The sequence below is a fragment of the Microcaecilia unicolor genome, chromosome 5 (assembly GCF_901765095.1).
Source record: "Microcaecilia unicolor chromosome 5, aMicUni1.1, whole genome shotgun sequence".
NCBI classification, from domain to species: domain Eukaryota; kingdom Metazoa; phylum Chordata; class Amphibia; order Gymnophiona; family Siphonopidae; genus Microcaecilia; species Microcaecilia unicolor.
In genome coordinates this window covers 11,770,552-12,010,608 of record NC_044035.1, presented here as the reverse complement: position 1 = coordinate 12,010,608, position 240,057 = coordinate 11,770,552, and the positions used below count along the sequence as shown (strand labels likewise).

Sequence of the window (240,057 nt, the reverse complement as noted above, 5' to 3'; positions counted from 1 at the left end):
TTCAATCTATTCTCTCTCCTCCACCTGTTTCACAGAATACTGCACACACAAATAAGATTCTTTCTTACTCATATAGATCTCATGTGGGAACATAAATGGCCAAAGATTCACTTAGATCCAGATAGACAGAAAGCTGTGGTCATGGGAATTAGATTTGAACTGCGCCTTCTGTCACCCCCCCCCCCCCCCCTACGCCTCCATGACCGGAGGCGTTCCATAGAACCCTGAGACATAATACCATGGAATGGGGTGTCACTGGAATTCAGGGAGGGGGTGATTAACAAGATCTTGGAAGAACAAACCCTCTGTACACCCCCGTGGGGAAGGGTCCTGCGGGGGGGTCTAGAGAGGGGTAAATAAAAACAGTGGTGACCCCGACGTGATTTGAACACGCAGCTTTGAATAAATGCGGGCTATAAATAAGATAAATAAATAAATTTCTTCCAATTGGATCAAAACAGAAGCCAACTTCTACAGTAAAAATGTAAAACATGAAACACTTAACTTACGCACCCAGTGGTGTCCCATCTGTTCCACTGTCCCACTGAAATTTGGCCATCCATGTTGTGCAGAAAAATGAGCACAAAGTTTATAACTGCTGTTTCTCGCAGCTACAATCATTTTTAAAACTGTTATAGTGATCAATTTTTATTTCATGATATTTATATCTACATATAGGAAGTTTTCACATAAATTAAAAAGCTGTCAAATAAGTAAAAAACAAAAGACTTTTGTCCTCCACCATTTAAGGCACTGTCTATCCAACTGGCACCGCTTTGACGTTATTATGGACCACGCGCTCACACACCGACAGTCCCTAATAATCTTTTGCTATTGGTTGGTTTGGGTGAGCGAAAATGCTGGCAAGCTCCGCCCACTGGCTTCTGCCCCTATAACGGGCTAGATAGGCTCGTGCCGTCTCCTGTTGTCGATCTTTTGCAACCTCCGCAGAAACTGGAGGGAGAAGGGATGGAGGCGGGGCCAAAAAAACCGTTGGGAGGAACCGCGAGACCGCCGGAACTGCGCGATGATTGTCGTCGGAAGTGAGAGTTTCCTCGTGCCACCGCTGCCTGTGGAGAAGTTTCCTGTCAGTACAGTCGCTCCGGTTGACGACGATCATGAGCCTGAACACGTTACTGCAGCACATCGTGGTGTCGGAGCAGCAGGCCCAGGAGTTCCGCCGTGATCGGCTCCGCAGTAAGCCCTCGCCGCCGGGGGGGTCTTTCTCGTTGAAACGGTCAATACTTTGTACCTGGAGCTGTAGTGCCGTCATTCACTTTTTCCTGCTAACCTACTTTGAATCTCTTTATCCCTGTACAGAATGGCATCAAATATGAAAAGCCTACCCATAGCTATATTCTTTGGGGGAAATAAGTTTGTTTTATATATGAGATGTGCACATGACATTACTCTGGTATTTGAAGGTTAGCAATCCCTTCTGTGTGTCAGATCATCTGTTTATTTATTACATTTGTATCTCGCGCTTTCCCACATACAGCAGGTTCAATGCGGCTCAGATACTAAAAAAAAAAATTACAAAAATCCTGAAAGAAGACTATTACAACTGAAATAAGCATAATAATAGTATTATTATTATATTTGTACCCCGCGCTTTCCCATACAATGCAGGCTCAGCGCTTTCCCACTCATGGCATCACAATGCGGCTTAGGTATTTATTTGTACCTGGGGCAATGGAGGGTTTAGTGACTTACCCAGAGTCACAAGGAGCTGCCTTGCCTGAAGTGGGAATCAAACCCAGTTCCCCAGGACTAAAGTCCGCCACTCTAACCACTAAGCCACTCCACAATAAAACAGTAGTAAAACAACGTAAAGTCAGGCTTAGTAGTGTATGATAAGTTGAGCTAGATAATATATGACTAGGATAAAAGAGGGTGGATAGGATAGTGTAATTTGGGAGAAAAGGGGTAAGGAAGGATAAAATTAAGGAGAGATGGAAAGAGAAGGATGGGAGGTTGGTATTTAAGTCAACAGAATTGGGAGTGGAGGTTGGCGAGATTAGGTTGGGGCATTAGGGTAGGCTTGCTATGGGATGAGCAAGGTTTAAGAGTATATGAATTGTGTTGGATATGGGGAGGTAAATAAGGATGTGATACGTAGGAGAAAAGGAGATTGGGGGGGTATGGTATAGAAAGATGGATAAGAAAAGATAGGAGCATGAGTATAAAGAGATTAGGAGATAAGGTCAAAGGTTTAATTGGTGTCCGTGTCAAAGCAGGAGAAGTGTAAATGGGCTGGTAGGATTAAGTTGGGTCATTAGTGTAAGCTTGCTTGAAAAGCTTTGTATTGCAAAATGTTTGTATTGCATAGCCTTTTATGAAGGGGCGGTTTCTAAATCCACCAAGGTGGATCAAGGAAACCATTGGGGCGACATACTTCTTGAACAGAAAAGAGTTGCCAGAAGGGCTCTGAACACACTTTTACAATACCGCAAGCAATATCTTGGTCAGTGTCCAGGGTAGTTTTCTCTGGAGGTAGCTGTAGGCATTTATCTAACATTATTGTTTGTCTGTTCTCAGGGAGTCTTGTCTTCTCCCACCTAGGACTTTGAAGCTTAATACATTCATCTGGTCTAGCCTAGGAAGATAAATAAAGATGAAATTTCTTCTTACGTGCTAATTTCCTTTCTTCAAATTCTGTTAGACCTGTCTGGGACCCATCCTGGAAGATCAAGTCTGATTATTCTGGTGACTTTTTTTTTCTCTCAATTTCTGGAGATATCAGTGACTTTAGCATAAAGATGTGGCGATCCTCTGTTTATACATAGGAGCCAGCTTTTCAAAATTATTGGGGGTACTAAGTCTGATGGAAGTTACATCTCCTCCCTTAACACAGTGAAGGAGTTTGTTCAATATTGGGGGTGCTCGAGCACCCACAGATATGTTTCGGTTCTGAATGTTTGCTTAAAAAGACTGGTGTTCAGGAGTTTTTCAGCCTTTGCTTGGGTAAAGGTATACTGGCAAGTCCAAAGCTGCACCAGTCCTTATAATGGTGATAGAAAATTGAAAAACAGTGATACTCTTCCTCCATCTGCTGGTTGGTTGGCATAACCCACTTTTCAGGACTAGTCTAACAGGATTCAAGGAAAGGAATACACTTCGATATGAATGTTTTAATCTGTATTAGGGTGCTGATGTTGCAATGTGCTATTTGTTATCCACCTTGAACTGTATGGTTAAGCGTAATATAAATGTTTGGATTAAATTAAGAATACAGTTCATCATATATAGTAAAAGAGATGGTATCTTGTGTCCGCAGGGGCAGTTGTACATTTTCCCTTTTATCCAGGACTGATGTGGAGAAATAGCATATCTGGAATTTTTTAAATAGGTCAGAATTCCCATTTGTTCTTATAAAGCCTGCACTTCGTTTGGGTTTCTCCGGACAGCAGATAGAAGAAAACCATTGACTTCAATGAATGCAGCCCTTAAATAACAAGTATCATGTATCAACTTTTGTTGTAGTTAAATCAGAAACAAATAGCTGTCTTGAAAAAATCAAGCAAACAAGAGAAGATATGAATGAAGCAAAACAAAAATTGGAAAGTAAGGTACAGTTTATCTCATCTAGAGTTTAAGTATTCTATTACCTTTTGAATCTGGTTGGTGAGTTTGGGCCCAAATTAGTGGTGCATCAATCTCTTTAATCACTAGGAAGACAGCATTCAGAATACAAAGTAAGATAAAACAGTTACAAAACTGAGAGTGTTACTCTGTTCTGTAACTACTTGAAAATATTTGAGTGTGTGTGTATCTGTTTGCATGCTGAGCTCCTGCAAAGGCACCTCGTTACCTTCTTTCTCAAATGGATGTGTTGTCTAAACTTGTACAGCGCTGCGTAACCCTGGCAGCGCGATAGAAATGCTAAGTAGTAAGTAGTATGTGTTTCTGATAATTTTCACACTGTGGGTTAATGGCTAACTTTTTTATTTTCACTTTCGTGCCTTAGTTTTGCTTCATGCACAAGCAGGACTAAATGTTACCACAATTGGGTGACATTCTATGAAGCCCTGGCACAGACGCTGCCCAACATTCAGAAAAATTCCAGAAGCCTTTGGCAGTGCTGACTGTGCATGTATGCTCACCTTCCCACCCGCCTCATTTGGGCGGTATCATCAGTCTTTTTTTTTTTTCCCTTCCATAGAGCTAAGATGATGTGTTTGTAGTGTACTCTCTTTAGTGTAAGTTTTCCTTGGCGATCTCTGTCTTCTCTGTATATTTGTCCCAGTAAGTGGCATGGGATCTGTTCCCTTTCTTTAGTTTCCCCTGCTAGTTCTTGGGTTTTTTTTTTCCCCTTTTCTAAGTTTCCTGTATCTTTTTAGCAGCTCGGTGGCCTGCTTAGACCTGAGCGCCCCGGTTGGAATTTGTTTTCCCTTTGGCTTTTGCTGTGGACAATTTTCCTCCAGTGTCCCAAAAACCTCCCAGTGGTTTTAAGTGTTCACATTTTGGCAAGGTTATATCTGTGATTGACCCTTACAACTGATGCTTGCTATGCCTAGGACCTGACCATAAAGTCTCTAATTGTAAATGCAGAAAAGGATTCTAAAAAGTTGAGTGTGCGAGAGATTTTGTGGTGCATCGAAATATGGTCTATCAGCATTAGAGGAGGCTTCAGTCCCCATGGCTCCTATAGCGGCATCAGATATTGGAGATACACCAGCACCAAGGAGGTCTCCACCTGCCTTGATATCAGGTGTCGATAGTGCCCATTCGAGCTGAGCATCCTTGGACATGACACCAAGGAGACGACAAGATTCAATATCATCGTCTGCACCGAGGTATCCCACCTGGAGGCAAAGAAATATTGACATTGGACCTCCTTGAAGAATGTTATCACCATGGGGTCGGTACAGCCCAGTTATCTTCTCAGGCTTTCCCCATACTAGTACTTGACTGATGCCTGCCTGAGCGTTTCTGGGCCATGCTAATGGAGGAGCTAATGTGCATCTTGCATACTGAGGCATCAAGGGTGTTGGTGTTGGCCGTGGTACCGCCGCAGCTGATCCTGGAGGCCCATGCTCTGCTTGTTGGGCTGTTCATTGACACTGGGCTGCAGTGGGCATCGGAGCTGGCACTGGCTGAGGCGATGCTTCTCTTTAGCCTATTAGGAGAAGAAGTCCAGGAGAAGACCCATCCCTCAGCACTCCCGCCCAGAGTCTGGTTATGAGTACAGTGGTCCGAGGCAAGCACAGACTCTGATGTTTCAGGATGAATACCATGTTGATTCTGATTTGGACTGCTCCTGGACATTTGAGTTGGACACTGATGACCTTTCAGGGAGTGATCTCTTGATCTCCCCTCTTCAAGGGAGGAGACTCTCTCCCCAGAGGAGCTCTACTTTGTCACCTTTTTACGGGAGATGGCTCAGTCTAACCCATTTAAGTCAGAGGATGAGCCCAGGGCCGAGATATTGGACATCCTTGACTATGATGCCCTTTCTACGGAAGCTGCATCTTTCAGGCTGTGCAGATGAGAAACTAGGGAAATTCCCCTAAGGCTCATCCACAACAAGCCAGAGTCTCGAGTACAGAAAGCTCCCAGATTCAAGAAACATCAGCTACCTCACCATTCCATCGTTCTTTTTTTTCTTTTTTCCAGTGATTTTTTTTTTATTGAATTTTATGTGCAGATATTACTAAAGAGAAATGTTATGTATAAACAAGTAACAATAACCATAACAAATAAAGAACTTAACGAACTATTGCAAAGGCTGCAATATAAATTGAATGCTAACATTGCTGGCGTAAAATATTTAATTGAAATAAGGTTAGTACGGGTCAGATGAAATTAAGGTTAATTGGACCCTTTCTGAGAAGTTCCGAGAGAAGAGGACATTTCTCTGGTAAGTGAGCACTATTTTGCTTTGTGCTTTGGGAATTTAAAGATTGGGGTTTAAAAGAGGAATTGTAGGTTAGTGATAGACAAAATAATATAAAAAGCTAATTTTATCAACTAATCTCCATAGTCTTTTCCACTTAGTTTTAAAAACTTTGTACCACAGCATTAACAGATAAAATCTAGCAGGCACTGCAGGATCTAGTTTAGTCTTCCCACCCCTAGGACAACTCTTCATTTATAATCAGTTATTGTAATTAGGGTAACAAGCAAGGAGTGTTCTTACAGAGTTTTACCTCCAAATTCTGAACTCTTTCAGCCATATTGTTTTGCTTTTCCTTTAAATCAGTTATTTCACCCCCCAAAAGAGTTAGAAATCGATTGTAAAGAAGTGTGGATACCTTGAATTGCGTCCCAGAGCGCTTCAAGCGTTATTACAGCCGATTTAACTTTTCCTTGGTGTCCTTCAGGAGTCATCTCGCCAGCTAGAGACGAAGAGAACACTTTTTCCGTAGTAAAACTAGTTGGCGTCGAAAATACAACGGGAGCTCCCAGCACAGTTACCAGGGCGGCGTTCCACCAATCACTCCGGTCCCTTGTGCCTCCGTCGTATTCATAGTTACTCCTGGCCGAGGAGGGGCTGTATTCGGGGGAGGACTCAACGATACCCCCTCAATGCTATGGTCCGCTTGAACATACGCGGACCCTGCAGAACCAGGTTGTCGCTCACTGAGGACCGTCACTCCGTAAGACTCCAAGACGGTCTGGCGCTCAGCGGGGTTCACAGCTAAGCTCAGGGAGGGTAAGAGCTTTAGCTTTCCCCTTTCGCTTCCCCATAATGTTAATTAGGGAAACTGGCGTTCGATCGACCAGGAACTCGGGAGCTCTGATCCTCGCGTCCTTTCAAGACACCATCTTGGATTTTCCCGTCTGGCCCAAAATGGTAGAGACTATTATAAAGATCAAAATTACAGAGCATATTCAAAAGCATGGATTAATGAGGCAAAGCCATGGATTTAGTGAAGGGAAATCTTGCCTTACCAATCTATTACATTTCTTTGACGGGTTCAGCAAATGTGGATAAAGGTGAGCTGGTTGATATTGTGTATCTGGATTTTCTGAAGGCGTTTGACAAAGTACCTCATGAAAGACTCCAGAGGAAATTGGAGTGTTGTGGAATAGGAGGTAGTGTTCTATTGTGGATGAAAACCTGGTATAAAGATAGAAAACAGAGAGTAGGGTTATATGGTCAGTATTCTCAATGGAGAAGGGTAGTTGGGTTCCCCAGGGTCTGTGCTGGGACTGCTGTTTTTTAACATATTTATAAATGACCTAGAGATGGAAGTAACTAGTGAGGTAATTAAATTTGCTGACGACACAAAGTTATTCAAAGTCGTTAAATCGCGGGAGGATTGTGAAAAATTACAAGAGGACCTTACGAGACTGGGAGACTGGATGTCTAAATGGCAGATGACGTTTAATGTGAGCAAGTGCAAAGTGATACATGTGGGAAAGAGGAACCCGAATTATAGGTACGTCTTGCAAGGTTCCACGTTAGGAGTCACGGACCAGGAAAGGGATCTAGGTGTCGTCATTGATACGTTGAAACCTTCTGCTCAGTGTGCTGCTGTGGCTAAGAAAGCAAATAGAATATTAGTTATTAGGAAAGGAATGGAAAACAAATTTGAGGATGTTATAATGCCTTTGTATCTCTCCATGGTGTGACTGCACCTTGAGTATTGTGTTCAATTCTGGTCGCTGTATCTCAAAAAAGACATAGTGGAATTAGAAAAGGTGCAGAGAAGGGCGACAAAAATGATAAAGGGGATGGGATGACTTCTGTATGAGGAAAGGCTAAAGCGGCTAGGGCTCTTCAGCATGGAGAAAAGGCAACTGAGGAGAGATATGATAGAGGTCTATAAAATAATGAGTTGAACGGGTAGACGTGAAGTGTCTGTTCACACTTTCCAAAAATACTAGGACTAGGGGGCTGTCACGGTTTCAAAAGCAGGAACTAGGTTAGTGAGCCCTTGGGCCACTGCTGAGGAGCGGCAGTGGCAGGCAAAACCACCCTACCCCAGGAACAAGACAGAACTCAGATAGGAACAGCAAGACTTCACCTGCACTAGCTGCCCTTCCCCAGGAGTTAAGCCCCTGGCTGCAGGTGGCCGACAGGACTTACAGGACAGGGTAGGAACTGGAAGCTGCAAGCAGCCACTAAAACAGGGAACAAACACTGACAAACACGAGACAGAACTGAAAGCTGCCAAGCAGCCACTGAACAAAAAACACAGACAAACAGAAACTAAACACAAAAGACAGACAAGGAACAAGTCTAGGAAACAAGCAATAACCCTAAGCTAAACTACACACAGACTGACTAGCATCAGACAAGGAAGTAGAATAAAAACCAAGCTAGGCAGAAGTGCAACAAGCACCAACAAACCAGGACCTTAGGCGATGCAAAGGCAACCAGAGAGTTTCCAAATGTCTGCTAAGCCCAGCAGCAGCTGAGATTCAGTGCAGCAATCACCAGGCAGCTACGGGTGCTGTGCAGGCTCAAACAAGAAAAGCAAGTCTGGCAGGCCGGAAGATCCGGACTGGGCTGAAGTCTGGAACGGGAAACAGCACACAGACAATCCAATGCAGCCACCAGGGGGCGAGATGACTGAGAGCCTCAAACCAGGGCACGACCGTGACAGGGGCATGTGATGAAGCTACAAAGTAGTAAATTTAAAACGAATCAGAGAAAATTTTTCTTCACTCAACGTGTAATTAGACCTGGAATTCGTTGCCAGAGAATGTGGTAAAGACGGTTAGCTTAGCTGAGTTTTAAAAAGGTTTGGACGGCTTCCTAAAGGAAAAGTCCGTAGACCATTATTAAATTGGACTTGGGGAAAATCCACTATTTCTGGGATAAGCAGTATAACGTGTTTTGTACCTTTTGGGATCTTGCCAGATATTTGTGACCTGTATTGGCCAGTGTTGGAAACAAGATGCTGGGTTTGATGGACCTTTGGTTTGTCCCAGAATGGCAAGACTTATGTACTTATGTCTACCTATGTTCACCTTGATGGGGGAGGTGGGAGGGAGAGTACGTTTCTTTTGGGTGGTAAGGTGCTATTGCATTATTGGGCATCGCCCTTTACTTAAAAATTTCTTCAGTGTTTTTTTATATGGATTCTCTGCTCAACCGCATTAGCAGTTTTATTTCAGTGCTCACTTCCTGACAACTCTGGCAGAGGGTGTGATACTACGCATGTTGCATAGAGTTGGGCCACTGTGCTTCCTGCTGCTTTTCAGTTCAACCATATCATAGAGAGAACCCTGCAATGGCATTTTGGGCTGTTTAACCCTGTGGAGGAATATCCCATTTGGAATTCCTGTTGCATCTCAAGGTTCTTCCTCAGAATACACACCATAGATGTCTGTCCTATTTTTCCATATTTGGGACACAGACTAGAAAACTGAGAATACTTCTGTTTTGTTTTGATTCCATCCTCTTTCCATGTAGGGATCCTTTGTGTTTGTCCCATGCATTTTTGAATTCTGTCACAGTTTCTCTCCATCACCTCCTCCAGGAGGTCATTCCAGCCAGCCAACAATCTCTCCATGAAAAAGTATTTTCTGATGATATGGGGCAAAACAGATTACAATGCCTCCTTAAGGATGGTGCAGATAAGAATGTGAATTCTATTATTATTAGTACTCTGGAAATTACTGTTTATTTAGGAAAATTACACTCACATTTTTTTGATTTATAGATCCAAGTCCACAGCCCCTTTTATATTGATGAGCACAGATCGCAAGGTCCAAGTGTTATAAAAATAGAATTAACTTTATTGCAAGCCAAAGCAATTAAATAATGACATAGACAAATTTTATATACAAAGACAGAATCAGTACAGAGACTAGAGAACTTAAGGGAAATAAAAATAATGCATGGTAATGCACACTTAATCTAGGCCCTAATTAAATCCTTCTGATTATCTCCCCATTATGATAAGTCACCTCACCTGGTCCAATGGTTAAGTTGGCCCTGCCACCCAGCTTTTTGTTTCTTTTGACCCAAACAAGATGGGGACAGCCATTGGTAAAAACACTGTCCAGTTGGCTAGCAGACTGCAGCTCCTTCACTTATGCCCAGGCTGGGCTGAACCTTGAAGGTCAAGTCATGGCTCATAATTCCAGAGCCAAGGCTGTGTCAGTATCCCATTTCAGATCAGACACTGAAGATATTTGCAGAGCTGTGACATGGTCCACGCATTCGCATCTCACAACTGTCTTGAGCAGACAACGTACTAGGTTTGGCCAGATGGTTCTGCAGACTTTTGTTTGGGTCTAGATTCCAAATCCACCCTTCTAGGCCCATTCTTTTGTTCCAGTCTGCACCTTCACAACAAGAATGTTTTGTTACTAGTGCTACTGTTTTTGGTTGACCTTGCCATTGCAAGGCCCTATTGTCTGCCATTTGTTTTCAGTGAGCCTGGTAGCTAGGGATTCCCAGGAGCGAGATGCCTATGTCCAGCTTGTCCTCAGAAAAAGTGGTTACTTTCCAGTAACAGGTGTTCTTCAAGGATAATAGGACAATTATTACCGCATTCTTTCCCAGTTCCCTTAGGAATTGCATTCTTTATGTGTTTTATTTTTTTTTTAAGTCCAACTTGACAGCAATGATCATAACATAATCAAATTTGATTTAATAACTGGGATAAGTACACTATGTTTGCATTTAATTTTCAGAAGGGAGACTATGGAAAAAAATGAAGAAAATGGTCAAAAAACAAACTTAGAGGAGCAACTGCAAAGGCCACACTGGAAGCCCAAACCAAATATATTCCACATATATATTAAAAGATGGAAGAAAGACCGGCTGGCATGGTTAAAAGGTCAGAGGAAGAAGGCTATTAGAGGTAAAAGAACATCCTTCAGAAAATGGAAGGAAGATCTGACTGAAGATAATAGGAAACAGTATAAAGAATGGCAAGCCAAATGCAAAACATGTTAGAGAAGGCAAAGAGACTTTGAAAAGATGTTGCCTTGGAGGTGAAAAACACTTTATTTTTAGGTATATTAGAAGCAAGAAGCTGGTAAAAGAATCAGTTGGACTTCTACATGATTTAGGGGTAAAAGGGGCAATTAAGGAGAGACTATAGCTGGAAAGTAAATTAATTCTTTGCTTTCTTGTTCACTGAGAAGGATATGGCAGCGATACCCCCAAATCTCTGCTGTGTTGCACGCTTGCTTTTGTTCTTTATGATCCATTCAATGCCTTTGTGCCTTCCTGGACAATGATACTTGTATCTATTTTCTCTTATTAATTAGAGTTTTTATTTTCCTTTGTAATGATTTTAATTGTTAACCGTTCTGATTTTATGAAGGGCGGTATATCAAATCTGCAGTAAACTAAACTATTTAATTGTGGTAAGTTAGAGGAACTGAAACAAATCTCTGTAAACCTGGAAAATGTAATGGGACAATATGACAAACTAAAGAGTAGCAAATCACCTGGACCGGATGGTATAATCAAATCTCCAATATCCTAGAGTACTGTTAGAACTAAAATAATGAGCTGGGAAAACTATTATTATTAATATATAATTTATCTTTATAATCAAGTATGGTACCGGAAGCTTGGAGGGTGTCCAATGTCCTTACCAATTTTTTAAAAGGATTCCAGAGGTGACCTAAGAAATTATAGACTGGTGAGCCTGACATCTGTGCTGGGGAAAAATGGTAGACTATTATAAAGTACAAAATTACTGTGCATGTGCATAGGCACAGATTAATGAGACAAACCCAACATGAATTTATCCAGGGAAATCTTGCCTTGCCAATCTGCTAATCTCCAAATAAGTCCAGAGCTCCAGGAGGTTGATGTGAAGCTGAGCCTTCTGAGCAGATTAATAATCCTGAGTGTGGAGTCCAACATGCCCCCCCTGACCCAGGTTGAACACATCTGTTGTCAGTGTTTTTTGAGGAAGAGATATTTGGAATGGGAGTCCCCTGATCAAACTGGGCTGAATGGCCCACCACAGGAGTGGCTCTGCGAGCTGCAGAATGACATGACATGATGTACACTAGATTACCCATGGCTTGAGACCACTGAGAAGCTAGGGTCCACTGGGCCTGCTTCGAATAGAGGCATTTCATGCATGGTAGAGGCCATGTGTCCTAGCAACCTCAACATTTGCCAAGCCTTTCAATCGCAGTTCTGCAGAATTTGTTTGGGGGTCTTGAATCTAACTCCACCCTCATAGGCCCATTCTGTTGTGTTTCAGGCTGCACCTGTGCAACAGAGTTTTATTTACTGTTCAGTCAACTGGTTTCTTTTTGTCTGGTGCCTGTCCCTATTGACTGTTGTTGTTTTCGGTGAGCCTAGTAGCTAGGAATTCCCACATGTGGTAATACAGATGTCTTGCATGTCCTTGAAGAAAGTAAAGTTAATCACCTCTAGCAGGTGTTCTCCAAGGACAGTAGACAACACATTATCACATACTCTCCCACCTCCATTAGGAGTTGTATTTTCTATGCTTTTAACCACACGGCTGAGATAGGAAGGAAGGTTAAGGGCTCGTGCTGTCAGGGCTGCTAAAAGCTTCTAGAAAATTAGACAGCTGGGCAGCGTCTGCACTGGGGCTCCGTCGATGTGGTATTGTGACCTGTTGTCCTTGGAGAACAACTGGTGTAGGTGAGTAACTTCACTGTATCTGGCCAGAGCTACATATCTGGTGGTGAAGGACATCACCCTTGCAGACAAACTTGTCATGTACCAAGTTACTTACTTGTAGTAGGTGTCTTTCTGTGGACAGCACGATACCTCACACACCCACTCTTTTCCCCAAGGAGTTGTTCTGCTCTGGAAAGCGACATTCGTGAGGCTTCTCAGAAGCTTCTAATCTGTATGTGATGTCACCTACCTGTGAGGGCTTGTTTCCTGCTGTCCACAGAGAACAACTACAAGTAGGGCCTGAGCTTGTGGCAAAAATGGCCACCTCTGCTAGCGCAGGGCTCCTTTTACCGCAACTTAGTAAAAGGGCCCCTTGGTTTTTCATAGTTTCCTTTCTTATTCTGGAAAAAATATTCAGGCCAGCTTGAGGAATATTTGTTGCTGTCTCTTAACTAGTTACTCTTGTGCTTAATTTTTGGACACCTGAATTTTCCAGTACACACAAATGTAATGATTAAATTAGAAATAGTCTGCTTCATAACTATTTATTGTAAATTGTTTTAATATCTTGTCTATCTTGAAGGTTCAGCAGTTTTCGGAAAGACTTTTCACTCTGATGCTTTTGAGAAAGCGTGAAGATCATTTGGAAAAACAGACAAGCAAGCTTATGAAGGAAAGGAATGAATTTCTTGAAATCTTTGTATGTTTCCTAATTTTCTTAAATATATGTGACTGCTCGGCTGAACTTTAGCACAGATTGTGAATGCAGAACTAAGAGTCTCCATTGAGACTCTCCTTTTTTCTTGCTTAGAAACTGCTATTAAATGAGACTTTCTTCAACTACTAGAAACATAAGAAATTATACCCACTGTATCCTTGACCTTACATAACTTATAGAGTCTCAATGGAGAAGGGTTGTTAGTGGGGTTCCCCAGGGGTCTGTGCTGGAAACGCTGCTTTTTAACATATTTATAAATTACCTAGAGATGGGAGTAACTAGTGAGGTAATTAAATTTGCTAATGACACAAAGTTATTCAAAGTCGTTAAATTGCGGGAGGATTGTGAAAAATTACAAGAGGACCTTACGAGACAGGGAGATTGGGCGTCTAAATGGCAGATGATGTTTAATGTGAGCAAGTGCAAAGTGATGCATATGGGAAAGAGGAACCCGAATTATAGCTACATCATGCAAAGTTCCACGGAGTCACAGACCAAGAAAGGGATCTAGGTGTCGTCGTTGATATGTTGAAACCTTCTGCTCAGTGTGCTGCTGCAGCTAAGAAAGCAAGTAGAATGTTAGGTATTATTAGGGAAGGAATGGAAAACAAAAATGTGGATGTTATAATGCCTTTGTATCGATCCATGGTGCGACCGCACCTCGAATATTGTGTTCAATTCTGGTCGCCGCATCTCAAAAAAGATATAGAGGGGCATAATCGAAAGGGACGTCCAAGTTTTGTTGCGGACGTCCTCGCAAAACGTCCCGATGGAGGGGCGGGGAAACACGTATTATCAAAACAAGATGGACGTCCATCTTTCATGTCGATAATACGGTCAGGGACGTCCAAATCTTTATATTTAGGTCATCCCTAGAGATGGTCTTCCCTAGACTTGGTCGTTTCTGATTTTCAGAGATAATGGAAACCAAGGACGTCCATCTCAGAAACGACCAAACGCAAGCCCTTTGGTCATGGGAGGAACCAGCATTTGTAGTGCACTGGTCCCTCTGACATGCCAGGACACCAACCGTTCACCCTTGGGGGCACTGCAGTGGACTTCATAAATTGCTCCCAGGTACATAGCTCCCTTACCTTGTGTGCTGAGCCCCCCAAAACCCACTCCCCACAACTGTACACCACTACCATAGCCCTTACGGGTGAAGGGGCACACCTAGATGTGGGTACAGTGGGTTTGTGGTGGGTTTTAGAGGGCTCGCTGTTTTCTCCACAAACGTAACAGGTAGGGGGGGGGGGGTGGGCCTGGGTACGCCTGTCTGAAGTGCACTGCAGTACCCACTAAAACTGCTCCAGGGACCTGCATACTGTTGTCACAGATCTGAGTATGACATCTGAGGGTGGCATAGAGGCTGGCAAAAATATTTTGAAAGATATTTTTTGAGGGTGGGAGGGGGTTAAAGGGCCCCTTTGCTTGGAAGACTTAGAAGTTGGGAAAACAAGCTGATGGCTGGGCAAGAGAGGGGTGGATAAAGGGGGATATGGAGAAAATGTACTTGTTAAATTATATAGCTGGTCCATAGAAAGAACAACTATATATCAAACTATTAAATTTTGAAGTTATTAAAAAAAAAAAAAACCCACACACATGGGAATCCCAGACAGTATTTCTCTCATGGGTTTATTGTTAAAAGGATTCTTTGCATATACTGTTTTAAGAACTGGTAAAAGGTTTATTGTTAAGCATATATCTAGACTTTGCAGCTACCGGCATAGGAAGGTGCATCCATTCTCACTCTTTTACTGATTGTGCTTGAGTTCAGAGAGAGCTACTCCATGCCGACATGTTTTAGAAAATATTTATCCACTTTTATGTATAGTTTATACTGATGTCTACCTCTCAAGTACCTGTTGTTGTTAAGCAGTTTTGCTTTATATTTGTTTCAGGAACATACAAAGAAAACAGCTAATGAAGAACAGAAGAAATTTATGAGAGAAGTTTCAGAATTTAATGATGAGTATGGACTGACAAATACTAGATCTCTGTTAATAGAGAAAAAATTGAGGACAGAAATATTTACCTTGGAAAAAGAAGCAAATATTTTGAAAGAAGGTATGCATAATATTTTTTAGTGCAGCTAAGCTTGTTTTGATTATTTAGTTAGTCCTGAAAGCAGTTTCATGTAAAATTAGTTTTATTGAACTACTGACAAAGTTAATTCTTCAAGGACAGGCAGGATGATATCTCCATGCTGATCGGTGATGTTGGCAGATAGTCTTGTGTGGGGACCAGCAGCTTCTTAAAGCCTTTGTGGGCAGGGCATCCTGCATGTGTGCATCTTCTTGCTGGTCGTAGTTGCCCAGAATCAAGCCAGTCTCTTCTTTTCTATGAGCTGTGTGTGGTGGTTTGTTGGCATATCCTTTCAGTTCACATGTCTCTTCACCTCCTGCAATTTTTGCCTGAATTTCATTTTCTACCTTTTGTAAGTGATTGTGTGGGACGAGTGCCTTCTCCCCTCCTTTTTGTTATGTGTCCCAGTCAGATTTTCAGCAGGTTTGTAAAGTTTCCTTTTATTTTTCTCAGCTTACTTTGCCCTCTTAGGCCTTAAGCGTCCTAGTCAGGATATCTTTGTTTCAAAATAATCATTTGATTTTGCCTTGGCTATTTTTTCCAAAATGTTCCTTAAGGCTCCCAGTGGTTTTAATAAGTGTACCCAGCGCAGTAGTCGTTTTTAACCAGTATGTTGCTAAGTTGGGAATCCCAGTGAGTTGCAGGATTCCATGATATCAATCCTGTGATAAGTAGTGGCTTAATCCATGTCTAGCTTAATAGCGGAATATGGAGTTTTTGTTCAGGAACCTGTCTAGATACGCTAAATGTTACCACATTATCTGGCAATGAGTTCCAGAGCTTAACTATTCGTTGAGGGAAAATTTTCTCCTCTTAGTTTTAAAAGTATTGCCATGTAACTTCATTGAGTGTCCCCTAATCTTTTTTTTTTTTTTTTAATTTGCAGAAAGTTTTATTAGCAACACAAGATAACAAATTCAGAGAGACTTGGTCTCTTGTACTATGCAAAAGTTAAAACATCAACATATAAGCTCTAACCTGATCTGATTTTTTATTTTATTTCCCCTCCCCCTTCCCCCATCCCTTCACTTTTATCCCCCCCTCGTTCCAAACTTCCCCTCCCCTCGTTCCAAATTTCCCCCCTAATCTTTTTTTTACTTTTTGAAAAAAGTAAACAGTTTATTCACGTTTACCTGTTCTACTCCACTCAGAATTTTGTAGATGTTTTCCAAGCTGAAGAGCCCAAACTTCTTAAGTCTTTGCTCATATGATGAGTCCATCCCCTTAATCGTTTTGGTTGCCTTTCTTTGAATTTTTTCTAATTCTTCCAAATATTTTTTGAGATACAGCAACTAGAATTGCACTCAATACTCAAGGTGAGGTTGAACCATGGAGAGATTACAGAGGCATTATAATATTCTTTGTCTTGTTTTCTATTTATTTTATTTATTTATTTATTGCATTTGTATCCCACATTTTCCCACGTCTTTGCAGGCGCAATGTGGCTTACAATACATCATGAATAGTGGAAATATATAAGAAAATAGACATTTAGTATTGCAAAAAATCTTGGGTAAACATGATAATGATAAAGCATGATAATAGTATAACAAGCAAATATCGTAAGGCAGTACTGGATATATGTGTAGGAGTTCACATTTGTTGATCTTTGTGGTATGCCTTGTTAAAGAGATGGGTCTTCAATAGTTTGCGGAAGTTAGTTAGTTCATAGATCATTTTTAGGTTGCGCAGCAGTATGTTCAAAAATTGTGTGCTCAAGTAGGAAAAGGTTGATGCATGCGTTAGTTTATATTTTAGACCTTTGCAGTTGGGGAAGTGAAGATTAAGGAATGTGCGGGATGTTTTTTTAGCGTTCCTGGGTGTTAAGTCTATCAGGTCTGACATGTAGGCTGGGGCATCTCCATGAATGATTTTGTGAACTAGGGTACATATTTTGAACGTGATGCGTTCTTTGAGTGGGAACCAATGTAGCTTTTTTCGTAGGGGTTTAGCACTTTCATATTTTGTTTTGCCGAATATGAGTCTAGCTGCAGTGTTCTGGGCTGTCTGAAGTTTCTTGATTATTTGCTCTTTGCAGCCAGCATAGAGTGCATTGCAATAGTCTAGATGGCTGAGTACCATTGATTGTACCAGGTTGCGGAAGACGTTCCTTGGGAAGAAAGGTCTTACTCTTTTTAATTTCCACATTAAGTGGAACATCTTCTTGGTTGTATTTTTCGCGAGATTTTCAAGTGTTAGGTGACGATCAATGGTAACTCCAAGAATTTTTAGGGTGACCGAAATTGGAAGATTCAGTTTTGGTGTGTTAATGGTGGTGAATTTGTTTGTGTTATGTTGAGAAGTGAGTATTAGGTATTGGGTTTTTTCTGCATTGAGTTTCAGCTGAAATGCATCCGCCCATGAATGCATGATATATAGGCTCTGGTTGATATCATTGGAAATTTCCTTTAAATCTTGTTTAAATGGGATGTAGATTGTTACGTCATTTGCGTATATGTATAGATTGAGGTTTTGGTTTGATAGTAGTTTGGCCAAGAGTATCATCATTAAGTTGAATAAGGTCGGTGAGAGGGGGGATCCCTGTGGAACTCCACATTCGGGTATCCATGTGGCTGATGTAGTCGAATTAGATGTCACTTGGTATGATCTTGTGGTTAGGAACCCTTTGAACCAATCGAGAACGTTGCCTCCAATTCCGAAGTACTCTAGGATATGTATTCCGTGATCAACCATGTCGAAGGCGCTGGACATGTCAAATTGTAGGAGTAGTACGTTCTTGCCAGTTGCAATCAGTTGTTTGAATTTAGTCATGAGAGTAACTAGTACTGTTTCAGTACTATGGTTAGACCGAAATCCTGACTGGGAGTCATGTAGTATTGAGAATTTGTTTAAGCAGTTTGTGAGTTGTTTGGTCACCATTCCTTCCTATTGGTTCCTAGCGTTCTGTTGCTTTTTTGGTGGCAGTAGCCACCGCCATACACTGAGTAGAAAAATTAAGCATACTGGCCATGCTGACACGTAGATCTTTTTCTTGGGTGGTGACTCATAAATTGGAACCTAGCATCAAGTAATGTTTGTTAGTAATTGTAGCAGTACTATGCAGATTTGGAGTGCACGTGTTTTTCTACCTGGATGATTGCATGGTTAAGAGCACATCCAAGGAGGGGATTGCAAGAATCCATTCGCAGTTCATCATTAACTACTCCAAGTCCCATCTAGAGCCAACAACTGGAATTCATGGGAGCCCTGCTAGACACTGTTCAGGTCAGGTCTTTTCTTCCAGCACACAGAATCCTGATTTTCTCTAGCACTATAGCGCTGTGTATGTCTAGTAGCGCTATAGAAATGATAAGTAGTAGTAGTAGTTTGGCAGAGCCAGCAGCTATCAGCTTGACAAATGTTGATATTGCTAAGTCACATAGCTTCAACAGTACATGTTATGCCCATGGCACTTCTCCATTTGTGAGGCTGTCCCAATGGACTCTAGCTTCCCAGTGGTCTCGAGGCACCAGGAATATCGTAGATGTTATCATTGTCACTCCTTTCCTCCCTCAGGAGGTCTCTTTCTTGGTGGAAAATGCATAACAATTTGGCCAAGTGACAGCCGTTCCAAATTCTCCCCCCCACAAGACATTGACAGATGCACCCAATCTGGGCTGGGCAGCTCTTGTAGATGGGCTCCAAACCAATGGTCAGTGATAGTTTTAGGAAGACAACATGATTAACCCGCTTAAGCTAAGATCCATATGAAGTGTTCTAAAGGCTTTTAGAGATTGTCCTATGCACAAAATTAGTTTCATTAAAACAGACAATCAGGTTGCAATGTATTTTAACAATAAGCAGGGAGGCATGGGTTAGGAAGTGGTCAGAATGTGGCACTGGCCTACCTCTCATGCAGTGGTTCTCGGAGTCACTTATGTGGCAGGGAAGAACAATTGTCTGGCAGAGAGACTGAGTTGGGTCTTGCAACTGCACGAGTTGGTGAACATGAGTGTAATTGGAGATCTTCTGAGAGTGGGGGCCCCCCCACCCCAGTCAGTAGACCACTTTGCCACTCACCTGAACTACAGAGCTCCCCCCCCCCCCCCCCCCCCCCAAATACTACTCCAGACTGGGATCACAAGGCATCCTCGGATGCCTTTCTTCTCCACTCGGAGATGGGCCTTCTGAATGTTGAGAGGCTAGATGTCAATTCCTTACAACTTCCACAGGGTGTTTACTAAGTTTTACTTGATTAACAGGAGAGATTCCACTAGGAAGTGGAGGAAGTATGCCATCTGGTGTAAGGGCAAGGCTATAGATCCTTTTTGCTTGAATACCTTTTCCACGTTAACACCTTTCTGAGTCTGGTCTCAAGACCAACCCTGTAAGACTCCTCAGTGCATTTGGAGCTTATTGTATAGAAGGTAAGCCCATTTCTACTCAGCCTTCAGTTGTTTGCTATATGAGGCACTTTCTGTACTCGGACCTCCTATCAAGCCCTCCACATTGTCATTGGTAACAGTCACTTCCTTAGCATCCCTCCGGACCGGACCAGGATTGGACTGTTGGGTTGTGCCCGCCTACCAGCAGGTGGAGACTGAGAAAAAACTCTGACTCTAGAGAGCCAATAGGAGCCCTGGCCATGTGACCTTAGCCTCAGTATTTTCTCAGTCTCCCAGCAGGTAGGAAGTGAGCCCATTAGTCTCTCTCTCTCTTTTTCTCTATAAGATATTACAGATATATTTATAATACTTTTTCTGTGCCTGGAATCGTAATTAGAGGCTTGACAGGGTTTCTTTTCTTTCTTTGACAGCCTCTGGGGTGTTAAACTCGGGTGTCTCGAGTCCACCCCCCTTCCTCCCCATCTCCCGGGCTTAGCAGGGAAGGGCCGTCCCTTTCTCTGGAAAGGTGTACCGTCTTTGGGAGAGGCAGCCACTTTTAATAGGCAGCTGTTTTTAAAGAATTAAATCAAGTAAAAGAAAATTTAAAAAATTAATTCAAATGAAAGGAATTTAAAGGAAGTAGTTTTTGCTTTCCCCAGTCTTATAACGAGCAGGTAGCTCTTCTGTCTTATTCTGTTTGAAGAGTCTTTATTTTCTTTTCTGGCGGAGCTATTTAAAAAAAAAAAAAAAAAAAAAAGTGAAAAGTCAGCGTCTGTGACTTTAATCGGTGGTTTTTTGTTATCTTCATTATTTTTCCTCTGCTATCCGGCGTTGTTAGCGGCGGTAGTTGTAAAAAAAAAAAAAAAAAAAAGAGGCGCGAACTGTTAAGCTCGTGCTCGCTCTTGGACAGGTCTGTATAGCTTGGGAGCTGTATTGACGGTTCCTGTCGGGCCAGAGGCTAAACCATGTTTTGTGCGGCATCGGAGGTTATCTGTTTTTCAGCGGCACGGATTTCCTGCTTCTTCGTCGGTCTGGTCAGTGGTTTTCTCCCCCAAACTTTATTCTTCTCATTTTGGCGCGCTTGGCCGCCATTGTTTTGCCTGCAGCTGCAATTTCCCTTGATGCGGCAGCGTTTTTCTGCTTTTACTGTGTTTGGCTGTTTGTGCAATGGAAAGGAGATATTGTTTCTACGGTAGTTGGGGCAATTGGTAGTATATTTTCCCCGCAATTAATTTTTACATGTATTTTTGAAGCTATTAAAACACAAAAAAAAAAAAAAACGAAATGTTACGATGCGAATGGCGCTCATTTTGTTTTTCCCTCTGTTTTTTCTCCGTCGGGGACTTTTTGGTTGCTAGCAATGTTGTGAATTAAAGTGCAGCTCAGTTGGCGATTTCTTTGTTCTTGGCAAGACTCCGATTTCAAAGTGCAGCTCAGTCGGGAATTCTCTGTTTTAGACAATGGGGCGAATTAAATTATATCTCAGCTCCAAAATAACCAATTTCCTATTCCTTTCCCTTGTGTGTGATGTTTGGAGGAAAGGTCTTTGCTATTGTCTAGCGCAGGAGGTCCAGTGTGTGTCACTCTGTGTCTTTCTCATTTCCTGGTGAATAGGACTACATTGTCTAATAGTCAATTGATTAGTACTTTACAAATCTGGCCATAATATCTTAGCTCCTTTCAAGCATTTCCCTTCATGGCTATGATGTTATACAGTGTTTTAAGAACTTAACAAACATTTTCTATGGCATAGGCTATCTGGTTCAGGTGCCATTGTTTGGTACTTTACAATGCTGGACATAAGATCTTAATTCCTTTCAGGAAATTTTCCTCCGTGGCTATGTTCTTATACAGTGTTTTAAGATCTTAACAAACGTTCTCTAGAGCGTAGGCTATATGGTTCAGATGCCATGTGCAATGAAATACATTGTCTGATACTCAATTGTTGCGTACTTTGCAATTCTGGACATAAGGTCTTCCTTTCAGCAATTTTCTTTCATGGCTATGTGTTCTCTTTGGCATAGCAGATGACAGTTGCATAGGCTACATGGTTCAGATGGTTCTCATATTCTAGGAGACTCAGTCCTGTCTACCGAGCACCCAGTTTTCTCAGATGCTTTAGAAGGCATGTTTTATTCACATCTTCTCTACTTTCCAACTGTCTTGGAGTTTCTCATGTGTTATCTTAGTTTTCTTCTAGGACTTACAAGATATATGTCCACTTAGGGAGTAAAGTTATCAGGTCAATTTGCATTTTCTCCCACTTAAGGATAGTGGGAGGTCCTCATGCCATCTACTTGTATTTTTGTTTCCTCTATCTATTCAGCCTGGGCACATGGTAAACATTCTGGTTTTGTCCAGTATGACCATCCATAACATCTGCTATCCCTTTCTCTTCCTTACAGATTTTAGGGTCTTGTTTCAAGCTTTCTTGACGTCAGGTACAGTCTTGTCTCCTGTGGCACAAATTCACCACCTTTTCCGTAATAGGTATTTTCCAGGTCTATTCCTTTTCATTTTCATTTTATTCTTCCTCTCTCCAGAGTTTTTTTTCTCTTGGAAGGAGATTCACTCATTTTCTGTGCATTTTTTGCCATAAGGGCATAAGTGTTGCCATAATTGGAAAGGCCAAGAGTCCCCATCCTGTTTTCAGATGGGGTCAATCCAGATTGCAAATACCACATTCATATCTTGTGAGTGTGCATCTGTTCATCTCTGTACATCTCAGTGAGGAAGGAGGCATGATATGATACGAGGTTTGGGGAGATCCGGTAAAATTAAAGGCCAGTGTGTCTCAGTCCACGCTCAACATATGGTGATCCTTTCATTTTCATTCTATATGTCCTCATTCCAGACCTTCCTTTCAATTGGAAGGTGATTCTTTCACTTCCTGTGCATTTTTGCTATTAGTATATGAGTATGGTCATACGGGGAAAGTCTAAGAGTCCATTAACCCCAGCATCCTGTTCTCAGTTGTGGTCAATCCAGGTTGCAAGTACCACATTCATTTCTTATGGATGTGGGTCGGTACATCTTAGTACATCTCAGTATAGGAGGAGTAATGTCCGTGATACGAGGATGATAAGGTCCTCATTACCAGTTTTCTTGCCCTGCTCTTCGGTCTCGCGTCGGCTCCGCGCACTTTTTTCTTAAGTTATGGTCATAGTAGCAGCGGCGCTCATGAAACTACGTCTCGTCGTTTCATCCTTTCCATAGATGTCTGGTTCATTACAGACAGTCTTATTGGCAGAGTTGTCAGGTCAAGCAACAGGTGGTGCATTTTGGGCACACCCTAGGTTATGGGGTGCATGTAGCCAGGTCTCTCATTTGAGCTCTCTTTTGAGCTCTCGTGTGATCTCATTAGATTTCATAGCATGTTTCTATTTTTTCTCTCTTTGTTTAGTCAAGTTGGCGCAGACTGTTTTTGTCTTCTCTACAAGCGTCCCACTTTCTGTTTTCTCTGGATGTTCTTGGGCCTTCGGCCATTACCTTGCTCTATTTTGCAGAGTAAAATTTTACTTTCTAGCTCCCAAGAAGGAATTTTTTCTTCATTCGCTTTGGAGTCTCGGTAGTCTTTTTTGGGCAGCTTTTCACTCTGTCAATTTCGTGACCATTGAAGGAAAAAAAAAGAGTTCTCAGTGGATAGTACCTTAAGGGGAGGTCCCAGTTCTACAACTATTTCTTTTCGCCCTGACCTTCCATGTGCCTCGCTTACTCTCTTGCTAAAAAGACTTGTCAGCGGCAGAGATAGATGCTCTCTCCTATCCAGATATTTATCTCTGATGGAATCCCTCCGCTCAGTTGGCCTCTGTATTCTCACTAGTGGTCTGGTGGTTGAGATTGAGCATTCTTCCTGCAGGTATGCCGGGAGCATATACACAGTGACCAGTTTTTTGATGGCTGCATCTGTGAAAATATATATGTATATTTATAGTTCTACTACATAAGTACATATGTAATTCCACACTGGGAAAAGCTCAAAGGTCCTATTGAGCCCACGTTTCTGTCCACGGCCAATCCAGACCATTAGCACCTGGCTAGATTCCTAAACGTACAAACATTCTATACATGTTGTTCCTGGAACTGTGTAGTGTTTTATGGACTTCTATATGTTTCTAACAGATGAAAGGTACTAACAATTGTCTACTGTTGATTTATTCCCGTTTTCACTAATTGGGGTCTACGACAAGAGTCTCAGGTGACTGGCTTGCAGAGGCAACAGCTACAGATGATTCTTTCTCTCTCAGTTGAATTGCGCTCTGAGATATGTTTTTTTTTTTTTCATGTTGGGTAACTGCAGCGGCTGTCAGTTTATTTGGACCTTCAGTCTAGTTTGCAGCAAGGATTTAGGTACCTTCTTCTGCATAGTATTTAACTGCATTCTTGTTTTTACCTATTTAGCTTCTAGTGATCAGGTACTTTCTCACTGACAGGCTTTACATACTTCCAATCTGTTGCTAGGTCAGCAATAGTCTACAATATCTGGAGTATTGTACTTCAGGATTTCGGTTTCCACTTTCTCAGCTGAGGTAGATTCATTGCAGTTTTTTGTTTCCAGGCGGCTCTGCTTCTACCTTTGTCATCCTTCTTTCAGTCGTTTTTTCTCGAGTCTTTCTGTCCTTTCTGCTGCACTGATGCGGTAGGGGACAATATATAGCGGTCACTTGGTAGGGGACAATTTTCAGCGTCGCTTGGACTTTTCAGCCTCAGCTTTTTTGCTTTGTAGTCATTCTATTTAGTTTATTGCGGTTCTTGGATCGTCAAGCTTTGGCTTCGTATTCATCCTAGTTTGGGTGTCTTCAGGGACTCTACCACATTCTCAATGTCTGTCCCTCCCGTAAGATTACTGCTTTGGTACTTCCCAACAGTCCAATCCTGGTCCGGAGGGATGCTAAGGAAGGAGAAATTAGATCTTACCTGCTAATTTGCTTTCCTTTAGTCCCTCCGGACCGGACCAGGCCCCTCCCATGTTCTATCAACTCTTTAGATTCTTTTATTAAGTTTGGAAGTGTATTCGTTCCTTTACCACACGTGGAATGTTTAAAAAAAAAAAAAAAGACTTTGCGTGGTCCATACCACTTCTCTGGTGGTTGCTGGTGAGCTCGGTTGCTGGAATATATATAAAACCTTAATGGGTCATACCACTTCTCTGGTGAGAGTTGCTGGTGAGTTCAGTTGCTGGAATATATATAAAGCCTTAAATATGTCATACCACTTCTCTGCCGAGAGTTGCTGGTGAGCTCAGTTGCTGGAATATATATATATATAAAGCCTTAAATATGTCATAACACTTCTCTGGTGAGAGTTGCTGGTGAGCTCAGTTGATGGAATATATATATAAAACCTTAATGGGTCATACCACTTCTCTGGTGAGAGTTGCTGGTGAGCTCAGTTGATGGAATATATATGAAACCTTAAGTGAGTCATACCACTTCTCTGGTGAGAGTTGCTGGTGAGCTCTAATATGAATGGGCCATGCCACTTCTCTGGTGAGAGTTGCTGGTGAGCTCAGTTGATGGAATATATATAAAACCTTGAGTCATACTACTCTGGTGAGAGTTGCTGGTGAGCTCTAATATGAATGGGCCATGCCACTTCTCTGGTGAGAGTTGCTGGTGAGCTCTAATATGAATGGGCCATGCCACTTCTCTGGTGAGAGTTGCTGGTGAGCTCTAATATGAATGGGCCATGCCACTTCTCTGGTGAGAGTTGCTGGTGAGCTCTAATACAAATGGGCCATACCACTTCTCTGGTGAGAGTTGCTGGTGAGATCTAGTACTTGGTTTTGCCGAGGAATTTGTGGCTGCTAGGATTCCATACGGCACAGAAGTTCTTTCTTTCTTTCCTGCTTTGTTATTCAAATACTGAGGCTAAGGTCACATGGCCAGGGCTCCTATTGGCTCTCTAGAGTCAGAGTTTTTTCTCAGTCTCCACCTGCTGGTAGGCGGGCACAACCCAACAGTCCAATCCTGGTCCGGTCCGGAGGGACTAAAGGAAAGCAAATTAGCAGGTAAGATCTAATTTCTCCTTCAGCATGCAGGGTTAGTGAACTTCTAGGCTCTAGTAGCTGATCCATCTTACACATAAGAGTATGTTTGTTTATTTTTGACTTGATTATACCACCTTTCAGCAAAAATCAAAGTGGTTTACAAATTAAAATTTAAAAAACTAAAAATATTTATTTAATAGGAAAGGAACTACAATTTAAACAGGAAAGAATAAAAGAACTATATTAAAACAAAAAAACACGTAACAAAATAGAATAAAAACCAAAAGCAAAGGTAACCTCATACACAATATACTGTCTATCTGGTTAGGAGCCTATATCTGCGGTAAAAGCTTTGGAAAACACGCATCTTTACCAGAATCCTACATTTTCTGTAAGATTGTTCAGAGCAAACTTTTGGGGGCAGACTATTCTAAAGAATTAGAACAATAGAAAAGAAAGCCAAATGGTGAGTATCTTGTACAATAAACGGCTAGAATTGCAATACGGTGAGTACCTCAAGAATGTAATGAACGGGCAGAACATAAGGGGAAATAAGGGAACAGAGAGATCTTGGGGCATTTGTGTGTAGAATTTTGAGCCAGAGTAAGTAGTTTGAATATGGAAGGGGATAGATAACCAATGATTCATAAATAGATGAATGAGATGATGAAACTTGGGTGCATGTGAAAGTATCTGAATGGCAGTGTTTTGAACTGTCTGGAGTTTCTTCAGAGAAGGTGGTAACCCTGTGTAAACAATGTTACAGTAATCCAATTTGGTGGCAACAAAGAAGGGAAATGGGACTTGATATACTGCCTTTCTTTTGCAACTACATTCAAAGCGGTTTACATATTCAGGTACTTATTTTGTACCAGGGGCAATGGAGGGTTAAGTGACTTGCCCAGAGTCACAAGGAGCTGCAGTGGGAATCGAACTCAGTTCCCCAGGATCAAATTTATCTGCCTCAGAAAATTGTGACCACGGGTACATCCACCCTAGGGTAGGGGGAGCAGGACCATCTTTAAATCTAGATTGAAAGCCCACCTCTTTAACATTGCTTTTGCCTCGTAACCACTTGTATCCACTCGCCTCCACCTACCCTCCTCTCCTCTTTCCTCTACACATTAATTGATTTGTTTGCTTTATTTTTTGTCTACTAGATTGTAAGCTCTTTGAGCAGGGACTGTCTTTCTTCTATGTTTGTGCAGCGCTGCGTACGCTTTGTAGCGCTATAGAAATTCTAAATAGTAGTAGTAGTAGGGAGGGGGACCATGATAGATGGGCTTCATACCCAGTAAGTTTGGAATGCTTTAAAGGCTATTGGAGAGTGACTGCTGAACAAAATTATCCTAATTCAAATAGACAACCAGGTTGCCATGTATTCTGTGAAGGTGGAAGGTACAGGATCCTATCCCTTGTATCAGGAAGCTGTCAGAATGGGCTACCAATTTATGGCAATATTTGGCGGGGAAGCAGAACAGACTGGCAGGTTGAGCAGGGTCAAGCTGCACGAGTGGTCTCTGAATATGGGCATGCCTGCAAGATTGTCTGAGAGTGGGGCACCCCTACAGTGGATCTTTTTGCTACTCATCCCAATAACAAAGTCCCTCCGTACTGCTCCATACTTAGGCATCTACTGCTAGCCTGCTGTGGGATGTTTCTCCGTTGGGGAACAGGTCCTCTGTAAGCATATCCTCCCATTCCTCTGATAGGGAAGATTTTGCTGAAACTCAGATGACAAGGGAACCATGATACTTATTGCTCCATTTTGGCCAAGGTGGTTCCCTCTACTTCTTCATTTGTCCTCCAAAGAACTGTGAAGATAGGAGTGTTTACCTATACCTCACCACCTAGAACAAGGGATTTTCTCTTTATCCCAACCTCCAGTACATGGCTCTCTCGGCCTGGATGTTGAGAGCTTCGTTTGCCTCCCTACACCTCTCGTAGGGTGTCTTTCAGAGTCTTGCTGGCTTCCAGGAAAGATTCCACCAAGAGGAATTACTCCTAGGCTAGCTATATCAGCGGGACCTGGACAGAGTGACCAGAGCCGCAAGTCCACAGGCCTTTGCTTAACCTTCATGCCTCATCATGTCATCACTCTGAGCAGCCAGCATACAGCAGCCCTAGGACTGCCTTTGTGGGCTCAGTTTTGGCCACTTGGCAGTCTTCAAGGCCAAGTCACGCCCCAACAAGAATGGTAAAAGTGCAAAATGTGCCTCGGCCCCAAAGCCACATTCACAGACCTGTGTTTCTCTTATTATCCCTTTGGGGTCCTCTCCTCCAAAAAGCTAGCTGCCTTGACTCCTATGCCAGCCCTACTGGCTGCTTCCTTTCAACTATTGCACACCACTTGCCCCCCCCCCCCCCCCCCCCCCCCCGGTACGACCTGAGACCACATGGTTTGTGGAACCCTTTCCGCCTTCCACTTCACAAGACCACTGCGTTCTGCCACCTACTGTACTACCTGTGCAAGACTGGGGGACCATGCCCTTCCCTGTACTACTCTCCGGACCACCATTCTGTCTCCCCAGATGCCTGGTCAGAACCAGAGCTGGATCACTTGCTGTCAACTGATCTGCTCCCTCCCTTGCCTCCTCAACCCACTGTGGACCTCACTGAGGAGTACTGCTACCCCAAATTCGTGCAGAACGTCTAGTTCTTCAGCCTTAGTAAGGTCAACATACCTGTGGACCGGCAGGATTTCCATGTTATCCTGAACTCCTGCAAGGCTCCTCTGAGGGAGGTTATAGCTCTTCCTGTCCCCCAAGTTCTACTAGACCTCCAACTTTCCAATTGGCAGAGGCCTCAGTCATTCTGTGGCCTCAAAGCATTAGAGCTCAAATTCATAGTTTTAAAAGCCCCCTGGTCATGACCTACAACAGCTCCCACACCATTATATGGTCTCAGAATCAGCAATCAAGAAAACCAAATCCCAGTTCAGTGTTTCTTCCATGAAGGAACTGCACATCTTGGACTTGGTTAGCAGAAAGGTCTATGAAGGTGCCATGCTCGCCTCCAAGATCATAGCTCACCAGTTCCAAATTCTTCACTTCCAGCACTCGAACCACCAGCAGGTCGAGGAGGCAGGGCTGGACAGCGCTTCCCAGCTTTATTATTATTATTATTTATTATTTATTGCATTTGTATCCCACATTATCCCACCTATTTGCAGGCTCAATGTGGCTTACATAGTTTTGTTGTGACATTGTTATTCCATAATAGATACAGTTAGTAGTGTGCAGAGATAGAGTAAGGGAGGAAAGAGGAAGTGATTAGGCGGGTGATAGTGGAAGTGGATTTTCCTAGCTGGTAGGGTTGTAAAGTGGGTCAGTGAAGCTGTTGGTTCTCTTTGTAGGCCTTGTTGAAGAAGTGTGTCTTCAGAGATTTGCGAAAGTTAAACATAAAGGAATCCTGTGCAGAAGGAAGGGATCCTCAGGAGCTTAGCCTAGAATGGGTGGCAGAGCTGGTGGTTGGGAGGCAGGGCTAGTGCTGGGCAGACTTATACGGTCTGTGCCAGGGCTGGTGGTTGGGAGGCGGGACTAGTGCTGGGCAGACTTATATGGTCTGTGCCGGGGCTGGTGGTTGGGCGGCGGGGATAGTGCTGGGCAGACATACGGTCTGTGCCAGAGCGGGTGGTGGGAGGCAGGGATAGTGCTGGGCAGACTTATACGGTCTGTGCCAGAGCTGGTGGTGGGAGGCGGGGTTGGTGGTTGGGAGGCGGGGATAGGGCTGGCCAGACTTATACGGTCTGTGCCCTGAAGAGGACAGTACAAATAAAAAAGTAGCACATGAATTTATCTTCTTAGGCAGACTGGATGGACCGTCCAGGTCTTTTTCTGCCGTCATCTACTATGTTACTATGTAATTGATTTCAGATCTGTGGGTAGAGCATTCTATATCTGCGTGCTCGTGTAAGAGAAGGTGGTGGCATGCATCATCTTGTATTTTAGTCCTTTACAGCTGGGGAAGTGCAAATTGAGAAATTTGCGGGATGTTCTTTTGGCGTTTTCTGGGTGGTAGGTCCACTAGGTTCAGCATGTAGATAGGGGCGTGTGCGTGAATGATTTTGTGTACAATCGTACAAATCTTGAATGCAGTGCGTTCCTTAAGTGAGAGCCAGTGCAGTTTCTCTCTAAGGGGTTTTGCACTTTCATATTTGGTTTTTCCAAATATGAGTCTGGCGGCAGTATTCTGGGCTGTTTGGAGTTTTTTGATAGTCTGTTCTTTGCAGCCTGCATATAGTGCATTGCAGTAGTCCAAATGGCTTATTACCATTGACTGTACCAGGGTGCGGAAGATGTGTCTCAGGAAGAATGGTTTTACTCTTTTGAGTTTCCACATGGTGTGGAACATCTTTTTTGTCGTGTTCTTCACGTGGGTATCGAGAGTGATGTTTTGATCTATAGTAACTCCGAGAACTTTCAGATTTTGTGAGACAGGAAGAGAACAGTATGGTGTGATTATGGTGGAGAAGGTTTTTGTGTTATTTTGGGAGGTATGTACAAGACATTGTGTTTTTTCTGCGTTAAGTTTTAGTTGGAATGCATCCGCCCAGGTGTGCATGATTTGGAGGTTTTGGTTGATCTCGTTGGTGATTTCATTTAAGTCATGTTAAATAAGGTTGGTGAGAGGTGGGATCCTTGCCATCCAAGAATTCACCTTTCATCAAATCCAACTATGATGCCTATGATATTGTCTCCTGGACAGCAGCTGTCGGCATTGCCACCTGACTCATAGCGTGGCTGAAAGCCTCTGATGTTAGAGATGACCTCCACGATTGCTTAGTTGATGCTCCCTGCCTTGGAGACTGCTCCTTTCGTGAAAAAGTGAAGGACACTATCCCCCAACTCAAGACTCCTCCACCATTTGCGAGCTCTCTGCACAGCCTCTGGACGATGCATCCCACTACCGAAAGACTTCGCCTTCCAATTAACACAGATCCTATCATCAGCTTTTCCAACAGTACTATCCATGCTGACGTTTTCTCCCCTTTGCCAGATCCCAACCATCAGATGCAGCTGTACACTGTGAAACAGTGGAATAGGGAACGTGAACAACCTTCTGCTGCCCAAAACCCAACTTTTGACACTCTGCCGGTGAGTGTGGGGGGGGGGGGGGGGGAGGCTCAGCCACTTTGCCTCAGTCTGGTGGGCCATCACCTTGGAACAGTGGGACCTCCAGGTCATCTGAACAGGGTACTGTCTCAACTTAACCTCCGGTCTCCCTCACCTCAACTGTCCAAACCTCCATACCACATCCCCACCCTGGTGGTGGAGCTGGACTTCTTGCTCAGGCTAGTGCCGCAGCATGGCAAAGGATTGTACTCAAACTTCTTCTTCATTCCCAAGAAGACCGGGGGGGGTCTTGATCCCATTCTTGACGTATGTCTCCTCAATGCCTGCCTCGGACACGAAAGGTTCAGGATGATTTCGCTCACCACTGTTCTTTCTCAACCACAGCAACTGGCTAACCACCACTATCAGCATAAAGTGCTGCTCTTCAGACTCTTGTCTGCAATATGGGTCTTCATCAAGTGTTTTGCTGTAGCAGCAGCCCATCTCCAAAAACAAGGGCATTTTGTCTTGCCATAACTCTACAATTGGCTTATCTCGGTGCACTCCAGGGAACACTTAGAAAACACCATTTGAACCATCCTGGGTTTCATTGTCAATTACAGCAAGGCATCCCTGCAACCTACATACTCTGTTATCTTTGAGATCTTCTGGATTCCTCAGCAAGGGTTCTACCTTCCCGATCAGACGAGTAGCATTCTGTTGTAGATAATACGCTGAAATCTGCTCAGTGTGCAACCTCGGCCAAAAAAGCAAACGGAATGCTAGGAATTATTAGGAAAGGGAAGGTAAATAAGAGCGAAAATACTTCAACGCCTTTCTGTTGTGCCATGGTACGTCCACACCTTGAATATTGTGTTCTGGTTGCCATATCTCAAAAAGATACAGCAGAATTAGGAAAGATTCAAAGAAGAGTGACTAAAATGATAAAGGGGATGGAATTCCTCTCGCATGAGGAAAGGCTATAGAGGGTAGGGCTCTTCAGCTTGGAAAAGAGACAGATGAGGGGAGATATGACTGAGGTCTACAAAATCCTGTGTGGTATAGAACGAGTAGAAGTAAATCAGTTTTTTTACTCGTTCCAAAAGTACAGAGACTTGGGGACACTCGAGGAAGTTACATGGAAATACTTTAAAAACATATAGGAGGAAATATTTTTTCACTCAATGAATAGTTAAGCTCTGGAACTCTTTGCCGGAGGAGGTGGTAACAGCGCTTAGTGTATCTGGGTTTAAAAAGGTTTGGACAAATTCCTAGAGGAAAAGTCCATAGTCTGCTATTGAGACAGACATGGGAAGCAACTGCTTGCCCTGGGATTTGTAGTATGAAGTGTTGCCACGATTGGGTTTCTGCCAGGTACTTGTGACCTGGTTTGGCCACTGTTTGGAAAAGAGAATACTGGGCTAGATGGACCATTGGTCTGACTCAGTGTGGCTACTCTTATGTTCTTAGTCACACTGTGCAACCAGTTCCGCTCAGCACCCCACATGTCTGCCCACAGTGTTGTCAGGCTACTCGGCCACATGGCAGCCACAGGTTTCCTTGGTCCCGCATCCGCGGTTGTACATGGATCCTTTGCAGTGGGACCTCAAACTATATTGTAACCAGTGCACCTAACTACTTACCACATGGACTCCACTTCCTGTCTCCATAAAACAGTCTCTGCTATGGTGATGCAGTTCTCTGTTCTCTGAGAAGGCTGCTCATTCACACCGCCAACACCCCCAATAAGGGCTGGGGGGCCCACTTTGACACCCTACAGACACAATCTCTGGGCCTCTCATGAAGTTCAGCTCCATATCAACCATCTAGAGCTCTGAGCTGTGCCCTGCAGACCTTTCAAACCTGGATTTGCTACAAGCAGAGTCTCATTCAGACGGATAACCAAGACACTATATTCTGCATAAAACATCAAGATGGATCAGGATCTGTCCGCCTCTGCAAGGAAGTCTTCCGCCACCTTGACCATGCATGCCAGCCTCTAGGCCATGTATATACCAGGTCAGTCCAACCTGATCGTGGACTCGCTCAGCTGCAAACTCAACCCACACGAGTAGTCCCTCTACCTCACAGTAGCCAGTAGAGTGTTTTGCATCTGGGGGACCCCACACATTGACCTCTTTGCATCTTTAGACAGTCCCAAATGACCCCAGTTCTGCACCCTTCAGCCAGGAGCCCCCGGCTTTGCCAAGGACACCTTCTTCATTCCGTGGACAAACCATCTCATCTACACCTTTCTGCCATTCTCATTCATTTCCAGAGTCTTTTTCAGAAGATTGTTCGACTTTACGCACTTCATATTCACTGCACCATGATAGTGATGGCAAATCTGGTTTCCTGTCCTTCTGAACTTGGATGACTTTGAGGCATATTTTCAAAGCACTCAGCCTTCCAAAGTTCCATAGGTTTCTATGGAACTTTGGAAGGCTAAGCGCTTTTTTATTATTTTGTATTTTTTATTAATTCTTTTATTTATCCTTTTATACATTTTACAAGCTTTAATACTTGTGCAAGAAAAACAGATTAATTTGGTTTACAAAGAAAATTTCTAACAAGAAGTTAAAAGAAAATAGGCATCTTGTCTTAGACCACCATAACTGGGGGAGTATGCCGATAACTCAGGAGAAGAGCTTATCAAAAATAGTAAATAATAAGTAAAGCTTAATGGATATTACCACTGTAAATCTTCATTACTTTCCCTGAAGTTAATACAAGTTGGCTTCAAACAGCTTTCATAATATTCTTTTGTGCAATAAATTGTTTTAGGTGATCCGGTACAAAAAAAACATATTTTACATCCATATATTTTACAATGCATTTACACGGATAGTTTAGATTGAAAGAGGCCCCCAATGTCAAAACTGCTGGTCGTAAGAGCAAAAATTCCTTTCTTTTTATTTGTGTAGCTTTAGTAACGTCTGGGGAAAATTTCTTAGAGCCAGTTTTCTCACCAGCTCCAAGTCCTGTTGAAACACAAATGATACCAAAAGGGTTTGCCTATTAGTTTTAGAGGTCAAGGAGATTTCCAAAAGTTCTGATACATTTAAGTCACCTTGCGGAATCTGTAATTCATCATTTGATCTTTTTGATGGTAAGTAATAAATTTTACTCAAAGGTGGAATATTATCAGAGGTAAACTTTAAGTTTTCCACCAAAAATCTTTTAAAGATATCCATGGGTGAATACACTGATATCCTAGGAAAATTTAACAATCGAAGATTCAATCTTCGGTTGAAGTTTTCAAAGTATTCAAATCTGTTGTGAATTAGTGTATTGTCCTGTATCAGCTTAACAGTTGTTTCTTTCATTTTGGTGGAATCAGTATTCAAAAGATTTATTTGCTCATTGACCTCACTTTTCATTGTAGTAAATGTAGTATTTAAAGTCTGTACCTTTTCAGTCAGTAAATCAATCTTGCTAGTTGAAGTCCTCATCGTATTATCCAAACGCTGGAGCACCTCCCATATCGTCTCCAGCGTTACCTTTGCATTCGAGGCCTTAGATGTTATTGGACTCTCCTGAGAAGCAATTATGCCCTCTGGCTCCGATGGCAGGGAAGCCCCGGCAAACAAACCGACTTTCTGGCCCAACGGTGTAGCGCTTACTCCGACTTCCGGTATCGGCGTTCCACCCTCGAAGTCGAGCGTCGCCGGTTGCAAAGGTGGGCAAATATTTGGAGGGGACAACGACGTGTCTATACCCAATATTTCGGCGTCTCCTAACGCCGTAATATCAGCAGGACCTCCAATCTGAACAGTGGAATGTCGCGTCAGGAACTGATCAAGCTTCTGCTGGACGGGCGTTGATGTTAGCGCCGACTGGGCCGCCGGTCTAACGGTCCCCTTTCTCTTGGTGTGCGGCATCGTAGAGGTAAGAGAAAAAAGAAAGAATCTTTAAAGAAAAAGACCCAAGAGTAATTTCAATCTCCAGCAGCGTTGAGCTAGTCACCGATGCAGACAGATGGTACCGCCACCATCTTGCTCCGCCCCCCACCAAAATTCCAGGCTAAGCGCTTTGAAAATATACCTCTTTGCCCCCAATCTTGCTTGGTCAGCATCCATCCCTCCTCACCCAACAGCAAGGCCAGATTCTCCACCCCAATCTGCCCACCTGTGTGGAGATTGAATGGTGCATTCTGTATTGCATTCCAATCTCATGCCAAGTTTCTTACTTCCCGAAAGCTATCCAGAAGGAAGCCATATTGATACAAATGGACCTATTTTTTACCTGAGTACCTGTGTCCTGTCCTCTTCACTGTTTTCTGACCTATCTGCAGATACTTTTCTGACTCTGGCCTCAAGATCATCTCTGTTCATCTTCATCTCTCTGCCATCTCTGCTTACCATGACACCCATCTCCATTCACACCCTTATTTCTCGTTTCATTCAGAGTCTTACCAACATTTGTCCTCTGTGGGACCCCTCTTCATCATGGGACCTCAACGTCATCTTGGATTAACTAATGATAGAGCCCTTCAGGCCCCTTGGCATAGCCTCCCTCAAGCACTTAACAACCTGGATAACCATCTTCTTCACAGCCATCACTTCCGCCCAGAGTCAATGAACTACAGGCCCTCGCCACCTACTTTCCTTACATGCAGTTTTTTCTAACAGAGCTCTCTTACACACCCATCCCAAATTCCTTCCAAAGTCATCTCAGATTTTCACATCATCAGTTCCCCGCCACATGCATCCCCGGCAGAGTGGGCTCTCCACTCTTTAGACTGCAGAAGGGCGCTCCTGTTCTCGTAGAATTCCTGTTCCCATGGAACTCTTGTTCTCGTGGAACCCGTTGATGCTTATCTCAACTATGTGTTACTTTCAACTGTAACAACCCTGTCCTCCCAACCTTGAAACACTTTATCTCGTTGCTCTTGGACGGCATCCATTTCTGCTACAGCATGGCCAATCACCTGTCACCTGGCCACATTGGAGCACACAGACTGAGACCCAGCCTCCTCAGTGGTCTCATCTTCAAGCTACTCCTCTCCAGGATATCTGCAGAGCAACAGCCTGGCTCTCTCTCTCAACACCTTCACTAAACATTACTGCTTAGACCAATCTTCTGCTCAAGACATGCGCTTTGGACAGTCTGTCCTTTGGAAACGCTTTGCTTGCTAATTACTTCAAATGCCCTTCTCACATCAGCTGGGGACTTGCCAGCAAATGTGCCTGCATTTTCCCTGCTTGTCTCCAGAGAAAACAGTTGCTTATCTGTAATGGAGGTTCTCCGTAGACAGCAGGGCGATACAGCCACAATTACCCACCCTCTTTCCCTTCTAGGTAACAAGTTCAACTAGAGACAAAGTGAGGATAGGGGGAAGAGTGCACTGAATGTGGGAGCACCTGCACATTCCCAGTAAGCAAAAGCTTACTATAGCTAGGGGACAGGATCAGTCTGAAACCACCACCAAGTGTGTCTGCATTCTCTTCTGTCTCAAGAGAGCTCTTGTTACAGGTAAACAGCATACTTACCTTGTAGATGCTTCCACGGCTAGGGGAGCCTTGTAGCTGTTGGGTACCGCATGTGTATGGACCAGCCGTGTATGTTTTTTTCCTATTTTGGACCCAATTTCAATGTTTCTCCATCCTTTATGATCCATCAGGATTTGCATGCATACCGCTGTGTTATTTTGCTAATATCCATATAAAGGTTTGAGATTTGATATACCACTTTTCTGTGATAAAATCAAAGTGATTTGCATTTATTATATGCAGGTACTTTCTGTGTACCTAGTGGATTCACATCTCTAAGTTATTTGTACCTGGAGTAATGGAGTAATGGTGACTTACCGAGAGTCACAAGGAACAGTAGTGGGAATCGAACCCAGTTCTCCAGGTTTTCAGTCCCTTGCACTAACCATTAAGATACTACTATGTTTTTGGTTTTGTTTTGTTTTTCAACTTTTTCAATATTTTTTCCAAGGGAATAGAGAGAAATCTGTTTCTTGGCACATACACGTGCAGCCTTAGTCTTGTATACATTTTCATTTCTGCATCTGCACATTTTCATTTCCATAACCAGATTCACACATCCACAAACCATCTAAATTTGCACTGTGTAAGTTTTCAGCTGAATATTCATCTTAATTTAGTTATGCTTGTAAATTTCAGCCTGTCATTCTTTTACATAGGTATGAGTAATTTATAAGCCTAAGGCTGAAATCAGTGCTAGGTTCCTAACTTCCCCCTTCCCCCCCCCTTTTTTTTTTTTTTACAAAGCCACACTAGCGGCTGTTGGCGTGGTAATTCCAGTGCCCTGGTTCGCCTCTTCCCTGCCCACAGTCTATATGCTGTGGTTTCCCTCTCTATCTCCCCTCCTCCCTGATCCCAACATCACCCCTTGTCTTTAACCTCACTCACCGTAAACAGATCTCTCCAAATCCCATAGGAAAAGTACCTGGGAAAGTTTGCTCAGTACCAGTGATTAACTTTGGTGAGGAGGAACCTTGGTGCCAGGTGCGCGAAGGCCCTGCTTGTCCCACCACCTCTGACATGTTCTTTATACACTATGAGTGGAGGACTGGCCTAGTGGTTAGAGCACCGGTCTTCCAATCCAGAGGTGGCCGGTTCAAATCCCACTGCTGCTCCTTGTGATCTTGGGCAAGTCACTTAACCCTCCATTGCCTCAGGTACAAACTTAGATTGTGAGCCCTCCTGGGATAGAGAAATATCCAGAGTACCTGAATGTAGCTCACCTTGAGCTACTACTGAAAAAGGTGTGAGCAAAATCTAAATAAATAAATTTGTATCTGCCAGTGGGGGCAGGACCTTCATGCATGTGGTGTCAAGTCTCTCCTCTGCACCAAAAATAAACTGCTGGGCTGGTACTTTTCTTTGATCTCGTGGGACTGTAAGGGAGTGGGAAGATCTGTTTGTGGGCCGTATAAAACTTGTTTTCAGGTCATAGATTGCCCACCCCTGCAGTAAGCTGTGCGGTGATTTCCAACCTCATTCATGCCAGTGGGGGGCAATGCTTCAATACTGTTTTTAATCACTAGGGACAGGCAGGTCGTCTGCAGCACTACAGAACTTGCTTGTTCCTCACTGTTGAAAATGTGGTAATGAAACAGCACCACCACTAGCAGGAATTTGAGGACTCCTGCACTGCTTAGAGTAGTACTCAACCCAGTCCCCGGGACACACTTAGCTAGTCAGAGTTTCAGGATACCCATAATGAATATGAATGAGATTGATTTGTATTCATTGCCTCCTTTGTATGCAGATCTATTTCATGCATATTCATTGAAGATATCCTGAAATCCTGACTATCTGGGTGTGTCCTGAGGACTGGGTTGAGCACTTGTGGCTTAGAGGGTCTCCAGGTGCATTCAGTGAGGTTTTGGGCAACCTCACATCCAGGTGGTAGCTGTAGCAGGGATTTATAAAGCATTAATATGGTCCTAATTGCACTCTTGTTAAGCATTAAAGAATTGATGTCAAGGCGAAGGAAGATGGTGCCTTTGACAAGGTGGTGCTGGAGAGAGACTTGTCTTTATCTTGCCCTGAGGGGTAGAGCTTTGGTACATCCCACCAGTCTGGACTGGTCTAACAGGATGAAAAGGAAGGTGAAATTTATTCTTATTTCTAATTTCCTTTCCTTGATCACAGCTAGACCAGTCCATTTCCCACTCAGGAAGACTGCAGCATTTGGAGGATCTCTCATGGCATTTCCCTTGTGCTTAGTTATGCCTGTAAGATTTTCACTTCTGTTACATAGGGTTTCCTTTACAGGGTCTTGTATGTTTCTCTATATCAGCAATGGTGCTAGCATATGAACATGTACCACTTCTTATCAGAGCTGCTAAGTTACCCATTCCAAGAGGGAGACTTTATTGCTGGTTCTGGGTTTTAAATTTACACCCCCAAAGCAGTGTAGTATTTGTAGTGCATGATTCTACCCATTGAAATCATTTATGCAGGTTCCATAATGCACCATGATGAGGTTGGCAGAAATCCAGGGTTGGCCAAAAAGTCTCCCTCATGGAATGGGTAACTTTGCAGCTCTGCTTTATAATGATGTCACTGGAAAGTTCAGCCTTTCTGCCTCCATCTGCTGGTAGAGTGACATTAACCTGTCAGTTTGGACTAGTTTATCAGAAATCAAGGAAAGGAAATTAGCAGGCAAGAACAAATTTCATCATTTATCCAGTTTAGATTAATTGTTTTGAATATTATCCCCAGAAACATTGACACTAATATTAAAGTTTTAACTTTAAAATATTTATTCTTAGAAATGGAGTTGATGGAAAATGAAAATGTCCACCTAAATGCATTGAATTTACAGAAGAATGCCCTCATGCAAGAATTATTGGAACTCAAGAAAAATCTTAACGGTATTATATGTACTTTGTAATTTTGTATGATGATTGTGAATATATCTTTTGATAAGCTTTGACATAGGTGCCCCGTATAAGAGGCTTGGGGAGGCTAAGCCTCCCCAGCCCAACCCTGACCATCTTGTGTTTCTTCTGCTGCTCGCCGTCTCCATCATCATTTTTTACTGCACTGAAGAGTTCTGCCTCGGCACCGGCAATTCGGAGTCAGCCTTCTGCCAGCATCGGGGCTTTCTCTTCAGGCATGTCTCACTCCCTCCCAGCTCTGCAGAAAAGAGGAAGTAACGTTAGAGTCCTGGACGCCCCTGAGGAGAAGCCCCAACGTTGGCAGAAGGCTGACTCTGAGTCTCTGAATTGCCGGTGCCGAGGCAGAACTCTTCAGTGCAGTAAAAATGAGGACCGACCGGGGAGACAGCAGGCAGCAGAAGAAACAGGGAGAAAGATGCAAGACTCCCAAAACGAGTGGAAGTGAGCCTTTGTAGCCCAGTAAGTAAACAAGGAAGCCAATTTGGTTAATGTGTTTCCCCAGCATGACATCCTCACTGCCTTCAGCCCAAACAAAACAAACAAACTTTTGAGCTGCTGCATCTAGGTTGTTCTTGATTGTTGATCGTAACAAGGCTAAAGCTGGGGCACATGGAATCACATTTTAATGTCATCTCATTTGTAGGAATTAGCATTTTAGATACACAACTGGATTATTCTGTTTTTAGGCATGTTTCAGGGACAAGTGGTTTTATAGGTCAAAATAAAAATAAATATATTTTTAATGCAGATCTCTTTTGCAGATCTCTTTTGTTTAAACATAACTAAATGGGCTATAAGCCCCTAATGGTGTATTAGGTTCTGCCCAGTGTAATATTTTTGGTACAGTAAAGTTCTGAGTGTGTTTTTCCACAAAGATGTGCATAGTGTTTTGCAGTTGAGCGATTATGGTTAGTATATGCTTTGAGCAATCACTTTATTCTTTGACATATGATACATATTTAATATCTAAATTTAATAAAAGTATTGTGACTTTTATTTTTATTTATATTTTTTCTGTGTGTTATCAGACAATTATGGATTTAAGCTCCACCCCTGGCCCCATCCCTAACTCCACCCCCGTTAGCCTCCCCAAACAGTTGGGCCACCGACCGCCTATGAGCTTTGATGAAACAAAGCAAATTCTAAAGTTCAAATATTTTTGTTTCAAAGTATATAGGCTATCTTTGAGGAACAAAAGTATCAAGAAGTATCCTTCAAGACTAAAGGGAAAAAATAAAATATGTTTAGTGTATGTTCTCATATCTGTGAGGAATATCAGGTATTATGTTGTCATACCTCGCTGCAAAACCATTTAAACATGATAGAATAATTCTCTGCTGCATCGCCTTGCTTTTTTGTTCTTAATAGTGATTTTTATGACCCAGCTGCTGTCACAAAGCACTCACTAATAAACCGGTGAGCAACAGCTTTTTTGTGCTACAGAACCCTTCATGTATTTTTCAGGTATTGAGAGGCAGCATAAATTTGGTATTTCTGCAGTACAAACTTTAAGGGCTATTGTGCTCTTGAATGAACGTGTTTGTTCAAACTTTTGGCTTTGTGTAATTGCTGTAGGACTATGGTCATTTAAAATAATTTAAAAACGGACAACATAACCCAGTAGAATAGTTAAATACTCATTTTGTGTGTGTGTGGGAGGGTAGGGAGTCACACAGTGGTTGACAGTGGTGGCCATTAGGCACCCCATTTCCTCTGCCTCTTCTTTCATACCTTAGCTGGCAGGGTTCCTTAGGGCTTATTAGCTGAAGAAATCTAGAGCCTGTCCTGATTCATTAAAAGTACAGGAGTTGGAGGCAACACTTTGAGCCATTGATGCTAACAATGCAAGCATGCTTAGTTATGACAGCTGTGCACGCTCCCGGTGCTGACATCAGTGACTCAAAATGCTGATACAGACTGCTAATCTTTAGATCACTTGGGTTGGGCTCCAGATTAGAGAGCTGCACGGGAACGGGGTTTGCGGGAATCCCGCGGGATTCCCGCAGGGACGGAAGCAGTTCCTGTGGGGTTCCTGCGGGGACGGAAGCAGTTCCTGTGGGGTTCCCGCGGGGATGGAAGCAGTTCTGCGGGGTTCCCGTGGAAATGTAAGCTACACCTGCACCAGCCTCTCATCTACTGAGTACCAAGTTCTTTGACTGCTGTCTCCTCCTCCTCCTCTTCCTACTTGCTTTAACAGCACAGATGTGGAAATTTTCCATTAAGGAGGTGGTAGAGACACAAATGATGATGGAATTCAAAAAGGTGTGGGATGAACACAGAGGATCTCTAATTAGAAAATGGAAGTTATAAAAAACCTAACGTTAAATGGCTGCATGGGTGTGGATGTGTGAAGTAATGCTTAGATGGCGACTCTGGCTGTGATTAACTAGGGCCAATACCGGGCAGCTTTGTATGGTCTGTGTCTAATATATGGAAGTCTGGTTTAGGATGGGCTGGAAAGGGCTTAGACAGCAACTTCAGTGGCTGGAACATAAGGACAGTTCTGGACAGATTTTTACGATCTGTGTCCCACAAATGACGCATAGACTGGAGTGGACTTCACCGACAACCCCAGCAGTTGGAACATAAGGATAGGGCCAGATAGACTTCTATGGCCTATGTTCCAGAAACACAAATGAAAGACCATAATCAAGTATATAATATCACACTCGTTGATTTAATCATAAATTGATAATGAGTGTGACTATTGGGCAGACTGGATGGACCATTCAGGTCTTTATTTGCTGTCACTTACTATACTACAATTAATCCTCTTTGCTCCCGGGCTGATGAGCAGACCTCAGCTCTGACACAGGCATGAGCATCAGATGTCATCTGACCTACTGGCGCGTGCATGTGGTGACCTCTCAGCATACAGCACCAGTAAATCAGAGACAAATCTTGCATGTGCACACCAGAGTGTTCCAAGTTTCAGCTTCCATTCCTTCCTTGCCTACAGTGCTGTGGCTCAAATCCAGAGAGAGACTGAGGGAGCTGACTGGAATTTTCTTTTAGGTACCATTAAATTCTTACAGTGATGTGTGGGGATGGGTTAAGTTTCTTGCAGGGACAGGTGGGGATGGGTTAAATTCTTGCGGGGGCGGGTGGGGACGGGTTGGGATGGGTTACATTTTTGCGGGGATGGATGGGGATGGGTAAGATTCCAGCAGGGACGGACGGGGATGGGTAAGATTTCTGTCCCCATGCAACTCTCTCTACTCCAGATTTCTCCATCTGGAGCCGGTGTGCCTGGCTGCTTGGATGGGCCTGAGCCAAAAGTGGTGGGGCTCACTACAACCCAACACTCTTGGAAGGGCCCACTTATTTGTAAGCAGCATTCTCTTGTGCTAATATGGCTTATTCTGTGTTTGCTTTCATGACCCAGCAAATGTACAGTCCTGTTCAATACACTTCTATAAAGTGAGGAGTTACAATTTTAACTGTTCCCCAAAATGATATTTTAAGTCTCTGTTGATGATATAAATTTGGATTGTCATGAAGATTTTCTTACAGTAGTTGGTATTTCATTGATTAGCATTAGGCAGTTCTAGTTCTCAAAAGCCACAAATAGGTCACATGTTCATAATAAATATAGGGCCTGATATTCAAAAAGATTTAACCAGGCAGGAGAGCCTCCTGCCCAGTTAAATCCCACTGAGCAAGCCAGAACCAATTATTGTCACTGAACATGTCTGCTAATTGGCTGTCCACTGAATTTGTGTGCTGTTAACCAGGTCCTGGTCTGAATATTGGCTAGTGTCTGGTTAACATCCATGTCAGTGGTAAGTTAACTTTGAGCCCTTTTACAAATGTGTTAAAGAGTTAATGTAGGTATTAGCATTAGATTTAGGCAGACAGCCATTGTAACATTTAACACAGTGCCTTAACATTTAGCACATTTTTTCCCTTGTTAACTGACAAATTTGGAGTGGGGTGAGGAATGTGCAGGGAGTGTACCTTACACTTTAACATACTGTAAGGTACCAGGCTTGCCAACTTTTTGACAGAGAAAAAAACCCACCTGCACTGCTTCTTGCCCATCCTGTCACCCTACTATTGTACCCTTTCTCTCCTCACCCTGCCCCTCTGTAACCAACTGTCTGCACTAGTGCTACCATCTCAGAAGAAAATACTGCCACAGATTTGCAGATGACACAATGCGTGCTGATTGTGAAATTGCAGGAAGACCTTAGGGAGTTGAACTACTGGGTATCCAAATGGCAGATAACACTTAATGTGGACAAATACAAAGTGATGCACATTAGGAAGAATAATCAAAATCACAGTTACCTGGTACTAAGATCCACCTTAGGAGCCAGCACCCAAGAAAAAGATCTAGGTGTCATCATAGACAGTATGCGGAAATCTTCTGCCCAATGTGTGGCGGCATCCAAAAAAGCAAACAGAATGCTTGGAACTATTAGGAAAGGGATAGAAAATAAGACATAGAATATTATAATGCCTCTGTATCGCTCCGTGGTGAGACCACACCTTAAATATTGTGTGCCATTCTAGTCACTGTATCTTAAAGATATAGCAGAGTTAGAAAGAGGTTCAAAGAAAAGTGACCAAAATGATAAAGGGAATGGCTCTTCTCTCATATGAGGAAAGGCTTAAGAGGTTGGGATTCTTCTGCTTGGAAAAGAAATGGCTGAGCTGGGATATGATGTATGATTATATCAAATGTTTACCTTTGTTATGCTATAATTTAAATACAATACATGCCTTAACACCATTCATTCACCATCATTCATACTCCCTACTATATCACAACACACTTCACTTTATTCTACTTATCACAATTAATGCTTCATGGGACCGTTGTTGCTAAATTTCAATAATTTCAATTCTCATATCAGCAGTTAACATAGTGGTTTTGACCATTTTTCTCTTAATCATGATGTTATTTAGGTTCATCGGTTCTTCAACTCTATAGACTCAGTCTTTCAGAAAAGCACGTAAATGTGCTATCCTTAATGTGTTATTCAAACACAGTGATGATCTCTTTACTGTCATATATTTATCTCACCAGTGACCTCACGTCACTATGTGTTCAATGATGAAAGCAATCCACTTTCAACTGATGATCACGCAATCCACGTCCTCATAAAAGCCACAGGAATAAATATCCGTTCCTAAAAGCAGTGATCTTTTTTGTCATCCCGACATCCTCTTCCACATAAGTACATAAGCATAGCCATACTGGGAAAGACCAAAGGTCCATCAAGCCCAGCATCCTGTTTCCAGCAGTGGCCAATACAGGTCACAAATACCTGGCAAGATCCCCAAAAAAGTACAAAACATATTGTATGCTGCTTATCCCAGAAATAAGCAGTGGATTTTCCCCAAGTCCATTTAATAATGGTCTATGGATTTTTCCCTTAGGAAGCCGTCGAAACCTTTTTTAAACTCCGAAGCTAACTGCCTTTACCACATTCTCTGGCAATGAATTCCAGAGTTTAATTACACGTTGAGTGAAGAAAAATTTTCTCTGATTCGTTTTAAATTTACTACATTGTAGCTTCATCGCATGCCCCCAAGTTCTAGTATTTTTGGAAAGCGTAAACAGACACTTCACATCTACCCGTTCCACTCCACTCTTTATTTTATAGACCTCTATCATATCTCCTCTCAGCCGCCTTTTCTCCAAGCTGAATAGCCCTAGCTGCTTTAGCCTTTCCTTATAGGGAAGTCGTCCCATCCCCTTTATCATTTTCGTCGCCCTTCTCTGCACCTTTTCTAATTCCACTATATCTTTCTTGAGATGTAGCAACCAGAATTGAATACAATATTTGAGGTGCGGTCACACCATGGAGCGATACAAAGGCATTATAACATCCTCATTTTTGTTTTCCATTCCTTTCCTAATAATACCTAACATTCTAAATTTGCTTTCTTAGTCGCAGCAGCATTATAACATCCACATTTTTGTTTTCTGAGGAAATCAGGACATTATTCACAGCACTCCCTCCTCCCCCTAGGAGTTGTATTCCTTTAGCTTGATATTGTTCTGTTTGTTCTGCATGCTCAAGTCAGGCAGTAAGGTGGGATGATGTGAAAAGATTCTTAAACTATGGAATGCTGGGTAGCATCCGGACTGAGCTCCATCGGGTGATGTTGCCCATATCTGACAATGCGTGTCGTCCTGTCCTCAGAACACCTGCCACAGGTGAATAACTTCCTTTCCTGATGTTACTTCAAAGTCTACCACTTTGCAACCTCAATTCTTGTCCTGGAAAAGATTTATTTGTATATTACTATATATACTCAAATATAAATTGAGAAATTCCCCCCTCCCCCCCCCCCCCCAAAAAAAAAGGAAAATCATGTCTTGGTTCATATTCAAGCTGTTTGTCTCCCATGTGGTGTCCCACATTTCTCCCCTTACCTCTTTTTCCCAGGTTGGCTGAGTCTGACATAAAATGCATTGTGTTCAGCTGGTGTCTGCTCTCCTTTATAGAATAGGCTCCTATTAGGTGTCTCTTTAGAGCAGGGCTGTGGAGTCGGAGTCATGGAGTCGGCAGCAATTTTGGGTACATTGAGTCGGAGTTGGAGTCGGCAAAAATGTACCGACTCAGACTCCTCATACATTTGAATAAAGTACTTCTCTGCTGTGAATAAAGCTTAGTACCTAGTTGTTTCACTAGTGTGAAGTCCAGCTGAACTATTTTGCTGGAGAGCTTCCCTCTGCTCAGTCTCCCTTTGCATTTACTGACCTGCTGTAGAGCACCTCCTCTCTGACCCCACAGTGAACTTAAGCTCCAAGAGAAGATCATTCAGCACACATAGATAAGACAGCAGAGAGACTCCACCTAACTTCCTCTCTCTCTGCAAGAAGAGCTTTATATTTTAGTGGAAGTGGCACACCATTCACAATGACAAAAAGAATGTCAGGAAACAAGACAAAGTCTGCTGTTTATGAACACTTTACAATATCAACAGATGGGAAACATTATGTGTGTCAATGTATTATAGAAGATGATGATGGTGAAAAAGCATGTGATGCAAAAATTAGCAGTTTCAGTGGTTATGAAAAAAAATGCACCTACAAGAGCATCACATTTAAAAAGACACTTGCAGCGTTTCCATCCTAAAGTGTTAGAAGCTGTGAATGAGAAAGATAGCAATGAAAACATTCCATCTACTTCAGGGTCAATAAAAGATCAGAAATCTACTGGAGGCCAGACACAACTATCAAGATTTTTTACAGCTGACAAAGTTACTATAACAATGACACCAGAAAAATTCAAAAACCACATCATTGAAATGGCAGTAAAGAATAGTATACCACTATCTTTTTTTTCACAACCAGCCTTTTTAGGCTTAAATAGAGAAATGGCTAAAAAGCTGGGAGTTTCTCTGGAACGAGAAAGTATAAGGAAACTTATTCTTGAAGAGGCCAAATTTAAGAAGGAAGAACTAAGAAAAAGTCTGAAGGGACGTTTTGTCTTTATTAAAATGGATGCCTGCACACGTCACAGAGTCAATTATTTTGCAATTAATGTTAGATTTGCTGATGAAAACAAAAAAAAAAAAAACAATAACCCGGACATTAGGAGTAAAGGACACTCAGGCACATCATACCAGTGAGTATCTGCAGAAGTTAGTGGAAGGTGTTTTAGAAGATTTTGAAATTAAAAAGGAACACATTCTATGTATTGTAACTGATAATGCTTCAAATATGTTAAGCACAATTGAAAAAATGAAGGAAGTTGATGAAGAAAGCAACATACAAATATCAGAAGATGACAGTTCTGCAATTCAAGAAAGCTGTGAAAGTTTGGATGATATTGCTGAAGAAGCATCTAAGTTTATTACCATTCAACATATGCGTTGTGCTGTTCATACTCTGCAACTAGCAATAAGAGATGGATTGAAGGATCGTCATGCGGCTACACTAATTAGCAAGTTGAGGCAAGTAGCTGTTGCAGCCAGGATCCCTAAAACAGATGCTGTTCTGAAGAGACGTGCTGGAAAAGGAGCCATTTTGGATCAAGCAATGCGCTGGGGAAGCACTTACTTGATGATAAAGCGTTTGCTTGAACTAAAGACTTTCTTGAAGAACTGGACAATGTAAATGTTTCATTAAAAGAAAACCAGTGGGCTCAAGTTACAGAATTAGGCTATTTTCTTACCCTTTTGCTGTTACCAAGAAGCTGCAATATGAAGATTTAACACCAGGTAAATTCTTCTTGGAATGGAAGGGCTTGATATATAACCTTAACAAAAGTGGAGGATTAATTGCTGATGGCATTGTATCTTCAATGAGGAAAAGAGAGGAGCTCTTGCTGGATAATCAAATTCTCTTAGCTGCTATTTATGTTGATCCAATGAGCTGAATTTTGTTGAGCAGTGACCAAATTGCTACAGGAAAACAGGCACTCTATGACATAGCAGTTCGCATGAAAGGGTTGCTACCTGAAACTCATAAACCACTGGATGAAGCTAAAGCTATAAATACTGGTGGTAATGGTAACTCAGGTTCATCCTCTTCAAATGAAGAAGAGAATTTTCAAGCCTATTTGGACAAAATGGAAGCTTCAAAAGCAAAGCGATGTCGGTTAAGCATGGAAAAGCACCCTGTAAATGTCCATATAAAGAAATTCATGCAAGAGTTTTTTAAAGGATTAAAAGAAGTGGAAAAGTTTGACCGCTCATCAAAACTGACTATAGAAGAAGCCATCATTGTTTATCCAGAGATTGTCAGTGATGCAGCTAGAACTGTAACAGCAATGCCACCCACCCAAGTCAGTGTTGAAAGACTGTTTTCAGCACTGAAAATAATCAAATCAGATTTAAAGGCTTCTATGAAGGAGGATCTGGCAGAAGCAATTCTGTTTCTAAGAACAATATATTAGTTAATTTTGGATTATGTTTAACAGCTATTCTACAGCTATATATGCCAAGTTTAAATAATATATAAGTTGTTTTAGGTTTTCCAAATGTTTTTGGTTTATGTAGGTTAACTTTGATTTTGTTCTAATTTCCAAAGGATGATGTTCAAGAATTTCCAAAGGATGTGGTGGTTCTAGATTTTTATACTTGCTAATGCTATGATGACTTTATACTTGATAAAAAAAACAATAAACATAACCTTGTTTTTTTATGTGTGTGTTTTTTGTTTAAACTTTAGGATTAATGAATATTTATAGTTTCTTTAATAAATAAAATAAAAAGTCACAATGACATAGATTTTAAACCCAAACATTAACATGCAGCCTTGCATGCTGCACTCTTTCAGTCAACATGCAAAAAAAATACATATTAAAAACTGAGGAGTCGGAGTCGAAGGATTTTTGTACCGACTCCACAGCCCTGCTTTAGAGAAGTGCGCTCAAATTGCCTGGATTTATTCAAAGACTGTATGTTGTCTGAAATATATAAATTATATTTTGTAAATAATTGTTCTATGTTCAGATGTTGAAGATAAATTAAATAAAGCTATAAGTATCACAAAATCTTTGGAAGCAGAAAGAGACACGCTTATTCAAAAACCACAACTGGATCCAGAGTGTTTAAGGTAAGAATACGATTCTACAGAATATTTTCTAGTTCTTGAAATTTTTCTCTTGTTTTTAACCAGTGTTAGAAATAATACTGAGATTTAGGGATCACTAGTGGCTCATTGGAAATTTGCAAAGAAAATTCCTGAGGTAACATAGTAACATAGTAGATGACGGCAGAAAAAGACCTGCACGGTCCACCCAGTCTGCCCAACAAGATAAACTCACATGTGCCATTTTTTTGTGTATACCTTACCTTGATTTGTACCTGTCTTTTTCAGGTCACAGACCGTATAAGTCTGCCCAGCACTATCCCCACCTCCCAACCACCAGCCCGCCTTCCACCACGGGCTAAGCTTCTGGGGATCCCTTCCTTCTGAGCAGGATTCCTTTATGTTTATCCCACGCATGTTTGAATTCCGTTACCATTTTCCTCTCCACCACCTCCCGCGGGAGGGCATTCCAAGCATCCACCACTCTCTCCGTGAAAAAATACTTCCTGACATTTTTCTTGAGTCTGCCCCCCTTCAATCTCATTTCATGTCCTCTAGTTCTACCGGTAGAATGTGACTATTGACAATACATCAGGAAAATAAGAAGTTACTGCTTTTTAAAGAATTGTGATGGTCCTTTGACTTTTATTGCAATTGGTTAGTTTGAAATTTTCTAAATCAGAGGATGTCTTGTGAGCCATTCAGACTTGAAGTAGAGGAAAATGAAATTAAGGCACATCATTTTATCCTATAGCTGAAATGCTGTAAGTTCTTCCTAGACTTCTAGTCCAGTGATCTTCACTATTTTAGAAATAGAAGATCCGCTTCAATCCGGCTTTCGCCCACTACACTCGACAGAAACAGCACTCTTTAAAGTCTGCAATGACCTGTTCCTTGCCAAATCCAAAGGTCACTATTCCATCCTCATCCTCCTCGACCTATTGGCCGCCTTTGACACCGTCAACCATAATTTACTTCTTGACACACTGTCCTCATTTGGGTTCCAGGGCTCCATCCTCTCCTGGTTCTCTTCGTACCTTTCCCAACGCACCTTCAGAGTATTTTCTAATGGCTCTTCTTCCACCCCCATCTAGCTCTCTGTTGGGGTTCCTCAAGGATATGTCCTTGGACTACTTCTTGTCTTGATCTACACCTCTTCCCTGGGCTCGCTGATCTCATCACATGGTTTCCAGTACCATCTCTATGCTGATGACACCCAGCTTTATCTCTCCACTCCCGACATCACAGTCGAAACCCAGGCCAAAGTTTTGGCCTGCCTCTCAGACATCGCTGTCTGGATGTCCAACCGGCATCTGAAACTGAACATGGCAAAGACTGAACTCCTTGTCTTTCCACCCAAACCCTCTTCTCCTCTTCCCCCACTTTCCGTCTCTGTTGACAATGCCCTCATCCTCCCCATCTCTTCAGCCCGCAATCTCAGAGTCATCTTCAACTCCTCCCTCTCCTTCTCTGCCCATATCCAGCAGACAGCTAAGACCTGTCGCTTCTTCCTCTATAATATTAGCAAAATTCGCCCATTCCTCTCTGAACAGACCACCCGAACCCTCGTCCACTCGCTCGTTACCTCTCGTCTTGACTATTGCAACCTTCTCGCTGGCCTCCCGCTTAGCCATCTATCCCCCCTTCAATCTGTCCAAAATTCTGCCGCACGTCTTATCTACCGCGTGAACCGATACTCTCATATCACCCCTCTCCTCGCTTCTCTGGCTCCCTATCCGCTACCGTATACAGTTCAAGCTTCTCCTATTGATCTTCAAGTGCACTCAATCTGCAGCCCCCCATTACCTCTCTACCCTTCTCTCCCAGAATGTTCCCACCCGTAACCTCCGCTCTCAGGACAAATCACTCCTATCTGTACCCTTCTCTACCACCGCTAACTCCAGACTCCGCCCCTTCTGCCTCGCATCACCTTATGCCTGGAACAGACTTCCCGAACCCATACGCCATGCGCCCTCCCTGCCTATCTTCAAGTCCTTACTCAAAGCCCATCTCTTCTCCCTTGCTTTTGGCGCCTAACCACCTTCCCCATTCATGTTACCTACACTGACTACAGAGTTTGTAACCTCTAGATTGTAAGCTACCTACACTGACTACATAGTTTGTAACCTTTAGATTGTAAGCTCTCTTGAGCAGGGACTATCCTTCCCCATGTTAAACTTGTACAGCGCTGCGTAACCCTGGCAGCACTATAGAAATTCTAAGTAGTAGTAGAGGTCATGCTACATAAAAACTTCAGTGTGAAAGCCAGGACCATTACTGGATAATGATAATTGATAATTACCATCAATGTGATTGATGTTGTATTATATTGTAAACCACATTGAGCCTGCAAATAGGTGGGAAAATGTGGGATATAAATGCAACAAATAAATAAATAATGTGACCTGTGCCCTGGATAAGTTGAGTGCCCCCCTCCAATGTAGCAGCTATCCCAGTTGCTCAATCACTGTGTCCTAATGCTTTTCCCCTATATTCTGTTTCTCAACAAACTCTTCAAAATACACATTTATAACCCCATTGCAACCCATCTGAACCCTAATTTGCCTCATTAATATCTGCTATTTTCGTTTTACTCCCATTCCCTCCAGGCTGGCTCTCTTCCATATTTAACCCCCTCCTACCTTCTCCAGAGGCTTGCTTTCACTGTTGCCTTTAAAATAGCTGTTCTTTTAGGATACTCAGGATATGAAGTTTTCACTCATGGATGTTGTCATTCAACAGAGGCAGGTATGATGGAAATGAGCGGCTAGCTCTTAAGGAATCTGGTAATGCACAGGGTCACTTTTTTGTTCTCTTTTTGTGTCATAGCCCAATAGGGTGCTAGGTTGCATAGAGAGAAGTATAACCATTAGAAGAAATGAAGCCCCACTTGGAGTATTATGTCTGGTTTTAGAGGCTGTATTTTTAAGGACACAAAAACTTGAAATGGTTTGGGTTTTGCGATGACAGACCTGCAAGAAGAGACTTGAGGACCTGGAAAGGAGGTGCTATGATACAGATGTTTAAATATTTGAAAGGTAGTAATATGCAAACAAAATTTTTACAGAGAAGGGTATGCAGTATGCAGTAAAACTAAACGTGAATTGAGGTTATTTGGGGGGGGGGGTGTCGACTTTAGAGTAAGTTTAGGAATGTTATTGTATTTGATCTTTAATACAGATGTGTATGTTTTGTAAACAGCTTAGGTTTTAGTAGTATAAAAGTTTGAAAAATAAATAAATACTTATTTTAGTGGGTTAGTGGGTGCCTGGAATGCCCTCCTACGGGATGTGGAAAAGGTGAAAATGGTAATGGAATTCAAGAATACGAGGGATAAGCACAAAGCATTTCCATATGGAAAGAGAACCTAATCAAAACAACTTAGCCATGCTTAAGCAACAAATCTATTAGTTGGGAAGTAAGGCTGGTGTTGGGCAAACTTCTACAGTCTTGTCCTGGTTTTGGATAGATAGATTGGTTGGGCTGGAGCCAGCTTCAATGGAAACTCCAGTAGTTGAAAATTAAGCCAGTTCTTGGGCATACTTCTACAGTCTATGCCCTGAAAATGGCAAGGACATTTCAAGTTTATGTACATATATTTTGGGCAGATTAGATGGACCATCTGCTGTCATCTACTATGTTAGATATTTTTTTAAATCCACAGTATGTTTTTCTCACTTGTAAATTTTCTGCATAAAATCACCTTAGAATTCTTTCCTTCCTTCCTTCCTTTTGTCTCCTATACAGATTTTCCATTTGTTTATAAAGTTGTTTATATGTGTGGTCTGCACCAGTCCTAGTGTATCAAGTAGCTCCCCTTTAAATTTTTGGACAATAACCTATTTGATTTTACTTTGGCTATTTTCCCCAATAGCACCCTATAATTTCAAAAAGTATAGGTAGTGCACCAGGACCATATCGGCCACTGATGCACATAATTAGTGTCTGGTATGCCTTGTACCCAATACAATTCTTACATAAGTACATACGCGCCGCCATACTGGGAAAAGACCAAGGGTCCATCAAGCCCAGCATCCTGTCTCCGACAGCAGCCAATCCAGGCTTCAAGAACCTGGCAACACCCTCCCCCCTCCCCAATTTTTTTTAATAATGTTCAATGGACTTTTCCCTCAGGAATCTGTGCAAACCCCCTTTAAATTCCGTAAGGCCAGCTGCTGTCACTACATTCTCCGGCAACGAGTTCCAGAGTCTAACTACACGCTGTGTAAAGAAAACCTTTCTCCTATTTGTTTTAAATCTACCATATTCTAGCTTCATCTTGTGTCCCCTGGTTTTGTTGTTGTTTGAAAGTGTAAACAAATGCTTCACATCTGTCCGCTCTACTCCGCTCATTATCTTGTAGACTTCTATCATATCACCCCTCAGCCACCTTTTCTCCAAGCTGAAGAGCCCTAACCTTCTCAGCCTTTCCTCATAGGGAAGTCATTCCATTCCCTTTATCATTTTCGTCGCCCTTCTCTGCACCTTTTCTAATTCCTTTATATCTTTTTTGAGATGCGGCGACCAGAATTGGACACAATACTCGAGGTGCAGTTGCACCATGGAGCGATAAAACGGCATTATAACATCCTCGTGTTTGTTTTCCATCCCTTTCCTAATAATACTCAACATTCTGTGCGCTTTCTTAGCCGCTGCAGCACACTGAGCAGAAGTTTTTAATGTCTTATCAACGATGACTCCCAGATCCCTTTCTAGGTCCGTAACTCCTAACGCAGAACGTTGCATGACATAGCTGTAATTCGAGTTCCTCTTACCCACATGCATCACTTTGCACTTGTCAACATTGAACTTCATCTGCTATTTGGACGCCCAATCCCCCAGTCTCGCAAGGTCCTCTTGTAATCTTTCACACTCCTCCTGTGACTTGACGACCCTGAATAATTTTGTGTCATCTGCGAATTTAATTACCTCACTAGTTACTCCCATATCAAGGTCATTTGTAAATATGTTAAAAAGCAGCGGTCCCAGCACAGACCCCTGCGGGACCCCACTAACTACCCTTCTCCACTGGGAATACTGACCATTCAACCCTACTGTTTGCTTCCTATCTTTCAACCAGCTCTTAATCCATAGTACTACCCTACTTACGATCCCATGACTCTCCAGTTTTCTCAGGAGTCTTTCATGAGGCACTTTGTCAAACGCCTTTTGAAAATCCAGATACACAATATCCACTGGCTCCCCATTGTCCACATGTTTGTTCACACCCTCAAAAAAATTCAGTAGATTGGTGAGGCAAGACTTCCCGGTATGGGCACAATTTGTTTCAGGAGGTGGACCTTAAATGTTTCTAGCGCAGTTTCGTTCACTTTTGAAGGAGTACTTTGACAATAACTTGGATTCAGGTCCCTCCTTGGGGATCGTTTGGGATGCCTTTAAGGCAGTCTCGAGGGGGTTTTTCTTAAAACATGCTAGTACTCAAGCTCGAATTAGACGAAAAGAGGTGGCGGATTGTCTTGCCGAATTGACTAGATTAGAAGATCTTCATAAGGTTTCACATTCGAGCTCTCTCTTGCGACAGATACATGCTCTCAGACTAAGGTTAGGTAATATTTATTCCCAGCAGCATCAATTTGTTCAGAAACAGCAACAGCAACTGCATTATGTGTATGATTATAAACCTAGCCGGTTGTTAGCTCTTAAATTGCGGCAAAAAAGATTTGATCGTACTATTCTGCAGATTAGAGAGGGCAACTTGGATCAATTTGAACTGAGTCAACACAGCCGTCAAAGTTTCCAATCATTTTATCAGTCTTTGTTATGCGGTGGATGATTCGATTCAGCCGGATGCCATTGGGGCTTTCTTAGACTCCTTGTAGTTGGTAGCTTTGTCTGAGGAGCAGCGGGCGATGCTAGATGGGAGTATTCTCGTTGACAAAGTTGTTCAAGTTATTAAAGATCTCCTGCCAGGGAAATCACCGGGGTTAGATGGTCTTCCAAACGATTTTTATAGGGCATTTAGGGGTGAGCTTGCCCCCTTTTTGGTTGAGATCCTGAATGGGGTACGGGGGAGGGTCAAGCATTGCCGCCTTCCATGATGGAAGCATGGATCGCTGTGATCCCAAAGCCGGGTAAAGATAAGTTGGATTGTACCTCCTACTGCCCGATCTCGATTTTAAACTCGGATGTTAAAATTCTTGCTAAAGTCCTGGCAAATCGCATGACAAGGGTTTTGCCTGATTTAATTCACCCGGACCAAGTTGGTTTCATCCCTCAAAGACAAGCAAAAGATAATGTTCGTAGAATGATTAATTTGACGCATGTGGCAGGGAAGGCAAAGGCTTCGGTCTGCCTCCTGGGGTTAGACGCTGAAAAGGCGTTTGACCGAGTACACTGGCCATTTATGTTGTGTTATGGACCGGATGGGCTTTGTTACGGGTTTCAGGGATTGGACTCAAGCCCTTTATCATTCTCCACGGGCCTGTGTGTGTATTAATGGTGGTAATTCCTCGTTGTTTTCTTTACATAGGGGGACGCGTCAAGGGTGTCCTTTATCTCCCTTGTTATTTGCTTTGGTCATGGAACCGTTGGCAGTGGCGATTCGTTCTGATCCCAATATTTCGGGTATTGTGCTGGGAGATCAAGACTATAAGTTGGCTTTGTTTGCTGACGATATTTTGCTCTCTTTATCCAAGCCCTTAATATCGTTGCCTAACTTATTAAAACTTTTAGGTGTATACTCTTCTGTTTCTGGTTTCAAGCTTAATATGTCCAAATCGGAGGCTATGGCAATTGGTATCCCTCCCAACATGTTAAACTCTTTAAAAGAAACCTTTGCTTTTCGTTGGGTATCCCGGGGTCTTAAGTACTTAGGGGTTTCTCTCACTGAAAAGTTTTCTGATTTATTTCAGGCTAATTATCCTCCTCTCCTGAAGGAAATTACTAAGGATTTAGAGAGGTGGGGGTCCATAGACCTTTCGTGGTTTGGTCGGATTGCCACCTTAAAGATGAATGTTATGCCCCGATTACTGTATCTTTTTCAGGTTTTGCCTCTACATCTATCGCGTAAATTTCTTTCTGGTCTTCAGGATTGCTTTCTTCGTTTTGTCTGATGTAATAAAAGGGTGAGACTGGCGAGGTCTGTATTGAATAGGGATCAGAAACAAGGGGGTTTAGGGGTTCCCAATGTGTTCTGGTATTACAAGGCGGCGCAAGCTTGCTTTGCCATTGAATAGTTTCACGCGAGTCCGCAGAAGAGGTGGATTGGATTGGAACAGTTTTTGGTGGGTCTGTGCCTCTTGCGTTCTCTAATGTGGCTCCCTAGGCGTTTTCGTGTGTTGGGGCGGGAGTTATGTCCTTCGATTCAGAACACTCTTTACTACTGGGATGCTATGTTTGCCAAGCCGGACTGGATTCTCTCTAAATTGACCCCAGTGATTTATAATCCTCTTTTCCCACCTGGTCTTCATGCGGGGACATTTAGGGCCTGGTTTAGAGCTGGTCTTGAGACTTGGAGCCAATTTTTTGATGATGAGGGCTTCATACCCTTTAATAGCCTAATTGAGTCTTACACGATTTCCCCTAAGGATATATTTGCCAATGTTCAGCTGAGGCACTTTTTGTCTTCAGCGGATATAAAGCCCAAAGTGTGTCGAGAGGATTCATTCCTGGAGGACTTATGTGAGGATTCTAAGGCCACGAAGGGTCTTATTGTCTATACTTGTACCAGCGTGAGCAGGCCAGAAGTGAATATAGAGCCAGTTGGAATAGAGAACTGGGCCTTAGTTTGGATGATGAGGAGTGGACTTTGATGAAAAAAGCGTTATCAAAAATTTCAATTTTTGTTCCATTTAAGGAAAATACGGTTAAAATCTTTTACAGGTGGTATTTGACACCTGTTCGCTTGAATCATATGTTTCTCTGTTTCCCCCTTGTATTGTGGAACTGTGGCCAGAGGGGCACTATGAGCCATGTTTGGTGGTCCTGTGTTAAGGTCAGGGCATTTTGGAAGGCCGTTCAGTATCGCCTCCAAAGATGAATTGGTCGGCCTCTTAAATGGGCTCCGGAATTTTTTCTCTTCCCCAAGAAACCTCCGGGCTTGACCACTTCCCAATCTTTGCTGGTGCGATATGCAATGTTGGCTGCCAGGGTAATCTTGGCTGCTCAGTGGAGATCTCCTCGGGTTCTCTCCTTGATCCAGTGGGTCAATAAATTGTGGTATGTTTGTGAGATGGAGAAGCAATGGGCATTGTGTCACAAAACTCTGGCCAAATGGGAAGCTATTTGGGAGCCTTTTGTTACCAACTGTGCGGCATGAAGAAGATGGTTGTAGTGTAGGGGACCCTTGGGGTGTCTTAGAAGGGTTTTTTTTTAGTTATTTGGTTAGGTGGATGGGAGATAGGGGGGCTAGGATTGGGGCTATTACCGTTTAAAATGTTTCTAAATAATTGGAAGTGTGAAATAGCTCTATACGACTTGGGGATGAGGGTGTATTGAATTGTGATGTATCAGGTTGTTTGTGTCCTGGTCCAGTTTGCTGTTTATCACATGCTGTTTCATACATGTGTATTGAGTTGTTTATGCCATTTTCTGTGAATTGTGTATTCCCATTGAATAAAGACTTCTAAAGTAAAGGAGTAGATATACAGTTCAATTCAGGCATTAAAGATCAAGGGTAAATGTAGATAATTCAACAGTAATAATATTAATAAAGTAAACAAAAGAGTTCAATATTAACTTGTTTAGATAAGGTTTTGATGTCTGGTCATTTATGAAGGATCCTTTGTTGTGAGCAGTAGTTTGTGTTGTCCCTTCTCTTGTGGGTTATGACACCATTTGTCTGAGAAGAGCACTTTGAAGGGCATCCACAATCTCTCTACTTCTTTCTGATTCTGCAGTTGGTACATTCCAGTCTGCATCTGGCAGGTTGAAATCTCCAGCAACAGCACCTCCCCTTTCAGTCCCAATTTATGGATATCTGCAACCAGATCTTTGTCGAGCTTCTCCATTTGTGTTGGAGGCCTGTAGATGACACCAGTGTGTATAGAGGTTCCTTCTCTTTTTAAGCTGATTCATAATGCTTCCTCCATTCCCTTGGTCCCCTGCATTTCAGCTGCTTTAATATTTTTTCACATAACCACTCCTCCACCCCTATAAGAGATGTTTCTTACCAACTGAAATGAAAAATGTAATCAGTGTGTTATAGTAGCTTCTTTGATTATTATATATTAAACAACTTGTCTAAAATATTTGCAGCAATTGGCAAGATACATTAGAAAGTAATCCCTTTATCAATTTATTTTAGAGGGGAGAGGTGGTGGTTGCACTTTATAACATTTTGTAAATCTGTCCTGAGCTCTGCTCTTCTGTAGTGAATGACTTAATGGTAAAAATTTGATGCACTTGAAAGTTGATCATCTGTACTATTGAGAAAACAGAAACAGATTTCTAAAGCATGAAGAAGTTATTGAGAACATATTTGTTGTTCACCCAGATTTAAAGAAGTAGCTTTGTATTCTACGTTGCCTATTGTAGAAAAAAGAGACCATAATATTGAATCCATAAAGAAGCAAATTAAGCTTTCCTTTGTATAAATCATACCAAGAAATATGTCCACTAGAGCCGAACAAATGCTTTACATTAGCAGTGGATTGCCTCAGGACCTCAATTCTGGTGGTTTTCAGAAATATTTGCAATTTAATTTTATGTAAAATTTTATAAGCAGGAAATGTCAGTCTCTAGAGTAATTTATTTCATGCTAAAATGAATTTCTGTAATGACAATCTGCTCATTGATGTCTTTAGATTTAATGTTTCATTTGATTTAGAAGCAAACATAAACTATCTGAATTTAGTCCTATGTGCCCTGATTCTCCTCTTCCAAAATTCATTATCAGCTGCTGGGCTGAAATCAATTTTAAGTTAGAGGCATTCATTCAGAAGCTCAAGTGTTGTCATTTTGACTTTTGTATGTTTTAGAAAATGATAGGCTATCATCATGCTAGAACTTATAGTTTTAAAGTTAAATTGAAGCAGATTAATATAATGACCTATATTTCATCTTTTCTAAGGGAGAGAAGTACTTAGTTGCTAATGATTCTGTAGTACTTTTGTAAGTAAATATATTGAGGGGCATTTTCAATATGACATCCAAATCCGATTTTGGACGTTTTACAAAAAACGTCCAAAAATCCAGTGCCAAACATGGTCATTTTTGAACTAGAAAACTCTTATCTTTTTGGTTCAAAAATCGCCCTTAGATGTTTCTGTGCTCTTTGCATCTTTCTTTTATAGTCATTTTCAAACAATGAACATCCAAGAGTAAAAAGCACAAAAAAAAAACAAGCTACTGGGATGTCTAGGGGCCAGTAGAGCAGCCTAGGGGGCACTGTGATGTGTGGATTCGATGTTGTCTTCTTGACACCGAGGAGTCTTGGTGACATGCTTTGAACAAAGGCCAAGAAGCATCATGATCGGTTACCCTCTACGCATGGTACCGGGAGCTCTGGGGCGTCAAAGGATTTGGCATCTGAGAAGCATAGACGCCGAGAGGACTGCTCTCTCTCCATATAGGACTATTATTCTGGTATACTTAATTTTTACCCTTTCTAACAATATTCTGTATTCCTATTACTATGTAAGCCACATTGAGCCTGCTTTGAGTGGGAAAGCGTGGGATACAAATGTAATAAATAAATAAATAGGAGGTGCCAATGCATTGGTCTCCCATCAGCCAAGACCCAGCTCCTGCATCAATCCTGGCAGTTCTGCAACCTGCTTCTTAATCAGCACCCCTTCTTTTCCCGGTGTCGGCCCTCGATGAGTGCATCCGTGCCTTGCTTCCTGAGCTGCTGGATAGCCTAATGCAGTTGTGTGCATCGGCATCGGGGGCGCTTGCGCCTACCCTGCTTACCATTGTGATCCAGCTTGGCCTTCAACCTGCGGTGCGGCCACGGACACCAATGCCACATGCAGCTCCGGTGTCAAATGCCACCCAAGCCGGCACTCCCTCGACGTTGGTGGAGGAAGCTTCACCGGAGGTGGGAACCGACTTCTCAACGCCGTTCTCGAGGGCATGGTTCCTCCATGTAGAGGCATGTTCGGTCTCAACACTCCCATCAGGAGGTATTGTCTGACACCGAAGAGGAGTGCTCATGGGATTTAGAGGAGGATCCAAGGTACGTTTCCTTTGATGATTCCTCAGGGACTGTCTCTTTGTATCAGGTGTTCAGCGCTGCATGCGTCTGGTAGCGCTATACAAATGCTAATAATAATAATAATAACTCCCTCTGAACCCTCCCCTCTACCTGAAAGGAGAAATTCTCTGGAGAGCCTTTCATTTCCTTCTTTTACTAAGAAAATGACTGATTCTATTCCCTTTCCTTTGGAAGTGAAGGACGAGCCCAGGGCCAAGATGCTTGAGGTCCAGGACTACACATCTCCTCCTAGGGAGGCTGTGACTGTCCCTCTCCATGAGGTACTCCAGGAAGTCCTCGTTAGGAACTGTGAGTCCCCTCTGTCGGTCCCAGTCATGCCCAAGATGATCGACACCCAGTATCAGATCCACAGTGCACCTGGTTTTGATAAGCCTCAGTTGCCTCACAATTCCATGGTGGTGGAATCTGCTCTCAAAAGAGCCAGGAGTTCCAGAGACTATGCCTCGGCGCCCCCAGGTGGAGAAGCTAGAACCCTGGATTGTTTTGGGAGGAAGATGTAATGAGCCAAATTGACAAATTAAAGAGTAATAAATCACGTGGACCAGATGGCATACTTCCAAGGGTACTCAAAGAACTAGAGTATGAAATTGCTGATCTGCTGTTAGTAATAAATAACCTGTCGATAACATCATCTGTAATACCTGAAGATTGGAGGGTGGCCAGTGTGACTCCATTTTTAAAACGTGTTCTAGGGGTGATCCGGGAAATTACCGGTAAGCCTGACGTCGGTGCTGAGCAAAATAGTGGAAACTATTATAAAGAATAAAATTACAGAACACATAGACAAACATGGTTTAATGGGACAGAGTCAGCATGGGTTCAGCCGAGGGAAGTCTTGTCTCACTAATTTGCTTCATTTTTTTTAAAGGTGTGAATAAACTTGGATAAAGGTGAGCTGGTTGATGTAGTGTAACTAACTACCTGTTCCTCTGATCCTATTCCCACCCATCTACTCAACACTATCTCTTCTACTGTCATCCCTTTTATCTGTCATATCCTCAATCTTTCACTTTCCACTGTGACTGTTCCTGATGCCTTCAAACATGCCATAGTCACACCATTTAAAAAACCATCATTGGACCCTACCTATCCTTCCAACTATCGCCCCATCTCCCTCCTCCCTTTCCTGTCCAAGATACTTGAACGTGCTGTTCACCGCCGTTGCCTTAACTTTCTTTCATCTCAAGCTAATCTTGATCCACTTCAATCTGGCTTTCACCCCCTTCATTTCAGGGCTCTGTTCTTTCCTGGTTTTCTTCATATCTCTCCCAGCATACCTTTAGTGTATACTCTGGTGTATCCTCCTCTACTTCTATCCCACTGTTAGTTGGTGTACCTCAGGGATCTGCCCTGGGACCTCTTCTTTTCTCCATCTATACTACTTCCCTTGGTACTCTGATCTCATCCCATGGTTTTCAGTATCATCTTTACGCTGATGACTCCCAGATCTACCTCTCCACACCAGAAATCTCAGCCGAAATCCAGGCCAAAGTATCAGCCTGCCTGTCTGACATTGCTGCCTGGATGTCTCAGCGCCATTTGAAACTAAACATGACCAAGACTGAGCTTCTTATCTTTTCCCCCTAAACCAACCTCTCCTCTTCCCCCATTCTCTATTTCTTTAGGTAACACTCTCTTCCTTCCTGTCTCATCAGCTCGTAACCTTGGGGTCATCTTCGACTCCTCCCTCTCCTTCTCTTCACATATTCAGCAGACTGCTAAAACCTGTCGTTTTTCTCTATAATATTACCAAAATTTGCCCTTTCCTTTCTGAGCACACTACCAGAACCTTCATCCACACTCTTACCTCTCGCTTAGACTATTGCAACTTGCTTCTCACAGGTCTCCCACTTAGCCATCTCTCTCCTCTTCAATCTGTTCAAAATTGTGCTGCACGACTAATATTCCGCCAGTGTCGTTATGCTCATATTAGCCCTCTCCTCAAGTCACTTCACTGGCTTCCTATCCATTTCCGCATACAGTTCAAACTCCTCTTATCTGCACCCTTCTCCTCCACCGCTAACTCCAGACTTTGTTCCTTTTATCTTGCTGCACATATGCCTGGAATAGACTTCCTGAGCCGGTACGTCAAGCTCCATCTCTGGCCGTCTTCAAATCTAAGCTAAAAGTCCACCTTTTTGATGCTGCTTTTAACTCCTAACCCTTATTCACTTGTTCAGAATCCTTATTTTTTCATCCTCACTTTATATTTAAACGATTTTTATTGATGATCAAACAGTTGAAGCAGAATTATAAAAGGCAAACATTCTATAATCATAATAATACATCTCATGCATTTATGTGCATCTTAACTGTATCATCAATTTTATTCCATTAACTCCCCCTCAACCCCCCCCCTCCCATAACCTCTACACTGAACGTCTTATTTCATAGTATCGTTCCTTCAAAATCTAACTCCAGACTTTACCTATTTAACACAAGGAGCATATGTCTACTGGGTTCTCCGCAAGTTAGGGTTTACCCAAATTATTAAGTACTTCACTTCTTGCATTGAGAGAGATTTTGCAAGTATGGATTCCATATAGTAATAAAAAATTCTTTCTTCTCTTTGGGCTGCTAAAAGCCGATCTAGCCTCCCAGAGCATTAGTTCATGGAGTCTATTCCTCCAGAACCACACTGACTGTGGTTCCGCCTGTATCCAGTACCTAAGTATGCATTTCTTCCCCACTGCGTATGCCTTACAGAAGAGTAACTCCAAATTTTTATCTGAAATCCCATATGCATTACTTTTATTCAAAAGTACTCCTCTCCAGGATAATTTTTCAAGGTATTTCTGTACTGCTTTCCAAAATGTTTATTCTGTCGCATCAACAGAATGCATGCATAAAGGTATTCCTCTCTCTGCCACATTTAGGGCATTGGGCATCAGATATCCAACCAGCCCTTGCTGCCTGTGATTGTGTTATGTATCCCTGATGTATGATCCTATATTGACTCTCCTGCAGCTCCGCCCCACCCACTTGTTTGGGTATATCTTTGATCAATTTAGCAAAATGTATTCCCTTCAACTCATATCCCAAATCTTTACTCCATGTATCCTTAAGCATCTCATATGCTCGAGGTGGACTGAGCAACATTAATACTCTGTGTAGGCTCGATATTGACACCTGTCCATATGCATCCCCCCTCAGGAAATCGTGCAACCTTTGGCCTAACCTCGTGTCCAGAGCTGCTTGGTCCAAACTAAACCAATAATGATGTAATTGTCTATATGTATAATAATCCTTATTGGTAAGTGAAAACCTCTGCTGCAGATCTTGGAATCCATACAGTCCCCCCTCTTCGTTCCGCAAATGTTCAGTGATTCCCAATTCCGACCATCTATCAAATATCCCTTTCTCTAATCCCGGGGGGAAGTCCCTATTCCCTCTCAGTGGGAGTTGATCACTTATATTGGGATCTTGTCTCCAGGATCGCATAAGAAATTGCCAAATGCGTCGCAGTGGTTGCAACAATATGCTTTTCCTGCAAACAAGTGGCAAACTCTTTGTTTTAGCCTGCAGAAGGAAATTCAGGTGCCAAGGTCTAAATAATGTACGTTCCCAGCTAAGCGGCGTATGTTGATTCGTATTAAGCAGCCAATCCCTAAGGTGTCTCAGAAGACACGCCTGATTGTATCGTTTAATACAAGGGAATCCTAACCCTCCCTGTGCCCATCCATCATACAGATATTCAAATCGTAATTTAGACTTCCTCCCCCCCACCCCCATAAAAATTTTCGACACATCTTGTTCAGCTTGTAAAGATCTTTACCAAGTATATGTATTGGCAACACCTGTAAAATATAAAGCCATCTCGGGAATATGATCATTTTAAATAGGTTGAATCTGCCCATTAGCGATATAGGTAGATGGCTCCATCTCTCAAGAGAGCATCTGGTGTCCTGTAACAGCTTTTCTATATTAATTTTATAAAGTGTGGTAGTGTCCATAGCCAGCCGTATTCCTAAATATCTGAAGGATTCCTCCGCCCATTTCAGCGGGAGCTGTTCCTGCCAAGCTTCAATTTGGTCTCCCTCCCTCTGTAAAACTTCAGACTTCTCCAAATATAGCTTAAAGCCAGAGAAATCACCATACTCTGTCATACATTCTAAGAGAGCCGTCATTGATGTTTCAGGGTGGATTACGTGTACCAGCAAATCATCAGCGAAGGCTGCTATTTTAAACGTTTCTGTTCCGATCCGTACCCCTTGTATGTTAGGCGTCTGTTGGATATTTCTAATCAGTGGGTCTAATGTTAATACAAACAGTAAAGGTGACGGGGTATCCCTGCCTAGTCCCCCTGTGTATAGGAAAGGGAGGTGACAAGATTCCATTACCCACACCTGGGCTTGTGGAAGATAGTATAATGCACGGACCGCCTCCTGAAAAAACCCTCATATACCATAAGCATCTAAAGTACTGAATAAAAAATCCAAAACCACCCTATCAAACGCCTTTTCGGCGTCAAAGCTGACTAACATCGATGGTGTGGCTTGCGTATACACCGCCTCCAAGGTGACCAATATCTTCCTCACATTTTTAGTGATAGTCCTGCCCTGTACAAATCCCACCTGTGAATCCTCAATGACATCTGGCAGTATTCGAGAAAGACGGTTTGCTAAAACTTTAGCAAATAGTTTAGCTTCACAATTTAATAATGATATTGATCTATAAGATTCAGGTTTCTGTGCATCCCGTCCTGGTTTGGGGAGTACTATAATCTGCGCTGTTCGTAAAGAAATGGGCATTTGCTTCTCCTGCACTATAACATTAAACATTGAAGTCAGGGGTGCTACAACTTCGTCCTTCAGTATTTTGTAAAGTTCCCCTCTATAGCCATCTGGGCCCGGGGCCTTCCCCAATGGTCCTTGCTGTATAGCCCATGACACCTCATCTGCCGTTATGGGAGCATTTAGCATATCTAGGCTTTTTGTATCTATTTGTGGAAGCTCTTGCCCCGCCAAATATATCTCACTGTCCATCGGGGGTGGATCTGGGATAGCATACAGCTTCTGATAATATTCTTGCATGATTCTATTAATAAGGACATCTTTATTTTCTAAAGTTCCATTTGAGGAATACAGGGTGTTTATTTTATAATTGCCCTGTCTAGGATTTGCCAGCCTAGCCAACATCCTTCCTCTTTTATTTGCATACTTGTATAGATGATATCTATAGTAAGCATGATTCCGTTGGGCCTTATTGTGGAGTCTCTCATTTAAGGTTTGCTGCAATTCTAGAAGCTTAGCTTTTAATGTGACGTCATGTTGGCGCCCGTACTTACGCCGTGTTCGCGTTATTTCCTTTTCTAACCTAAACAGGTCCTTCTCCCGTGTCTTCTTCTGATAACTTGTATAAGCAATGATCTCACCCCGAAGTACGGCCTTAGCTGCATCCCAGTAGAGTATTGGGGTTGCCATGTGTTCCTGATTAGTGTCTTGAAACTGCTTGTATTTATTTAGTATGAATTCCCGGAAACCCTGATCTTTATAGAGCCGGATAGGGAATTTCCATTGGAACTGACCAGGGCTTCCCTCTGATATTTCCCATATGACCTTCACCATTGCATGATCTGAGATTTTAATGGGGTCTATTTCTGCCGCCCTGATTTTTGTGAATAGTAAACGAGAATTAAAAACATAATCAATCCGCGACATGGTGGCATGCGCACGAGATAAATGAGTGTAATCACGCTCTAAGGGATGCAGAGTGCGCCACACATCCACCAGGTCCAGGACTTCACTCAACATACCTATTCCTCTGGATTCCGCACTCGATCTTTTTTTGCCCCCTTGAGATCTGTCCAATGTAGGGTCTCCAACTTCATTGAAATCCCCTCCTATCAGCATGGGAATTCCCTCAAAGCTTGTTAAATGATGTAAAAGTTTTTTGTAAAATGTCTTATTGTACGTATTGGGAGCATGCACATTACATATAACTACTGGTTGCCGCTCTATTGTTAAGTGTGCCAATACATATCTGCCCTCCTTGTCTGCGATAGTCTTATGTGTAATGACTTGGACCCCTTTCTTAATTAAAATTATAACCCCTGCTTTTTTCGCCTGCGCTGGAGATTCAAAATATGAACCCACCCACCATCAACATAGTTTCTCATGCTGTTTGGCTGTTAGATGTGTTTCCTGAAGTAATGCAATTGATGTCTGTTGCTTATGAAGTGCTTGAAGTATTTTCTGCCGTTTAATCGGCGAGGATATACCCCCCACATTCCATGTTACCATTTTAAAAGCCATTACGTGTTGTCAAGTGCCACAAAGACTGTGATCTTGATGCCTGCTCTAAGTGGGCATGGGGGCATCCTAGCCTAAACACCCACCACCTATTATTAAACAAAATTCCACTGACATACACTCCTCGTATGACTCCTAATATGTTGCTTGTGTTCCCCTTCTCCACTATAACCATGAGGTTCCTGCTTTCCCATGTTCCCCTCACCCCCCTTCCCATCCTCCCCATCTCTTAACGGCACCTAAAGTGCCCTACTTCCGTGTCTCCAATCCGAGATCCCACCCTCACTGACATTAAATATTTCGCTTTTCTCCCACCCCTTCAACCATGGAATCACCATAAACAGCAAACACAATTTCAAGACTGTTAAACTCAACCACTTATATTCACAAGTCTTCTGGTTTCTTCCGCTCCTCTTCCAGCATCTTCCTCAATCTCTATGTTGTCTTTCTAGGGCATTGTTCATGTTTTTCTTGATGCTCTTGGCCTGTCCTCCTCTAGTCGCTCCACCCATGCTTGAGCGGCTTCTACAGTGTCACAAAATCTTACTGTTCCATTGTGCTGGATTCTGAGTTTTGCCGGGTACAATAAACTGAATCTTATCTGCATTTTGTGAAGTCACCCACATATTTGCGACAATTGCTTACGCTGGAGGGATACTTCAGTAGAGTAGTCTTGAAAACACAGTATCTTGTGTCCATCCACCTCCAACGTTTCTCCTTTCCGGAGAGCTGCTAATACATTCATCTTATGTTGGTAGTTGAGCAATCGCAAAATGACCACTCTAGGGCAGGTATTGGTCTCCTTTCTCGGTCCCAGGCGATGCGCTCTTTCTTCAGCGGTCCTGTCGTGCTCTGATTAGGTAGGATGTTATCAAGCCAGGGCTCCAAAAAGCCTCTCAATTCCGCTTCCTGTATTGATTCTGGTATTCCTACCAATCGAAGATTGTTTCTGCGAGAGCGATTCTCCAAATCGTCCACTTTATCTTCTAACGTTGAAACTGTTTTTTGGAGGCGCTGTATAGACTTTGAGGCTTCTTGTGAAGAGTTTTCCACGTCCCCTAGTCGCTGCTGGACTTCCTGGAGCTGAGTAGTAAAAGTGGTAAATCTTTGATCCATGCCATCAAGCTTATCAATAATTTGCTGTAACTTGTGGTTCATGGTATCCTCCACTGCCATTTTCACCTCTGCAACAATTTCTGAAGCCCAGGCAGAGCTCACTGATGGTGACGGTGGCGAACTTTTCCCCGCCATTTTTGTTCCCCCGCTCTTATTTTTATCTAGCTCTTTCTTGGAGCTTCTAGTCGCCATACAAAAGTTCTGGGGGCAGTTATACTCTTGTCTGCCTATTAGAATTTATGGTCTACGCCCCCACTGCTGATCAATCTGCTCCGATGTATCAGACAAAGTTTATCTTTAGACCGTGTTGCGTGCTATTTGAATGCTGTTCAAATCTGCTTCTGGGTGACTGCCAAGGCTCAGACCGCCTTATACATGTTACCGAAGGCTTTGCATTTTGATAGACCCCTGCGCAGCTTCATGTTACTCCGCTCTACATTAAAGGGTTCTTCCTCCTTTGTTAAACGTTCTGATGTGCTTACCAGAAGCAGCAACTGGAGATTTCTTGTTCGTTTCCCCCTGTACAGTTGCCTCGTGGCCAACACCAGTCCCTCAGGCTAAGCTTAATCACTTCATTGCCCCCTGCTCCACGTTTCCCGTTCTCTCTCTCCCACTTGCCACCACACCCTCCGTCCGCTCGGATTGATGGTCTAATTACCCGCTCTATGTCCCGCCGCTTCAACTGCCAGCCTGTGTTCTTGTTCCCCGCTGAATTCTGGACTGTGGCTGATCTCCGTCTTAGGGCTTTCCCCGTCTCTCGCTGATCGCAGCTCTTCACAGAAGCGGGTACGCTGGATTACTCCGTGCCGTCTGCTCGTTTCAAGATTCGCGGTGCTTTTTTTGAAATTAAGAGTCTTTCCTCAACAGGGGGCAACTGAAATGCTGTGTTTTAGGGGTGAAAACTCATGTTCTGGTGGGATCTTCGACTGCAGGAGCTTACTGTGCGGCGGCCATCTTGGCCGGCAGATCCACCGGAAGTTTTTTCATCCTCACTTTAATATTCCCTTATCTTTTGTTTGTCCTGTTTGTCCTAATTAGATTGTAAGCTCTGATGAGCAGGGACTGTATCTTCATGTTCAAGTGTACAGCGCTGCGTACGTCTAGTAGTGCTATAGAAATGATAAGTAGTAGTAGTAGTAGGAGATGTCATCCGGGTGTCCCCAGAGCTGGTACGCTCTCTTCAGTGGTGGACAATTCAATCCAGTTTGACTCTGGGACTTCCATTCCATATTCCTCAGCCACAAAAAGTGCTGATGACGGATGCATCTCTCCTGGGATGGGGAGCTCATGTAGATAGGATTCACACTCAAGGTGCTTGGTCTTTCCCAGGAAACAAATCTTCAAATCAGTCTCCTGGAATTTTGGACGATCTGGAATGCTTTAAAGGCTTTCAGAAATTGGCTGTCTCACCAAATTGTTCTCATCCAAACAGCCAGGTTGCAGTGTATTACACCAACAAGCAGAGGGGCACTGGATCATGCCCTCTGTGTCAAGAGGCCGTCCGGATGTGGCATTAGGCTCGCCAACATGGCATGTTCCTTCAGGCCGCTTGTCTGGTAGGCAAAAACAATACCCTGGCCAATAGGCTGAGCAGGATAATGCAACCGCATGAGTGGTCTCTCAATATGGGCATAACCTGCAAGATCTTCTGAGCGTGGGCACCCCCTCGGTAGATGTTTTTGCTACTTAGATCAACCACAAGGTCCCTCAGTTCTGTTCGTGGCTTCATGCCCTCGACAGACTAGCGTCAGATGAGCGTTCCTCCTCAATTGGTAGACAAGTCTTCTATATTCATATCCTCCAATAACCTTTAGTAAGAAAAACTTTGTTGACACTCAAGCTGATTTTGATCGCGCTGTACTGGCCGCGGCAGATGTGGTTCCCTCTTCTTCTGGAGTTATCTTCAACAACCGTGGAGATCAGAGTGTTTTCCGATTCTCATTACTCATGATGAGGGGTAAGTTCTACGTCCCAGTCTCCAGTCTCTGGCTTTCATTGCTTGGATGTTGAGAGCCTACTAGTGGATGCACCATTTAACCTTACTCTGTTTTCTATCTTTTAACCTGTTTTTAGAGGAGGTCACGTGATGTGCTGAAGGGAGCGGAGGTAGGAAAGCTCCTCTCTTAGGCCGAACCCTCCTTCCCGCCAGCTAAAGACCGCAGAATAAACCTCCAAACCGAAGATCCTGCAGAGAGGGACCCGCGGGTGCATGGACCCTTTTGTAACTCGGTTAGATACTAAGATGCCACCGAAAACAACGAAAAAAAAGGCTGAAAAGCCCCGCGGCAAGGAACTCAAGATGGCGACAAGCCCAGCACCCGAAGAGCCGGAAACGCTGTTTACCCCATCGCAACTCCACCAAATAACGGAGGCTGTGAAGATAGCTTTAGACCCGCAATTGCAGCAGCTTTCCAGCCAGCTGAAGGCGGTGGAGAATCTGTTAGCGGACACGACCAGGCGAACGGGAGAGTTAGAGCAAGAGTTTCCACCATAGAAGATGAGCAGGCCGGCACAACAACGGAGCTTGAGGAGTTGCGACGCACAGTAGCAAAACAATCTCACTTACTTGACGACCTTGAAAATCGTTCCAGAAGGGGCAATCTCCGCATCATTGGAATTCCAGAAACGGTATCTGACAGCTCTCTACCCTCTATGATGGAAAAGTGGCTTCAAACAGAGTTTGCCCTCTCTGACAGTATCGGAGCACTTTGTCTGGAGCGCGCGCACCGCTTGGGACGGAAAACAAACAGTGATCAGAGGCCTAGAGCAGTTATGATTAAAGTACACAACTTCATCCACAAAGTGAAAATCTTACGAGGCGCACGACTAAAGCGAGGCACTCTGAACTATGATGGCTCCCCAATCAAAATCTTTCAAGATTACTCTTTTGCCCTACAAGAAAGGCAGCGGGCCTATGGGGCGGTGTGCCAATCTCTCGTGGACACTAACCATAAATTCATGCTGACTTACCCGGCAACGCTGCGGATACATTACCAGGGCAAATGGAACGCTTTCCAAACCCCTAAAGAAGCACAAACATGGATGGCTGAAAACCTAAATATCGCAAATCCAAAGGACAGTCTTACATTGAAACAAGAGCCATGATGGCTGCGCGAAGCTCCAGAGTGAGAACAACTCAAAGGATATTATACTGGAGGTACTGGACACACTATATCATCAAAAATTGGCGGGGGAGGGGGGAGCCCCACATCATTGATCCCTCTACCCCACACATAGAAGCGGGGTAGATTGGAGGCTGTAGGGAAAGAGATGGGTCGCGGAGGGGGGGGGGGGGGGGGGTAGGGGAGGGCATAGGGATTAGATTCAGCTATCAGGAAGCTATAAGGAATAAAAAGGAGGGAAGACCACAAATCATGTCCAATACACACAGAAACATATGGATGTCCCCATTAAGGATAGCAGGGGGTTGGAACAGTACAGGCACCATTATTTTCCGGGGCGGGGCTGGACGCCCGGGAAGGCTTAATTGCAGGCACAGCCAGCAGGCAGACGCCCGTAGAACATCACGTCATTAGGACTGTACGGTTTACCTCATGGAACGTGGGTGGTATTTCCACGCCGATAAAACGGGCAAAGATATTAGCGAGCCTTAAAAGGCACAAAACAGACATAGGCTGCCTTCAGGAGACTAGACTCACCATCGAAGAACATAACAAGCTAAAGAGACAGTGGGTGGGAGAGGTACACGCTGCATCTTCAGGAGACCGCAGAGCTGGGGTGGCTGTGTTGACTCGTAAGGGGATGGCCACAAAATCAGAACTAGTAAAAGCAGATCCACAGGGAAGATATGTATTGGTGCGATTATGGATCCAGCAAAGGGATTTTCTAGTACTGGGGGTGTATGGACCTAACATATATGATGCAAAATTTTATTCGAGCCTACTACAGATGTGCCTTCATTATAAGTCCGCACATCTTTTAGTGATGGGAGATTTCAATTTAGTCGTGGACCCCAGAGAAGATTGTTCCAACCCGAGGGTGGCCACGAGAGGGGGGCCCCGAGCACATGCGCTTTCATCCTTCCAACGATCTCTTAACTTAGTAGATACATGGCGTTGCTTGCACCCCGGGGAGCATAACTTTACACATCTGTCTAGGTCCCACGGCAAGTATTCTAGACTAGATTATATTTTTATAGCCCAACAAGCATTTCCCTGGGGGCTGTCCTCCAAGATAGGCCCGGAGGAGATATCGGACCATTCCCTGGTGTGGTTAGATATTGAGATACCGAATTTTTATCAGCAGGCACGAACTTGGCGATACCCATGCTACCTTTCCCAAAATAGAGAATTTCAAGAATTCATAAGACAGAGATGGAAAGACTATCTTCATAATAGAGCGCATTTGGACCAGCCAGATTTGCTTTGGAGCGCAGCCAAAGCAGTCTTGCGAGGTGAGGTCATTGCCTTTGTTCATGCAAGGAATAAAAAACAAACAATAGCAATAGTAAGGCTAGAGAAAAGTCTCAGGCAAGCTAAACAACAGTATATTAAACGTCCGTCAGCTGAGGCAAGAGAACAACTGAGAGCCATACAAGTGACTCTCAATGCTTTATTGCATGAACGCGGGCAGAGATATCTAGCTTCTAAGCAGCATAAATTCCGCAGATTTGGAAACAGGTCTGGCAAGATGCTAGCGCACTTAGTCAAAGCGTGGGGGCCTCGCTCCCCGATAGTAGCGCTCCGAGACCAAAAGGGAAATATACAAAATAAGAGTGAAGAAATAGCCAAGATTTTAACACAATTTTTCTCCACCTTATATAAATCACCTAGTGAACCAGATGAAGCGCAAAATACTTAGAAAAAGCAGGACTCCCAAAATTGACCAACGAGGAGCTAGAGAGTTTGGAGGTGCCCCTTAACGCAAAGGAAATACAGGAGGTAATAAAGTCCTTGCCCACAGGATCAGCCCCGGGTCCGGACGGATTTACAGGGGAATTCTATAGATCTTTGCCCCCCTCATTTTATCCCATGATCATTGCCTATTATGAACAGGTGGTTGGTATGGGCCACTTTCCACGATATGCAAACACAGCATTAATCTCACTGATAAAAAAACCTGGAAAGCCAGATCTTCAGGCAGACGCTTACAGACCCATTTCACTCATTAACGTAGACATAAAGATCATAGCCAAGGTCCTTGCTAATCGTCTGGCCCAAATATTGCCAAGGGTAGTGAGAGAGGAACAAGTAGGATTTGTTAGGACCAGACAAGCGGCCAGAAATGTTCGTAGATTGTTGCTGGCCATGTCAATGGGACAGCTGACAGAAACCCCGACCTCCCTTTTTTCATTAGACGCCGAAAAAGCATTTGATCAAGTAGGGTGGAAGTACTTGTTCACGGTCTTAAGGCTCTTGGGCATAGGGGGATGGGTATACAGAGCCATAGCCACACTATATACAAATCCAACAGCCTCAGTGCTAGTGAATGGGATAAGAGCACAACCCTTTGCGATCACTAGAGGCACCAGGCAAGGCTGCCCCCTATCCCCGGCCCTGTTCATCCTGTCTTTGGAGCCCTTGCTTCGGGTATTGAGAAATGTAAAAGAAATTCCTGGGGTGAAGGTTGGGGGAGAAGTTATCAAAGCCTAGCATTTGCAGTTGATTTGATGATCGTGACTACCCATCCTTCAGATTCCCTAGACTGGACATTACAACTAGTTAAGGAGTTTGGCCGACTTTCGGGGTTCACCCTAAACAACAAGAAGTCATTGGCTATGGAGGTGTACCCTAGCCAGGGCCAGTCAGGGGGGGTCTGCCCCCTGACAAGAGTGGAGGGCAAGATAAGATATTTGGGTACAAACATACCACAGAATCTGGCTCAACTATACCAGGAGAATGTTGAACCCTTACTTGAGATAACACGAACAAAGCTTCAATTGTGGGAGAATTACCCTTTGTCGTTAATGGGAAGGATTGTTGTCTACAACATGATGATAGCTCACAAATGGATGTACGTGTTCCAGACTTTACCACTTTTCTTAAAACCAGAGGATGAAAAGCGTCTTAACAAATTTGTACAAAGGTTCCTGTGGAGAGGCCGGAAAGCAAGACTCCCAATCTCGACATTGCAAATACCATGGGAGTTTGGAGGCTTGGGCTTACTGAGTATGAGATATCTCACAATAGCCAGCGGCATGCGTCACGTCTCTGACTGGTATAGATCTACTTCAGAATTCTCTGACACACCTCTGGAGACCTCCCTAACACAAGGAGTTCATTTTAGTTGCTTATTGCATATGGGACAAATACCTCCTGTCTTGAGTCAGTCCCATATATTTACTACAGTACGAGCAGTGTGGCGGTGGGTCTGCAGGTTTCATCATTTCTCCGGAAGTGTCACCCCTTTCTTAGCAATATGTGATAACCCAAACTTTCCCCCTGGAACTCTGTATGGAAGGTTTCGCAACTGGAGGCGAAGTGGGTTGGTATACCTCCATCAGGTTTTGACTGAGGAGGGGACAATGAGAACATTTTGAAGAACTCCAGCTCAAGTTCTCCCTAAAACCCACAGACCACTTCCACTACTGGCAATTAAAATACTATGTGAAAAGCTTGCCCTGGGAGTGTCTTACAGAAGATGTGCAGGAGGAACTCTCGTCAGCTTATTCCCTGCAATCTCAGGGTAGAGTACCATTGACAATGCATCACCGCCACTTAAGAGATATGACAGCAGAGCTAGACTATGAATCTTTGTCTCAGAAATGGAACAGGGACTTGGGAACAAATTTGACACCACAATCATTACAGGAGTATATTTATTCGATCCACAACTCTTCCAAGATGATTTCATATAGTGAAATGGAGTACAAGTTTGTCACGCTGACCCATAGCCCTCCGAGGAGGGCGTTTCACATGGGAGTTTCTCCAGAAGGAGATTGCCCCAAGTGTGGGGCACAAGGAGCGACACTTGGGCATATGTTTTGGACATGCCCTACCATACAAATATTCTGGACTTCAATCACACAGTCAACCTCAAGGATGTGGGGTGTAACCTGGAAGAAGGGTCCTCAAATGTTGTTTGGGAGACCCATTTTGGTGCGCCCGGTCCCAGCAGGGTTCAAAGGTTTCACCCACAGAGCAATAATGACAGCCAAAAAGATAATACTTACCGAGTGGATTACAAATAAACCACCTATGCTACAACAGTGGCGGGGCTTGAAGATAGATTATATGAGGTTTGAAAAGAGAATGGCGGAATATACCGGAGATCGGAGATTTACAGAAAAAGACTTTTACAAGATTTGGACCCCATTCTTGCAGACCATCCCCTCGGGAGGCAGAGGGCGCAACCTGAATATGTAAATTAGCTGTACGGACATGAAACAATTATCAGTCAGAATGGTTAATCCCTTAAGGAAGGTGGAAGGGGCGGGAGGTGGGGGGAATAGGGGGGAGGGTTAGATAGGAGCTGGAAACTAGTTCACTCATATTTAAGTTGATGTAATTAGCTTAGGCCATAGTGAGTTTTCATGATAGTTGGAAATGTTAAGACTCAATAACGGCAAGGAGTTTGACTAATGTTATAGTTTAGTGTGTAGTTGTTCAGTAGATTTCTTTGCTCACTGAATATTGGTGATTAAGGGGAATTGTATGTTATGTCATATTATGTGAAAACTAATAAACAAATTTGAAAATAAAAAAATAACCTGTTTTTAATCCACAGTAGAACACTACCTCCTATCCCATGACTTTCCAATTTCCTTTGGAGTCTTTCATGAGGTACTTTGTGAAATGCCTTTTGAAAATCCAGATACACAATATCAACCGGCTCACCTTTATCCACATGCTTGTTCACCTCTTCAAAGAAATGCAATAGATTGGTGAGGCAAGATTTCCCTTCACTAAATCTGTGTTGGCTTTGTCTCATTAAACCATGCTTTTGAATATGCTCTGTAATTTTGTTCTTTGTAATAGTTTCTACCATTTTTGCCCAGCACCGATATCAGACTCACTGGTCTATAATTTGCCTGATCACCTCTAGAAACTCTTAAAAAATCAGCATTACATTGGTCACCCTCCAATCCAAGTACCATGCTTGATTTTAAAGATGAATTACATATTAGTAAAAATAGTTCTGCAAGTTCATCTTTCAATTTAATCAGTACTCTGGGATGAATACCATCCGTTCCAAGCGATTTGCTACTCTTTATCTTGTCAAATTGTGCCATTATGTCTTCCAGGTTTATAGAGATTTCATTCAGTTTCTCTGATTCGTCAGTTTTGAATATCTTTTCTGGCACTAGTATCTCTCCCAAATCCTCCTCAGTGAAGATCGAAGCAAAGAATTCATTTAATCTCTCTGCTATGGCGTTGTCTTCCCTGACTGCCCCTTTTACCCCTCGGTCATCTAAACGTGATACGCTTAAATTTTAAGTCACATCGTTGAAAAGGGGGTGTGACCATGGGCGTTTCTAAAATCTATTCGCATTGTTATACTATATATCCGATTCGTGCATAATTTAGAAGTCAGTGTTTACACCAAGTTCTACTTGGTGTAACTGGCCGTGACTAAATTTAGTTGTGCTGATGGACGCTGGTCATATTCTATAAACCATGTGGAACTTTAGGTGTATTCTATAAAATTTATCCGGAATCTTGTAACTCCTTAGCAGTGCTTTTTTTGTGCCGGTACGCAACGGTACGGCGTACCGGCACCTTTTTTTTTTGCTCCCCCCGCCCCGTGAGCCCATGTCCCGCACGCAGTGCCAGCCCCCATTTCCGGCCGCTGCTGCTTCTCCTGTTGAGCAGCAGCGGCCGCTACACAAAGAAAAAGATTTTTTTAAAAATTCAAACCTGTCAGAAACGCGGCACCCCGGCACTGTAGACAGCCATTAGGCATTGGCTGTTGCCCCGCAGCCGCTCCTCCTCTTGCCTCTACGTCACTGCGCTCCTCCGGGGTCTTCCTCCAGGGGCAGTGACATAGAGGCAAGAGGAGGATGTGGGGCAACAGCCAATGCCTAATGGCTGTCTACAGTGCCGGGGTGCCGCGTTTCAGCCAGGTTTCAAAATTTTTTTAATCTTCTTTTTCTTTGTGTAGTGGCCGCTGCTGCTCAACAACAGGAGAAGCAGCTGCCGGAAATAGGGGCTGGTGCCGCGTGCGTCGCGCCTTCGCGCCATTCGCGCCAAACTTGGCAGGGAGAGGGAATCCAACAGAGGGAAGGATTGGGGAGAGAGAGAAAGAGAGGGAAGGATTGGGGAAAGAGAGAAACAGGGAAACCAACAGAGGGAAGGATTGGGGAAAGAGGGAAAACAACAGAGGGAAGGATTGGGGAGAGAGAGGGAAAACAACAGAGGGAAGAATTGGGGAGAGAGAGAAAGAGGGAAAACAACAGAGGGAAGGATTGGGGAAAGAGAGAAAGAGGGAAACCAACAGAGGGAAGGATTGGGGGGAGAGAGAGAAAGAGGGAAACCAACAGAGGGAAGGATTGGGGAGAGAGAGAAAGAGGGAAAACAGAGGGAAGGATTGGGGAGAGAGAGGGAAAACAGAGGGAAGGATTGGGGAGAGAGAGGGAAAACAACAGAGGGAAGGATTGGGGAGAGAGAGGGAAAACAATAGAGGGAAGGATTGGGGAGAGAGAGAAAGAGGGAAAACAACAGAGGGAAGGATTGGGGAGAGAGAGAAAGAGGGAAACCAACAGAGGGAAGGATTGGGGAAAGAGAGAAAGAGGGAAAACAACAGAGGGAAGGATTTGGGAGAGAGAGGGAAAACAACAGAGGGAAGGATTGGGGAGAGAGAGAAAGAGGGAAACCAACAGAGGGAAGGATTGGGGGGAAAGAGGGAAACCAACAGAGGGAAGGATTGGGGAGAGAGGGAAACCAACAGAGGGAAGGATTGGGGAAAGAGAGAAAGAGGGAAAACAACAGAGGAAAGGATTGGGGCGAGAGAGGGAAAACAGAGGGAAGGATTGGGGAGAGAGAGAAAGAAAGAGGGAAAACAACAGAGGGAAGGATTGGGGGGAGAGAGAGAGAGGGAAAACAACAGAGGGAAGTATTGGGGAGAGAGGGAAAACAACAGAGGGAAGGATTGGGGAGAGAGAGAAAGAGGGAAAACAACAGGGAAGGATTGGGGAGAGAGGGAAAAACAGATGGAAGGATGGGGAGAGAGGGAAACACAGATGGAAGGATTGGGGAGAGAGGGGAAAACAGATGGAAGGATGGGGATAGAGAGAGAGGGAAAACAGGGAAGGATTGGGGAGAGAGAGCAAGGGAAAACAACAGAGGGAAGGATTGGGGAGAGAGGGGAAAACAGATGGAAGGATGGGGAGAGAGAGGGAAAAACAGATGGAAGGATTGGGGAGAGAGGGGAAAACAGATGGAAGGCTGGGGAGAGAGAGGGGGAAAACAGATGGAAGGATGGGGAGAGAGAGAGGGAAGATGCTGGATGGAAGAATGCAGAAAGAAATAGGGGAGACACTGGAAGGATGGGGAGAGAAAGCAGAGCTGCTGGATGGAAAAGGGGAATAGAGAAAGACTGGAGAATAAGAGGAAGGGGCATGGGGAGAACAAGGGTGAGGAAAAGATGAAAAGCCACAGGTAGATGAAGGAAATTAAAGAATGGATAGTAAGAATGAATTAAATCTGGACAGAGAGAGAGCCTGAAAAATATTGAAGAAAGCAAAGAAAAAGGAGACAAAAATGACAAATGGCACAGAAGAGTTAAGCGAAAAGAAAAGAAAGCAGAATCACAGACTGGGACCAATATGGAAAGAAAAACAGTCACCAGATAACAAAGGTAGAAAAAAATCATTTTATTTTCATTTTAGTGTTTGTAATTATGTCCAATTTGAGAATTTACATTGGCTGTCTTATTTTGCACTGGGTATACTGGAGCTGTAAGAGCTTACAGAGATTATTTATAATGAAAAAAATCACGTTATTTTTTTCTCCTATACTATAATATTTTCAATGATGTCTGTTTATATGCGCCATGGCTGGTATAGGGGGTGTGGTTAATGTGGGTGTGGCTATCATAGGGGTGGAGCCATATGTGGTGACCCCGCCCATAATGAGTACCGGCACCTTTTTTTCTACAAAAAAAGCACTGCTCCTTAGGATTCCAGAATCTTCAGAACTTTTAGTACAAGAACAGTGCTGGGCAGACTTCTACGGTCTGTACCCTGAGAATGGCAAGGACAAATCAAACTCGGATATACATATAAAGTATTGCATACCATGTAAAATGAGTTTATCTTGTTGGGCAGACTGGATGGACCGACCATACAGGTCTTTATCTGCCGTCATTTACTATGTTACTATGAATAAAATGGGCTTCTTGGCATGTAGCACACACTAAATCCATTAGCACACCTTAGTGTAAAAGGAGCCCTAAGGTCTTTCAGTAAAGATTCAAACCACAGCTGGTGTGGTCTACATCTTTGCTTGAAAGAGTGAGACACTATTGAAGTGTAAAGTATTTCCTTTTCAGCCTGCTGGAGTATTCTCCATTCCTGGCCTATGCCCCTAAATAAATACATTTTGAGAAGGAGAAAGCTCTGTTGCCAGGCTTCACCTAGACAGCTGACTAGTGTGTTTTTTTTAACCATTACCAAGAACCCCAGTGTTACATCTCTTTTAAACTTTAGTGCCAGAATTGGTTCCACATTGATAAGGTGGAGCCAATCTTTTTGAAATAGGCCCTCCCTTCCACAGATTGTTACCGACTGGTGGTGAACGTTTTTTTTTTGTTTTTGTTTTTTTTAAACACTGTCGCTTGCCATATGTAGGCACTGGCACTGAATATATGGGGCTAATTTTGTTATCCTAGTTGCTGGAGCTTATGCAGGTCCCAGCAAATATTCAACTAGGACACACATAAGACAGTTATGCAGGCTATTGGCCGGGACCGGCATGACTTTAAAAAAATTATTTTCTGTTACAGCAGAAATGGAGCGCACTGGGGGGCGGCACTACCGTTGGCTCCTGTGGTAGACTGGCGGTGGTGCTGGATTGGTGTGCACCAACGCCATGGTAGCTCTACTGCGACAGTACAAAATTCCCCCGGGGAGTAAACAAGACTGCTTGCCTGAATGAGTGGCATTAAAATGCTTCATTTTCTTATACTTGGTAACAAGAGTGTTTTGAAAATAGAGCCTAATGGTATTTTGTATATATGTGTGTGTGTGTTTTTTTTTTAAACAGGCTTAAGAAAGAATTGGAACTTTATAAAGAGGATGATATGGAAAATGTTAGGGAAGCTCTTCGCATTGAAATAGACTTTTTGCAGATGGTATGACATTTAGTAAAACATTGAATTTATAGTTCTATATTGTGCCATTGTTTCACAGCATTTTAAGCACTCAGCACAGATCAAGTGTTAGATTGAGAATAGCACTATATACAGAGGGGTTATTAGGTTAAGCTAGTTTGAAGGGAAGGGCTTTGAGAGATTTTCTGGGAGAACAACAAGGAGGTGGCTTTTTGAGCTTACTTAATAAAATGAGAGGATCATGATCACTAGGACATCTTGTTCCAGAGCTGGTCTTTTTTTTTTCCTTCCCATTGCCATGTATTCTGATACTTGCAGTTCATAAGTACATAAGTATTGCCACACTGGGACAGACCAAAGGTCCATCAAGCCCAGCATCCTGTTTCCAACAGCGGCCAATCCAGGTCACAAATACCTGGCAAGATCGGGAAAAAGTTCCATACATTTTATGCTGCTTATCCCAGAAATAAGCAGAGGATTTTCCCCCAAGTCATTTTAATAATGGTCTATGGACTTTTCCTGTAGGAAGCCGTCCAAATCTTTTTAAAACCCTGCTAAGGTAATTGCTTTTACCACATTCTTTGGCAGCGAATTCCAGAGTTTAATTACACATTGCATGAAGAAATATTTTTTCTCTGATTCGTTTTACATTTACTACTTTGTAGCTTCATCGCATGCCCCCTAGTCCTAGTATTTTTGGAAAGAATAAACAAACGATTCAGGTCTACCCATTCCACTCCACTCATTATTTTATAGACCTCTATCATATCTCCCCTCAGCCGTCTTTTCTCAAAGCTGAGGAGCCCTAGCCACTTCAGCCTTTCCTTATAGGGAAGTCATCCATTCCCCTTTATCATTTTCGTTGCCCTTCTCTATACCTTTTCTAATTCCACTATATCTGTTTTGAGATGCGGTGACCAGAATTGAACACAATATTCGAGATTCGGTCGCACCATGGATCGATACAAAGGCATTATAACGTCCTCATTTTTGTTTTCCAATCCTTTCCTAATAATACCTAACATTCTGTTTGCTTTCTTAGTCGCCGCTACACACTGATCAGGTTTCAACGTATCATCATCGACGATACCTAGATCCCTTTCCTGGTCATGACTCCTGATGTGGAACCTTTCATTATGTAGCTATAGCTTGGATTCCTCTTTCCCACATGCACCACTTTGCACTTGCTCACATTAAACGTTATCTGCCATTTAGACACCCAGTCTCCCAGTCTTGTAAGGTCCTCTTGTAATTTTTCACAATCCTCCTGCGATTTAACGACTTTGAATAACTTTGTGTCCTCCCAGCTTTGCAGAAAAGAACAGACTGCGGTGGCAGGAAGGCACCTGGGCATGCACAGTGAGAGGCTGCCAGAACTTTCTTAAAACTATGCACGCTAGACATTGGGGTTAGCTTTTTTTTGGCAATTTTCAAAGGGAAACAGCATGAGTAGTTTCCATATAAATATTAGTTGCAGTGTACATAGGATAAATGTGTACAATACAAACAAGACAAATTATTGAAAACTGCTCTTTAAAAAAAGACCAGCCCTGGAACAAGATGTCCTAGTGATCATGATAAAATTTCAAATGAAGGACCCTGTTTACTAATGTGCGCTAGCATTTTCAGTGCGCGTTAACCATGTAGATGCCCATAGGAATATTACAGGCAGCTACACGGTAAGCGTGCACTAACAACACTAATGCGCCTCTTGCATTAAACAGGGCCCTAATATATTCACTGTTGTCAGGTGACTAGAAAATCAAAGCACAGACTATATACTAGTTAGGTTTTTTTAAATGTAATGCTGGGGATTTGTAATTGTCTTTTAATTTGTTAAAAAGTATACACAGGAAATCCAATACGTTAGCGTTCAAAAAGGAGACTAATCTTTAGTAAAAGACCCCCTAAATTTTATCACAGCAGAATAGTTCTTCACACAAACCAGTCAATTGTTCTGTCAACATTTTCCCCAATACCTCATGCCCATCCTGGCGAAGGTGCACTGCATACCTTGATTTGCAAGTGAGTCTTAGCTTTCACTTTGGAGCGGACTAAAGTCCATAGTCCACCCAACCTTTTGTTTTTTTTGACCCAAGCAGGATGGAAGTAGACATCGGCATATGCATTCTTTCCAATTGGATAGCAGATTGCATCTCCTTCACTTATGCCTAGGCTGGCCTGACACTTGAGAGTCATGTCAGAGCTCATAATGTCAGATCCTTGGCTATGTCGGTAGCCCACTTGAGATCAGCCTCCATTGAGGAGATTTGCAAAGCTACGACATGGTCTTCAGTCCATGCATTCGTGTCTCACTACTGCCTAGAGTAGGATACCCGATGTGACAGCCGGTTTGGTCAGACAGTCCTGCAGAATTTGTTTGGTGTTCAGAATCCAACTCCACCCTCCTAGACCCGGTTTTGTTTTGCTCCAGGCTGCACCTTTACAACCCGTTTGTATATAGTTTCAGGTTTATTGACTTGAAGACCTGACGTTTCATGTCCCTATTGTCCTAGCATTGTTTTCGATGAGCCTGGTAGCTTGGGATTCTCACATGTGAGAATATATTGGGCCTGCTTGTCCTCGGAGTAAACAGTTACTCTCTAAGGACAGTAGGCCCAGTATTCACATACCCTGTCTCGTTCCCTTGGAGCTGTCTTCTTTAACTATACCATCAGACTGAGGTACTCGCAGTCATGTGCATGTGTGGTGGGACGCTACCAGAACTTTCTTAAGAGGACACACTTCAGCCAAGTCATTGTATCAGGGTAACAGCCATTTGATGGGCTAAATAGCTTTCAAAATTATCCTTCTGGGGGGGAAATTTTCAAATAGTCCATGTGATGTAAAGTATGTGGGGGGGGGGGGGGGGAGGGAGTGTGCTTTGAGGGTTGTCTACTTTTTCTTTGTTTCTTTTTACAAATTAGCATAAAATATGCACAACATGCTTTCCACTTGCCCTTTTTTGCTGACACCAAGATTAGTGCATGCAGTTTTTTAAATAAGGAATACATATAGAGGGTCTTCTGCAAAATGTGTCTGCACAAGTGGCTAGTGCAGTGGCCTGAGAACCAGGGGACCTGGGTTTGATTCTCACTACAGCTCCTTAACCCTCCATTGCCCCAGGTACAAAATAAGTACCTGTATATAACATGTAGACCACCTTGATTGTAATCACACAAAGGCAGCATATCAAATTCCATCCATACTTTCAGCAAGTCAGAGGAGGGCAGTTTTCAGGCAAGTAAGTCTAGGTTTGTCAGTCTATTTTAACATGACTAGTTTTGAAATGTATTCTCTGAATGTATTGCATTATAGTTGACAACTGTGGATGGATAATTACACAATAAGATTTTAGTTTGAACATGTAATCAGAATATAGTACCTCAGTAACAATTTTTGTTTTAAACTCTCTGTATTTTTTCTAGAAATTACTTCAAAAGATGAACAAGTGAGTTGCGAATAATCAGCGCACAAGCAATATACTTCAACTAATTTAGGTGTTCATTGTGGAGAGGGAGGGTTGTATTTCAGAAACAAATTACTTGGTTTTCATTGTTGCTGCTTACTGAATAATGTGGGTATACAGTATACACATGTTTTGGATTCCTCTAGCTATTCTTTCTTATTATAATTGAGCCTTATCCAGAAGACCCTAGTTCCACTTTACTAGCTTCTGTCTCTGCACCTTCTTTTGGACTGCAGCTCTGGTTGTATTTAATTTCTATTTGTCAGTTTGTGTAGTTGCATGTGCTCTCTTCTGAGACCAGTGACAGACTTCCCATGAATTGATAAGCCAGGGGTCATTTAAAGAATGTCTAGTTTTGCTCATCCCATCTGGCACATACAAACAGTACTCCTGTATTATAGCTGGATTCCACTAGCTCAGGGAGCAATTAGCTTAAGTTACCTTCAGAACATAGTTCCCTTGGCACATGGCACTTCCTCTAAGCTGACTGATTTTAGTGTGTGTGCTTAATAAAATATTCATTTTTCTCTCCATAATGTGCCTTGTTTATCATATTATTTTTAAGGGTATTGATTAACTAAAAATATTGAAAAATTATCTGTAATTGTGTAAGGGAGATGTGTGTGCTTTCTGAAATGTATTTGGGCCTGGTTATAGAAACAGATGGCTTCAATATGTGTAATCATTTTTTCCATAGATGGACATTTTGTACACTGTACCTTACAAAAATAACTGTTGGCCTTCTGTGCATTAGGATATACTGCAGACTTTCATCATCCTGTATGGTACATGTGATACATAAATATAATTTTAGTTTTTATTCACTAACACGTTAAAAATGTTTTAAAGATTATAATGTGGACATGATGGCAGAAAACAGACCATATGGCCTTTCTGGGTCTGCTTGTCTACATCAGCTACTCAGCTCTTCAAATTTCCTGTCAGAGATCCCCTTATGCTTGCCTCTTGCCTGCTTCAATTCAGATACTATCCTTTATCCACCACCTTCACTGGGAGGCTGTTCATATATCCATCACGCTTTCACCCTCATACAGTATATGACCCCTTCTTCCAGAGCTTCTTTCCATGAAAAGAGGCCTGCTTCCTGTGCGTTTATGCCTTGGAGGTATTTAAATGCCTTTATCATATCTTCCTTTTATTGTTTTTCCTCCAGGGTATACATGAACATAAGAATAGCCATAGTGGGTCAGACCAGTGGTTTATATAGCCCAGTATCCTCCTTCCAACAGTGGCCAATCCAGGTCACAAATACCTGGAAGAAACCCATTAGCAGCAACATTCCAAGCTACCAATTCCAGGGCAAGCAAAGGCTTCTCACATATCCATCTCAAGAACAGCCTATGGACTTTTCCTCCAGGAACTTGTCCAAACTTTTTTTAAACCCAGATATGCTAACTGCCATTACCATATCCACCAGCTGTAAGTTTCAGTGCTTAACTATTCTTTGAGTAAAAAATATTTCCTCCTATTTTAAAAGCATTTCCATGTAATTTCATTGAGTGTTCCCTGGTCTTTGTACTAGGACTAGGGGGCATGCGATGAAGCTACAAAGTAGTATATTTAATACGAATCAGAGAAACGTTTTCTTCACTCAACATGTAATTAAACTCTGGAATTTGCTGCCAGAGAATGTGGTAAAGACAGCTTAGCGGGGTTTAAAAAAGGTCTGGACGGCTTCCTAAAAAAAAAGTCCATAGACCATTATTAAATTGACTCGGGGAAAATCTACTGCTTATTTCTGGGATAAGCAGCGTAAAATGTATTGAACTTTTTCGGGATCTTACCAGGTATCTGTGACCTGGATTGGCCACTGTTGGAAACAGGATGCTGGGCTTGATTGACCTTTAGTCTGTCCCAGTGTGGCAATACTTATGTTCTACACCATTCAGAGTTTTGTAGCTTTCTGCTTCTGATGTACCTGAAAAAGGCGTTATGAGTTTTTGACTCCATGGGAAGTTTTTCTTCATATTCTCTTTTAGCCTTCTTTATCAGTGTTTTGGATCTAGCTTGACACTGCTTATGTTTCTTCTTATTTTCTTCATTTGGATCCTTTTTCCATTCTTTGAAGGATGCTGTTTTGGTTCTAATAGCTGTCTACATGGCTAATGATTGAATCACCAACTACAACAGCTAGCCTAACCCTTCCCTCCTGGGCAGAAGCTCTTGGAGATACTTCTTCAGTGCGAGAGGATATTGCATCCCCTAGTGGGCCGGTCCTAGCTACAGGAGTACTACTACTATAAATAATTTATATAGCGCTACTTCTTCACCAGAGTGATGTTCTCCTTCTAGGAGACCTCCATTTCCCAAAACAGCACAGCAGCTGCCAGACTGAAAGTAGGACCACAGCGGGTAAAAAGCCCCCAGACAAAAATGGCGATGCCATGCAGTAGGGAGCCCTTACTGCCACCCACTGAGGTGGCAATAAGTGCTCCCGCAGTAATCGAGCAGTGCGCTGCGATGCCCGATTACCAATGGGTTACCGCCATGCAAGCCATTGCCAGGGGGATTTTCCCCCAGAAATGGCACTCGGGGCGGAACTACTGCCGGTGGCCGTGTTGGACCAGTGATAGTCCCGATTTAGCGTTCGGTAAGTCTGCGTTGGGCTTACTAACGCTTTGTAAAAGACCTCTGTTATAACCAGTAGGCTGCTCAAATGATTGATGTCCAACAACTTTGTTACGTATTTTCTAATCCATACCTTAAGATGTTGAAGGATGTCAGTATTTCTAATGCATTAACATATTAAGTTTTTATAATACGGCAATATTTTTTAAGGGATACTTGTTTGCCATCTAGTGGACAGAAGATTATGGTGCATTGATTATTACATGATCCTAACATTTGCTGGAGACAATTTCATTCATATGGTCAGATTCACTAAGCATTTTTCCATTGGTACCATAATGGGGCAAAACCTGTTTTGTGTATACCTGACCTGTATGAGTCTTTCTTATGTTGTGCAACTTCACTTTTTCCTGTCTGCTTTTAATTACTGATTTAAAAAAAAGGTTCTCATCAAGAATGTCTAAATTTCAAAACAGGCATTTAAATATGACCTTTTGATCTCATGGTTTCAGGCTGGTCAAAGGGTCCATATGCTGCCCCCCCCCCCCCCCCTTCCAAGGCAGCTCAAAAGAATCTGCCAGAAACAAGGGATGCGGTGGAATTCCCTCTCCCCAACCCCCCAAGGCACCAGAGCCTTGGTTAAGGAGCAGGAAAGGAGGAAAGGTCCCCTCACTCAGAACACTGGCCAGGGGTTTTCTACAGAAAAAAAATGCAACTTATATTCCCAGGCTATATAATAAAGATATGAAAATTTTGTAATTGCTGGTTATACTCAGGAGAAAGTTTAAACAGCCACATTTAGGGGCCCTTTTACTAAGCCCCTGAGGCACCTACGCACGTCCAATGCATGCCAAATTGGAACTATCTCCCAGCTACTTCATGCCCCTGGTGGTAATTCCATTTTTGACATGCGCCAAAAACACGAGGTAGAAAATATTTTCTACCACATGGTGCTTACCCAGCAGTAATCAGTAGTTCACACACGCTGGCCGCTTACTGCCCAGTTAGTGCGTGAGACCTTACCATTAAGTCAGTGGGTGGCGGTAAGGTTTCAGGTCGGAAATGAACGTACGCTGGTTTTAATTTTGCTGCACATCCATTTTCGGCCACAAAAGGCCTTTTTTCCAGGCACGCTGAAAAATTTACCTGCGCGCATCCAAAACACACGCCTACACCAGTGCAGGCCACTTTTTGGCATGCCTTAGTAAAAGAGCCCCTAAATTGCCTGGGTCTAACCGGCATATTCAGTGGCACTTAACGGGATAGTGTTGCTGAAAATGTCCAGTTCCCAACCCAAAACTGATTATTTTGGGGGCATTCTGGGGGCACAGCCAGCAGTTGACCGATTAAGTGCCGATATGTAGCACTTAACTGACCAAGGCAAGGTGGGCAGCCATGGTCTTCGAGTGCCACAACCCAATTGGGTTTTCAAGATACCCACAATGTATGTGCGTGAAATTGATTTACGTATTTGCTTCCATTGTATGCAAATAGATCTCATGCATACTCATTGTGGAAATCTTGAAACCCGACCGAGTTGTGGTCCTCGAAGACTCTGGTCGTTCACCCCTGGGCAAAGGTAATTGCATAAATAGGACTGCATAAAAGTCAGATCATTATGTGGTTCACCATAGCCGGTTAAGTTCTGTTTATCACACTTAACCAGCTATTTTCTCACCACTCTTGTATATACGGAAATTCAATGCCAGAGTGCAGACATGGCCCGGCATTCAATGTACAGGGATAACGCCACCTGCGGTTAGCACAATGCTGATTGTCCCCAGTTGAATATTGGGCCTGTAGATTGTAATGTAAAACATATTGACCCATCTGCACACTGGACCATCATGGTGTTATGTATTTCTTCAAGGTCAAGCAGGGAAGAGCATTCTTGCATGTGGGTAACGTCATGGAGCTCCGGTTTAGATGCTGGCCAGCAATCTACAACTTCTAGAAGCCTTTGGCAGGCTTTGCTGCACATGAGTGAGTGCCTTCCTGCCTGAGTCGCATGGGAGCCATAGTTTATTTATTTATTTATTGCATTTGTATCCCACATTATCCCACCTCTTTGCAGGCTCAATGTGGCTTACAATTCTTCATGGATGCTGGAGGTAGAAGAGAACATACAATTGGTTTTACAGAGGGTTTTGGGTTACATGGTGGTGAAATACATGATGGTTTTAAAGCAAAAGACGTTAAAGAACATTTCTGGATATATTAGAGATACATGAAATACATGATAGTTTTAAAGCAAAAGATGTTAAAGAACATTTCTGGGTATATTAGAGAGAGTGCAGTTACACGTGTTGATCTTTATGATATATTTTGTCAAAGAGATAAGTTTTCAGTAGTTTGCGGAAGTTGGTCAATTCATAGACCGTTTTCAGGGTTACCATTTTTTGTCCTTAAAAAAAGGGGACACATACCCTGCCCCATTTCACACCCTCGCCATGCCCCTTTCACGCCCTAGCCCCGCCCCTTTCCACACCTCCCCCCCGGCCCTGTCACCACCTCTCCCCTCACGATATTCCCTGGTGGTCTAGTGACTTCGGGGCAGGAAAGAGGGGGCTCTTTCCTGTGCCAAAGTCACTAGACCACCAGGGAAGATAGTAAGGGGAGGGGAGGTCCGCCGCACGTCAGCCCGCCCATTTGTCCAGAAATCCGGACAAATGGGCAGCCTGGCCAAAACCCGGTCCGGACGCCCGGAGATGTCCTCAAAAAGAGGACATGGCCGGGTAAATCCGGACGTATGGTAACCTTAGCCGTAGTTTCACTATCACTTTCTCTTTAGAGCTGTGAAGTGTGTATTCAGTTAGGGCAGCGAGTGTCTATCTCAGTGTCTCTCCTGTCTCTTGATTTTTGTGTGAGTAGTAGGGATTTCCCCTTTTTATTTTAGTTTTGTTTTCCCTTCCAGTTTTTCTTTTTTTCAGCCCCTTTTGATATGATAGAGACATTTATCTACATATGCAGCATAAATGCACAGTAGGCAAGTCTCAATTGAAAGGAAGCTCTGGAATGAGGGGGCATAGGATAAAGGTGAAAGGGGATGGACTCAGAAGTAATCTGAGGAAATACTTCTTTATGGAAAAGGTGGTGAATTTGTGGAATGGCCTCCTGGTGGAAGGGGTGGAGACAAAAAAAAAAGCATCTGAATTCAAGAGAACTTGGCATAAGCACATAGGATTTCTAAGGGAGTGATAGGGAGAATAAATGGAATGCATGGGCAGACTGGATAGGACATAAGGAGGGGCATTTTTGAAAGAAACGTTGCGATTTAGACATCCTTGCAAAACATCCAAATCCAGGGGTGGGGAAAACTGTATTTTCGAAAAAAGATGGACGTCCAGCTTTCGTTTTGAAAATACCGTCAGAGACGTCCAAATCCTTAAAGTTGGACGTCCCTAGACATGGACGTTTCTGACTTTTGGCGATTTTCGAAACCAAAAACATCTATGTCAAAAATGTCCAAATGCAAGCCATTCGGAAGTGGGAGGAGCCAGCATTTGTAGTGCACTGGTCCCCCTGACATGCCAGGACACCAACCGAGCACCCTAGGGGGCATTGCAATGGACTTCATAAAATGCACGCAGGAAGATAGCTCCCTTACCTTGTGTGCTGAGCCCCCCCACAACTCTGCACCCCTACCATAGCCCTTATGGGTGAAGGGGGGCACCTATATATGGGTACAGTGGGTTTGTGGTGGGTTTTGGAGAGTTTGCCGTTTCCTCCAGAAATGTAACCGGGGAGGGGGGGGAGGTATGGGCCTGGGTCCGCCTGTCTGAAGTGTACTGCAAATACTCAAAAAGACTCCAAACAGCCCAGAACACGGCAGCCAGACTCATATTTGGAAAATCAAAATACGAAAGTGCAAAACCCCTACGAGAGAAGCTACGCTGGCTCCCACTCAAAGAACGCATCACGTTCAAAATATGTACCCTAGTACATAAAATCATCCATGGCGATGCCCCAGCCTACATATCTGACCTGATAGCCCTACCATCCAGGAATGCTAAAAAATCATCTCGCACATTCCTTAATCTTCATGTCCCCAACTGCAAAGGCCTAAAATACAAATTAATGCACGCATCAACCTTTTCCTATATGAGCACGCAATTCTGGAACGCATTGCCACTCAACCTACTACTACTACTAAACATTTCTAGAGCGCTACTAGGGCTACGCAGCGCTGTACAAAATAAACAAAGAAGGACAGTCCCTGCTCAAAGGAGCTTACAATCTAAAGAATGAAATGTCAAGTTGGGGCAGTGTAGATTTCCTGGGTAGAGGTTAGGTGCCAAAGGTGACATTGAAGAGGTGGGCTTTAAGCAGAGATTTGAAGATGGGCAGGGAGGGGGCCTGGCGTATGGGCTCGGGGAGTTTGTTCCACGCGTGGGGTGAGGCGAGGCAGAAAGGGCGGAGCCTGGAGTTGGCGGTGGTGGAGAAGGGTACTGAGAGGAGGGATTTGTCTTGAGAGCGGATGTTACGGGTAGGAACGTAAGGGGGAGATGAGGGTTGAGAGGTAAGGAGGGGCTGCAGATCGAGTACATTTGTAGGTTAGTAGCAGAAGCTTGAATTGAATGCGGTAACTGATCGGAAGCCAACCTAAAAGCGACCTATGAACTGACCAACTTCCGTAAACTACTAAAGACACATCTCTTCGACAAGATATACCACAAAGACCAAAACAGGTGAAACTCCCACATATATCCAGAAATGTTAATAATGCTTTCTGTTATATTACTATCATGTATTCTATGTAACCCAAAATCCTTCTGTAACACCAAATATCTACTCTGTTCTCTTTCCCACTATCCATGATGTATTGTAAGCCACATTGAGCCTGCAAAGAGGTGGGATAATGTGGGATACAAATGCAACAAATAAATAAAATAAATAAATACCCACTAAAACTGCTCCTGGAACCTGCATTCGCTGTCACGGACCTGAGTATGACATCTGAGGCTGGCACGACATATTTTGAAAGATGTTTTTTTGAGGGTGCGAGGGGGTTAGTGACCACTGGGGGAGTAACGGGAGGTCATCTGGTCATTTTGGGCACCTTTTTGTGTCTTATTCGTAATAAAAACACGTCCGGGTGAAAACATCTAAGTGTTTGTCAGGGATGTCCTTGTTTTTTCGATTATAGGTCAAAGACGTTCAAGTGTTAGGCACGCCCACCACCTTCGCTATGCCTCTGCCACACCCCCTTGAACTTTGGACGTCCTTGCGACAGACTGCAGTTGGAGACGTTCAAAATCGGGTTTTGATTATACCGATCTGGATGTCTGTAGGAGAAGGACTTCCATCTTCCGATTTATGTCGAAAGATGGACGTCCTCTTTTGAAAATGAGCCCGATGGTCTCTATCTGCCTACATTTTTCTATATCTGTTTATTTTTTCATATTTTAGACCTGAGTTCTCTGGTTGGGTCTTCTAAACAAAAATCTATTTTTCCTCATTGAGCCATTTGATTTCGCTGTGGCTATTTTTCCTGTGATGTCCCAGAAACTTGCCAGTGGGTTTAAGTGGTATACAGACTGCACTAGAACCATGTCTATGACTGAGCTTCTTCCCTCTGCCTCCCCCTAGTGGTTGACGAAATTATAGGCTTAGCCTGGCTATCCTCCTGGCTCCCTCCCTTGTCTCCAGACTACTCTCTGCCTCCCTCCTTGCAATGGCTTCTGGTACTTGTATTTCAGGGTCTAACTGTTTCATCCTAGCCACCCTGGCGGTAGCCTTGTCACAATAGGAAATCAAATACGTGAGCGTTTAACTTTAAAAAAGGAGACTATGATAAAATGAGGAGAACAGTGAAAAAAACCTTAGAGGAGCGGCTATGAGGGTCAAAAATTTACATCAAGCGTGGATGCTGTTCAAAAGCACCATCCCGGAAGCCCAGGCCAAATATATTCCGCATATTAAAAAAGGAGGACGGAAGACCAAACAACAGGCAGCATGGTTAAAAAGTGAGGTGAAGGAAGCTATTGGAGCTAAAAGAAACTCCTTCAGAAAATGGAAGAAGTAACCGACTGAAAATAATAAGAAACAGCATAAGGAATGTCAAGTCAAATGCAAAGCACTGATAAGGAAGGTTAAGAGGGACTTCAAAAAAATGCGTTGGAGGCAAAAACACACAGTAACATTTTTTTAGGTATATTAAAAGCAGGAAGCCGGCAAAAGAATCAGTTGGACCGCTAGATGACCGAGGGGTAAAAGGGGCGATCAGGGAAGACAAAGCCATAGTGGAGAGATAAAAATGAATTCTTTGCTTCAGTCTTCACCGAGGAAGATTTGGGAGAGATACCGGTGCCAGAAATGGTATTCGAATCTGAGGAGTCGGAGAAACTGAATGAATTCTCTATAAACCTGGAGGATGTAATGGGGCAGTTCTACAAATTGAAGAGTAGCAAATCTCCTGGACCGGATGGTATTCATCCCAGAGTACTGATAGCACTGAAAAATGAACTTGTGGAGCTATTGTTAATAATATGTAATTTATCCTTAAAATCGAGCATGGTACCGGAAGATGATGCAATGACAATTTTTTGAAAAGGTTCCAGAGGAGATGAGGGAAATTTTAGACCGTTGAGTCTGACGTTGGTGCTGGGCAAAATGTTAGAGACTATTATAAAGAACAAAATATACAGAGCATATTCAAAAACATGGATTAATGAGACAAAGTCAACATGGATTTAGTGAAGGGAAATCTTGCCTCACTAATCTATTACATTTCTTTAAAGGGGTGAACAAACATGTGGATAAAGTTGAGAAGGTTGATATTGTGTATCTGGATTTTCAGAAGGCGTTTGACAAAGTACCTCATGAAAGACTCCAGAGGCATTTGGAGAGTCATGGGATAGGAAGTAGTGTCCTATTGTGGATTAAAACCTGGTTAAAAGATAGAAAACAGAGAGTAGGGTTAATCAATATTCTCAATGGAGAAGGGTAGTTAGTGGGGTTCCCCAGGGGTCTGTGCTGGGACCGCTGCTTTTTAACATATTTATAAATGACCTAGAGATGGGAGTAACTAGTGAGGTAATTAACTTTCCTGATGACACAAAGTTATTCAAAGTCGCTAAATCGCGGGAGGATTGTGAAAAATTACAAGAGGATCTTATGAGCCTGGGAGATTGGGCATCTAAATGGCAGATGATGTTTAATGTGTGCAAGTGCAAAATGATGCATGGGGGAAAGAGGAACCTGAATTATAGCTACGTCATGCAAGGTTCCACGTTAGGAGTCACAGACCAAGAAAGTGATCTAGGTGTCGTCGTTGATGATACTTTGAAACCTGCTTAGTGTGCTACAGCGGCTAAGAAATCAAATAGACAGGTATTATTAGAAAAGGAATGGAAAGCAAAAATGAGGATGTAATAATGCCTTTGTATCGCTTCATGGTGTGACCGCACCTCAAATATTGTGTTCAATTCTGGTCGCCGCATCTCAAAAAAGATATAGTGGAATTAGAAAAGGTGCAGAGAAGGGCAATAAAAATGGTACAGGGGATGGGACGACTTCCCTATGAGGAAAGGATAAAGCGGCTAGGGCTCTTCAGCTTGGAGAAAAGATGGCTAAGGGGAGATACGATAGAGGTCTATTAAATAATGAGTGGAATTGCATGGGTAGACGTGAATCGTTTGTTTACTCTTTCCAAAAATAATAGGACTAGGGGGCATGCGATGAAGCTACAAAGTAGTAAATTTAAAATGAATCGGAGAAAATTTTTCTTCACTCAATGTGTAATTAAATTTTGGAATTTGTTGCCAGAGAATGTGGTAAAAGTGGTTAGCATGGCGGGTTTTAAAAAAGGTTTGGATAGCTTCCTAAAAGAAAAGTCCATAAGTCATTATTAAAATGGACTTGGGGATAATCCACTGCTTATTTCTGGGATAAGCAGCATAAATTGTATTGAACTTTTTTGGGATCTTGCCAGGTATTTGTGACCTGGATTGGCCACTGTAGGAAGCAGGATGCTGGGCTTGATGGACCTTTGGTCTGTCCCAGTATGGCAATACTTAGGTACTAAGGTTATGTTTAGTAATCCCTGTATAAATAACATTACAATGATCATATCTGGAATGGAGGAAAGCATAAAACAAGGAGCAGAGTTCATCAAAATCTAATAAATTATGAATTGCCCTCAATTTACTTAGAAAAAGAAACCTGTTTTAACAACCTGAGATATTTGAGGACCAAAAGACAAAGCAGAATCTAGAATTACCCCAAGATAACAGAAAGAGGAAACAGGAGCAATGTGCCTGTCAAACAAGAAAGGGATAATTGGTAGAGAAAATGACACAGTAACCCAACAGGCTACTGTTTTGTCAGGATTCAAAACTAAATGATTAGCTAAGCTGCCACTAATTCTAAACAAATTTAGAATGGCTTCACTAGTGGCAGGTCGTGTCAGACGAATCTGACTGTCTTCTTCTACTGGGTGACCAAACAGTTGGATGTGGGAGGGGCGCTTGATGGTCAGTGGCTATTTCTGGCCAGTTAAATAGCTTTGAATATCTGGGGACTGTACCAAAAGAAAAGGATGTCATCAGTGGAGTACCGCAGGGTTCGGTCCTAGGGCCGGCTGTTTTTAACATCTTTGTGAGCAATATTGCGGAAGGGCTGTCTGGTAAGGTTTGTCTCTTTACGGATGATACAAAATTCTGCAACAGGGTGGACACCCTGGAGGGTGTGAATGACATGAGGAAGGACCTAGTGAAGCTAGAGGAATTGGCAACTAAGGTTTAATCCCAAAAAATGCAGGGTCATGCACTTGGGTCGCAAAAATCTGAGGGAACGGTACAGTATAGGGGGTGTAGTGCTTCAGTGTGCGAAGGAAGAGCGGGACTTGGGGGTGATTGTATCTGACTACCTTAAAGCTTTCAAACAGGTAGAAAAAGCGATGGCCAAAGCCAGAAGGATGCTTGGGTGCATAAAGAGAGGCATGACCAGCAGGAAAAAGGAGGTGATAGTGCCGTTGTATAAGTCTCTGGTGAGACCTCATTTAGAGTACTGCATGCAGTTCTGGAGACCGCACCTACGGAAAGATATAAACAGGATGGAGTTGGTCCAGAGGGCGGCTATAAAATTAGTAAGCAGTCTTGAATGCAAAAATTATCGGGACAGGCTTTTGAACCTCAACATGTATACGCTGGAAGAGAGGAGGGAGAGAGGAGACATGATAGAAACGTTTAAATATCTCAAGGGCATTTATGTACAGGAAGAGAGCCTTTTCCAAATGAAGGAGAGCTCTGGAATGAGGGGGCATATGACAAAGTTAAGAGGGAATAGGCTTAGGAGTAACCTAAGGAAGTATTATTTCACAGAAAGGGTGGTGGAGGCGTGGAATGGCCTCCCGGTGGAGGTGGTGGAGTCGAGGACTGTTCCAGAATTTAAAAAGGCATGGGATAAGAATGTGGGATCGCTTAGGAACAGGTTACAGAGGATGGACAGACTGGATGGGGTCATATGGCCTTTATCTGCTGTCATGTTTCTATGTTTCTAAATTCGAAGTGGCTATAAATCAACTGAATTCAAATCTGTTATTTATTTATTTATTGCATTTGTATCCCACATTTTCCCACCTATTTGCAGGCTCAATGTGGCTTACACATTCTTGTTAACATTGTCATTCCAGGATATCAGATACAGTTAGTATTGTGCAGAGATTAAGTAAGGGAAGAGAGAAGAAGGAAGGGAGTGATTAGGGTAGTTACAGATGGTGGGCTTTCATAACTGAGTGGATTGGTGAGGTGGATTAGTGAGGTTATCGGTTCTCATTGTAGGCTTTGTTGAAGAAATATGTCTTCAGAGATTTGCGAAAGATAGTTGTTTCGTCGATTGTTTTCAGGTCTGTAGGTAATGCATTCCATAGCTGCGTGCTCATGTAAGAGAAGGTAGTGGCGTGCATCAGCTTGTATTTTAGTCCTTTACAGCTGGGGAAGTGCAGGTTGAGAAATTTGCGGGATGTTCTTGTGGCAGAAAATAATCTGCATTAAAAAGTGTTGGAGAAAGCACTGACCCCTGGGGAACATGCTTATAGTCAAGGAGCTGGGTTAATTTGCATGTTTTGGTCACTGTAGCAGTCCTCAAAAGCCAGAATTGAAAACCATTTTCAATGCTACTGGCTGAGTCTTTTTAACAGTACTTTGACTCACTTGACATACATATTCCTATTTCTGCACTGAAGTGTTAACATGGCATAGTCCAGTAGGTGGCACCATTATTTCACATTTTTTTTATCTCAGCCTTACCAATCTGACATTTTAACGGCTTTGTGTTATTATAGAAGCACAGTAGAAGTTATAGGGGTGCAACATGAACATTGTGATTCATACAGTGGGTTTAGGGAAAACAAAGGTTTTTAGCTTCTTCCTGAAACTAAGGTAATTGTTATCAGTTTTAATATCAATGGATAGGGAGTTTCATAGTGAGGGTCCAGCCACAGGGAAGAGTGAGTTGAAAGAGTTCTGGAATCTGGTCCCTTTGGACTTGACAATCAGTGTTCAAGCATGGGTGACTGGGGTCCACACAGAGTGACAAGCACAGCTCTGGCCACCTTGTTAGGCAGACTGGATGGGCCGTGTGGGTCTCTATCTGCCGTCATTTACTGTCACTGTATTAAGTAATTCTATAAATTGGCTAGATGAACATGCCACATATCTGCATGGAACTGTTTATTAGAAACTCACTATACCACCTTTACTAATCAAGTAGGTGAAAGTGATATACAGATTAAATGAAAGGAAGGAACGCTATATGCTTTAAGGGCTTCCCTACACCCCTTCCCGTGCACTCCGCTCCATGGATAAATCCTTCTTATCTGTTCCCTTCTCCACTACTGCCAACTCCAGACTTCGCGCCTTCTGTCTCGCTGCACCCTACGCCTGGAATAAACTTCCTGAGCCCCTACGTCTTGCCCCATCCTTGGCCACCTTTAAATCTAGACTGAAAGCCCACCTCTTTAACATTGCTTTTGACTCGTAACCACTTGCCTCCACCTACCCTCCTCTCTTCCTTCCCGTTCACATTAATTGATTTGATTTGCTTACTTTATTTTTTGTCTATTAGATTGTAAGCTCTTTGAGCAGGGACTGTCTTTCTTCTATGTTTGTGCAGCGCTGCGTATGCCTTGTAGCGCTATAGAAATGCTAAATAGTAGTAGTAGTAGTTTAAAATGTGTTAAATGACACTGCCCCACAAATCAAAGATGGAAGATTATTCCATAATCTGGGAGCCAAAAATGAAAAGGCAGCGTGCAGAACAGCTGATGCTGCAGAGGCGACATGGGCAGGAGTGACTGGGGATTGAGTCTGTCCTGAAAAGGCCACTAAACTACCAGAATTTCTAAGATAGGTCTGGGCGGTGCTTGTGATTGGGGGTTGGGCACTACTCTGCCAGGGGTCTGGGGGGACTCACTTTCTGATGAGGGTGGGGTTTATGATTTTTTGGTTTTCTGCTGGGGAAGGCCGATGGTGAACTTTGACCGCAGATTTGGTTTTGTCTGAAATTGAAACCCCCGATTTTAGTTGCCCTCTAACCTGATGATTTGCATAATTACAGCCTTTTTAGACACATGTACACATGTAGGTTTTTCTTTGTTCTCCATTTCTCCTTTCTAGGAGGACACTCATTCTAAATCTTAGCAGCTTGAACTTTAGAGTGAGCTTTCATTAGCATATTTTAATTGTATGTGTTTAGGAGTAGGAACCCCATTTGTAGAGTGCACAAGAAACAATTACTATGCCCAGAGGTTGGAAAAGCCAAGAGATCAACTATATCTTCAGAATTCAAGCCATAGAGGGACTTCAAACCAAACAGGCTACTTTAAATCTGGCCCGCTGTCTAGTAGATAACCAGTGAAGGTTCCTTACAGAAGTGGTCACAGAGTCAAAATGACCTTTACCAAATATCAGTCTGACCGCTGTATTTTGCAGCATCTGTAGCCAATTTAGCTGAAGTACCACCATACAGAGAATTGCAGTAGTCCAGCTGAGGTAGCAAGATTGCCTGCACCAAGATCCTAAAGTTATGCAGGTGAAGTGATGATCTAATTCCTCTAAGTTGCTTGAGCTTAAAAACGTTTCTTACTAAGTACATTAATCTAATTGGTATAAGTCAAATTTGAATCCAAAATAATCCCTAGTATAAGCATAAAGGAATCCTGGGCAGAAGGAATGGATCCTCAGGAGCTTAGTCGAGATTGGGTGGCAGAGCCGGTGGCGGGAGGCGGGGATAGTGCTGGGCAGACTTATGTGGTCTGTGCCAGAGCCGGTGGTGGGAGGAGGGGCTGGTGGTTGGGAGGCGGGGATAGTGCTGGGCAGACTTATACGGTCTGTGCCAGAGCCGGTGGTGGGAGATGGGACTGGTGGTTTGGAGGTGGGGATAGTGCTGGGCAGACTTATATGGTCTGTGCCAGAGCCAGTGGTGAGAGGCAGGGATAGTGCTGGGCAGACTTATACAGTCTGTGCCAAAGCCGGAGGCGGGGCTGGTGGTTGGGAGGCGGGGATAGTGCTGGGCAGACTTACGGTCTGTGCTAGAGCCGGTGGTTGGGAGGCGGGGATAGTGCTGGGCAGACTTATACGGTCTGTGCCCTGTAGAGCACAGGTACAAATCAAAGTAGGGTATACACAAAAAGTAGCACATATGAGTTGTCTTGTTGGGCAGACTGGATGGACCGTGCAGGTCTTTTTCTGCCGTCATCTACTATGCTATTTCGGACTGATTATCAATCGTTAACTGTTCGCCTGTAGACAACACGAGATCTTTACATAAAGTTCTATCAACATCTTCAAACCGTAAGATTTGTGTTTTATTTTTGTTTCATTTTAAACAATGGTTGAACACCCATTTATCTATCACTGAAATGCAATGCTTTAAAGAAATCAGAGTATCTTCTAGATTATCCAAGACAGGACACAGTAAAAAAATGTCGTCGGCACAAGGTAAGGCTGTAATCTATGAGTGATAAAATAAAGAATTAAGCAATCTTAGGTGTATATTAAATAGAAGTGGAGAAAGCGGGGAGCCCTGTGGCACCTCTGCAGCCACGAATGCCACAGGGGTGCCAAATGACTTGCAAATGGCAGAAGAGAGGGTCAAAGCACACTCGTACAAATTTTAAAAAATATAGTACCAAGGGCCATCAAGTATGGGACAGTCAAGAGTCTTTTATTGGATAATCAAAAGTCTTTTACTGATAGTCCTAACGTGGGCTGTGTTTTGGGATCACTACATCTGCATCAGGGGTCAAATTGCAAACACCACAAAAAAACACCAGTGGGATTTGAATCCTAGTTGCTTTGGTTTTTGGGCCACTAACCATTAGGCTACTTCTCCATCTGAGGAGCACCATTATCCAGACTTTCTCTCCCCAGTGTCACCCTCCCTTCACACTTTTTATTGAATGAGATAAAGGTGCACTTGGAGTGTTAGTGAATTTGGGATTATTCTATTAAATGTGCCAGCGTGTCCCTTTTAAGTCCTCTCTTATCTAACTACAACCTTTACTCCACAGAGAGGTCCAAAGGGTAAGGAAAGTGCTGTACACATTATATAAAGACATAAGGTATTAACCGCTCAACCACCAAGGGAAGCCAAAGCCACAGTAAGTTTTATTTCCCTCCTTACAGGGTTTTTCAGAATACTGCTTGAATTTTTCTGGCATTATTATCGTTTTCCTTTGGACACGTCTCCCAGCTCATAAGCTGTTTTACTTCTGTATTTTTAGCCATAGGCCATCTTGAAAAACAAATTGGATTCCTCTGAAGTCTCCTTTTACACCGTGTCCACATTTTGTGTATATTGAAGGGCTAGTATCTCCTCCCACACAATCTCTTTTCAGCTGTTTGTGCTGTATTCATTTCTTTGGGCTATCTTGTCACTTCTGTATTTTCTTCTGATATTTCTCTTCAGCTGTTTCTGCTGCATCTATCTTTGGATATATCAAAGTAGTGCTGCTCCTTTGAAGTAATTTGTCAGGTTTTCTTGCTCTGTTCTTAGTTGGAATGGATCAGGTAGTGCTATCTTCTCTCTTGCTGTCCACCTTTAGCCGTGCATAGTTCATTCAGAACTTAGTTTTATTAGGGTTCTGCTGTTCCCTCTTTGAGGTTACTCTCCAGCTGTTTATGCTATATTAACACCTTGGGCGTATCAGGATGCTGTAAGCAAAGATTTCTGATGATGAACAGCACATGCACATAAAACTATTTGCTCCAGTAAACACTTATAATATTGCATGGGAGTATATTCACATAAAAGTAAATACTCAGAAAACACAGCATTTATTTTTACATGCTAAATGAGCAGGTGGAGGAGTAGCCTAATGGTTAGTGGAGCAGGCTTTGAGCCTGGCAACCTGGGTTCAATTTCCACGGCAGCTCCTTGTGACCTTGGGCAAGTTACTTAACCTTGAGCAAGTCACTTAGGGGCCCTTTTACCAAGGCGCGTAGGCACCTAGGCGAGTCCAACGCACGTCAATTTGGAACTACCGCCCGGCTCCCACGAGCCCCGGGCGGTAATTCCATTTTTTACGCACGTCCAAAAATATTTTTTTATCTTCTACCGCGTTACGTTGACCGGGAGGTAATCAGCAGTGTACACGCTGATGATTAGCGCACAGTTAACGTATGAGACCTTACCGCTGTTAATGGGTGGCGGTAAGGTCTCAGGCCCAAAATGGACACTCGCCAATTTTTATTTTGCTGCACGTCCATTTTCGGCCAAAAAAGGGCCTTTTTTGCAGGTGTGCTGAAAAATGGACCTGCGCTCATCCAATGCATACGCCTACAACAGCGCAGGCCATTTTTCAGTGCACCTTAGTAAAAGGACCCCTTAACTCTCCATTGCCCCAGGTACAAAAACTTATGTGCTACCAGGAATTAAACATACTTGTTGAGTGTTTGACTTCCATGAAATTAATGGGTTTTTTAAAAACCATTTTAGATGCTGGGTGTTTGGATCTTCACTCTTTTCCTTATCGGCACAGTAAGAGGTGAGATATAAAACTGACATGATCTTAACTGCTGAAGTCTGTCTTCATCTATTGTATCTAAGGTTAGACTCGATATTCTCCCTCACATCAGGGGCGTAGCCAGACTTCGGCGGGAGGGGGGTCCAGAGCCCGAGGTGAGGGGGCACATTTTAGCCCCCCGGCGCTGCCTCCCCTCCCCCCCGCCATTTTTGAACGTGCAGGACATCAGGACTCACATCAGAAACAGAATCCAGATCAGCAATGCGCCGGACTCAGAGACTGGCGCTAAAGAGGACTTCGGTGGGAGTGGGTTGGGGACCCCCGCCAGCAAAGGTACTTGGCAGAGGAGGGTTGGCGGCCGGGGGGGGGGGCTATGGACCTCCTTCCTGCTGAAGTCTGGCTACGACCCTGATAACTGGTCAGTGGCTATTTCTGGCCAGTTAAATAGCTTTGAATATCTGGGGACTGTACAAAAAGTCTATCGCTACAATAGTCCTCAGGCTTGCAGGTCAGCTGTGCATGAATTGATGAGACTTTCACTTATTTTTCATAAAATCATTTATATGGGTCTGATATTAATCTGACGGCTTCAGCCTTAACTGCTTCTGATATAACATCTGATTTGTCTGGAATTCTTTGCAGTCTAAAGTATTTAAAAATGTTTTGCAGGAGGTGAAGTCTGCTATGAGAGGCTGGGATGCTTTACGGATGATATTCCATGGGCTGGGACAATAGAAAGACCAATCGCAAATTTACCCTGGAGTCCTGAAAAGATCAACACACGCTTTCTTCTCTTCACAAAACATAATACTGATAACTTTCAAGTAAGACTTGTAGTGTTTTCTTTTAAATATTTTCAGATTGAAATACTTGCTTCTTTTTCCATTTTTCTGTTTGCTTATTCCCATGTTACCTGTGTACATTTTATAGTCTCTTCACTGCAAGAACTTGTAAGGCCTGCTTTTTTCTGAGGGAATTCTGTGGTCATGGGTAGGGGCGTAGCCAGACTTCGGCGGGAGGGGGGTCCAAAGCCCGAGGTGAGGGGGCACATTTTAGCCCCCCCCGGGCCACTGACCCCCCCTGCTGACCCCCCCGCCAATGCCGACCCCCCCCCGCCGCCGCCGCCGCTACTGCCACCACCAACTTTGACGACCCCTGCCAACGACCCTCTCGACCCCCCCTCCCGCCGATGACCCTCTTGACCCCCCCCTCCTACTGCCGTGGGCTACCTTTGCTGGCAGGGGACCCCAATCCCCACCAGCCGAGGTCCTCTTCTTCCCGTGAAGGCTTCGTTTTGTTTCCGACGTCCTGGAGAAACAGCTGTGAGTCTGATGTGCAGGACGTCAGAAACAGAACGAAGCCTTCGTGGGAAGAAGAGGACCTCGGCTGGTGGGGATAGGGGTCGCCCGCCAGCAAAGGTAGCCCGCGGAGGTGGCGGGGGAGGGTTGGCGGCGGGAGAGGGTTGGTCGAAAGAGTCTTCGGCAGGGGGTCCAGGGCCAAATCTACAGGGGCCTAGGCCCCCATGGCCCCACGTAGCTACGCCACTGGTCATGGGATAAAAGGTCGTCAAATTTTTAGAAGCCGGGATGATGTGCGCTAAGCACGGATTCTATAATGGCAGTTGTGCAAGCAACTTCCATGACAGAATACTAACGTGTCTGCATTTCCCTCCGGATTCTATATATTGCATCTAGTGTTCTGCCCCGAAATCCAAACATATTCTATAACAACATGTGTAACTTAATTGGCGTAACGAGCTAATCAGTGTTGATAACTGGCCAATGTAACGCCCATTTTTAAAAAAGGCTCCAGGGGAGATCTGGGAAATTATAGACCGGTGAGTCTGACGTCGGTGCCGGGGAAAATGGTAGAGGCTATTATTAAAACAAAATTACAGAGCACATCCGAGGACATGGATTACTGAGACCGAGTCAGCACGGCTTTTGTGTGGGGAAATCTTGCCTGACCAATTTACTTCAATTCTTTGAAGGAGTAAACAAACGTGGACAAAGGGGAGCCGGTTGATATTGTGTATCTGGATTTTCAAAAGGCGTTTGATAAGGTACCTCATGAAAGGCTACAGAGGAAATTGGAGGGTCATGGGATAGGAGGAAATGTCCTATTGTGGATTAAAAACTGGTTGAAGGATAGGAAACAGAGAGTGGGGTTAAATGGGCAGTATTCACAATGGAGAAGGGTAGTTAGTGGGGTTCCTCAGGGGTCTGTGCTAGGGCCCCTGCTTTTAATATATTTATGAATGATTTAGAGATGGGGATAACTAGCAAGGTAATTAAATTTGCTGATGACACAAAGTTATTCAAAGTCGTTAACTCGCGACGGGATTGTGAAAAATTACAAGAGGACCTCACGAGACTGGGCGGCTAAATGGCAGATGACGTTTAATGTGAGCAAGTGCAAGGTGATGCATGTGGGAAAAAAGAACCCGAATTATAGTTACGTCATGCAAGGTTCCACTTTAGGAGTTACGGACCAAGAAAGGGATCTGGGTGTCGTCGTCGATAACACACTGAAACCTTCTGCACAGTGTGCTGCTGCGGCTAGGAAAGCGAATAGAATGTTGGGTATTATTAGGAAAGGTATGGAAAACAGGTGTGAGGATGTTATTATGCCATTGTATCGCTCCATGGTGCGACCGCACCTTGAGTATTGTGTTCAATTCTGGTCGCCGCATCTCAAGAAAGATATAGTAGAATTGGAAAAGGTGCAGCGAAGGGCGACAAAAATGATAGCGGGGATGGGACGACTTCCCTATGAAGAAAGACTAAGGAGGCTAGGGCTATTCAGCTTGGAGAAGAGACGGCTGAGGGGAGACATGATAGAGGTATATAAAATAATGAGTGGAGTGGAACAGGTGGATGTAAAGTGTCTGTTCACACTTTCCAAAAATACTAGGACTAGGGGGCATGCGATGAAACTACAGTGTAGTCAATTTAAAACAAATCGGAGAAAATTTTTCTTCACCCAACGTGTAATTAAACTGGAATTCATTGCCGGAAAATGTGGTGAAGACGGTTAGCTTAGCAGAGTTTTAAAAGGGGTTGGACGGTTTCCTAAAGGACAAGTCCATAAACTGCTACTAAACGGACTTGGAAAAATCCAAAATCCCAGGAATAACATGTATAGAATGTTTGTACGTTTGGGAAGCTTGCCAGGTGCCCTTGGCCTGGATTGGCCGCTGTTGTGGACAAGATGCTGGGCTCGATGGACCCTTGGTCTTTTCCCAGTATGGCATTACTTATGTACTTATGTAATGAGCAGAGGCGGGGCTAGTGGTTGGGAGGTGGGGCTAGTGCTGGGCAGACTTCTATACGGTCTGTGCCCTGAAAATGGCAGATACAAATCAAAGTCAGGTATACACATAAAGCAGCACATATGAGTTTATCTTGTTAGGCAGACTGGATGGACCGTAAAGGTCTTTCTCTGCCGTCATCTACTATAATTGGCAATAATTAGAATTTACATGCGCAACTCGCTAAGTACATTCTGTAATGCAGACAGCCTAAATTCAAATGTGTGCAGCCAAAAAGGGGCATGGCTATATGCGGGGAAATAGGCGTTTTGTGGGCGTTCCAAAATTTACATGCACTTATAGAATATGGCCCTCTGTGCCTAATTCTACATGCCAGCAGGGCCATAGCTAGGTGGGGCCACGGGGGCATGGGTCCCCGCAGATGTAGCCCTGGCCCCCTGCTTTCACCCCCTGCCCCTCCCCGCCACGTTTGACACCCCCCCTCCCCCACAGTCGCTGTCAGGAACCTTTGCTGGCGGGGGTCCCCAACCCCTGCCAACTGAAGTCCTCTTCGTAGGAACATGCAGGACGTCAGGACTCACAGAAACAGAATCCAGATCAGCGAATGCGCTGGACTCTGAGACCAGCGCTGAAGGGGACTTTGGCTGGCAGGGTTTGGGGACCCCCGCCAGCAAAGGTACCTGGCGGTGGCGGGGGAGGATTGTCGGCGGCGGGAAAGGGGGGTCGAAAGGGATGGGGGAAGGGTGGCTGCACCGGGGGGGGGTCAAAAGTGGCGGGGGGGGGGGGGGGGTCAGTGGTGCCGGGGAGAGGAGCTAAAATGTGCCTCCCTCGCCTCGTGCTCTGGACCCCCCTCCCGCCGAAGTCTGGCTATGCCCCTGAACGCCAGTAAATAGATGCTAGTAGTTCTAGGCACTGGGATATCAACTAGGCGCCGCCTATACAATACACTTATGTGGAATCTGGTCCTTTACGTCTAATTTTAGGCAAGAGCACTTATGCTACCTCAATGGCTGCCGTAAATGCTTGCACCTAATTGTAGGTAGTTAGGCACATAAATTTTAGCATTCTATAACCTGGGCATGTAAGTTCCAGCATTGCCCCTGATGCACTCATGTCCCTCTCAGGTCCATGCCCCCCCTTAAAGTTGTGCACTCTGGAATTTGCACGCACAACCTCTAGCATACCAACCAGGGGAAGTTACGAGCATAACTGTTAATTGGTGCCAATAAAATGCAATTAAGCCAATAATTGAATTAAGTTACACACTGAACCGATCTTCTTCTATAACTTGTGTATACAAATTTGTGCACTAGTCGCAAATTGGAGCATGCCAGTTTATAGAATTAAGGATTGGTGTTTGGGAGTTGGACTTGAAGTCGCAGCGGCAGTAGTCAATGCAGCAGGAAAGGCTTGGCTCACCTCTAGCCTTCCCTTCCCTCTCAGTGTCTCGCCCTCGCGGAAAGAGGAAATTACGTCAGAGGAGGGCAGGACACTGAGAGGGAAGGGAAGGCTAGAGGCGAGCCAAGCCTGCCGCTTTCATTGCCACCGCTGCGACTTCAGGTAAAATAAAAGTTTTCAAGGCAGGGCGGCGGCAGGAAGGACAGGCTGGCTGTTGTGGGAAGCTGAAGGGTGGGCAGGTGAGGATTGTGAGCACCTCTCCCGGCAGCGGGCCAACGGTAAGCATGACTTGTGACGCCCTGCAGAGCTTGGCGCCCCATAGCTCCTTTGCATACGGTTACGAACCCAACCAGCCAGCCATCCAGGGACATAGATTGAGAAATTATTATATAAGACTAGTAAAAAAGGCCCGTTTCTGACACAAATGAAACGGGCGCTAGCAAGGTTTTCCTCAGAGTGTGTATGTTTGGGAGAGTGTATGTGAGAGTGACTGTGTGAGAGACAGAGTGAAAGAGTGTGTGTGTGTGTGTGAGAGAGAGAGTGAGTCTGGGTGTGAGTGTGTTTGTGAGAGAGTGTGTGTGTGAGAATGAGAGTGTGTGCAAGTGTGTATGTGAGACACAGTGTGAGAGAGAGTGTGTGTGTGTGTGTGCGAGAGAGAGAGTGTGTGTGAGTGACTGTGTGGCACATAGAGAGTGAATGTGATACAGTGTGAGACAGAGTGTGTGAGAGTGAGAGTCAGAAAGACATTGTATATGAGAGAGAGAGTGTGAGCCCTGCCCTCCCAATCCATGCCCATCTGTCCCCTGCCCCCTCCATTCATCCTTTTCCAGCAATTCCCCTCTCTCCCTGAGCCCTGCCCTCCCAATCCATGCCCATCCATGCTCCTCTGTCACCTGCCCCCTCCATTCATCCCTATCCAGCAATTCCCCTCTCTCCCTGAGCCCTGCCCTGCAATCCATATCCATCCATGCCCATCTGTCCCCTCCATTCATCCCTATCCAGCAATTCCCCTCTCTCCCTGAGCCCTGCCCTCCCAATCCATGCCCATCCATGCTCCTCTGTCACCTGCCCCCTCCATTCATCCCTATCCAGCAATTCCCCTCTCTCCCTGAGCCCTGCCCTGCAATCCATATCCATCCATGCCCATCTGTCCCCTCCATTCATCCCTATCCAGCAATTCCCCTCTCTCCCTGAGGCCTGCCCTCCCAATCCATGCCCATCCATGCTCCTCTGTCCCCTGCCCCCTCCATTCATCCCTTTCCAGCAATTCCCCTCTCTCCCTGAGCCCTTCCCTGCAATCCATATCCATCCATGCTCCTCTTTCCCCTGCCCCCTCCATTCACCCTTTTCCAGCAATTCCCCTCTCTCCCTTCCATGACCCCCCCCTCGCATCCATGCTCCTCTCTCTCCCATGTCCCAGCCTGGCCCGCCCTCTTTCCCCCCCCCCCCCTTCGCATCCATGCCTCCCCCCTTCGCATCCATGCTGTCATTTTTCCCTTGCCCTCCCGCTCCCATTTTTCAACTTTACTGCCCACCCTCTTCTCTCCCCCCAACATCCCTTTTCTTTTTTTTTTCTTTTTAAATTTACCTCCGTGGCGGTTCCGGCAGCGCAGCGTCAGGGAAGGAGGCGGCGCTCCCGACGTCTAGCCTTCCCTTCGCTGTGTTCCGCCTTCTTCTGACGTCATCCTTGACGTCAGAAGAAGGCGGAACACAGCGAAGGTAAGGCTAGAGACGTCGGGAGCGCCGCCTCCTTCCCTGACGCTGCGCTGCCGGAACTGCCACCACGTAGGTAAATCTGTTTGTTTGTTTTTTTTTCCGCCCTCGACGTCATGACGTTTGACGCGAGGGCGGGGCAGAGACGGCTGGGTGGCTTCACACCATGAATCCATAAACCCTTCAGGGAGTGTTTGAGTGACTTCAGAACGTTGTCTTCATCAGAACGTTCACGGTGCGTTTTATTATATTAGATGGGAATGCCTAGTGTTAGGCTCAAGCATGACTGTTGGGCATATTCTATAAACCATGCCTAAATCTAGGTGCCGTGTACAGAATTCCCCTAGGTGGAAATAGTTTTGCTGCCAATTTTTCAGCCACCATATATTAAATCTAGTCCATAATGTGGAAGTATAAACTTACCCACAAAAGTGCCAGCAGAGGGGCCTAAATGCTATTCTTTAACGATAATGGCATAGCATGAAAACCAGTGCATTCTTTCTAGTGGAAAAGGTGCCGGTACTCAAATGCCAGGCCACCCTTCAGGGGTGGGGTGATCACTGAGGGACCCACCCCACAATAGCCGGGCTCCCTGCAATCAGTCACAGAATCTATGACAAGGCAGAATTGGTGTGTAGAGCCTGAGCTCTTTCATTAAAACTTGGAGTCCATAGGTCAATTTTAGCAGACAATGAAAAAGGTGCCGGTACTCAGTACCCCCAAGTACCCCCTCAAAAAAAGCCCTGATGTAAACGTAAGGCAGGGAGCACGGGTGGAACATGATACTTACAGAATACTGTACTTTATGTGCAGTCCTGACGCATTTTCCCCACCTGCACTTACCCCGGGTCTGTGGCTGGTTTAACTGTGGCCGTCTGAATGTTAGGCTTACTGATACTGAATAGGATCCTACTGCACATCCTCAGGTTACCTAAATCAAGGGTGTAGCCAGATCTTGCGGTGGGAGGGGGCCAGAGCCCAAGGTGGGGGGGGGCACATTTTAGTCTGCCGTCCCGCCGCCTCGCTGCTCCCCCTGCCACCCTTCAGTACCCCACAGCAGAAAATACCTTTGCTTGCAGGGGTTCCTAACCCCCGCCAGCCAAAGCCTTCTTCAGCACAGGTCTCCGGCACCACCACATTCCTTGCGCTGCTGTTTCTTCTTCCTTGTCCTGCACGCTCCTTAGGAAGACGAGGAAGAAAGGGCAGGGAACACGGCGGCACTGGAGATCGACACTGAAGAAGGCTTCGGCTGGCGGGGTTGGGGATCCTGCCAGCAAAACCAGGGGCCCCGGATGAAATTTGGGGGGGCCCAGGTCCCTGTGGCCCCACCTAGCTATGCCACTGATCTAAATGAAGGTGACCAGTTGTAAAACTGCCCCCTACCTTTTTAAAGGTGTGTTATCGATCCATATATGCCCCAATAAATGCATATATCTCTATAAAGAACCTTTCCAACTCACAATAATATTTATATCTCAGTTTATATACTCCAGTATCTTAAATTCTAGGTGCGTCACAGCATATCACATTCACAATATAAACACAGAACATCTGATAGGCATATGTATGTTATTGTTTATATGATAAGAAGAAATAAACATCCCAAAACCTAAAATCATCCCTGTCCCTAGAATCACCTCCCCCTCAAAAACCAGAAATCACAAGCCTCTTTGTCACTGGACCAAATCTCTACATTCTTTCATAATTCAGTTCGAAGGTGCTACTAAAAAAAAGTCTTTAAATATTTCCGTAATTGTAAATCAATTCCCCAGTAACTTTTAAATGCTGTTTCAAATTATGAATTTTCTCCAGAAGCTGATTCCAAAATCTAGCACCCTCTGCCTGAAACTTACGTAGCTGATTATCATTTAAGCAAATTTGCTCCATCAACAGGATCTGCAACAACAATTGATCACTAGATCGGAGAGGCTGCTGTGTGCAATGAATCTTCAGCAAAGCCGATAACGTCGAAACAGCCCACAGCTCTAAGCTTCCTGGGCATTTACCATCAATTAACCAGTGGCGTAGCTAGGTGGGGTGCCAGGGGAGCGGCCGCTCCCCCCAAACGGAGTTCTGCCTGGTCCGGCGCCTATTTTTTTCATCCTGTTGCAGTGAAAATGTGCGCCGGCGGCTGGCAGAGAACTCCGCTCTCACTCCCTCCACGCCGTCAACTTACCTCATCCTGGCTCCGCTTTTGCAACTAACCATTTCCTGACAGTGGTGTAGCTACGGGTGAATCTGGGTGGGTACAGGCCCACCCAGCAGAGGCACAGCTGGTTTGTGGCTGGCAGGGATCCCTAAGCCCCGCCAGCTGAAGACTCCCGGTGATCTGGCATCTCTTAACTTTCTCCTCCAATTCCCCCAGTACCTTTTAAATCCTTCAGTGCTAGGCTGGCAGTGAGTAGCAGCTCGTGCTGGCTGCTTGAGCTGACCCTGAGCCTTCCCAGGCAGTTGTGTCAGAGGCAGTCCTGGAGGATTTAAAAGGTACCAGGAGATTGGGGGAGTGAAGTTAAGAGATTCCAGACCATCTTGGTGGGGGGCGAGGTTCCCGTGCCTACCCACTTGGGGCTCAAGCCCACCCAAAATTGGATGTATGGCTACGCCCCTGCTTCCTGGTCGGAGCTTATATACAGTCTTTAATATTTACCTTCAAAAATCAATACAGAGATCATCTACTTACTAGGACAGACATCTTTGCCCATCCTCTTAGGGTGTTAGAAGCAGAGAATCCCACAAGCTACTTCTTTTTGTAGAGAAACATTTTGGAGCTCTGCTATAGTGATATCTGGCATCCTGAAATCAAAATTCTGATTTCAGGATAACATTTATTCATAGTAACATAACAGAGTAACATGGTTAACAGACAGCAGATAAAGACCTGCATGGTCAGTAAGATGGCTACAGTTGTACCTGCAGTTCCATGCAGAACATACGGGTTGCCTCCTCTATGTTTCCATTTAGGGCTGTACCCCAAAATAACTATTCACCATGACCTCCTTTCCAGCCCTGAGCCTGCCTTTCTGCAAACGTGATGGTAAAGCTACCCATGTGGATTCTTGAAACAGCACCAAACTGAATTGGACTCTGGATCCAGAGTTGAATTGGGCTTGTTGGGGTCCCTGCGATCTAAATCCATCAGTGTCTGTCATTTGTTTTATACTTTTGTTGTGACAAATTTGTGCAACTGTATGTATGCTAAAATATGTCTAAAGTTGTTCTGAGCATATACAGAGGAAGACAGGTAAGAAAATTCATAAATGAAGATGTGATAAATGAATAGCTATTTTGTGATTTAAGATTTTTGAGAGCTGCACCTCCGTTTCTTAGTTTGTGATAGTCAAGTCTTAATCATAGTCTAATTATTGCCCCTCCTCCCACATTGCTCCAGTATATTGATTTTCTCTTGGGATTGCAATGTAAATAATTCCAGGTGGAATGACTCTCAGCACCTGGGAGTCAGTCTAATGACCTAAAACGTCACTGAGGTAACTGCAAACTTGGAAAGAGTGAGCAAATAGAGAGAGAGAGAGAGAGTGAGTTAATTCTCCGAGTGGCACATGCTGTGATCTGGGAAATTTATTATTTTTTTCAATCTTCACATGTTGAATTTGAAGCTCGGGGTCCTGGAGAAAACTGGAGTTTTGCTAGGTTAAGTACATAAGTATTGCCATACTGGGACAGACCACAGGTCCATCAAGCCCGGCATCCTGTTTCCAACAGTGGCCAATTCAGGTCACTAATACCTGGCAAGATCCCAGAAAAGTACAAAACATTTTATACTACTTATCCCAGAAATACTGGATTTTCCTCAAGTCCAATTTAATAATGGTCTATGGACTTTTCCTTTAGGAGGCCATCCAACCCTTTTTTAAACTCTGCAAAGCTAATTGCCTTTACCACATTCTCTGGCAATGAATTCCAGAGTTTAATTACACGTTGAGTGAAGAAAAAATTTTCTCTGATTCATTTTAAATTTACTACTTTGTAGCTTCATCGCATGCCCCCCTAGTCCTAGTATTTTTGGAAAGCGTAAACAGATGCTTCACGTCTACCCGTTCAACTCCACTCGTTATTTTATAGACCTTTTCTCCAAGCTGAAGTTATGGTACTGTTCAAAGGATCAGTGATTAAAATGAGCTCGTGAGATCATAAAGGCCTCTTATTCAGATGATGAAGATTCCCGTGTGGTTTTGAAAGCTGATATACTATACCCTCTTTTTTTGTTGTTGGTTCTTTGTATGCTAACATAGCTTTTAAAGACTCCAGATTCCCTCTAAGATGCCTATTTGTACAGCCAATAAAATCAAAAGGCATCGTCATTGATTTTGGTGACTGGAAACAAACCCCCAGCTTGCACCAATGTGTTTTTCCTTCACAGGAGATCACTGCAATCAACCCATCAACTATTTTATCGTCAAATTTCCAAGCCAGCAAAAAGACTCGCTTTATCATACATGGGTTCATAGACAAGGGAGAAGAAAATTGGCTGTTGGACATGTGCAAGGTGGGATACAGAGATAACAGCTGTCGTAAAATACCACAGGCTCGACATTCAGCTGGCGGAAATAAGCATTTTGCTGACTGCCGTTGGCGTTAAACCTGGAAATTCAATGCCGGGCCATGTTTGGGCTCCGGGATTGAATTTCTAGGTACAGAGAGCTGACTAACTCATTGCCGATTAAGTGCGATATTAGGTACTTAACCGTCTATGAAGAACCGCATAAAGATAGGACTGCCTTAAAAAAAATAAATCTATCATAATAGAAAATCAAAGAATAAACTTTGTCCATAAAATAAGTGTATATCCCAAAACAGTAATGATTAAATAGAAAATCTGAAGAGGAAATAATAATCCTATATAGGTACATACACTATCAAGCCCCCAAATTACAAGAGATCCTAGAAAAGTGGGAGAAGATATCAAATTTACACCACACCAAATAAGTAATGAAAATACGAACAGAAGGAAATGAAGACGAGTATCTCAATTCATAACCGCACGATAAACAGATAGGAAACTACCCTGGTCTGCCAGTATTTCCTGTAGGCCAAACAATTTTAGTATCCAGATGTAATCTTAAACGTTTTGGGTCCTAAAAGGAAAAAGATTGTCCACCAAATTTCACAGTGCATTTAACAGGAAATCCAAGAAATTACTGTCTCCCTTTGGACTAAAATTCTTGACGTAACAGTAAAAAAAAAAAAAAAAACCTTCCTTTTCTCCTGCATCTGCTTAGAGACATCAGTAAAGAGCCATATTTTCTGTCCTTGTACCTGGCGTAAATGAAAGTAAAGTCTCCCCCCAACCCCTCCTCGTTTACAAAGCCACATGGCTGTGTCGGCAGTAGCGTGGCTTTGTAAACAGAGGGATCAGTGTTTAAAGCAATTTGAATACTGGGCCTAATATGTTCACTGGTTCAGGGGTAGACATGGCAAGAATCAAGACTCATTTGCTATCAGAGAAACGAGCACTGCGGAGCTCATGCTTTTGAAATCCTTCACACCACTTCCCTGCACCTCTGGGAGCAGCCATTTTAGGGAGACACACACCTGCTCTTTCTACAAACAGGTCAGAGCAGGTTGCAGACTAACAATCGGGAATAAGAAAGAAACACATCATTTGTTGGTTAGGATGGATATCCAAACTTTTACCAAGCTGCGGTACAGCGGCGAGGCCTTGTTCGGCACGCGCTGAGAGGCCTTTTTTACTGCAGCGGGTAAAAAGGCTGAAAAAGAAATGACCATGTGGTAAGATTTCACTTACCGTGTTGCCATGTGGGGGAGGGGGGGCACTTACAGTCACCCATTGAGGTGGCAGTAAAAGCTCCCATGCTAACCTGGCGGCAAGCGGGTAGTGTGTTGGAGCTGCCTGATAACCGCTGGGTTAGTGGTTGCAGAAATATTTTAGAAAATATTTCTGCTAGTGCGGGATATGCCGCACGCTGTGGGTGGAGCGGCTGCCGGCATCCGCATCTGCCAGCGGTAGCTCCAGATTGGCGCAATGAGCCTGTGGTGGGTTACCGCTGCTTTGTAAGTGGACCTTTCAATGCTTAATAAAAGATTTTTTTTTTAAACCCCAAAACAATTAATAGTAATAAAGAATAGCTTGGTTCATTCTGTTGTTGGCAACATTGATGCAGCCTTTCTTAGAAAATCATTTTAAAGTGCTCTTTGGGTTTTTTTTTGGTTGTTTCACACATGTTGGCTACAGCGGATGCTTCAAGTGGAAGACGTGAACTGCATTTGTGTGGATTGGAAAGGTGGCTCACGGTGCCCGTATACCCAGGCTGCTCACAATATCCGTGTGGTGGGAGCAGAAGTGGCTTATTTTATAGACACGCTAAAGGTAAGGATGGATCTCTTTCACATGTAGGTCCCAGAGATTGATCTGCTTCTAAATAGTGCTTAAGAACATATAAACTTAAGCATTGCCATACTGAGACAGACCGAAAGTCCATCAAGCCCAGTATCCTGTTTCCAGTGGTGGATATTCCAGGAGACAAGTACCTGGCAGGATGCCAAAACAGTAAAACAGATTTTATGCTGCTTATCCTATAAATAGTCACTGTCAAAATTGTGGTGGCGGTAATCTACCGAAGATATGCACCATATACAACCAACAAATGGTAGAATAAAGGTCAAACAGTGCCAAATGGTCACAAGGCTGATGTGTTTTGGGGAAGTCTCATACAGTCACAAAGGCAAATAATTTATCACCAATCTGGTGTGCCTGATCAATGTGTCAATTATGCCATTTGGCACTCTTTGACCTTTATTCTACTATTTATTGGTTGTATATGGTGGAGGAGTGGCCTAGTGGTTAGGGTGGTGGACTTTGGTCCTGAGGAACTGAATTCGATTCCCACTTCAGGCACAGGCAGCTCCTTGTGACTCTGGGCAAGTCACTTAACCCTCCATTGCCCCATGTAAGCCGCATTGAGCCTGCCATGAGTGGGAAAGCGCAGGGTACAAATGTAACAAAAATAAAATAGATACTATTGGAGATTCTACATGGAATGTTGCTACTGTTGGAGATTCTACATGGAATGTTGCTACTATTGGAGATTCTACATGGAATGTTGAGATTCTGTTGCTACTATTGGAGGTTCTACATGGAATGTTGCTACTATTGGAGATTCTATATGGAATGTTGCTATTCCACTAGCAACATTCCATGTAGAAGGCTGCGCAGGCTTCTCTTTCTGTGAGTCTGACGTCCTGCACGTATGTGCAGGACGTCAGACTCACAGAGCGGCCACATTGGTGATCTGCAAGGGCTGACTTCTACATGGAATAGCAACATTCCATGTAGAATCTCAAATAGTAGCAACAGAGGAGGAGTGGCCTAGTGGTTAGAGTGGTGGACTCTGGTCCTGAGGAACTGAGTTCGATTCCCACTTCAGGCACAGGCAGCTCCTTGTGACTCTGGGCAAGTCACTTAACCCTCCATTGCCCCATGTAAGCCGCATTGAGCCTGCCATGAGTGGGAAAGCGCAGGGTACAAATGTAACAAAAATAAAATAGATACTATTGGAGATTCTACATGGAATGTTGCTACTATTGGAGATTCTACATGGAATGTTGAGATTCTGTTGCTACTATTGGAGGTTCTACATGGAATGTTGCTACTATTGGAGATTCTACATGGAATGTTGCTATTCCACTAGCAACATTCCATGTAGAAGGCTGCGCAGGCTTCTCTTTCTGTGAGTCTGACGTCCTGCACGTATGTGCAGGACGTCAGACTCACAGAGCGGCCACATTGGTGATCTGCAAGGGCTGACTTCTACATGGAATAGCAACATTCCTTGTAGAATCTCAAATAGTAGCAACAGAGGAGGAGTGGCCTAGTGGTTAGAGTGGTGGACTCTGGTCCTGAGGAACTGAGTTCGATTCCCACTTCAGGCACAGGCAGCTCCTTGTGACTCTGGGCAAGTCACTTAACCCTCCATTGCCCCATGTAAGCTGCATTGAGCCTGCCATGAGTGGGAAAGCGCAGGGTACAAATGTAACAAAAATAAAATAGATACTATTGGAGATTCTACATGGAATGTTGCTACTATTGGAGATTCTACATGGAATGTTGCCACTATTGGAGATTCTACATGGAATGTTGCTATTCCACTAGCAACATTCCATGTAGAAGGCTGCGCAGGCTTCTCTTTCTGTGAGTCTGACGTCCTGCACGTATGTGCAGGACGTCAGACTCACAGAGCGGCCACATTGGTGATCTGCAAGGGCTGACTTCTACATGGAATGTTGCTAGTGGAATAGCAACATTCCATGTAGAATCTCAAATAGTAGCAACAGTGGAGGAGTGGCCTAGTGGTTAGGGTGGTGGACTTTGGTCCTGGGGAACTGAGTTTGATTCCCACTTCAGGCACAGGCAGCTCCTTGTGACTCTGGGCAAGTCACTTAACCCTCCATTGCCCCATGTAAGCTGCATTGAGCCTGCCATGAGTGGGAAAGCGCAGGGTACAAATGTAACAAAAATAAAATAGTTACTATTGGAGATTCTACATGGAATGTTGCTACTGTTGGAGATTCTACATGGAATGTTGCTATTCCACTAGCAACATTCCATGTACAAGGCTGCGCAGGCTTCTGTTTCTGTGAGTCTGACGTCCTGCACGTACGGTCAGGACGTCAGACTCACAGAGCGGCCACATTGGTGATCTGCAAGGGCTGACTTCTACATGGAATAGCAACATTCCTTGTAGAATCTCAAATAGTAGCAACAGAGGAGGAGTGGCCTAGTGGTTAGAGTGGTGGACTCTGGTCCTGAGGAACTGAGTTCGATTCCCACTTCAGGCACAGGCAGCTCCTTGTGACTCTGGGCAAGTCACTTAACCCTCCATTGCCCCATGTAAGCCGCATTGAGCCTGCCATGAGTGGGAAAGCGCAGGGTGTACAAATGTAACAAAATAAATAAATAAATAAATAAATATATCCTATAAATATGCATCTTTAATAATGGGGGTGGTGGTGGAGGGGGTCAGTGACCACTGTGGGATTAAGGGGGTGTTATGACTTAATTCCCTCCAGTGGCCAGCTGGTCAGTTAGGGCACCTTTTTGTGACTTAGTCGTGATTGACACAGGTCCAGATCAAAACATCCTAATTTGGGTCCTAGACAGTTTCAGGGCCGTTGAGGAGTTGGGGGGGGGGGGGGGGGGGGAAATTCCCCAGGCCTGGTCTCCAAGGGGAGGGGCCTAGGCTCAGCGCCATCAAACTTCATCCTGCCTGCCTGCTTCCAGGCCTGTCCTCTCCTGCTCCTGTGTGCCTCCCAGGATCCGGATGATTGCATTAGCGCAATATCGTGTTAATGCAATCGTCCAGGTCTCGACTACCGGCACAGATAGAAGCAGGAGAGGACAAACCATGGAAGCAGGCAGGCAAGATGAAGCTTGACAGCGCTAAGCTCCACCCCCCCCCCGCCCCTACTTGGAGGCGTGTGGGTGTGCAGGTAGGTGGAGGGAGCAGTGTAGGGCTTTTTTTGAGGGGGTACTGAGTACCAGCACCTTTTCCATTGTCTGCTAAAATTGACCCATGGACCCCAAGTTTTAATGAAAGAGCTCAGGCTCTACACACCAATTCTGCCTTGTCATAGATTCTGTGACTGGTTGCAGGGGGCCTGGCTATTGTGTGGTGGGTCCCTCAGTAATCACCCCACCCCTGAAGGGTCGCCTGGCATTTGACTACTGGCACCTCTTTTGCTAGTAAAAAAACGCACTGGAGCATTGGCACAAGAGGGGAGGGGGGCAGGGGGCGCACAACAGTTCAGCTCTACCCCGGGCCCGGCTGTGTCTCTCGGTGGCCCAGGACGGCTTCATGTAGTTCCACATTCTGGGCCTGCCCAAAACACACCTCCAACATCTCAAATCTGAGTTTCGAAAATTGCAATTTGGATGTTTTTCTCTTTTGAAAATGAGCTCCTTGGGCACCTAAGTGCACATATAGAGGCATATTTTCAAAGCACTTTGGGAGGCTAAGTTCCATAGGTTTCTATAGAACTTTGGGAGGCTAAGTGTTTTGAAAATATGCCTAATAGGCATCTAACTGCTGTTTCCCCCCATGTTGGTGCTTAATTACCATTAACTTCCGTTTGAGTACTAAATGGTAGGGGCTGAATTGGTGTCTAACTTTTGGCATACAATATAGAATCACCCCCTTTATGACAAAGGCCACTGACCATTTTAGTAGCTGCCCTCTGGGCCGACTCCATCCTGTTTATTTTTTGAAGGCCTGATCTCCAGAATCGCACACAGTACTCACCAGAGACTTATGCAGAGGCACTTTCACCGCTGTTCCCTCTAAGCTGAGTGAGAGTTTGCCACTTACAGTCCTGCCAGTTGGGGGTGCTATTTCACCATTATATTTTCAATAGTAAAGGACAGGCAAATTCTGCAGGATTCCAGGAAATCTGCCTGTCCCTAGCAATTGAAACCAAAATATTGAAGCACCGCCCCCTACTGGCAGCAATGCAGTTGGAGGACTCCTGCTCAGTAGAGGGAACAGTGAACTGTCACCTCCTTTTTTTTCTGCTGGCTACACCCAAGCATCCTTCTGACTTTCACTGTCGCTTTTTCTATCTGATTGGCCACCTTAGGTCTTGAGTCAGTATGACTCTTTCACCAGTTCTGGCTGATAAGGGATATCACATTGCTTCTATAAATCTTCTAGCATTGCTGACAGAACTGCCACGTTTTACATCGCAGATAAACCTCACGCTCAAAGTTGCTTACGGCAAACAAGTTCAAAGATGGTCCGGAATAAAGATTTTTTAAATCATGACAGCAAGCTGGGTCTAATATTGGGAATTTAGTTGATTTTCCTTTGGGCTGTGTTTACAACGCCTCTTAATTAGGCAGGTGCGCGGGTGCCACGATTGAGAGAGACATACAATAAATGCAGGATTCCCCCAGTGGGAGTTCAGAGTATTAAATAAACACACACACAGAGCATTTTACACACATATGCATGCATACGTTTCAGTGGCGTATCTACAGGTGGGTCTGGGTGGGCACAGGCCTACCCATTTGTGGCTCAGGCCCTCCCAGCGGCAGCACCACACTGCTCTCTCCCCTCTTTCCTCCACAGCACCCCAGCATCTGTGCTTCTGTCTCTGAACCCCATCCTTCCCTGGTCTACCTTACAGGCGTCTTCGGCACCTGCAGCAATTCATTCTCGCTCCTTGCGCCAGCCCCGCAGGCTTCCATCTGCCGCGTCCCGTCAGACAGGAAACAGGCAACGACGTCAGTGAGGGCGGGATAAGGGCACGCTGCAGATGCAAGCCCGCAGGGCTGGCACAAGCAGCGAGAATGAATCCCTGCAGGCGCCGAGGATGCCTGTAGGGTACACTGGGGAAGGACGGGGTTCAGAGACAGAAACACAGATGCCGGGACGCTGTGGAGAAGAGGAGGGGAGATGCTGGGTAGGTGAAAAAAAAATCTGTATTTTGAAAAATATCTCTGAGAAGATATATGGGGGTGGGGTGGAAGGGACCATCCAAGTTACCTCTGTGTGCTTGTATGTGACTTTGGTGTAAGCATGTTCAGACAGTGTTAGAACAAAGCACGGGCACAGTTATAATTTACACATTCTTTCTTATTGGACATAACGGAATACATTTCTTGATTAGCTTTCGAAGGTTGCCCTTCTGCGTCAGATCGGAAATAAGCAAATTATTTCCGATCTGATGAAGAAGGGAAACCTTCGAAAGCTAATCAAGAAATATATTAAGTTATGTCCAATAATAAAGGTATCATCTTATTTTCTTTTCCATGTTTTATTTTGTTTGATTTCTATTGATAACCTTTAAGAGTGGACTAACACGGCTACCACACTCCTCCACATTCTTTCTAAAATGCACCCAGCCAAGCATATTGACCCCTATCTTACCTGACCCTTTTTCTAATTGTATTTGTTTAATACCTACCGTACTTGGCGTTCACCATTACGGTATTTTGTAAGCCACATTGAGCCTGCTAATATGTGGGAAAATGCGGGATACAAATGTTACAAATAAAATAAATATTGTATGTGTGCATATTTACACAAGCTGCAGCCCTGGTGTCCATGTACATGAGTTAGTTTTACCTGCAGTGTTACCCTAGTGCCTAATTTTATGAGCATAGATCCCAGGGCAGTTCTATAAGCACGTAAAACGCTGTTCTATCTACTGAAATTGCTTATAAAATTAGCCCCAATATGAAATGCATTTGCTTGGGAAAGTTCTGTGGATGTATTTGTTGCATAAATGTGTTTTGGAAGGGGTGTACGTGTGTATTTCCATGGGTTGGTGTATAATGCTTTGAAAGTTCTCTGAATTTACTCAGTGTGCCTTTACTGGTCCTGCCAACTTCCAGCAGATTCAGATGAGAAAAGCTCAGATGTTTAAGAATATAAGCGCTGTTTCATAAATCATTTGTAGTGGAAAGTATTGTTAGAATGTATTTTATCTTCAGAAGAATTATGGCTATTCTCCCTCGGATGTTCACCTCATCGGCCACAGTCTGGGAGCACATGCTGTTGCAGAGACCGGGAGAAGGATCCAGGGCGTCGCAAGGATCACTGGTAAGTTGCAAAAAAGTGTTGAATCGAATAGGGCAATGCAACGCACTAGCACATTGTTCTGCTTTGAAAAATTGTAACCCTCGTTCTAGAGAATTTTTAACTTTGCGTTATCCAAATTCAAGGAAAACTTTTGATAAAATGGTTCATTCGGCCATGTTTCCCTTACTTATCGGTGGAACATGTTGCCTTCAGTGATTAGATATCAAACCAATACTGAAAGTTGCATAGAATGTTAAAAACCTTTCTATTTCAAAAGTTTGTGGTACCCAAATGAGATCTGAGAGTGAAACATTTTGTTCTTTTTACGACTGTGAGCCATATTGAACTTGTGAGGCTAGTGTGAGATTTGAATGTCCAATTAATGTAATGTAACCAGGGATGCTGAGAGACATAGCCAAGCCTGGGGCAGGGCTAGACCGCTGCATGTGAGCCCCCTTGCACTGCGTCCCCACTCCTCTGCACTCAGGCCGCAGCCCCCGCACCTATCTGCTCCCTCACTCTGTCCTCTCCTGTGCTGCTCCTGTCCATGCCGGGAGTTGGGACCTGGATGATTGCATTAATGCTATCATCCGGGTCCTGGGCAGCACGCAAGAGTAGGAGAGGACAGACCTGGAAGCAGGTAGGAAGAAACTTGCAGATTTAGGCCACTTTTTAGATGTTTTTCTGTTTTGAAAATGAGCCCCAAAACGCCCACTGAACATGGAGCCTTTTGTAAAATACATATAGATTTGTGGGAAATACTGTGTATTGCCCTAAATGCCCAGCTGGAGCAACCATTTTATAGAACTACACATTTACAAAAAGAGTGGTGCTGATTTTCACCACTGACATGCAATGTTCCCTCTAAGCTGTGCAACTGCACAGCTGCACAGCCGTGCACTAGTTGTCCACTGTTGCACAGCAGGGGCACCAGGACCTTCCACACTTCCCTCCTGCCCCCACCGTCACTGCTGCCTGCTTCTCTAGAAGGTGCAGTAACCATGGGGCCAGACTCTCCATTTGCACAGCTGATAGTCCCACCCCCCCTCTGACATCACTTCCTGTTCTGGGGTAGAGCAGGCAGTCATGTGGTGAGTGTACCTTCTTTTGCTGCCAGTGCTGCTGGTCTACAGAAGCAGTGGCAGGTAGGGTTACCATATGGCTCCAGAAAAAGGAGGACGGATTGAGCCAGCCGGGTTTTACTTCCATTGCTTTCAAAGCAATGGAAGTAAAACCCGGCTGCCTCAATCCGTCCTCCTTTTTCTGGAGCCATATGGTAACCCTAGTGGCAGGGGTATGGGTGAGTTGGGTGGTGATAGGATGGAAGGGTTTTAACCAGTGTATAATTGTATCTTAATAATGCTATTCACCACATAGGGTGTTTTGAAAATGTAGTTTATAAATAAGTGCTATGTATTTTAGGTTTGGATCCAGCTGAACCCTATTTCCAAAACACCCCCACAGAAGTCCGCTTGGATGCATCTGATGCAAAATTTGTTGATGTTATTCACACAGATACAGCACCAATGATTCCCAACTTGGGTAAGTTTGCCAGGACAGCTGCATGCTGTGTGGTGGTAAGGAATCAGATGGAACTCTCCTAACATTTCTCTACCATTGCTCTCCATGCTTTAGGTTTTGGAATGAGCCAGGCTGTCGGCCATCTTGATTTCTACCCAAATGGAGGAGAAGAGATGCCGGGATGCCAGAAGAATGTGATCTCACAGGTTGTAGATACTGATGGTATTTGGGAAGGTAAAAACACAATTTCTCATTCTCAATATGTCACAAAAATAAGTCATTGACCGTTTCAAGCATATGGTAATAATAATAATCTATATTTTATGTAGTGCCATTGAATTGGATCCCAATTTGCTTTATGACTATAGTTCTTCAGGAGCAAAGTAATATACTGAGACACGCGGGCTGTAAAGAGCAAATGATAAAGAAACTCCAGACCGCTCAAAACACAGCAGCCAGGCTTATATTGGAAAATCGCATTTTGAAAGCGCCAAACCCCTCCGAGAAAAACTGCACTGGCTCCCAATCAAAGAACGTATTGCTTTCAAAATCTGCTCCATGGTCCATGAAATCATCTACGTTGAAGCCCCAGGATACGTGAAAGACCTCATAGATCTGCCAACCAGAAACACAACAAGATCAGCTACCCAAACAACAAAAGACTCAAATACAAAACAACATATGCATCCAGCTTCTCCTATTTAAGCACACAACTATGGAACGCACTACCAAAAACAGTAAAAACAACATACGACTACCAAAAGTTCCGGAAAAAACTAAAAACAAACTTGTTCCAAAAGGCATACCCCACCAACCCAACATAAGAACCAGAGAACCTGCTACACAACAACACCAAGAACTTAATGGACTCACCCCTATCTCCCTCTTCCTACCTAATGTTCCCCAATGTATCTACCGTATATGAACCACATTCTACCACAATCACACCTTGTACTTGTGCACACTATGTATTTGTTCAGACCGGAACCGGCGAATGCCGCTACGGTACTATGTAAGCCACATTCAGTCTGCAAATAGGTGGGAAAATGTGGGATACAAATGTAACAAATAAATAAAGTGAGGCAGTGCATAAGTATTGCCATACTGGGAAAGACCAAAGGTCCATCGATCCCAGCATCCTGTTTCCAACAGTGGCAATCCAGGTCACAAATACCTGGCAAGATCCCAAAAAGTACAAAACAATTTATACTGCTTATCCCAAAAATAGTGGATTTTCCCCAAGTCCATTTAATAATAGTCTATGGACTTTTCCTTTAGGAAGCCATCCAAACCTTTTTTAAACTCCGCTAAGCTAACCGCCTTTACCGCATTCTCTGGCAACGAATTCCAGAGTTTAATTACACGTTGAGTGTAGAAACATTTTATCCGATTCGTTTTAAATTTACTACATTGTAGCTTCATTGCATGCCCCCTAGTCCTAGCATGTTTGGAAAGCGTGAACAGACGCTTCACGTCTACCCGTTCAACTCCACTCATTATTTTATAGACCTCTATCATATCTCCACATTAGGTACATGTTATCTAGTTAGTGTGCACTAATGCAAATGTGCTAGTTGGATAATACTTCCATACTCATTCCCTGCCCATGACACGGCCCTCCCCATATTAAAAAAAAATAACATAATATGCTATTGCCGTGTGCTGACAGGCAAATCACCGCAAAATGCTTTAACATGTTTTGCAGTAAGCCTTTTATCCCAATTTAAGTGTGCATTAGCTTTCGATGCAGTTTAGTAAAGGGGTTCCTTAGCATTTAAAATGCAACAAAATACCTGAAAAAGTGGAAAAGGGTATATCCTGAAAAACTCCACAAAGGACATGATAAAAATGTAAGAGGGTTAAATGAAAAGTAATGCCTCCACCGCCATAATTTATCAACAGATGGCAGCACTGATGTACTACGCATGATCACTTGTCCTTTGAAATCTCTTCCTTCACCTCAGCGAGAAGTGTGTGTGTGAAGAGGCTGTTTTGCTCTTGCTTGTGAAATGGAAGCATGCAGTGAACATTAATCAGTGTGATTTAAGCGACGTGTCATGATGGAATTTCTGACTGTCGAAGGAGCCCCTCCAGTTGATGACTGTGCTGATGTGAGTGCAGTGCATCACTGGGCCAAAAAATATAAAGACTGTGGACTGTGAAGTGCTAATATGTGTGATCAAAAACAAAATGGATGACCTGTGACAGCAATGGACGAGTCTTACATGGGAAAGGTTGACGAACTTGTAAAGAACAATTAGAGGATCACTCAAAATGTAACACTGCAAGTCCAGGTGCACAAGAAGGAAATTTGGTTTCAACATGACACTAGCAAGCTTATTTTCGAAATAGAAGGACGCCCATCTTTTGACACAAATCGGAACACGAACGTCCTTCTCCCAGGGTCGCCCAAATCGGCATAATAGAAAGCTGATCTTGGGCGTCCCCAACTGCTTTCCATTGTGGGGATGACCAAAGTTCCCGGGGGCATGTCGGAGGCGTAGCGAAGGCGTGACTTGGGCGTGCCTAACACATGGGTGTCCTTGACCCATAATCGAAAAAAGGGCGTTACTGATGAGCATTTGGACAACTTTACATGGTCCTTTTTTTGTTACAACCAAGCCACGAAAAGATGTCCGAACTGACCAGATGACCACTGGAGGGAATCGGGGATGACCTTCCGTTACTCCCCCAGTGGTCACTAACCCCCTCCCACCTTCAAAAAATAGTTTACAAATATTTTGTGCCAGCCTCAAATGTCATACTCGGCTCCATCGCATCAGTGTGCAGACCCAGGCCCATCCCTCCCCACTAGTTACACTTGTGGTGGTAAATATGAGCTCTCCAAAACCCACCACAAACCCACTGTACCCACATGTAGGTGCCCCCCTTCACCCGTAAGGGCTATAGTAGTGGTGTACAGTTGTGGGTAATGGGTTTTGGGGTGCTCAGCACACAAAGTAAGGGAGCTATGTACCTGGGAGCAATTACTGAAGTCCACTGCAGTGCCACCTAGGGTGCCCGGTTGGTGTCCTGGCATGTCGGGGGGACCAGTGCACTACGAATGCTGGCTTTTCCCATGACCAAAGGGCTTGCATTTGGTCGTTTCTGAGATGGGCATCCTTGGTTTCCATTATCGCCGAAAATCAGAAACGACCAAGTCTAAGGACGACCATCTCTAGGGACGACCTAAATGTCAAGATTTGGGTGTCCCTGACCGTATTATCGAAACGAAAGATGGACGCCCATCTTGTTTCGATAATACGGGTTTCCCCGCCCCTTCGCAGGTTGTGTTTCGCCCAACAGGGCTGCATCAGGGGCTACAAAGTAAATAAAATAAATACGTAAAATTAAACAGTAATAATAAAATTAATATGAAATACAAACCAAATAATAATCATCAAAGACTTGGCTGATGACACAATAACACCATGATAATAAACATCATAATAAAGATAATAAAATGACACATAGAAATTGGAATACAATGTTCCACACATATATAGTAACATAGTAGATGACGGCAGAAAAAGACCTGCATGATCCATCCAGTCTGCCCACAAGATAAACTCATATGTGCTACTTCTTGTGTATACCTTACCTTGATTTGTATCTGCCATTTTCAGGACACAGACCGTAGAAGTCTTCCCCAGAATTAGCCCCACCACCCAAACACCAGCCCCGCCTCCCAATCTCGGCTAAGCTTCTGAGGATCCGTTCCTTCTGCACAGGATTCCTTTATGCTTATCCCACGCATGCTTGAATTCCGCTACCGTTTTCAGTACTTGAAGCTCTCTCAGACATTGGATTTCAGGAGCGTTTTCTTTTTCTTTTACATAGTAACATAGTAAATGACGGCAGAAAAAGACCTGCATGATCCATCCAGTCTGCCCACAAGATAAACTCATATGTGCTACTTCTTGTGTATACCTTACCTTGATTTGTATCTGCCATTTTCAGGACACAGACCGTAGAAGTCTTCCCCAGAATTAGCCCCACCACCCAAACACCAGCCCCGCCTCCCAATCTCGGCTAAGCTTCTGAGGATCCGTTCCTTCTGCACAGGATTCCTTTATGCTTATCCCACGCATGCTTGAATTCCGCTACCATTTTCAGTACTTGAAGCTCTCTCAGACATTGGATTTCAGGAGCGTTTTCTTTTTCTTTTACATAGTAACATAGTAAATGACGGCAGAAAAAGACCTGCATGATCCATCCAGTCTGCCCACAAGATAAACTCATATGTGCTACTTCTTGTGTATACCTTACCTTGATTTGTATCTGCCATTTTCAGGACACAGACCGTAGAAGTCTTCCCCAGAATTAGCCCCACCACCCAAACACCAGCCCCGCCTCCCAATCTCGGCTAAGCTTCTGAGGATCCGTTCCTTCTGCACAGGATTCCTTTATGCTTATCCCACGCATGCTTGAATTCCGCTACCGTTTTCAGTACTTGAAGCTCTCTCAGACATTGGATTTCAGGAGCGTTTTCTTTTTCTTTTACATAGTAACATAGTAAATGACGGCAGAAAAAGACCTGCATGATCCATCCAGTCTGCCCACAAGATAAACTCATATGTGCTACTTCTTGTGTATACCTTACCTTGATTTGTATCTGCCATTTTCAGGACACAGACCGTAGAAGTCTTCCCCAGAATTAGCCCCACCACCCAAACACCAGCCCCGCCTCCCAATCTCGGCTAAGCTTCTGAGGATCCGTTCCTTCTGCACAGGATTCCTTTATGCTTATCCCACGCATGCTTGAATTCCGCTACCGTTTTCAGTACTTGAAGCTCTCTCAGACATTGGATTTCAGGAGCGTTTTCTTTTTCTTTTACATAGTAACATAGTAAATGACGGCAGAAAAAGACCTGCATGATCCATCCAGTCTGCCCACAAGATAAACTCATATGTGCTACTTCTTGTGTATACCTTACCTTGATTTGTATCTGCCATTTTCAGGACACAGACCGTAGAAGTCTTCCCCAGAATTAGCCCCACCACCCAAACACCAGCCCCGCCTCCCAATCTCGGCTAAGCTTCTGAGGATCCGTTCCTTCTGCACAGGATTCATAGTAACATAGTAACATAGTAGATGACGGCAGATAAAGACCTGCATGGTCCATCCAGTCTGCCCATGACAAACTCATATGTGTATACCTTACCTTGAATTTGTACCTGTCCTTTTCAGGGCACAGACCATATAAGTCTGCCCAGCAGTATTTCCCGCCTCCCAGCCACCAGTCCCGCCTCCCATCACCGGCTCTGGTACAGACCGTATAAGTCTGCCCACCCCTATCCTCGCCTCCCAACCACCACCCCCTCTTCCCCTCAACTGCTCCGCCACCCAATTTCAGCTAAGCTTCTGAGGATATATTCCCTCTGCACAGGATTCCTCTATGCATATCCCACGCATGTTTGAACTCCGTTACCGTTTTCATCTCCACCACCTCCCGCGGGAGGGCATTCCAAGCGTCCACCACCCTCTCCGTGAAAAAATACTTCCTGACATCTTTCCTGAGTCTGCCCCCCTTCAATCTCATTTCATGTCCTCTCGTTCTACCGCCTTCCCATCTCCGGAAAAGGTGCGTTTGCGGATTAATACCTTTCAAATATTTGAACGTCTGTATCATATCACCCCTGTTCCTCCTTTCCTCCAGGGTGTACATGTTCAGGTCAGCAAGCCTTTCTTTATACGTCTTGGAACGTAAATCCCATACCATCCTCGTAGCTTTTCTTTGCACCGCTTCCATTTTTTTAACATCCTTCGCAAGATACGGCCTCCAAAACTGAACACAATACTCCAGGTGGGGCCTCACCAACGTCTTATACAGGGGCATTAAAACCTCCTTTCTTCTGCTGGTCACTCCTCTCTCTATACAGCCTAGCAATCTTCTAGCTACTGCCACCGCCTTGTCGCACTGTTTCGTCGCCTTCAGGTCCTCAGATACTATCACCCCAAGATCCCTCTCCCCTTCCGTGCCTATCAGACTCTCCCCGCCTAACACATACGTCTCCCTTGGATTTCTCCTCCCCAAGTGCATCACTTTACATTTCTTCGCATTGAATTTTAATTGCCAAACCTTAGACCATTCTTCTAGCTTCTTCAGATCTTTTTTCATGTTTTCCACACCCTCCGGGGTGTCCACTCTGTTGGAAATCTTGGTGTCATCCGCAAAAAGGCAAACCTTACCTTGTAACCCCTCGGCAATGTCACTCACAAATATATTGAACAGAATGGGCCCCAGCACCGATCCCTGAGGCACTCCACTACTCACCTTTCCTTCCTCCGAGCGAACTCCATTTACTACCACCCTCTGGCGTCTGTCCGTCAACCAGTTCCTAATCCAGTTCACCACTTCGGGTCCTATCTTCAGGCCGTCTAGTTTATTTAAGAGCCTCCTGTGGGGAACCGTGTCAAAAGCCTTGCTGAAATCTAAGTAGATGACGTCCATAGCACGTCCTTGATTTAATTCTCCCGTCACCCAGTCAAAGAATTCAATGAGATTCGTTTGGCACGATTTCCCTTTGGTGAAACCATGTTGTCTCGGATCCTGCAACTTATTGGTTTCCAGGAAATTCACTATCCTTTCCTTCAGCATGGCTTCCATTACTTTTCCAATAACCGAAGTGAGGCTTACCGGCCTGTAGTTTCCAGCTTCTTCCCTATCCCCACTTTTGTGAAGAGGGACCACCTCCGCCGTTCTCCAATCCCTCGGAACCTCTCCCGTCTCCAAGGATCTATTAAACAAGTCTTTAAGAGGACCCGCCAGAACCTCTCTGAGCTCCCTCAGTACTCTGGGGTGGATCCCGTCCGGCCCCATGGCTTTGTCCACCTTCAGCTTTCCAAGTTGTTGATACACACTCTCTTCCGTGAATGGTGCTCTATCCACCTCCTTCTCAGGTGTACTTTTGCCAGTCCCTCTCGGTCCTTCCCCAGGGTTTTCATCAGTGAAAACAGAACAAAAGTATCTATTTAGCAAATTGGCTTTTTCTTCATCATTTTCTACATAGCGTTTTGATGTTTCTTTTAGTCTCACAATTCCCTTTATAGTCTTTCTCCTTTCACTAATATACCTGAAGAAGTTTTTGTCTCCCCTCCTTACATTTCTAGCCATTTGTTCTTCCGCTTGCGCCTTCGCCAGACGTACCTCTCTCTTGGCTTCTTTCAGTTTCATCCGGTATTCCTCCCCGTGTTCCTCCTCTTGAGATTTTCTATATTTCTGGAACGCTAACTCTTTAATCTTTATTTTCTCAGCCACTTGCTTTGAGAACCATATCGGTTTCCTTTTTCTCTTGCTTTTATTTACTCTCCTTACATAAAGGTCTGTGGCCCTGTTTATGACTTCTTTTAGCGTGGACCACTGTCCTTCCACTTCTCGTATGTCCTCCCAGCCCATTAGCTCCTTCCTCAGGTATTCTCCCATTTTGTTAAAGTCAGCTCGCTTGAAATCGAGGACTTTGAGTTTAGAGTGGCCGCCATCCACATGAGCCGTTACATCAAAACAAACTGTTTGATGGTCACTGTTTCCCAGGTGTGCAGCCACTCGGACATTTGACACACTATCCCCATTCGTGAGCACCAGATCCAACGTGGCTCCCTCCCTCGTGGGTTCGTTCACCATTTGTCTGAGCAGAGCACTTTGGAAAGCATCCACAATCTCTCTACTTCTTTCTGATTTTGCAGACGGAACCTTCCAATCTACATCCGGCAGATTAAAATCTCCCAACAACAGCACCTCTCTTTTCTTCCCCAACTTTTGAATATCAGCAATCAGATCTTTATCTAGTTCTTCCAATTGTGTCGGGGGTCTATAGACAACACCCACGTGGACCAAGGTTCTATCCTCTCTTTTTAAGGTGATCCATATCGCTTCTTCCTTTCCCCAGTTCCCTGTCATTTCAGTCGCTGCGATATCATTTCTGACATACAGAGCTACTCCTCCACCTATACGTCCCTCTCTATCCTTCCTAAAAAGATTATAGCCTGGTATGTTTACATCCCATTCATGGGAACCATTGAGCCATGTCTCTGTGACTGCAACTATGTCCAAGTTAGACTCCAAAATCAGGGCTTGAAGGTCAGGAATTTTCTTGCTTAGACTGTGAGCATTTGTGGTCATCGCTTTCCATGTACATTTCCTAGTATGTGTTTTGGTTTTAGTGATTTGTGAGGGTGTTTTCTCTTTGGGTACCTTCTCATATTTTTGTTCCCTCTTCCTTGCTTTTTCTTCTTTTTCCACTTTAGTTTTATTTTCAGGAACATCAGAGTGCTGTAGTGGAGCAAAAGAATTTTGTAGTGGCAACACTTGTGCGGGCGGATGCTTCTGTGTCACATGATGAAGTCTGCCCGAGCCTACTGTGAACCATCTGTTATGTGGTTTTATTCTTTGAGGCAGTGGTGAGAAGTTATGATTCTGCACAGTCCTATAAGTTGCTTTAATTGCATCTAATTCTTGCATTACTTTACAGAGCTCTTGTTTTAAAGTAGATAGCTGAAGACAGATAGGACAAGCTTTAAGTCTCCAGATGATTGGCCTTGAAACTAAAGCATCACAATTATTGCAGAGAATAAAAGTCATCCTGATTGGTTGAAATGGGTATGAACAGGTGTACTATGTTGGAGTAGTAGCCTGCAAGACTGGCTGTGTATGATTGGGGAAAGTTAATGAGGACTGGTTTGTCTATAAATGAGTGGCAAACCCTGGGGTGGGTGGATTGTGGGGTGGGAGGGTGGGATTATAAGTCCCAAAGTGTCAGCTGAATGCTGTTATCAAGGGAATGCTCTAGTTGAATGGACCCAAATGGTCCAGTTTGAGCAAGAATTTTCACTTGATTTAACTTTTAAAAACTGATATTGCTAACTTTCCTTATCACTAAGTCTAAATATTCCCAATAATTATAGCAGTTCCTCTCTATCAGAGTTTGGCAGGAACAGGAACAGGAAGAAACACCCAAACACCAGCCCCGCCTCCCAATCTCGGCTAAGCTTCTGAGGATCCGTTCCTTCTGCACAGGATTCCTTTATGCTTATCCCACGCATGCTTGAATTCCGCTACCGTTTTCAGTACTTGAAGCTCTCTCAGACATTGGATTTCAGGAGCGTTTTCTTTTTCTTTTACATAGTAACATAGTAAATGACGGCAGAAAAAGACCTGCATGATCCATCCAGTCTGCCCACAAGATAAACTCATATGTGCTACTTCTTGTGTATACCTTACCTTGATTTGTATCTGCCATTTTCAGGACACAGACCGTAGAAGTCTTCCCCAGAATTAGCCCCACCACCCAAACACCAGCCCCGCCTCCCAATCTCGGCTAAGCTTCTGAGGATCCGTTCCTTCTGCACAGGATTCCTTTATGCTTATCCCACGCATGCTTGAATTCCGCTACCGTTTTCAGTACTTGAAGCTCTCTCAGACATTGGATTTCAGGAGCGTTTTCTTTTTCTTTTACATAGTAACATAGTAAATGACGGCAGAAAAAGACCTGCATGATCCATCCAGTCTGCCCACAAGATAAACTCATATGTGCTACTTCTTGTGTATACCTTACCTTGATTTGTATCTGCCATTTTCAGGACACAGACCGTAGAAGTCTTCCCCAGAATTAGCCCCACCACCCAAACACCAGCCCCGCCTCCCAATCTCGGCTAAGCTTCTGAGGATCCGTTCCTTCTGCACAGGATTCCTTTATGCTTATCCCACGCATGCTTGAATTCCGCTACCGTTTTCAGTACTTGAAGCTCTCTCAGACATTGGATTTCAGGAGCGTTTTCTTTTTCTTTTACATAGTAACATAGTAAATGACGGCAGAAAAAGACCTGCATGATCCATCCAGTCTGCCCACAAGATAAACTCATATGTGCTACTTCTTGTGTATACCTTACCTTGATTTGTATCTGCCATTTTCAGGACACAGACCGTAGAAGTCTTACCCAGAACTAGCCCCACCACCCAAACACCAGCCATATATAAATAAAAAATACAATTAAAAATTAAACAACCAAACTGAATCATAATACGTATAGATTGTATAAATTATTATCCATAAATGTATTTATGAAATGTTAAGGTTTATCTAGTATTTTTCAATCAATCCAGTTTTTTTAATAATACAAAGAACTGGATTGTTTAATTTTTAATTGTATTTTGAATGTTTGTTTTCTACTTACACACTTATATTTAGGTCTGTTTTTAAAAAATCTTTTTATAATAGAATGTTGGGTATACTTGAACATGGTTTTATATATGGTATGAATGATACACCATAATGCAATCTATATGATATATGTCTATTATTATTTTATTTTCATTATTATTATTATTTGATTAATTCCTTGTTTTTGATAAATTGTATTTTATCATGTTTATATATATATATATGTGTGTGTATGTGTGTGTAACATTGTATTCCCATTTCATAGTGTTGTTTTATTATCTTTATTATGATGTTTATTATCATGGTGTTATTGTGTCATCAGCCGAGTCTTTGATGATTATTATTTGGTTTGTATTTCATATTGCTTTTATTATTACTGTTTAATTTTATTTATTTTATTTACTTTGTAGCCCCTGATGCAGCCCTGTTGGACATTTTTAGATCATATTCTATAAATAAAGTTTGTTCTTTCCACTGATCCGCTTTGTTGGTTTCCATCTTGGAGTTTGTGGATCGGCTGCCTTGCTGTTTTCTTTTACTGAAACATGGCCATGGTGGGTTTTATATTTTGATGTGGAAGGTTTTATTATTGTAATGCATGTTTTTTTGTTGTGGTTCTGCTTCTGTTTTGACTGAACCTTTGTGAAGCTCTGCTTCTCCTCTGAAATAACATACATGTGTATGATGCCATGTTGACCCCGTAGACATTTTAGAAACTATTTGCAACATAAGGGGTTCTTTTACAAAGGCGCGCTGAAAAATGGCCTGCTGCGGTAGTATAGACGCTGGTTTTGAGCGCGCGCAGAATCATTTTTCAGGGCACCTAAAAAAATGCCTTTAAAAAATTTTGCTGAAAATGGACGTTTGGCAAAATGAAAATTGCTGCTCATCCATTTTGGGTCTGAGACCTTACCGCCAGCCATTGACCTAGCGGTAAAATGTGACAAGGTAACCAGGCGGTAATGACCTACGCGCGCCAAATGGCACTTAGCGCGTGGCCGATATGCGCGGCTGAAAAGAAAAATTATTTTTGAGACGTGCTTATTGGACGCGCACCAAAAATGAAATTACCACAAGATCCACGTGGTGGCTGGGTGCTAACTCCATTTTGTGTGCGTAGATCCTTACGGTACTTAGTAAAAGGGTCCCTGAGTGCTGCCACTGTACCTAGCCAACACATTCACGGCAGTTCCTGCATGTACTTTTGTAAAGGCTGTATATAGTCCACAAAATCATGTACGGCGTAGTCCCAGAATACATGACAGACCTCATAGACTTACCAATAAGAAACAAAGTCAGATCATCAAGGTCCTACCTAAACCTACACTACCCAAATTGCAAAGGACTGAAACACAAAACAACCTATGCATCCGGCTTCTCCTACATAAGCGCACAACTATGGAAGGGACTCCCAAAAGCCCTGAAAACAATCCACAACCACCTGAACTTCAGGAAATCACTAAAACCCAACCTCTTCAAAAAGGCCTACCCCAACGACCCCACGTAACCCTCTTCACCTACCAACACAGCATGACTATGATCGAACAGGACATCACGCAATCTTCATCCATTCCGACCCTCCACTTATACCTCATACGATCACTATACAACTTTGTATTTGTTATTCACCGACTGGGCAAACGCCTTTGACGGAACTATGTAAGCCACATTGAGCCTGCAAATAGGTGGGAAAATGTGGGGTACAAATGCAACAAATAAAATAAATAAGTAAAATATAGGCAGATCCTTTTCCACAATAGTAGCAGAAATTGAGATGTTCTGACCCTGGCTATCTCAATCCTGATTAAGTCTGATTGTGGATAATGTATTCCTCTGAAAGATTCATCAGTGATGTTTTCTTAATAAACACGGGAAAGAACATTACACGTTTATTGGAACTGCTGTCAGCTTTTTTCGTTTCAGATGTTGTGGGATGCTGGAACACTGCCTTTCCTAGTTTCTCCTTGAGACAGCTTGGTAGGACAAAGCCTCGCTCATGTCGAAAATTTGGCAGTCATCTAAAAATACCTGATGGAAAAGGTGTGATCAGCTATCTTTGCAATTGAAAAATGAAGGTTTGAAATGATATCATTATCAGTGGAATGTGCGCTATAACTTATAATATCTGTCTGGGCCCAATCTTCCATAAGACTGATGTGGTTACATAAGTATTGCCATACTGGGAAAGACCAAAGGTCCATCAAGCCCAGCATCCTGTTTCCAACAGTGGCCAATCCAGGTCACAAATACCTGGCAAGATCCCAAAAAGTACAAAACAATTTATACTGCTTATCCCAGAAATAGTGGATTTTCCCCCATGTCCATTTAATAACAGTCTATGGACTTTTCCTTTAGGAAGCTGCCCAAACCTTTTTTAAACTCTGCTAAGCTAACCGCATTTACCATTCTCTAGCAACGAATTCCAGAGTTTAATTACACGTTGAGTGAAGAAAATTTTTCTCCAAATCGTTGTCACTTCTGTTGACCGCATAGGTGTTATTTTAAAATTCAGGTCAGTTATTGGCATAAGTTTATGCATAGACCTAATTCTATAAAAGTTGCCAAAAGTTGTGCATATGCAATTTAATTGAATAATGAGCTAATTAGCACCAATAATTGGTTTTAACATGCAATTATTGGCACTAATTAGATTTAGGGGCCCTTTTACTAAGGTGGGATGAAAAATGGCCTGTGGTAGTGTAGATGTGTATTTTGGGCGCGCAGAATCATTTTTCAGCACACTTGTGAAAAAATGCCTGTTTTAAATTTTTGCTGAAAATAGATGTACGACAAAATGAAAATTGCTGCATTTCCCATTTTGGGTCTGAGACCTTACCGCCAGCCATTGACCTAGTGGTAAGGTCTCATGCGGTAACCGGGCAGTAATGGTCTATGCGCGTAAAATGCTGATTACCACCCATGCGCCAGAAAATAAAAATACTTTCCGTCGCGCGTAAAAAATGAAATTACTGCACGGGCCACGTGGTAGCCAGGCGGTAACTTGGAATTGCCGCACATTGGGTGCATGTAGGCGCTTATACGACTTAGTAAAACGGCCCCTTAATTGGCATTTATGCATGTAAATTTAAGTGCAGGATCTGCGTCTAAAATTTATGTGTGATCTGAAAAAGGGGGCACGGAAATGGGAGGGTCATGGCCGTAATGGGGGCTTTCCTAAAATTAACACACATTGTTATAGAATAATAGGAATATGCGCCTATAGTTAGGTGTGACTCCTGGGCAGAAGTGCTATTCTATAAGCTGTGCCTAACTTTAAGCGCGGCTTATGGAGTAGCGCTTTCTTCGCTGATTTTTTTGATGCCATATAGAGCATCTAGCCCAGAATGCATTATTATGGGCTATACACACCAGGGGCGTAGCCAGACCTCGGTGGGAGGGGGGGCAGAGCCTGAGGTGGGGGGCACTATTTAGCCGCCTCCCCCCACCACCGACCCCCCCCTGCCACTTTGAACCCCCCCCTGCCGCTGCAACTACAACTCCCCCTCCTGCCGCCACCACCGCCGCAGCCTCCCCCTGCCCCACCGCCGTATCAGGTACCGTGCATGTAGCCCCGTGCAGGACGTAATGCGTCAGAAACAGATGATCACACAACGAAGGCGCCAGAGTCGACCGGCGCTGAAGAAGACTCTTCGGCTGGCGGGGATTGGGGACCCCCACCAGCAAACAAGGTACCTGGTGATGCGGTGACAGGGCGGGCAGGCGGTGGCAGCGGGGGGGAGGGGGGGGGTCATGTAGAGGGGGCCAGGGCGTAATCTGTGGGGGCCCATGCCCCCGTGGCCCCACGTAGTTATGCCCCTGATACACACAAAACTTATGTTTATAAAAGGAGGCAGCGATAAAAACAAGATAAGGAGTGGCACAAAATGTATCCTTAGAGCAGCAACATTTGGCTGCCTTAAATATAACTTACAAACTTTAGACCTGATTTTATAAAGTTGCATGCCCTGATTTCCAACTAATGTGCAAACTTGGGCAAACAGGTTATAGAATAATTGCCATTTGCACCCTTAGGCTGCACGCGTGTGCAGTGCATGCCAAAACGAGACTACCGCCAGGCTAGCATATCCCCCCCCTGGTGGTAATTTAGGATTTGACGTGTACCCATAATGCTGGGAGAAACTATTTTTTCATTTCCTACCGCACACGGTGTTTCCGGCGTTAATTGGCAGTTGGAGCATGCCGACCGGTCACTGCACATGAGCCCTTACCGCTAGATCAATGGGTGGCATTAACAGCTCAGGCCATAAATAGGAACGCGCTGGTTTCAGTTTTATCGCAGGCCCTTTTCCCGGTCCATTGAAAAAAGCCCTTTTTCCCAGAAGCGGTAAAAACTGGCCTGGCACACACCAAAATCACGCACACAGACTACCGTAGGCCACATTTTGCTGCACCTTAGTAAAAGGACTCCTTAATTGTTAAATTTTGCACTAAACTCCAGATTCTATAAATGGTGACTAAAGTTGGACGTGTAGCTGATTTCTGCGCGCAACTTAATTGCATAACAAGCCAATCAGTGCCAATAATTGACTGCTAACAACTAATTATTGGTATTAATTGGCCTTACTTAGGATTTATATGCAGATCGTATTCCATAAAGATCCACATGTGAATTATTGGGGGCATGGCTAGGAGCGTTTCGGGGACATTCCACACTTTTACGCATGTAAACACAGAATTCATTGCGTTCCAGGTTTGCACTCTGGTTCATAACATTATACACGGTGAAGCTCCGGGATATATGTCAGGCCTTACAGACCTACCAACCAGGAATTCTACTAAATTATCACATACGTTCCTGAATCTCCACTATCCCAACTGCAAAGGGTTAAAATATAAATCAACATATGCATCCAGTTTCTCTTATATAAGCACGCAAATATGGAATGAATTACCAAAATCAATAAAAACAACACACGACATAATTTCCAAAAATTACTGAAAACTAACTTATTCAATAAGGCATACCACAAAGATCCATCCTAAATACCAATAGCAAAATTTACACCAGAGCTACACAAAACGTAACTCTTTATTCCTGATTGTTCAAGTCTAATTTGTTACGATTGGAGTTTTATCCAATTATCTTTTATTTCTTATTACGATAATGAACTTTATTTATTTGACTACCTAATTCCACTCTGTCACCTCCATATTTTAACTATGTATTTCTCTTTTCCGGAATTGGTGATCACCATTACGGAACAATTGTAAGCCACATTGAGCCTGCAAATAGGTGGGGAAATGTGGGATACAAATGCTACAAATCTATATATATAAAACTCACCCTCAACGTTCTATTGGCTGCTGACGTCACTGAAGCCAAGGTTCGTATGTTCGAAGCTCTGAAGCCTCGAAAATCACAGTCTCTGGGCCCCGCCCTCACGTCAAACGTTATGACGTTGAGGGCGGAGGCGGACCAATTCACCGCCCTCGCGTCAAACGTTATGACGTTGACGGCGGAGGCGGAGCAATTCACCAACACCGACGACGGGTGGGGGGGCACAGGAAAGCCTTGCTAGCGCCCGTTTCATTGGCTCCAGAAACGGGCCTTTTTTTACTAGTAAATAAATAAAATTCAGCCGAAACACGCTTAATTTAGGTGCTGGCATTTATATCTGCTTTTTAACAGGTGTAATTGCCAGCACCTAAAGTTAGGTGTGGTTTATGCCCTAAACGCTAGTCTATAAAGGACACGTACCCTTGATAGAATAGCTCTCGGTGTGTAACATTTTCAGGTGTATATAAATAATCCAAAAAATACCTTTAGACCAGTCGGTATTTTATAAAAAAGCGACATATGAGTGAAAAAGACTTTATAAAATTGTTTCCTAAATGTGCATACAGCTGCAAGAAGGGAATTTATGTTCCACAATCATCTAAACTAACCAATCCCTTTCTACAGAGCTGATATACTGCCAGGCAGGATGTTTGAAATGGGCCCACAATTTTATAAGAAGATGAGTATGTCTAGATAATAAGAGGTGCCTATTTAAGCCTATTTTATAACAACTAAGATCAATGCCAACAGCCAAAAAAGAAGTGAACTCAAAAGAAAACAAGAAAAACAAAAACAGTTGATTTATCTATATGTACAATGCTGACGTTTAATAAATGAAATGGGGAAGGGAATTGATATACCGCCTTTCTGAGGTTTTTGCAACTACATTCAAAGCAGTTTACATATATTCAGGTACTTATTTTGTACCAGGGGGAATGGAGGGTTAAGTGACTTGCCCAGAGTCACAAGGAGCTGCAGTGGGAATCGAACCCAGTTCCCCAGGATCAAAGTCCACTGCACTAACCACTAGGCTACTCCTCCACTAGCAACATTCCATGTAGAAGCCTGCCCTTGTGGCCGTGCAGGCTTCTGTTTCTGTGAGTCTGACGTCCTGCACGTACGTGCAGGATGTCAGACTCACAGAAACAGAAGCCTGCGCGGCGGCGTTGCTGATCTGCAAGGGCCGACTTCTACATGGAATGTTGCTAGTGGAATAGCAATATTCCATGTAGAATCTCAAATAGGGAAAGGGAAATGGGACTTGCAAAAACCTCAGAAAGGCGGTATATCAACTACATTCAAGCGGTTTACATATATTCAGGTACTTATTTTGTACCAGGGGCAATGGAGGGTTAAGTGACTTGCCCAGAGTCACAAGGAGCTGCAGTGGGAATTGAACTCAGTTCCCCAGGATCAAAGTCCACTGCACTAACCACTAGGCTACTCCTCCATTCATTCCACCAATAAGAGCCAACCTCATCAGTGATGTCACAATGGCTTGATTGCCCGATACTTGGCTCACTTCTGATATTGTGATGTCATAAGGGAAAGGGAAATGGGACTTGACATACCACCTTTCTGAGGTTTTTGCAACTACATTGAAAGCAGTTTACATATAGTCAGGTACTTATTTTGTACCAGGGGGAATGGAGGGTTAAGTGACTTGCCCAGAGTCACAAGGAGCTGCAGTGGGAATCGAACTCGGTTCCCCAGGATCAAAGTCCACTGCACTAACCACTAGGCTACTCCTCCACTAGCAACATTCCATGTAGAAGCCTGCCCTTGTGGCCGCGCAGGCTTCCGTTTCTGTGAGTCTGACGTCCTGCACGTACGTGCAGGATGTCAGACTCACAGAAACAGAAGCCTGCACGGCCGCATTGCTGATCTGCAAGGGCAGGTTTCTACATGGAATGTTGCTAGTGGAATAGCAACATTCCATGTAGAATCTCAAATAGGGAAAGGGAAATGGGACTTGCAAAAACCTCAGAAAGGCAGTATATCAACTACATTCAAGCGGTTTACATATATTCAGGTACTTATTTTGTACCAGGGGCAATGGAGGGTTAAGTGACTTGCCCAGAGTCACAAGGAGCTGCAGTGTGAATTGAACTCAGTTCCTTAGAACCAAAGTCCTCTGCACTAACCACTAGGCTACTCCTCCTTTACTCTAATAATGGGGACCATCATTATCAGAGGCTATGAAACAGTTTAGCGTTAATCCTCAACTTTCATATAATACCTTCTGTAAGTATAATCATGAATATGAAACACATTACAAAAATTAATTTCACACTTATACCTAACATCACACTTATCCTCAATGATCTGTAATGTATCTTCAGGTTTTTTTTCTTGTTTTCTTTTGGAAAGAGCTGTAACATAAACCACCACCATGATCAGATTTTGAGCTGTGGCTCTGCATTCGGGCACACAGCCTTCCCAAATTTTCAAATACTACAAAACAAAACAACAATTATCACCATTAAAATAACCTTCTCATCCGAAAATTAGTGCCCCCCCCCCCCCCCCACAAACTCAAGCTTTTCTTCTTCCACACAATAATTCAAAAACATATATAAAAAAGACAAAATAGTATCCACCCTTTAACACAAACCACAATATGAACTACCCAATCAGAATGTAAGCGCATGAATCCGACCACCCAATCATAACCAATTTTCCATTCAATGGCTTCATTCAGTCAATAGGAGTGTATAGTATGTATTTTAAGGAGCCACTATGCGCCCTATAAATATAACTCTGTAAATGATTACCAACAAGAGGGTGTAAGGGAATAAAATCAATCACCCACCAGCTTATATTTTCAAACCGTTCCAAAAGTACAGACTAGAGGACACTCGAGGAAGTCACATGGAAATACTTTTAAAACAAACAGGAGGAAATATTTTTTTCACTCAAAGAATAGTTAAGCTCTGGAGCTCTTTGCCAGAGGATGTGGTAACAGTGGTTAGAATATCTGGGTTTAAAAAAGGTTTGGACAAATTCCTGGAGGAAAAGTCCATAGTCTGATATTTATTTATTTAGATATTGCTCACAACTTTTTCAGTGGTAGCTCAAGGTGAGTTACATTCAGGTACTCTGGATATGTCGCTGTTCCAGGAGGGCTCACAATCTAAGTCTGTACCTGATGCAATGGAGGGTTAAGTGACTTGCCCAAGATCACAAAGAGCAGCAGTGGGATTTGAACCGGCCACTTCTGGATTGCAAGACTGGTGCTCTAACCACTAGGCCAATCCTCCATTATTGAGACAGACATGGGAAGCAACTGCTTGCCCTGGGATTCGTAGTATGAAATGTTGCTACTCTTTAAGATTTTGCATGGAATCTTGTCACTCTTTAGGATTCCAGAATTTGCTATTCTTTGGGGTTCTATATGGAATGTTGCCATGATTTGGTTTTCTGCGAGGTACTTGTGACCTGGCGTGGCCACTGTTTGAAAAGCAGGATGCTGTGCTAGATGGACCATTGGTCTGACCCAGTATGGCTGCTCTTATGTTCTAATGAGTGAACACATTGGATACCTGCAGTTCTATTACTGGAGGATATAAGCTGGTGGGTGATTGCCACCATGGGGCAGTGTTACCATCATGAGGCAGACAAGTGGCAGCCAAGTCACGCCCTATAACATCAATGTCAAGAAGAGCTACAGCTGTACACGTTGTCCCCATGGCAGCCTGTCTTCCTTGTCCCAGCATGCATTCTTTATGCTTGTATACTGTGGGGAAAGGAGGGAGGTACAGTGTGTGAAGCTTTGCCATTAATATCTCTGCTATCTTTGGGAAAGGTGGAAAGTGTTTATAGAGGACAGAGGAAGGAGGGTAAATACAGTGATGGAGAGACTGAGGCCTGAAGAGAGAGAGATTGGATTCATGAGTCAGTATTGGGGCATTTAACACCTACTCACAGTTATTTGTGTCTTGATACTTCATGAATTACAATAACATTTTTATTGTTCCTTTCAAATATATCACAACCTACAGAAATAAAATGAAGAGTAAATAAAATTCCAACCAACACACATTCATATGAATCTCTTTTCACAGGTACCCGTGACTTTGTGGCCTGTAACCACTTACGAAGCTATGAATACTATTCTGATAGTATCATCAATCCAGATGGATTTATTGGGTATCCCTCGCCCACATATGAATCATTTAAGTCAGTAAGTCTTTCTCATACCTCATGAGAAGGGGTTGTGTCTTTATTGAGCTGATGTTAATGTGAACAAGTGTATAGTGATACATGTGGGAAAGAGGAACCCAAACTACAGCTACGTGATGCAAGGTTCCACATTAGGAGTCACCACCTAGGAAAAAGGATCTAGGTATCATCGTTAATCATACATTGAAACTCTCTGCCTAGTGTGCAGTGGTGTCTAATAAAGCAAATAGAATGTTAGGCATTATTAGGAAGGGAATGGAAAACAAAAATGAGAATGTTATAATGCCTTAGTATCACTCCATGCTGCGACTGCAACTCAAATATTGTGCATAATTCTGGTCACTGCATCTCAAAAAAGATTTAGAGGAATTAGAAAAGGTACAGAGAAGTGTGACAAAAATGATAAAGGGGATGGGACGACTTCCCTAAGAGGAAAGGCTAAAGCAGTTAGGGCTCTTCAGCTTGGCGAAAAGATGACTGAGGGGAGATATGATAGAGGTCTATAAAATAATGAGTGGAGTGGGATGGGTAGACGTGAATCTCTTGTCTACTCTTTCCAAGAATACTAGGAATTGGGGGTACGCAATGAAGCTACAAAGTAGTAAATTTAAAACAAACCAGAGAAAATATTTCTTCACTCAATGTGTAATTAAACTTGGGAATTCATTGCCAGAGAATGTGGTAAATGAAAGAAAGGGGAAAAAAACAATCCAAAAATTCTTGCTCCTCAAACATTACTATATACCCAAAGGGAACAAACAACATTGTAACATAGTACTCAAAAAGGGGGAGAAGTGAAAAAAGAGGAAAAAGGACCTGGGGGCATCAGATATCCATCAGAGAATCTGGTAAAAGCAGTTAGCTTAGCAGGGTTTAAAAAAGGTTTGGATCCTAAAAGAAAAGCCCATTAGCCATTATTAAGATGGGAAAATTCACTGCATATTCTAGGATAAGCAGCATAAAGTCTCTTTTACTCTTTTGGGATATTGTCAGGTACTTGTGACCTGGATTGGCCACTGTTGGAAACAGGATGCCGGGCTTGATGGAACTTCGGTCTGTCCCAGTATGATAGTGCTTATGTTCTTATGGGGAGCTAAAATTCCCCCTGCCCTAGAGATCTGTTTTTAAAGTATTTCCATGTAATTTCCTCAAGTGTCCCCTAGTCTTTGTACTTTTGGAGTGAATAACAAATCGATTTACTTCTACTTGTTCTACGCCAGTCAGGATTTTGTAGACCTCAACCATATCTCCCCTCATCTGTCTCTTTTCCAAGCTGAAGACCCCTAATCTCTTTAGCCTTTCTTCATACGAGAGGAGTTCCATCCCCTTTATCACTTTGGTTGCTCTTCTTTGAACCTTTTCTAATTCCTTTATATCTTTTTTGAGATACGGCGAGCGATACAAAGGCATTATGTTTTTTTTGGTCTTATTCAGCATCCCTTTCCTAATAATTCTTAGCATCCTGTTTGCTTTTTTGGCCGCCACCACACACTGAGCAGAAGATTTCAGCTTATTATCTACAATGACACCCAGATCTTTTTCCTGAGTGCTGACCCCCAAGGTGGACCCTAGCATCAGGTAACTATGATTCAGATTATTCTTTCCAATGTGCATCACCTTGCATTTGTCCACATTAAATTTCATCTGCCATTAGGATGCCCAGTCTTCCAGTTTCCTAAGGTCTTCCTGCAATATTTCACAGTCCGTACATATTTTAACAAGTTTTAACAACAAATTTTGAAAACTTATTCAATAAATATTTCTGAATATATAGATCTATTATTGGTATTTGAATCTTAGTGTAACCCGCTTTGATTTCAGTTGGATTTAAACGGGATATAAGAGCTGGAGAAAAACAAAAAGAATTCAGTCCCTATTTGTTGTTGGCAATGCAATTAAGACACATACTGAAAGGCATGTAGGAGGTGATTTGCAGAACATCTTACAGAGGTGCAAAGTCCATGGGTAGCTAACACCTGCGGACTTTCTACCCATTTTCAAAAGGAGAGTTCCTATGCTGTTTCCCTTTCAAAACTGTCTACGGGTGCACCTGGCCAGGGACTTTGCCCTTGATGTTTATGCAGGCTAAATCTGACTGGGAAATAACTTGCAAATTACGACTGCTATTTCCCAGGTCCACTCAAAATGCATCCTTGGGAATGCCTCCCATTCACCTGGCTAAAAATATGCAGGCATATACTTTCACACTGCACTTATACGTGGTCAAAAATATTTTAAATGAATAGGAGCTAAATCTCAAAAGGTACAAACAGTACTCGCTGTGAAGACGTTTAAGCCTTACACTGATGTATATCAATAAGATAAGTGGACATTTCTCAGAATTAAGATTTAAATATGATTGTCCGACGCAGGGACATGTGAGAACAAGCATCCTGCTTGTCCTCACATGTGGGTCGACATCTGCGTCGGCCCAGGAATCGGCATTTTGCAAGCAAAATATTTTAAAAGTTTTGCCAGAGTCTTCTGGCGTGCGTGCGCAGACCCGTCGCATGAGCGCATTCCCTCAGTTTTCTTTTTTCCGCATTGAGGTGCGGTAGGTTTTTATCTCCGCTCCTCTCAAGTCCAGGAAAAGAGTCTTCGCGAATTTTTCACTAGTTTGTTCTAATTTTTCTTTATTTTATTAGTCAGTTAAAAAAATAAAACAAATCCCGTAGTATCTTTCAGATTTCTTCACTTTTTAAAGTTTCCTTTGTTTTTTGACGCGGCCGGCTTCTTCCCTTATTTTTTGTACCCTTTTTTCTTTTAACAGGCACAATCGTGTCTTTTGATTTTGCTGAAGCCGTTTTTCCTTCCATGTCATCGAAGACACCCAGCGGCTTCAAACTCTGTACTCTGTGCAACTGGACCATCTCAGGTACCGATACCACACCTGGTGTATCCAGTGCCTTGGGCCCGACCATAGCCCAGCCGCTTAAAGTCAGTGTCTTCGTATGAAGAAACGGACCCAAGCATCTTGAGAAGCCCAACGAGAGAAGCTTTTTGGGGCTTGGTCCGATCCTTCGACATCGGTGCCGAGGTCGGCGGCGTCGACATCAAGGGAAGCATTCACGTCGGGAGCGGAGGTAATGGCTGCTGAAAGACCAATTCGCGCTGGGAGCAGTGAGGCATTGAGTGGGTCTCCACCTGCCTCGAGGCCTTCTGTTATGCAGGCCCCCCGGGGACCGACCTTCGTCGAACCCGGCCCCGAGGAGGCGTGAGGATTCCACATCTTCCTCATCGGTACCAAGGAGTCTCGATGACGGGCGTCGAGTGAAGGCGAAGAAGCACCGCCATCGTTCTCCTTCGACACACGGTGCTGGGAGCTCCGGGGTGTCGAGGGAATTGACACCCGAGAAGTGTCGGCGCCGAGAGGATCTCTCCTCCTCTATTCAGGAGGTGCCGATGCATCGGTCTTCTGGCAGCCCAGTACCTGCTCCCGAGCCTCGACACTTTCTGCCACCGGCTCCTTTACCAACCCCGCAGCCTTGTCCGACAGCGGCTCTCGACGAGCGCATCAGGGCCCTGCTTCCAGAGCTTCTGGAAGGATTGCTGCACCAGTCTGCTTCGGTGTCGGGGGTGCTTGTGCCTTCCGTACCGTCTGCTGCAGCGGCTTCTGTGGTCCATGACCTCAGTGCCGCCTGCCACCCAGGTCGACTCCCCTTCGACGTTGTTGGAGGAAGCTTCACCACAGTCCAGGCAGGCATCGACTTCTCGGCACCGCCATCGAGGACGTCGCTCCTCGGCGTCGTGTCAGGTTCAGTTTCAGACTGCTCTGAGGGATGTCTTGTCCGATACTGAAGATGAGCGTTCGTGGGAGGAAGAGGAAGATCCCAGGTACTTTTTTTCTGATGAGTCCTATGGGATTCCCACTGAACCTTCCCCTCCACCATAAAGGAGGCTTTCTCCACCAGAGAGTCTATCCTTGCCTCCTTTGTCTGGGAAATGGCTGCAGCTATTCCCTTCCCTATGGAGGTTGAGGATGAGCCCAGGGCTGAGATGCTCGAGGTTCTGGATTATCCTTCTCCGCCTAGAGAGGCTGCAACGGCGCCTTTGCATAATGTACTGAAGGAAGTCCTTATGCGAAACTGATCGTTCCCTCTGTCTAATCCCGTGATCCCGAAAAAAGCTGAATCCCAATATCGGATCCACGGTAAACCTGGATTTATGAGGTCTCAGCTACCTCACAATTCTATGGTGGTGGACTCTGCCCTCAAAAGAGCCAAGAGCACTAGGGACTATGCCTCGGCACCCCCAGGCAGAGAATCTAGAACCTTGGACTCTTTTGGGAGGAATACATCAGGCCTCTATGCTCACTGCCAAGATCCAGACATACCAGCTCTTTTGAGCGTCCACTTGCGGAACCCGGTGAGGCAACTGTCCAGCTGCGTGTCTCTGACCTGGATCATTCGGTCCAGCAGCAGATGGCGGATGTTCCTTGCCGGGGGGATAACCTTTTTGGTGAGAAAGTAGAGGATCTTGTTGACCAGATCAAGAAGCACAATGATGCTATGGATTCTCTCTCCCGCCGGGCGTCTTCTGCTACTACCTCCTCATCTAGGAGGTTTTTTGGAGGGAAGAGGAGTGCTCCCTATTCCTATGCTAGGCATAGGTACACTCCTGCTTCTCAGCAGCCTGCCCAAGCTCAGTCCCAGCACGCTCATTCTCGTCAACAGCGTGCGCCTAAGGCCACTGCGACTCTCCAGCAAAAACAGTCTTTCCTTTATTTGGTTTCACTTAGGTGGTTAAGGGGTCCTTTTACTAAAGTGCAGGAGGGCTAACATGCGGGTAGCATGCATCAAATCAGCACTACTGCTGGGCTAACGCATGCACCTGGCGGTAATTCTGAGTTTGGCGCACGCCGAATCCCGCGGTAGAAAATAATTCCTAGCAGTAATCAGCACTGTATGGTTACTGTGCGGGTAACGTGTGAGCCCTTACTGCTAGGTCAATGGGTGGCAGTAAGAGCTCAGGCCGTAAATAGGCATGCGTTAATTTTAATTTCAGCACACGCCCATTGCCCGGCCCATTAAAAAAGCCCTTTTTCTCAGCCACAGTAAAAAATGGCCCAGCACACGCCTAAAATATGCGCCCACACTACCACAGGACACTTTTTACCATGGCTTAGTAAAAGGACCCCTAAGTGCTGAATATCATATTTAGAGATCAACCACCAAAGTGGAGAAACAAGATCTGCTATGAGTAGGATAAGGTAAAAAAAGGAAGTAGTACGACCAACAGGATTCTTGCAATAAAGCCTAGGAGACGAAGAAAGTTTAAATGGCTGTATTTCATGAATAGATGAATGGACTCATAAGTACATAAGTATTGCCACACTGGGACAGACCAAAGGTCCATCAAGCCCAGCATCCTGTTTCCAACAGTGGCCAATCCAGGTCATAAGTACCTGGCAGAAACCCAAATAGTAGCAACATTCCACTAGAACGCCAAAGAGTAGCAAGATTCTAGAATTCTAAAGAATAACAAGATTCCATGCAGAATTTCAAAGTGTAGCAACATTCCATGTAGAACCCCAAAGAGTAGCAAGATTCCATTCAGAATTCCAAACACATTACATAAGTGTTGCCACACTGGGACAGAACACAGGTCCATCAAGCCCAGCATCCTGTTTCCAACAGTGGTCAATCCAGGTCACAAATACCTAGCAAGATCCCGACTCGACACGACACCGTGTTTCAGCAATAATGCCTGCCTCATTAGTCTGTATTTTGGTTATTGCACCCAAATGTAAGAGTGACTGATTCAAAAAAGGTACTAAACATAAATCAGTCTTTATAAAGACTATCAATAAAATGGACCAAGGCAATGTCCTACAGTGATATTGATGGTATCTTGGTGTTGACTGGTTCAAAGATATCGCAGTTTTGACAGCATTTGATGCTTCTATATCTTTGAATGTTTAGTACCCTTTTTGAATCAGCCACTCTTACATTTGGGTACAGTAACCAAAACACAGACTTCTGAGGCAGGCATTGTTGCTGAAACACGGTGCCGTGTCGAATATCAAATTTAACCAGATAAAGGACAGCCAACTGTACAAACCTGGATATTCAATATCCAGACATGACCTGGAATTGAATATCCTGGAATAACACTGCCAATTGAATACTTTCCTAGTTTTCCATATATCTCAGTCCCTCCCCTAGATAGCAAAGGGCCTTTATGTAAGGTAACAGATTGCTAGGAGGCCTCTCAGTAGACAAATTTGATTCTCTATCTGTGCTGGCCAAATGTTCAGATGACTTTCAATAAAAAAAAGTTTGACCCAGCCTGAATTTTGATTGAAGTGTACACCGGAGGATTATTAAAGAGAGTTCTACAAGCTTTCTATAATATCTTGAATTTTTAATAATTGCACCAGCCTACTATGGGCTGAAGCAATGAACAAAATATGTTAGAATCCTTTTTGATAGCCCCCGATTCAGTCTTGGATTGAAATGCAGTGTGTTTTGGGTTTGTTCACCATAGTCTCTGGTGCACTTTATTAAATTTAATCCTTAAAAAATATTCTTAATATTTTTCTATTAAAAGTAAGAACCATGAGAGTGCAAGAATTGACAGCATTCTTTAGCCAGAATAAGATGCGTCCCTCAAAACTCAAATGCCAATTTTACATAACATAAATTGATGTGAATTCTATATTCAAGAGAAAACAGCACGTTACTGGAAGATACTTGGGTTCAGTTGACCTTTCTACATAGAACTTTAAATTTTCTCCAGGGAACTGGCTTCCCATGTCCATCTGGTGGATGTCCAAGGATGGGTCATTATGCAGATTCTTTTCGTGGGGTCACAAGAGTGAGCCAAAAGTTTTACTTGAATACTGGAGACACCAAAGACTTTTCTCGTGAGTTGATATTTTAATCTATTGGGAAATTATGGGGGCAAAGTGGAGTTATAATTATTTTTGGTAAATAGATAACAATTAACAGAAATGTTAATTCACTGGGGGTGGGGGGGGGGGGGAGGGAATGGTTGTTAATATCACAAACTCCATTACATTGCTTCAGAGGCGTAGCCAGACAACAGATTTTGGTTGGGCCTAGGCAAGAAGTGGGTGGGCACCAAGTGTTCCCTTCACCCCCCCCCCCCCCCCCCCCCCACCAAAATAAATTATCTCAGCTGGTGAAAAAACGCTCCTTTCCACCTTGGCAGTCTATAGCAGGCATGCGCTGAAAGCTGAGCAAGCGCAGGTGCATGTATTGTGGACAGTAGCATTTTCGTTACCATCAGGGGGAAGTCTTCAGCTGGCAGAGCTTGGGATCCCCACCGGCTACTGCTAAACGTGTGCTAATGTTGGGTGGGCCTGAGCCCTAAGTGGGTGGGCCCCGGCCCAACCAGGCCCACCTGTGGCTACGCCACTGCATTGCTTTGTGTTGAAGAGCGAGCAACCAAGTCATAGGATCTATGACTTTACCTATATGACTTTTGCAACATATCATTTAGATTGGTTTTAGCAAGTCTAAATGAAGCGTTATTGTATGGGTGCTGCACAGAGGCTTTTGGCTCTTTACCATTCATGGAAGCAGTGACTGAAAGTCTTAGGTAATGAGCTAGTTTGTATTAAAATGCACAGAAAATCCCTGCCTTAATGACTACAACCTACTGACATCTCCTGAGCTATCAGTAGGTTTTTAGTCCTTAGGGCAAGGTGACTTTTACAGCTGCCCTTGCTTCTTTCCCCCGTACCCTCCTGACCCCCCCCCCCCCCCAACCTTTTAAAAATGCCCTGGTGGTCCAGTGGACTGCCTTGCGAGTATCCCCCCCCCCCCCCCAAGTAAACCATTCAGGCCTCTTTAAGCTTTGCTTCTTACAAGTCCAATATTTAAAGCCATCACCCAGACCCCATTACCAAGTTTTATTTATTTATTAGGATTTATTTACCGCCTTTTTGAAGGAATTCACTCAAGGATTTGTAAACTTCCCACTGCTGCAGGGGTAGAAAGACCATGTCAAAAAAAAATTGGGTCTTCCCTGAAATTAGTTCTTTAATCATGGCCCCTCTGGCCTTCTTGGAAACACAGAGCTATTTATTTAGATTTAGCTCTTAACTTTTTCAGTAGTAGCTCATAATGAGTTAAGCACTTTCCTGTCCCTAGAGGGCTTATAATCTAATTTTTTTACTTGAGGCAATGAAGAGTTAAGTGACTTGTCCAAAGTCACACGGAGCGGCGCAGGATTTGAACCCCGGTTTCCCTGGTTCTCAGCCTTCCGCTCAAACTACCAGGCAGCTACTCCACTTTTTCCTTTTCCCTGTTTGGAAGCTGCCATTCAGATCTTGTACTAGAAAATGTTACACCGTTTGCTCCTTTATTAAGGAACGGAGCGACTTTATGACTTCAGTGCATCGAGCAACTACCTTACAGAACAGACGGAATACCTTAATATTTCATAAGGAAGAAATTTGATTGCTGCATATAGCATATCTGACCCCTGATGCAGGCGCTGTGCGCCGAAACACAGCCCGTGTCGGGTCCATATTGGAATATAGATTTTTACAATAAATAGAACTGTGTCCCGTTTCTGAAGGCTCCTGGTGCTTTTTGCTGTATTTTGGACTTTGTTCTGTACTTTGGACCCTCTCTGTATTGCAGGGGCGTAGCTAGGTGGGGGCATGGGCCCCCACAGATTAAGCCCTGGCCCCCTCTACTCTGGACCCCCCTCCCACCACCGACCCCCCCCCCCCCCCCCCCCGCCACTGCTGCCGCCAGGTACATTTGCTGGCAGAGGTCCTCAACCCCCGCCAGCCGAAGTCTTCTTCAGTGCTGGTCGACTCCGGCGCCTTCGCTGATGATCTGTTTTTGACTCCTGACTCTTGCGTGCACGTCCTGCACGGCGCTACATACAGGATGAGTCAGGACATTGGAAACAGATCATCAGCGAAGGCACCGGAGTTGACCGGCGCTGAAGAAGACTTCGGCTAGCAGGGACTGGGGACCCCCGCCAGCAGAGGTACCTGGCGACGGCGACAGGGGAGTCGGGGATGGGGGAGGGTCCAAAGTAGCGGGCGGGCAGTCTGTCTAAACTGTGCCCCCTCCCGCCGAGGTCTGGCTATTTTCCTGCTGTATTGTTACACTTATGATACAGACGTTCAAATACTTGAAAGGTATTAATCCGCAAAAAAATCTTTTCCGGAGATGGGAAGGCAGTAGAACGAGAGGACATGAAATGAGATTGAAGGGGAGCAGACTCAGGAAAGATGTCAGGAAGTATTTTTTCACGGAGAGGGTGGTGGATGCTTGGAATGCCCTCCCGCGGGAGGTGGTGGACATGAAAACGGTAACGGAATTCAAACATGCGTGGGATATGCATAAAGGAATCCTGTGCAGTAGGAATGGATCCTCAGAAGCTTAGCCGAAATTGGGTGGCGGAGCAGGTGGGGGAAGAGAGGTTGGTGGTTGGGAGGCGAGGATAGTGGTGGGCAGACTTATACGGTCTGTGCCAGAGCCGGTGATGGGAGGCGGGACTGGTGGTTGGGAGGCGGGAAATACTGCTGGGCAGACTTGTACGGTCTGTGCCATGAAAAAGGCAGGTACAAATCAAGGTAAGATATACACATATGAGTTTATCTTGTTGGGCAGACTGGATGGACCATGCAGGTCTTTTTCTGCCGTCATCTACTATGTTACTATGTAAAATTCTTCATACCTAAATAAAAACAACGATGATATTCTTTTTCTACAGGATATTGTTTTTGCATGATGAGCCTCTAATGAATGTGTCTTCTCTATAGGCTGGAGATATAAGGTGACGGTCACAATCTCTGGAAGTCATAATGTGCAGGGATACTTCAGTATAGCACTGTACAACAATAACAGATCTACAAAACCATATCAGATTTTCAAGTGAGTTCATAGACAAGTGAAAATTTAATACTGTGTATACACTGCTCTAAGTATTTCTCTGAAGACAAGCAGGCCAGTCGAATTGTCACAGCTGGGTGACGTCATCCGATGGAGCCCAGTGCGGATGCTAATTAGCGAGATTAATGTAGTGTTTTCCATCAGATGATGTCACCCAGCTGTTAAAATACTTGACCTGTTGTCACACCTGCTACAGGTGAGTAACTTCGCTTTTTGGTCACGCCATTCTTCCATATTCAGCTCAAAAATACAGGAGTTGAGGAACTGAAAACACAGCTGGGTAAGACAGAAGCTGTTATAACGGTAGGACTTTTAATCCTAAGTTAGATCACTGGAATTTCAGCAAGGTGTTATTGCATTGTATTATTATTATTTGTTGCATTTGTATCCCACATTTTCCCACTTATTTGCAGACTCAATGTGGCTTACAATAATACATCCTAACAATTGTCAATCAAGAGTAGATAAAACCATTGGTTACATAAAGAACGAGTGTAACATAATGGGTAAAATCAATTCAATAAATCAGAAAACAAACTGATTAAACAATTCGATAAATCAAAAAAACTGTATTCTGTGTGTAAAAGAAAAAGGAAGTGAGACTGACTTGAAAATCCCGTAACAGACGAAGGGGTACAGCAAATGATCCAACTAATTGGAAGGTATGCTAGGAAGAGAAGCTGACAAATAGGGAAATATTTCTTGTATGCAGAATGAAAATAAAAGGTCTAGGTAAAAACTGATGGGAGACAATTATAAAAGCCTCAGAGAAAAATATCTAAAATGTTCAGGGGGAAAAAATTAGATAATGAACAATGGAAGTGATTATTTTTCTATTATTTTCCTTTAAGAATGAGACCTCTCAGTAGCGATATTTTATGACATAACATATCTGTTAAACCACACGTGAATGAACTTTCTGTGACTTTCAGCTGTTGGAAGAAGGCGATGTTATTGAAATTGATGGTAATGCATAACATAGGGCAGACATATTTAAGTAGAAGATGCCACTGGAGTCATTCAAAGTGAAAGTTATATTTAAGAGAGATCAAGGAGACATTTCTGGAAGTGACTTCCTTCAAATCAGGGCATGATCCTCTTAATGAGGGGACTTCAGGGATATGTTTTGAATGGCGGTAGGCATCACATTTCTTTGTTTCTCTGCTTAAAGGGGATCCATCTCACCAGGCAAGAAGTACACTGCTTTCATTGATGCTGAAGTTGATGTTGGAACACCTAAGAAAGTGAAATTTCTTTGGAACAACAGCATACATAATCCACTTCTGCCGAAATTGGGAGCACAGGCTGTCACTGTACAGTTTGGAGGAGATGGAAGTGTGTATGTACATTCACCATTTGCATTTCTAATTCTAATGATATGAAGTTCCTTCAGAAGTAAAGGAGCCTCCATTTTTGACTGGAAGAAGCAGGATGTTACATATAGAGGGGACTTTTTAAAGAGATTTGCCTAGGTAAAAAGAGATTTACCCATGGAAAAACAATTTACCCCCCCCCCCCCCCCCCTCCAGCATGGAGTTTTTTCACCATAAGAAAAATGGACGGTGCTGGGGGTAGGAACGGGGCAAACCACCAACACTCCCCCTCCTCCATATGCTTAAGGGCCATTTTTTGGACTTGCGCACGTCCATTTTTCAGTGTGCCTGTAAAAAAGGCTTTTTTTTTGTGGCCAAAAATGGACGTGTGGCCAAATTAAAACCAGCGTGCGTCCATTTCCAGCATGAGACCTTACCGCCACCCATTGACTTAGCAGTAATGTCTCACACATTAACAGGGTGGTAATTGTCAGCCCGTGTACACTGCTGATTAACGCCGGGTAAGCACCCAAGGTAGAAAATTTCTACTGCGTGTTTTGGACACGTGTCAAAAATGGAATTACCGCATGCAGCACACGGTAGCCAGACGGTAGTTCCAATTTGACATGAGTTTTACGCTCTTAGGCGCCTAGGCGTCTTAGTAAGAGGGCCCCGTAGCATCTATAAATCACTTGGAGAATAGTCAGACAATTTTTGAAAGGGAAACTCCATGGGGAAATCCTTTCCTAAATCCATTCCATTTGCACACATTATTTCTCAATAGAACACCTCAGATTCTATAAAGGACACGCAAATCTGAGCACCCAAAATTGTGTGTGGATCCCAGATTGGCACCCAAAATAATGGACACCAATGATTTAATTATCGTAGTTAAGCTCTTAATTGGCACTAATTATGATTTGGGTGCCAATCTAGCTGTATGTAACAATGGACACTTAAATTAGATCGTTACCGACTCAAAAGGGGGCATGGGGGGTGGTCAGGGGTGTTCACAAAAGATACCTGCAGTGTTACAGAATAGTGTGGATCTGGGCCCAACTTGTGGATCAGGATTTATACCAAGTTTCAGCTGATATAAGTCCTCGTTCCCAAAGTTAAGCGCGGAATTGTGCGCTTAACACTATTCTTTCTTTTTTATATATTTTATTTTTGTTTTGTTTTTTTAAATAAATTTCCAAAGTCTTGAAATTGATCATATTATTTTTTACTTTTGGATCTGGGTCCTAGAATTTCAGGTTTTTCAATATGGTTAAACATTCTACCCGACTGATTTCCGCTTTCTTCCACTTTATCTAAAATGTGCCTTGAATGTGCTTAATGTGGAAAATGTGATTTCTCGAGTTCTTTCCCTTGTCTCTGTGTCTTTTTCTCTTAAGTGATGACTGGATCTGTTTCCCACTCCTGTTCCCTCCTTAGCCCAGTCTCTCTCCGTCATTGTGTCTTATTAGTGAGATAGAAGATCACGATGGCCGTATTCATAACCTCTTGATGGGTTTGCAGACAGTGCAGTCGGTATCCTCCTAATACAGAGGGCATATCTTCCACACCCACCCTGCCCTCATTATTGTGATTTGTATCTTTTCTCAGGTCTAATTTCTGTGGCAGTGAGACGGAGAGAGAGGATGTTCTGCAAATGCTCAACCTCTGCTAAGTGCTGTGTCGAAGACCGTTCTTAGCCCTTGTAAATAAAGAATCTTTACTGAATCTTTTCTCTGCCTCTTTTTATGCTGATTTAAATCAATGATATTTGTTTTCTGACATGCAACCACTCTTCTGGGTATGTATCACTCAAAGGGCTGACCATGTTCCAGATCTCTGTTCTCAAGAACATGCTTGGGAAATCTTGCGGTGGATTTTGTCAGTATCCACACAATCGCTATAAATCCTCCCTCCTCCCCCCCCCCCAAACTAGAAATATATTATGCTTCATAAATTTTAGGAAAGTTTAACAAATCAACATGTAAAATCTATATGAATAACTCACAGATCAAGGCGATAAGCATTCAGAAGAAGAAAAAGAACCACAATTGTTGATTGGAAAGGATAATCAAGCTCTCAAGGCCATACAGAAAGCTATTTATTTATTTATTGGTTACATTTGTATCCCACATTTTCCCAGCTATTTGTAGGCTCAATGTGGCTTACATAGTACCGGAGAGGCCTTTGCAGGCTCCGGTGTGAACAAATACAGGGTGATGTTGTGTTAAGATCAAGTTCATGTGGCATAGCCACATTAGGGAATGGGAGAACGGAAGAGTTGTGTTATGTCCATTACGTGCTTTAGTTTGGTTGTGTTGCAGAGATCAGGCACTTAAGCTGGATGGGTAGGGTATGCCTTTTTAAACAGGTTGGTTTTTAGTGATTTCCGGAAGTTTAGGTGGTCGTATGTCGTTTTCAAGGCTTTTGGTAATGTGTTCCACAGTGGTGTGCTTATGTAGGAGAAACTAGATGCATAAGTTGATTTGTATTTAAGTCCTTTGCAGCTTGGGTAGTACACAAGTTGGAGCCGTATCTCTGGCCAGTTTAACTTAACCTGTTAAGGCTGAATATGGGCGTCTCAGCGTTTACCGCCAGCTGATTTCTACCGCAAGCTCAAAATGCTGCCGCAGCTTAGTAAAAAAGACTCCCTAAGTTAGCATTTTATTTATTTATTTTCATTTTATTTGTTACATTTGTATCCCACATTTTCCCACCTATTTGTAGGCTCAATGTGGCTTACATAGTACCGGAGAGGCCTTTGCAGGCTCCGGTGTGAACAAATACAGGGTGATGTTGTGGTAAGATCAAGTCCATGTGGCACAGCCACATTAGGGAATCGGAGAACGGAAGAGTTGGCTGAGCCACACTCCTCTTTACAGTCAGTGGTTTCACTTCTTTTAATTCTGGGACTCCCCTTTACCCTCCAAGTTAATGGCAGGGGACCATCAGGCATCGAAAGACATCCTCCTACCTAGGGACCTCCCAGCCAGTCCCCCCCAGTGACTCTCAACAGGGATTTACTCTCTAGTAATCCCCAACCTAACAAGGGATTACACAAAGGTACAGAAGGAATTTTCCAGAAAGAAAATAGAATCTTGTAATTAAAAAAAAAAATGTGTGAACTCTTTAATATGTGAAGATGCCAAGACCTGTCGCTTCTTTCTGTTCAACATCAGCAAAATTCGCCCTTTCCTCTCTGAGCACACCACCAGAACTCTCGTCCACGCTTTCATTACCTCTCGCCTTGATTACTGCAACTTACTCCTCACCGGCCTCCCACTCAGCCATCTATCCCCCCTTCAATCCGTTCAGAACGCTGCCGCACGTCTTATATTCCGCCAGAACCGATATACTCATATCACCCCTCTCCTCAAATCACTTCATTGGCTTCCGATCAGATATCGCATACAATTCAAGCTCCTCCTCCTTACCTACCAATGCACTCAGTCTGCGGCTCCTCACTACCTCTCCACCCTCATCTCCCCCTATGTTCCCGCCCGTAACCTCCGCTCACAGGACAAAGCCCTTCTCTCAGTACCCTTCTCCACCACTGCCAACTCCAGGCTCCGCTCATTCTGCCTTGCCTCACCCTATGCCTGGAACAATCTTCCTTTACCCATACGCCATGCCCCCTCCCTACCCATCTTCAAATCTCTGCTTAAAACTCATCTCTTCAATGCTGCCTTCGGCGCCTAACCGCTTGATAGAATGCCCCAATCTATCCACCCTATCAGATTAACTGTTCACTCGTCCTCTAGATTGTACACTTGTCTTTAGATTGTTCTCTTGTCTTTTAGAGTGTAAGCTCTTTGAGCAGGGACTGTCCTTCTATGTTTAAATTGTACAGCGCTGCGTAACCCTAGTAGTGCTTTAGAAATGTTAGTAGTAGTAGAGTTTTAAGATAAGATCGAATTTTCTAAACCTTCTTAATTATACAAATAAAACAATACAAAATGTGTTCCAATTAACTGTCCTTGTAGTATTTTTAACATCTTTGTTATTATATGAAGTTTCTATGCAACCAGCTGCTTACGTATTGTGATCAAACTGATTTCAATTTCAGAAATAAATTTTTTTTATTCTTTCTTTCCTTCAACACGTTCCTACCCTATTTCCGGGGAGAACCTTGGTGCTCGTCAATGGTCACAGTACAGGGACACTGTTCAATATAGTTTTTTGAAGCCACTGCACCGATCTTAGAAGAACCGCCGGTGCTATTTAGTGAGTTCAGCCAGAAAAAGGGAAATGGGACTTGATATACCGCCAAAGCGGTTTACATAGTATATTCAGGTAGTTATTTTGTACCAGGGGCAATGGAGGGTTAAGTGACTTGTCCAGAGTCACAAGGAGCTGCAGTAGGAATCGAACTCGGTTCCCCAGGATCAAAGTCCACTGCACTAACCACTAGGCTACTCCTCCACTCATTCCACCAATAAGAGCCAACCTCATCAGTGATGTCACAATGGCTTGATTGCCCTATACAGTTCCCCAGGATCAAAGTCCACTGCACTAACCACTAGGCTACTCCTCCACTGGAGCTGATACTGTGATGTCATAATGCCTCATTCTACCAATGCCTGAGCCAACCTCATCAGTGATGTCACAATGGCTTGATTGCCCAATACTTGGCTCACTTCTGATATTGTGATGTCATAAGGGAAAGGGAAATGGGACTTGATATACTGCCTTTCTGAGGTTTTTGCAACTACATTCAAAGCGGTTTACATATATTCAGGTACTTATTTTGGACCAGGGGCAATGGAGGGTTAAGTGACTTGCCCAGAGTCACAAGGAGCTACAGTGGGAATCAAACTCGGTTCCCCAGGATCAAAGTCCACTGCACTAACCACTAGGCTACTCCTCCACTCATATTATATAAGTTAAGTGACTTGCCCAGAGTCACAAGGAGCTGCAGTGGGAATCGAACTCGGTTCCCCAGGATCAAAGTCCACTGCACTAACCACTAGGCTACTCCTCCACTAGCAACATTCCACGTAGAAGCCTGCCCTTGTGGCCGCGCAGCCTTCTGTTTCTGTGAGTCTGACGTCCTGCACGTACGTGCAGGATGTCAGACTCACAGAAACAGAAGCCTGCGCAGCCGCGTTGCTGATCTGCAAGGGCAGGCCTCTACATGGAATGTTGCTAGTGGAATAGAAACATTCCATCTAGAATCTCCAATAGTAGCAACATTCCATGTAGAATCTCAAATAGGGAAAGGGAAATGGGACTTGATGAACCACCTTTCTGAGGTTTTTGCAACTACATCCAAAGCAGTTTACATATATTCAGGTACTTATTTGTACCAGGGGCAATGGAGGGTTAAGTGACTTGCCCAGAGTCACAAGGAGCTACAGTGGGAATTGAACTCAGTTCCCCAGGATCAAAGTCCACTGCACTAACCACTAGGCTACTAGGTAACAAAGTATCAGTTAAAGGTGACCTCTTTTAAACCCAGGCTATACAAGGGCGTACGTACGGTACTTCAGGATCAGAGACTGTGCTAGTCAGAGACCTTTCTGGTAGTAGGTAATAAGATGATGCAGCTTGGAGATTAAACATTACTATAGTTTACTTGCATGGGTCTTAAAGGAATAGCCTTGTCCAGATGGTGCAGTGGCCGGGAATCTGGACCCAAACGCAGCACCCTCCCCCCTGGGCTGTGTATAGTCTCTCAGTTCCCTTCAACAGTGTCTCCTTCTACTGCTGTTACTAGGCAGAAAGTTCAGCTCTAGCTCTTTCTAAAAACTGCAGGAGTTTTCCAAGCCAAAAGGTCATCCACCTTATTTTAGTAGAGGCACAGAGCTAACTGCCAAGCAGAATCAATATGCCCTCTACATTTGCATTGCCACTTGGATGCCAGTGGCCCAATATCAGTTCAATGAGCTGAAGGCCCTAATCATTGCTATCTGAGATGTAGGTTAGAAAGTAATTGTGTGGGAGAAGACCATGGTAAGTGATAAATGGAGTTATTTCCAAGGAAAAGGGCTGTAATCAATGGTATCCTTCAGGGATCAGTCCTTGTTATCAACATTTTTATAAGCAGGCAAGAGAGTGATCCAGGTACAGGCAGAGTCAGTAGGCAGGCAGCAGACACAAGAGTAATCCATGTACAGGCAAGGTCAGTAGGCAGGCAGCAGGCACAAGAGTAATCCAGTTACAGGCAGAGTCAGTAGGCAGGCAGCAGACACAAGAGTAATCCAGGTACAGGCAAGGTCAGTAGGCAGGCAGCAGACACAAGAGTTAGCAACGATGAACAAAGTAGAGGAGAAGCACACTACTGAGCAAGTAACACCTACCAAAGTAGAAACCGAAGCAAGGAGTCTAGGGAGAGCTCAACTGATAAGGCAGCAGGGAGAAGGGGCACAGCCATAGGACAAGAGCAGGGGAAGGAGGAACCGGAAGCAGTGGCGTTCCTAGGGGGGCTGACACCCGGGACGGATCGCTGATGTGCCCCGCCCCCCGGGTGCAGCGCGACCCCCCCCAGCGAAAGGACACCCCCCACAAAAGAATCCCCCCGGGTGCACGCCGCTGGGGGGGGGGGGGGCGCGCGCCTGTCCTTCGATCGTTCCATGCTCCCTCTGCCCCGGAACAGGACCTGTTCCGGGGCAGAGGGAGCATGGAATGAATGAAGGACAGGCGCGCACGGCCCCCCCCCAGCGGCGTGCACCCGGGGCGGACTGCACCCACCGCCCCCCCCCTAGGAACGCCACTGACCGGAAGACCAATAGGAGAGAAGCAAGGGAAGCCAGGCAGAGGACAAGCAGACCCAGGTGGGTGGAAGCAAAGTAATCAAGGAGCCTGCAGCCAGAGAAGAACTACACACACATGGCTCAGGGCTGTGCCAGTCAAGTGTGCATGTCGATGGGACCCTGCGCAGCCCGAGGACGCCGCTTGCGTTGAGGTAGGGGACATGACAGTACCCCCTCCTTAAGGACCCCCCTCCCGGGAGAGGGTATACAGCCGACCCCGAGGTGGTGTCTTGCCCGGAAGTAATTCGATAGGGCAGTCAAAAGGACAATGCGGAGGAAGGGAATCAGCCTCCTGAGCATTGAAAACATCTTGGAAATCTCGATATTCCATAGGAAGGGAAGCATCACAGGAAAGAAGGCCCCCGGGGGAGGCAGAAATAGTCCTTGAAAGAGGAACCACCAGCGTGAGACAGGAAGCAAAACATTGGGAACCCCAACTGTCGATATCGCTAGTGGTCCAGTTGATACTTGGTGTTTGTTGACCTAACCAAGGCAGGCCTAAAATAACAGGATCGATGGTAAAATGAGTTTATCTTGTTGGGCAGACTGGATGGACCGTTCAGGTCTTTATCTGCCGTCATTTACTATGCTACTATGTAATGTGCCCATTTCTGTAACTGTTCGCTAACATTCAGCACCATTTACAGAATTTGGGAGACCTGCATCTAACCAAAGCGTGGGTGGGCAACACAGTCCTCAAAGGCCACAATCCAGCCGGCTTTTTAAGATTTCCACAACAAATATGCATGGCATTGATTTGCATGTATTGTGTCCATTGCATTCAAATAGACCTCATGCATGTTCGTTGTGTAAATCTTAAAATCCTGACTGGGTTGTGACCCTTGAGAACTACGGTTGCACATCCCTGAACTATTAAGACATCTTAATACAATCAAAACTCTGAAATATTAATACTGTGTTGGGTACATCCCCTTAATACTGCCATAGCACTGTGCTTCAGTTATTAGTCTCTGTTCTGTAGATCAGATGGCAGAAGACAAGACGTTGTTGGTAGTCTACCCAATGGCTACACTCAGACCTACAGGAATATATGATTTCTGGTTTTATGGTTCTGCAGGCTCTTAGCTTTCGACTTACAAGTGAGGCTAAGAAAAGGAAGAAAGAAGTAATGAGAAATTATAGGAGGGATGATAGATATTTAATTCCTACTTGATAGCTGTGTTGGGCTTATTATCATGCAATATATTTGACTTTATGAGGAAAACAAAGCAGAGAGAAGCAGCCTTCATTCTGTGAACTTCAGAGCTGTGCAGGGGCAAACTGAGAGTGGTCTGGGCCCCCCCGCCCAGCTGCTGCCCGACACACCCCCTACCGTCGTGCTGCTACCGCCACAGCCAACGCCCCCGCTGCCCAGTTCTACTTGAAGGGCCCTGGTGGTCTAGTGGGTCTTTGCGGGGGAGAGGGGAGCATGTTCCTTCCTGCCTGCTGCGCTGCCGTGTTTTCAAAATAGTGGCCGATACTTCCCACAGTACTCGCGGGTCTTGACAGTCTCGCAAGACTTCCGCAGGGAGTCTTGGCCACCATTTTTAAAGTATAAGTATGGCAGTGCCGGGCAGGGGGGATAGCGGCAGCACAACGGGCAGGAAAGAACATGTTTCCCCCCCCCCCCACCCCGCAGAGGCCATTAGATCACCAGCGCCGCGCCTTTAAAGGTAGGACCGGGGAGGGCGGCAGAGCCTCTGGATTCCCTAGAGCCTCGGGCACTGTCCAGTTTCCTGAATGGTCAGTCCGTCCCTGGACCTGTGTGATAAATCGGTTCTGTGGGTCGATCTTGAGACAGCTGATCATCACCTGAACCAGCCTGAATTTCTCTTCTGCAGAATGAAAGGAAATCTCATGGGCCAAATTTCTCAATAAGTACAGCTCAGGAATAGTCTTTTAATCTTTTAAGCAAAAGCATTCAGTACAGTCATCTCGTAGCTTTCCTTTTGGAGGACGTTGTGTGCATTTAGGCCTATTACACAACATGCGTGTCAAACTCATCTGAAGGAACAGGACAGATCAATTTGATTCTGAGCCCATATAAGGCTCAAGGTGGCTTACAGCAATTTTAGAATGTAGGTCCAGCGATTCCCTGCCCTAATGAGCTTAAAGTCATCAATGCACCTTATTAGTGAATATACCCCTCTTATATATAATGGGGCCTATGTCAAATAAAATGCAATAGCTCACCTTTAATGTGCATTAATTAATATATATCACAGTTTACCATACATCAGTGAATGATCCTCAGAATGACAAGGTCACAGGAGGGTTATTGAGAGAAACAGGACTGAAATCCTTGTTTCCCTGGCTCACAGCCCACTAGACCACTTTTGTGCTGTACTGTGTCTTTTTTTCCATGACAAGTTTGAGTCAGACCTTGGATTTAAATGCTGTTGAATTTGCCTGTCTCTTGCCTAATTTTGCCTTTTCTGATGTGTAAGTGGCTCTGCATGAGTGAAGGGTTGATTGGAGCCTTAATGATTCAGTTTTGGCTGCTACCTCTTGGCTTTCGGTAGTAATGGCAGTGATAACTTGAACGTAGACTCATTTGCTAATGAATTTGTCTTGATAGTGTCTCTCCCCTCCCATCTGGCAGCTTATAAGAACAAGGAGGCTTACAAGGTCACACAGAGAAGGAAAGCAAGTGTGAGAGAAAGAGGTAAGTTTATTTCATGCGTATTAGGATAAAAAGGTAAAACAGTTCTTTGTGAAAACAAGAGTCATTTGAGACTGATACAGGACATGAAGTCTATGCTAACACTCACCGTTAAAGCTTCTCGAATGGGATCGCCTTAGTATTTAGCTATTCTATCCCATATTCACCAGTTCACCTGCTTCGATCTCTCAATGATTATCGTTTGGTCCTTCCCCAGGGGTGTACTGGTAAATTTTTAACAACGGGCTCTCTCTCTGGGTGTAGCCAGCCCTGCAATTTGGTGGGGCCAGCAGTGGGCTGGGGGGCAACGCATGCTTCTCTCCCTTCCTCCCTCCCTTGTGTGGGCACCCTAAGTGTACCTTTACTGGCAGGGATACCGAAGCCCCACCCAGCCAATAAACGGACTGCTACCACTCCCCGCTACTTGTTTCTGGTTCTAAGCAGCATGCTGGGACTTCTTGCACATGCACGAGAAGTCCCAGCTTGCTGCTCAGAGCTGGAAACAAGGAGCGGGGAGCAGCAGCAGTCGATTTACTTGGCTAGCGGGGCTCAGCGTCTCTGCCAGCAAAGTAAAGGAGAATTCAGGACGGGGCCTGAGCCAGTTGTTAAAGTGGCCATGGGGGCCCCTCAATATTGTTTGAGGGTACTGGTCCTTTGTAACATTACTCCATGGTGTGACCACACCTCGAATATTGTGTTCAATTCTGGTCACCGCATCTCAAAAAAGATATAGTGGAATTAGAAAAGGTGCAGAGAAGGGCGACGAAAATGATAAAGGGGATGGGACGACTTCACTATGAGGAAAGGCTAAAGCAGCTAGGGCTCTTCAGCTTGGAGAAAAGATGGCTGAGGGAAGATATGATAGAGATCTATAAAATAATGAGTGGAGTGGAACAGATAGATGTGAATTGCTTGTTTACTCTTTCCAAAAATAGTAGGACTAGGGGGCATGCAATGAAGCTATAAAGTAGTAAATCTAAAATGAATCAGGGAAAATATTTCTTCACTCAACGTGTAGTTAAACTCTGGAATTTGTTGCCAGAGAATGTAGTAAAAGCAGTTAGCTTACCGGGGTTTACAAAAGGTTTGGATGGCCTCCTAAAGGAAAAGTCCATACACCATTATTAAAATGGAATTGGGGAAAATCCACTGCTTATTTCTAGGATAAGCAGCATAAAATGTATTGTGCTATTTTGGGATCTTGCCAGGTGCTTGTGACCTGAATTGGCCACTTTTGGAAACAGGATGCTGGACTTGATGGACCTTCCGTCTGTCCCGGTATGGCAATAATTATGTACTTACTGTATGTACTTATGTACTTGCAAATGCTTCGTGTCATAAAGTTTTACAGATGTCTTGAAATTTCAAAAACACAACAAGAAAAAACTAAACGTACTTTTTGTCCCTGTTTATTGCTTTCCTGGCTCTGCTCCCTGTTGCTCTGTGAATTACCAAGCAGACACAGCTGTTTCATCAGAAAGGCTGCCCATGTCACAGCTGCTTTCCATGGTCCTTGTCCCATTTAGGTGCAAAGATACAGGTCCTACTGTTGTTTTTATATCTTGCTGGAATTACTCATACCTTAGTGGTATTTATTTATTTGGATGTTTATTTATTTATACATTACAGTATCATCTTAAATCCTATAACAGAAATGGACTCCCCATATATAGGAAATAAATCAAGGAAGAAGAAACTTATAAGCAAAACTCCGTACCCAGAGTAAATAAGCTAGGATCAGGAGGGCTTCTGTTAGCCCACAATTTAAAGAAGGTGACATCAAGCAAATATAAAAAGAGAGCAAGTTACAAAGAAAAAGAAAAACAACAACAACAAAAATGTCCAGATGGACCTTACATAGTTGTCAATCCAAACTCATGGCCAATATTCAGCCACTGTGGTTGTTTTGTTTTTTGTTTTTAACCCAAGTTGCAGCTGTCAAACAAAATCTGGCTATTCAGTGTCAGTATTGTCTTGCCTCTCTTTTGCCATCAGCACAGCTGTGGCTTCACCTGATCCCATCCCTGCTGACCACAATGTTGCCTCAGTGTTTGAGTCCATGGTCACTGCATCCTCCACTGAGCTTCTAGTTAGGCAGCCTGCAGGGTCTGGCATCTTTGGCCGCACCTGGTCCCAGGAATGAGGGAAATATGCTGAAGATCTCTTCCCAGGAGCATTAGGAAGGGCTGTTCCTGAGATCACAGGAGTTGAAATGCCAGCAAACATCTCAGAGTTTTCTGTACACCAGCTGTGGAGAAACCTGTACGCTTGGCCTTCCTCTAATCTGTGTTGAAAAGAAAAGCACTCAAGGCCCGGAGCTTTGCTACAAACATCTATTCCAGATGCTATCTTGGTCCCCTACTTCATTATTAATGTATTTATATTATATATGTATTTATGTAATAAATCATACTTATATAGCAAACCCCCCCCCCCCCCCAAATTCTACAAATGGTGCTTAAAATTACAAACGCAAATTTAGGCGCGCACCCAATTTGGACGTGCAATTTAATTGATTAATAAGCCAATTGTGTGCTAATTGGTCTTAATTGAAATTTACACGTGCATTTTTAGTCACACGGATACTCACGTAAATTTTACACGTGGCTCTGAAAAGGGGCACGGCCATAGGAGGGTCATGGGCGGATCAAGGGAATTCCTGAAATTTATGTGCGCTGTTTATAAATAAGAGGGATCTGCACCTAATTTAGATGTGAGGATTTATTCCAGGGTTTACTTGGTGTAAATCCTCATGTCTAAAGGTAGACACTAAGGATCCCATTCTATATATATGCCTAAAATTAACGTTCGTTAGGCAATCGCGCTTAAATGCGACTAAATCTATGTGCATCCATTTACGCCAATGAAAAGCTGGTATAAATCCTTGCGTATAGATTTACACACACTGGCCCATATTTTATAACAACTTGTGTGGATTTTGGAACGCCCATGAAATGCCCCTTTTTGCCTGCATGCATTACATAGTAACATAGTAACATAGTAGATGACGGCAGAAAAAGACCTGCACGGTCCATCTAGTCTGCCCACGATAAACTCATGTGTATACCTTACCTTGATTTGTACCTGTCTTTTTCAGGGCACAGACCATATAAGTCTGTGCAGCAGTATTTCCCGCCTCCCAACCACCAGTCCCGCCTCCCATCACCGGCTCCAGCACAGACCCCGTATAAGTCTGCCCTCCCCCATCCTAGCCTCTCAACCACCAACCCCTCTTCCCCCCACCACCCAATTTCAGCTAAGCTTCTGTGGATCCATTCCTTCTGCACAGGATTCCTTTATGCCTGTCCCACGCATGCTTGAATTCCGTTACCGTTTTCATCTCCACCACCTCCCGCGGGAGGGCATTCCAAGCGTTCACCACCCTCTCCATGAAGAAATACTTCCTGACATCTTTCCTGAGTCTGCCCCCCTTCAATCTCATTTCATGTCCTCTCGTTCTACCGCCTTCCCCTCTCCGGGAAAGATTCGTTTGCGGATTAATACCTTTCAAATATTTGAACGTCTGTATCATATCACCCCTGTTCCTCCTTTCCTCCAGAGTATACATGTTCAGGTCAGCAAGTCTCTCTTCATACGTCTTGGAACGCAACTCCCATACCATCCTCGTAGCTTTTCTTTGTACCGCTTCCATTTTTTTAACATCCTTCGCAAGGTATGGCCTCCAAAACTGAACACAATACTCCAGGTGGGGCCTCACCAACGTCTTATACAGGGGCATTAAAACTTCCTTTTTTCTGCTGGTCACACCTCTCTCTATACAGCCTAGCAACCTTCTCGCTACGGCCACCGCCTTGTCGCACTGTTTCATAGCCTTTAGGTCCTCAGATACTATCACCCCAAGATCCCTCTCCCCATCCGTGACTATCAGGCTCTCCCCACCTAACACATATGCCTCCCTTGGATTTCTACTCCCTAAGTGCATCACTTTGCATTTCTTCGCATTGAATTTTAATTGCCAAACGTTAGACCATTTTTCCAGCTTCTTCAGATCTTTTTTCATGTTTTCCACTCCCTCCAGGGTGTCCACTCTGTTGCAAATCTTGGTGTCATCCGCAAAAAGGCAAACTTTACCTTGTAACCCTTCGGCAATGTACAAATATATTGAACAGAATGGGCCCCAGCACCGATCCCTGAGGCACTCCACTACTCACCTTTCCCTCCTCTGAGTGAACTCCATTTACTACCACCCTCTGGCGTCTGCCCGTCAACCAGTTCCTAATCCAGTTCACCACTTCGGGTCCTATCTTCAGCCCTTCTAGTTTATTCAAGAGCCTCCTGTGGGGAACCGTGTCAAAAGCCTTGCTGAAATCTAAGTAGATGACGTCCATAGCACGTCCTTGATTTAATTCTCCCGTCACCCAGTCAAAGAATTCAATGAGATTCGTTTGGCACGACTTCCCTTTGGTGAAACCATGTTGTCTCGGATCTTGCAACTTATTGGCTTCCAGGAAATTCACTATCCTTTCCTTCAGCATGGCTTCCATTACTTTTCCAATAACCGAAGTGAGGCTTACCGGCCTGTAGTTTCCAGCTTCTTCCCTATCCCCACTTTTGTGAAGAGGGACCACCTCCGCCATTCTCCAATCCCTCGGAACCTCTCCTGTCTCCAAGGATTTATTAAACAAATCTTTAAGAGGACCCGCCAGAACCTCTCTGAGCTCCCTCAGTATTCTGGGGTGGATCCCGTCCGGCCCCATGGCTTTGTCCACCTTTAGCTTTCCAAGTTGTTCATATACACTCTCTTCCGTGAACGGTGCTCTATCCACTTCGTTTTCAGGTGTACTTTTGCCAGTCCCTCTCGGTCCTTCCCCAGGATTTTCTTCAGTAAAAACAGAACAAAAGTATCTATTTAGCAAATTGGCTTTTTCTTCATCATTTTCTACATAGCGTTTTGCTGTATCTTTTAGTCTCACAATCCCCTTTTTAGTCTTTCTCCTTTCACTAATATACCTGAAGAAGTTTTTGTCTCCCCTCCGTACATTTCTAGCCATTTGTTCTTCCGCTTGCGCCTTCGCCAGACGTACCTCTCTCTTGGCTTCTTTCAGTTTCATCCGGTATTCCTCCCCGTGTTCCTCTACTTGAGATTTTTTGTATTTCTGGAACGCTAACTCTTTAGCCTTTATTTTCTCAGCCACTTGCTTTGAAAACCATATCGGTTTCCTTTTTCTCTTGCTTTTATTTACCCTCCTTACATAAAGGTCTGTGGCCCTGTTTATTACTTCTTTTAGCCTGGACCACTGTCCTTCCACTTCTCGTATGTCCTCCCAGCCCATCAGCTCCTTCCTCAGGTATTCTTCCATTTTGTTAAAGTCAGCTCGCTTGAAATCCAGGACTTTGAGTTTGGAGTGGCTGCCATCCACATGAGCTGTTACATCAAAACAAACCGTTTGATGGTCACTGTTTCCCAGGTGTGCAGCCACTCGGACATTTGACACACTATCCCCATTCGTGAGCACCAGATCCAACGTGGCTCCCTCCCTCGTGAGTTCGTTCACCATTTGTCTGAGCAGAGCACTTTGGAAAGCATCCACAATCTCTCTACTTCTTTCCGATTTTGCAGACGGAACCTTCCAATCTACATCCGGCAGATTAAAATCTCCCAACAGCAGCACCTCTCTTTTCTTCCCCAACTTTTGAATATCAGTGATCAGATCTTTATCTAGTTCTTCCAATTGTGTCGGGGGTCTATAGACAACACCCACGTGGACCAAGGTTCTATCCTCTCTTTTTAAGGTGATCCATATTGCTTCTTCCTTTCCCCACTTCCCTGTCATTTCAGTTGCTGCGATATCATCTCTCACATACAGAGCTACTCCTCCACCTTTACGTCCCTCTCTATCCTTCCTAAAAAGATTATAGCCTGGTATGTTTACATCCCATTCATGGGAACCATGGAGCCATGTCTCTGTGACTGCAACTATGTCCAAGTCAGTCTCCAACATCAGGGCTTGAAGGTCATGAATTTTATTGCTTAGACTGTGAGCATTTGTGGTCATTGCTTTCCAACTACATTTCCTAGTATGTGTTTTGGGTTTAGTGATTTGTGAGTGTCTTTTGTCTTTGGGTACCTTCTCCTCTTTTTGTTCCCTCTTCTTTGCTTTTTCTTTTTTTTCTGCTTCAATTTTAGTTTCAGGAACATCACAGTGCTGTAGTGGAGCAAAAGAATTTTGTAGTGGCAACACTTGTGCGGGTGGATGCTTCTGTGTCACATGACGAATTCTGCCTGAGCCTACTGTGAGCCATCTGTTCCTTTGTGGTTTTATTCTCTGAGGCAGTGGTGAGAAGTTATGATTCTGCACAGTCCTATAAGTTGCTTTAATTGCATCTAATTCTTGCATTACTTTATATAGCTCTTGTTTTAAAGTAGATAGCTGAAGGCAGATAGGACTAGCTTTAAGTTTCCACATGATTGGCCTTGAAACCAAAGCAGCACAATTATTGCAGAGAATAAAAGTCATCCTGATTGGTTGAAATGGGTATGAACAGGTGTACTATGTTGGAGTATCCGCCTGCAAGACTGCCTGTGTATGACTGTGGAGTAAAGTTAATAAGGTTTGGTTTGTCTATAAATGAGTGGACAACCCTGGGGTGGGTGGGATTATAAGTGCCAATGGGTCAGCTTAAGTGCTGCTATCAAGGGAATTCTCTAGTTGAATGGACCAAAATGGTAGTGTCTGATCCAGCACTTTACAATTTATTATACTTTTTAAAACTGCCCTAAGATATTAATAACTTTCCTTTTAAATAAATCTAGATATTGCCAATAATTATAGCAGTGTCAGCTATGTAAAAATGCCCCTCCCCTCTATCAGAGTTTGGCAGGAACAGAAAGAAAGAAAGTAAGACAGAAAGAGAGGTTTCCCAGTGCTAATTAAATTGATTAAGCAACAAGCCTTAAAAATTTTAGACAATATCAGTTAGGTTTCTCACCTAATGCCAGTCAATTTGAGAAGAGTATGGGATTTAGGGGTCAGAATAAACCTGTCCTTTTTGTAGGAGCTTGGTTCAGTCCCAGCACCTGGAAGGTGGAAGTAAGAGATTAGAATTTAGGCGCAGTACATTACAGAATATGCTTAGCAATGTACGTGTGTAAATTCTAATTTTTGCCAATTAGTGCTCATTATTGCTTGTTAAGAGCTGTTAACAGCATTTAACTGCTTCTTAAAACAATCAATCTATGCTCGTAGTTCTAGAATACACATAGAATTACACACGGAACCATTCTCATCGCTATGGCTCATTACCCAATTGAGTAGTGTGCATAAATTGGCCGCTCGCACTGTTTAATGTGTGCTACTAGCTGCACCTTATATAGAATCCGGGGGGGGGGGGGGGGGGGGGGGTAAGCATATTCTATAAACAATGCCTAACTTTCAACATCGTTTATAGAATAGCACTTAGCATGTTATTTTTTGGCACTGATTATTTGGCACTATTTATAGAATTTGGTCCAAAATATCTAATGCTTATTTATTTAGATTTTGCTCACACCTTTTTCAGTAGTAGCTCAAGGTGAGTTACATTCAGGTACTCTGGATATTTCTCTGTCCCAGGAGGGCTCACAATCTAAGTTTGTACCTGAGGCAATGGAGGGTTAAGTGACTTGGCCAAGATCACAAGGAGCAGCAGTGGGATTTGAACCGGCCACCTCTAGATTGCAAGACTGGTGCTCTAACCACTAGGCCACTCCTTGGCATAGAAGCAACAAAGAAATCTATAAGCCATACACCGCATGCACAGAGTTCAATGTTCAAATACCCGATTGATGGTGTTCTTTATCTGATGTGTTTCTTACTAAAATGGCTCTTTCCGCTGGATGTGCTAGCTCTTGGGTATTTATTTCCTGATGTCCTTATATGTATTTTATGTCACAACCTGGACATCCAAAATCCAATCTAGAAAGCGTATAAAAAATCGGGCTCCACACGTTCGTCTGTACATACCAATGCATTAAACCATTGAACTATCCGGCTCCATTCCACAAAGCCAACTTGGCCAGGATTATTTTCCTTAGTTAAGGAAACTTCCCTCCAGCTTGAGAGCCAGTCGGAGCAAGCTCTAGTGGAAGAGCACGCCTCCTCACAAGTCCTAACTCAATTTTGATATTAGTTACTAATGGGTGTTAAGCAAATAATGCATTTTTCTGGTCAAATCAAACACGTTAAATGGCAAACGTATGTGTTATTTGCTCTTAATGCACATTTTGTTGGCACAATGCCAGCAAAATAATAATGGGATTCAAAGAATGCAAAGCACCTCATTATTATGGTTCTACCACCTGAGTCAAACTGCCAATAACAAAAGTACTCCATGACATACACATCACTGATATAAAACTAACTGCAATCAAGAATGCAACTTTCTATTAAATTTAAGCCAATCATGCATCAAAATTAGGGCTGCATTTCGATTATTTATTTTTTATTTATTGCATTTGTATCCCACATTTCCCACCTCTTTGCAGGCTCAATGTGGCTTACAATATATCATGACTAGTGGAAATACATGATAAGATAGATATTTAGTATTACAGATGTATCTTGGGTGACATGATTATGATAAGACATGATAGTAGTCTAACAAGCAGATATAATAAGTCTATTCTGGATATATGTGGAGAGGTTCACATTTGTTTAAAATTATTAATCATGATTAATCACAAAGTTAAAGGTATTTATTTATCTATTTATTTATTTTCCACTGCAGCTCCTTGTGACTCTAGGCAAGTCACTTAATCTTCCATTGCCCCAGGTACACCTTATTTAATATGTAAACCTGTTTGATTATAACCACAGAAAGGCAGTATATCAAATTCCATTCTCCTAAAGGACTGATGGTCTCCTCCCTCCCTCCCCCTCCCAGATCCAACATCTCTTCCTTTTTCTTCCTTCCCTAAATCTCTTCTTCATCCAGGTCCATTATCTCTCTTTTCTGGGGTCCACTCTCTCTCTCTCCATCCCCTCCACCCCCGTGAGCAATGACACAGACTTGGTGGCAAGCAGCCCTGAGCTCTTCTCGCGGCTGATGGAGCTCGCCTCCTTGGCCATAACGTCCACTGGTGGCCCCTCCAGTTCTGCGTGCAGGTCTGCAGCTTACTCCCCTTTCTCCACCCGGGGTTCAGCATCTGCCCACCTCAATCCCCACCGCTACACCAGTTTACCTAAAAGGTGGTCTTATGTCAGTTTCCCCCAGCAGCAGTGTTGCACATACGCTGCCTGCAGCCTGCTCCACTTTCCCTCTGGTCTGCCCCGCCTCTTCTTGCATCACTTCCTCTTTTTGCATGGGCAGGATGGGTCAGTGGGAAAGCTTTGGACCAGGCTCGGGCAGCATATGTACAACGTTCCCGCTGCTGGGGCCCAATAGAAGACCACCTTTAAGGTAGACCAGTGAGAGGAGGGTTGATGTTGAATTGCAAGTGGAAGGAAAGATGCCGGATCGCATCAAGGACAGGGTTTAGGAGTGGAAGAGAGCAGAAGAGATGTTTGGAGGAGTTAAGAGAATCAGCAATGCAATACATTTTTAAAATCACAATCAATAAATAATTAATCATAGAGTTAACTGTGATTAATTTACAGCCCTAATCAAAGACCCATCTCTTTGACAGGACATACCACAAAGATCAACACATGTGAACTCTCCCACATGTAACCAAAACTGTTTTATTATGTTCTCTTGCTATACTACCATCATGTTTATAATGTTTTCTTGTTATATTGCTTTCTTGTTTATCATTAGGAGTGGAGGAGTAGCCTAGTGGTTAAGGTGGAGGACTTTGGTCCTGGGGAACTGAGGAACTGAGTTCAATTCCCGGCACAGGCAGCTCCTTGTGACTCTGGGCAAGTCACTTAACCCTCCATTGCCCCATGTAAGCCACATTGAGCCTGCCATGAGTGGGAAAGCGCAGGGTACAAATGTAACAAAAATAAAATAGATACTATTGGAGATTCTACATGGAATGTTGCTACTATTGGAGATTCTACATGGAATGTTTCTATTCCACTAGCAACATTCCATGTAACATTGGTGATCTGCAAGGGCTGACTTCTATGTGGAATGTTGCTAGTGGAATAGAAACATTCCATGTAGAATCTCAAATAGTAGCAACAGTGGCGGAGTGGCCTAGTGGTTAGGGTGGTGGACTTTGGTCCTGAGGAACTGAGTTTGATTCCCAGCACAGGCAGCTCCTTGTGACTCTGGGCAAGTCACTTAACCCTCCATTGCCCACCGCATTGAGCCTGCCATGAGTGGGAAAGCGCGGGGTACAAATGTAACAAAAATAAATAAATAAAAATTATCATGTAACCCCAAATCCTTCTGTAATACCAAATGTCTACTCTCTTCTTATTTCCCCTATTCATAATGTATTGTAAGCCACATTGAGCCTGCAAAGAGATGGGAAAATGTGGGATACAAATGCAACAAATAAATAAATAAAATTTAAATAGAATATTCTATAAAATACAGAAAAATGTACCATAAAAAATGCAACCAAAGGAATAGGGGACCTGAGCCAACATGCTCCAAATATTCAGATTTTAAAAGGTTTCCCAAAGAGACCTGCTGTAACAGTATATCCGAACACCACGGAATCTGCAATCAAGTGGAAATCTCTGGGAATAACACAGGATAAAGCTGGCACAGTGTGGAAGAGACCTTGTTTCAGAGATATTTGCATGCACTGCTAATTATATTCTATCACAATCCTAAACTAATTGCTATGATATTAATGATGGTCTTTTAAAATTATTCTAGATGCTGCGTGTTTGGATCTTCACTTTATTTTTTCTGGGCACAGTAAGAGGTGAGATGGGAAACTACTACTACTTGTCATTTCTATAGCGCTACAAGGCATACGCAGCGCTGTACACCATACACACAAAGACAGTCCCTGCTCAAAGAGCTCACAATCTAAAAATGGAATGTTGCTAGTGGAATAGCAACATTCCATGTAGAATCTGAAATAGTAGCAACAGAATCTCCAATAGTAGCAACATTCCATGTAGAATCTCAAATAGTAGCAACAGAATCTCAAATAGTAGCAACAGAATCTCCAATAGTAGCAACATTCCATCTAGAATCTCAAGTAATAGCAACATTCCAGAATCTCAAATAGTAACAACAGAATCTCCAATAGTAGCAACATTCCATGTAGAATCTCAAATAGTAGCAACAGAATCTCCAATAGTAGCAACATTCCATCTAGAATCTCAAGTAATAGCAACATTCCAGAATCTCAAATAGTAACAACATCCCATGTTCCACTGCACTAACCACTAGGCTACTCCTCCACTAGCAACATTCCATCTAGAAGCCTGCCCCTACAGATCAGCAATGCGGCCGCGCAGGCTTTTGTTTCTGTGAGTCTGACGTCCTGCACGTATGTGCAGGACGTCAGACTCACAGAAACAGAAGCCTGCGCAGCTGCGTTGCTGATCTGCAAGGGCAGGCTTCTACATTACTACTACTTATCACTTCTATAGCGCTACAAGGCATATGCAGCGCTGTACACCATACACAAAAAGACAGTCCCTGCTCAGAGCTTACAATCTAAATAAGACAGGCAACAGACAGAACAACAGCGAGGCAAGGGGAATTAAAGAGGAGGGGATAAAGGTATAGGCAAGTGAGCAGTGGTTAGGACTCAAAAGCAGCGTCAAAGAAGTGGGCTTTTAGCTTGGACTTAAAAACGGCCAAAGACGAGGCTAAACGTATATGATCGGGAAGTCTATTCCAGGCGTGTGGTGCAGCGAGATAGAAGGAACGGAGTCTGGAATTAGCAATAGAGGAGAAGAGGACAGATAAGAGTGATTTGTCAACAGAACGGAGTGCTCGAGAAGGGGTATAGGGAGAGACAAGAGTGGAAAGGTACCGGGGAGCAGCAGAGTGAATACACTTATAGGTCAGTAAGAGAAGTTTGAATTGAACGCGGAAACGGATAGGGAGCCAATGAAGTGATTTGAGGAGAGGGCTAATGTGAGCATAGCGACTTTGGCGGAAAATGAGTCGTGCAGCAGAGTTTTGGACTGATTGAAGAGGAGAGAGATGGCTAAGTGGGGAGGCCGGTGAGAAGCAGGTTGCAATAGCCTAGGTGAGAGGTGATAAGAGTGTGGATGAGGGTTCTGGTAGAGTGCTCAGAGATGAAGGGACGGATTTTGCTGATGTTATAGAGAAAGAAAACGACAGGTTTTGGCAATCTGCTGAATGTGAGCAGAGAAGGAGAGAGAGGAGTCGAAGATGACCCCAAGGTTATGAGCTGATGAGACAGGGAGAATGAGAGTGCCATCCACAGAAATAGAGAAAGGGGGGAGAGGAGAGGTGGGTTTAGGGGGAAAGATGAGAAGCTTGGTCTTGGCAAACTGAAAAGATGTTAATTGCCTTAGACGGTTATGTTCCTGAGGGTTATTAATGACTTGGATGATGCTGGAAAAAACATGGGACAAAGTTAGTGACATCTGTATTATAAGTAATAATAGAATAAAGTAGTTTCAATCACTTCTAATCTTTTATTGTTCCCTTGTAAACACTCTGCCTTGGTAGAGGTTCTTGATAAATGTCCTTTACTCTTCCTGGGACCCTCCTCCAGAAGGAATCTGCTCTGTAAGTCTCTGTGAGCCCTCAGGTATAGAGTCCCTATAGGTAGTCTGCTACTGGAGTCCTCTGTGCTGTTTACTCTTTCTCCCCTCGTTTCTTTGTCATAAGGATGTTGGGCCAGTTCCCTGTTCCAACTCTCGCTTCATGCAGTAGCTGTTAGATGCACTTCCCTCCTCTCTCCAGGTGTCACGATTGTGGCCATGTTTCATGCGCTCAGTCATTTCGCCACCTGGTGGTTAGACCTGGTGGCTGCAACGGAGTGTCTGGTTGCTGTTTCCCATGTTCCAGAGGTCATGCCGATCCGGTCCGGATCTCTCAGCCCTCCAGGTTGTCTTGGGACTTTTGGAACTTAGCAGCACCCTTACCTGGTGAACTCCCTTGTCGGTTGCCTTTATGAACTACCTGGATACTTTGTACTTTGCCTTGGCAACAGAGGTCTTCTGATGAGCTTCTCATCAGTGAGAGTTGTTGCAGTGCTCTTTGTTTTCCTTTTCCGTGGTGGACCTGCCCTGCTTGTGTTTCCTGGTTTTCTTCTCCTGCTTGCTGCCTGCCCAAGACTCGGCATGTTTCCTGGTTTTCTTCTCCTGCTTGCTGCCTGCCCAAGACTCGGCATGTTTCCTGGTTTACTTCTCCTGCTTGCTGCCTGCCCAAGACTCGGCGTGTTTCCTGGTTTACCTCTCCTGCTTGCCGCCCGTCTAAGACTCTGTTTGGTTTCCTGGAAGCCTCTACTGTGCCCTGCCCTGCCTGTTCTAGCTTGCTCTACTTCAGCTGCAGCTTCAGTCCGGCTGCTCCAGTCCTGGTTATATCTGACTGTCTGTGTTCTGCCTGGTCTCTTGTTTTGGGGTGCTTCTCCTGCCACTGCCGCTCCTCGGCAGCGGCCTAAGGGCTCACGTTTCCTCACTAACGTGACACCAGGTGCAAAGGCTTGGATAAGCAGAGTCCATTTTCCATTTAGTTATATGTTTAGGGAGATGAGAGTCGAGTCTATTCCCCTTGCTGTAGTGATATCATGGCCTGGGAAGGGGAGCCAAAGACAAGGCTACCCTACTGGCTTGGTATTTACACCAACACAATTTCTCTCCAAAGAGCGTCTTCTCCTACCACTGTAAATCACAGGTAGAAGTGCCTTCTCTCCATTTCAGAAGCTCTGACAGTATTTTAAGTCAAAAGGTAGCACACCTCATACTGGTAGAGTCACTAGAGGTCTCTGCTGAGCAATTTATAAAGCAGAATCTGAAGACCTTCCACACAAGCAACTCCATGTGGAGTGGAGGACTAGCCTAGTGGTTAGTGCAGCAGAACCCAGATCCTGGGGAACTGGGTTCAATTCCCACTGCAGCTACTTGTGACTGTGGGCTAGTCACTTAATCCTCCATTGCCCCAGGTACAAAATAAGTACCTGTATATATGTAAACCCCTTTGAATGTAGTTGCAAAATACCACAGAAAGGCAGTATATCAAGTCTCCTTTCCCCTTACAAAATTTCATTGAGTCATTTCCCTTAAATTACAGGAGTTTGAAAGGTACTGCCCTACCATTAATTTCATTTACAAGAATTCAGCTCTGCCCCACACAGTGATACTCTTATCTTCACAAAATAGTTTAACAAGAAACTCACTCCAGTTTGTAACTGCCAGACTGAAGTTGAGCATCATTGGGACTGTAGGATGGGGAGGGGATCGGGGGAGAGGAGAGAATGTTTGATGCAAGATCGTTTATAGGAATAAGAATGTATTTATTATCCTTATAGCATGATTTCAGCAAATAAGCCGTGCCAGCCAAGTCATAGAAGTTGAGTGATTTATTGCATTTTGTAGGAGATGAAGTCTGCTATGACAGGTTGGGATGCTTTACGAATGATATCCCATGGGGTGGGACAGTGGAGAGACCGATTGCAAAATTACCCTGGGATCCTGAAAAGGTCAACACACGTTTCCTTCTCTACACAAAAGAAAATCCAAATAACTTTCAAGTAAGACGTTATGTATTTTTCTTTAAATATTTCAAACTCTGTCTATTTGCACCAATGAAATGCTCTTTTCTGTTAGATCATTTCTGTGCTGTATATGTTCTTCTTACAGACTGAGGACTTTGAATAAAGTAGTTTGGTTGCTGAGTTAGTCTACTCGAATACACTGAAAAAAAAAATGGTTAATACATTAAAAACAAAATCCACCCAAGAATATAGAGACCCTTTTATTAAAAAGGCTTCCAGCAGGACGCACTAAAGCAGATTGCAGTAAATTTCTCTTTTGTGCACACTAACCCCCGGATCCTAGGTAGTGTGACTTGAGTTGCGTGTGCAAATCCACACAACGTAATTATGGCAATCAGCACTAATAATTGAACTTAAGCAATTTATTGACACTAATTGGCAATAATTAGAATTTACTCCCACGATCGTCTAAGTGTATTCTACAAGGTGATCTGTGGAAAGTCTAAGACGCGGAACTGAAAAGGGAGGCATGGTATGGACAGGTTGTGGGCTTTTCTAAAATTTACATGTACTGTTATAGAATACTAGTAAAAAAGGCCCGTTTCGTACAGAAATGAAACGGGCGCTAGCAAAGTTTTCCTCGGAGTGTGTATGTTTGAGAGAGTGAGTGTGTGAGAGAGAGTGAATGTGCGCGCGTGTGTGTGTGACAGAGGGAGAGTGAGACTGGGTGCGAGTGTGTGTGTGAGAATGAGAGTATGTGCCAGGGTCTCCCCCCCCCCGGTCTGTCTCCCAGTTGCAGGGGGGATTCCCCCCTCCCTCCCAGTTCCAGGGGGGGTCCCCCCTCCCAGTTGCAGGGTCTGTCTGTGTCCCCTCTCCTTTTGTCCTCAATTTAAAAACGACAATGTGAAGCAGCAGCTCCTAGGTTTGCTTGTTTGTGAGTGTATAGCAATGAGGGCTGCGTGGGGGAGTTGAAACAGAGATTAACCAATGGGCTTCCTTGCTTACCGTACACTTGCTTGGGTCACTTCCACGCCTGTGTATTAAACGTCCTGAAGCGTGTCGTAGGTTTGCTTCTTTTGTTTTCAGTGAATGGGATGACGGCTGCGCTGGAGTCGTAGCCAGTGCTGTTTCCTCCCCCCCCCCCCCCCCCGCTTCCGAGTCGCCAGTGGTCCTCGACCCCGAGCCCTCACCCGCCTCCTCCACATTGGACACTCGCCGCAGCCATTTGCTCGCCGTGTTGCCGCCCTCCCTCTTCGTCCTGTGTGAGAGTGTGAACCTGGCCTCTCTCCTGCTTTCGGCTACTGATTGGCTCCTTGAATGTGCTCCGCCCTCAACGTCATTACGTTTGACGCGAGGGCGGGGCCCACATCTGCTGCTACAGAGCTTCGAACAAACGAACTGGCTTCATTGACGTCAGTGGTCAATGGAACGTTGAGAGTGCTTTTTATGTCCAGATGGGGCGTGGCCGAGTGCGGGAGTCCGAATAGCCTAGGTCAGGAGCCACAGTTGGAGAGAGGTGAGCTTCAGAATGTCTGAGGGGGATTCAGAATGTCTGAGGGGGATTTTATTTATATAGATGCCTGTTCCACGCATAATTTAGGTGTTAGCATTTACGCCAGGTTTTCATTGGTGTAAATGGCTGTGACCAAGTATAGTTGCAGAAAATGAGTGTTGGGCGTATTCTGTAAACTGTGCATAGATTTAGACACGGTTTATAGAATATGCCTAGGCAGTGCATTTTTTCCAGCAAAAAAGGTGCCGGTACTCAAATGCCAGGCCACCCTTCAGAGATGGGGTGATCACTGAGGGACCCACCCCACAACAGCCAGGTCCCCTGCAACCAGCCACAGAATCTATGACAAGGCAGAATTGGTGTGTAGAGCCTGAGCTCTTTCATTAAAATTTGGGGATCATGGGTCAATTTTAGCAGACAATGGAAAAGGTGCCGGTACTCAGTACCCCCAAGTACCCCCTCAAAAAAAGCCCTGTGCCTAGGCATACTTTTCTTTGGTGATTGTATAGAAGTGATGTATAGAATCTAGCCCCAACTGCGCGGTATTTTGTTTTTAAATTATTTTTGGAGGGGGCATGTCAGGGATGAGCATGGATGTGCTGTTCAGGGTTCGATTCCCTCTGAGGCTCCTTGTGACCCTGGGCAAGTCACTTAACCCTCCATTGTCCCAGGTACAAAAACTTAGAGTGAGCCCACTAGGGACAGAGAAAGGACCTGCATATAATATATGTAAACCACTTTGGTTGTACGACAGAAAGATGGTATATCAAGTCCATGACCTTCATATTAGAATGCGCTAATTGAATAATGCAGTATTAACAAGTGAGCCCTAAATAGGAGACAGTAAGTGCTCCCAAGTTAATTATTTGCAGTTGCCATGCACTAATATTAGCACATGACCAAGTAAAAAAATTGAGAATGCCATATTTTATGGACATGCTAGAAATGGGCTTAGTGTACTGGAAAGTCCCACGGTAGAATGCGCCAAGCCCATTTAGTAGGGCATTTTAGTAAAAGGGTCCTATAACATGATAACACTCTATAATTTACTCTATCATTTATGAACTCTAATGCAATGCCACTTTGTATTTCTCAGTCCGGAAATGGCGTTCGCCATTGCGGCATAATGTAAGCCACATTGAGCCTGCAAATACCTACATGTCAGACCTTATAGACTTGCCTATTAGGAACGCAAAAAGATCAATCATCACGCACATTCCTCAATCTCCACTATCCTAACTGTAAAGGGCTAAATTACAAATCCACATACGCGACCAGTTTCTCATACATCTGCACGCAGCTATGGAATGCTCTACTGAAGGCCATAAAAACAACGCAAGACCTAATCATCTTCTGAAGGCTACTGAAAACAGATCTTTTCAAGAAGGCATACCATCAACATCCATCTTAAATATCAAACAATAGCATTATCCACGATCTATACAAGACCGAACTTTTACCGCCTGACTGCTTAACCTCTTTGCTATTAATGATCAAGCACTACCACTTTAAACCTTATGTCGAATAAGGTCTCTCTATAGCCGATGACCTAATGTACGTTACAACCCAATTTATTACTCAGGAACCTTCTTGCAATACCATAATGTATTCTTCTTTACCATGTTTGTACGCACATGGTATATATATATATATATATATATATATATATATATATACAGCATGATCTGTTCCATATAGCCAAAATTGGATTGAGGAGCAGGTGGGGGGAAGAGGGGTTGGTGGTTGAGAGGCGAGGATAGTAGATGGCAGACTTATACGGTCTGTAGCAGAGCCAATGATGGGAGGCGGGTCTGGTGGTTGGGAGGCAGGGAATACTGCTGGGCAGATTATACGGTCTGAGATGGAGATGGGAGGCAGGACCGGTGGTTGGGAGGCGGGGAATACCGCTGGGCAGACTTATACGGTCTGTGCCCTGAAATAAAATAAAACAGGTACAAATGAAGGTAAGGTACAAATCAAGGGCAGACTTATACGGTCTGTGATGGAGGTGGGACTGGTGGTTGGGAGGCGGGGAATACTGCTGGGCAGATTTATACGGTCTGTGCCCTGAAAAAGACAGGTACAAATCAAGGTAAGGTATACACATATGAGTTTATCTTGTTGGGCAGACTGGATGGACCGTGCGGGTCTTTTTCTGCCGTCATCTACTATGTTACTATGTATTATGTTCCATGTATGTTACCATGAATGTATGCACCTTAACGCAATACCATCTGTAATCCTGTTAACAGGAAATGGCAACCGCCATTACGGCAAATGTAAGCCACATTGAGCCTGCAAATTGGTGGGAAAATGTGGGATACAAATGCAACCAATAAATAAAATAAAATAAATAAAATGCCTTTTTATTGGACTAACTTAAAACATTTGTTGACCAGCTTTTAAGAGCTAACACCCAGTGGCATATCAAGAGCAGGGCGGTGCTAGAAAGAGGCATTTGCATTGCTTACAGATAATTACACTTAAAATTCAATGTGATGTCTTAATGTGTTTTTCTTCTACAACAGGAGATCACTGCCGTTGACCCATCAACCATTGCAGCTTCAAATTTCAACGCCAGCAAGAAGACTTGCTTTATCACTCATGGGTTCGTAGACCAAGGAGAAGAAAATTGGCTGTCGGACATGTGCCGGGTGAGATATGAAGACTATTTGAATGATAAAGTACCGTGTTCACTCTGTGTAGTGTTCACGGTGGCAAGCAGCAAGACACCCCTGATATCAGGGGGAAATATCACTGCACTGCTCACACTTACGAAATCCTTCACGCCACTTCCTTTACACCTCTGAAATCAGAGCAGCTGCTCCCTGTTCACATTTTGGCAACATCAGCATTTGCTTTATGGAAGGCCTTTTACAGGGTCATTACATACTGATACGTAATTAAAAACATAAGCTTTGCCATACTGGGACAGACCAAAGGTCCATCAAGCCCAGTAACTTTTTTTCCAGTGGTGGATATTCCAGGACACAAGTACCTGGCAAGATCCCAAAAGAGTAAAAAAAAAGATTTTATGCTGCTTATCCTAGATATAAGCAGTGATTTTTCCAAGTCCATTTAATGGCTTATGGACTGTTAGGAAATTAGTCAAACCTTTTTTAAACCCTGCTAAGCTAAACGCTTTTACCACATTCTCTGATAACGAATTCCAGAGTTTAATTAAGCGTTGAGTGAAGAAATATTTTCTTTGATTTGTTATAAATGTACTACTTAGTATTTTTGGAAAGAATAAACAAGCAATTTATGTCTACCTGTTCCACTCCACTCAACATTGTATATGTATTTATTTTATTTTTAAATTAATTGTTTTTTTGTGTGTATGTTGGCTGCAGCGGATGCTTCAACTGGAAAACTTGAACTGTATTTGTGTGGACTGGAAAGGCGGCTCTCAGTGCCCATATACTCAGGCTGCCCACAATATCCGAGTGGTTGGAGCAGAAGTGGCTTATTTTATAGATACCCTTAAGGTAAAGAGAGATCTCTGTCATATAGAAAGCATTGAAATGTACCTGGAAGAGACCGGAATGAATTAACATAGTTGATACTCACGGTTGCAGTACTGGATCACATAAATTGCTTTTATTTTTACATGTAAGTTTGCTAAAGTTCTCTAACATTTGATGTGCTGTTTTTTGGACTTTTGGTCATGTATGCCTTGAAAAATTGGAATTAAGATAGAAATGTCGTCTGCATGTATAAAAGCTTTGTACCCCTCACCTTCTAGTTTTATGTCTAATGAACACATCAGAATGTTTGGCATCATTTGTAGAATAGTGTTACGTGCCGGGAATCATGACTGCATTTAGGTGCAACCATTTATACCAACGAAACCTTGGTGTAAGTCCCTGTGTCTAAATTAGATATACGACCCCTTTATTCTATAACAACAAATGTAAATTTAACAAATACCCTGGTCTGCCCATGACCTGCCCATGACCGTTTCCCCTTCACGCATAAAATTAATATATGGATCCCATGCCTAAATTTATGTGCACAAATTTTAATTGATTTCCAGAAGATCATTTTCCATTTTTTGTTATTGCTATCATGGGATAAACAAAAAAGAATCCTGTTTAGAAGGAATGGATCCAAACAGAGCTGCCAAGAGACTAAGCCGGGCCCGGGGCAAGGCCGCTTCCCCCCCCCCCCCCCCCCCCCCCCCCCGCCGACGCCGCTGCTGCAGTCCCCGGTCTCACCTGCCTGCCCACATCTCCTTCCGTCACCGGGCTCCCTGCATTAAAATCTGCAGCGCCTCAGCTGAGCTCCATTTGGAAAGGCAGATCGCCTCCCTTTGGGCCTTCCCTCAACGTGTCCCACCCTCATCTGATGTAACTTCCTGTTTCTGCAAGGGCGGGACACAGGGAGGGCCCCGAAGGGAGGCGATCTGCCTTTCCAAACGGAGCTCAGCTGAGGCGCTGCCGATTTTAATGCAGGGGGCCCGGTGGTGGAAGGCAGGCAGGTAAGACCAGGGACTGCAGCGCCGGCGGCCTGACCCCGGCGCCGGGCCCCCCTTGGAGACCCGGGCCCGGGAATTTTGTCCCCCCCTGCCCCCCCCTTGGCGGCCCTGGATCCAAAGAAGCTTAGTGGAGATTAGGAAGCTACACTGGTAATTGGGAAGCAAAGCCAATACTGGGCAAACTTCTACGGTCTGTGCTCTGATCATAGTTGGACAGGTTCGGCTTTAGCTTCAGAAGTTGGAGGACAAGGTCAGTGCTAGGCAGACTTCTATGGTCTATGCCCTGATTGTGGCTGAATACATTTGGGTGGGCTGGAGTGGAACACATCAGGAGCTTCAATGTCTGAATATTGCCAGATAGCCAATTAATCATTCAGGCGCTGTTCCTGGCCAATTAAATGGTTTTAAATATCAAAGGGTTAGAGTTTAGCAGTTTAGTTATCACACTGGATAGGCCGCATGGTCTTTATCTGCTGTCATTTTCTATTTTTCTGTTTCCATGAAAATGTAGCCCTTAAAGTGGAAAATAGGAAATGAAACATGTTTATGATTCTTTATGAAACAAGAATGCTCAATTGTCATATTTAATAATCTCCTCTCCCACTCCAAAAGAAAAAAAAAGAAAACACTTAATATTGAGGCATTTAACATTTATGAATTTTTACTACTCAACGTATTTACCAAAGGTCTTGAGCTGGAATGAGGCACCGAAGGATGGACTTCTTTCCAAATATAATTTCAATGGACAAGAAATAAGGTTTTGTAAAATAAATGTTTATCTCTTGATCAAGACTTTGCAAAGTTTATTTTCATGGAACTGAATGAGCAAAACAAAGGCCCTTACTATCCCTTATTTTACCGTGTTTCCCTGAAAATAAGACACTGTCTTATATTAATTTTTGCCCCCCCAAAATGCACTAGGTCTTATTTTCAGGGGCTGTCTTATTTTTCGGGGAAACATCGGGGTTGGATCGGGGTTGGCCCGCCCGCCCGCCCTCCGTCGCTCCCGGAACTAACCTTAAACGCCTCCTTTCACCTTCGCAGCAAGCAGCAGCAGCAGGGCAGGCCACTCCTTCCTTCCGTGTCCCGCCCTCGCCTGACATAACGTCCACGAGGGCGGGGCACGGAAGGAAGGAGAGGTCTGCCCTGCTGCTGCTTGCTGCGAAGTTGAAAGGAGGCATTTAAGGTTAGTTCCGGGAGCGACGGAGGGTGGGTGGTGGGGGGGGGGGGCCGCCCGGGGGCGGCCTTGTCCGGTTCTCGGCGGCCCTGCTTTCAAACAAAAATTTGCTAGGTCTTACTTTCGGGGGAGGCCTTATATCTAGCAATTCAGGAAAACCTCTACTAGGTCTTATTTTCGGGGGATGTCTTACTTTCGGGGAAACAGGGTAGTCAGTAAAAATTAAAACTAGGGTATTAATAAGTACTACTTTTTGTCCCCCAAAATTAGATGCTGGATTTTTTTGTGACTCTCTTTATTTTCTCTTAAACAATATCCTCAGAATAATTATGGCTACTCTCCTTCAAGTGTCCATTTCATTGGCCACAGTCTGGGAGCCCATGCTGCTGCTGAGACTGGGAGAAGAATCCGTGGCATCGCAAGAATCACTGGTAGGTGACAAGAGGTACTTTAGCAGAAAGAGTGTTGAATCAACTACATAGCGTCATCTATGAGTAAAGATCTTCCTTTCCTCTAGCAGTAGGGGTGACTCAGGTGCCCTCATTGAATTCAGGGGGAAGGCTAACCTTTGATCCACTTCAGATTTCCCATCTGTCTCCTGTAGGGAGTTTATCCCAAGATGGGTTTTCTCCCATAGGGGAAATGTTGGCCTTGCAACAGCCCATGCCTCTTCCGTCATCTGCTATACGTTCTTTCAGCCAGTGCTGTTTCCAAAAGAAGTTCCAGCATTGGAAACTGGACCTTCACAAGTATCTATGTTAGATGTATGTAAGATTGTGACGAGGTATGAAGCAACAACGATCCGTGGTCCAGTACAGCAACTCTGTGACTACTCAGGATGTTGTCTCTTAAGTGGATGATTTGGACCAAAATGTTTCTTCATTAGATGTTTCTTTAAAAAAAGGTAGTATCTCAGGTTGGTGCTTCCGCGATAAAGGATTGCCTATACTTGCATAAGCAGCTTGGTGGAGAATCTGTTGAGATTGCCTTATCTGCGATTTTTACATTTTCCAATGTGTCCATTATCTGCAGAAATTTTTTTTTACATTTGTACCCCGCACTTTCCCACTCATGGCAGGCTCAATGCGGCTTACATGGGGCAATGGAGGGTTAAGTGACTTGCCCAGAGTCATAAGGAGCTGCCTGTGCCTGAAGTGGGAATCAAACTCAGCTCCTCAGTTCCCCAGGACCAAAGTCCACCACCCTAACCACTAGGCCACTCCTCCACTGTTGCTACTATTTGAGATTCTACATGGAATGTTGCTATTCCACTAGCAACATTCCATGTAGAAGTCGGCAGATCGCCAATATGGCCGCGCAGGCTTCTGCTTCTGTGAGTCCGACGTCCTGCACGTACGTGCAGGACGTCAGACTCACAGAAACAGAAGCCTGCGCAGCCTTGTACATGGAATGTTGCTAGTGGAATAGCAACATTCCATGTAGAATCTCCAATAGTAGCAACATTCCATGTAGAATCTCCAATAGTATCTATTTTATTTTTGTTACATTTGTACCCTGCGCTTTCCCACTCATGGCAGGCTCAATGCAGCTTACACGGGGCAATGGAGGGTTAAGTGACTTGCCCAGAGTCACAAGGAGCTGCCTGTGCCTGAAGTGGGAATTGAACTCAGTTCCTCAGGACCAGAGTCCACCACCCTAACCACTAGGCCACTCCTCCACTGTTGCTACTATTGGAGATTCTACATGGAATGTTGCTATTCCACTAGCGAAGTCGGCCCTTGCAGATTGCAGATCACCAATGTGGCCGCGCAGGCTTCTGCTTCTGTGAGTCTGACGTCCTGCACGTACGTGCAGGACGTCAGACTCACAGAAACAGAAGCCTGCGCAGCCTTCTACTTGGAATGTTGCTAGTGGAATAGCAACATTCCATGTAGAATCTCCAATAGTAGCAACAGAATCTCAATAGTAGCAACATTCCATGTAGAATCTCCAATAGTAGCAACATTCCATGTAGAATCTCCAATAGCATCTATTTTATTTTTGTTACATTTGTACCCCGCGCTTTCCCACTCGTGGCAGGCTCAATGCGGCTTACATGGGGCAATGGAGGGTTAAGTGACTTGCCCAGAGTCACAAGGAGCTGCCTGTGCCTGAAGTGGGAATCGAACTCAGTTCCCCAGGACCAGAGTCCACCACCCTAACCACTAGGCCACTCCTCCACTTTGAACGGGCTGTATTGGCATTGCTGCGAGTCAGCCGCTGCCAATAAACAGGAGGGTAAATGTTACTATTTGCTACAGAAGGTACTGGAGAGTCAACAAGAGGGGCACATTATATTTTTTCTCTTCAGGTTGATGCTATGGATAATTTGACTGCCTTTTTGGAAAAAAAACCCAGGATGATATTACTCAGCACTCTACTCTGCTGGCTTCTTTTGCCTTTGAAATAGATACAGTAATGATCTTGAAAGTTTATTTTAAGAAGAAAGATTTTCTTTTTTTGTGGAGCGAGATTGCAGGTATTTCCTGATGTTCCTAGGGCTACTCAGTCCAGACGTAGACAATTTCTTCAGTTTAAATCTAGAGTTGTGGATTTAGGAGCCACTTTTTTCTTGAAGTTTCCCTCCAAGTGTTTGATTTTCTTTTCCTGATTCTTGTTATGTTTTCTTTGAACCAGACCAGCTGAAAAGGCTTTTATTAGATAGGGAAGCTAAATAATCAATCATGAGGTAGTTGCTGTAAGATCACCTTGTTAGTTTAGGTAGATCTTTCTTTATTAACGTGTGGATATATTTGAGTCGTCTTCTCGGGATGTGGATTATTTGTTTCCTGCCTGCCTTGTCTCCAGCCAGCCTTGCCGGCCTTGGTTCCAGCCTTACCTGTAGCTCTGTCCAGGTCTCCAGTTCTAGCTGTGCCTTGCCTTCAGCTCCAGCTGAGCCTCATATCTAGTTTTTCTGTCCTGGGCCTGGTCCCGGTGACTTGCCTGCTGCCAGTCAGGGCCAGGCTAACCCTCGGGTTGACCAGGCAGTGCCAAACTGTCTGCAGCCCAAAAGCTCACCTTCCCCGAGTTGTGACAATTTGCTGTTCTTTAACTTGTCAATTTGGGTTATTACATCTTCAAGGTTAACCAAAATTTATTTCAGTTGTTCCACATCATCACTCTTAAAACACCATTTCTGGTCTCTCTGTTTGGGAGCACACTTTCAAGACTGCTTGGTCCTTGGTAAATGGACTCCAGCAGAAGCTTCCTGGTCAATCAACTGATTAGAATTCAAAGTTATGCATAAAGCTTTCTTAGTGTTTACAGATAAACTCTCAGGGAAATCAGTCAGGGGACTGTCAGACAACGCAAGAGAAGTGTTATATGTCCACACGCAGGGAGGAGCTTGAAGTTTTCTTCTGGCATTGGAAGCACATCTTCTCTTACTCTGGACGGAGAAGCATCTTTGCAAACTTTTGGCAGCCCATATAGCAGGCATTCTAAATGTGCAAACAGACTTTCTCAGCAAATATTCCCAAGATCTGGGAAAGTGGGAATTATCCCACTCAGCCTTCAAGCTGAGAGTAGACCGATGGGGAACTCAATTTTTGGATCTCATGGCAACAACAAAGCCCCAGGTTTTTTCAACTATAGGAAGGAGTCTGGAGCGGAGAGGCTACATACACTAATTTAGCCTTGGCCATTTCTGGATCTGCTGTATATGTTGCCGCCATGAACAGTTATAGGCCAAGTTCTACATTGAGTCACAATCCATCAAGGTCTGGTGATGCTTCAGATTGCCCCAGGAGACCATGGTATCCAGGTCTTATCCAACTTCAAGAGAATAAACTGCTCCTACTTTCTCAGCGGTGGGACTATTGTATCAGGGGCCTATTCTTATGGAAGATCCCTCCCACTTTGGTCTTATGGCCTGGTTATTGAGAGGTCAAGACTGAATAGTAAAGGCTATTCTCAGAAAGTCATTTCCACTTTTCTTCAGGCAAGGAAGGAGGTCCATTTCAGCAGCCTTTGCAAGAGTGTGGAGGACATTTGAAGGATGGTGTGTGCAGTGATCTCTATCTCCTTTCTGTTTCTCAGTTGCTAATAGCATTCTTACAGGAAGATCTCAAGAAGGGTTCTTTAAATATCCAGGTAGTGGTCCTAGCTTGTTTCAGAGGTCATCTTGAAATTATTCCTTAGCAAGACAACTAGATGTATTTTGCTTTCTCAAAGGTGTCAGTTGTCTGCAAAGTCCTCTGTATTCACTTTATCCAGGCCGAAATTTGTCTGGTCTTAAGATCCCTTCAGTGACAGCTGTTTGAGTCCTTAATCTATATGTTACCATGTTATGAATGTTAAAGATATAATGTGGTTAGTGAATACCTGACCTTTTATTTGAGTTGGGGACACACTCAGGCCAGCAAGATACTCCTCACCAGTGGCGTAGCTACAGGTGGGCCTGGGTGGGCTGGGGCCCACCTATTCAGGGCTCAGGCCCACCCAACAGTAGCACAAGTTTAGTGGTAGCTGGTGGGATCCCAAGCTCAGCCAGCTGAAGACTTTCTCCTGATGGTAATGAAAACACTACTCTCCACGATACTGACACCAGCGCATGCTGCTGCTGACTGCCAAGGTGGAAAGAAGCATTATTCCACCAGCTGAGATATTTTTTGGGTGGTGGTTTTTGGGGGGGAGGGGGGAGAACACTTGGTGCCCACCCACTTCTTGCCTAGGCCCACCCAAAATCTGTTGTCTGGCTACGCCCCTGCTCCTCACTCTCTTGCCCATGAAAATCTGCTGTTAAAATCCCTCACCAAATCTATCATAAAAGAAACTCTCAGAAGATATTTGCTTTATAATAAGAATACTAATTTATTATTAGCACAGCAAATAATTCTGTTAATTATCCTTATATCTTAATCATACATTATTCATTCGTTATTCTTCTATTAATATACTTACACAGCCGTTGATGTCTTTTCTGCTTATGTGTCTTAGTTCACTGCAATTAGGCAGTTAGAGAAAACATCCTCTCAATGATTCCTCTCCCCCCCCCCCTTCTCTCTCATCTTGTGATATTTGCCTTAAACATGAGGCAATTGAACTGAGATATGACCCTAGCTCAACTGTTTACACAGAGGAACAGTTCTGAAAAAGAGAACTAGAAGTTAGTATGAAGGAGTGGGGGTTTGGGGGAGCAGGCAGCCGCTAGGTTTATGGTGATGGGGTGGAGGGGAGCTGCTGGTCGTAGCTCAGATTCCTCCAAGCTCCCGGACTCATTACTCAATTAGGATACCTCAGAGGTGTTGTCTGTTTTCAATTTGCAGAGTTCTGCTCTGAGATTCCAACCATTCAGACACTTATGCCCAGATGATCGAAAGCAGACGCAGGCGCTAGAGGCTGTTAGCGTCATACTAGCGCCTGCGTTTACTACCTCCCTGTGATCAGTGCCCCTGAGCACGTGAAACAACACGCTTGCGGGCTCTGAACTTAACTAGCATGCAAATACATGCAAAACAGGGCTCTTAGCGCAAATAGCATGCAAATGCATGCTAAATGTATTCCTTCCCAATGATCAGCGAGCAGCGCACCAAACATTGCTGCACTGTCCATGGCAAACCCTATGCCAGCTCGGAGCTGGTGTTAGGGTTTGCAGACCATTGGGGAGGAATAGTGAGTCCTGTCCAGCACAAATTTGCATGCTAGCAGGCCCCCATTCCCCCCAATGCAGCAGCCCCCCCCTCCCCACACAGGAGCAGGAACCCCAACCCAACCCCCCCCCCCCACAGTGACAGAGGGACTGGAGGGCCAGTGGACCTCCGGTCCTCCTGACCCCTCCAACATAGTTTTAGGGGGGGCTGGAGATCCGGTGGGTCTCCAGCCCCCTAACCCCCCCCCCCCCAATTTCCCCTCAAATGGAGCCTGGTGGCCTAGTGGGCCATGAGTCAATTCCCCCCCCCTCGACCTCATGGACTAGCGGCCCTTCCCCACCCCCTACCTTCATTGGAGGAGGGAGGTGGCCTCCCTTCTCTTCCATTGGTGCCGCCTCAAAGATGGCGGTGCCCAGTCCTGCCCAGTGGATCCTGGGATGCTCTGGGTGAGGCTTCACACAATATAAGATAGTTTCTCCTTTATATGGTATAAAGTCCCGTCCAGCGCATCCCAGGATGCACTGGTCAGGGTTGGGCACTGCCATCTTTGAGGCGGCACCGATGAAAGAGGAGGGAGGCCACCTCCCTCCTCCAACAAAGGCAGGGGGTGGGGAAGGGCCGCTAGACCATCATGACAGGGGGGTGGGGGGGAGCATTCTTAGTAGACTAGCCACACAGACATCCCAGCAGAACAGTGGAGCACTCCAGTGGACTTCACATAAAAGTTCCCAGATACATATCTCACTGTTACCCCTTTATATTGTATGTTGAGCCCTTCAAACCCCACCAAAAACCTACTGTACTGAAATGTACACCACTACAGTAGTCCTTATGCCTGCTGGTGTCACCTGTATGTAGGTACAGTAGGTTTTTGGTGGGTTTTAGAGGGCTGACACTTTCCATCACAAGTGTACCAGTTAGAGTGGGATATGGGCCTGGGTTCTCTTCTCTACAGTGCACTGCACCAACCACTAGGCTACTCCAGGAATCTGCTTGCTGCTCTATTAGGACTGGCTATAACAGCTGAAGCTGTTTGGAGGGTGGGAGGAGGTCAGTGACCATCGGGGGGGAGCAGGGCCGTGCTGACGTGGTAAGCGAGGTAAGCATGGCAGGAGCCCCACCATGCTTACCTCGCCCTCTTCTCCCCAGATCCTTTTTTTTTTTTTTTAATTTACCTCTCCGGTGCGCGGCAGCGTAGGCAGCGTTAGTGAGAAGGAGGCGGTGCTCCCCCGGCCGCCCCGACGTGTCTTCCCTTCGCTCGGTTCCGCCTTCTTCTGACGTCATTTCTGACGTCAGAAGAAGGCGGGACACAGCGAAGGGAAGACACGTCGGGGCGGGGAGCGCCGCCTCCTTCTCACTAACGCTGCCACGCGCCAGAGAGGTAATTTAAACAAAAAAAAAAAAAAGGATCTGGGGAGAAGAGCGTGGGTAGTGTAGCACTCGTTTTCGGGGGGGGGGGGGCGCCGGAGAGGCCAACTGCAGGGGGGCGCCGGAGACCCTAGGCACAGCCCTGGGGGGGAGTAAGGAGGGGATCATTCCTTAATCCCTTCAGTGGTAATCTCATCATTTAGGGCACCTTTTTCTGACTTAATCATGATAAAAACTGGTCTAGACTAAAATGTTTAAATTGTAGTCCTGGTCGTTAATCCATTATGGTGGAAAAATGTCTAAGTGTTAGTAACGCCCAAATCCCACCCCAACACACTTCCTTGTGATTTGCACGCACTGCCGACAAACTGCATACCAAAACATTTAAAAAGTGAGTTTCAAAAATAGTGATCTGAACGTTTTGGCTAGCAAAACATCCAAATGCCAGTTTGTGCCGCTTTTTGACTGTTTTTCTGTTTCAAAAATGAGTCCCTGAGATCTAATTTCTCCCTTTCACACTGAGTCATGGTACTTATATCTGAATGTGTTCCACTTAGGTTTGGATCCAGCTGAACCTTATTTCCAAGGCACTCCTATTCAAGTCCGCTTGGATACGTCTGATGCAGTGTTCGTTGATGTCATTCATACAGACGCGGCACCGATAATTCCCAACTTGGGTATGTTTGTCAGGACAGCTGCCTGCTGTGTGGTGGAATGGAATGAGATGGAACTCTTCTAACATCTGCCTAACATCACTTTCCATGCTTTAGGTTTTGGAATGAGCCAGGCTGTCGGCCATCTTGATTTCTATCCAAATGGAGGAGAATACATGCCGGGATGTAAGAAGAATGTGATCTCACAGATTGTAGATATTGATGGTATTTGGGAAGGTAAGGACAAACTTTGGCATCCTGACTATAGATAGATAGATAGATAGATAGATAGATAGATAGATAGATAGATAGATAACAACAACAGGCCTAGTTCAAAATTTTGGTAATAATAAATAACATGGAGTAGAAGAAAAAGTGGGATGTTTCACCACTGAAACCAAACACTGGAAAGATGGATTCTTCAAGAAACAAACGTTTATTAAATCAAAAGACTCAACACAAACGTTGTGTTTTGGCCGCTAATATTCCTGTTTTTCTTTTTATTCCCATCTTATATATCATTTTCATTGTTTTAAACTGTAAATACATATATATATGCCAAATCCAAAGGTCACTATTCCATACTCATCCTCCTCGACCTATCTGCCGCCTTTGACACCCTCAATCATAAGTTACTTCTTGACACACTGTCCTCATTTGGATTCCAGGGCTCCGTCCTTTCCTGGTTCTCCTCGTATCTTTCCCATCGCACCTTCAGAGTATTTTCTAATGGCTCTTCTTCCACCCCCGTCCCGCTCTCTGTTGGGGTCCCTCAAGGATCTGTCCTTGGACCGCTTCTTTTCTCGATATACACCTCTTCCCTGGGCTCCTTGATCTCATCACATGGATTCCAGTACCATCTCTATGCTGATGACACCCAGCTTTACCTCTCCACTCCCAACATCACAGTCGAAACCCAGGCCAAAGTTTCGGCCTGCCTCTCCGACATCGCTGCCTGGATGTCCAACCGGCATCTGAAACTGAACATGGCTAAGACTGAGCTCCTTGTCTTCCCACCCAAACCCTCTTCTCCTCTTCCCCCACTCTCCGTCTCTCTTGACAATGCCCTCATCCTCCCCGTCTCTTCAGCCCGCAATCTCGGAGTCATTTTCGACTCCTCCCTCTCCTTCTCTGCCCATATCCAGCAGACAGCTAAGACCTGTCGCTTCTTCCTCTATAATATTAGCAAAATTCGCCCATTCCTTTCTGAACAGACCACCCGAACTCTCGTCCACTCACTCGTTACCTCTCGTCTTGACTATTGCAACCTTCTCCTCGCTGGCCTCCCGCTTAGCCACCTATTCCCCCTTCAATCTGTCCAAAACTCCGCCGCACGTCTTATCTACCGCGTGAACCGATACTCTCATATCACCCCTCTCCTCAAGTCGCTTCACTGGCTCCCGATCCACTACCGTATACAATTCAAGCTTCTCTTATTGACCTTCAAGTGCACTCAATCTGCAGTCCCCCATTACCTCTCTACCCTCCTCTCCCCGTATGTTCCCACCCGTAACCTCCGCTCTCAGGACAAATCACTCCTATCTGTACCCTTCTCCACCACCGCTAACTCCAGACTCCGCCCCTTCTGCCTCGCCTCACCTTATGCCTGGAACAGACTTCCTGAGCCCATACGCCGTGCGCCCTCCCTGCCCATTTTCAAGTCCTTACTCAAGGCCCATCTCTTCTCTCTTGCTTTTGGCGCCTAACCACCTTCCCCATTCCAGATACATACACTGACTACATAGCTTATTACCTTTAGATTGTAAGCTCTCTTGAGCAGGGACTGTCCTTCCCCTTGTCTAAACTTGTACAGCGCTGCGTAACCCTGGCAGCGCTATAGAAATGCTAAGTAGTAGTATATATATATATATATATATATATATATATATATATATATATATATATATATATATGGCTTTTTTTGTAGACTCCTGATGCAGGCCTAGCGGCCGAAACACAGCGTTTGCTAGTTCGATGTAGGAGAGCACACTGGTTAAAAAGCCTCAATCAGCTGGTCTGTCATGGCACAAGATAAGTCAAAGAGATTACCGATTACCATAGCACTAAGAAGTAGGGCATTTAGTAACATGTCTAGCAGTATTTGAAGGGGTATTGCATTCCTGGGAGAGGTTGTGAACCAGCTCCTCTGAAACATATTGACCTGAAAGCATGCATAATCAATCTTTTAATGCTGTACGAAGTCAGATAAATAATAACAAATTTCATAGATAAAAGAGATCACGTTATCAAATTAGACACTGCCATTATGCAGATAAAATAAGGAGCATTTAAGACTGCAAAAGATACATATATATATTCACAGGACTCTCTTTTCACAGGTACCCGTGACTTTGTGGCCTGTAACCACCTACGAAGCTACAAATACTATTCTGATAGCATCATTAGTCCAGATGGATTTATTGGGTATCATTCCCCAACGTATGAATCGTTTACCTCAGTAAGTGCGTGAGAAGGGCTTCAGCATTGTTTCTTGAAATAGAGTCTGGTTGCAATCACGGAATAACGTAAGGTGTTACTATTGGAAATTACGGTTTGAGTTTAACGTAACATGCTGACTATTGTTTCTTTCAGCGTGAACGGCAAAAGTGAAGGTAGTAAGGGGGGAGGGGGATAAGAGAGGGTACTGTTATAAAAACAAAAACTGATGATAGCAACTTAAGATGAATGTACATAAGAACGATAGCTTTACAATTTGTTGTGTATGTACTCTAATGGATGTGTTACCAGGTGGAATCATCAATAAAAATGTGGACACATAAATAGAGTCTGGTTGAACATGGTAGACGTGTGGCATCAGAGGCAAAGATTCGAATTAACACTGTGAAAGGTATTCTACATACTTGAATCCAGTGGCGTAGCAAGGGCGGGGCGGTGGGGGCGGTCCGCCCCGGGTGTCATTGGGTGCGGGGGTGCTCCGCTCCCACTGCTCCGCCTTAAAATTTTTTTTCACAAGCGCCAGAGAGTGGCAGGCAGCGCGCCTCGCGTCTGCCCTGCTAGTAAAGAAGATCTCGCTGACGTCGTCGTCCTTCCCATACTGAGTCCCGCCCGCCCTCACGGTAATAGGAAGTTGCCTCAGAGGGGGGCGGGACTCAATGTGGGAAGGGCGACGACGTCAGCGAGATCTTCTTTACTAGCAGGGCAGACGCTGCCTGTCACTTTCCGGCGCTTCAAAAACATTTTTTTTTAAGCAGGACAGGGTAGGAGAACGGAGGTCGGGTCGGGGGGTCAGAGGGGATTGGGGAGGGGTGGGGGCGCTCAGAGGGGTGCTTAAAGGGGATTAGGGAGGGTGGGAGAACTCAGAGAGGGGAGAAGGGGATTGGGGAGGGGTGGGGGAGCTCAGGGGTGCTTAAAGGGGATTAGGGAGGGTGGGAGAACTCAGAGAGGGGAGAAGGGGATTGGGGAGGGGTGGGGGACCTCAGAGGGGTGCTTAAAGGGGATTAGGGAGGGTAGGGGAGCGCAGAGAGGGGAGAAAGGGATTGGGGAAGGGTGGGGGAGCTCAGAGGGGTGCTTAAAGGGGATTAGGGAGGGTGGGAGAGCATCAAGGAGGGGAGAAGGGGATTGGGGAGGGGTGGGGGACCTCAGAGGGGTGCTTAAAGGGGATTAGGGAGGGTGGGAGAGCATCAAGGAGGGGAGGGGAGAGAAGGGGATTGGGGAGGGGTGGGGGGCGCTCAGAGGGGTGCTTAAAGGGGATTAGGGAGGGTGGGAGAGCATCAAGGAGGGGAGAAGGGGATTGGGGAGGGGTGGGGGACCTCAGAGGGGTGCTTAAAGGGGATTAGGGAGGGTGGGGGAGCTCAGATGGGTGCTCAGAGAGGGGAGAAGGGGATTGGGGGGGAGGGGAGTGCTCAGATGGGAGAAGGGGTCTGAAGCTGGAACTGGGGTCTGACAAGGGGGCAGGAGGGAAAATGGGTCCATGCCTGGGGCAGGTGGGAGAATGGGTCTGGGGCTGAAAGGGGGGGATGCAAGGCATGTGGTGGATGAAGGGGACTGGAACTGGGGGCTGAAAAGAGGGGGCAGAGAGAGGGGACAGATCATGGATGGAAGGGGGGGCACGTGAGGGAAGGCAGACCCTGGACGGATGGGAGAGGGAGGGCAGACGGATTGAAGGGGCAGAGAGAAAGGGCAGATGGTGGGTGGAAGGGGAGAGAGAAAGAGGGCAGTCTGGGGAAAATGGTGGATGGAAGGGGCAGAGATAGAGGGCAGATGTTGATGGAAGGAGGAGAGAGAGATGGCAGACTGGGGCAGATGGTGCATGGAAGGGGCAGAAGTGGATAGAAGGCAGAGAGGGCAGACAGTGGATGGAAGGGGCAGAGAGAGAGGGCAGACACTGGATGGCAGAGAGAGAGCGAAGACAGATGCTGGATAGAAGGAAGACAGTGAAAAGATGAGGAAAGCAGAAACCAGAGACAACGAACTGTAAATATATATTTTTATTTTTTTTGCTTTAGGACAAAGTAGTATTGTAGCTGTGTTAATAAATGTTTATAATAGAACATGTAAATAAGGTAATCTTTTTATTGGACTAATTTTAATACATTTTACTTTCGGAGAACAAAACCGTAGTGTTTAAGATGCATTCCTTTTCCTTGTGTGACTCGTACAAATTACTGCTTATGGTATGGTAGAATTGCTCTATAGGTCCTGAGTGTTTTGTATTCTCGGTATGCCTAGTACTGGATTTCGGGGTGGGGGGGGGGGTTAAAAAATGACCGGCCCCGGGTGTCAACTACCCTAGCTACGCCACTGCTTGAATCTATTTGAAGGAATTCATCTTCCTGTTTCCCATAGAGTGTGTGTTATACTCCCTTTCATACCAGATTCATATCCCTCTTAACAAACACATTTTCAAGACTAATTATAAAGTTATCACAAGGTTATCCTTGATAATGGCCTTCCTGGGTTAACTATTGCTCTGGGACTGTGCTGTCTGCCAGGTGCTAAGATCCAAGACATTGCAGAGAGATTGCCGAGACTCATCAAGCACCTGACTATTATCCAATGCTGCCCATCCATGTTAGTATGAATAATATTGCTAGTTATTTGGTCCAACATAATCCAATGTTACTTTGTGGCTCTGGAAGAGAGGGCGAAGCAGATAAATATGCTCCTTAATCCTTCTCAGTTGAGCGTAAAGCCCAAGCAGAGAAGTTTGCATCCTGAAGATGGATGCATGGCTGTGCCATGGTGTTGATGGCGGCTTTCTGGACCATGAGGTGGTTTTCCATGGCTTTCTGAGCAGAGATGGCATTAATCCATTGAAAATGGGTCAAAGTCTCTTCTGGAAGAGACTAGTCAACCTACTGAGGAAGAATTTAAACTAGACTCTATGGGCATGGATGGAACAAGACATAAGGTAAGCAAAAGAGATTACCTTTTGAGACGAGCGGATGTGGTCCCTCTTCACAAAAATGGAGACAGGGAAGAAGTGGGAAACTACAGACCGGTAAGTCTCACGTCGGTGGCAGGAAAAATAATGGAGTCGCTGCTGAAAGAAAGGATAGTTAACTTTCTAGAAACTGACGGATTACAGAACCTGAGGCAACATGGCTTTACCAAAGGAAAATCCTGCCAAATGAATCTTATTGACTTTTTTGACTGGGTGACCAAAGAACTGGATGAAGGACGTGCGCTAGATGTAATCTACTTGGACTTCAGCAAAGCCTTTGATACGGTCCCCCACAGAAGACTCGTGAATAAGCTGAAAGGGTTGAACTTAGGGCCGAAAATGGTGAACTGGATAAGAAACTGGTTGACCGACAGGTGGCAGAGGGTGGTGGTAAATGGAATCTGCTCGGAGGAAAGGAAGGTGAGCAGTGGAGTTCCTCAGGGGTTGGTGCTGGGGCCTATTCTGATTAATATATTTGTGGGAGATATTGCTGAAGGGTTGGAAGGAAAGGTGTTTCTTTTTGCGGATGACACGAAAATAACCAATAGAGTGGATACCCTGGAGGGAGTAGAAACGATGAGAAGGGATCTCCGAACGTTAGAAGAATGGTCGAGGGTCTGGCAGTTAAAATTTAATACTATTTTATTCTGGGTTAACTGTTCGTTCTGGTTTCACTTTTACTTATTTCTCAGTATCACATTGAAACCCCCTTTTTTGTCTTTTTTATTTGCTGTTTTCTTATAATGAACTTTGTGTGATTATTTACTTAACATAAAATAAAATATTTTTAATGTGCAGTGCTCAGTTATCATCTGTTACAACGGAAATGGCTTTTCCTAGTAATGGTGTATACCAGACATCAAAGCACTGCTGCCCTACCTCCCTTCTGTAATTCTCACAACTTTGCATATTATTTAGTAACGGAGGACTTCCTCTATTTCTACTATATTCACTTATCTTATGGCTGCAGTGTTATCCCGTGTTGATGCTGGTTCCGCCTTTTCTCCCTTTGTAACAGCTGACAGTGATGTGCTCGTGAAATTCCCCTCATTTAAATCATCTTCATTATTCTTATTACAATCACCCGATTTTTCTGTTCTCAGCACTAGCTTTGTTTCGCCGGTGTCCTTACATCATCAGGAGAACTTTTAGTCTCTGCAAAAGATTCTCGTGTTATTCCGTTTCAAGTTTCTCAAACGTATCTGAACTTTTAACTAACTCTTTTATTTTATCAACTTATTTCATAACTTCTAATTATTCCTCATGGTACTTTTGTTCATTCAACATATTTTGCATAATACACATTTTGAGCATACCTGGCTTGGGACATCATCCCCTCCCAGATCAGCATTCCAAAAAACGCCAGCGCTTGCGTGCTCACTCTTTATACGTCCTCTTTGATGCTATGTCGCTCAATTCAATCATGTATCCACTCAATCTGCCGGTTTAAACCAAATGGTCTCACCATGTTCTATTAATAAATTAATTGTTGTTCCTTCTGCAGTAATCTCCTGGTAGCGTTGCCCCCATCTGGTAGACATACCTGTACTAGTACTAAATATTTCAGATCTTGCAGATCATGGTTTGCCTCCATCAGGGGTGTGCTGGTAAATTTTTAACAACAGGCTCTTTCTCCAGACGTAGCCAGCTCTGCAGTTGGAAGGGCTAGGGGTGTCCGGGGTGGGGGGGGGGAGCAACACTACCCTCTCTCTCCTCCCTTCGTGCGGGCTCACTAGACATACCTTTGCTGGCAGCCAATAAATGGGCTGCCACCAGTCCCAACGTCTTGCTCTGAGCAGCATGCTGAAACTTCTCACACATGCTGGAGAAGTCCCAGCCTGCTGCTCAGAGCTGGAAACAAAGAGCAGGGAGCAGCAGTAGTCTATTTACTTGGCTGGCAGGGCTCAGCATCCCCACCAGCAAAGTAAAAGAGAATTCAGCAGGGGGCCCAAGCCCACATTTTGGGAGCCAGTTGTTAAAGTAGCCATGGAGGGCCCTACTTTAACAACCGGCTCCCAAAATTCTTAAAAATTTAACAACCGGCTCTTGCGAGCCTGTGAGAGCCTGCTCCAGCACACCACTGGCCTCCATCCAGTGATCCACTAGAGGGGCCGCCTCCTTTTTTATTCTTATATTACTAATGTGTTCTGTTGTCCTTTGCTTGATTTTTCCTGGTGGTATATACTATATATCATTTCTTGCATGGACAGGTAATGCTGTATATTACTTGAGTAGATTTACAATTCGTTTCTACATTGATCCTGTAAGGTTTTCCTGTTACCGGATGTGTTATCTGATTCGTTTGCCATATGAATTTGCTATATACACATCTTTGACAGGGAGTGTGCCCCCTGCCATTTTTTATCACAGGATTCTGTTGTTGTAACCTTTCCCCTATGTTGTTTGCTCGTGTATAAGTGGATCGGGGCTGTTGTTCAAACTTGAGTAAAGATAACGTAGACCAATGCTTATTAATAATCTTTTTGACTTGTCCTGTTTGAGATGAATAAGGCAATACACATGAGAAGGTATTTTGTTGTTCCCTAGTTTTTATTATGGGGTATAACAGCCATTGTTGGTGTGTGCTTGTTACTCTTTTCTGAGCTTTCTTAATAATTTTCCTGGGATACCCTCTTGTTTTAAACCGGTCATATAATTCCTGTGATTGTGCCTTAAAACTGTCCTCTGTGCCACATAATTTCCTTAATCTAAGAAAATGTGCCATCGGGATGCCTGCCTTCACCGCATGTGGATGGTGACTTTTGAAATGAAGCAGAGTGTTGGTATCTGTCTTCTTACGGTAGATTGTAGTGTCAAATCTATTATGTTGGTACATTATTTTTATATCCAGATAGTTGAGTGTTGACCCTATCACTGTTGATTCAAATTTGATGTATTCATCGCATGCATTTATATATTCAAAAAATTCCTCCAGGCTTTGCAAGTCTCCTGTCCATCAATGTACCTCTTCCAAATTCTTATATATGTGGAGTATCTGGAATTATGAACATATATTTCCTCAAAGTTCGCCATATATAGGCAAGCAATGGTCGGTGCTACTGTTACTCCCATTGCTATGCCGTGAGTTTGGATGTAATATCGTTCCTCAAACTGAAAGTAATTTTGCTTTATTATTATTTTGGCTATTTGATTCAATAAGTTCATTTTTCCCATCATTTTTCTACAAAGACCAGCTAAGTAAAGTTGCCTTCATAATTTGAGAATGGAAGAAGGATGAAGAAACCAAAGATTCTAAAACAAAATAATAATAATAATAATAGTTTTACAGAAGTAACGGAAAAGTACAAGGGAGACAAATACAATAAAAGGTTTATATACTCACCTGTTTCAGCTGAAGTAACTGGACTGCCTATAAAACAAAAATATATACACAAAGTATCATTCTTATGATTTCATTTTAATTTATACTAAGTTAATTGAAAAAGTTTTATGTAGTACACATTCATACTTATCTGATGAAAGTTTTCTCTTTGTGGAAAATCCGTTATAATTATCTTGTTACTTGAAATCTGCCAAGAACAATAAATGTTAAATTTTACTGTATAACTCATTTTCATCTCTGAGTTTAATTTTTTTTTTTTTAGAACATTTCCTACCCTATTTAATAGAAATAGAGGTACGGGGTTAGTTTCATACTTGTGAATCTTATTTCCCGTTTTAGTTTAAACCAGGGGCGTATCTGCGTGGGGCCACAGGGGCCTGGGCCCCCGCAGATTTCGCCCTGGACCCCCCTACCACAGACCCTCTCCACCTCCCCCTCCCTCCCTCCCTCCTGCCCGCCCGCCCGCCACCAACCCGTCACCGATCTTTGCTGGCGGGGGACCCCAAGCCCCCGCCAGCCGAAGTCCTCTCTTCCGTGCAGGATGCAAGTTTCAACGCTTCCTGTTCTTCTGAGTCTGACGTCCTGCACGTACAACGTGCAGAACGTCAGACTCAGAATTTGGAATTCAGTCTGACATCCTGCGCGTTGTACGTGCAGGACGTCAGACTCAGAAGAACAGGAAGCGTTGAAACTTGCAGCGGCGCAGCCTGCATGGAAGAAAGGACCTCGGCTGGCGGGGGGTTGAGGTCCCCCGCCAGCAAAGGTAAGTGACAGCAGCGGGGGAGGGTGTAATTGGTGGCGAGGGGGGGGTCCGGAAATGGCGGGGGGGGGGGGGGGGGGGGGCTAGGTGGCGCCGGGGGGGGGGGGCTAAAATGTGCCCCCTCCCTCTGGCTCTGGCCCCCCCTACCGCCCGAGTCCAGATACGCCCCTGGTTTAAACTCTTCTGAGGTAATCTTATTGGGTACAGTAGGGTAAGTTTAAACTATTGAGAGTGAGGTCACAGTCTCATCATAATTCAGTTTCTCTTACATGTCTTCCTCTAATTGTGCCAATTCTTTTTAAAGTTTATCTATTGTTAGCAGCATCAGATCTAATGAACAGCGTGAAATAACGGTGTTCCATTGCAGGGGCGTAGCTACGGGTGGGCCCAGGCCCACCCAATCTCGCCTCAGGCCCACCCAGTTTAATCATCGAAGTGCACAGTCTTTCTTCCACAGCTCGGCCACCTCCCATCTGGTTTTAGGCAGCTCTCCCAGATGGTCCTCTTCCTCCTACCTGCCTGAAATGCTCATTTGTTTTTAGTGCGGTGCGGGTCGGGTCCTGAATGCGGAAGTCTCAATACATCGCCATTACATCTCGGTACGCTACTCCCTCGCCAATTTCCATTTTGTTCCTCCCTGTAGTGCCGCATAGGAAAGGCTTCAGGCTGCCCAGCTCCCGTCTGGATTCTCTGCCTCGTTGTTCTTCGCAGTGCCGCATGGGAAAGGCTGCACCTGCCGGCTGTGTTGCGGCTCCTCCTCTGTGCCGGATCACTGGTGATCAAGTTATGATTAGCCCTTTGTTCTTGATCGATTCCCCCCCTCCCCCGCGGCCCCACAACAGGCAAAGGAGCCAACATGTGCATACTTGGAGTGTTCTGCAAGCAGCTACCAAGGTAAAATAAATGTATTTTTTTTGTTTTAAATTTTAACATGTACGGAGTGTTATCAAAATGAATGCTGGCTGGTGGTGGGCTTCTGGGTGGAGGGTGAACTCTTCACTGCCTAGGGCAAAGAAAAGTATATTTAATCATTAAATATACCTTTGTCCTAGGCAGTAAACACCTACCCCCACCCAGAAACCCACCAACAATAAATTTTAATAGTGTTCAGGTTAAATTTTAAAAACAGATGGTGGGTTTTTTTTGTGGGGGGATGGTCTGCAGTGCCAGGTTAAAATTATAAAAGTTAAATTTTAAAAGTTTTAAATTTAATGTAGGTGGGCTCTGCAGTGCAGCTGTTGGGTACATTACTTAGAAATTCATCACCAAGTGCATTCTCAAGCATTATTTTGTAGTATCCCAAGAAATACTACTCATACCTTTATACACAGTGCCCATTCATATTAGGTCTGGGCCCACCCAAAATGTCAGGTCTGGCTATGCCACTGTTCCATTGTGATACGAATTCTTTATCGTCGAGGAATCTTGGCTCTTTATTCCATCGCAGCCAATGCCTTAATTTGATATTCCGTGCGAATTATTTGTTTACAGGATTGCATTAAATCATTCCAATCCACCATCTCAACTGGTTCTCCAGAGCCAAATAAGCGCTCTCCCCCCCCTCCCCATAATCTCAGCTATCCTCTCCTCCGTCAGCCCCGATTTTGATGCCCACAAAGTTGCCATGTTTTCTCCCCTAGTTTTTTGTCGTGAACACTATTTTATTCTGGGTTAACTGTTCGTTTTGGTTTCACTTTTATTATTTCTCAGTATCACATTGAACCCCATTTTTTTGTCTTTTTTATTTGCTCTTTTCTTATAATGAACTTTATGTGTGATTATTTACTTAAAATATAATATTTTTAATGTGCAGTGCTCAGTTATCACCTGTTACAATGGAAAGCGTTTCCTAGTAATGGTGTATACCAGACATCATAGCACTGCTGCCCTACCTCCCTCCTTTAATTCTCACAACTTTGCATATTATACTTTCTCTATTTCTACTATATTCACTTATCTTATGGCTGCAGTGTTATCCCGTGTTGATGCTGGTTCCGCCTTTTCTCCCTTTGTAACAGCTGACAGTGATGTGCTCGTGAAATTCCCCTCATTTAAATGAGTTCAAAGCTCAGATACGTTTGAGAAACTTGAAGCTGAATAACACGAGAATCTTCTGCAGAGACTAAAAGTTCTCCTGATGATGTAAGGACACTGGCCGCGAAACACAGCTAGTGCTGAGAACAGAAAAATCGGGTGATTGTAATAAGAATAATGAAGATGATTTAAACGAGGGGAATTTCACGAGCACATCACTGTCAGCTGTTACAAAGGGAGAAAAGGTGGAACCAGTGTCAACATGGGAAAACACTGCAGCCATCCCTATCTATTCAGTCACGATCAGGGCGTAGACCGTAGATGTCTGTTTTGTTTACAATTACCGGCGTCACCATCCAATCTCCGCTAAGATTCCACGGAACCATTCCTTCTAAACAGGATTCCTTTGTGTTTATCCCACGCATGTTTGAATTCCATTACCGTTTTCATCTCCACCACCTCCTGTGGGCGGGCATTCCACATATCCACCACCCTCTCCGTGAAAAATACTTCCTGACATTAGTCCTGAGTCTGCCCCCCTTCAACCTTAATTCATGACCTCTAGTTCTACCGCCTTCCCGTCTCCGGAAAAAGTTCATTTGCAGATTAATACCTTTCAAATATCTGAAAGTCTGTATCATATCACCCCTGTTTCTCCTTTCCTCCAAGGTATACATGTTCAGATCAGCAAGTCTCTCCTCATAAGGTTTGCAACGCAAATTCCATACCATTTTTGTAGCTTTTCTTTGCACTGCTTCCAGTCTTTTTACATCTTTAGCAAGATACGACCTCCAAAACTGAACACAATACTCCACGTGGGGCTTCACACGACTTGTAGAGGGGCATCAATACCTCTTTTCTTCTGCTGGTTATGCCCCTCTCTGCGCAGCCTAGCATCCTTCTGGCCACGGCCATGGCCTTGTTGCATTGTTTCTTCGCCTTCAGATCCTCCAACACCAACACCCCAAGGTCTCTCTCCTGAGTCAAGCTTACTAATCTCGCCCCTCCTATTTGGTATCTCTCTTTTGGGTTTCCGCACCCCAAGTGCATCACTCTACACTTCTTGGCATTAAATTTTAAATATTTCTCAGTATCACATTGAAACCCTTTTTTTTTCTTTTTTATTTGCTCTTTTAATTACATAAATACATAAGTATTGCCATACTGGAAAAGACCAAAGGTCCATCAAGCCCAGCATCCTGTTTCCAACAGTGGCCAATCCAGGTCACAAATACCTGGCAAGATTCCAAAAAAGTACAAAACATTTTATACGGCTTATCCCAGAAATAGTGGATTTTCCACAAGTCCATTTAATAATGGTCCATGGACTTTTCCTTTAGGAAGCCGTTCAAACCTTTTTTAAACTTCGCTAAGCTAATCGCCTTTACCACATTCTCTGGCAACGAAATCCAGAGTTTAATTACACGTTGAGTGAAGAAAAAAATTTCTCCGATTCATTTTAAATTTACTACATTGTAGCTTCAATATATGCCCCCTAGTCCTAGTATTTTTGGAAAGCGTAAACAGGCGTTTCACATCTACCCATTCAACTCCACTCATTATTTTATAGACCTCTATCATATCTCCCCTCAGCCGCCTTTTCTCCAAGCTGAAAAGCCCTACCGCTTTAGCCTTTCCTCATAGGGAAGTTGTCCCATCCCTTTTATCATTTTCGTCGCCCTTCTTTGCACCTTTTCTAATTCCACTATATCTTTTTTGAGATGCGGCGACCAGAATTGAACACAATATTCGAGGTGCAGTCGCACCATGGAGCAATACAAAGGCATTATAACATCCTCATTTTGTTTTCCATTCCTTTCCTAATAATACCTAACATTCTATTTGCTTTCTTAGCCGCAGCAGCACACTGAGCAGAAGGTTTCAACGTATCATCAACGACGACACCTAGATCCCTTTCTTGGTCTGTGACTCCTAACGTGGAACCCTGCATGACGTAGCTATAATTTGGGTTCCTCTTTCCCACATGCATCACTTTGCACTTGTTCACATTAAACATCATCTGCCATTTAGACGCCCAGTCTCCCAGGCTCATAAGGTCCTCTTGTAATTTTTCACAATCCTCCCACGATTTAGCGACTTTGAATAACTTTGTGTCATCAGGAAATTTAATTACCTCACTAGTTACTCCCATCTCTAGGTCATTTATAAATATGTTAAAAAGCAGCAGTCCCAGCACAGACCCCTGGGGAACCCCACTAACTACCCTTCTCCATTGAGAATACTGACCATTTAACCCTACTCTCTGTTTTCTATCTTTTAACCAGTTTTTAATCCACAATAGAACACCACCTCCTATCCCACGACTCTCCAATTTCCTCTGGAGTCTTTCATGAGGTACTTTATCAAATGCCTTCCGAAAATCCAGATACACAATATCAACCGGCTCACCTTTATCCACATGTTTGTTCACCCCTTCAAAGAACTGTTTTTAAATCATGTAACGATGTTATTATATCTATACTCTGTAAGCCACATTGAGCCTGCAAAAAGGTGGGAAAATGTGGGGTACAAATACAATAAATAAATAAATAAATAAATAGTAGATTGGTAAGGCAAGATTTCCCTTCACTAAATCCATGTTGACTTTGTCTCATTAATCCATGCTTTTGAATATGCTCTGTAATTTTGTTCTTAATAATAGTCTTTACCATTTTGCCCGGCACCGATGCCAGACTCACCGGTCTATAATTTCCCGGATCTCCTCTGGAACCTTTTTAAAAAATCGGCATTACATTGGCCACCCTCCAATCTTCCAGTACCATGCTCGATTTTAAGGATAAATTACATATTATTAACAATAGCTCCGCAAGCTCATTTTTCAGTTCTATCAGTACTCTGGGATGAATACCATCTGGTCCAGGAGATTTGCTACTCTTCAGTTTGTAGAACTGCCCCATTACATCCTCCATGTTTACAGAGAATTCATTAAGTTTCTCTGACTCGTCAGCTTCGAAAACCATTTCCGGCACCAGTATCCCACCCAAATCTTCCTCGGTGTAGACTGAAGCAAAGAATTCATTTAATCTCTCCACTACGGCTTTGTCTTCCCTGATCGCCCCTTTTACTCCTTGGTCATCTAGTGGTCCAACCGATTCTCTTGCCAGCTTCCTGCTTTTAATATACCTAAAGAAATTTTACTATGTGTTTTTGCCTCCAACGCAATCTTTTTTTCGAAGTCCCTCTTAGCCTTATCAGCGCTTTGCATTTGACTTGACATTCCTTATGCTGTTTCTTAGACGATTCCTTCCATTTTCTGAAGGATTTTCTTTTAGCTCTAATAGCTTCCTTCACCTCACTTTTTAACCATGCCGGCTGTAGTTTGGTCTTCTGTCCTTCTTTTTTAATACGTGGAATATATTTGGCCTGGGCTTCCAGGATGGTGTTTTTGAACAGCATCCACGCCTGATGTAAATTTTTGACCCTCGCATCCGCTCCTCTACGTTTTTTTTTTCACCATTCTTCTCATTTTATCATAGTCTCCTTTTTCAAAGTTAAACGCTAATGTATTGGATTTCCTATTTATACTTACTTCAAAGCTAATATCAAATCCGATCATATTATGATCACTGTTATCAAGCGGCCCCAGCACCATTACCTCCCGCACCAGATCATGCACTCCACTAAGAGCTAGGTCTAGAATTTTTCCTTCTCTTGTCGGCTCCTGTACCAGCTGCTCCATAAAGCTGTCCTTGATTTCATCAAGGAATTTTACCTCCCTAGCGTGCCCCGATGTTACATTTACCCAGTCAATATTAGGGTAATTGAAATCACCCATTATTATTGTGTTGCTCAGTTTGTTTGCGTCCCTAATTTCCTTTAAAATTTCTGAATCCGTCTGTTCATCCTGGCCAGGCAGACGGTAGTACACTCCTATCACTATCCTTCTCCCCTTTACACATGGAATTTCAATCCACAGTGATTCCAAGAAGTGTTTTGTTTCCTGCAGAATTTTCAATCTATTTGATTCACGGCTCTCCTTAACATACAATGCTACCCCTCCACCAATTTGATCCACCCTATCATTATGATATAATTTCTAGAGAAAATTTCAGTTTAAAACTATGGGAAAAGGGTTTGTACACTATCCTGCTTATTTTTGAAAGAGAAGGGCGCCCATCTTCCGACACAAATCGGGAGATGGGTGCTCTTCTCTCAGGTGCGGCCAAATCGGCATAATCGAAAGCCAATTTTGGCCGCTCTCAACTGCAGTCTGTTGCAGGAGTGGCCAAAGTTTAAGGGGGTGTGTCGGAGGCATAGCAAAGGCGGGACTGGGGCGTGATTAACACATAGGTGCCCTCGGCCAATAATGGAAAAAAGAAAGGCGGCCCTGACGAGCATTTGGCTGACTTTACTTGGTCCATTTATTTTCAGGACCAAGCCTCAAAAAGGTGTTCGAACTGACCAGATGACCACCTGAGGGAATCGGGGATGACCTCCCCATACTCTCCCAGTAGTCACCAACCCCCTACCACCCTAAAAAAAATGTTTAAAAACATTTATTCCAGCCTCTATGCCAGCCTCAAATGTCATATCCAGCTACATGACAGTAGTATGCAGGTCCCTGGAGCAGTTTTAGTGGGTGCAGTGCACTTCAGGTAGGCGGACCCAGGCCCATCCCCCCCACCTGTTACACTTGTTGTGGTAAATGGGAGCCCTCCAAAACCCACCCGAAACCCACTGTACCCACATGTAGGTGCCCCCCTTCACCCCTTAGGGCTATGGTAGTGGTGTACAGTTGTGGGGAGTGGGTTTTGGGGGGGATTTTTGGGGCTCAGCACCAAAGGGAAGGGAGCTATGTACCTGGGAGCAATTAATGAAGTCCACTGCAGTGCCCCCTAGGGTGCCCAGTTGGTGTCCTGGCATGTCAGGGGACCAATGCAGTACAAATGCTGGCTCCTCCCATGACCAAATGGCTTGGATTTGCCAGTTTTGAGATGGCCGCCCTTAGTTTCCATTATCGCCAAAAACCGAGGCCGGCCATCTGTAAATCTGTCAATCTCAACATTTAGGTCAACCCTCTCTAAAGCTGACCTAAATGTTGAGATTTGGCCGGCCCCGACTGTATTATCGAAATGAAAGATGGCCGCCCATCTTGTTCGATAATATGGTTGGCTCCGCCCCTTCCAGGGGCGTCCCCGGAGATGGGCGCCCCCGTTCGATTATGCCCCTCCACGGCAACTAGTTAATAATGCTTGCTTTTCCCTCTCTCTCTTTATTCCCCCTTAATACTAAACTAGATCCTGCAGTGCCTGCTAGAGTGTATCTTTTAATGCTGTGGTACAAAGTTTTTAAAACTAAGTGGAAAAGACTATGGAGATTAGTTGATAAAATTAGCTTTTTATATTTTTATTTTGCCTATCACTAACCTACAATTCCTCCTTTAAACCCCAATCTTTAAGTTCCTAAAGCACAAAGCAAAATAGTGTTCACTTACCAGAGAAATGTCCTCTTCTCTCGGAACTTCTCAGAAAGAAAGTTCAGTGGGACTTTTCCTCTTTATATAGTTTTGAATCTCAGGGGCCTTTTTTAAAAACAGGCTCTTTGAAGCTGACTCAGCAACCTATGCAAGTATTCTACTTCCCCACACCTTAATTAACACTTAATTGAGGTCGTTGGATGTGCTACCTCTCCAGCAGCCAAGGAACAGAAAATAACTGCCTTTTAGAGCAAGAGTTTTGGGCTGTTTAGTTTCTACCTCTAGAAAAGGTTTCAGTTTAAAACTATGGGAAAAATGCCTACTTTTAGAGAAAATTTCAGTTTAAAACTATGGGAAAAGGGTTTGTACATTATGGAAGTAATTGACAAGGCACATTAATTCACTACATTTTTAGGGCACACTAATGAATAAACAGTACTACAAACCAGTACTCACTTTGTTCTGAATGTTAATTGGATAGAATTTGATTATCTTTTGCTAACCTGAGGCTTAAACTTTCCCCAGGGAACTGGCTTTCCATGTCCATCTGGCGGATGCCCAAGGATGGGTCATTTTGCAAATACCTTTCGTGGGGTCACATCAGTGAGCCAAAAATTTTACTTGAACACTGGAGATGCCAAGGACTTTTCTCGTAAGTCTGCATTAAATTTACTGCCGATTTTAAAATGATTTTAAAAAGGGTCTATGATTAATTAAGACAGAATACAATCAAGAGTGTTGTTAGTATTCCTACTTGATAGGGGTGAGTTGTGCAGTGAAGAAGAGGGAGGCTTTGGGGTAATCATATTTGATGGCCTCAAGGTAGCAAAATACTGATGGTCAAAGTGAGAGTGATGCTAGAGTGCAAATAGAAAAGAATAATCTCAAAGAACTGCATTTCCTAAGAAAAGCAAGACTACAAGTCTCCGCATTGAATGAGGAAAACCCAGGACTGGGTTCACCTGTCTGACAAATTGGGAGCCAGTTAGCAGCTCTATCAGCCCACAAGATCCCTGCGATTGTAGGATCAGGAATTGCTGACTGTTCCTTCGGTCTGCCGTATTCGATTACAGACTGTCCATGCACAACTTTTTTTCCATTGTCAGACCTCAATCGTGGAATGCTTTACCACTTTCTGTATGGCAATTGATCTCCTTGGCAGTATTTAAGAAACAGATAAAGGCTGTGATGTTTCAGACAGCATTGTTTGAAGCACAGTTGAGGGGTGGTTTGGGCTTCAGAATCAGGGTTCCATGTTACTGATGGTGTTTTATGTGATTTGATTATGTATGTTTTAGTGTTCTCTACTCAGATTTTTGGATGGGCAGATACATTTTTGTAAATAAATAAATATCTGTGGGTCAGCTGGGTGGAGTTGTGTATGAGTTTGCATGGGTTAGGTTGGGGATGGAGACAGGAAAGAGCTACACACTACCTCTGCAATCACATACCCCACCCATCACCCATGCCATGCACCATCCATCATTAACCTATCCTTTCTCATTTACCACACACCCTATGTACCCTGTCTCATGTGATGTACATCTATGCTCCCAAATCGCTACACACCTAAATCCTCCTGATCCACATTATATAAAGACCATCACATACCAAAGGGGAACTTTCATCTCCTTCCCTCATTCTTGGGGATTTTAACATTCATGCTAGTGATCCCTCTGATTCTTATGCTTCTCAATTTCTCACTTTAGCATCCTAAGTACATAAGTAATGCCATACTGGGAAAAGACCAAGGGTCCATCGAGCCCAGCATCTTGTCCACGACAGTGGCCAATCCAGGCCAAGGGCACCTGGCAAGCTTCCCAAACGTACAAACATTCTATACATGTTATTCCTGGAATTTTGGATTTTTCCAAGTCCGTTTAGTAGCGGTTTATGGACTTGTCCTTTAGGAAACCGTCTAACCCCTTTTTAAACTCTGCTAAGCTAACCGCCTGCACCACGTTCTCCGGCAACGAAATCCAGAGTTTAATTACGCGTTGGGTGAAGAAAGATTTTCTCCGATTTGTTTTAAATTTACTACACTGTAGTTTCATCACATACCCCCTAGTTCTAGTATTTTTGGAAAGCGTGAACAAACGCTTCACATCCACCTGTTCCACTCCACTCATTATTTTATATATCTCTATCATGTCTCCCCTCAGCCATCTCTTCTCCAAGCTGAAAAGCCCTAGCCTCCTTAGTCTTTCTTCATAGGGAAGTCGTCCCATCCCCGCTATCATTTTAGTCACCCTTCGCTGCACCTTTTCCAATTCTGCTATATCTTTCTTGAGATGCAGCGACCAGAATTGAACACAATACTCAAGGTGCAGTCGCACCATGGAGTGATACAACGGCATTATAACATCCTCACATCTGTTCTCCATACCTTTCTTAATAATACCCAACATTCTATTCGCTTTCCTAGCCGCAGCGGCACACTGAGCAGAAGGTTTCAGTGTATTATCAACGACGACACCCAGATCCCTTTCTTGGTCTGTAACTCCTAACGTGGAACCTTGCATGACGTAGCTATAATTCGGGTTCTTTTCCCCCACATGCATCACTTTGCACTTGTTCACATTAAACGTCATCTGTCATTTAGCCGCCCAGTCTCCCAGTCTCGTAAGGTCCTCTTGTAATTTTTCACAATCCTGTCGCGAGTTAACGACTTTGAATAACTTTGTGTCATCAGCAAATTTAATTACCTCGCTAGTTACTCCCATCTCTAAATCATTTATAAATATATTAAAAAGCAGCGGTCCTAGCACAGACCCCTGAGGAACCCCACTAACTACCCTTCTCCATTGTGAATACTGCCCATTTAACCCCACTCTCTGTTTCCTATCCTTCCTCTTTCAATCTTCAACTGTGCTCCACTACCACCCCCCCCTCCCAGAATGGCCACTGTCTTGGTCTTATCTTCTTCTCCAACTGCTCACTCTCCAGTTTAAACCGGTAACATTATTGTGTGCACACAAATCGGGGAAAAAAATATATGTATATCTATATATCTATATATCTATCAGATCTGAGTACAGTAATTGGGGTTGTGTACATGTTTGGGATGTTCTATGTTGTTGCAGAAGTGGGGTCGGGGTCTTGGTAATTGTAATTGTAGTTTTGAACATCTTACTGCCTTTGTAACTTATCACAAAGTATTTAATACCTTGCAATATTTGTATTTAATACTAGCAAACTTTAACAATCGGTACCAACACTTAGGAACATATCTAAATGTTTCTATTTATTTTACCATTTAATAAAATATTTAATATTTTTTTTCTTGTCAAATCCCTTGGTTGCGTGGAGTTTATTTGGGAACCGTATTTGAAACTGTGACATTCCTATATATTTATTTCTTATTGTAATTACCTGCTCCACCACTAGGGGGGGTTACAACTACCACCAACTCATTTAAGAATCGTCAACATATAACCCTTGCACATTCTCCTCTATTATCTCACATCTCTTTTCATTCACTGTATCCAGGGCCGTGCCAACAAGGTAAGCGAGGTAAGCACGGCAGGAGGGCGCCGTCCTCTGGGGGGCGCCCCACCGCGCCATGCTTACCTCGCCCTCCCGCGTCCCAACTGCCCGCCCTCTTCTCCCCCCCAACAATCCCTTTGAAATTTACCTCCGTCCGGCAGCGAAGGCGCACCGCAGCGTCAGTGAAGGAGGCGGCGCTCCCGACGTCTCTACTAGTCTTCCCTTCGCTCAGTGTTCCACCTTCTTCTGATGTCAAGGAAATGACGTCAGAAGAAGGCGGGACATTGAGCGAAGGGAAGAGACTAGTAGAGACGTCGGGAGCGCCGCCTCCTTCACTGACGCTGTGGCGCGCCTTCGCTGCCGGACGGAGGTAAATTTAAAAGGGATCTTGGGGGGGAGAAGAGGGCGGGCAGTTGGGACATGGGAGCGGGAGAGCAGCGATCATTTTCACGGGGGAGGGGGGGACGCGCGCGCCAACTGTTCGTCTGCAGGGGAGCGCCACAGACCCTTGGCACGGCCCTGACTGTATCATCCAAGGTTCTTTTTTTAACACTTAACTCTCTTCTGCTTTAGGTGTTCTTGCTCCTTCTCTTCCCTGTCTTGCAAGGCATGCCAAACTGCAACTTTGGCTGACCTCCAAAATTCACTACCTATGTTCCTGTGCCTAATCTGCAAGGTACCTTTGACTAAAGTCCTACACACATGTTGACTTCATACATTTGCAGTTCTTGCTTATCTCATTCCGGTTTGCTATTCCACTTGCCTTACACTCACCATCCCTTTGCCACACTAAATTCCCTCCTCAGAGTGGGTCCACCTCCGGCCCCTCCTTCATTTTCCATCCAGAGTGGGCTAAGTATTTTCAAAACAAGGTTCACGAGCTTAATCTTGACTTCTCTCCTAGGTTACTTCCATCTCCCCTTCCCTCACTTCTTTCTCACATCCTTCCTTCAACCCCCTGCCACTCTTCCTTCTTTTTCTAAGATCACATAGGAGGAAACGGCACTTCTCTCTACTGTTCCCTCTAAGCTGTGCAGGAGTCCTCCACCTGCACCTTGCCAGTAGGGGGTGCCTTTTCACTACACATTCAATAATGAGCGACAGGCAAACTCTGCTAGACTCCAGGTAACCCTGCCTGTCTGTAGCAATTGAAAACACAGTATTGAAGAACCGCCCCCCCCACTGGCAGCAATGCAATTGGAGGACTCCCACACAGCTTAGAGGGAACAGTGCTTCTCTCCTCCAAACCAGTGTTGCCAGGTGGGCGGTTTTACCGCCCAATTGGGCGGTTTTCCGCGACCCGCCGCGGGAAATTTTTGCCCGCGGCGGGTTGCGGTTTTTTGGGCTTGTTTTGGGTCTTTTGGGCGGTTTTTTAAGCGGTTTTTTCGGTTGCGGGGGGCGGGGTTAGTGATCTGGGCGGGGCCGATGACGGGGAGGCGGGGCCGATGACGGGGGAGGCGGGGTTGATGACGGCGGGGGCGGGGGTGATGACGGCGGGGATGATGACACGGGGGTGGGGGTGTCAGGGGCGGGGTTTGACTTTGGGCGGGTTTTGGGCTGGTTTGGGTGGGGAAAAAATTTTCCACCTGGCAACCCTGCTCCAAACTCATTGCTTGGTCCTCTGATCCAATACCAACCCATCTACTCAGCTCTATTTCTCCTGCTGTCATCCCTTCTATCATTGAGTTTGCCTGCTTTGTTTGGGGGGTGGGGGTGGGAGGGGAAGGGGTAATGGGCTCAGATCATTGTAAGTTGGAGAACTTTCTCCCTTCTCCCCTCAGGTAGACATCAGTTACTTTTCTCTTCTCCCCTTCACCCCCCCCCCCCAGCTCAATGTGTCTGCTGCCACACATACAGACACATACACGATCATACATTCATCCACCCACCCATTCCCTTCTCCTGGGCCTATCACTTCTACCTCAACCATCCCACCAGTTCAGTTGTAGTTGTAACAATATTTTAAAATCTTTGTATTTATTAATCTGTTTTTATTGTCTTCCATTGTGTTCTCTCTTCTCCATAGGCTGGAGGTATAAGGTATCAGTCACAATCTCTGGAAGTCATAGCGTGCAGGGATATTTCAACATAGCTTTGTATGGAAATAATGGCTCCACAAGGCAATATCAGATTTTCAAGTGAGTTCACAGAGATGTGAAAATGTAATACCGTGTACAATATTGTTCTGTTCTCAAATTATTTCCTCTCACATTTTACACATGGAAAATGACTCATGAAATTGTGCAGTCAAATACATGCAATACAAATACGGCGGGCCCGATATTCAATGTTATTTAACCGGCTAGAAACGACTCCTGGCCGGTTAAATAGCGCTTGACTGAGCTCTAATATTCAGCGCAAGATAGCCGATTATCTCTGCTGAATATTATCGCTCGGCGGCTAGCCGGCTAAGCGTGAATTTTCAGCGCTAAACCGGACAAGTTTTGTGGTTAAGATATAGCCCTGCTATTTAATCGGCCTATCTTTAACTGCTATTAACTTAACCGACTAGTGCTGAACATTTACATAGCCAGTTAAGTTGCCATGGCCAAAACTGAAACCGGATATTCAATGCCTGTCGCTGGATATGGCCTGGAATTGAATATCCAAGATCAGCACCAGCAGCTGCAGTTAACCACACTGTCTGCCGCCAGCTATCAGGAGTTGTAGGTACACCAACAAGACTTTATATATGTACTGGTAAAAAAGGCCCGTTTCTGTATGAAATGAAACAGGCGCTAGCAAAGTTATCCCCCCCTCCCTCGCTCTCTCCCTCTGTCCCCTCCAAGCCCCACGGCCCCCTTTCCTCCCCTCCAATTTCCTTTCCAGGCCGTCCTCCCTCCCCTCTCGCACTCCCCTGCAACTCACCACTTTGTCCATAAGTTTCCAGGTGTTCTCTACAGGCCTGATTGGGGGTGCTGTTTTCTTTTTTTTTACAGGTGGTGCATTCCCCCCCTCCGAGTTCCAGGCCCCCCTCCCCTCTCCTCTGAGTTCCAGCACCCCCTCCCTCCCTCCCTCTCTTCTTTCCTCTGTCCGTCCTCCGAGTTCCAGTCCCCCTCCCTCCCCCCCCCGAGTTCCAGACCCCCCTCCCTCCCTCCCCCCCGAGTTCCAGACCTCCACCTCCAAAATCACCACCCCCCTCTCTTAGACACGTCCTTGCGATGCCTCCACCCGCGCTCCCCCCCCTACACTGGGCCCGCCCATCCCCCTACGTGCACGTCACCCCCCTCCAAAATCATCAACCCCCCCTCTGCTCTCCTCCCCTCCTCTTACCGGGGTCCCGGCGGCAGCAGTGAAGAGCGAGCAGGCTCGGCGAGTCTGCTACCTTCCCGTCTCTTCGCTCTGACTCTGGGCCCGCCCTCATTTCCTGTTTCCGCAAGGGCGGGCCCAGAGTCAGAGCTCAGAGAAGGGAAGGCAGCAGACTTGCCGATCCTGGGGGAGTAAGGGGAGATCATCCCCGATTCCCTCTGGTGGTCATCTGGTCAGTTTGGGCACCTTTTTGAGGCTTGGTCGTAAGAAAAAATGGACCAAGTCGGCCAAGTGCTCGTCAGGGACGCCCTTCTTTTTTCCATTATTGGCAGAGGATGCCCATCTCTTAAGCACGCCCAAGTCCCGCCTTTACTACGCTGCCGACCCCCCCCCCCCCCCCCCGTGAACTTTGGTCATCCTCGCAACAGAAAGCAGTTGAGGGCACCAGCTTTCGATTATGCCGATTTGGGCAACCCTGAGAGAAGGACGCCCATCTCCCGATTTGTGTCGGAAGATGGGCACCTTTCTCTTTCAAAAATAAACCTGACAGTTAACAGAAATATAGGAGATTTATGTCATAGAAATCTATAGATATATATTATGTGGGGAAGAGATATTTAGGTGTGCGAATTTGTTTGTGAAGGTAAATGACTAGGTTAGGAGGATTATCTTGCCTTGAGAGTTTGACCTTTCATTTCAAGGACTATGCTTTGAAGAGCAGTAGACATTACACTTCCTCGTGTGCTTCCACTTCAAGGGGTTTCATCTCGCCAGGCAAAACGTACACTGCCTACATCGATGTTGAAACTGACGCTGGAACTCTCGACAGAGTGAAATTTCTCTGGAACAACAACATACTCAATCCACTTCTACCCAAACTGGGAGCACAGGACGTCGTCATACAATATGGAGGAGATGGAGTCACGTATGTAAATTCATCATATCCATGATCTTCCTTTCAAACCCTGGAACGTTTTATACAAATTAACGCTTGCTCATAAAGCCTTCTATACTGGCACGCTCTGCTATCCTTCTTCACATCTCATACACCTGCATGAGCATTGCGAGTCCTTAATGATGGTCGTCTCCTTGTCCCCCCAGTAAAGGTTGCTCCGTATGAATCTACAAGGTAATTTGCTTTTTTTTCCTAGCACTGTCTCTTGGAACTCGTTGCCCAGGAATCTCCATTTTGAGCCCTCATGCATTAGAACACCATTGAAAACATATTTTCCAGTTTATTGGGTAGTTTTCTGTCTTGTGATCTTGCCTGTTGTCTGGGCTCCCCTCCCTTGTGTTGTCTTGGTCTTCTTTTAAAGAAATATGGGCATTCCATTTATTTTCCTTGAGACCAATATTCAGCCTGTGGGAGGCAGCCCGCCTAAGTGCTGTGATCGACATTGACCCTGGATAGTCAATGCGTACCATTTCCGGTGAACGGTATTGAATATCCAGGGTTTTTGGGGCCAGCTCAAACTTAACCGGCTTAGGGGCCCTTTTACAAAGCAGCGGTAAGCCCAACATGGGCTTACCACATGCTATCCTAGAACTACTGCCGGCCCAACACAGCTCCAGCGTGTGCCAATTCCTGTGCACCAGAAAATTTTTTTTTATAGTGCAGCACTAACCTGGCAGTAATTGGACATTGCTGCGTGCTGTTCCATTACCGCTTGGTTACTGCAAGAGCCCTTACCTCTACCTCAATAGTGTTGGATTATTTGTAGTAAATAATTAGCAGATTTTAGTACACACAGCTTCAGCTTTAGAAATGTTAATTTCTTTCTTCATCTCTCTCTCATTCACCCCAGAATAATTCACTGCTGAGTCACTTTAAAGTTGAAGTAACAAAACATCTGTTTACTCACAGTTTGCAGTTAGATTATAATCAGACAGGCTTATATATACATATTACTATACATTTGTATTATCAGCTCCTTCCATGTGCTTAGATGGTAATGGATGCTCACACCACCATAGATCCTCTCAGGTTAGGAGAGATCATGAGCTCCATGTGCTCCATGTGCTGCATCTGCCCCCCACAGGAAGTTGCATAGCTGTGTGACCTCTCTAAGTAATTCACATCAGAGGTCACAGAGTAATCACAGAGAAATAATAGGTGACAGGCAATGCATGTAAAAAATACAATTACATTCCAACAAACCCCTTCTCATGCATAACTGTCATGCAATTATTTATTCATACAAAGTCCAAGCTTTATACGCAGATTCACAAAACGTTCTCTGGGTAACGGTTTGGTCATGATGTCAGCTGTCATCTCACTGGTGTGACAATAGTGTAGACTGATGACCCCTTCTTTCGCCAGCTCTCGCACGTTGTGGTATTTCGTTGCGATGTGCTTGGTGCGTGACTGAACCTTGTCATTCTGTGACAGTCGGATGCAGCTCTGATTATCTTCCATTATCTGGATTGGTCTCTTTTCAGCTATACCAAAATCCAGCAAAAGTTTTTCAATCCACATCAGTTCTCTGCACGCTTCCGATACGGCCACGTATTCAGCTTCTGTAGAAGACAAACTCACAATACTTTGTTTATGACTGGCCCATGAAATTTGTACATTTCCATACATAAACACATATCCACTTGTGGATTTATAATCAGAATGATCCCCTGCCCAATCTGAATCACAGTAACATATTAGTTTTGGATTACTATTGGCTGAAATCTTTAATTTACAATCAATGGTACCCTTTAAATACCTTACCATCCTTTTAACTGCAGTCCAATCTGATTTGGTAGGTGAGCTGACCCTTCTGCTCAAAATTCCTACTGCATTTGCTATATCAGCCCTGTATGTGGTAGCTAGATATAAAAGCTTACCTATGGCTGATCTATATTGGATGTTATCTGGTAAAGGTTCTCTTACTGTTTCATCCTTCAGAAAATCAGTGATCATGGGAGTGCTTACAACTTGGGCATCTTGCATACCTAAACTTTCAATAAGCTCATTTATTTTCTGCTTCTGGCTTAGAAGATAAGAACCATCATTTTGTTTCTCAATTTCTATACCAAGATAGTATGACACATTTCCAAGTTCTTTTATCTCAACATTGAGGTTTAAACATTTTACAATGTCCTTGTACTCTTGCTCACTTTTGCTTGCAATGAGCAGATCATCAACAAAAGCTAAAATGTATGCATATTGTCCATTTGTGCACCTAGTGTACAAGCATTTATCTGCTTCACCTTGCTTAAATCCTAAATTTGTCAATATTTCATGCAATTTTTCATTCCAACATTTTGCACTTTGCTTTAATCCATAAAGACCTTTGTTTAATTTACACACTAGCTGTCTTTGTTTTGTATTTATGAAACCTGTTGGCTGTTCCATGTACAAGTCTTCAGTTATATCTCCGTGAAGAAACGCTGTTTTCACATCAATGTGTTTGACTTGCATGCCTTTTGAGACTGCAATGCTCAGAAGTGTTCTAATTGTCGTGTGTTTCACTACAGGTGCAAACACTTCATCAAAATCTTCTCCATATTTTTGAAGATATCCCTTTGCAACTAATCTGGCTTTATACCTTTCCACTTTTCCTTGTGCATTCCTTTTTAACTTGAATACCCATTTGCATCCTATAGCTTTCTTGCCAGGAGGTAATTTTGTAAGAATCCAAGTATTATTTTTATCCAATGCATCAATTTCTTCTTGTGCAGCTTTATGCCATTCAGCAGCTTCTTCTGCTGGCATTTTCTCAATCTCATCCCATGTTAAGGGCTCTTGAGCTTCTGCTGACTTTGTTAGGTAAGACAGTCTTGGGGGTGGAACACCTTTGTTTTCCCTGGATGAGCGTCTGACTACAGGTTGGTCTGACCTTTCCGCATCCTCTATATCTGAGAGTTCTTCTCCAATTGATTCCCCTTCTCCAACTGTACTGTCTTCTTCAATGATCCTTTCTGTGTCTGCTTCCTCTGTCTGTTCCTCGTTAGATACAGATGAGTTGCTTTCAGACATCTGCCTTGGTATGGCATTTATATACACTGGCATGTCTATTATTGTTCTAGTTTCATATTCTGGATGATAAGGCTCATCTGGGATAATCCAGCCTTTATCAACCCTTTTGTTTTCATCAAAATATGTAACATGTCTTATGCCAACAATGCCAGTTTTCAGATTCAAAATTCTATATCCTTTGTGTCCTGGAGCATAGCCAACTAAAATGCCCCTTTCTGTTGTGGAATCCAGCTTATGCCTTCTTTGCTTTGGTACATGAGCATATGCTGTACTTCCAAATGTTCTTATGTGTGACAGGTTTGGCTTCCTACCATGCCATGTCTCATGTGGTGTGCGCTCAGCGCCTTTAGTTGGCATTCTGTTTTGTAGGTACACTGCTGTGAGAATGGCTTCCCCCCATAGTCTTTTAGGGAGATTGCTATCTGACAGCATACATCTGGTCATTTCCACAATTGACCTAAATTTTCTCTCTGCAACAGAATTTTGCTCTGGTGTATAAGCTACTGTTGTGATATGCTGAATGCCTTCTTGTTCTAGAAATGTGCGCATGCTTTGTGAAGTGAACTCACCACCATTGTCGGTCTGAAGAACCTTTGGTTTTCTTTCAAATTTATTGCTCACCATGGCTACGTATTTCTTCAGCATGTCTGTGACTTGACTTTTTTCTTTCAGCAAATAGGCCACACAGTATCTAGAGAAATCATCCAAGAATATCAGCACAAATCTGTTATTTCCCAATGATGGGATATTAAACGGTCCACATAAGTCACTGTGTATTAAGTCCAGCACTTTATTACTCCTATTTCCTGTGTATGCAGGAAATGAGGGTCTTACACCTTTTTGAGTAACACAGTCTATGCATTTCTCCATTTTACCAGCATCTGCACTTATCTGAATGCCGGTGGCCAGTTGCTTACTGTAAAGATCCTGGATCACCTTACAATCACGATGTCCCAGGCGGCGATGCCAGATTTCCAGACTACATTTACCATCATTCTTCCTTACTTGCGCCATATGTGAGGCTTCACCTGAAATGTTCAGCTTATAAACATCATTATGCATAAAAGCTTCAGCATACACTTCATCATTTTTAGAGATTGTGCACTTACTGTTTTCAAAATGAATCGCAAATCCCTTCTTATCTAATGTAGATACACTAAGCATATTGCAAACTGCTTGGGGAATATACAAGACATCACTTACAGGAATTTCTTTAACTTCATTAGACACTTTGCATTTTAAGAATCCAATACCTTTTGCTTGGATCTTAGCAGTCCCTGCGTTTGCAGTTTTAAGAATACCTTCCTCTGGACACATTTCCTGAAAGAAATCTTTAGAATTGGTTAAATGGCATGTGCTCCCTGAATCCAAAATCCAAGTACTTTCATTTGAATTATTATTTACCATAGTCAAAGATTTTTCTGCCATTAGAAAGCCCTTGTGTTTATCTTTGTCCTTCATACATTTCCTGGTTTGAAAATTCTTTAGTTCCATTGGCTTAGGTGAGCTAGAGGGAGTGTTTTGTGTTTCCTTACACCATTTAGATACATGTCCCTCCTTTCCACATGAGTAGCAAATCAGCTTGCCCTTGGGTGGAGTTTTCCCATAGCTCCGCCTTCCTCTGTTCTTTGCCAAGAAATTTGTTTCATTTCTCTCTGACTTGCTTTGAGAACACATCTCCTCAGAATCATTTATTATGCATTCCTGCCTTAGTTTTGATGTTGCCTGTTCAAAAGATTGCCCTTCAATGGCCTCATTTACAGACCTAAAAACATCAAACTTCTTTGATAGTGAGGTAAAAAGAAATGCTCTTTTCAATGCATCACACATGGGAATTCCAGAAAGTTCTAGCTTTTGAAATGAAGACATAAGATGCATAATGTGATCATTACATTTACTTTTATCCCTTAATTTGGTTTCATTCAACTCTGCCAGCCAAATTGGTTGCTGCTTTGCATATGTAGTTGCATACATAGTTCTCAGTTTATATAAAATGTCCTTTGGTGTATCTTTTCCCTCCACTAATATGGCTTGTTTCTCTGAGAGAGCTTCCAAAAGCATGCACTTCACATAATAGTTTGCATTGTCCCATTCAGCCATATTTTCAGCTGTTCTGTCTTGGTCTAAGCATATATGTAATCCTTTTGCTCGAAGGAGACATATGAATCTTAGTTCCCACTGCTGATAATTAAACTCAGTTAATTTAGGCACCTTGAGAGAATAGAAAAATGGTGAATTTCCTCCCTCAGCCATTTTCTTAGCCTTCTGTCTGCTGTGTGGGGGAGAGAGAGACAGACTGAATCTTTCCTTTAAAACTTAAGAGAAAAATGTGGCCTTTTTTTCTGCCTGGTAATATTTCTCTTCTTTTTCAATTCCTGAGCCCTGGGCCCATAACCCTTTTGTTGGATTATTTGTAGTAAATAATTAGCAGATTTTAGTACACACAGCTTCAGCTTTAGAAATGTTAATTTCTTTCTTCATCTCTCTCTCATTCACCCCAGAATAATTCACTGCTGAGTCACTTTAAAGTTGAAGTAACAAAACATCTGTTTACTCACAGTTTGCAGTTAGATTATAATCAGACAGGCTTATATATACATATTACTATACATTTGTATTATCAGCTCCTTCCATGTGCTTAGATGGTAATGGATGCTCACACCACCATAGATCCTCTCAGGTTAGGAGAGATCATGAGCTCCATGTGCTCCATGTGCTGCATCTGCCCCCCACAGGAAGTTGCATAGCTGTGTGACCTCTCTAAGTAATTCACATCAGAGGTCACAGAGTAATCACAGAGAAATAATAGGTGACAGGCAATGCATGTAAAAAATACAATTACATTCCAACAAATAGGTGGTGGTAAGTGCTCCCCGCCGCATGCGGTAGCATGGCCATTTCTGTGGGGGTGGGGGGGGGGCTGTGGTAAAAAGGGTCCTGGCGTGTGGGAAAAATGGCCGCCACTGCTACTGCAGGGTCATTTTCCCCACAGCTTAGTAAAAGGACCCCTAACTGAATAGTCAGCGTTGGCTAGTTAAGTGTATAGCGGGCTGACTTCTACATGGAATGTGTTGCTAGTGGAATAGCGTAGAATCTCAAATAGTAGCAACAGTGGAGGAGTGGCCTAGTGGTTAGGGTGGTGGACTTTGGTCCTGGGGAACTGAGGAACTGAGTTGGATTCCCACTTCAGGCACAGGCAGCTCCTTGTGACTCTGGGCAAGTCACTTAACCCTCCATTGCCCCATGTAAGCTGCATTGAGCCTGCCATGAGTGGGAAAGTGCAGGGTACAAATGTAACAAAAATAAAATAGATACTACTGGAGATTCTACATGGAATGTTGCTACTATTGGATATTCTACATGGAATGTTGCTAATATTGGAGATTCTACATGGAATGTTGCTATTCCACTAGCAACATTCCATGTAGAAGGCTGCGCAGGCTTCTGTTTCTGTGAGTCGTACGTGCAGAACGTCAGACTCACAGAAGCAGAAGCCTGCGCGGCCACATTGGAATAGCAACATTCCATGTAGAATCTCAAACAGTAGCAACAGTGGAGGAGTGGCCTAGTGGTTAGGGTGGTGGACTTTGGTCCTGGGGAACTGAGGAACTGAGTTCGATTCCCATTTCAGGCATGGGCAGCTCCTTGTGACTCTGGGCAAGTCACTTAATCCTCCATTGCCCCAGGTACAAATAAGTACCTGTATATGTAAGCTGCATTGAGCCTGCCATGAATGGGAAAGCGTGGGGTACAAATGTAACAAAAAAAATATTCAGCAGAGATAACTGGTTATCATTTGCGATAGACTATTAAGAGGTAACATAATATGTATCGCTTAAAAGCACAAAACGTTATTTAGCTGCATTCATGTCTCTTTCTCCCAAGGTTTAAGAACATTTGGTTCAGTCTCTGCAATAAGATTAGCTTCAGCAGTGCTCTAATTTCAAAAAAAGCCAGTATGCCTAATTTCTAACTTTTTCTCCTCTCAGGTCTAATTTCTGTGGCAGTGGGACTGTGAGAGAGGATGTTTTGCAGACCCTCGACCTCTGCTAAATTCTGAATTAAAATGGGACTCTCTTCATGAATAAATAAAGAATCGTTACTCCAACTCGTCTCTGCCTCATTTCTCTTATTCTGACCTGTGACTTGGCTTTTATTTTGCAACGTACACCATCAGAAATGTATATACATGTGTATGTACTGGAAAATTAAGCTGACCCACATCCTTAACCTTTCAAAGACACAAGGTGCATGCGTTGCGTATACACACCCCATGTCAGTCCCTAATGCCGCATCTCTCCCTTCCCTTCCAGGCTAGGCCCACAAAGATCTGCAATTCCATGCCTCATCTGCCTCCCCCATGCCTTAAAATCACTTCCAGTCTTTGCCCGGGCAGCACCAGCAGCGGCACTCATAGGCAGACTGTGGACTGCACAGGGCTTTGTCCAGGGTTGCCATATATAAAAAAAAATTTCTCACACAAAACCGCTCAAAACCCGCACACACCCCACCCCCGAAGGCATCATCCTGCCCCTTCCGTCATCACCCCCACCCTCATCAACCCCGCCCCTTCCGTCATCACCCCCATCAGCCCCACCCCTTCCATCATCAGCCCCGCCCCACCGTCATCGCCCCGCCCAATATATCGACAAACCCCGCCCAAACGTCACCCCGCCTGTCGCCATTAGCCCCACCCCCCGCCGGCCGAAAAACCGCCCAAAACCCGTACAGAAAAAAGAAAACGAGCCCAAAAAACCGCAACCCGCCGCGGGCAAAAGTTTCCCGCGGCAGGTTGCGGTAAACCGCCCAATTGGGCGGGAAAACCACCCATCTGGCAACCCTGGCTTTGTCTCTGAACTGTCCCACCCCTTTCTGATTCAACTTCCTGTTTTCTGAAGGGCGGGATGGTTCAGAGAGAAAGCTTCAGTGCAGGCCGCGGGCAGGCTATGAGTGCTGCTGCTATTGCTGGCACTGCCTGGGGTAAGACTGAAGGTGATTTTGATGTACGGTGGGGGGAGGAATGGAGGGAACTGCCATCAATCTTTGCGGGGCAGGGAAGGGAAGGGAGAGATGTGGTGGGAGGGAGAAGGGAACACTTAAAAAATGTAGGGGCCAATATTTAGCTCACAGCGGTCAGTCGCAGGTAGATTTAACTTTGGATATTCAATGCTGGGTTATGTCCAGGCATCAGGTTTGATGACCTGAAAGTTCTGCAGGTGCCAGATGATATTCAGTCCTATCTGCCTGCCTAGCTGTGATGACACTGGCCTTTAGTATCGCTGATGCCTGTAACTTCGCTCCTGGATGACCCCAGCACATACACTTATGCAAGTGTCATTGTGGTCAGAGCCTATATTCAGCAGTACTGCCTTGTTAACTAATTAATTCCAAATATCTTGCCACAATTCTCTGTCCCACAAATCCTTGGCATATTTTTCCAATTATTTTTGTATCAAGTAGGTAACCAAGTGGCTAATCTATTTGCCACAGACTATGAGTCAGTATATATACATGACATTATCCCAAATTCTCAATTTTCAAAACATGTAACTATGCAAAAATAAAAAACCTACTTTCTCCTTCTCGTTTTATTTTTGGACTGTAGGCTACCGCTTTCCACATTCTCTTTCCCCCCAAATACCTAGCAGAACAACCTGTAAACCATGTATGTTGCTGCTCCTTATTAGTTAATTGATCATAGGCTTTTCTCCACCTGACTGGGCTCTCCACCCGTTCCAGGGGTTGTAGCCCAGTTTGTCCTGTTTCTGGAAGGGTTGCCACCTTTTCATGCAGCAAGGGAATTCCCCCAATCCCTGATTTTGTTCTTTCCTGAATATACCACTTCCATTTAATTATGCTAGCTTCTCGTGCATGCCCTATCCGGTGAGTTTTTGGGGAGCTATGTATTCATTGCATTATTGGTATTTAAGGTCTCAGGCCAACCACATGTCCTATAGTTAACTGCTCGGTATCCACCAGAGTCCAATAACATGCTAATAGACGTTTCTCAAAAGAAGTGTATTTTCTTTTCTACTTCTAAAAACCTACAGCTCTAAAACCCTAGTGTTACCCGATTCCTTTGTTTTTGCCAAAAGCAGGGGCGTGGGCCTGGGTGGGCCCAGGCCCACCCATTTCCACCCAAAAATAGTGGATCGCAACCGCGATCGTAACCGCAGCTTCAGGTGAGTCTTCTTTTCCCTCCTCACCCCCACCGCAAAGCATCTGGGCGCCGACCGGCAGCGTTTCAGACCCACCCGCCTTCCCTCTGTGGCTGCTGAGATGAATCTCTTTCCCCTCCCTCACCCCTGCCGTAAGCATCTGGTTTAAATTAAGGGTGGAGTCAGCAGTGATTCGCTGAGCACTCCGGAGCCTTCCCTCTGCCACGATCTGCCCTGGAAACAGGAAGTTGTGCTGAAGAGAACTGATCTTGTGGAGGGAAGGCTCTGGAGCCAGGTCTCTTCATCTGTGATCAGCGAAGCGATAGTGAGGGAGTGAGTGGCTGTACCTGTAGTGTGGGAGAGAGGCAGGCTGGGAGACAGTGGCTTCACCTGCGTGGGGGTGGGAGGTGGGGGGGCTTGAGGCCATAAGGAAGGGATTGGAGAGAGGTTCTGGACCTTCAAAAAGGGGGGGGGGGTGGCTGGAGAAAAGGGAGAGAGATTCTGGACCTGCAAAAGGGGGGAGATGGCTGGCTGCAGGGAAGGGAGAGAGGTTTGGGACCTGCAAGGGGGGGCTGGCTGGCTAGAGGGAAGGGAGCCAAGTTTGGGACCTGCAAGGGGAGAGGTTGGGATCTGCAAAGGGGGGGGAGGTGGCTAGCTGGAAGGAAGGGAAGTTCTGGACCTGCAATGGAGGGGGTGGCTGGCTGGCTGGAGGCAAGGGAAAAAGGCAAAGGAGGGAGGTGCTGGACCTGAAAGTGGGGGAGGAAGATGGAGGGAAGGATGAGAGGTGCTGGACCTACAAGGGAGAGAGGCTGGGGGCTGGAGGAAAGGAAGAGAGTTGTTAGACCTGCAAGGGGGGACAGGCCGGAAGGAAGGGAGAGAGGTGCTGGACCTGTGGGGAGGGGGGCTAGAGGGAAGGCCTGCAGGGGAGGCATGAGGGAAGGGAGAGAGATGCTGTACCAGGAGGAGAGATTAGAGGGAAGGGAGAGAGATGGCGCCGGGAACAGAGAGGCTATGCTGGACACTGGGAGGGAGGGGTATATGGTCACAGGGGAGAGATACTAGACATAGGGGACAACAGGAACTCAAAAGGGAGATACTGGGCATGTGAGGGCATAGGGACACAAGGGGTGATGCTGGACACAGGGGTAGGGGATAGAAGGGTGGTGATGGATGCAGGAATTTGAACATAGTGGAGATATTGGACAAGAAACTATAGGGATACAGAGATGGGAGATGGATGGTGGACATGGAGAGAGAAGAAATGACAAATAGACAGGAGACCCTGGTAAGTGAATTAAGACAGAAGAAAGCAGAAACCAGAGACTAGAACCAAGCTGATTTGAAAAATAAAATAACCAGACATCAAAAGGTAGAAAAAAAAATAATTTTTTTTCAATTTTGTGATTAGAATATGTCACATTTGGAATGTACATCTTGCCAGAGCTGGTGTTAGACATGGCTGGAGCCCAGGCCATAAATCTGGGAGGGAACCCCAAAGCCCATCACCAGACTGCACTGCCTTCAGCTTCCATCATGCTTGTGGCTCTCTCTGGCCAGGCCGCCAGGGGACCAAGAGCAATTGCTCTAGTTGCACTCCAACACCATCCCTGGCAAGTACTATGCTTATATTTTGCACAGGAGGAAATGCATTACTTTCTGTATCTCTGATATTGTATTACATGCAAGGTTTGGCTTTTTGGGGTTTTGGTTATATTTATGTTTATACATTTTAGTCAATTATTCTATATTTGGCATTTTTATTCCGTGTGTGTGATCGAGGTATTCCGTTAGCATGAATTTTCTATGTAGCCTTCTGTAGTAAGTTTGGTTTGTTTAGTTTTCCCAATAGATGTATTGATATTTTACGGCCCCACTGTAATATGTAGGGCAATGCCTTTTTCATAGATAGGATCCTTCTTTTGGAAGTTAGTGCTGGCATTGTAGATTTGCATTAGGTTATGAGTGACATTTTGTTTTAAAGATTGTTTAATTTACTATATGACGGCTGTTGAGATTACGGTGAGTTTTATGGGGAAATGTCCTAACTCTGCTCTTTACCCATTGGGGGAGGGACAGGGGGTTCTGTGGATGCAGAATTTATTTGCCTTTAATACTAGACTATACTTTCTGGGATCATTTCTATAGCGTGTAACTGGAAAGATATGTTGAAAAGTGTTTGGGCTTGCTATACAGGCTAAGTATGTGTGTTAGGGACCCGAGGCTCAATGGAGGCGGAAGAGTGCATGCAATCTCTTGTACTTCCCCCTGAAGCCTGCACTGCTACCCTTATTGAAGTTATTGGGAGTGGGGTAGAGCTGGAGCATGGGGTGGGGTATCAGGTGGCAAGTTTTTCAATTTCAAAAAAGTTGGCAACCCTGGTGCCCACCCATCTGACCTGTTGGCCCACGCAAAAATCGCTTTCTGGCTACGCCACAGGCCAAAAGCTCTAATTAGCATAATTTTCATTCACTGAGACACTTAATTCTAGTTCTCCTAATTGCACTGGCCACAGATCCAAAGCAATCTGTGTTGTCTGCTCAAAAGCCTGTTAAAAAAACAAACAAACAAACTGTTGCTCTTCTCCCTTCCACTCAAGGTCATATTTTTTCCTGATTACCCAGTGCTAGAATTTTACTTATGTGCTGCTTGCAAAAGCTGAGTAATTAACAAATTCCAATGCCCAGTGGTGTAGCAAGGGGGGGCAGGAGGGGCGGTCCGCCCTGGGTGTCAGCTCGGGGAGGGGGGGTGCTCCCTGCCAGCTCCCCCCCCCCGGGTGCAGCACGATGACACCCCCCCCGACCCAGTGCCTACCCTCCTCAGCTCCCTCCAACCAGCTGAGCCGTGGAGAGGTGAGGCGCAGCGCCTCGGACCTTCATTCACGCTGTCTGTCCCACCCTCCGCTGACGCAACTTCCTATTTCCGCAAGGGCGGGACAGACAGCGTGAGGGAAGGCCTGATGATGATCCTCGCTTCTTTTACTTGCAGGCGCAAGGCGCTGCGCCTCGCCTCTCCACGGCTTCCGAAATTTCTTTAAAGGTAGGGTGCTCAGCTGGTTGGAGGGAGCTGAGGAGGGTAGGCACTGGGTCGGGGGGGGGGGGTGTTGATGCGCTGAGGGGGGTGTCATCGTGCTGCACCCGGGGGGGGGGTGCAACGGCGAACCGCCCCGGGTGGCAGCCCTCCTTGCTACGCCACTGCCACTGCCTAAAAGTTTCCTTTCCTGAGATGGTCCTTATTAAGATTTATCTCCCATCCCTTGTCTTTTATATGTGCAATTAATAACTCCAAATGAGTCTAAACATAATTTTAAAATCATTATATAAATGTACTTTCTTTTTGTTAATTTTCTGTCTTACAGCGGCACACTCCGTTATCATTTTAACTGCGTAAATCATACATCATTCCAATTCTATACTTTTCCTATGCTGTTTATCCCGGCTGTAACGGGTTTTCAGATAAGCAATACTGTTCCTTCTCCCTTTTCATTTTAACTTTTTGCCTGCCATGAACCATAGCTGCATGGTGGTAGAAATCCTGTTATACTTCAATCTGATTCAGGGGCAAAACAGAAAAAAAATCATTTGCTTTCCCAGATGTAGGGGATAAATCAGTCAGTATGACAAGCGACAATCTGATGCGACATTAATGCAGACTCAGCCTAAATCTATACAGGCTGGAGTGGAGTTAGAAAGAATGCATAATAATTTGTCTCTTTGGGTTCTGTTTATTAAGCCACGCTAGCATTTTTAGCGCACACTAAAAAGTGGTGCGCTAATGCTAGAGACACCCATGGGAATATCTGGGTGTCTCTAGCGTTAGCATGTGCTAAAAACACTACTGTACCCTTAATGAGTTACAAGAAATATATAGAAAATCTAAAGAAACTCATGACATAGAAGAAAAGGGTTTACTTAAAGATTTGAAGACATGGACTGATTGTAAAAGTTTTGACACTTATGAAAAGATTATAAAAAACTGTCTTATGTGTGCATTGCGTCAAAATAAGTCCAGGCTTAGGCATACTAGTGCTAGTAAGCAGGACTCAGAATCAGACAGTGAGGATTATAGGTTATCCGTTACGATTGTTGTCTGGAGAACAAGATCAGTGAGAGTCCCAGTCCCTTGGAATATCTCAGAGATCACAGCCATAGCCAAAGATGTTCCTGATATTGAAGAAGATTCAGTAAAGTGGCAGAAAGAACTGTTTAGTGTGTTTGATGGTTATAATCCCACTTATACTGACACCAAAGTAAGTAAACTCCTCAAGGAAGCTAAATGGTACGCAGAGAATCCAAATATTCAGGAGATTTATTTATTGCATTTGTATCCCACGTTTTCCCACCTCTTTGCAGGCTCAATGTGGCTTACATAGTAACATAGTAGATGACGACAGAAAAAGACCTGCACGGTCCATCCAGTCTGCCCAACAAGATAACTCATATTTGCTGCTTTTTGTGTAAACCCTACTTTGATTTGTACCTATGCTCTTCAGGGCACAGACCGTATAAGTCTGCCCCGTACTATCCCCGCCTCCCAACCACCAGCCCCACCTCCCAACCACTGGCTCTGGCACAGGCACAGACCGTATAAGTCTGCCCAGCACTATCCTCACCTCCCCAGCCCTGCCTCCCAATCCCGGCTCTGGCACAGACCGTACACGTCTGTCCAGCACTATCCCCGCCTTCCAACCACCAGTCCCGCCTCCCATCACCGGCTCTGGTACAGACCGTATAAGTCTGCCCTCCCCTATCCTCGCCTCCCAACCACCACCCCCTCTTCCCCCCACCGGCTCTGCCACCCAATCTCGGCTAAGCTCCTTAGGATCCAATCCTTCTGAACAGGATTCCTTTATGTTTATCCCACGCATGTTTGAACTCCGTTACTGTTTTCGTTTCCACCACCTCCCGCGGGAGGGCATTCCAAGCATCCACTACTCTCTCCGTGAAAAAATACTTCCTGACATCTTTCCTGAGTCTGCCCCCCTTCAATCTCATTTCATGTCCTCTCGTTCTACCGCCTTCCCATCTCCGGAAAAGGTTCGTTTGCGGATTAATACCTTTCAGATATTTGAACGTCTGTATCATATCACCCCTGTTCCTCCTTTCCTCCAGAGTATACATGTTTAGTTCAGCAAGTCTTTACAATACATCATGGATAGTGGAAGTAAGAAGAGAATAGATATTTGGTATTACAGATGGATTATGGGTTGCATGGTAATGGAATACATGATAGTAATGTAACAAAAGGCATTATATAGCATTTCTGGATATATGTGGGGAGTTTCGCATGTGTTGATCTTTGTAGTATATCTTGTCAAAGAGATGGGTCTTCAGTTGTTTTCGGAAGTTGGTCAGTTCATAGATCGCTTTTAGGTTGCGTGGCAACGCGTTCCAGAATTGCGTGCTCATATAGGAAAAGGTTGATGCGTGCATTAGTTTGTATTTTAGACCTTTACAGTTGGGGAAATGGAGATTAAGGAAAGTGCGAGATTATTTTTTAGCATTCCTGGGTGGTAGGTCTATCACGTCTGACATGTAGGCTAGGGCATCACCATGGATGATTTTGTGAACTAGGATATATACTTTAAACGTGATGCGTTCTTTAAGTGGGAGCCAGTGTAGCTTCTCTCGTAGGGGTTTTGCACTTTCGTATTTTGGTTTTCCGAATATGAGTCTGGCTGCCGTATTCTGGGCTGTTTGGAGTTTTTTTTGAGTATATGCTCTTTGCAGCCTGTGTAGAGTGAGTTGCAATAGTCTAGATGACTGAGTACTAATGACTGTACCAGATTACGGAAGACGGTCCTTGGGAAGAATGGTCATACTCTTTTTAGTTTCCACATTGAATGGAACATCTTTTTGGTTGAAGAAGAGGAAAGGGTAGAGGTAAAGGACAAAGGCCTGGAAATAACAATGGCCTACCAAAAGGCCCAAGTTTTATATGTGGCCAAATAGGACACTGGAAAATTTCAGGTCCTGAAAAGCCTGCACAAGGAACAATCCCTGTATATCTGTGATGTCCCACCTAGTGACTGACTGCTTAGGGGGAAATCCAGCACTGAAAAACCTGAGGAGACTTTTCAAGGAGAACTGTCACCTGAGACCCTCTATCCTCTCATACCCCTTGATGCTGATTGCTCATTTGACACTGTAGTGAATGGACAGCCAACCTGGTTGCTGATTGACACTGGAGCCAAACGCTGTGCTCTCAAGTTTTCAGAATTTACCATGGTTTCTCTGTCAGGGGAAATGTTCCCAGCTGAAGAACCACCTGGTAACCCAATACCTCATGCTTTATTTGAACCCGTGCTCATTCAAGTGGATTCTTCATATTAGGAAAATACCTTCCTTATGAGCCCTACCCTTCCAGTCAATCTGATGGGCAGATACCTTTTGTGCCATCTTGGCGGTACCATCTACGGTGCTCCAGATGGCATATTTCTTCAAGCTCAAGAGCAGCACTTACATGACATTGAAGCAATAATGTTTATGAATCTCGAGGAAGATATGAAGATGTGATTCTATGTGCCCCATGAATGTGACTCCATGAAAGCAGAGTTTAATATTACTTCTAATCCTTATAACACCAGGCTTCCCAAGGCAGATTACAACAACAGTTAAGATGAACCCATCAGTAAACAGGATATCCTCACTGAAATTTGGCCATGTATTACTGTATTGTATAGAACAGTGTAGAAAAAGGAGCACAAAATATAGACTTTATTAGTTCTGTTTCTACCAGCTACAATAATTAAGCAGTTTTAGTTATATTCAATTTTATTTCATGATATTTACATCTACATATGGGAAGATTTCAAATAAATTAAAAAGCTGTCAAGTAAAAAAAAAAAACAACAACAAACTTTTGTTCTTCACCTTTTAAGGCACTGACCTGAAAAATGGGGCAGGGTAGAAGAAGGGGGAGGGAGAAGAGCGAAACGAGATGCTGGACGGGGGGCACAAACTGATAGTTTGCAGGGGGGCACCACAAACCCTAGCACCAGCCCTGCTCTTTCTTTTCTGAAGCATTAAGAATGGCCTTAGAACCCCTGCAATTTGAGAGGTTCTGTCTTGGTATAGTACATTGATGACCTTCTGGTCAGCTCACCCTCTAAGGAAGCTGGTAAAAAAATATTCTGTGCTGTTGCTTAAACATCTATTTAACATAGGCCTAAAAGTCAATTGAAAAAACTCCAGTTCTGCCAACCAATTTATTTATTTAACACATTTATACCCCACATTTTCCCACTAGTCGCAAGCTCAATGTGGCTTACACAATACCGTAGGGCAGACTACAGTTCAGTAAAATAGTTAAACAATGTAAAGTAAGGTAGTGATCGTATAGGTATCGTATAAAACAACAAAGATATAAGCGATAATAAAAGATCAATAAGGTCCAAAAATTTTGCTGTGACAAAAAAGCAGTAACTTAAGTTGAGTCTGGAGGATAAGCCTTCTGGAATAAGGATGTCTTCAGTAATTTCCTGAAATGTAGATGGTTCGGAGTTGGTTTTAAGAATTTGGGCAATGCAATCCATAGCTGTGTGCCAATGAAGGAGAAGCTGGATGCATAGGTAGATTTGTATTTTAGGCCATAGCAATCTGGGTAATGTAAGTTTAAATAGGATCGGGAAGAACTGAACTGTTTCTAGGTGGTAAATCTATTAAATTTAACATGTATCCTGGAACGTCTCCGTAAACAATCCTATGAACCAAGGTGTAAACCTTAAAGGCAATATGTTCCTTGATGGGGAGCCAGTGTAATTTTTCATGAAGGGGCCTGGCAGATTCAAATTTTGATTTACCAAAGATAAGTCTTGCTGCTGTGTTCTGGGCGGTCTGAAGTTTCTAAATTAGTTGTTCCTTACAACCTGCATAGATTCCGTTGCAGTAGTCTAGCTGGCTTAATACCATTGACTGTACCAAGTTGTGGAAAAACTTCTCGAGGAAAAAAAGGTTTTATACGTTTGAGTTTCCACATTGAGTAGAACATTTTCTTTGTGGTGCAATTTACTTGGGTTTCCAGGGTCAGGTTCCGGTCAATTGTGATGCCAAGTAGTTTTAGGCTATCCGAAATAGGGAGTAGTCTGGGATATTCAAAGTTGTAGGTTTAAACTTATTGTGCTGAGAAGATAAGATGAGGCAGTGAATCTTCAGTGTTCAATTTCAATTGAAATGAGTTGGCCCATGCGTCCATTGTATTCAAGCCTGTCCTGATTGAACTGGAGATTTCAGACAAGTCCTTTCTGAAAGGTATATAAATTGTGACATCATCAACATAAATAAACGGATTTAAACCTAGATTTGATAAAGAATTAGCCAATGGAATCATCATTGTGTTAAAGAGAGTTGGTGATAGTGGCGAACCCTGAGGGACTCCGCAAACTGCTTTCCATGAAGAAGATAAGGTTGAGTTCACTTTCACCCGGTATGATCTGTGTGATAAAAAGCCTTTAATCCAGCTAAGTATGCAGCCTGACGGTCTCGGCGAGATACAAAATGGCTGGCGAGACTTCAATTCTCGGCGGCCATTTTGAATCTCGCCGAGACCGTCAGGCAGCAATGCATACAGGAGGATGGAGAGCAGCGCGCTGGGCAGGAAAGAGGGGGCTCTTTCCTGCCCCAACGTCACTAGACCACCAGGGAAGATCGCGTGAGTAGGGAGAAGTGGTGACAGGGCTGGGGGAGGGCGATCCCGAACTCGGAGGGAGGGAGGGAGGGCGGGCGGCCAGCCAGCCGGCCAGCCAGCCAGCCAGCCGGCCACCCAAATCTCTACCTTCGGAGGTAACCCTGAGGGCGATCCCGAACTTGGAGGGAGGGATTCGGACAAGACGCACCGGAGCACCTAGGTTTTAGAGGAGGGAAAAAGCAAAATTTTTTTTTCCTATTTCCCTCCTCTAAAACCTAGGTGCGTCTTATGGTCCGGTGCGTCTTATAGTCCGAAAAATACGATATATGATGTGGGAAAAATTACCTTATTGTACAAATAGCAGTAGGATGTACAGTGCACTCCATTTAACTGAATGTTGGATAAGCGCATGCTCTGTTTAACTACATGCTGTACTTCGGTCCCGTTTTAGGCGCCATCAATTTCTATGGGGACAAACTTCAGTTTAGCGCACCACTGATAAGTGCAAGATTTGGTTATATGCATGGTTTAAGACCGCTCCTCTGCAGGAAAGACTCTGCATAAGCGCGCGCATGGAATATGGAAGCCGATTGGCGTGTGACAACCAACGAGATTTCAAATTTACCGCCCCTTTAACTGCCACAGGTAGAATAAGCGAAAGAATGTTGTTAGAGTATACACTGGAGTTGTCGTTGTGCAACTGTAAGACTTTAACACTGGCTAAACGAATAGAAGTTCTTAAAACATTAGAAAACAAACAAAGTCAAGCATCTATTACTAAAGAATATGGTGTCAATCCCAGTCAAATTTCACGTATCTTGAAGCAGAAAGACCAGCTTCTGGAAGACTGGCAAAACAATACAATTCCACACCGGAAACGAAAATCGGCGGGAAAAGCTGAGGAGGTAGAAGATGCACTTCGGTGGTTTTCTCAAGTCAGGAGCAGATAGTTTCCTGTCAGTGGTCCACTGCTTATGGAGAAAGCTAATAAGCTAGCTGAAAATCTTGGACTAACTGAATTCAAAGCCACTGTTGAATGGTTGGAAAGATGGAAGGAGAGGAACAACATAAAATTAAAGAAACAGCATGGTGAGAAACAAGACTCTGATGACTTTGGTGCTGAAAATTGGGTTGTTTCAGTTCTTCCTACCATCTTGAACGAGTTTGCACCTCATGACATTTTCAATGCTGATGAAAACGGTCTCTACCGGCGAGCAATTCCTGATGGAACACTTGCATTCAAACAAGCCGAAACTACAGGAGGTAAAATGTCGAAAAACCAACTGACGATCTTCCTTTGCTGCAATATGGATGGGAGTGAGAAGTTGGAACCACTCGCCATTGGAAAGAGCAAACAGCCCCATTGCTTCAAGATTGTTAAGCGACTTCCTGTGTCATACGAGGCTAACGCAAATTCATGGATGACTGGGGAAATTTGGAAGCAGTGGAATGTGGGCACTAGAATGCGGGCCCCATAAGCATCAGATTTTGTTGCTTTGTGATAATTGTGCTGCAGACAGTGATGATGTCAGGCTGTCTAACGTCAATGTGGTCTTCCTGCCACCAAACACTACCTTTCTGATCCAGCCTATGGATCAGGACATAATAGCCAATTTCAAACAACATTATTGGGCTCTTGTGCTACGTCGTCTGATGAGCATTATGAATGACCAGACTGGCAAGGATAAACGTGCTGTTGAACTGGCTTGTAATCTATCACTGTTGGATTCCCTACATATGCAGAAAGAAGCCTGGAATCATGTTACACAGGCAACCATTGTGAACTGCTACAAGCGGGCAAGCTTTGTTAGGGATGTGGAGAGGGACGAAACAGATGCAGCTGTTGCAAATGCGTCAGATGAACAGGCTATTAACATCCCAGCCGGTGTTACTGAAGAGGAGTTTCTTCACTACGTAGCTGTTGATTACAATCTACAAATAGCTGACGACAGCACTGATGTCCAGATATGCTCCTACACGCAAGCAACGGCTGATGATGAAACAGATGATGAAATGAGAAATGAGCAGTGTGGCACATGCTGATGAAATTCAACAACCTACTTCTGTCACTTTTGCAAGAGCGCTGGAGAGTCTCGCTTTGATGGGATAATTTGATGGTGATTCTCGCTTATCATATTACATGCATTTTTATTGGTGGAGACTATTGTATAAAAATGCCACAGCTATGAGCCTTGGTCCCCTGCCTAGACTTTGGTTCAGGCTCTAAAATGAGGGAGAAGCTTACAGGCCTGTGTGACTCTTGCTTGAACTCCCAGTGTTGGAGCTCTAAGGAGAACAACAGGAAACACAAAGGTGGGGGTCCAAAGGACAGAGTGACATTGTGGTCAGCCATGGTGTGAGAAAGGAAAGGTGTAGCTGGATGCAGGGTCTTGCTTAAGATTTGTGGTCAAGCGAGCTAAAGACAAAACCATGTTAGCAAGATAAAAGCTACTCATTAGCATGAGCCAATCAGTGGTAACCCTGACATTAGCATAGATCCAATCGGGTATATCTACTGTCATATTATCCATATCCTGAGGGCACCTATAAAAATCAGAGTATTTCCTGGTTTTTAGCTAGAGAGAAGGGTTGGCACTCTCTCTCTCCAAGGGAAACCAATGTGACCAGCAGAATTGACAAATTACCTAATTGCTTTCCCTTGTAAAACCTTTAATTGGTAAAAGAAATTATAAAAAATTAGGAACTAATTAACACCTGTTTGCAGCTGGATTATTATATTCCTATAACTAATTGATTGTACGTGCCTGTCGTCAATCACTGATTTGACTTGTATCTTGGCAAATAAACTCCTCATCCCAAATGATGTTCTGTGGACTTCACTTTATGATCAGAGGCTGTAAGTATAAATGCTTTTGCTGTATCAGGCTATCTTTCGCTGCATTGTATAACTTGTAATCTAAATCCAGTTTGTCATAAGGCTGGTAATTTTTCCTTAGACCTAACGTCTCTCTTAGTGGCAATTCCTTTTAGAACTTCACAACTTCTTGATTACCCCCGTACTAGTGTTCTTTAGAGATGGAGTCAGATTTGAGGTCTCTGAACCCTCATAGTAAAACACAATTATATTATTATTTTACAATTTAATATGTAAAATAATTATATATATATATATATATATATATTCTATTGTCTTATTCTCCAATTTAATATAATGTAATATTATAAGAATAAGAATATGTAAGAAAAGGGGGAATTAAATAATATATTTGTTGAATTACATTAACCTGCTGTTTTATGTTTTGAAAAACCTTACTAAAAATATGAAACAATAAATTAGGCTAGATTAATGGTAACTCACTTTGATGGAGGCTGCTAGTTGGAGTGATGAAGGAGATCCTTGCTGGAAAAGAAGTCTTTTTGTTGCAGAGTTGTTGCTGGAGCCTGGGGAAAGTCTTATTTGGGATGTGTGTGAAGTCTAGCAAGGCTCAGTGAAGGTCCAGATCAGGAAGTGGACAAAGAGAGCAGGGCCAGAGCGCGAGAGCAAGACAGCAAGAGATGGACAAGGTTGCTAGATGGGAAAAATTTTCCCCGCCCAAAATCAGCCCTAAACCAGCCCAACGTCAAACCCCGCCTCCCACGTCACCAGCCCCGCCCCCCTGATGTCACCCCTGACGTCGTTAACCCCGCCCCTGATGTCGACCACGCCCCTCAAAAGCTTCTATTGGACCACATCGGACCAATAGAAGCCCTGGGAAAGCTTTTATTGGACCAAATTGGACCAATAGAAGCCCCGGAAAAAAGCACACAGCGGCCACAGGAGAAGAGCCCAAACCCGCACCCCGCAGCCGCCGAAATTTTGCCGCAGTTGCTCAAAGAAAACCCGCCCAGTGTTGCGGGAAGACCGCAACCCTGGCAACAATGGAGATGGAACTGAAAATGTTCCAGGCTTTTTATAATCTCTTGTTGGACCATAGGCTGAAGTCAGGTGGAGTGTATTCGATCCAATGAAAACTCAGGGATAGCTGAAAACTGGTTTCATCTAGTTTTGAGATGGAGCATTGTAACTGGTCACATGTTTTAATGACATCATAAGACTTTCTCTCTGGACATCTGCTGTGATATACACCCAGAAGGCATCTAACAGGATTTAAAGAGTCTTTGAGAGTAAGTGGGCTTCTTTTGTCAGATTAGATAGGTAGAAGGGCTTTTCAGTCTCTGAGTCATTGTCTGAGAACAGGTGGAGTTTCACTGTCTTTGTTAACTCCAGTCTCTGTGATTGCTGTCCATCTTCAGATTTTTGTTCTTTGGAGATGTGTTGATGGACTTTGGTATCCACCCAGCTAGTTTTTATTAAGGGAGGGTGATGGTCAGAGTAATTTATCTGATACTGTTCCAATAAGTCTTTGCAGCTGTATATTTTACATTTGTATCTGATCCAGCAAAATCAATAACTCTGACAATTAAACTCATATCATGCTACACTTGGATGGGAGACTGCCTGGGAATACAAGGTCCAAGTCCAAGTTTGTTTTTTTTTCTGCTCCTTTAGAAGGGAGTTTCTAGGCTTAGTGCCTTTGGCTCCATGTTGCTGTGGGAAATATTACATTTTGTTATTTTCTGGGGCTGGTGCTCTGGTCTCCATGGTAACCATGGAACCTCCACTGCTGCCATGGGAGCATTATCTCCAGGTGCAGTAGTTTCAGCAAATAGTTTTTTTCTGGAAGATGGCTGGCTTTCAACTTGTGCTTCATATTAGAAGTTGTGGCCCTCACCTCTTTTTCATATGGGGCATATTTTACTTCACTCTCCCGTATTGCTTTCCTTGACAAGCAGTTCATCTTACACTATGATGTCCCAGCTATGCAATGAACTGCTTGTCAAGGAAAGCAATACGGGAGAGTGAAGTAAAATATGCCCCATATGAAAAAGAGGCGAGGGCCACAACTTCTAATATGTAGGTAAGGCATAATTTTACCATATGGCATTACAATAATCGAATTGGGATAATGTTAATGATTGTACCAATAGTCTGAATGTTTCTGATGAGAAATAGGGTCTGATCCTGAAAGATTTTGTGATTACTGAGGAAACGTGAGTATCAAATGTTAAATATTTGTCTATAATTGTACATAGATTTTTCAGATTATGGTCAATGGGGAATGAAGTGTTGTCAGTTGTGAAACTGTTGTAGTCGTTTTGGTCAAATAGGTCGGTAATGACCATGAATTTAGTTTTTTCTTTTAAGTAGCTTTAGTTTGGATTCTGAGGCCCAGGTTTCCATCAAATTTAAGCCACGTTTTGCCTTTTGTAAGATGTCTTGAATGTTCTTTTTGAAGGTTATGTATATGGTTACGTCATCAGCATATATGAATGTTTTGAATCCTGCTGTTTCTAGGCTGTTACCTATGACATCATTACATTAAACAGAATCGGTGCTAGTGGAGAGCCCTGAGGGACGCCACAGCCCTGTGACCAAGGAGAGGATAATGGTTCCTTTCGTTTTCACTTTGTAAGGTATTGATTTCAGGAATCCTTGAAACCATTTGTGGACTGTGCCACGTATACCAAGGTTGTCTAGTATGTTTAGTAGGATATTATGATCTACTATTTCGAATGCACTAGACATATCAAACTGCATTATTAAGATCTTAGACTCTATGCTAATTTCTTTTCTGAGAATTGATACTAGGATAGGAAGGACAGTCTTGGTGCAATAGTATGGTCTGAAACCTGATTACGATGTGTGTAGTAGGGAGAAATGTGAAAAGTAGTCCATAGCTCTTGATGCTACTATTCCTTCCATTGCCTTTATCATCAAAGGAATGGAGGCTACTGATCTGTAGTTTGTTACATCAGTTATGGTGATTGAGTTGTTTTTTGGCATTGGTACATCTTCTCTTCTACTCTTTTTCCATTGGTGATAGAGGTTGTTGTGGGCCCTGAGTCAGTCTCTGACCATTCCATGGAGTGGATCAACCTCGAAGCCCCAGCCCTTTTCATGCCACATCAGGGTGGTGTGGGCCCTGTATCAGTCTCTGACCATTCCGTGGTGTGGACCAACCTCGAAGCCCCAGCCCATTTTCATGCCATATCACTCTTACTTGGTTTCTCAATGGGATGCCTTTTTGTTTTCACAATGCGCAGCATATAGATCAGCCTGAGCTTTTTTAGAGTACCACGAAAGTGGTGATGCATAGGAAATCATAGTGTACAAGGCAGCTCGGCATAAAAAAGATATCAGCGACTCATGTGGTATATCTGATACGTTGCCCATGTAATCTATATTGGTAAGCCGAAGAGATCACTGCACATGCGCATCACAGAGCATCGATCAAGGATTATGAGGCAGACTACAGGAGTATCGTTAGTACAGCATTGTGTCACACAATCTCACAATTTTAATGATCTAGAGTGTTTAGTGATAGATCATATAGTTCCCTCATCCCGGGGTGGTGATATAGACAGGAAGTTGTTGCAGAGAGAGTTGTTTTGGATATACCATCTACAATCACTGGAGCCCCAGGGTCTTAATACCACTATGCATTGGGGATGTTTCATGCGAATTGTGAAGTAATTTTTGTTTACAGCTCCGGCAGCTTCCATCATGTAATAAACAGCGCTGCCGCCACCAATGTTTTATCTTGGCGGCAACAGTGAAGGACGGACAAGCTGGTAACTAGCCCCAGCCGAAGCCTTCTATGAAGCGTTCAGTTCACCAGAACTGTGATTTTTTGTAAGCACACATTGGTGTAGGTCCCTTGAAAAAGCAGTAGCGAAACTGGCGCCTGTCGGGATCAGCCATACCTTCAGTTAAGTGTGACCATCATTGATAAGTGCATGCTCAGTTGCTGAATATTATGTTTGAGTCCTACCTCATTATACCTTTCATAAAGTAAAGAGTGGATACTCCTATCATTGATTTAGTATTAAAAAAGAAGAAAAAAACAAGAAAAAATTACTACAAACGTTAATATAAATACAGAAGTAGGTAGGAGGGGATTTTTGGTCAGTGATGATCTGAGTCACAGATGGAGTTCCTACACATTTCAAGCTGCTATTAAGTAGCATATCCCAGTGACTATTGAGACCATTTCCCCCTTGCAACAAAATACATTGCATGCTTACGTGAACATAGGGGTCTTTTACTAAGTTGCGCTCACGTTTTTAGCGCGCGCTAAAAATAGGCACGCTAAACGTTAGCGAAGCCAATGCATTCCTATGTTCGCCTCTAA

At 44.0% G+C, this 240,057-nt stretch overlaps 3 protein-coding genes across 5 annotated transcripts; all 3 read left to right on the top strand.

Moving 5' to 3' along the window:
• Nucleotides 1-1,118: 1,118 nt before the first annotated feature.
• CCDC172 (coiled-coil domain containing 172) lies at nucleotides 1,119-82,869 on the top strand. Its single transcript, XM_030204793.1, has 8 exons — nucleotides 1,119-1,197; nucleotides 3,484-3,569; nucleotides 13,107-13,223; nucleotides 15,146-15,311; nucleotides 38,949-39,050; nucleotides 48,495-48,597; nucleotides 79,278-79,365; nucleotides 82,773-82,869. The coding sequence occupies exons 1-8, from the start codon at nucleotides 1,119-1,121 to the stop codon at nucleotides 82,797-82,799; spliced, it is 768 nt and encodes a 255-aa protein (XP_030060653.1). The 3' UTR covers nucleotides 82,800-82,869.
• A 16,092-nt stretch (nucleotides 82,870-98,961) lies between these two features.
• Nucleotides 98,962-153,360, top strand: LOC115471082 (pancreatic triacylglycerol lipase-like). 3 transcript variants are annotated; one of them, XM_030204758.1, is made up of 14 exons: nucleotides 98,962-99,005; nucleotides 100,343-100,391; nucleotides 101,040-101,194; nucleotides 111,131-111,256; nucleotides 112,964-113,098; nucleotides 119,219-119,327; nucleotides 120,729-120,848; nucleotides 120,942-121,061; nucleotides 132,912-133,028; nucleotides 140,352-140,470; nucleotides 147,208-147,334; nucleotides 150,221-150,332; nucleotides 151,522-151,689; nucleotides 153,272-153,360. In XM_030204758.1, exons 2-14 carry the CDS (start codon nucleotides 100,343-100,345, stop codon nucleotides 153,333-153,335), a joined length of 1,521 nt encoding a protein of 506 aa, XP_030060618.1. In that variant the 5' UTR covers nucleotides 98,962-99,005; the 3' UTR covers nucleotides 153,336-153,360. The 3 variants fall into 3 exon arrangements, with proteins under 3 accessions (XP_030060618.1, XP_030060617.1, XP_030060619.1); XM_030204757.1 differs by having other exon boundaries at nucleotides 132,897-133,028; XM_030204759.1 differs by lacking the exon at nucleotides 132,912-133,028.
• Nucleotides 153,361-171,847: 18,487 nt separating this feature from the next.
• On the top strand, nucleotides 171,848-222,137 carry LOC115471081 (pancreatic triacylglycerol lipase-like). Its single transcript, XM_030204756.1, has 12 exons — nucleotides 171,848-171,896; nucleotides 175,504-175,658; nucleotides 179,664-179,789; nucleotides 180,489-180,623; nucleotides 183,112-183,220; nucleotides 190,306-190,425; nucleotides 190,519-190,638; nucleotides 192,741-192,859; nucleotides 207,905-208,031; nucleotides 212,892-213,003; nucleotides 214,872-215,039; nucleotides 222,074-222,137. The coding sequence occupies exons 1-12, from the start codon at nucleotides 171,848-171,850 to the stop codon at nucleotides 222,135-222,137; spliced, it is 1,404 nt and encodes a 467-aa protein (XP_030060616.1).
• The last annotated feature ends 17,920 nt before the right edge of the window (nucleotides 222,138-240,057 follow it).

Coding starts and splice junctions, on each gene's coding strand:
- CCDC172 (XM_030204793.1), top strand. CDS start 1,119: ATGAGCCTGAACACGTTACTGCAGCACATCGTGGTGTCGGAGCAGCAG. Junction 1,198..3,483: donor CCGCCGTGATCGGCTCCGCA/GTAAGCCCTCGC, acceptor CTTTTGTTGTAG/TTAAATCAGAAACAAATAGC. Junction 39,051..48,494: donor ACTCAAGAAAAATCTTAACG/GTATTATATGTA, acceptor TTCTATGTTCAG/ATGTTGAAGATAAATTAAAT.
- LOC115471082 (XM_030204757.1), top strand. CDS start 100,343: ATGCTGGGTGTTTGGATCTTCACTCTTTTCCTTATCGGCACAGTAAGA. Junction 121,062..132,896: donor TACTGATGGTATTTGGGAAG/GTAAAAACACAA, acceptor AACTGCTGTCAG/CTTTTTTCGTTTCAGATGTT. Junction 133,029..140,351: donor AAAAATACCTGATGGAAAAG/GTGTGATCAGCT, acceptor CTCTTTTCACAG/GTACCCGTGACTTTGTGGCC.
- LOC115471081 (XM_030204756.1), top strand. CDS start 171,848: ATGCTGCGTGTTTGGATCTTCACTTTATTTTTTCTGGGCACAGTAAGA. Junction 171,897..175,503: donor TTTTCTGGGCACAGTAAGAG/GTGAGATGGGAA, acceptor TGCATTTTGTAG/GAGATGAAGTCTGCTATGAC. Junction 180,624..183,111: donor ATTTTATAGATACCCTTAAG/GTAAAGAGAGAT, acceptor CAATATCCTCAG/AATAATTATGGCTACTCTCC.